Source organism: Ceratotherium simum, chromosome 14 (assembly GCF_057802395.1).
Source record: "Ceratotherium simum simum isolate JZ-2026a chromosome 14, ASM5780239v1, whole genome shotgun sequence".
In the NCBI taxonomy this organism is placed as follows: Eukaryota; Metazoa; Chordata; class Mammalia; order Perissodactyla; family Rhinocerotidae; genus Ceratotherium; species Ceratotherium simum.
Genome location: NC_141913.1, coordinates 7,707,200 through 7,950,244, shown reverse-complemented (window position 1 = coordinate 7,950,244; position 243,045 = coordinate 7,707,200). Strand labels below are relative to the sequence as shown.

Sequence of the window (243,045 nt, the reverse complement as noted above, 5' to 3'; positions counted from 1 at the left end):
CCAGAAGGAAAATGACAAGCACCCAGAAACTAACCCTGAAGGCACAGAAATCCATAACCTAAATGACAGAGGTTTCAAAATAGCTATCATAAAAAAACTCAATGAAATACAAGATAAGAGACAAACAATTCAATGAGATAAGGCGTTCCTTCACAAAAGAGATTGAAATCATAAAGAAAAACCAATCAGTACTGATGGACATGAAGAACACAATGGAGGAGATAAAGGGGAATCTTTAAAGAACAGAGCTGACAATATGGAGGAAAGAATTAGCATTATAGAGGATAGGTATACAGATATGCTCCAGATGGAGGAGGAGAGAAAACCAAGACTAAAAAGAAATGAAGAAAGTCTCTGAGAAATATCCGACTCTATTAGGAAATGTAACATAAGAATTATAGTTATTCCTGAGGGAGAAGAGAAGGAATGAGGAACAGAGAACGTATTCAAGGAAATAATAGCTGAGAACTACCCAAATCTGGGGAGGCAGCAGGAAATACCAGTAAGTGAAGCCAATAGGTCACCTAAATACATCAACAGGCAAAGGCCCACTCCACAGCATATAGTGGTAAGGCTGGCTCAAGTCAATGACAAACAATATTAAGGGCAGCTGGACAAAAACAAAAAATAATGTACAAAGGAACTCCCATCAGGCTCTCAGTGGATTTCTCAACAGAAACTTTACAGGCTAGGAGAGACTGGAATGATACATTCAAAATACTGAAAGACAAAATCTTTCAGCCAAGAATACTCTATCCAGCAAAAATATCCTTCAAATATGCTGGAGAAATAGTAACTTTCCCAGATAAACAAAAGCTAAGGGAGTTCATGGCCACAAGACCCCCGCTACAAGAAGGCCCTCAGGCCTGAAAAAAAGAAGAGAAAGGGAATACAAAGCTTGGAGCAGGGAGAAAAATAGGTAGACAAAATCAGAAAAATAGTAGATCTTTATCAGAATATGTTAGCAACCACTGAAATACCAAAATCAAAGATCAAAGGATCTATGCAGAAATAGAAGTACAATGATGTACACCTGAAATTTTTACCATGTTATAAACCAATGTTACTGCAATAAACAAAAAATTAAAAAAAAAAAAAAGATCAAAGGAAGGAAATCACCAAAAATAAATATAACCTCATCACTGTAAACACACACCCACAACACAAGATAGAATAAGTTGTAGCAAGAATGACTTACAAGGGGAAGAGGAAAGAGATTGAATTGTCTTAGTATAAGGAAATAAGAGGCCATCAGAAAATGGATTATCTCATCCACAAGATTTTTTATACAAACCTCAAGGTAATCACTAAACAAATAATCAAAACAAAATCACATATGATAAACAAAGAGAAAACTAGAAGAGTCATAAGACAGAACAACCAAACTGAATTGGCAGTCCAAAACACATGGGACAAGAAACAAAGGAAATGCAAAAGAACCAGAAAATGTGACAAAACAGCAACATTAAGCCCTCATATATCAATAATTACCCTAAATGTAAATGTATTGAACTCTCCAATCAAAAGATACAGAGTGGCAGGATGGATTAAAAAGCAAGACCCAACAATATGCTGCCTCCAGGAAACACATCTCAGCTCTAAAGACAAGCACAGGCTCAGAGTGAAAAGATGGAAGACAATACTCCAAGCTAATGGCAAACAAAAGAAAGCAGGTGTTGCCATACTCATATCAGACAAAGTAGACTTCAAGATAAAACAGGTTAAGAGAGATAAAGAAGGGCAATATATAATGATAAAAGGGACACTGCACCAAGAAGACATATCAATTATAAATATATATGCATCCAAAGGAGCACCAAAGTACATAAAGCAACTATTAACAAACCTAAAAGGAGACATTAACAACAACACAATAATAGTAGAGGATCTTAATACCCCACTTACACCAATGGATAGATCATCCAGACAAAAGTCAATAAAGAAACAGTGGACTTAAATGAAAAACTGGACGAAGTGGACCTAGTAGACATATACAGAGCATTCCATCCAAAAACAGCTGACTACACATTCTTCTCAAGCATTCATGGAACATTCTCAAGGATAGACCATATGTTGGGAAACAAAGCAAGCCTCAATAAGTTTAAGAAGATTGAAATCGTAACAAGCATCTTTTCAGACCGTAATGCTATGAAACTGGAAATGAAACACGAAAAAAAAAAACTAGGAAAGTGACAAAGAAGTGGAGATTAAATAACATGCTACTGAACAACCAATGGATCATTGATGAAATTAAAAGAGAAATCAAAAAATATCTGGAAACAAACAAAAATGAAAATATGCCATACCAAATCATATGGGATGCAGCGAAAGAGGTTCTGAGAGGGAAACTCATAGCGATACAAGCCCACCTTAACAAACAAGAAAAAGTCCAAATAAGCAGCCTTAAATTACACCTAACAGAACTAGAAAAAGAAGAACAACAAAGTCCAAAGTCAGCAGAAGGAGAGAAATAATAAAAATCAGAACAGAAACAAATGAAATTGAGACCAAAAAAAAAAAAACAGTACAAAGGATTAATGAAACAAAGAGTTGGTTCTTTGAGAAGATAAACCAAATTGACAAACCCTTAGCCAGACTTACTAAGAAAAAGGAGAAAAGGCTCAAATAAATAAAATTAGAAATGAAAGAGGAGAAATTACAGCGGATACCACGGAAATACAAAGGATTATAAGAGAATACTATGAGAAATTATATGCCAACAAATTGGACAATCTAGAAGAAATGGATAAAGTCTTAGACTCATACAACCTCCCAAAACTGAACCAAGAAGAAACGGAGAATCTGAATAGACCAATCACAAATCAAGTGATTGAAATAGTAATCAAAAACCTCCCAAAAGATAAAAGTCCAGGACCATATGGCTTCTCAAGTGAATTTTACCGAACATTCAAAGATTTTATACCCATCCTTCTCAAATTATTCCAAAAAATAGAGGAAGGTGGAACACTTCCTAACTCATTCTATGAGGCCAACATCACCCTGATACCAAAGCTAGACAAAGACAATACAAAGAAGGAAAATTACAGGCCAATATCGCTGATGAACATAGATGCAAAAATCCTCAACAAAATATTGGCAAACGGAATACAGCAATACATTACAAAGGTCATACACCATGATCAAGTGGGATTTATACCAGGGACGCAGGGATGGTTCAGCATCCACAAATCAACGTGATAAACCACATCAACAAAACAAAGAATAAAAACCACATGGTCATCTCAATAGATGCAGAGAAAGCATTTGACAAGACACAACATCAATTTATGATAAAAACTCTTAACAAAATGGGAATAGAAGGAAAGTACCTCAACATAATAAAGGCTATCTATGACAAACCCAGAGCCAACATTATACTCAACAGGGAAAGGCTGAAAACCATTCATCTGAGAACAGGAATGAGACAAGGCTGCCTACTCTCACTACTCTTATTCAACATAGTACTGGAGGTTTTGGCCAGAGCAATTAGGCAAGAAAAAGGAATAAAAGGAATCCAAATAGGCAACGAAGAAGTGAAACTCTCACTATTTGCAGACAACATGATTTTATATATAGAAAACCCTAAAGAATCCATTGGAAAACTATTAGAAATAATCAACAACTACAGCAAAGTCGCAGGGTACAAAATCAATCTACAAAAATCAGTTGCGTTTCTGTATGCTAATAATGAACTAACAGAAAGAGAGCTCAAAATGATAATACCATTTACAATTGCATCAAAAAGAATAAAATATCTAAGAATAAATTTTACCAAGGAGATGAAAGATCTATACAATGAAAACTACAAGACATTATTGAAAGATAGCAATGATGAAATAAAGAAATGGAAAGACATCCCATGCACATGGATTGGAAGAATAAACATAGTTAAAATGTCTATATTACCTAAAGCAATCTACAGATTCAACGCAATCCCAATCAGAATCCCAATGACATTCTTCATGGAAATAGAAAAAAGAATACTAAAATTTATATGGGGCAACCAAAGACCCCGAATAGCTAAAGCGATCATAAGAGAAAAGAACAAAACTGGAGGCATCACAATCCCTGACTTCAAAACATACTACAAAGCAATAGTAATCAAAACAGCACGGTACTGGTACAAAAACAGACACACAGATCAATGGAACAGAATTGAGAGCCCAGAAGTAAAACCACACACATACGGACAGCTAATTTCCCCAAAGGAGCTAAGAACATACAATGGAGAAAGGAAAGTCTCAAGTGGTGTTGGGAAAACTGGACAGCCACATGCAAACAAATGAAAGTGGACCATCTGCTATTGCCATTCACAAAAATTAACTCAAAATGGATCAAAGACCTGAAGCTGAGACCTGAAACTATAAAACTCATAGAAGAAAATATAGGCAACACACTATTTGACATTGGGCATAAAGAAATATTTTTGGATGCCATGCTACTCAGACTAGGGAAACTAAAGAAAAAATAAGCAAGTGGGACTTCATCAGATTAAAGAGCTCCTACAAGACAAATGAAACCAGGATCAAAATGAATAGACAACCCACGAGCTGGGAGAAAATATTTGCAAAACATATATCTGACAAGGGGTTAATCTCCTAATAACATATAAAGAACTCACACAATTGAACAACAAAAAAACAACCAACCTGGTCAAAAAATGGGCAGAGGAAATGGACACCTTCTCCAAAGAAGATATACAGATGGCCAATAGGCACATGAAAAGATGTTCAACATCACTAATCATCAGGGAAATGCAAATCAAAACAACACTAAGATATCACCTCACGCCTGTTAGAATGGCTGTAATCACCAAGACAAAAAACAACAAATGTTGGAGAGGCTGTGGAGAAACAGGAACCCTCATACACAGCTTGTGGGAATGCAAACTGGTGCAGCCTCTATGGAAAACGGTATGGAGATTCCTCAAAAAATTAAAAATAGAAATACCCTATGATCCAGCTATCCCACTACTGAGAATCTATGGAACGAACCTGAAATCAACAATCCAAAGAGGCTCATGCACCACTATGTCCATTGCAGCATTATTCACTATAGCCAAGAAGTGGAAGCAACCCAAGTGTCCCTCCACTGATGATTGGATCAACCAAATGTTGTATATATACACAATGAAATACTACTCAGCCATAAAAAAAGACAAAATTGTCCCACTTGCAACAACATGGATGGACCTGGAGGGTATCATGTTAAGTTTGCTGTGATCCTCCGGGTCACTTGGTCTGGTCTGGTCAGCTGAGCTGCAGGGTCCGGTTTGCTGGGGGGGGGGGCTCTCTCTTTTGCCAGCTGGGTCCCTGGCATGGGGGGCTTCTCATTCACCCCTCCTTATCCACTCTCTGGGGTGCTCAGATGTTGATGGTACCTCTTAGCGGTTCTGAGTCCTCTGCGTGGGAGTTTCCCACCGGCTGAGACAGCCCGAAGAGCTACGGTTTCCCCGCAGAGGGCTGCCCCTCCCCCCTCTCTGGGAGCCGCGCGGACTGGGATCGCTGATCTGATGGGGAGGGAGAGAAGTTCTTCTTACCTCTCCCCACTTCCTCCGCGGGCCCAGCACGTTCCACTCTCAGATGTGCAGCAGTGTGGATCTTTCTGATCTTGCTTTTCACTGTGTAGGATTCCCTTGTTGGTCTGTGACTGTTCCTTTTGTTGTATCTCATTGGGGGAAGAGTTTACGGGAAAGCTCACTCCACCATGACACTGACGTGACTCCTGAAGTCAATTTTTAACAGTCATGAAAAGGTTCATCAAGTTTTTGCATGCAACCTGAATTTGTTCCAATCAATAACCTATGGGAAAGCCCTAGGATTTGCCTGATGCAGTTACCTAGCAATTGCCCAAGCCTGATCATACAACAGGTCAGCAGGTTGGTCTCCTGCTTGTAATCCTAGAGACCTTTCAGGATTTTCCTGATCAATGTTTACATCCAATGCTGGGCCTGGCCTTCACTGACAAGCATATGAACTAGCTGATATAAGTCAGAGAAACCTGGTTGATACATTTGAATGACTATATTAAATTCCTCAGCAAATCTGTGAGGATCACAGTTACTTTGGGAAAATCTTTGACTATGGCTTGCAGTTCAGCTTTAGTCCAGGGAGTATAAGAAATTAAGGGTTTAGCCGTTGGATCCTCAGAAGGCTTAATTTTAAAGGGACAGTTTCTGATAGGTTCAGAGGAAGAAGGAGTGGGTAGAGGTTCAGGGAAAAGGAAAAGTTCCGTGAGAGAGTTAGTATGGGGAAAATGCGGGTATAGATGAGGTGTAAGCAGTATAGAAGGTAAGGAGGAAGATGGCGCTGAAGGCAGGGCCTGAGCACCAGGAGCTGGAAGAGAGGAACATGATGGCCCTGGAGGCAGAGCCCAAGACAAGCTGGGGAAGAGAAACATGAGGTTTTGGATGCCATTTTATCTTTCTTTAATTTTTAGTTTGCTTCAGTTAATCTTAAAATCTTATTTTGCAAAGAGGCACTTTTAGACTCCTGGTAATGTTTGAAAGCCTCAAAATGCCAATCAAAATAAGCATTCTGTTCAGTTTTGAAAATTATAGAACTATGGTTGTCCAATTCAGTTTTAAGAGAAATAAGTTTGGGGAATTCAAAATTTCCCCACAATGGGCATTGGTATTCTAAATTACTTTTGGTTAAATTGGTCCATTTAGTTAGAAATGTGCATGAGGAAGTACCATGGCTTTTAAACATAAAATTGGCTGGAGTCCTGTAGCGGGGAGCACTCTCAACATATTTAGATAACTGGTATCCCATTTCTTAGAGATTTTTCTCTAGAGCAAAGGAATAATTTTCAAGCAGCCTAAACAGCTCAAATAGCTGAAAAAGTTTGCAACTGAAACAGCTTGAACAGCTCAAATGGCCTGCAGGCTTAATATCTGCCAGTTCTAATAGGAATAGTCTGATTTCAGTAAGGTGGACCAAATGTTGAATCAACGCAGTTCCAATGGAACAGTTTGATTCCAAAGTGATTCAGACTGAAGGTTGATCAACACTGTTCCAGTGAAACAGCCTGCACCCAAGAGAGTCAGCTGAAGGCTGGATTGGCTCAATTTCCATTGGAACAGCCTGCTCCCAAAGAAATCAGGCTGAAGTGCCAGCTTACTTCCAAGTAGGACAGTCCAGGTCCAAAGGAATCAGACCAAAGGCTTAGCACAGTGTGGGTAGAAAGAGCCTGATTTCAAAACAATAGGCCAAAGTGCCAACTGAGTACTAACAGACAAATAAGGTCTTAGCCAGAGAAGAATGAAGCCTTGGGGCCGGCCCAGTGGTGTGGTGGTGAAGTTCGCTTGCTCTGCTTCAGCAGCCCAGGGTTCACAGGTTCAGATCCGGGCACGGATCTACACACTGCTCATCAAGCCATGCTGTGGTGGCATCCCACATACAAAATAGAGGAAGATTGGCACAGATGTTAGCTCAGGGACAATCTTCCTCACCAAAAAAAAAAAAAAAGAATGAAGCCTTAAAACAGATTTCTAATAAAGCCTGGAGGGCCTCAGACTCAAAGAGGGCAAAAAGTCGGATCCAAGAGAAAAGACATACCCTCAAACTCCAGAGTCAGCAAGAAAAGTAGCAAGCTCAATGGGCTCTGTTGTGGGTACCACAGCTGTTCGTCCACCAGCCTCAGTGCCATCAAGGGTCTTCTCTGGATCCCTGTACAGACCACCAAAATGTTGACCTTAAACAACTAGCCAGTTATTTCTTCAGCAAAAAATGAGTTTAGCCAGGATCAGCAAAGAAGTGCAATTTGGGATCTGCCACCATGGTGAGGCACGTGCAAGTCCCCAGCAGCAAGGAGAGGAGAAACACTTTTATAGAGGAGAAGGGGAAGTTGGGAGGGCTATTGTAAACACAGAGTCCTTTGGAAGAGACCAGGAGTTTGAAGTGTAGTGGCTTTTCATTGGCTGAGTTGTGACAGTTTCTCGTAGGCTGAGCTTCTTGCTGATCAAGAAGAGGACATCTTCTTCTTCCTATTGGGCTCTGCTATCAGTGTAGGGCAGGACAGCTCCACCTTTTGGCCTCTTAACTCCACTGTAATGAGGTTTCTGTTTATTAATTTCCACAATTGGTTTTACTTGGATTATTTCTGAACCTTTGACATTATATGTCAGTAAGATTATACGTTACAGTAATTACATGTCACATAATCAGAAGTGGCGTCCAAGGGAGACAAACCCCCAAGGAACTAATGACCCTCAGAACCGTGTGAGATTCCCGCTTGAGCCCCTCGCACTCTGCTTCCATGAGTCGTCTGTTTCTTTTTGGTAAGTCTCCTCTCGAATTCCAGCTCCCTCCCTTTGGTCGAGCTCTCCAACTTTATTGTGCAGACTTGCTTTCTGTTTCTGTTTTGCTTTCTGGTATGTTTTTATTTGTTGAAACCTCCTTGTAAGCCACCCATCCTATTCAAAAGAGGGGAAAACATGTGATTCTCAGTGAAGAGCTGTTGGAAAACAGGGCCCCTCATAGTTAAGACATTTTAGGGAATCCAAAGGCAAGATAGGTTCCACTTGGTCCTTGGACCACGATCTTGTGCCTTTCTGGGAAAATGAGTGAACTTTTGGATAATTTGGAATTATAATAACCGTTCTGGGGAATCTTTGTTTTAGATAAGTCTGCCTTAAGGGGAACCCTTAAAAGAGCGGATTCCAAACCTCTTAGAGACAATGGAATGCATTCTTTGATTGATATGCAGCAGCTTCTAAAAGATAAAATGACTCCAAAAACAGCTCGAAAAGGATCCTTATAGCATGCAAATAAAAAGTCTTTACTAAAAACTCTTTGGCCATCTGAGCAGGCAACTTTAACAATCCATCTGCCAGAAATACAATTTGGATCTAGCTATCTTAAGTTTTATATTATTGTACCTGAGACATAGCTAAAGTTTTAAAATGAAAGCTATGAGATCTCTGTGTTTATTTGTATTTTATATATGTCTGTGTATGTATGTTATAGATATATATTTTCCTACCTGGATGGTATTGCCAAAATTAATTTGTAAAGAGCTCTATTTAATTGGCTTAAAAAAATAGGTATTTATATAAATTAAGTAAACTAACCCAAGTGTTTTTCAAGTTCACATGATCTGGGGTACTTTTTGATAAATAAAAACTAATTTAAGTTTATTGGTTTAGTAAAAACAGTCATGTCTTCAAAATTTGTCCACAAGAAAAATAACTTAAAGTGATGGCTAACTGCTTTAATGCCTCATGAAATCTTCAGGAATAATTTAAATATGAAAGTTAAAAACAAATGATTTAAATATATATAAACGGAATAAGAGTTTCTAAGTGAACTTCTCAGCAAATATTTTCCAAATCTTTTGGTTACTTGAAGGCTTCAAGTTTTGCTAAGTTAAGTTAAATGATAAATTAAGTCAAATTCATTGGATATCTAGATCATCTCCAAATAAAATAAAATACTGAAACATTACTAAAAATAGTTTTTCCACTTGTGGCTTCTTTTTACAGAGAGACAAAAGATATTTGGGTCTATTAATAAACATGTTTTGTGCCACATGGAAAAATTTGCTGTGAGGAAGAAGAGCTGAAATTAGAGAAGGACATGCAGTCATCCACTACTCTGCTAGTTTTGAGGCTCGCAGACAAGGTGGGAGAGTAAGATAATAAGTTAGAGACCTTAGTGTGCCATTTTGCAAAGGTAGAAGTGCACAAGGCATCCTGGATTATGATCCAGGTGCCATTACAAAGCCTGAGTAGGACACTAAGAGGTGGAATCTCTGCAAACCTAGGAAAGCAAAGGAGAGGATGTTATGGTGATTGACGATGAAACAGATGGAGTGTCCCATGCCATCTGGCCCCTAAAACAGAGGAAAATTTTAAATAGCAATTACTCTAGACTTCTGATAATAGAGAAATATACCCCAAAACTCGTAGGAGAAAGCTTGCACTCCTTCTCTGTCTCTTGAAGTTGTAAATCTTATCACGTCTGTGGAATGTAAACATTGCCCACAGAGACTGAAGAAAAAAGGGGAGGAAAGAAGCTTTTTAAAATACAGAGTGCTGTAGATGTTGCCTTGCCAAAATTGATTTGTAAAGGATTTAAGGTTTTTTATGAAACTAGTAGAAATAATAAGGATGAAAGAAAATGATTGTATATGAAAAGTAGGATTGTGTTTTTAGTAGAAGGTTTGTGGAAATCGTGGATGGTTTATGGAAGTTGCAGAAGGTTTATGGAAAAGGGATCTTAAGAAAGGAATTTTATGTGTAGTCAAGGTGACTAATATTGAAATGGATTTATTAAAGTTAAAAGGAAAATTTTAATATCAAAAGTACACTGGTGCAAAATTAGAATCTAGTTTTCTCTTTGTTAAAAGGACAAAGTGTTTTTAGATTATTGGTCAGCTCTTAATAAGAAATGATGCTAAACTTTCCTTAGGGTATATTTGTATGAAATTCCTAAAAATGTGCTATGACCTGGTATAATGTTATCAGTCATAATTTTAAAATGTATGTTACAAAAATACCCAAATTTACTTGTCAGTTGCATCTTTTTTTCATATGTGTATATATGAACTCTCACCAGATCTTTAACCATGGCTATTTTTAAGTCTTTTGTCATTTACAGACAGTTATTGCTTTCTCTTCATTCTTCTTTGAAAACATTTACAACAGGCAAAAGTGCTTCATCTTCAGAGAGAATCAAGGAAATGACTCCGACAAGTACTCTAGAATACAGGTTTCTGATAACTTTAAGATCATCAAACTGAACTGGGTAAGAATTTCCAGAACTAATAGAAAAACTGGATTGAAGCAGAAAAAATATTAATTACATATGACTAAATGAACTGATGAAGATGATTATAATTTTTATAACTTCATTTAAAACATTGCTGGTTCTTCAATGTTTTGTTTCCATATTTAAAGGATCCCTTTTTCTCCTCTCTTTTAAGCTATCTAAAACTTACAGCATATTGGTAAAATGTATCTTTGTAACAAAGATTGAAACATTTATCTTTTTCTCCCTACCTGATCCCTCTAGAATGCTGAAACTCATATTAAATATTCTTATTTTTCATGACAATATACGTATTTGCATAAGTTCAATAAGAATCTGTTCTCTTTATAACATGACACGATTGGACAAATCTTTAGCTTGGCTTCTTAGCCTGAAGAAACTTTAAAAGTCTAATCTGAGATTCCTTATGAAAAGTTCCAGTAAAGCAGATATGAAAGAGCCTATATGGTTATCATTATTCTTGCTGCACTTATGGAAATAATAAGGCCAATTTTATTGAAACTAGCCTTAATTTGCAAGCAAATTAGTCTTCCTGTGGTTATCTTTGATAGAAATGGGAATGATTATAAAGAAAAAAAATTATGTTTCAGTAATACACATTTATGGATATCAGATTCTAGTACTGTTAGTTGTCTTTGAGGTTTGTTTTCTACCTGTAAACTGGGCTGGATCCTGAATTCTTCTAGTTTCCTCCAATATTTGGCTAGAACTCTCCAAACAAACATTTCCAATTTTCTCCCACTCTTCTGACTTGGAATCACTATGAAACTAAAACTGCCCTTGTCCTGAAGCCATGCAAGCTAAAACTGGACAACTTAGTATAATCTTCAGAGATATCACCACAACAGCTCATGTGCAGACAATCTTCATACCTGTTGCTATGTGGCCACTCAAAAAGACCACCAGAGGGGCTGGCCCAGTGGCATAGTGTTAAGTTCACATGCTCTGCTTCAGCAGCCCGGGATTCGCAGGTTTGGATCCCAGGCGTGGACCGATGCACCACTTATTAAGCCATGCTGTGGTGGCATCCCATAAAGTAGAGGAAGATGGGCATGGATGTTAGCCCAGGGCCAATCTTCCTCAGCAAAAAGAGGAGGATTGGCAACGGATGTTAGCTCAGGGCTAATCTTCCACACCAAAAAAAAAAAAAAAAGATCACTGGAGATATTCAAAACTGCAAACCAGGAAAATCTGTCAGATTGCCACTGCTTGCCCTCACTCCATCTGAAGATGCTTTGAATTGACATCTAGAAATTTTCTCAATTGGCTGCTCTCCAAACTCATAAACTGAATTTCTAATTTGCTCCAACTATTAACCTTTGTTTTTCTTTTGTTTCCATAGAAAAGCCTCTCATTAAAGTACCTGACTGCTCACATAATATAGAAGGCTAATTTAGGTGAAAGTCCACCTGCAACAGCACCTCCTAAAATACAATATCCTCAAGTTCATGCTGTCCTAAGTAATCATGAGGATGTGTGCTTTGCTAATACATCATATTGTGCCTATGTAAATCACCTTTAAAAATTATAACTCATTTGAGTTATTTAATTGGTTAAATCTTGACTCCTGGGAATTTCTGCTCTGGGGAATTTTTCTTTTTTTTTTTTTTTCTTTTTATTTCTTTTTTATTTTTTTAATTGTTTTGTGAGGAAGATCAGCCCTGAGCTAACATCCATGCTAATCCTCCTCTTTTTGCTGAGGAAGACCGGCTCTGAGCTAACATCTACTGCCAATCCTCCTCCGTTTTTTTCCCCCAAAGCCCCAGTAGATAGTTGTATGTCATAGTTGCACATCCTTCTAGTTGCTGTATGTGGGACGCGGCCTCAGCATGGCCAGAGAAGCGGTGCGTCGGCGCGCGCCCGGGATCCGAACCCTGGCCGCCAGTAGTGGAGCGCGCGCACGCTAAGCCACGGGGCCGGCCCACTTTTTTTTTTTTTAAAGACCATATTTCTTTGTTTTGTTTTGTTTTTCCTGTATAAAAAAGGATCCCGATATCAAGACGGGGCAGGGGAGAACAAAGGACAGACCCCTCGGTGTAAGGAAACAGAGTGGCAGGAGGAGAAGCCTCAGAGGAGGGATGGGAGGGGAATGTCATCAGGCAGCAAAATATTCTCTGTAAAAAGTTGGGGAGGAGTCTCCATAGCCTCAGAGGTGAAGGCAGAAATGGCCTTCTCAGTGGGGGGGCTCTCCACTCAAGTGTTCAAAGGAGGGCAACGACAGCTTCTCCTCTCTTGGTTCTGTTGCAGCCACTCCGTTGCTCACTCTGGGTTACCTTCTGCCTTCTGTAGGCAAGAGTGCTGCAGGGCTCTGAAGGCAGAGACTCGCTTGTGTGGGTTAAAAGTCAGTTAAAAGTCTAATCTCCAGAAGCAGCTGTGCTCCAGACTCCTCCATCTCAGGCACCACTGACTTCACTGGGCGGGGCCCTCTGGGAGAAAAGGCTCCAGGAGGTAGAGACACATCTGGGGGCCAGTCATCCTCTGGGGGTAGCCCGATCAGGTCAAAGATTTTGCCTAACTTGTCAGCTTCAGAGTTTCCACAGAAGAGAGGCTTTCGACAAAACATCTCTGCAAAAATATAGCCAACACTCCACATATCCACGGGTGTTGCATACATAGACTGCAGCAGAACCTCTGGAGCACGGTACCAGACTGTAACAACCACAGGTGTAAGCGCCATCTGGTAGGTGTAGATTCTGGCCAGGCCAAAGTCAGGCGGCTTGACTGTCCCACCACTTGTCACCAGAATGTTTTCTGGCTTCAGGTCTCGGTGAACGATGCAGTTGGCGTAAAGGAAATCTAGGCCTCTTGGGAACTGGTACATCAGATCCTTGATGGTCTCCACTGGCAAGCCTGGTGGGGGTGCCTTGTCCAGATACATCCTTAGGTCTTGGTCCACATGCTCAAACACCAGGGTCACTTTGGTCTCCTGGTCAGTTCAGGCTGTGGCACAGATGTCCATCAGCCGGACACCATTGGGATGCTCAAAAGCCTCCAGCCACCTCAGCAAGGCCACCTTAGGAATTGTGCTGATGGGAAGGCCACCTCCAGTGCCTCTGCCTCCACTGGGGACTCTCAGGCTCTTGAGGGCCACAAAGTGGCCACTGTGGGGATCACGGGCCTTGTACACCGTTCCATAGGCACCAACACACCAATCTCATCCACTGGTTCATATCGAGGGCTAGCCATTCTCAGATCAGAGGAGACCCTTACCCGGTGCCCGGAGCTGCAGGGGTGACCCGTTATCAGGACCCAGGAGCCGGTTGCTGTGGCGCCATACACTCGAGCTCAGTCTGAGGCAGCTGGACACTATGGCCCGACCACAGACACTCTGGGGAATTTTTCGGTCTTTGGCTATTATTCTCCTTATAGTCATCATATTAACCTCTCTAGTGTGTTGTATACTGTCGAGGGTTTTAAACGCCTGTTGGCAGGCACTCACATGCCAAATGGTGTCCATTAGGATCAGACAACTGGATAAAATCAACAATAAAAAGACTGAGAGAATGACCAAAAGGGAGATGTTGTCAAAATCAAAAACAAACAGAGACCAACCTTGATAGTTTCCTGGGCAGACAGAATCAATTTAGTCATGCAAACAAAGTTTAATTTAGCTTGTTGTGCAAGACTAGCTTGAGCTGGGTCATTTCTTGCTTATGTCTCTGGAAATCATAAGCAAAACTTAAACTGTTTCCCAAGATTAATATGAGGTAACCACTGAAAATTCTAATATAATCGATCACTGTGAAGAATAAACAGTCACTGCTTTCTCACTGTATCAGGTGCTTTATAACAATATACCCCTGAGATTCATTCCATGTTTTGGCTGAGTGCTCCCGGTTTGCAAACTGTCTTTTTGGTGTGTGCACAGTAAACTTTTACTAATTACTACTTCAGTGATTGGTTGGTTTTACATTGGCTATTTTTGAACCCATTGTCCTGAAGATGAGAATTTGTATTGTTTCCAGTTTGGGGCTTTTGTGAATAAAGCTGCTATGTTTTCTGCTACAACTCTTTCTGTGGACACATATTTAAATTTCTTTTGGATAAATACCTAGCAGTGGAATTGCTGGTTTAAAGGATAAGTAAATGTTTAAGTTTATAAAATAAAACTGCAAAAATGTTTTCTAAAATGGTTGGACCATTGTACTTTCCCACTTGAAAAACATGAGTGTTCTGATTTCTCCACATCCTCACCAACACTTGGTGTTGAGTGTCTTTTTAGGTTTAGCCATTTTAGTAGATGTGGTCTTAATCTGCATTTTGCTGATGACTAAAGATGTTGATCACTGCTTCATTTGCTTACTGGCCAATCATATCTTCCTTCATAGAATGTCTGTTCAAGTATTTCACACATTTTTTGTTGTCTAATTTTTGTTGGTTTGTGGGAGTTATTGTCAATATATGTATTGCAAATACTTTCTGCCTACTCATTTTAATAGTATCTTTTGATGAGCAGTTTTTAATTTCATGACATCAAACTTATCAGTTTTTCATTTACGGTTAATTTTTCTGTGTCCTACTCAAGAAATCTTTGTCTATCCCCATGTCATTCAAGATATCCACTTATGTTTTCTTCTAAAAGTTTTATAGTTTTAGATAGTATATTTAAGGCCATGTTCAATCCCCAAATCTTTTTTGTGCATGGTGTGAGGTAGGGAACAGGTCCATTTTTTTCTAATGTGGACATCTAGTTGTACCATCACTCTTTGTTGAAAAAACTTTCTTCCATTAAATTACTTTGGCACCTTTGTTGAAACCCAATAGACCATGTAAGTGTGGTCTATTTCTGCTCTCAGTATTCTGTTTCATTGATCTATTTGCCTGTCCTTATATATCACACTATCTTGATTACTGTGACTTTACAGTGAGTTTTGAAGAAAGGTAGTGTAAGTCCTCCAGCTTTAGTCTTCTTTACCAAGAATCCTTTGGATATTCTAGGTCACATACATTTCCATATAAGTTTTAGAATAAACTTATTAACTTCTATGAAAATGGCTTCTGGGATGACAATTGATATTGCATTGAACCTATAGATTAATTTGGGGGAAATGTGTACCCTAACAATATTGAGTCTTTCATGTTATACCTTTCCATTTATTTAGGTCTTCTTTAATTTCTCCCAGCAATGTTTCATAGCTCTCAGTATAGAGATTTTTCATATCTTTTATCAAATTTATTCCTAAGAATTTTGTTGGTTTGGATTCTATTGTAGATGAAAATTTTATTATTGTTATTTTATTTTTATTTTATTTTATTTTTTTGGCATGCTGCACAAATTTTAATGGGAATTAGTCTGGTTTTTTTTTTTAATTTTTTGTTTATTGCAGTAACATTGGTTTATAACATTGTAAAAATTTCAGATGTACATCATTATACTTCTATTTCTGCATAGATTACATCATGTTCACCACCAAAATACTAATTACAACCCCTCACCACACACATGTACCGAATTATCCCTTTCACCCTCCTCCCTCGCCCCTTCCCCTCTGGTAGCCACCAATCCAATCTCTGTCTCTATGTGTTTGTTTATTGTTGTTATTATCTACTACTTAATGAAGGAAATCATATGGTATTTGACCTTCTCCCTCTGACTTATTTCACTTTGCATTATACCCACAATGTCCATCCATGTTGTCACAAATGGCTGGATTTCATCGTTTCTTATGGCTGAGTAGTATTCCATTGTGTATATATACCACATTATAGATGAAAATTTTAATTTTCATGTTCCAATTTTGTTGTTGTTGTTGTTAGTATATAGTAATATAATTTATTTTTGTATATTGACCTTGTATCCTGAGATCTGGCTAAACTCACATATTAGTTCTAGAATGCTTTTAAGGTCATTCCTTAGTATTTTCTATATAAACAATTACGTCATTTGGGAATACAAACAATTTTACTTTTTCCTTTTCAATCTTCACACTTTACTTGCCTTATTGCTATGGCTAGGACCTCAAGTGTAATGTTGAATAGAAATGGTGAGAGCAGACATCCTTGTCTTGTGACCAACGTTAGGAAGGAAGTTTTTGGTGTTTCATCATTAATTATGATGTTAGCTGCTGGATTTTAATGAATGTCCCACTATCAGAAGTTTATTTCTTTTCCTAGTTTGCTAAGAGTTGGTTTTTTTTATTTTCATAAACCAACGTTAAATTATTTCAAATGCTTTACTGAGGTGATTATACCATTTTTCTTTAACACGGTAAGGTGGTGAATTCCATTGATTATCAAATGTTAAATCAACCTTGCATTATGGGGATAAATCTCACTTGATCATGACATATTATAATTTTTCTACATTGCTAGCTAATATTTTTAGAGCTTTTTTGCATCTATATTCATGAGCAATATTGACCTAAAATTTCCTAGTTTTATATTGTATCTGTCAAGTTTTTGTATCAAAGTCGTGCTAGCTTAAGACAAGTCACAGAGTTTTGTTTTCTTTTGTTTTGTTTCTTCTATATTCTGAAAGAGTTTGTATAAGATTGGTATTATTATCTTCCTTAAATATCTTATAAAATTCACCAGTAAAGTCATCAATACATGGTGTTTTCTTCACGAGGACATTTTTAGTAACAGTTTCCATTTATTTGCTAGATATACCACTATTCAGATTTTCTCTTTCTTCTCGTGTAAGTTTTGGTAAATTGTGTTTTTCAAGGAATTCGTCCATTCTGTCTAAGATGTCAAATGTGTTACTATGAAGTTGTTCATAACATTCCCACTTATAATTTTGATGTATGTAGTCACTGTAACAGTATTCCCTCTTTTATACCTCATATTGGTAATTTGCATTTTCTCTATCTTTTGCTATGAGTTTATTAATTTTATTAAACTTTTCAAAGAACTAGGATTATTTAGAAGATTATTGTTTAATTTCCAAATATTTGAGGATTTTCTAGATACTTTATTGTTATTCTAACTTAATTTCCTTATGGTCAGAAAGCATACTCTATGAGACTTTTAATGTTTTATAATTTGTTGAGATGTTTTTTGGCCCAGGGCCTAGGCTATCTTGGCAAATATTCCACTTGAACTTGGAAAGAGCATTTTGCATTCATTGGATATAGTGTTCTATAAATATCAATTAGGTAAAGGTGGCTTGTGGTCTCATTTAGACCTTCTAGTTTTTATGTTAATGAGACAAGCATGTTAAAAGATCCAACTAAGATTGTGCATTTGTTTACATCTCCTTTAAGTTCTGTCAGTCATTACTTCATGTATTTTGAAGCTCTGCATACACATTTGTATTCGCTATGTCTTCCTGATGTACTGATCCTTTCATCATGATGAAACAGTCTTCTTTATTTCCAATAAATCTCCTTATATTGAAGTCTATCTTGCTTGATATTAATACAGCCATTCCAAGTTTCTCATAATTAATGTTTCCCTGTGTAGTGGGTTAAACAGTGTCCCCCAAAAATTTATGTCCACCCGGAACCTCAGAATATAACCTTATTTGGAAATAGAATCTTTGCAGATTGTAATTAAAGTAAGGATAGAGATGAGATCATATTGGATTAGGTGGGCCCTAAATCCAATGAGACTGTGTTTATCAGAGACAGAAAAGGACACACAGATTCACAGGGAAGAGAGCAAGTGAAGACAGAGGCAGAGATTGGAATGATGCTGCCACAAGTCAATGAACACCAGGAGCCACCAGAAGCTGGAAGAGGCAAGGAAGGATACTCCCCTAGAGCTCCCAGAGGGAATGTGGCCCTGCCAAAATCTTGATTTTGACTTCTGGCCTCTAGAACTGTGAGAGAATGAATATCTATTGTTTTAAGCTTCCTAGCCTAAGGTAATTTGTTACTGCAGCACTAGGAAACTAATACATCATCATACATATTTTTCCTTCTTTTTACTGTCAACCTATTTGTTTCTGTATTTAAAGTATATTCCTTATAAACAGCATACAGTTGGGTCATTTCTTTTTTATCCACCCTGACATTCTCTGCCTTTTAATTGAAAAGTTTAGTCCATTTACATTTAATTATTAAAATGGTTGGATTTAAGTCAGCCATTTTGCTACTTGTTTTCTATTTGATTCATTTGTTTGTTTCCCTCTGTTCCATGTGGTAGCCTCTAGCCACATGTGGCTATTTAAATTTAAATTTTAAGTTAATTAAAATTAAATGAAATTAGGGGCTGGCCCGGTGGTGTAGTGGTAAAATTCGTGCACTCCGCTTTGGTAGCCTGGGGTTCATGGGTCCAGATCCCAGGCATGGACCTACACACTGCCCATCAAGCCATGGTGTGGCGGCATCCCACATACAAAATAGAGGAAGATTGGCACAGATGTTAGCTCAGGGATAATCTTCCTCAAGCAGAAAGAGGAATATTGGCAACAGATGTTAACTCAGGGCCAATCTTCCTCACTAAAAAAAAAAATATATTCAATTAAAATTTAGTTCTTCAGTCACAATACTCATATTTCAAGTGCTCAATAAGTACATGTGACTAGTGGCTACCTTATAGGACAATGCAGATATAGAACATGTTCATCACTGCTGAAAATTCTATTGGTAACATCACAATCTACTTATAGTTAATATTATACTACTTTACATAAAATATTGGAAATTTGTCAGATTATAATTCTTATACTCCACCATCATCCTTTTAACATTTTCATATATATTTCACATATATTTCATCTGCATACATTATAAACCCACAATATACTATTAATATATTTCCTTCAATAGGCCTATGTTTTTTTTTTTTTTTTATGTTTTTTTTTGTTGTTAAAGGTTTTTTTATTTATTTTATTTTTTCCCCCCAAAGCCCCAGTAGATAGTTGTATGTCATAGCTGCACATCCTTCTAGTTGCTGTATGTGGGACTCGGCCTCAGGATGGAGGGAGAAGTGGTGCCTCGATGCGCACCCGGGATCCGAACCCGGGCCACCAGCATCAGAGCGCGCACTTAACCACCAAGCCACAGGGCCGGCCCAGGCCTATGTTTTTAAAAGAAATTCTAAAAAGAAAAAATATAGTCTTTATATTTATTCACATATTTACCATTTCTGCTGATATTAATTTTTCCTCTAGATCTAAGTTACCATCTGGTATCATACTCCTTCAGCCTAAAGAGTTTCATTTAGCATTTTTCATAGTGCAGGTCAGCTGATTCCCAATTCTCTCATATTTTCTTTAATCTTAAACTTTTTTCACCTTTATTCTTGAAGTATAGCTTTCCAAGATATAAAGTTCTGAGTTGGTAGTTTTTTTCTGTATTCCAGCACTTCAACTGTGTTGTTCTGCTGCTTTTTAGCCTCTATTGTTTCTGATGAAAAGATAACATTTTTCATATGTTGCTTTCTACACATAATGTCTCTTTTTTCTTGGCTCCTTTTATGATTTTCTCCTCATATTTGGAGTTCAGCAGTTTTATGTATGTGCCCATGCATGTTTTCCTATGTATTAATCCTGCCTGTGGTTCATTGGGTTTCTTGGATTTTTAAGTTAACGTCTTTCAGCAAATTTCAGAAACTTGAGGCCACTATTTCTTCAAATATTATTTCTATACCATTTTCTCTCTCTTTTTTTCCCAGGACTCTAATTACACTTATTTTAGACCAGATAATATTGATCAACAGGCCTCTGAGAATCTGTTCATTTTCTTCAATTGTTTTTTTCTCTCTGTTCTTCAGAATGGATCATTTCTATTGATCTATTTTTAAATTCATCAATTTGTTCTTCTATCTTCAACCTGCTCTTAAGCACATCCTGTGAATTTTATATTTCAGTTATTGTACTTTTCAGTTTTAGTATTTCCATTTGCTTCTCTTTTACAGTTTCAATTTCTCTGCTGAGATTCAGTTCATTCATTATGTGTACATCTTCTTTTAAATCTTTGAGCATATTTGTAATAGCTGCTTTAAATTCTTTGTCTGCTAATTGCTACATCTAGTTCATCTGGGCATCAATTTATATTATTGCTTTTTCTCTTAACTATGGGTCACATTTTCCTGTCTCTGTGCACATCTAATGATTTTTTTATTGGACACTGAACATTATGAATGATATGTTTCAGAGACTTTATTTTCTGTTATATTTCTCTGAGTGATTTTTATTTTGTTTTGTTTTGTTCTAGAAACCCATTAACTTGGCTGGACTCAAGCTCTGTCTCTTCTGAAGGGAGAAAACCTTGAAATCTTTGCTCTATTCTTTTAGATTTTTTAGGTGTTTTCGTCAGGCCATCAGGGTCTTCCACATGCATGCATCTTTTTTAGGAGTCAGCCAAAGATTTGACTACATTTTATATACAGATTTGTGGGGCTCACACTTCTAAAGTTCCCTCCCTTCTAGAATTTTACTGCTAACTTTCTGGCTGTTCCCCCAGCTCCAAATTCTATTCTCTGACATCTCAAGCCAGTAAGTGGGGTGAGCTTCATGGGCATGTGACCTGCAAATTCACACAGGAACCCATGCCGTTTAATATTCTGCTAGCACTGTCTTGAAATTCTTATTTTTCAACAAACAGCATAGGATTTTCATTTTGTACTGGGCCCCACAAATGATATAGCCAGTCTTGCCAGTAATACTGTGGCTTTATGCTGCCCACTGATGGCAGATTGGGGAGTGTTCTCAGGCAAAAACCATAAATTTACAAATCTTATCCATTGTACTTATCTTTCAAGGGTAAACTCACTCTGGTTACTCTCTAGTGCATTCAAATAGGAAATATAAGTATCAGATTTTTTAATAGATCAGTCCAGCTGAGCTCTGCCAGTCTATTGCAGTCATGGTTCTCAACTGGGGGCAATTTTGCCTAAGGGGACATTTGGCATACCGGCAGACATTCTTCTGTTGTTACCATTGGGGAAGGGTGCTACTGACGTCTACTGGGTAGAGGCCAAAGATGCTGCTAAACATCCTGCAATACACAGGACAGCCCGCTCCAAAACAAATTATCCTGCCTCAAAGGTCAATAGTCCCAAAGTTGAGAAATCCAGCACGATAGGAAATCAGCCCTCCTTCTTCATTTTTAATAGCTACATTATTATTGCATTCTTGAGGATGTAGTGTTATTTGATGAATCTCTTATGACTACATATCATACTAATCAAATATAGCTCCAATTTTGTGGAGGAGGAAGCCAAACTGGTCTTAACTCCTTTCTATAATTTTACTTAAGTTTCCAATGGAACAGTGTCAAATGTGCCAAAATGTACAATAACAAAATGCCACTTTCATCAATTAAATATGCTTTCCATACAAAGACCTTAACCTTTCACTGTGTCATAATTCTGTTTGCTCTTAGAAAGGAAGTTCAGAGGAAGAGGGATTCAGAATGAAATAGTTGTACTGGAAGCAGTTAAGATTAAATATAAAATTACACCTTAAATTTAACATGCTATAATTTGTGTGTGTGTGTGTGTGAGGGATATTGGCCATGAGCTAACATCCGTTGCCAATCTTCCTCTTTTTGCTGAGGAAGATGGGCCCTGAGCTAACATCTGGGCCCATCTTCCTCTATTTTATATACAGGAGGCCACCACAGCATGGCTTGAAGAGCAGTGCGCCCATCTGCGCCCGGAATCTGAACCCACAACCCTGGGCCACCAAAGCCAAGAGCACGAACTTAACCACTACACCACTAGGCCAGCCCCTTAATATGCTATAATTTTACATTTACTTTAGAGTCCCCTCATGATTTCTATCTTCAGATTCATAATCATTCTTTGACATTAGAAATTGCTTAGTTATATGACCCAGTGATTTGTAAATTAAAAATCATTCTTGACTAAAGAGGAAACATTCAATTTAACTAATAGTGATATATAAATATTAAATATTTTATTCTAATTTATCCTATGCATATACCACATAATCCATTTTTTAAAATAATTAGTACATAATTAAAAGTGTTTGAAAGAAACTGAAATGTGTGCAAATGGTCAGAGCATTTTTTTCCTAGGATTCTTTTAATAGGATACTAAGAATTTTTTTCAGTTTATTGTGTAGGGTAGAGAGAACATTGTCTTCTATTTCTCCTACCAAGTAAACTCTTAAATGTAAGTGAATTCTCATTTAGGTACACTTTAATCTATGTACTTAAAAACTGTTTCTATTTTCAGGTGGCTTGTTTAATATATAAACAAAATGTTATCCACTTCGTATGAAACTAGTTGATAAAGTTTAGCTAATAAGTTATAACAGAAAAGGAATTAGTATGGATCCCTCAGGTCTCAGTTCAAATATCCCTTCCTCTGAAAAGCCTTTCCTGAATCATACACAAACTCTCTCCCCTTCTAATTTAAACTGGAGCTTCCCTTATTACTTCTCAGAAAACCCTATTTTTTCTCTTCATGGCACTTGTGTAATTTGCAATATATAATAGATATATTGACTTGTGTTTATATGATTGAACAGATTTCTACCTCACTAGTGTATACACTCCACAAGGACCGCTGTCTTTTGCCTCACCCGATACCAACCAAATAGCACATTGTTGGTGCCTGATAAATACTAGATAAATGAATGGATAAACGGAGGATGGGTAAGTGTATGGATGTGAAAATGACAGTGATATTTAGTAACTTTTTCTGTTTTCCCAAGTTAGATTTTCTATAGTCCTCCTTTTTACTCCTACTCAAAGATGTAAAGTACAGCATAATTTTGGCAAAAATTTTGGGATTGTGTTAGGTCCAAAACATTGCATGGTATATATACGTGTTGTTAACAGGGCCCTAAAATAAATGTGAATCATGAATCTCCAATTTCTTTATTTAAAAATTTAATCTAGTGTAATGTTTACACCAAGTGCCAAGTGGTACAGTGTACACTGGTACATGCTGAGTTGCATTAAACAGCCTAATCTGCTGTATTAATGGGATTTATGTTAGATATATTTACCTGTTATAATATTCCATGTCATTTTGCTCAAAATTAAGGAACACGTGTTATAGCAGATTTCTTAAAAGCTATGTTGAAATTTTCATCTGTTGCAAAAGCTCTATAAGAAGATGGACATTAAGTAGGAAATAACCAAGAAAGTTGGGCTCTCTGGTGGGTTTGTATCCATATGAGGCCTGGAGAGAGGACACCCAGTCTGAATACACCTTTGCTCCTCTCTGTGCTATATTGTGGATTAAAAAATAGGATACAATGTGCAATTTCATGTTCTTGTTTTAGTAAATATAAATAGTATATGACAATTATATGTGCTCATTTTCAATTTTTTTATTGTGTGGAAATTGTTGAAAATTATGTCATTGGACCTTCTGATTTGGAGATTTTGTTGAGATCAAAGGTATAATAGTATTAGGGTCAGGATCAAAAGTGTTTGGACGTATGTACATGTGTGTAAGATGTAAGTGAGCAGAAAAAGGAGCAGCAAGGGGCTGAGATCTCTGCAGGTATGCGTTCGAGAATCAAGATCTTAAAGCTAGCATCTCTATCCCTTCACTTGGCTTTCTGTTCTTATTTACCACTGTCCAAGATCAAAGCAAGAGGGGTTTTTTAAGTGCTGCAATGGCAGCTCCAAGTGGTGACCGCACTGCCACCGCCACTGCGGCACCGTCCGCAGCTGCGCGCGGTGCTAGGGCAGTGGTATTTACGGTATCAAAGACCCGCACGCGCGGTCGTGTCTACCGTCTCGGGGTCCGACCCAGGAGGCGATATTTACGGTAACTAGAGATGGTCCTGGCGGCAGTATTTACAGTAACCAGGACCAGCCAAGGCTGCGGTATTTACGGTATCGGGAGCCAGCCCTGGCGGCGATATTTACGGTAACGAGTGCTAGCGCGGACGGCGGGATTTACGGTAAGGGGGGCTGGGCTCGCGGAGGCCCGTCGGCGCGGCCGGCTCTCCGCGTTATCAGGTGATCTCCAGCCGAGGCGGCCGCCACCCCTGCACCTAGCTGAAAATGCAAAATGGCCCTCGGGGGCAGTGAGGAGCTGTGGCCCTCGGCCTGGGCCCGCCGCACCCCCGCCCCGAAGCCTGCAGGCGGCAGCGCCGCGCCGGAGCCGGGTGCAGCCCCCTCCTGCCCCTCCGCCGGTGCCCGGGCCTGAGCCCGGCTCTCAGCCGGTCCCGCGTCCCGCCGCGCCCCCTGCGCTCACATGGGTCTGTGCTACAGTCTGCGGCCGCTGCTCTTCGGGGACCCGGGGGACGCCCCCTGCGCGGCCTCGGAACCGCCCGCGGAGGGCGCGCGGCCCGGCCCGGCCCCGGCCCCGGCTCCGGAGGCCCGGACCCTCCTCCCTCGGGGCTCCGGCGGGAGCCCGGCGTGCACGCGGCCCAAAGCCGACCCGAATGAGAGGCGCCGTCCGGAGCAGCTGCGCGCCGAGGAGCGCGAGGCTGAGCGGGAGGCGAGGAAAGTCAGCAGGAGCATCGACCGCATGCTCCGGGAGCAGAAGCGCGACCTGCAGCAGACGCACCGGCTCCTGCTGCTGGGTAGGTGCCGTCGGCGCGCGCCCCACTCGCCCGAGCGCGCGAGCTCAGGAGGGACCGAGCGCGCGCCTCCCGGCTCCGGGGGCAGTGCCCGAGGTGGGGGGCCCTCTAGTCCCGGCACAGGGTGGGCGACGGCCGCAGACGTGATCCAGGGCGGTTTGTCTGGCTTACATCTCAGTAGAATGATTTTTACACGGACAGTATTTACTTCAGTGATTTGGCCGAGAACACACTACCGGGTGATTTTGCTCTTTTCCACACCTTGTGATTTTGGCCACTTGCACACTTATTACTAATTAATAAGCTTCTCTGGGAATTTTCCCCCCTCAAGTGATTTATTTCCACAGTACGTAATCCACAGGGATGGCTAACTCGAGCGTCTCATTTCCTGCAACAGTAGTAGTCAGGCTGCACTTTGTTTTAAGAACACAAAGAGAGGAGATTTATCAGGCCTTTCAGCTTGACCACAAAGCTTTTATTATAATCACAGAATAATAGCCGAGTTGTCCGTAGGTGTGGCTTGTTCTCTTTTGAGAAACAACTTTAACAGCGGAAGATATGGCACTTCTGTTTCACGAAGTTCACCCCTGGGGCTCTCAGAATGTTTGCTCCTGTTTCAGAACCAGAAGCAAAATGGCGTGGCAAGCCCCCAGGAGCTGTTCGCTCTGCTAATACATGCAGGAAACAGGGCACAAGGTCAGCTGCGTTTTAAAGTAATAAACTGCATGATTTGCTAGTATTTTCTCAGAGCTTTCGCTGTAGCAAGCCTAGCAGTGCTTCTATAAGTTAACGACTGGAGGACATTTTCTATGCACTCTAGTGTAGAATCAAAGAAAAAAATCATGAATTCCTGATGCAACTTGTCGCTTTTTAAATTATAAGGCAAAAAATATATATATTTAGGATGTGGGCTTTTGACCCAATTTTGTGATATAGGGAAGAATAATTGTTCAGTTCTGTGCTCTGCTGTGCATAGGGAAAGAACCTGTTCCATGACTTGAGTAAGATACCTGCTTCTAAATGAATGCGACTTTTATTTAAAATTTATAGAGCAATTAAGTTTTCAGTTTGAAAGAGCTCACCCACTGCAAGAGTAAATTAAAACAACACAAACCTGGCTGCTGTATCCTGGTGAAATACCTGAATTCTGAGATAAAGGGAAATTTGGCAGAAGAAGCAAAGAAGAAACAATAAATAAACAGATTACCTGAAAAGGGAAGAGGACCGAATCAGAAGCAGAGTTCTCATCTACAGTGCTAACTTCTAGAAGATGACAGAGCAATGTTTCCAGAAGTCTGAAAATGCATAATTGTAATCCTAGAATTTCATACCTTGTGAAACCATTGTTTGTGTGTGAGGGTGAAATAGATTTTTGGATATACAAGTGCTCAAAGTATACTCCATCCACTTATTTTTCTGGAAAGAAATTAATTGGAAATTACTCCAGCCAAATTTTTTTTAATACATCAGATTAAAATAACTCAAAAAAGAGAGGATTGTGGTCTCAAGAAATAAGTGAAGAATAAAATAAATAAGGTCTAGAGTTCTGGGAGAGTAGATTTAATGTGATCGTACACCTGAACAGAAATACTGGGGAAAAAAGGATATTTGAAGCAGAAGATGCTTGATATATATAAAAATTAGTAAACTTATGATTCTGTGAAGGGGAACTGGAAGATAAGATCTAAAGAATGGAATGATGGGCTCTAAAGAGCCAGTTTCTTGTACCACATGTTGAATGGCTGTCCTCTTTAGACATTATCTCATAGCCTAATGTAGCTTGGAGATCAGCATCATATCTGAAATGACACTGAATTGGAGACTCACACTTTGGGGGAAAGTGTATTTTATCTTCCACCCAGTGATATCAACAGTGAAACACAAACTGTTATATCAATTGACATTGTTTGTCAGATTTTGTATAGATTTAAATTATAATTTTATTTATTTATTTATTTTTCCCCAAAGCCCCAGTAGATAGTTGTATGTCATAGCTGCACATCCTTCTAGTTGCTGTATATGGGACACGGCCTCAGCATGGCCGGAGAAGCGGTGCGTCGGTGTGCGCCCAGGATCCGAACCTGGGCCGCCAGCAGCGGAGCGCGTGCCCTTAACCGCTAAGCCACGGGGCCGGCCCTGTATAGATTTAAATTAAACACAGAAAGGTTCTCGGTTTTGTTAGGATTTAGGATGGATTTAGCTGGAAATCTTTGAATCAGAAGCATGATTTTACTGATCATTAATATCCTCAAATGCTTGCTTCTGCTGCCATTGTGTTTAATAGCCATTTATCTTGCTCACTGACCTCATTCACTTATTTATTGTGGAAATGTGCATTGAGGGCCTGGAGTTCTCTCCCTGGGGAGAGAACTCACAGGCTTAGAAAGGACACACTTGCTTCAGGGCCCTTCCTTAGTCCATGCCCACTAGCCGGAGGCTAGTCCCATCTTCCACAATGATACCTCCTCCAGGAGACCTGCCCAGCGTCCTCTGGTGGGAATAAATGTTTAACTCCCTTGCGCCCATATTGAATTCTATTTGCACATCTAATATAGCACTTTATTGCAATCTGCATGGCTTCATGGGGGCCTTGATGTGCTCTGACACCCCCATGGGTCCATCCCAATGACCTGAGCTTTGTTTCCTGCACAGGACTTAGTACCCCACACGGTGCTAAGAGCACAAGAGTCTGGGAGCCACCACGACAATGAGGGCTTAATGGCAAGAGTGATATACGCCCATTTTAACTTTCAGGTGGAGCATTCTTTCAGGCGTGGGGTGGCTGAATTTCAAGGGGGTGCAGAGGCCGGGTGGAGATCAGATGAAAGTTCCAGTTAGAAACCAGCAGATCCAGATGGGATCATGGAGTTGGAACTAGAGCAGTTTAGTAGGAATGGGGAGGGAATGTGCTTGGAGAAGTGGTCAGATGGTGGATGTGGAGGGTGAACCACGGGGTGGAGTTCTCGGATAACTCTCACATCCAGAGTGTGAGCTGTGCGTTAGTGAGCTTGAGCTGCCATAACAAAATGCTACAGACTAAGCGGCTTAAACAACAGACATTTATTTTCTCACAGTTCTGGAGGCTGGAAGTCCAAGATCGACATCTAGGAGGATTGGTTCCTGGTGAGACCTCTCTTCCTGGCTTGCAGGCAGCCGCCTTCTTGCTGTGTCCTCACATGGCTTTCCTCTGTGCAAGTGCGCACAGGAGGAGGAGGAGGAGGAGGGAGACATCAGGTTGGGACACACCCTTATGACCTCATTTAATCTTAGTTACCTCCTTAAAGGCCTTATCTCCAAATACAATTACACTGGGGCTTAGAGCTTCAATATATGAATTGGGGGGAAGGGGGCACCTGTTCAATCCAGAACAGGTATAAGAAGGAGAGCACATTGCCCTATCAAAAAGGAACAGTTGCATCCTAGCTTCATCCCAGTGTTGCTAGGTCTTCTGAATTTCTGGAATAAGATAGAAATGCACATTTTTATGTGAAACCTACTTACTTTTAAGCATTGGCTCAAATTAATAAAACACAATCTATGTGCCTGATAGATTGGTCCACAGGCTGCTGATTCTTATCTCTGATCTATCCCAAGCCACACAGACACTTCTACAGGCTGTGTACTGGGCTCCAGGGGCAGCACCCTGGGTCAACACCAATTAAAAGCATAATTGACAAGACTGGGTGTGGGATCCAAATATTTAATCTATCTGAACACATACAGCAAGCAAAGCTACATTCACCATTCTTCAAGTGAATTTTTCTGCCACTGAGTTCATGGAGTTATATATAACGTAGTAGATGCCATTGATTTTTCTCCACATCTTTTGTTGACTATGATGTAAATTCCCTGTTCACTATATTCCAACTGGGAAAGAGTCATCATCTACCACCTAACTATTAGTTTGATATTATCCTTTTTCCAGATAATTATTCAAATTTAAAATGGCCAATTGTGGGTAGGATTCATGTTTTTTGTTTTTTTTGTGTGAGGAAGATCAGCCCTGTGCTAACATCTGCCAATCTTCCTCTTTTTTTGCTGAGGAAGACTGGCCCTGGGCTAACATCCGTGCCCATCTTCTTCCACTTTATATGGGACTCCGCCACAGCATGGCTGCCAAGTGGTGCGTCGGTTTGCGCCCGGATCCGAACCGGCGAACCCCGGGCCGCCACAGCAGAGCGCGCACACTTAACTGCTTGCGCCACCGGGCCAGCCCCATGTTTTTTGTTTTATTCAATTGTTTCCTCTTGTATTTTTTGTGTGTTTGATATTTCTCTGCCAGGAATACATCTTTCAAGAAGGAAGAAATCTCTTAGGGACATCTGCTGCTTTTCTTTCGTATTTGGCCATTAGTATAAACCAGAATGCTGGCCTGACCTTCATCTGTGTCTTTAGTTCCTCTCAGAGGAAGTACTTGGAGCAGTCACAAAAAAATGGAATATTCTCCATTGTGGGGTTTTGATCACTTTTTTTTCAAATAGATGTCTTTTTTTCTTAATGGTAATGCATACAGTGACCAAGACAGCCGTTTTTGAGTTGTGCAGTAGACTTGAGCAGGGTGGACATGTGGGACACATCCTTATCAATTTGCTCCCTTCATGGTGCCACAGCCTCCTGTAGTACCGTGGCTTCTCAAGTCAGTAGAAATTCCAGATACTCTGGCTATGCCTTAAATTTTCTAAACTCGCAAAAGCACAACATTTCCTTACAGCCCTGGAAGAGGATGCGGGCGGTGCATTTTACTCACAACTTCTATATCATTCTTTTGTATAGACTATTAACTACAGTTTTATAGACTTGAAGCTGCCATTGTTTACATGAAACCGAATTTCATCCCGGGAGTTCAGGTTGTTCTTTGACCTGTCAAAACATTGAAAGTTTAGAGCACTCTGTCAAAGCTGCTCCCTTTGACTTGCATCTTAAGCAGCTCAGGCTGCAATAACAAAATACCACAGACTGCATGGCTTAAGCAACAAATTTATTTTCTCACAGTTCCAGAGACTGGAAAGTCCAAGATTAAGGTCCAGTAGGGTTTGGTGGCCGTGGAGAGCTCTGTTCCTGGCTTACAGGTGGCCACCTTCTCGTGTGTCCTCTCGTAGTAGAAAGAGAGAGCTCTGGTCTCTCTTCCTCCTCTTATGAGGACATCAATCCTATTGGATTAAGCCCTCACCCTTGGCTTCATTTAACCTTAACTACTTCCTAAAGACCCTATTTTCAAATACAGTTACATTTGGGATCAGGACTTCAACATATGAATTTTCAGGGGACACAATTCAGTCCAGCAACTTGCAAACCCATTCATGTTTATACCGATGATTATTACAGGTCCTGAAAACAGACTCAAGCTGGATGTCAACTACTGGTGGTGAAGTGTGTCATTGGAATATATGATCATTTTATGAATACTGTCAAAATTTAGGGATGTACTTATGACCCACTAAAAGATGCAAAAGGAGCATGGTGGTTAAGAATATGGCACTGGACTCCAGCCTTGTTTGAAATCCCAGCATCCCCATTTACCAGCTACATGACCGTGGGTGAACTTCTCTGAGCTTCAGTTTCCGTATCAATAATAATCCTTATGCCACATGCTTACTGAGAGGATTAACTGACATGAATTGAAATAATGGATATAAACTTATTTAGCATAGAGTTTAGCACATGGTAAACACTCAAGTTGGTATGGTCTCTGAATCCTGTATTCAACTGAACCAGTTCTCTCTGTGATACCCATAATCTGAATTGTAAACTAAATGGTAACATGAGATCATACAATCTTAAAAAGCTACTCCCAGTCCAAGCTCACACAACCACTCTGTAATAGAGCCAGGATTCAAACCCAGGCACTCTGGCTTCACTGCACAAAACTGGCAAATGGCTGAGTGGCCAGCTGGAGACAACTGCAATGGTCCAGTCAAAAGATATGGAGGAAAAGAAGAATTGGGGTGGGAGGATTGAGGGGAGGAAGTCTTAGTGAACTGTTAGTTTTCTTGCTTAAAATGATGATGACATTCCCTAAAATAAGGAATGTAAGAGGAAGAGGAAAGTGGAGTGAGAGGAGAACAATGAGTTCCATTTTGGAGGTGTTGAAGGTGAGACACCCATGAGAATCCAGTGGGCAATGTCTGGGAAGCGATTGGGTGTTTGCTGTGAGTCTGGAGCTCAGGGAGCTTACTGAACTGGAGATGCACACAGAGGAATAACCCACTGGCCGTAAGTCTTGGGGGCATGGAAGGCCACCCCAGGAGAATGTGCGGAGTGAGGAGAGAAGAGGGCCTAGAACACGAAACCCCAACCTTGCAGAAGAGTGTTGGAAGAAGAACAGCATGACGAATAACAAAGATAGCTGGGAGAAACCAAGAAGGGAAAGAGTTTTGGGGAGAAGGGAGTGGTCAGCAGTTTCACCCAGGAGTTCATGCATAATAAGGACTGAAAAGAAATCCACTGGGTTTTCCACTTCCTGGAAGGGCAGGTGCAGGAGGCTGAAGGTTGAAAAGGGTGTGGAAACAGTGAAGCGGTCATGGGTTCCTATTCTTGGGAGGACTTTGGCTGTGAGAGGACAAAACAGCTGTGATCACACCTTTCAAACTGGGCCTCAAGGAAACAGTTTGGAAGGATACAAATGAAACTCTAGAAACTGTAATGGTGGTTACTTGCTGCGGGTGAGGAGAGTGGGAAAGGAATTATCAGATCTTTCCGCTCACGTGGGTTCCTGATAAAGCATTGGCTTGTTTCACACGGGTCATGCGTCTGCTCTGTAAGCATTCTGATATGTGGACTCAACCTCAGTCCCTCTACCACAAGTAACTTTTTTGTTGAAAAGGTCAGACAAGTTTGTAATGTCGAGTGAAATTCTTCATTGGCAAGCAGATTTTTCAGTTGAGTTGAGACCAAGAGATGTAGCAAATTCTCTAGCTAATTCAGTTAGTCTATGAAAAGTTTCCAAGCATAGGCATTTTCAAAGATAAGACCTAACTCCTAGGGCCTAAAATCAGCTCATGACATTGAAAGTGATAATCAGGAGACTGTCCGAACCCCACAGCATACATACATACATAAATAGGAATAAACAAAGAACCCTAAATGATTGTCCCTTACCTCACAGCACCCAGAATAATTTACTTCCTGTCTAAATTTATTAATATTTAGTCATTTTTTAAGTTGTTTTCAAACTGAAACAAACTCTTTAATTGAAAAAGAAAGGGGAATTAGACCCTGTCAGTTAAGTCAGTAACTCTGTGTTTAGGGGTCAGGTGAAAACTGTCCCCTGTTGTTTTAAAATTCCCTTATTAGTTAGTGATGGATGAATAGGCAGAGCACAGAGGAATTTTAGGGCAGTGAAACTACTCCGTATGATACTTTAAAGATGGATACATGTCATTATACATTTGTCCAAATCCATAGCATGTACCACACCAAGAGTGAACCCTAAGGTAAGCTGTGGACTTTGAGTGATAATGACTTGTCAGTGTAGGTTCATCAGTTATAACAAATGCAGCACTCTGGTGCGGGGTGTTGATGGTGGGGGAGGCTAGAGGGGCGAGCAGAGTATATGAGAAATCTCTGTACTCTCCACTCAATTTTGCTGTGAACCTAAAACTGCTCCAAAAAAATTGTCTATTTTTTAAAAAAAAATCCCTTACTAGGAAAGGAGAAAAATTTTGATCCCTGAATGAGCATCCTGAGAGGAGGAGCTGGTGGGAAGAAGGGTGTTGGATTCCTCTATGAGCAGATCTCAGGGCCACGAGCATCACACCTTCCTCTTAAAAAGCCTGGGAAAGTTGATCAAAGCAGGGAAAATCATGCCCATTATTGAAAGCTGTGGTTTATGAATAAAAAAGCATCACTTAAAGATGGTTCCAACTGCAGTTCCAGGGGGTAAATTATTCGCAACCAAGAAGGCTTTTAGACTTGCCCTGCGATACTGGCGCCTCCCTAGTGCTGGTGAGCGGCCAGCCGCTCTGTACCTCCAGGCTGCCCCTGCATCTGTTCTGTAGGGCCGCCCGGTCTCTGTGCCTTCGTCAGGAGGGGTCACAGCATTGTCATGCTGCTGCTGCTGTTAGAAGGAGTCATGCCTAATGCCACCTAATGCCATTTCACTTGCCATTCTGGGGGAAATGAAGATGCAAGTGTCAGAAAGTAAGTGTGGGCCACGGATACAGCTGCTGAGCAACAGAGGATAGAAGCAAGCACAATCGCCAGTGGGTCAGCTCCTCTTTACTGCTGCTAGCAGACGCAGGGAAGGCCTGCATGTCCACAGCTTCAAGTAGTGTCCACTTGGTGTCTTTCTGCAGTTGAAAAGTGAGCTTTTACTCTGAGGAAGTGAAATACGACCTAAAAGTCTCCCGGGAAAAGCTCAGGAAGAGGATATTTGGCATAACAGGAAAATAAGGAGCAATTATATCCATACTCTGAGCTACAAGGGAAAGGGGTACTTTATTCATTGAGTCACTTCTGCTCACCACAAACATTTCTTTGAGAGTCTGCTACGTGCCAGGTGCTTCTCTGGGTAATGCGGCAATTCCCCGGGGAAGAGGACACAGTCTCAGCTCAGGAGAAATTCACGATGTAGTCTAAGAAATGACATGAACCTAAAATGGAAACAGTGTGAGCATGCATGTGCGATGTGAAGGGTGGCAGCAGTACAGGTCAGTACTGTTATTACAAGGGTTCACGGAGAAATCTCTTCATCACATGACAGCACATCTCTTAATCTTCCTTAGGATGTGTTATTAATGAGGGAGTACAGGGAAGGTAGGAACTTCATTGCTTAGAGGAAGTTTGATGTCTGCACATAAATGCTGTTGCTGATCCTGGATGCACACCATCAGCAGAAACGTGCTGGAACCTGCTGGGAGTTCACCCCAGCAGCCTGGTTTCACTGTTCAGGGAGCTGCAGAAAGAACCCAGAAGTACTCACAGCTCCCAGGATGGGGCAGAGACCTGGGGTGCTTAGAATTAACAGTTCTAGAAGATCAGACAAGTTTGAGCGACAGTATATAGCATATGAAATGGGGGACGGAAATTGCTTCTTTTATCTCCAGCCATCAAAGTGCTTCACAAATCAATATTAGAAGCTACATGTTATAAACTATGCCATCATGGGAGATTGACTGTAAATTGGCTTGAAGAAAAAAAATTAAAAGTTTATCTTTTTTTTAAGAAATATTTTCATTGTGAAATTCAGGAGCAGTTATTTGACCCCCGCACCCCAAACTGGCCACGTTATAGCAGTGAACACTTCATTTGCTACTGTTATAAGAACAACATCAGATTTTTAAGTTTTGATGAAAGTAGTTTTAAAACATTCGGGGAGTGAGGGAATCGCTAATCTAGAATCCAAGCATCAACTGTTCTTCCTTGTACAGTAGTGTGTAAGAATTTTTGATGATAGAGTTCTAAACTCTTGTTTTATAGTCTAAAAGGAAATAATTGTAAGGAAGGTAGGCAATGATAAATGCCAAGCCACAACGTGGGACCTTTAACTGCAGAGAAGCGATTGCGTTTTACAGGAACTTCTAAGATCATCTAGAAAGCGTAATTTTGCATCTCTCAGCTGGGAGGCCAAGCCCTGCATTTCTGACTTTTCTTTCCCCACAAGTGTGTTCTCAGTAAGAGGCATCAGGTCAGGTCAGAATCATGAGGCACACATATGCCTAGACTCGAGCTGCATTTCCTCTTCAGGGGGAAGATGGTTAACTGGAGTTAGGCAGCTACCAAAATCCATAGACACAAAGCTCACCATTTGAATCAGCAGAGCAAGACTCAGAAAACAGATATGTCCCAAGGGATGGAGGAGGACAGAATGAGAAGGTGGGTGCTGATCCCTGGGAGTGCTCGGATCTCAGCCTTCCTGACGCCCCAACGGCTGGGCAGCCTCAGAGGCCACTGGAGACACACCATAAGCCCACAGCTCTCCTGAGAAGGAAGCCTAGAACAAAGCCAAGGCCAGCATATCCCAGAAGAGGATACGTTACAAATCAATCAACTGTTTGATGTGGGAAGCGATCTGTGTGTTCAGAAGGATGTCAGTGCTGTGTCTCGGGCTATTAAGGACACCTGCTCTGTGCCAGGTTCTGCCCAGGGTGTCAGTGCACGAGGATGTCCTCAGGAACTCATGGCCTGTGCGGAGTCAAGGGCATAAAGCAGCCATCACGACACAGCGTGAACTAGCACCCACACTGCGCAGAGGACGGAGGGGCTAGGCGCCTGGACAAGAAGGGGGAGGCAGCTCAAGGAGCCTTGAGGGGGAGGTCGGCATCTTCCAGTCAACTTTCACACTGAAAACTCAAGATACATTTGTAGAATATATTTCTGTTTTTTAAGTTGACAAGTTTTTTTTCCATTTTGAGGGGTTTATTGGAAACAGCATGTTAAGGTTTCACTTAGAGCAAACGAAAAGCAAAACACTCAGCACCTTTTCCATAGTCGCATCGCAACTCCATGTCCGCTGCAAGCCCGCTCTGTTCAGAGTCCAGTTCAGACGTGCCCTAATTGACTTACGTGACATTCCTGTGGAGTAGGAAGGAGTGTCCCTCTTTTTTTGGTTATTATAGGTTTTCATTGTACAAAGAAATTCAATGTGCTGAAAAGAACCAGTAAAATGCCAGGGGGGAAAACTGCCACGTAGTGTCTTTCTTTCCTTCCTGTGCCAATAAGGGACAGTTACATAATTCTTTATCTCTGAAATTACTTTAACTGGTACTCTATTTTAGAATTATTTTTTAATGTAACAACATACTGAATATCAACTATTGCTAAGTGCTGCACAGAACTAAAAAGCATGCAGGGAGGCAGTTGGTCTCATATACTTTGCTGTGCCTAATGGAGAATGTTTATTTAATATTCAGATCCACTTCCCTCTTCTGATCTAATGGTATTTTCTCAAAAGAAACCCCTCCCATTTGGGCTTGGGTACCAGAATGAACTCATAACAAGGTGCGCCAGGGCCTTCACCTCGCAGGTGAATGGACTCTTCCATGGCTAATAATACTAGCGGCCTTTTAGAGACTACATTCCCCGTAACACTAACAATCTCTGTTTTCTCCATTTCACCTGAAACCCCCTCCCAGGCAGGGGATAGAGAGGTGGGAAAAAGGAGGGAGAGGAAAAGACCCCATCCCAGGTTGTTGAGAGCAGCCCCTCTGAAGTTCCCAGGCCACGGGCGCCATGGAGCTTCACATGAAACTCCACATGGAACACTGTGCATCTTGCAAAACACTGTGAAACACTGATATATTTTATTCCTGCATGCTAACCAAGAAGAATTTTATCAACCACAAGCATCCACAAGCCATGTGTACACATGCAGTTACTTCCGTGAGCACACTGTGGAAAGACGTGAACACCACCCGGATGAGAACAGGCAGAGGCCGTTCACTCAGAGCTTGTGACAGCACGAGAGTCAGCACCATCACTTGATCTGGCGGACTCGAAGGCAGGCTGAGGAGCTCAGGAAAGCTGCTTTGCGGAAAAAAGGAGTCATCAGGTGCGCCCTGCTTGGGGTTGTTGGTGTGGGGAAGCCGTAGGCGGGCTGACTAGAAGGGGGCTCCTGTCTGATTGGTTAGGGGAGTATATTTGCCTTTCTCCAGTTGGTCCCAAGTTGGAGGTGGGGGCAAAAATTAGGGAAGCTGTCCGTTATTAATCAAGTCCTGGCCGTTCGGGGCTGATTGTTCCGGGGTTATTGTTTGGCTTCCTGGACAGGTTGCTAGAGATAGTGGTCTCACTTACTGGGCTGGTTACTGCAGAGGGGAGGTTGGCCTCCCAGGCTGGTTGCTGTAGGTTGTGGGTAAGAGTTCGATTTGTGTGTGTGTGTGTGTGTGTGTGTGTGTGTGTGTGAGAGAGAGAGGAAGATTAGCCCTGAGCTAACACCTGTTGCCAATCCTCCTTTTTGCTGAGGAAGGTTGGCCCTGAGCCAACATCTGTGCCCATCTTCCTCTATATGTGGGACACCTGCCACAGCATGGCTTCATGAGTGGTGCTTAGGTCTACGCCAGGGATCCAAACCTGCAAATCTCTGGGCCGCCGAAGCAGAGCGTGGGAACTTAACCACTACGCCACTGGGCAGGCCCGAGAGTTCCATTTTTATACATGGCAGAGCCATTGTCTGTTTATGTGTTCAGTCTCTCCGGACATGTCCATCGAGAAAGCAGCCTTCTGAACTGGCAGAGAACCCCTGCTATACGCAGGCTCCAGGGCCAGGACCTGTTTGGAATTCTGCCTTTCCCTCTGGAACGTTATTCAGCATCTGAGCTCCCTTTCCTTGAGTATAACATGAAGTGAGAGTGCTTTCCAGGAGGATTATTATGAAGATTGAGTGAGGTGAAGCACCACGCAGGACACAGAGCGGGGTCTGGTGGTTGCGTTTCCCTGCCTCCCTGTTCCTGTTGGCCTCCAGTTCGCGCTGAGGTGTAAGGGGCGAGGTCTGACACTTTCTCCTTCCCAGGCACTGCTGTGCTGGAACAGGATGAAGCTGAGGTTTGATCTCAAGGAATATCCCAGAGTTGTGAGATGTTTGAGGAGTGCTTCCAGTGCCAGCAACTAAACAAATCACAAAAATCAGTGAAGCTAGGATATTAGTTCCTCCCACCCTTTCCCAGGTCCCTGGGAAGGAAGCACTTCTCTTCCCAGGGACCTGCCTACTAGGTACCTCTGCCATCTTCCATCATTGCCGGCACCATTGGATCACTAATGAGCACAGGGATTGCTGAGGATGTTGAAGTTTTAAATAACTTGGTCAGGAAGGTTTTGTTGAGAAGGTGGACATTTGTGCCAAGGCCTGAGGAAAGAAAAGAGAGGACTAGGTAACTATCTAGAGAAGATATCAGGTAATGGAGAGGCAGGTGCAAAGGCCCTGAGGTTTGCGTGAGCTAGTGTGTTCAAGGAATAAGCTGAGGGCCAGTCACCAACCACATAGGAACAGATAAGTCACTGAAAAGACTTTGGGTTTTACTCGGACTGTTTGTAATAAACCAAATAGCCAGTGGAGGCTTGGGTTGGGGTGGTAGCAATGAATTGATGAGAGGTGGTCAATTTCTAGATAGATTTTGAAGGCAAGTTAACAATTTGCTGATGAATTGGATGTGGATGGTAGAGAAGGTGAGGAGTCAAGGGTTATTGTTGGGGCAGGAGTGGAGCTAAACTGACTGAGCGCTTCCTGTGTGTACTTTAAATTCTCAAAACAAAACATTCTAACTAAATATGTGAGGCTGTTGTCTCTGAATTGTAGAATTATTGAGAAGAAGTATCCTCACAATTTAAACTGAGATACCAGTCACTTGGTTGTGGAGGATTGAAGGAGTGGAGGTGTTTGATTTGGATTTTTTTGAAATTTATCTTCTTCACATACTTCAGAGAAGACGGACAGCAGCAAGGCTGTGTTGCAAAACACAGCAGGGGTGACCAGAGTCATGTCATTACAGAAGGTACCCGGGACGGCTAGATTTCAGGCTATACTTCTGTTCTTCCTAAACAGTCGGGCTGGGACCTCATGGAGAGCCCATGGGGACCAAGACTTCCCACTGGTGGCCAAGTGCACCCACACAATTGGAGAGGAGAAGCAGGATTTCCCTTATTTTGAAATCGTGCACTGTGTTGGGATTAGAGCGCCTGAGCCCCAAATGCATAGGTGGGTTGTCACTTTAGGAGAGAGTTCCAACCCACCCACTGCTGCCACACTGTGTGGTCAGGGTTCCCAAGAGAAACAACTAGTAGGAAATGTATATAGGAGGAGATGTATTATGAGAAATTGGCTCACACAGTTATGGAGGCTGAGAAGTCCCACGATCTGCCGTCTGCAGGCTGGAGGCCCAGGCCAGTGGTGCAATTTAGTCCGAGTCCAGAGGCCTGAGAGCCAGGGGCTCTGAGGGCAGAAGATCAATGTCCCAGCTGAAGCAGTCCAGCAGGAAGGGCTGAATTCCTCCTTCCTCCGCTTTGTTGTTCTGTTCAGGCCCTCAACGGATTGGACAATGTCCACCACATTGCAGAGGGAAAACTGCTTCACCGAGTCCCCCAATTCTAACGCTAATTTTATCTAGAAACACCCTCACAGACACACCCAGAAATCATGTATAGCCAAATATCTGGGCACCCCGTGATCCAGTAAAGTTGACACATAAAACTAACCATCACACTCACCTTGGGAGAATGGACTCAGACTGCCATGGACAACCCAGACCCGCACTCACGCTGTACTGCAGGAGCGACGTCAAGATATTCCCAGCAGCCTGCATGCACAAGTGATAGAGTGCCAAGGAAAGACGTCACGTGGAGGTTTTGCAGTCAGACCAAAACAGCGTGTCTACTCACTGTTTGCAAGTGTCTAGAGCAGAGTTTCTCAAACTTGAATGTGCATATGAATCACCTGGGGATTTTGATAAAATGCAGATTCTGACTCAGGAGGTCTGAGATGGGGCCTGAGAGTCTGCATTTCCAGCAAGCACCACGTTATGCTGATCATGCTGGGCTGTGACTCCACTTTGAGTAGCAAGGTGAGTCTAGGCCAGGAGTCAGCAGAGTTTTCCTGTACAGTCACTAGTTTCGGACCACTTGTGAGAGGAAACAGCCTCAGGTATGTGGATGTGCGTAGAGGCCAGAATCCTAGGTCTGCAGGAGCTTCCCCCCCGACTGGCAAGATTTGGCATCTTAGACCATTCATAGAGCCTGTAGAGAATCACGCCTTTGGTCTCTTCAGTGTACAATATAACAATAACAGAAATGTCGGCATGTGGAGTCCATTCTCATCTACAGCAGTTTGAAGGCTTAGCAGTGGCAAAATTTAACTGTGAATTTTTGAGCTCAGGGCTGAGATTGAAATTTTTCTGAAAGAGAAGAACCTTCCACCAGGACCAGTCTGTGGTACTTTGTTATGGCAGCCCTAGCAAACCAATACACCATAGATTTGCCTTTTCCATAATGTCATATAGTTGGAATCATACAGTATTTAGCCTTTTCAGATCAGCTTCTTTCACTTAGCAACATGCATTTAAGGTTCCTTCACGTTTTCATAGCTTGAGAGCTCATTGCTTTTTATTGCTGAATAATATTTCATTGTCTGGAGGTACCACAGGTTTTTATCCATTCACCTACTGAAGGACATGAAGGCAGCGTGCCTTCATGCTGTAGTATAAGAACCAGAGCTTAGACAAGAACATTCCAATTCAGCCAGGAAAGTATTCTTATTCCTCTTAAGAGAAAAAAAAATCTAGTCACTTTGTTTCTTTATCTGTAAATTGGGATCATAATCTCCTACCTCAGAATTTCTTCACCCCTCTGCAGGGAGGTGGAGTGGAGGAGGCTGAGCAGAGTTTGGAATTGCTGAGGTGGCAGGGTTTGCAGAGCAGGCTGCCCGCGGGCCAGAAGCGAGCTGTGTGGAGGGACAACCTGGCAGTCCTCCTGGGAATTCCCGGACTACGCATGTGTATGTGGACTACGCATGTTGTATGTGGACTACGCATGTGTATGTGGACTACGCATGTTGTATGTGGACTACGCATGTGTATGTGGACTACGCATGTTGTATGTGGACTACGCATGTGTATGTGGACTACGCATGTTGTATGTGGACTACGCATGTGTATGTGGACTACGCATGTGTATGTGGACTACGCATGTTGTATGTGGACTACGCATGTGTATGTGGACTACGCATGTGTATGTGGACTACGCATGTGTATGTGGACTACGCATGTTGTATGTGGACTACGCATGTGTATGTGGACTACGCATGTGTATGTGGACTACGCATGTGTATGTGGACTACGCATGTTGTATGTGGACTACGCATGTGTATGTGCGGGACGAGATTCTGGCCTCGAAAGAATCCCTGCTGAGGACTGAGGCTGCACTGCAGTGCTGGGGGGAAATATCTGCAAACATCATCTGCAAAGCACTTGTTTCCAGAACATGAAAAGGAATCCTGCTGACTGACATAAAAACATGACCTTTTAAAATGGGCAAAAGACTTGAAGCAGACATTTCACAAAATAAGATGCATGAAGAGCCAAGAAACTACCAACATCATTGGTCGTCAAGGAAATGCAAATTAAAATCACAGAGATAGCAATTCACACCCATCAGAACGGCTTAAAGAACGGCTTAAAGACCGGCAATATCAAATGTTGACCAGTATGTAGAATAGTGGTCAGCAGACCTTCTCAGTTAGGGGCAGATGGTGAGTATGTTACGCTTTGCAGGCCATAGGATCTCTGTGGCAGCTACTCAGCTCTGTGTTGTACCAGGAAAGCAGCCTAGCCCATACATAAAGACATGAGTGTGGTTGTATCCCAATAAAACTTTATTTATAAACACTTAAATTTGAATTTTATAGAATTTTTAAATGTCATGAAATATTGTTCTTGAGATTTTTTTCCCCAACCATTTAAACTTAGCTCACGGATTATACAAAAACAGGTGGCAAACCAAAGTTCGCTGAACCCTGATCTGGAACCTGAACTCTCACTCTTTGTTGTGGATACAAGTAAAATTGTACAAATACTTTGCAGAATTATTTGAGAGTTTTTTGTGAAATTAAACATCTACCTATGTTTCCTATGTAGGTCATGTATCTAGGTCATGTATCCTATGACCTAGTAATACCACTCCTAGGAATTTACCCAAGAAAAATGAAAATGTGTTTATATAAAGACTTGTACAGAATATTTATATCAGCTTTATTCAAGATAGCCAAAAACTGGAAACAATTCAAATTGTCATCAACAAGAGAATGAATAAACAAATTATGTATATTCATACAATGAAATACTCAACAATAAAAAATAAACTACTGATTGATAACATAATAACATGGATGAATTTTTAAAATACTATGTACATATACAAGAGAGTATGTACCGAAATAAACAAAAGAGTATCTACTTATGATTCTATTTATATTGAATTCAAGAATAGGTAGAACCAATCTATGATGATAGAGATTAGAACAGTAGTTTTCGGGGGCAGATTTCTGGAAAGGATCATGAGGCACCTTTCTGGGGTCATGGAAATGTTCTGTATCTTGGCTGGGGTGGTGTTTACATAGGTGTAAACACGGGTCAAAACTTATTGGACTGTACACTTAAGATCTATGCATTTCACTGTATGTAAACTTTTTTTAAAAAAATGAAGCCCTTAAAAATAGTGCGTGGCATGTAGTAAAGGCTTAATAAATGTTTGATACTTTAAAAAGGATTTTTTAAAAGAACAGCTACGTTAAAACTCAAAAGAGGGACAACTTCTAATTATATAATGAGATAATAAATTATGGCTTGCTGCACCATGCCTGAATTTAATATGTTTAATACAGAATATCCTTACCATTTGTTGGATATGTGTTCTAATGATCCCAAAGATTAAACACCAAACTCTGAAGTGGGACTTGGGTGTATGAGAGGGGGCGAGGGTGGGGTCGCTCATCTCTCTGTCAGGTAGTCGGGATTGAAAGAGGAGTTCTGTGTTCAGATTAACTGCCCATTTCAACATTTACTGAGCTCTTGCATGATGCCAGGCACCGGGGGACTCTCCTCAGACCTGTAAATCATGAAACTACAAACTGCTTTAATATCAGGTCTCCTACTGCTTGACTGCTTTTATGTTCTGTTCCCCTCTATCTTCTCTCTACACCAGGACCCCAAACTAAAGTTATAAACCTGAAACTCAAAAGCAGAAGGCGTGATATGAAGCCATTCATTGGGTCAACTGTGTAGGGAAATTATACATTGCTTGTTTTAGTCCAGACTCTTTCCATGGTAATTGATAGAATTCAACTCAAACTAATGTTAAGTTAGAGGCTGGAGTAACTGGGAATGCATGCCCTGACAACCAGTGTCATCCAAACTGTCTCCCCTAGGTCTTGATTCTGGCATGTTCTGGCCGCTTTTTCAGATGGGCTGCCAGCAACTCCAACTTCACAAAGTTTCAGGAGCCCAGTGGAAGGAGGCTTGGAGACTCGTAACAATTCTGGGCTGGACAGGACAGCTCAAGTGAGAGCTTAACGTTGTTTCCAACTGGTATTTGTTCTTGTCCCAAACCTCCAAGTTGCTTTTTAAGATAAATTCATTTAATATTTTCTAAAATTATTTCTGAACTTAATTTTACCATTAATCTTTGATAAGAGATTTCTTCGTATTTTTCTTTTCTTTCAGTGATGAAATAGACACAAAGAAATATTTGCTACCTTACTGTAAGAAAATAAAAATATTCCTGGATTCCTGTCTTAGACAATGAGTTTTATGATGTTTAATACCAATCAATATTGCAAGCTAAAGACACTTAGGCATTTTGAAGGCAGATTGTTTCCTTGGGAGCCTGCTGATGAAGGACTGGTTTCTGTCTTGGGAGAAATCAGAAGACATCACTTCGGGTTCTGAGGGTTTGAGCACATGGGCATGGGTGGACCAGCTAGTGGATAAAGTCTCGTGGAGAGATGTCAGACTCATTGGAGAAAAAGATCTCTGGCATCATATTTTTGATTTGCTATTTGGTCTTTGTATGATAATTTGGTGTTTGGCAGCAAACAAGACATTTAAGTCATGTTTCTAAAATCCTGGAAATGACATTCAGGATGGGACGTTTGTGGGATGGAAGGGTCACAGATCTGTTGGCCATCACGTCATCTAACAGGGAGAAATGCACATGTTCTTCCTGAGAGGTTAGAAAGAAAACAGGCTCTCCTGCCTGAAGTCGGGTTGTTTTAAGGCCCTATCACATTGTTTAGCATTCCCCTTGTGTGTGTGTGTGAAATACCACCAGTCACGGCCATTTCAGGTGTACTTGATATCTCTCTGTCCCTCTCTTTTTTATACCTCTCCCCACATGCTGTTCCCTCTGCCTGGAAGATTTGTCCTCTTTCACTTGACCTGCATGAACTCTATCTTATTCTTCACATCTCAGCTTACTTGTCACTTTCTCATCAGAGAGGCTTTTCCTGATACCCATTTATTCTTTCTCCAGTAACTGTCTCTTTGCTTCGTAGAACTTACCACATTTTGCAGTTATGTTTTCATTCATGTGTTTGCTTAGTGTCTGACTCCAGTAAGCTCCTGGGACCAGGGCCTCACCCTTCATATTTCCTACTCAGTCTCCAGTGTGCTGCGTGGTGCCTGAGGGAGTGTTTTTGATGAACAGATGAATGTCAGAATAAGAGCAGAATGACGATAAGCAAGGAGTGTCCTCAGCACCCAGTGTAAATGCTGGTGGGCGCTTGCCCTTCCCTTGTGACCCCAGCAGGTGGGTACTGTGGGGCATGAAGCTCCAGATCAAGAAAGCAGGGTTAAGATGGCAAACTTTTCTTTTTTTTTTTTTGGAGGTTTTAATATATTTTTTATTGAGGTATTATTGACATAACATTGTATTAGTTTCAGGTGTACAACATAATGATTTGATATTTGTATATATTGTGAAATGATCCCACAATAAGTCTAGTTAACATCGGTTACCACATATAGTTACAAAAAAATATTTTTCTTGTGATGAGGACTTTTAAGATCTACTCTCTTAGCAACTTTCAAATAGACAATACAGTATTATTAACCATAGTCACCATGCTGTACATTACATCCCCAGGACTGACTGATTTTATAACTGGAAGTTTGTACCTTTTGACCCCCTCCACTCACTTTGCATGAACCACTCCCCCTTTCATATGCGATGTGAAGCCACCTGACCAGACTCTGTGCCCCCTGCTTGCTGGCTCCTTAGCTTCACCTGGTCCTTTGCCTGGAATCCCTTCCCCCACACCCTTAAATGGCCAGATCCTCCCCATATTTCAAAGGCCATCTCAAGTGTTACCTTCTCTTTGAAACCTTTCTAATCCCCTCTGTTGGAAGTCTGTACCCATTTTATATGTACTTCCCTATAACACCTTTTTACCTTATCTGGTAGATATTAATAAGTTTAGCTTAGATCCATTATCAGATTATATATTCTATCAGAGTCATGCCCATTCTGATTCATTCACCCTCCATACCGCCTGGCAGAATCTGGCATAAAATAAATCGGAAATAGTCATTGACAAAACAGAAATGAGAACATGGAAATCCTGTGCATTTTAATTCTAATCCAGAAGGATTGCCATCTGTTCTTTTTTTCTTCATTGAAATATAATTCATATACTATGAAATTCACCCTTTTAAAAACTATACAATTCACTGGTTTTTAGTGTATTCACAAGGTTGTGGAACCATCACCACTATCTAATTCCAGAACATTTTCATCATTCTAAAAAGAAGCCCCCTACCCATTAGCAGTCACTCCTTATCCCCACCCCCCAACCCCTGACAGCCACTAATCTATTTTCTGTCTTTATCGAATTGTCTATTCTGGACATTTCACATAAATAATGTGGTCTTTTGTGTCTTTTCTTTCACTTAGCATACTGTTTTCATCCATGTGTAACATGTATCAGTACTTCATTTCTTGTTATGGCCAGATAACATTCCACTGTATGGATATGCCACATTTTATTTATTCATTCATTCAGTTGATGGACATTTGGGTTGTTTCCACTTTTTTTTTTTTTGTGAGGAAGATAAGCCCTGAGCTAACATCCATGCTAATCCTCCTCTTTTTGCTGAGGAAGACCGGCTCTGAGCTAACATCTATTGCCAATCCTCCTCCTTTTTTTCCCCCAAAGCCCCAGTAGATAGTTGCATGTCATAGTTGCACATCCTTCTAGTTGCTGTATGTGGGACGTGGCCTCAGCACAGCCCGAGAAGAGGTGCGTCAGTGCGCGCCCGGGATCAGAACACGGGCTACCAGTAGCGGAGCGCACGCACTTAACCGCTAAGCCACGGGGCCGGCCCTGTTTCCACTTTTTAGCTATTACGGATAATGCTTCCATGAATATTCATGTACAAGTTATTGTCTCGACGTATGTTTTCATTTCTCTTGGGTATAAAGCTAGGAGTAGAATTGCTGGGTGGTATGGTAACTCTGCATTAACTTTTTGAAGAACTGCCAAACAGCTTTCCAAAGCAGGGGAGTCATTTTACATTTCCAGCAATATGTGAGGGTTCCAATGTTTCCACATCCTCACCAACACTTGTTATTGTCTGTCTTTTTTATTACAGCCATCCTGGTGGGTGTACAGTGGTATCTCACTGTACTTTTGATTTGCGGTTCCCTAATGACTAATAGCGTTGAGCATCTTTTCATGTGCTGATTGGCCATTTGCATATCTTCTTTAGGGAAATATCTATTCAAATCCTTTGTTCATTTTTTAATTGGGTTGTCTTTTTATTCTTGAGTTGTCATAGTTCCTTAAATATGCTAGACACTAGAGCCTTTTGTTCTAAACCACATGTAACTCTGCACCTTGTGTCTTAACCCACAGGATATCTGTTTAATGGTGAGTATTGTCAAGTTTTGCCTCTATTTTTATAATTTTAATTGTATTGTAGGTTAGCAATATCAAGAGTCTTAATTCCAAGGTTCTAAATATGGACCTTACCAACATTACAAATTTAGGGAGAATATATGGAATTTTTGAAACAATTTAAGATGTCAATATACTTTGAAACACTGTTTTATCAGTGTAAATGTTAAATTAGCAGAACACAATAATTGATGATTCAGGGACATTCAGGGAGATGGAAAACAGCAAAATCAGGAAGAGGGGAGGGAAAGAAGGAATGGGTAAAGGAGATGCTGTCGTTTTCAGAGCTTTGATTAACTAACATGTAAGAAATAGCAAACAGAGAGAAAAGGAGAAATGAAACTGTGCACCATCCCGCTGAGAAGGTAACGAAGGTGGTGCCAGGCGGGCTGTTCACACTTAAATGTGTTAGAAAGAAATGCTGAAGACCTGCGCTCACGGTTGGGTTATTCCTCGACGCAGCCACCAGGTGGTGCTGCCGCATAGGAAACCTGGGCTGTCTCCCTGCGCGGCTGGCGATGGGATGGGGGGCTTCTTGCAATCTGCCAACTGTGTGCCAGGGACACTCCGAGGCAAGACTGATAACCTGGAGGTGGCTGCCACCCAAGCTTGTGTTCTGTTAGAGGGAAAACTGGTATTCATTAAGCTCCTGGCTGTGAATGATGAGTACTGGGCGATTTCCTCTATTGCCTTGTTTGGAGGGGAAGTTACAAAGTGGTCCGTGTGTCTGATGAATGCCATTCCAGGTGACTGAGCCCCGCTCTGAGGTGGGGGGGAGCCCACTGATGAGGCCTGAGCGGCGCTTACCCGGACACACAGCAGCTGTCTCAAGAGTTGGACTTAAAGCAGCAGCAGAGTCCCATCCCCTCCTTTGAGTGTTCTCTTTTTTCTCTTCTGGGAATATTTCTTCTGTGTTAAAGAAAATGAAAATCCAAGCCCAGGACTTGTGTGCACATGTGAGTCTGTCCATTCCTGGACAGGTCATGTACTGTTCTGGAGTCCATTCTGCAAAACTGCTCCCATCATCTCTGTCCTAAAGAAGGCAGAATGCCTCTTAACTGCCGCCTGAATACAGTTGTGTGCTACCTGTAATCAGTTCTCCAACTAAACCAAAACTTCCCTGTCGTTGCCCTGCTTCTAACAATGCTGTGACTTCCTGCTGTCCTCGGGATAAAGAATAGAATCCTCAACAGAACCCACAGCCCATCCGAGTGTGAGTCCCTGACTCCTTAGGACGACACCTGGCACGTCCTCAGCTCTCTATACACATTTGGGGGGATCAGTGATAAAATCCATACAAACAAAATCCAACCGTCAAGCAGGTGAGAAAGTAAAGAACTGCAGGAGAGTTTAGAGACCAAGAAGTGGCTCTTATTTCTTCCTAGCTGGTGTATGAAGGTATTGTACTTTGCCACGGTGTGGGGACGTTTGCGTGCGTGTTGATTTGCAGATCATCGCCATTAGCGTTCCCATTTCTGGGAAGGCCTGGGAGTGGCCTTGTCTTCTCAGACAGCTCTTAGTTCACATGGAACCGTCTTTGCAGAGGCTCAGTGGTTCTTGGTGGAGTTGAGGGGTTAGGAAAGGGCAGTAACCTTTTCTTTACATGAAAGGATCAAATCACACAGGCTGGATGCAGTGGATGCCGTCGTCACTGGGGCTCCAAGGGCAGAAGCATGGTGGGGTCGCCTAAAGGAATTGCTCTCAGAGAGCAGCAAGCTCCGGGGAAAATTAGCAATGGCTTGATCATTCGCATGTAGAGGAATAACGTGATAAACTAGATTCGAAGTAATCAAACTTTTTATTCTATACTCAGCTTTTAGAGGAAAAGGGGAGATGACAAGAAATGACCAAATTCCTAGCATCAAGTCAACGTGGGATCAATAAAGAGTCTGTCAGTTTCCTACTCCATTGTGCATCTGGAGTTTGGTGGAATTTTTTTTTTTTAGTTGTAAGATGTATTTTTAATTTCTGTTCCAATACATCCAGTCAGAGAACATCAGGAGCCAGAAAAGTCACGTTCTCCATATCACTAACCCTTCACCAGTAAATCTCGCAGCAGTAATTCCTAGCTTGGCATTGGCGAGAGGATCGATATCCAGAGGTCCTCGAAACATCTGGATCTTGGAACTAGAGTCGGGGAACTCTGAGTGAAACCAGGCCCCATCCCGAGGCCTGGGGTCAAGAGCCTTTTCGCACACCAACTGCATATTTGATGATGCTAAGCAGTGACTGTTGATTATTTCAGGTACAATAATGACATTGTGATTGTATTACTTTAAAAGAGCCCCTGTCTTTTAGATATACTGAAAGATGAATGGGTGGAAAATGATGTCTGAGATATGCTTCAAATAATACAGGAGAAGGCAGAGGTTGGGGAATTGATGAAACAAAAATGAGCCGTGAGTTGATGACTGCTGAAGCTGGGTGAGGGTGCATGGGGCTCATTAGACTGTTGTGTCTACTTTTGCATGTTTGAAATTTTCCATAATAAAATATTTTTTTAAAAAAGCCTCCTGCATGCAAGCATTTCATTCTCGTATGAAAGAAAACACTGGAGAATGTAGAGTTTTTATTGTTCCTTTTGTTTTCTGTAAGATCCTGTAAAATCAAGGAAAGATACTTTAAAAACACTTTATTTGGTTAAACAGGAATGTAAAATAATATATTTTAGAAATATATTCAATAAAGGTAAAAACATTTCCTGTTATTCTTAGTTTTTTTAGACAGTAATTCTACTATCCTAGGAAAATTCATATGCAGTCATAAACTCTTTTTCCTTTATGGATTATAGATTTTAAAAGGGTGATAATAGTGTTCATGGAAAATCTATGTCCATAAATACATTGCTTCAGATTTTTAACATCATAGGATCACACATTAGGATACAATAAACAGAAAAGACTGTGAACATGAATGAAGGTGAAATCGCTAAGTGTTGGGAGTTTCTGTTCTCATTGGTGCTGACAGCGTGACACACAGATAAGCCAGATGCAGCCCAGTACGGACGGAGCCTCCTGGGCATTGTGGAGAACATGGTGACGTCGTGGGCTAGCCCAGGCCCCCAACCACCTCATGGCATTGGCTTTAGTTTCCAAATGGAGCACTACCTGCCACGAAGTGGAGGCTGCCTGGAGAATCTTGCTTTCGTTCATTCAGTAAGCATTGATCTGACAGGCATTGTAGGAAACAGCCTTTGGAGGGGTTTATTCCAGTAGAGAGACGGGCTTCACAAAGAACCACAGCAGCAAGGGATAGAGTTCAAGGGCCAGAGGGGTTTACATGAGGTGAGCGGCTGAAGGATCAGGGTCCTCTTTGAGCAGGAGTCGGAACGGAGTCTAGGGTTGCCAGAGGATGTGCACAGACGTACAGAGATGGACACAACAGAAAGCATTTCAGATACGGGAAAGGCTGAACTAAAATGCGGAGAGGGGAATTGCTGGACCAATGTGAGGATCAGCAGACACGTAAAGTGTTAACAAGTGGTGTTAGTAAGAGAGTGGGGTTAAGTGGAGAGGGTGGCCATGAGGGACGGATACTTTAAAAAATCGTCATCCATTGGTCTCTTTAATTAAAAAGAATACAAATTCATTGTGAAAAGTTCAGAGAATGCAGAAGGACAGAAAGCAAAAGTGAAAACCTTCCCTTCCCCGTCCCAGCAGTTTATGGGGGCCCTTCAAAGCCCTCTTCCTAGTCCCAGACGGGAGTCTGTGCACACAGGCAACTCTAGAAAAGCAAGGCGATGCTGCCTGTATTGTTCTGCAACTGAGTTGGGACTAACATGTCAGTACATCTCCAGATCTAGTCTATTTTCTTTCCACGGAGGGGGTAAATTTCTTTTATTAACGATACTTCTATGTGATTTTATTTCTTTTTAGCATGGAGGTACTGGGTGTTGTTTTTTTTTTTTGGTGAGGAAAATCAGCCCTGAGCTAACATCCATGCCAATCCTTCTCTCCTTTTTTTTTCGATGAGGAAGACTGGCTCTGGGCTAACATCCGTGTCCATCTTCCTCCACTTTATGTGGGACGCCGCCACAGCATGGCCTGACAAGCGATGCATCGTTGCGCGCCCGGGATCCGAACCCAGGCCGCCAGCAGCAGTGCGCGCGCACTTAACCCCTACACCACGGGGCCGGCCCCTGGAGGTACTGGTTTTATTTTTAACTAATTTGAAAGTTAAATAATAATAAAGGCAATCTGATGAATAAGGATTAAATGAAGCACCGTACACCCTTACAATGCCTTTGTGCAGCATTTGTTTTAAAAGACTTGTGCCAGAATTCAGCAGCCCCTCTTTGCAGAAGGCACTCGGGGACAGGCACGTGTCTGAGTAGATTTAGCCGTGTTGTTTAGAAGCTGCTGGTGATGACAACAGCCTCCTTCAGCGCATGAAGAGCATCCTTAACAAAGTTTTCCCACATTAACTGCAAGGTGAAAATTTCCCAGTTGTGTTAAAGGAGAGACACGACAACTGAATGCTGTTGTGAAGGTGGATTGGCTCCCCGGAGAAGGATGGGGGAAATGGCTCTGAGGGCCGTCGTTGGTTCTATTGGCAGACTTTGAGGATGGGCTGTAGGTTACTTCATAGGGCTGTAGCAATGTTTGTGGTTATGTAAGAGAATCTCATTCCTAGGAAATATGCATTGACAAGGACATAATGTCTGCGACTTACTCTCATATGGTTCAGGGGGAAACGTGTAAATATGAAACATGAAAACACAGATAGGGAGAGTATATACTAAAGCAAATGTAGCAAAATGCTAACAATTGGAGTATCTGGGGGAAGGATGTGTGAAAGATATTTATTCTATTCATACAACTTTCTGTAGGTTCAAAACTATTTCAAAATTAAAAATTGAAAAACATATATGTGGCTGAATATTTATCTGGCGACTACATACAAAATTAGCTTATTGTACATGTTTTAATCATCTTTGTGGAAAAAAATAGCTTGCTTCTTTGCGATAATGACCTACAAATGCTTCATGTTGTGTATATTGTCTTCTAAAACTTTTAAGAATCTTGAGCCATTTTTTCATTCTCCCCTTCCCCACCCACCAAGTTCTTGCAAGTTTTTCTGAATGTTTCTCCCTTCCACTCTTCTTTTTAAGGTCTGTTATCTTCACCACACTGGCCAGGCCTTGAGTTCTCTGTATTAGATTTAACTGCCCACTTGCCCTTTCTCCTGTCTTTTCCATCCACGGGTTAATCTTCCTTCTGAAAGGATAGTCCATGTCAGATCACAGCCTGCTCAGAACCTGCCAGTGTCCCAGGGCTGCCAAATACAGTTGAGCAGGTTTTCAACTGCACAAGGATGCCTGACCAAAATAGCAGTGGGGACTAAAATCTAGATGGCTCTGCTTCCCAAACCATGGGCCCAGCACAGGGATGCATCAGCCCAGAGGAAGGGCACTGTTTGGGTCAGGATCCTGGCAGGAAACAAATCCCCATTCAAACCTGGTTATTTAAGAACGCTTGATGAAAGTATTATTTATAAAGGTGTGAGGAGGGTCAGGGAAACCAATAAGGGATGGTGCCGCATACATGGAGCATGGAGCCGTTGCCACCCCAAGCCTGAAGGGCAGGAAGTTGGAGCAGCTACTGGAGCCAAGCAAAGGGCCTCCGGCCAGGAGCTGTAGCTTTCAGTGAAGTCACTGCCAGACCACTGCCTAATAGGGAGGGGACTGGGGGACGGACTCTGACCTCTGCCCACACCCTTCCATCCCCTCTGCACCTGTGGGAGCCGGGGTGGGGCAGGGAGCCGTCTGCGGAGACCAGCCTCCTGGGCACGCAGGGTGGGTCTGCAGGGCCAGGAGAATACCCAACAGAGGATCTTTTCTGCTTCACGGAAGGTAGTGGACTGGGCGCTAAGGGGCCTGCTGGTGCCTCAGCGCTTACCGGATGAAGGCCTGATTTGCATTTAGTATTTGAATATTCGAAACCTCCCACAGACCCAGCTTTCCAGCTTCCTGGCTGCGGACTGTGGGGTCACTGCCCCCCAACCTGTGTACAGCCTGTGCCTCCCCACACACCTTTGCTAGTGGCAGTCTGTCTGTCGCCTGCAGTGCTTGGGGCCTCCTCCAGGCTGTCTGCCTCCCGACAAGCTTTGGGCCCCGCCTGAGCGTAGCCCCCACCAAGCTGCCTCCTGCTCTGGGCTTCTGAGGCTTGATCACCCCCGATAATATGTATCGTCACATCTGCTGGGGGCAGTTAGGTCTCCCAGGGGGAAGGATGGCCTTTCGGAAGGCCTGACCTCCCATGGGCAGAGCCCAGCATGGCACCATCCACTGCACAGTGCAGCAAGGCCCCGGCCTCACCACCTCCTGGCTTCAGAGCGCTTTCCCCTTGGACCAGTGACTCAGTAGGGAATCAGAGACAGCTCCCTCCAGGCCGAATGGAAAACTGCATGGCGTGAGCCGCATTGAACAGCTGAGGACAAGTGTGATGCGCACCATTTCCTAGCAGATGGCCAGTGGTTTGTGGGACTCAACAACCACTAAAGGAGCTCTGATAATCACCTTGGCTGAGGATCTTCAGCCTGCTCTTAGCTGCCCGACATTACAGCCATATTTTTACTGTATTCCATGCACTAGATGTGCCACTAGAGGCCTTGAACAGAAGACTATGGACGTGCAGGTTGTCCACTGAACAAGGGCGTGCAGCCTGAGAGTGTGCATCTTGAACCCAGATGCCCAGGGGCGCTTGGTTCTTGATGCACTTGTGAACCTTTTGTACTGCAGAGAATCCCTGGGTGTTGTTTTGTTTAACTTTTTATTTGGAAATATTTTCAAACTTAGAAAAGTTTCAGGAATAAGAAGAGCACAAAAAACTCCCAGATACCCATCAGCCAGATTCACCTGTTATTAACGTTTTCCTCATTTGCCTCGTCATTTGCTCTCCCTCTGTAGCTATGAGGTATAGATATAGATATAGGATTTTTTCCTTAATCATTGGAGAGTTAGTTGTGGACATCATGGCTCGCCAAAGACATCAGTATGTACTTCCTAAGAACAGGGATATCTTCTTACATAACCAAGGCACAGTTAGCAACCTCCTTAAGTTTAACATTGATACAATGAATATACCTAATTTACCATCTGTCCTCCAGTTTTATCAGTTGCCCCAATGTCTTCTATAGGATTTTTTCCTCTCTAGTACAGGATTCAGTCTAGGGTCTGGTCTCTCTTTAGTTTCCCTTAACCTAGAACATTTCCACAGTCTTTTTTGTTGTTGTTTATATAACATTGTTATTTTTGAAGAATACAGTCTCCCCTCTCCTTTTTTTTTTAAATTTTAGCTTTGCCTGATGTTTCCTCCTGATTTAAGTTCAGGTTATGCCTCCCTGGCCAGAAGACTACATAGACTACATAGACGATTGTGTTCTCCTTGGGGGTCGACATCTGGAAGCAGACAGTGTCCCTCCCCTCCCCCTTTGATGGTGTTTACTTTGATTACCTAAATTGTTGTCTAGTCCCTCCACTGCGTGGTTATTATTTTTTACTTTGCAACTAATAAGCAGTCTGCGGGGAGACCATGTGCATATCCTGTTCCTCATGAAAATCTTTCCCTAGAATTAGCCGCCATCGCTGAATCTTGCCTGATCCAAAGTGCACTATGCTGGTTGCAAATGCTGATTCTCTCCTCCCGGGATTCTCCCATTCCTTCCACAGTCACTAGTTGCCAGTTGGCAAGAGCCCTCCCTTCTCCCCATTTATTTATTTATCTATTTGTTATGGGCACGGACACGTGATAATGCCTGTATTTTCTAGTGGTTTAGGATTCACTACTGTACTTAAATATTGTGATGCTGAAATCATCCCAGAATGACAGCCCCTTCAATCTGGCTCTTGTGTTCTCATGACATGCCTCCAACATTTTTTAAGCACCTTTTTACTTTCTGGCATAACAATGTTCTGGGTTTATCTTGTAGCTCCCCTGCCCCCACCCTGGAGTCAGCCATTTCTCTGGGGACCCCTGGTTCCTTTTGATGGTGAGTAACACTGAAGACCAAGATCTGGACACTAGGTGCACTCCCTGCTCCTGGAGTATCTTACCTTCTTGGTCTTTTCAGCAGACAGCACTAGGAAATATATGCATGTATATACATATATACATATACATGCTAAGACATGTACAGAACACACAGGTATGTGCACATAATCATGAACATATAATATGAACATACATATTTTAGAAATCATGAGTTTATACTGATGGCTGCAATTCCAGTCCATCCTCACAGGCTTTTCCTTGCCTTCTCTCATTCCACATTTGTCCTTTCTTCCTTCTTAAAATCCTGGCTCTCAATAACATCAATACATTTCTCCATTTTCTCAGTCCTCTGATACATCTAAGATGGTTTGGGATTTGTCTGCAATCAGAGACTCCCTTTTGAATGTCAATCTTTAATTTACTTATAGTGTAAATCCATCAAATGGCTCCTAACTTAACGATAAATATAAACAAACCATGAAATGGCAAATATAGACAAATATTAAGCTCTTATCTCCCTTATTCTTTATCAACAGCCTTGCAAGCTTTAGGAAGAGCCATTCCAGCTTTTCTGAGAAAGGCACATAGTTCTCACCTGTGATAAAAAGAGTTTATGTTCTGTTTTCATTTCATATACAATTTGACATTCTATTATAAGGAATACTGTTGCTTTAAACTCTGTAACTAAGCCAAATTCTAAAAGAAATCAGTTGCTAAGGCAACTGGGCAAAGAGTTAATTAATTCATCAGTCATTATATGCAGATTAATCTGCCTGACTTAGGAAGGAGGTGGGCTTGTTTGATTTTTCCTTTTGGAATTAGTAGAAGAGAGAAAGGTGCGATTGTTTCACCCTATAAGGGCTGTAGAGTTCCTCCTGGAAAAGGCACAGGCTTTGAGATCAGACAGGCGCGCCACCCTTTCAGGCCACTGTGGGACTGTCAGACCAACAGACTTATCTGCAAAATGTGGATAATAATGTGCATCTTGTAGCTGTTGTGATGATCAGATGAGATGCTGGAAATAAAGCACCTTTCGGTGTCTTTTTAAATTAAGATGCAGGGTGACTTACAAAGGTTAGCAGACACAGCTGTAGGAAAGTGAAGCATATTCTTTCTTCACTTTTATAATTGACCACACACATCCTCCCTCTACGTGTTCCCATTGTAATCTCTACAGAATTCAGAGAATTCATTTGCATTTACTTGATTGCATGTCTGTCCCTCTCTACTAGACTATTAAACTGTTTGAGATCAGGGAATCTAATTCATCCTTGTAATCCCAAGGCTATATGTGTGTGTAGGCATTCAGAAAATGCTTTATATGAATAATGAATGAAAATGCACTGCTTTGAAAGCCTCCTCAGAGCCTCCATCTGTCCTTCAGGCTCTACATTGCCACCTGCTGGTAAGAAGCTATAATTGCAGTAAATGTTTCTAAACAAAGAATTGAAGTGGCTGAACTATAATCGAGTCAAAACAAACATCCTGACACCAAGAGAGAGATTTCTTTCTTCCACCACTGTCATGATGAAGAGTCTACATGTGAATTCTTTTCTTGTTTTTATTGTGATAAAATATACATGACATAAAATTTGCCATTTTAACCATTTTTAAGTGTACGGTTCTGTGGCATTAAGTACATTCACAGTGTCGTGCAGCCACTGCCTCCATCCATCCACAGAACTTTTTCATCTTCCCAAGCTGAAACTCTATACTCATTAAACGCTAAGTCCCCATTCTCTCCTACCCACTGCCCCTGGCCACCACCATTCTACTTTCTGTCTCTATGAATTTGACTACTCTAGGTCCCTCATATAAGTGGAATCATGCAGTATTTGTCCTTTCGTGACTGGCTTATTGTGTTTGGCATAATGTCTTCAAGGTTCATCCATGTTGCAGCATATTTCAGAATTTCCTTCCTTTTTAAAGCACAGTAATATTCCATGGTATGTGCAGACCACATTTTGTTTATCCATTCATCAGTCACATGTGCTCTTTTCATAGTTTTCTAACACATCTCATGCATTAATGTTCCCAGCTAGCAGCAAGTGCTCTGCTCAGCTGAGTGTAGGTAGATTCTCAACAAATCTTTGTTGACTAGACTACAGTTCTTTGTCTGTGTGTCTGCCTAGTAGAAAAAACCGGGAGGTCCTCCAGGACACCAGCATCTGCCTGCTGGGGAGGGAGAAAATGGATATGTATTTGTTAAAGTAACGTTGAGTGATAATGGTAATTACCACCTTTATTGAGAGCTTGCTACTTGCCGGGCACTGTGATGAGATGAATTGACTGCTATAATTCTCGCCACAACCCTCTGAGGTGATTACCATTATCCTCACCCATTTACAGGGAAAGAAACTGAAGGGAGATTTGAGCCCAGGCATGCTTGCTCAACAACCCATGCTCTTACCCACTAATCTGTACGCTTCATGTGAGATCTTACACCCTAAGAAGAACTGCCATACCAGGAATATGTATTTTCCTGTGGCTCATCTGGTTTGCCCAGCCTCCGAGGTGAACTGTCACTGTTTGTCCATCTCCCCCCTGTGCAGTACCAGTTCCCTTTCCTTGGCCTTCGCTCACTCGGCTCTTCCTCACCTGAACTGTGCTCCTTCTCTCTACGCGTTCCAACCCCACCATTTTTCAAGACACGCCTCAGGTCCCTCGTCCTTGATGAAGCTTTTCCCCATTCCATGGACCCTCACATCCCCCTCAGAGTCCCTACCACGTTCAGCCCTTGGTTCATACAGTGTCACACATTGCCCTCTCAATGACTGGAGTGTACAAGTCCTCTACTCCCAACTGCTCCAGAATGGAAGAAATTGGTCTTAGAGTTTGCTTATCCTTTTTGTAGTGTGTCTCTATAGATGACAGCCTGTGGGTAGAAATTAACGTGTTCAATGATATGAATCTACCTTGTGTAGATACAAAATTTGATTCTCTTAACTATCTTTCCTTATAGTATATTGTTACATGATTGCTTAAAATACGAAAACAGTTATGAGGCAGGCAGGCATTGCTGAAGTCAATATCAAATCACGGTGTTAAGACTAGGGTTCCTGTCACCACACCTCTCACAGCTCTGACATCCCACAAGGGCACCTCGCTGATACCAAGAGAACACGGCTAAGCGTTTAAAGTGCATACCACATTGTTTGTCTTTCTTTTTGCTCCAAATCGAGACTTTATGGCGTCTGATTCACTTTATAAAAAAAATATGTTAGAAGAGAACTCTTAATCACTGGACACACTTTTATCACTCCAGAGACTGCATGAGATTGAATCTTAAAAAGAAAAAATGTTAGTGAATATAGTTATTTGAGGACTAGAAAACTCATGGTATTTAGAAATAAGTGCTGAAACTGTTTTTTTATCAGAAAGTATTCATTAAGGTTTAAGCTGTATTCATGTACGGTAGATTTGTCTGCAGTTTTTACATTTTACTTCCTCTTGGGGCCGGCCTGCTGGCATAGTGGTTAAGTTCACGTGCTCTGCTTCGGCGGCCCAGGGTTCGCTGGTTCGGATCCTGGGTGCAGACATATGCACCGCTTATCAAGCCATGCTGTGGCGGCATCCCATGTATAAAGTAGAGGAAGATGGGCACGGATGTTAGCCCAGGGCCAATCTCCCTCAGCAAAAAGAGGAGGATTGGCAACAGATGTTAGCTCAGGGCTAATCTTCCTCACCAAAAAAAAAAAAAAAGAAAAGAAAAAAAATTTTTTTACTTTGTCTTATGTTAATTAGGAAAAAAAGAAATAGCTTTAAAACTGGTTAGACAATTTTTGAAACTTCACATCAGTACTAAACATATCAATTAAACAACATGTGTTGGACAATCTGCTGTAGTCCCATATTTTGTAAGGCTATTTGAGGTTAAAGAGCAGGATTAAACAGATGGGGATGCTAATCTGTGCTGTCTAAACGTTAATCTTCAATCCTCCTCTGGTCCCCGAGCCTCTTATTTGATTTCTGGTTTGTAAAATGTGTTTTCAATGCAGGGGTGATGTGTGTGGTTTCTCTTGCAACCCGCTAACAGTCCACAAATGGCCCTTCCCACATCTCTGCCTCATAGACTGGTTGGTAGCTTTCACTGATTTTTTGAACTGCAAAACATTGATAGTTTCATTCTGTTTGCAGATTCCTCTTTCTGCTTTATGTGGTTTTTGTTGTTTTGTTTTGTTTTAACATATTCAGTAGCACCCTACCTCATGTTCATACCGTAATTAAACTCTCATCTGTGACACTGAGTTGTGTATTCCCATGAGGATATCTCGGTCCTGGGTTTTGGGACATGGGCAGAGTCAAAGACAGTCAACATAGCTTTCCTACTGATTTGCTGCTATTTTGGTTTTTAAAGCTGCCAGTTGAACAAGACTGCATCACTACCCTTTATGGACGGCACTTCCAAAAGCTACTTAATATTATTTTGCTGTAGGAGTAAGAAAAAAAATAAGAGAAATTATTTCAATAAATTCTAAAATATTTGATTACAGAGTATTATGTACAGAAAGGGAACACTGAAAACGTTTCCCTGCTTTTCTAGAAAAATGTAAAAAATTAACCACAATATTTTTTAAAGTGTATTGTGATTAGATCGTGGAGTGAGCTCTGCTGCTAAGAATGGAAAATAATCTACACGGGTTATTTCCATCATGACACTAAGAAAGAAAAGAGAGAAAACGGCAGCAAGTTGTCTCAAATGGCACAACCTCGAGTGAGGGCTGCATGCACACTGGTCACTCGGCCGGCCGCGGGCTGGCGCTGCCACATTTGTTTGCAAAACCGACTGCAGCTTTTAGTTTCTTGGAGCATTGTCACTGCATTGAATTAGTGACTATTCACCTTTTCTAAACTATTTTGTTTTTCTTCTTTTAAAAATTTTGATGCATCTTTTCCAAAAGTCTTAGTAGGGTTTTAACCTTTAGTAACTGCTAAAGTATAAAATGCTACTGAAGGATGGGTTATTAAATTTTTTTAATATTGATTTTTTAAAACTTAAGTTCAATATACCCACTATCTCGTGCTAGAGTGCTCGTGCACTCTAGTCGTTTTTCAGACTAGCTCAGCATCTCCTGGATCTAGTCATGACTTGAAACAGTTTCCTTGAATTTTTTTATGCAGTTGTTAATTAAACTTCTGTGGGGAGCCTCCTTACAATGAAAAACAAATTTTGTTCTTATTGCTGTCATGGACTTTCGTTCAGCTAACCAGAGAACAGATGCAATTGTTTTCAACATTTGCCAACTTCAATCAGAGGGACTGAAACAAAAACAAATTTTAAAATCATTATTCAAAATCCACAAAACTAGGTATAAAAGAAATTTAAATAATTCAACTTTCAAATGCACTAGGACTTCTGAGACACCCTGTCTGTCTCAAACGTCAACAAGGGTGAGGAAAACACCACTTTGTTTTACCTTTGCCTTTTGCCCCAAACCTTATGTCTTCCCAATTCTCCGTGAGGTGACCAGGGCCTTCCCTCGCCTACCTTCCCTGACCCAGCCCCCTCCGCCCCCTCTGCTGGCACCTGGCTGCAGGGCAGCCCTTCCTCTCTGCAGGTGGGAATGCATCGCCGTTGCCTAGCAACAGATGCTTGCGCTGCCAGCGGCGCCCCCAACAGCTCTGCTCCTGCCGCTCCAGGTGAGCTGGCTGGGATTCTGGATTCTGATCCCCTGGTTTGAAACATGGACGAGGATCAGTTTCCTAGCCCAGACTAGGAAAAGGCCAGGTGACCGGGTTTAAAAAAAAAAAGTGTCTTGAACTCCTACCTGATAATAGGCTATGTAAAGATTGGCTTTGCATTTCTCATAAGAAATGTGGCATCGCCATATAAGGACATTGCTTTTACATTTTAGAGTGTTTAGCAGTGTCCTATGGAACACACTGTGGGTCGTGTAGTGCAGGCAGTGCAGCCAGGCTACGAGGGTTTATATCACAGACACACCTCTTATTCACCCCTCAAAGCTCTGTAAAATAATGATGACAGTGTTTGTTTTAGGATTATTGCAAATACTAAATACACTATTCCATGGAAAGGATTTGGCCCAGTGCCAGCAATCACTGGATAACTAAGTAGAAGCTATTTTACAGTTATTGATATATTAACATCCTGGGTATATTATGGTATGTTTTTCATCATGTCAGTTTATCTAATCCTTATTAAATCCAGCATATAAAAAGTTACCTTAATCCTAATTTCTAGATCTGAACAAGTGGAAACCTTCTGCTGTATTTTTAGGGTAACAATGTCAGGCTGCCTTTAAAGTATGACTTCTGGGTTTTAACTTAATTCTTCCTTTATAAGTTTTCATGGGATTTGTTTTGTCCCCTTCTCTTCTAACTAGCAATTTATAGAAATCTTGGTATTAAAAACATTGACAAATCTTTGTAAACATCCCACTCCACTATACTATCTTCATATACCTTTTCTCGCCTTCTGACTGCCCCGTTAGCCCCAGGACAGGCCGAGCTGACACTGCCCTGTGTGAATATAAGCGTCAGCCTGACAGCTGTGCTAAATAGTTTCCTTCCACAACACTAGAACTCTTAACCCAGCTTAGAACACAGCACGGCATTCTGTTTGCTACTGCCTGTGTCAAGAAGAGTAAGTTACTGCTTTTGTTTTTAAAGAGTATTCTTATGTTCAATACAGTACTAAATTGGACAAGTGTTTTATGAATTTAAAATTTGATCATGAAACTCCCTTCAGGAGAACCCACACTCTGAACAGGAGTTATCTTTGGCTTTCGTGAATTCATTCATCCATTCAACAAAGGTTCACGGGGCATCTCCTCTGGGCCAGGGGCCGAACAGGTGCAGGTGCAGCAGGTGCGAAGGACAGACTCAGGCCAGCCCTCACCGAGTCTGCAGTCAGTGGAGTTTTGAAAGAGCAGTAAACAAACCGTTACAATGCAAGGTGATGGTGAGACAACGGAACACGGAGAAGGGGTGCCCACCCCTGCCTGTGGAGGGAGTGGTGAGGCTGGAAGGATAACCAGGAGTTGCTCAAGTGAAGAAGGAGCCACAAGTATCCCAGAGAGAGGAGCAGCACGTGTCCCCAAGGATGAGCTAGGGTGTTCAGGAAGTACAAGTAGTCGAAGGAGTGATGGGGGTGGGGAGGGCTGCAAAGTAGAGAGACCCGAGAGCTGAAGCCCCAGAGGTGACATCGACCCAGTCTTGAAGGACTATGGCCAAGGGCTTCTAGGTGGTAGGGACAGTGATACGGTCAGATTTGTATTGTCACTGTGGCAACACTGTGCAGGGTGCACTGGAGTAAGTGAAGAGGAGGTCACAGCCAAAAGCCAGATTAGATTAGTGATCTAAGACCACGGCAGTGGCAGATGGGGTGGAAAGAACAGACAGATGTTAGGAAACAGACCCAAAGGGGCACAGTTGACTGTGGGTTTGCAAGAAGGAACAGGGGCCAGGAATGACTCGCATGTTCTGGTTTGGAGAATCAGGGGCCTATTCACAGAGATGAGCAGGCTGGAGGGGTGGAGGTGGGCACACGGGCATGAGCTCAGTCCTTGGCAGGTGGAACTGGAGATCCCTGTAAGGTGTGGAGGTGGAGGTGAGCCTGGGGACCCGGTGGACGGGAGGGTAGGCTGGACTGGAGGTGTGATGTGGACATAGTCAGAGCTCTGTGTACAGAGTACAGAGGACAGTCAGCCCCACCAGGGCCGTGCATAGGGGGAGACAGGCTAGGCTGGGTCTGAGGCAGCCCCACCAGCCAGGGGCAGGCAGGAAATCAAACCGCCATGTGGAGGAGGCCAAAGGACAAGAGCGTCTCACGGAGGGTCAGGGCCGGCTCCACAGACAGGTCAAAAGGAAAGACCAAAGTTCACGGATGAAGTCTAGCCCCTGGGAGGCCACCGATGACCCTGGAGAGAATATTTTCAATGTATGGAGGTGGGCCAAAGCCTGGGTGCCAGGTGCTGAGGTGTGGACAGCAGGTAGGGAAGGACAGGCTGGAGTCAGATTCCCTTTTTAACTCTTGGCTGCTGTGGGCAGGAGGCAAATTGGTGAAACTAACAGGGGGCCTGAAATTGAAGGAGGTGCTGTTGGTTTTCAATAGGACAGAGTTGAATGTGTTTGTCTGCTTGAGGGAACAAGCTGGTAGAAAAGGGGAGGTTGAAGAAAGAGAGGAGAGCCAGAGGAGAGGAGACAGGCTGACAGGGTGAGGGCCACTGTGTCCCTGAGCAGGGTACAGAGTGCAGGGACAGCCGAGTCGGGAGCCCCGGCCGCGCGGTGTTTGCTCTCTGCGAAGGAGAAGGCCAGGCCATGCTGACAGTGAGGGAAACCTTGTGGGTATGGAGGTACGTGGGGGCACTTGAAGACAGAACTGAGCAAAGGCATGTAAAGAACCGGTGCACAGTGCGGAGGGCACCCCGCGCCTGGAGACCATCAACTTGTAACAGCAACGCACACGGAAGTGCTGGCATCCGCGACTTGTGCCCAGTCACCTCTTTTGCCCTCCTTCCCCCAAGTCCACCAGTGCGAATGCAAAACGGCTGACGGCCTGTGCGGGCTGGATGTAGCAGTCACAGAGGGATCCATCTCACACTCGGTCCCAGTAAATGAGGACACAGGCTAGTCTGCCCTTGTTTCTTGGCTACAATGCCAAGTTGGAGGCCATAGTGTCTTCTAGAAAAGTAGTAGAGTTGTTCAGAGAAATGCAAAGGAGAAACGGGGGCTGGAGGTAAAGACAGAAGCCTAAGGGAGGCGGTGGCGTGGGTGCGCTGGAATAGTCTAGAAAATGAACGGAACAAAGGCGGTATGACTGGTGAGCCTCTTACAGATCCTCCTCCCTGATAGAATATGCATGATCCTGCGCGAGTCCTCGCCTGTCGGGGAGCGCACACCCAGACCCACTCTCCCGGGCTCGGGGTGCGAGAGAGGCACGCGGCCGCAGTCCGGACCCCACGCGGGTGAGCCTCCCGCGGGCCGGGCCCCGAGAGGTCAGCTCCCGACCCCTCCAGTACCTTTAGCCCAGCGGCCCGGCCGCCCCCACACTGACCCGGCCAGCTTCTTCCCCGCGGTGCGGAGGCCCGGGGGTGGGGTAGGGGGCCGGGCTCGGACACGAGATGGGGCGCGCGTCCGACGGCGGAGGCAGAGCAGGGCGCAGGCTGGCCGGCAGGTGCCCACAGTCGCCCAACGGGGACCCGGCAGCGCTCTCCGTCTCTCCGCACCGCGCCCGGCCACCACCCGGCAGGGTCCAGGCACCTGGCCGAGCGCGCCGCCCCCTCGGGGTCCCCGCTGGGCGCTGCTGGGCCGCGCAGCTGGGGGCGGGGCTGAGGGCGGCGCGGGGTGCGAGCGCGGGGACGCGGGGCTAGCGGAGCCCCCCGGGCTGACTCCAGCAGAGCCCGGCGCACTCGGCTCCCGTCTCTGTTCATTGTATACTATTTATCCAGCAGATAATTCTAAACAATTATCTTTAAAAAGCACTTGACTCTGCGCGTCTTTCTTGCATCCTTTTTAGTTAGGAGTTTGCAGGGGGCAGGGGGAGGGAGAGGAAACGCCTGTTCTGATCGGAAAACACCGAGAGACCAGACCATCTCTTTCAGCAGCAAGGAACAGAAGCCGTCGCAGGATCCACACATATCTACAACTCTTATTGCTTTTTGTGCAAATTCCTAACTGTGCCTGACATCCATCCAAGCGGGCAGGCATGGGGTGTTTGGGCAACAGCAAGACGACAGAAGACCAGGGCGTCGATGAAAAAGAACGACGCGAGGCCAACAAAAAGATCGAGAAGCAATTGCAGAAGGAGCGCCTGGCTTACAAAGCGACTCATCGCCTACTGCTCCTGGGTAAGGCGGGAGGGCGCGCCGCGGCTCCCGGCCCGAGCGGAGCGCACGGCCAGGAGCGCAGCGAGCGCCGGGCCGGGCGGGCAGGGCCGGGCGGGGGCCGCGCGCACCGCCGGCGACCCGGCAGCCGCCAGCGACTAGCGCCAGCTCTTCCAGCCGAGAGATGACGAGTACTTGAACATGCCTGCATTGGGGTGGGATAATTGCTCTGTCTGGGTTGGCGTGAGAGATGGCAACGGTATTGGGCTACAGATCACAGCATTCTTTTTGTTTATTTGTAGGGGCTGGTGAATCTGGGAAAAGCACTATCGTCAAACAGATGAGGATCCTGCACGTCAATGGATTTAATCCCGAGTAAGGAATGATCGATTTCGGTTTTCACCATACTGCATGCAAACTTTCTCAGTTCTTGCCCAGCCTTCCCAGAAGTGCTTTCTCTGAAGAGTTAATTTAATTTGATCACTGAGTAGACCTTCTAGGGGGAAAAATATAGAAGTGTGTTGTCGAATTTGGTATATTTAGGTAAATCCTTCTTCTGGTAGTGTCCAGATCAAAAAATAAAATAACTTGCTTGGCAAAATATGATTTAGTAGGTATTCTTGAGGTATTGATCTATATTATTGGTGTTGCCCTGAGCACACTTAACCAATATGTCAATATATACTTTTCTCTATATCTTTTGTCTGCATCTATTTCAATTCATAACTATCAACATATGGATAGATTCGAATAAGATATATTTACACGTGTAGCTGTATGGTTTTATAAGCAATGTTCATGATGATTTTGCCATGTTTTGTGTAACCTGGGTGGTTGTTTAAAGCCACGTAGATTACAATGTGTGCATTCAAGTTTGTTTAGAGTACAAATTAGAAGAGGGGGATGTTTTCCTTCTTAGATAAAAACTTTGCAGCTGTGTCCTGGGGTTGATGTTGACCTCTGATAAAACCAGTCTAGCCCCGTGCTGTAGCTGGAAATTTACAACCCCACTCAACTGATTCAAGTCAGTGCTAAAAGTAAATTAAATTAATAACAATTCTCTTTTAATGCAGGGAAAAGAAACAGAAAATTCTGGACATCCGGAAAAATGTTAAAGATGCTATTGTGGTAAGGACCCTTTTTTTATTTTATTTTATTTTATTTTTTGTGTGTGTGTGTGTGTGAGAGGAAGATCGGCCCTGAGCTAACATCTGTGCCAATCCTCCTCTTTTTGCTGAGGAAGACTGGCTCTGAGCTAACATCTATTGCCAATCCTCCTCCTTTTTTTTTCCCCAAAGCCCAAGTAGATAGTTGTACGTCATAGCTGCACATCCTTCTAGTTGCTGTATGTGGGACACGGCCTCAGCATGGCCGGAGAAGCAGTGTGTTGGTACGTGCCCAGGATCTGAACTTGGACTGCCAGCAGCGGAGCGCGTGCTCTTAACCGCTAAGCCACGGGCCGGCCCAGGACTCTTTTTTTAAATGTTTGTTGACTAGAAAGGTTAAGTACTTTGCTTTCTGAAGCTATGTACACAGAAATTATATAATTTAGATTATCATACATGGAGCCTAAGTGTGATATTTATCCATATAAATATTTGTTTCATTCCATTTTAGACAATTGTTTCAGCAATGAGTACTATAATACCTCCAGTTCCTCTGGCCAATCCAGAAAACCAGTTTCGATCAGACTATATCAAGAGTATAGCCCCTATCACTGACTTTGAATATTCCCAGGTAAGTAAATCCTTATTGAAATATTTTAAGTGGTGCAAGATGGAACCATTTTTACTGAGATGGCTTACTGAGAATCAATGTTAATACTGATTCATTATTAACTTTCTTCAAAATCTAGCTCTGCTTAAGAGAAATGCTTTCCTCCATACCAAAATATTAACATTTGTTAAAAATGTTAAAGACAATAGGATTGTAAGAAATGCTTTTATGAATGTATTGGTGAGGTTGATAATCAGGAAGACAGCACACCTTTAAGAAATATTGATGGCACTTTTTCCTATATGTATTTCTAAATTAACAAGCAATTTCCCAGGTAAAAAAGAGTAGAAATTACATGGGTAGAGAGAAATACTTTATGGTATGTGATTGCCTCCGTGGGAATGATAGAAAAAACAGAATTCAGTTTACTTTTAAGATGCGCATCCTTCAGATCAAAAGAGGAGAGAACCCATGCTGTAAATAACAACTTGTATACTATATGTTCTTTCTGAATGTTTACTATATGACGGGAAAGTGTAGTTTGCTTCACATCTGTAGGATTTAGGGCTATTTTCCTGATCACTTGGATGGCAGTACTGCCTAAGGATGATATGAGTATTAGTTTTCTCTCATTTGGTGGATATACATTTCTTCAAAATATTGTTATTTGGTAATTTGATTAAGCGTGTTTCAAAGAAAAATATATTTGTTAAATTTCTCAGAAAATCATTTTTGTTACAGTTATGCCAAAAGAGCATATTTCTGTGTGTGTGTATACCCATCAATAACAGTATTTCAGAGTTTTCACTGTCTGGCACGGTGGTCTTGAGACATTTTTCAGTCTCAGAATCCTCTCTTTGAAGGGAAGCTGATAAGAAACGAGTGTGTAAAATAGATAGACCTGCCCTGCTCTGACTGAAGCTCGGGCCAGTGGGCGCCTGCTCACCCCACCCCTTCTCTTCAGCAGAGTGTGGTTGTCCTATAGGCCCATATCCAGATGGCGGATAAGAATTACTTTTTTTAAAAGCTTTTATTTGCATCCTTTCGTGTGATTTTTTGCTTCTGATAAGCATTCCAATGCACCCAGTGAGATCTCCAGAATTTCTAAAAAGAAAGAGTTAGGGATGGCAGACTGGCTAGAAAAAGGGGCCAGGGCGTCTGGCACAGTGAGCACACTGGTTTTTACTAAACTGTGTCTTAATTGGATGGCTTGGAGGGTAAAGGAGATGATGTGGGGGTAGGCCAAAGCAGTGATTCAGCCGACTAGAGCCATAGGATGTCCTCCCGCTGCTCTAGGGTATTTTACAGGTTGGGGAAGTCACCTCAGACTACAGAGTCCTAGCTGAAATCAGGAGTGGCCTTCCATTCAACTTCAGAGTTAGTCATTTATAGTTAGATATTTGAATTTTCAAATTTGTCCTGTCATGTTTGTCTAAAAGTAGTCATAAAACATGTCACATATGGTTTACCTTGTATGATTATTCTTAGCATATGAGGAGAAATTAGAATTAAGATGTATCAATCAGTCACACATCTTCTGTCTTCTGTTCCTGGCAAACTCACACATGACAAGGGATCCCATATTCAGTCTGCAATTCAGAAGCAGTCAGTAACTCCACGTAGATTACTAAAGAATCCAACGCAACTCATTTGTTAAAAGTGTTTTTTGAGCTAAATCATGAATATTTTTAATAAAAAAATAGAACTCGAGAAACCATTTCCTTTGAGCACACGTATTTTCATATTGATACGTTAAGGCTACTTAAAAATGATTTTCAGAAACCATAATTAATTATCAACAAAATAAAAGAGAACTGGGAACCAGCAGATGCAAATGCAATTGTAATGCTCTTTCAGAGGTAATACCTTTTTATTTGGTAGTTTTTAAGCCTAATATTCTGTTGTCGTATGTGTCTCTGTCCATATCAAATGAGATTATGTTTATAATAGAGGCTACACTTACGTAAATGAGGAAATTAATATCTAAATATATAACTTTCTGAAAATGCAATTTTTTATTTTAGTATGCACACAATTTTCAGTAACATTTATTCCATAGTGCTCTGAAATATTCATACCACTTATATTAACAGATTGAATAGTTCTTGGATTTACATTTTGATGATCCTCATCAAGAATGCTACTAAGACAAATCTCTGATTTATATACTAATAACACTTGGTGCATTTGGAGAAAATTAACTTTTATTTAAAGAAAATGTATATTGCTGTAAAAATCATAACAGTAGAGCTAAATTAAGTATTTTAATAGTAAAGATAACACCAATTTACAAAATCTAGTACGTTTTTGAGATTAAATCCTTGAGAAAGTCTTTCAGTGTCATAATCCAATTCCTTGAGGGTCTTAAGTTTATTTTCCTATAGATATAAAATATTTTTGAACCACATATGTCCTGTCATTAAAAATTAATTCCAGAGTTCTTTAATTTAAAAAGGAAAAAGTAGAAGAATGTTAATTTAAAATTCTACATGAGATTGCTCTTTATAATGAAAAGTCTAAACTTATCTTAGAGGTATCTTAAGAATTTCTTCTAAGAATCTCACACTTGGGTTTACCTTTTGTTGTTTTGCTCTTCATATTGCCTTCCATTTGAATTTCAGTTGAACTACATGAAACTTAAATTGTAACAGAAAGAAGGCCAATGTGGATAGGGGATGGCACCCACCCAGCCAAGGGTTACTATGGGAGACCAGAGAAAGCATTGGGGGCCGGATGTCGTTGGCCTCATAGGCCAGGTCTATACTGATCTGGGAGGGCTTTGGAGAGTTCTGGGTAGTGAGTGGAGTTACGTGATCTGATTCTGTTTTATCGAGATTACTCTGTCTGTGAGTGGAGAATAGATTGTAGGGAGGCAAGAGATGAAGTAGGGCAACCGTTCTGGAGGCTGTTGCAGCAATGCAGATGAAAGATCACGGGCAGCTTGGTATGGGATGGTGTGGTTACTTGGCAGTTGCCTATTTACAGTTTTTTTCTGATGTGTACATCAGATGGTCTTGGCTCTGGACTGGGCTCCACTCAGGACCCCCTGCACTAGTTCGCACCATGTCTTTGCATCCAGCTCGTCTACACATGAAGTGTTAGAAACTAAATAGTCTTAGGAGAAGCTCGTAACAGAATCTAGATCACTTCATCATTTAGAAAATAGGAAACATATTGTGGTTGCCCCCCCACCTCCCCAAAAACTCTTAGCACAGTACCAAACCACAATCACTGATGAATTAAATTGAATGATTAATTTGTTTGTGTGATTTTTTTCTTCTTAAAATGTGGATATTTTATTAGCTCTTTTAATATCATGTTTAAAAAAGATTTTTTTTTAAGGGGAAGAGGATAAATAAGGCTTAACTTGCAATGTTAAAGCAGTCTGATCTGTTGTTCAGTGCTCTGTGGCTACCACCAGATATTTCCTAAGTTGACATTTATCAGAATTGCGTGTCAGTATAAACCCGGGGGGGTAGGAATTATTCTTTCCTCTCTTCCCAGGTGAGAGAACACCAAGCGTTTGGTTAGGATAGAGGCCGGCTCACTGCAGTGGACAGGGGTAAGGACCTGGGAGCCCAGCTGCCCTCTGTGAGTCTTGGCTCCACCACCCTCTAACGACGTGACCTGGAGCCAGGGGCCTGCCACTCAGTGGAGAACAGGGGTGGGAGCTGGGCTTCGGATGACAACGTCCTTGGAAGGGCTGAGAGCCGTGCCTGAGCCAAGTGGCTCTCAGCTGCTCCTGCCTGTGTGCTTGTCCTGTCTCTTCTGGGCAATGTGTGCAGAATTCTAGAATTCATTTCATCCAGGTTAGTGGTCTTCCTTGTGATTTTTTAACCAACTGAACCAACCACCCCCACCAAAAGTCTTTGAAGCTTGCAATGTAAATCAGGCAGGAGTGAGTTCATCCACTGGAGCCCAAGCTGCAGCCCCACCGTGGGTCCCCAGCATCTGTCCCCCAACCTTGTTACCGCCCAGCGTGGAGCCTTCTGCTCGCCGCAAGACATGCCAATAGTCAAGAGGCAAGGTGGTAGGAGATAAAGGACTTTTTTATTACAGCTTGCTGGCAAGAGGGAAGATGGCCGACTCATGTCCGAGAGATCCATCTTAAGGGGGCATGAAATCTTACAGTAGTTATATAGGCCATTGGGTTATTGGAGAGGGGGTTAGGAATGTTGACCTTCTGGTGTTACAGACTGGGAGTCGCCACACCAGATCTTTCAGTTTTCATTGATGATGGCTATCAGCATAGATTTTCTGTTCGGGGGTCATCACATTCCTAAGGAACTCAAAAAAACAGTTATCATCTTATCGCAGCTGGGAGGTACATGCACAAGCAGGGGTCGTAAAATCTACAGAGCAGTTAGGTCTCCTGGAGGGTGCAGATCCAGCTGGGCTAGTTTGTCAGAGGTCATTCAAAGTTACAACAAAGTTTTTCTTTTCTGCAATATGGCTGCCCTTATGTCAACCTTGTCTTGAGCCGGTATCAACTCATCAGAGCCCTTGGCCCAGGACTGTTGGAAAATGATGGCCGGTTGTATTAGCTCCTGGAGGAACAGGCGTCTTCCCCTCTCTACTGCCCACCTTCCTCTCCCCGCAGCTCACACACATGCTGGGTCCACTGAAAACAATCATTAAGTGCCTGTTAACTTAGAGTATAACAGAAGCCTTTGTCCACTTCAGCAAGGAGCAGTGGGAGCAACAAGTCAGGGGACTGGCCGACGGGTTGTTGCACAGTGTTAAAGAAAGGAGGGTTCCCATTCGTGCACCAAAACAGCCAACCAGCACTTTCATTCAAAATGGCATGTAAATCCATCTCCCAAGCAGCCTCTTGTTCTTTGCCTTTTAAGGTGGAAAGTGAATGTCTTAAAAGAGAAAGGAAACATTAGCAAGTGTAAGAGGTGGGAACTGCTGCTGTATTTTCCACAGTAATCTGAAACTCTTATTTAAAGATTTTTATCTATGGCTTCAGAGAAAAGTGTCATCTTAGATAATTTCAGATGTAATTAATAAATGGAGATTATTCTGTAGGGGCATCCTGGGGCCTTGCTCTGGGTGCTCTCTTCTCAGATCTCGGCTGCCCCTGGCCTGAGCCACCTCGTGGGGGGAACTGGCTGCCTTGAACAGGAGCCCTCGAGAGAGTGCCTTGTGGGGCTCACAGGGCTCGGGGCTGCCTCTGTGTCTTCAAGGCCAGTGCAGGGCCTAGACGGAGCATCTTCCTGGGGCAAAAAGTGGACAGGGTTCTCCAGAGACACCTGCCCGGGACCTCTGAGTCTGTGGACGGGATAGCGTCCCTGTCCTGAGGGAAGACACTGGAGCCAGACCATCTTGGCTCTGATGCCACCCTGCCGCTGTGTGACCTTGAACAAATCACTTCATTGCCTTTGGCCTTTTCTCAGCTGTGAAATGGAGGTGATCACTGTACCTACTTCATGAGTTTGTTGTGGGGATTGAACATGTTAGCACCTGAAACAATGATGGCACGTGGGAGGTGAGCCTTCAGAGTCAGTATCACTGCTCCATAAAAGAAAGCAGGAGCTCTGGAAGTGACTCCGTGCCAGCATGGCTGGTCAGCCCTCCCCATCTCAGTCCATCATCCCTGAGCCCCTGGTGGTCTAAGAGGAACACCCAGCTGCCTGCACACTGTCCCCTCCTCTCTGGGTCCAATGGGGAGGAATTGAACCCTCCAGCTATCCCAGCCCCAGCCAATCCCACACTGCAGCCCTGCCTTAAACCACATTTATAAACCGTCTCTTCTGTCCATGCTAAGAGCTGATGTCCTCAACACCTCTCAACATGCCTGGAGGGGAGGGTCTGTAATTACCCCCAAAGGATGGTCAGGTGGTTGCCTGGCCCTAACTGCTCAGGAATCTTGGTCTTTGTGCCTCTCAGAGCACAGGTGCCCAGGTGAGCGCTCTCCCAGGTAATCTCCTGCCTGGTCTCTGTCACCAGCAGCCCCCAGATCTCAGCCCTCTTCCTCTGTCTCCACTGCAGTTTCAGTCAGATTGTCTTAAACTGACTTCGGTCTTCCTCCTTCCACCATCTCTGCTTTGTCCTGCCCGTCGGTTCTGCACCTCACCTAGCTACGGGTTCTCTGAGGCCGCCTGGAACTCCCCTGTATGTGCTGCATCTCTGTCGGACTTTACCCCTTGCTCCCTAGGTCTACAGTTTCTGCCCCATTTTGCCACAAGTTCCAACAAGCTTCTGGCTAATTCTTTCAACCCAGCACTCACCCCCACACACCTTTGTTTCGTGCTTTCTAGTGACAAAAAGGTGAGATGTAGCCTGAAGCACACCCACCACCCGCGAGGGGAGTTAATACTGAAATACATCAGGTTTTGAGAATAGGTATCTTTTCAGGAAAGTTATCAGCATTTTGAATTCTTGTAAGTAAAATATTTTAAACGCCCTATGGTATGCTCTCTAATTTTGAAAAAGAATCCCAGAAAAAAATCCTTTTTAAAATGAACAATAATCATTCCTTTTCTAATTTGCACATCTGGGTTTTTTTCCTTTTCTGAAGTTTGCTGGAAGTGGTGAGGGTTTGTGTCTTGGATTCGAGGCCTCCATATTGATTCTGGAGGACACTGTCAAAATCATATTTTAAAGACTAAAACAGCGGTGTGTGTGAACAGCCTGTTAGTGAGGCCTCAGAGACCGTCTAGTGGGACAGCTCTGCTGAGGAAACGGTGGCAGAGGAGGGAAGAGTGTGCCGGAAGGCATCGGCCTGGAAATCAGATATTTCCCTGGCTGTGTATGCGGCACCCCAGCAGTTGGCAAATATGGAACGTGGCTTCCCTGGCTGACTGTTTCTTTCCAATGAAAGGTTTTTGTAACGGAGTAGACTATAAACAACGGGCTTCAGTGGGGTAACATTGATGAGCCCCAAGGCTTTTTCCAGCAAAACAGTGTGAAGCCCCTCTTGCTTCTTCAATGTTTATTCAACGCACTTCTTAAGTGTCTGTGGATACCAAGATGAGTAAGAAACACTACTTTTCCTCAAGGAGCTTATTGTCTAGAGAGAATACAGACTTATAAACAAAGTTCTAGTGTTGTATAATGCTGCATTAGAGGGTTACGGGGAGCTATTTGGAGCACATGAGGGGACCCCCACCTCACAGCTTCATGCCGAGCTGAGCCTTCCTCGAGTGGTCAGATTAAGAGCAGAAGTGGGCCTAGAGAAGTGCAGAAGCCCAGGGACAGGGGAATAGCACCTTCCACGACCTACAAAAAGGTTAGGATGGCTCTGTGTGCAAGGCCACAGGGTTTGGGCCTCCTCCCCAAGGCCGTGGAGAACCATTCAGCAATTCCAGTCAGGGAGTGATGAAATGCAAGTTGTCTTTGGAAAGACCACTTCTGAGTTCAAAAAGAGGCCAGTCTTGTGTTATCTGCCCTTGGAATGGCATTCTGGGAGTTTATCTGTCATTGGGCAAAGGGCATCTGCTCCATCAGAAACCTGCTTCCAGGCCTCACATCACTTTTGTCAAAATGCTAAGGAGGAATGGAACCCCCACAGAGAATTAGTACTATATTTGGTTCTGCACGTCTGGTATACTAATAAAAGGAATTGCTATCATTTGAATAAAATATTTCAGTTAGATACATTAACCATACTAGAGCTTCAATGAAGATAGTTTTTTAATATTCCATTTTTTTCTTTGAAATATTATGTAAGGAGTATTCCTAATAAATAACAACTTTTTATTTTGAAACTATTTTTTTGCGTGTGTGTGTGTGTGTGAGGAAGATCAGCCCTGAGCTAACATCTGCCAATCCTCCTCTTTTTGCTGAGGAAGACTGGCCCTGGGCTAACATCTATGCCCATCTTCCTCTATTTTGTCTATGGGACGCTGCCACAGCACGGCTTGTTGAGCAGTGCATAGGTCCGCACCTGGGACCTGAACCCATGAACCCTGGGCTGCCAAAGCAGAGCATGTGAACTTAACCATTGTGCCACCAGGCTGGCCCCTCTTTTGACTATTTCTAAATACTATAATGAAAACTAAAGAGAATGTGGATCATGATGCTGCTTTTCACCTAATAAAAAGCATATCATTCTGTGCTTTGAATAATAAAAGTGCGTGGAGGATCAGCTAGACCAGTGACCTCTCGTCTACACTAATATGCCAAGAAATCTCGGCTTGAGCCACAAGACAACTTTTCCCTAAAGTATTTTTCCTTATATATATATATATTTTTGTGTGTGTGTGTGTGAGAGGAAGATTGGCCCTGAGTTAACATCTGCCAATCCTCCTCTTTTTTTTTTTTTTTTTTTGCTGAGGAAGACTGGCCCTGGGCTAACATCCATGCCCATATTCCTCTACTTTATATGGGACGCTGCCATGGCTTGACAAGCAGTGTGTCAGTGTGCGCCCGGGATCCGAACTGGCGAACCGCGGGCTGCCACAGCGGTACGCGCGCACTTAGCCGCTTGTGCCACGGGACTGGCCCCTAAAAAATATATTTTAAGGGTCACAAAGTAAGGCAACATATTTTTTTTAATTCTTTGGGTAAGATGTCATTGAAACTTCAATTCCTTTGAAAGTGTGAGATTTTTGTTTTCAAGGATCACCTCAAATTTGGATGTATTGGAGGTTTGTCACTTGGTTTACCGAAGCAGAAGTTCACTTCTAAGAGTTCACTCTTTTCAGAAGAATATGACCTTAAAAATACCTTAGTATTAGAGCATTTTGTCCTTATCCATGCTAGTATTATGCCACTCGGAGAGAAAACATTGAACTTTTCAGCTCTCTTGGGAAATGGTGGAAGGAGCCGTACGAGTTGGCTATTCTTATGTCAAACTTAGACTTGAGTGAGTTGACACATGTGGTTTGTGAGAAAGGTACACTGAGGTTTTAAGAGACAGAATAATGAAGTTGCTCCTGAGATAATTCCTTTGAAAAACTGGCTTGTTAATTTCCTTTTAGTTTTGCATGAGAATGTCATCCAAGGATGTGTGGGGTTTTCTTCACCTCTTAAAATGATTCCATACATTTTTTATTTTGTCCTTTATTATGTCATATAGATTGAATTAAATCAACTTTATGCATAACATTCTCACTACACAAAGCAATTTCATTTTTTAAGTTGTATTTGTATTTGTCTGAATAGGAAGTATTTGTGTCTGGCAAAGAATCCAAAAGATATAAAAGAGTGAAAAATCTCTCTTACTCCTGCCCCAGGAACCCAGGTCTCGTCCCCAGAGACAGCCAATATGGCATAAAATTGACTTAGGGGCTTCAAAGAGCAATCATTTTAACATATTTTTATCTCATAGTGAATAGAGTCAGTTACAAAAGACAATTGCAGTTAATCTTAAATATGGAGAAAATATCTAGCCTGAATTGCCAAGTAAACTTTTTTTTGCCAAGTAAACTTTTTTTTTTAATAATTTTATTTATTTATTTATTTTCCCCCCAAAGCCCCAGTAGATAGTTGTGTGTCATAGCTGCACATCCTTCTAGTTGCTGTATGTGGGACGCGGCCTCAGCATGGCCGGAGAAGTGGTGTGTCGGTGCGCGCCCGGGATCCGAACCCGGGCCGCCAGCAGTGGAGCGCGCGCACTTAACCGCTAAGCCATGGGGCCGGCCCAAAGTAAACGTTTTTCAAATAAAATTTAACATTAAATTGTATGGAAACTGTTTCGATGCTGAGACAAAATGCCAGAGTACATGATTATGAAAATGTAGCCAGTTCTTATTAGGCATCCATTAAATCTTGAGATCTTTTAAAGTGTAGAAGCTGCGGACCGCATCCTCTGAGGGAGATCACAAATGATACAGTTAACAGCAGTGGGATCCTTGGAGAGCATCTGACCTTTAGATTCACGTAGCTCATAACCTGTTAGAGCATTTGGTGGCTCTTTGGGACAATTTCTCTACCCATTTAGGTCTGCGCCACGTGTCGTCTTTGTCACACCAGTGTCCTATTCGTTCTGTACTCATCCTGCCTTCTTCCGTCTTGGCTTTAGGACGTTCTGCCCCTCCCACACCTATTTCTCTTTCACAGACTTAGTTTAAAATTTCTGCCTAAGAAAAAACCCATAATGTCATATTCATATGACATTCATATTCAAACCCTTAATATCATATTCTTCTGAAAAGAGCATGTATCCTTAGATGTGACCTGCCGACCTCCATCTGCGAGTTGTCTGCGTGTCCCTCCTTCCCCCAGTTCTTGTTCTTTCCATCTTCAAAACCTGCCTGCTAGTTTTTCCCCTCTCCCTGAAAAACTAAGATTCCCAAGAACACAGTTTGCAGGCTGTATATTTGTCCTTGTTTAAATATCAATTTGCCAAAAGTCAGTCTTGAGCACTTAGTAAGTGCTCAGTTAATGCTGAGTGGTTAAAATAACTAAAGAGACAAGTTATTTGCCTCTTTTAAGTCCCTCCAATTAACAAGGCTGGACTTACTTAGAAAGCAGATTATGTGTCATGATTTTAAATGTTTAACTTTTATGCCTGTCCTTTTATTTAAAGCTCACATCATGGTTAGTCATGTTGAGTTTTGCCAATAAAAGTCCATTTACTGGGGGTAGGAACCAGCTCTTCCTTGCTTGCACCACATTTGGCATATAGTTATGCTCAAAAAATGTGTGCTGAAGTCAAGTATTTGCCATGTGCTCAGCACTGTACTTAGGACCTTGAGTTACACAAGAAAAGTCTAAGTTATGACTTCTAGCCTAAGAAACTTATGACTTAGTGAAGAAATAAGATGTATGTAATATATGAGATGTAATATGTGATATAGATTTAATGAACAGTAAAGTATTGTGTAATTTAATGCTGACTTATATGGGATAGACTAGAAATTCTGTAGCCATTCAGAGAAGATTTGTAAGGACCATAGTGATCGGACTGAAGGCTTCATGATTACACCTGATGTAGTGCTGCCTCCAGGAGAGTCATATTTTCATCAGCAGAGCAGTAAGAACTAAGGACCATGGTGGAAAGAACCCAGCTTAGCTAAGGTCAAAGGTGGGTGTTGAAAGGAGATCGAAAGTCAGAGAGATGGGACGTAGACTACCAAACCCATTGGAACAGTTTTTATTCATTTTATAAAAAATGGGTACACTGTAGGTTTGGAATATGGCTACAGGAAGACTAAAAAGGAGAACATAGAAATGAGAAGGAAACGTTGACAGACCGTGGAATTACACCTGGACTCACCTGCTCAGGAAGCATATCCTCATCGCAGCATCGAGATCCGTTTTCTCGTGTAGCAGCGTCTGTCCCCTTTAGGACTGTGGGGGTAGTAAGCTTGGCTGGAACTCAGGATGAGCCCAGGGTCTACCAACTCGGTCCCGTGGTGTTCAGAAAAACAGAGAATGTCATCTTTTAGCTTAAATAGTGAATTCACAGTTGTGGAATTTAATTTATTACACACACATATAATTACTTAGTGTTTAAAGAATGTAGTGAAAAATATGTTCAGGATAATTGTATTTTTTGTCATCCTATAAAGCATGTACATATAGGAAAAAAAGAGATAAATATATTGGTTGCTTCATTCATTTCTATTTGAACTTGCTCACCCCAAATTGAGGTAAAACGAAACTTATCAAAATCTTGTTTATCCTACCTATTTATTCACATACACATCTAAACACACACACACATCCCCAAAGCTGAATCATGCACAAAATATTATCTAAATTATGAACATCGTTTTAAACATATTACCTAAATACTACACTTAGTTCAGCGATTATCTAAAATTATGAAAAATATCTAAAAAGAATGAAAGATCTTATCATAGCAAAACTACTTTTAGAATCATCTCTGAAAAAGAAAAAAAGGAAAACAGATATTTTCTCTTGATTTTCCTCTACTACTACCAACCATCAGATGTGAGAATGATGTTCAGTTCCAAAAATGAGTTTTACCACCCATTATTCTTGATTGGTTTCTAGAACTCTTTACGCAATCTCAATCAGATGAGTATTGGTAGAAAAATAACAATTGTTATTTGAGTTTTCATTTTTATCAAAAATAATGTTAAGGGTTTTATGGCGTTATTATGAGGTTGCATTTATTTTTATCCATAGCAGTATATTCATTACCCTAAAGAATAACTTTTTTGAGAATACTACAAGTCGATTGATTTGAGAAGTTATTAGGAGTTTCCTACTCCTCTTTCTCAAGCCTCTACTCTTTACCCAGTCTCTTAAATTTTGACATTATCTAAATGTTCTATTGCTTTACATATTAAATGATGATATATCATTTCAAAGTATTTGGTTTTAAATTTCTTAAGAGTTTTTAAAAATAATTCTTAAACGATTGTATTTTTATTTGTTTTTTTTTGTTGTTGTTGTTAAACTTTGTAATCACCTGCCAAAGAAACTAAAATGGCACCAATTGGCATGTTTAACTGCTGGAAAGAACTGTCAATTGTCAAGATTATCATCAGTGTTTCTTATTTCTACTGTTAAAAAGTTATAATTAATAAGTAGTACATCATATCATCATGTGAATTTCTCTCATTTACTAGAAGTTAATATCTTTCAAATTAACCATTATCAGTTTTATCTGAATAGGCATTCAATTAAATTTTTTAAAAGTGATTACATGATATATGTCAGAAACTGTGTTAAGCATTGGAAATACAGGCACACCTCAGAAATATTGTGGGTTTGGTTCCAGACCACCGCAGTAAAGCAAATATCTCAATAAAGTGAGTCACATGAATTTTTTTGTTTCCCGGTGCATATTAAAGTTATGTTTACACTATACTGTAGTCTATTAGGTGTGCAATAGCATTATGTCTAAAAAAAATGTATATACCTTAATTAAAAAATACTTTATTGCTAAAAACTGCTAACCATCATCTGAGCCTTCAGGCAATCATAATCTTTTAGCAGGTGGAGGGTCATGTAAAAAATGCAGTATCTGCGAAGTGCAGTAAAACGAGGTATGCCTGTACCAAGATGAATTTTTGTGTACCCATAAGGAGTAACAGGGTGCACAAAGTTTAAATAAATAATTATGACACATTGAAATGTTGGTGCAGAGGAAAGTGGGATTAGCCCGAGAGGGAGCAGTTGGTAGCGCTGTCCCAGGGAAGATGAGGCTTGGACTGGACTTTGAAGAATGAATGAGTTCTGCAGGTAGACGAAGAATGAATGAGTTCCGCGGGTAGACCAGGGATGGAGGGCAGTGCAGCCAGAGCAGCACCGTGTAAGAATTGGGATGCATCCGAGGGGTCCTTCTCACAAATCCTCCACATCATATGAAGAATTTAGAAAGAGAGTCTAGCCCTGCAGAAGAATCATGGTGAGCCATTCTTAGAGTCATGGCTCTTTTGAAGTTTATTTTTAGGTAATTCAACTGGAGACTTTTAAACTTACTGCAGTATAAAATTTTATAGTATGAATATCATGGTAGAAATAGAAAAGAATTACAAGAAATTTAGAAAATGTACGTGCTTCAATAAAAAGATTGCTTTAAGTTTTCCTAGTTGATTTTATTGAGAGTAAATTTGAAAAAACTTAGTATTTAAGCCAAATGACTGTTCATGCTTCTCTTGTGGTTCTCTTTGCTGAGAAATCTCGGAGACTGAACCTTGGCGGGTTTTCTGCTTCACGTCCTTGCTCTGTACCCATCAGTTTGCCCCCAGCACTACTGCTGTTCCAGCTGCTTATGGGTCAAGTGTAGTTGACTTCATCGCCTCATTTTGACCACGCCTCCTTATCCACACTCTTATGGTGGCTTCTCCTTGCATCTTAGCATTTCAGCTGGAAATGGACTTAAGTGTATCTAGTCCAAGACTTTACTTTATAGATGAGCAAGGTGTGACAGCAGAACTTTAAGAGACTTCTTTCTGATTCCTGATTCACCAAAGATAAACCTTCTGCCTTGAAGGAATTGCTCTGTGGCATTTCCCAACTCTGAATAGGCAATTCGGGAGGGGCCTGATTAGAGCACTTTATTCTGAGGGACGAATAACCAGCTGCTGACACTCATTGTGCGTGAGGGTGAGAGGGTGGCCAGGCTCGTCTTGATCCATGTGCCCGTGCCTTATCTACACTCATGTAAGCTCTCATTCATGAAAATGCTTACAAAGCGTTGGTGTGGGTCATCACTGAATACTTACCTATGCAGCACACACCGTTCTGAGGTTTTACATGAATTATCTCATTTCATACACATGCACCACGACCACCACCACCACCACCACCCTGCCATGAAGTAGCCTCCATTATAATCCCTGTGAAGTGGGTGAAGAGGTTCAAGTAGAATAACTGGCCCCACATCACATAGCTCATGCTGTGGTGGTGATGGGGAAGGGAGGCTGGTGCCTCTAGAGCCCACGCTCTAAGCCACAATATCAAAGGGTCTATCCACACCTGAAACAATTGTGCTAAGCCTGTATCAGATTGGAAATTAAGAGGGGGCAAACAGAAGTACTATACACAACAAGGAAAGAAGCAGAAACGGGTAGAACACATGCATAAGAACTCAAAAAGCAGATCCTCTCAGGCATTCTGTGCAGGGACAAATATCCTGGAGTGTCACTGTGTCTGCACCACAAATACAATAATTGATGCTCATAATCTAGATCCTGGGTCTTCAAGAAGAAAGAAGTGAAATTGCAGATTTTTTCAGAAGGCAGGGATGTATGGAATGCTTGAGCAAGATTTCCATTCAAAAGTCATCGATATGAAAAACGAAGTTTTATTGCTGAAAGAATTAAATCCATGCGTATCTAGAAATCCTTGATTTGGATTGATCTAGAATCTAGATCTAGAGTCTCGTTAACTGTCAGTTTACCTAGGGTTTAACTGTAATAGTTAACACCCAGAGAAGAGGAGTCTCGATGGAAGTGACTTGTAATATCTTCAGCATTGTCGTGGTCCACTGCTGCCCTGCTGATGCCCAAAATCAACAGCTTCGGTGTCTAGAGTTACTCTTTGTGCAGTAAGGTCCTGCAGGTTTTTCAGTACAATTCTGGGGGCTTCTCATTTTTGCTGCCACTTGGCTTGTAAGCCACTTTCTCCTTAAATTCAGCTGCACATGGTGCTCTTCTGGTTTCTCCAGCCAGTCTCGTTTTGACTATACAAAATGTTTTATAGAGAACAATCTATTTCAATTAGCTCAATAGAAAAAAAATTCTGTACTCCAGAAAGGAAGGTTTTTTTAATGTAAAGAGTATGTTACGGAAAAGAGGGTTCAAATCCTGTAAGAGCATCACATTTTCTGATGTTTATAAGAAATAACTCCTATAGTCAGAATTGAAAACTTACAAATACTGCAATCTTCTCTTCATCCTTTGGCTTTGTTGAAAACTTTAAAGTTATTTTGTTGAAAATTTACTTTCTATTCATTATTAAGATTTGTCTTTGGATTATGTGCCGCAGGTCCTCTTTTCCATGTGTCGAACTTCCCTACCCCTCATGCTAACAGTCATTTGTGCATACCAGATCACCCCAAAAGTGAAACCAAAAAACAAATAAGTCGTAAGAGCATAAAGGTTGTATCAAAATAAAAAGCCATTTTACTTTTCCTCAACATTAGGCATCAGAAGACCAAATACATTTTTTACCACTCTTCTTTCCTTTGGTTCTCTTTCAAAAAAGAAGTTTATGATGTGTATGAATAAGTTCAGAGAATGTTAGAGTGATTTTATAGATGAGGAGCAAGAATCCCAGGGAGGTGATGGGATTTGTCCAAGTTCACAGCACGTTAGGGACAGAACCACGACTAGAAGTGACGTCCTTTTCTTCTGGGACCAGTATTCTTACCACTTGAGTCAGATGATGTGGAATTCAGTGAGAATGTCTCACTTTTAAGGTACGATGCACCATATAACCTAAAATTGTGTTGAACTCCCTCTGTTACTCCAGGTGACTCATGTCAGGATCTCTGCCCAGGCTGTGCCTTCCATATCTGTGAAGCCCTGGGCAACAAGTGTTTAGACTAATACTGATTTCGTTGCATAGTACCATGTGTGCAGAACACGGCAAACGCATGCTGCTTGTCATGAAAACATTATAAAAGGCGTATAAGCAGACAGATGTATTAATCTTTTTTTGTGTGTGAGGAAGATCAGCCCTGAGCTAACATCCACGCCAATCCTCCTCTTTTTTTTTGCTGAGGAAGACCGGCCCTGAGCTAACATCTATTGCCAATCCTCCTCCTTTTGTTTCCCCTATTCTCCCCAAAGCCCCAGTAGATAGTTGTACGTCATAGTTGCACATCCCTCTAGTTGCTGTATGTGGGACGCGGCCTCAGCATGGCCAGACAAGCGGTGCGTCGGTGCGCGCCCAGGATCTGAACCCGGGCCGCCAGTAGCGGAGCGCGCGCACTTAACCGCTAAGCCACGGGGCCAGCCCCAGATGTATTAATCTTTTAAGCCACATCTTTATTTGAACAGTACAGTTGGAATGCAAAGAGTATGCTGATGAGAAGAGGCTTCAAATCTTAAGGATTTTGAGATAAGAGAATAACATATCCTACTGCCTATGATATAATTAGCACTTTGAAATTTTTTACTTCAAGCCTTTCTTTTTTCATGCTCTTTTTTACAAGTTGTTTAGTCACCATCAAGTAGGCGAGCCGGATGGGCACTTAAATGTGTTTTGAAGGTTACCAAGGATTTCAGCCTTTCCAGAAGAGCAGCCGCTCACATGGCTCTCGTTGCTTACTGAGAGCTTTAGACATAAGGGCTCATTTAATCCTCGAAACACCCCAGCAGGGGGGTGGCTGTTAGTGTCCCTGTCTTATAGACAGGAAACTGCAGTGCAGAGATGAAAGCCACACAGCTACTCAGTGGTGGGTTCAGGTCCAGAGTCTGGCTCTGGAGTCTCCACTCTTCATGCCCTCACTCTGTTGCCTCTGGGCGCCGGAATCTACACCTTCCTACCAGCTTGTCTGGAACCTAAAATTCCCATTACTAGCTTTCTTCCCGCAGGTTACTGTGTTGCCTCCAGACATGTGCTATTTGGAAAGGGAACCATAACCACCCGTTGGGTATACACAGTGAACAGTGACTGTTGGGGCGGGGTGGAATAGGAGTTGTTTGATTACCTGCCTTACAAGTTGAAATGCTTTTCTTTTGACCCGTTATGATTTTCATCCTTGGGACAGATGACCATAGTTGAATGTCAAAGAAGAGTTAAATTCCCTGGAATATCTGAACCATGACCCATTCATGGTTCTATAGACAAGGTTACTTATATGTCCATGTTAAGTCGCATTTAGTTCTATTTTCAGTTATTTCTTCAAAAATGGTGCTCACTGCAGACAGAGTGAGCATCCACTAGATCATAGTCTTCAGAGCCTGGAGTCATGTCTGCAGAGGCAGTGGGATGTTACAGAGAAACAGAAACACTGTAGGAAGAGTCTTAGCTTCTCTTCCCCTCGACGTGTACTAGCGATGAAACCGAGGAAACATCATACACTATCTGGGGCTTTCATTGCATCATCTGTAAAAATGAATGCTCAGCAGGATGATCTCTGAAAGGCCACCCAGCTCTGAGAACCAGTAGAATTATGACAAAGGTATTATTTGATCAATGCTATGGGTACATTGATGAAAATTCATATAGAAAATAAAAATCCCTTTTCTCAAGAACTTTTTTTTTTATTAGTTCCCATCATGGATTGGGAGATACATTCCAGTAGGAACACTTGGAGACCGTTGAAAGAACTGGACACAGTATGTAGATGTCATGGAGGGACCAATTCTTCCTAGTCCAGTAGCAGTGCATTAGTGGAATGGAGAAAAACACACTGTGGGTTGGAGGATGGGTCTCATGGTGTTGCCAAATGGAGGGCAAGAGATTTCAAGCAGTAGTTATGATGGAAGCAACTTTCTTGTTTACCAAATCTATACCTTCCTAATAGTTTGTCATTGCACCTAAAATTTTCATTATTAGATCTCTTCCCATAGGTTGCAAATATGTGGTATCCATATTATAACTCATAACTGCACATTACATATGTGTATGGTGATATTGATGGTGGATGCAGATGGAATAATAGTCATTTGATGAAGTGCCTTGAGATTGATGGACAAACTTTCTTACAGAGAGGGACCTGCTGACAGGAGCTTGGGCAGCAGGGGCTCAGTTTCATGGAACAGCCTGAAGTGACCGTGGAAATGACCTGGAATAATAGGGGTCCTTTCAGTTCACTGTGGTCTACCTCCAGCTATTCTGTAAACAATCAGATCTGGTAGTCACTCAGTTCTTTTAGGAGCGAGAATGCAAGTAGATGAAAACGGAAGTATGGGAATTATTGGATCATTCACTCATTCAGGTAGAATTTCCTGAACACCTAGGTGAAGTCTAGGTAATCTGGAAAATGGAATATCACAGTGAACAAAACACGGTCCCTGCCCTGAAGGCCAGCTTATCAACCAAGCTTGTGCTGGAAGTCAGGCATTTTCACTTGAATACTCTTGCAGTTTTATTCATTTCCTTGCATCATACTGTAAAAATGTAATTGTGCAGTCATTAAGAAAAATCAAGATGGAAAATATCAACCAAGGATTGTTTTTTCCACTCCCTTGAAGAAGAGTTCTGCTGCTTACTGAGCCAGTGAGAGATGTCTTGAATAATGTGTTGTTGCAGTATATCTACCATTGAACTTGGATCATTAGCTCAATTAGTGCCATTTTAAAGCTTTTGGTTTTATACTCTTATTCTTTCTTAGGGTGTCAGATGGTTTGTGTTACATTTCTTGGATGTAGTATAAAAATATCTTTGTGATAAGTTTCTATTTTTAATTTTTTTAGCTTCTTTTCATGTGCTGTCTTCTGAAATTATTCTATAGGGACTTGAAACCAGTCCCTGAATTAGAGGGATTTTGCATAGTCACATTCATACTCTCTTGTCCAGGGATTTATCCTTGTGTACTGTTTTTATATATTTGAATCCTAATACATATGGCCTTCTTTCAGAGCAACTATCTAAAAATTTTTATTATGCTCCTTATATTTAAAAAAGGATAAGTTTTTGTCAAATTTAGGATGTGCTGACTCTGGATCTTTAAATATTTTAAGGTCTTCAAAAAAATAAATGCTTATGGTTTTGTTGTAGGAATCTCTTTGGCTCTTTAAAATAAAAATATTTCAGTGATACATTGGAAGATGGGTCTTCTGTCCAAACAGTTTTCCAAAATTATTCCACTCAGCCTCAGTGAAGTGTGATGCAGTGGAATGAGCCCAAGATTAGAAAGATTTGAGTTAATTCTTGGCCAGATGCAGTCTCTTAGCCAACTTGATTTTGACTTTTCCCATCTGCAAAATGGGGATAGTGATACCTACTTCATGGAGTTGCTTTGAGAAATGAATTAGATCTCATGTAGGAAAAAGCTTGGTAAGTTAGAAAACATAATAAATGTGAGTTATTACTGTTACTACTATTGGCCAATTTTAAATACTAGAACCAGAAAGGGACTTGAATTACAATAAAAATTAACAGGAAACACAAGACTTTGAAGTACACATTCCTGACAACTCCATTCCTAAGATGTGAGTCACACCAAGGTGTAAATGACTGATAACAGACTACTCAGGTGTTACCCCCAGCAGATATCTTTGCATTTTAACCCACTGAGAGCCTGTGACCACAGGATTGATATTCTACAAGTTATATTTTAAAATATCAACAGTGAATGACTAAAACTCATCAGTGGTTTTTATGGCTGTTTCAGATTTAGACTTTAAGTGTAGGGAAAATAATGTTTTATTTTTCCTTATTGACATTTACTCTCATATGCATCTTTTCAACATGCCATATCTGTGGTGACTACAAACAAAGCATTCCCCGACTGATGTATAGAAAATTAGACTTAGGGGCCGGCCCTGGCATAGTGGCATAGTGGTTAAGTTCAGCGCTGTCTGCTTCGGGAGCCCAGGTTCACGGGTTCGGATCCCAGGTGCGGACCTACACCACTCATCAGCCATGCTGTGGTGGCGACTCTCATACAAAATAAGGGAAGATTGGCACAGATGTTAGCTCAGGGCTGATCTTCCTCAAGCAAAAAAAAGAGGAAAGTTGGTAACAGATGTTAGCTCAGGGTGAATCTTCCTCAGCAAAAAAAAAAAATTGGACTTAGGAATACCTAACCATTGAACTACAGCTCTGAACAACTCTTAAGGTTCCTTTTTGTCACCCAAGCCAGGGAGCCCAACCTAGGATTGAGAGAGCCTTACCATATACCTTTAAAAAATGTAGAATTTCAGAAATTGCCATGTATCTTATAATAGATATGCACATTTAATGTGATAGCATTCTCCTCCCATACACCCCCACACCCTGAAAAATCTATTATTAAAACAGTACTACATCAAGAATGGGGAAAATACAGCATTTTGTGGAAAATTAAACATCATATTGCTCTGAAAAAAGAAAAGAGCGGTTGTAGACATTGCCTTGGCTAATTGCATGAAAACATCATTTTACATAATGAACAAATTACTGAGTTCTTTGAAGATAAATCTTTTTTTTTTGTGAGAATGATAAACTACTTCAGTCCTATATATAGGACTGAAAAGCTGTATTTGTTAAGTAATATGGAAAAGAAATTGTGAATTGCACACAATAGAATCATTAAGCTCCTGGGTCTTTGTTTATTCCACCACTTTTGAGGAAAACCTAGGAGATACTAATGCCAGAAGGGCAGGGATTACAATGGATTTCAAAGTTAAATTTGTTTTAATAAGTAAAATAAGTGTTATCATTAGGAAAGTATAACAGGAAGAATATTCATAGTGGCACTGTTTATAAGAACAAAAGACTGGAAATAAACCCAAATGCCCATTAACAGGATGGTGGATACGTGGTATGTGAAATGCCCACAAAGTGAAGTATACAGCAGTGAAAATGAATGAGTTACACCCACACCACAACATGGTGGATCTCAGTATCTTAACATTGAGTGAAGAACTCAAGTGTTGAAAGGTTATATACGATACAATACTCTTCTGTAAAGTTCAAAAACAAGCAAAACTAAACTGTATTGTTTCCGCATACATATATTTGTGATAAATTTTTTTAGAAGGGAAGAGAGTAATCGTCACAATATTCAGGATAGTGGAGAGGAAGCAGAGAGAGGGCATGTGGAGGAACACGTAGGTAAATGTCAGTTATTGATCGTGGCTAGTGTGGGGGATGGGAGGAGGCGCGTGGTGTTCATTGTATCATTAAACAGATAAATAATAAAATAGAACAAAAGAACACCATGTGAGGACCAATGATGACCATGTGTCGTTACCCAATTCTATTGACCTGCAGTCCACACTAAAAAGAAATTAGAGTTTTCTAATTTTTTAACATATATTCTTCTTTGTGTCATTTCCTCTCTTGAAGAAGAACTTTACATAGATAATATTGAAGGGGCTATGTGAGCATAATGCATAATAGAGAGAATCATAAATCTCAAGAATTTTATTTGAGATTTGTATTTATTGTGATAGATGACAATGCTTTAAGATTCGCTGGCACAAAGTTATTGAGAGTATTGCCTCAGGAAGTCAGATTCTAACTATGCAGAAGACATGGTAGAAGATCAATCAGTGTTTGTAAAATTAATTAACTGTCATTCTGTACATTTTATATCACATTCTTGCAGTTATTCTTGCAGTTAATCAGACTATAATTCCAGAGATGGATGCCTCTCCCATTTCTTATTATGAATATAATCCAAGTTATTGTAAAAATATTTTAAATGTCCAACATTCAACAGAAATGGGTGTGGAAGGAAGGCTGCTCCCTGGAGCCGGGGTGCCAGAGTTCAGAGTCCAGCTCTGCCATTCCAGGGGGCAGCACCTCAGTTTGTTCCTCTCTAAAATGGGCATGATAAAGTACCTGCCTCTCAGAGTTGCTGTGAGGATTAAATGACTTAAAAAACGTAAAAGGGTACACTCTATGTTTGCACATCATAAGTACTCTATGCTAGCTATTCAGAAGAAAAACATTTCAAATCAAACTTTTATATTATGTGTTTGCAAAGCCAAGATACTCTACTGATCTCAGAGTGACTGCATCGATACATGTAACCGTGGCATTCTCTAGACCAGGACTGACCAAATACAGAAAATAGAAACATAGTGTGAGCCACAGATGCAAACCACACATGTGATCTTACATTTCCTAGGAGCCACATTTTTAAAAAGTAAAAAGAAACAAGGGAAATTTTATAATATATTTAACTTAACAATATATCCAAAATAGCATTTCATTGTACAATTTCTAGAATTTATTAATGAGATAATTTATAATCTTTTTTCTTAATCAATCTTTGAAATCCAGTGTGTATTTTTCACACACAGCACTTCTCCATTTGAGCAAGCCACATGTCAGGTGCTCAAAAGGTTCCTGTCGCTAGTGGCTGCCATATCAGAGAGCAGGGCTGAACCAGAGGATGTGGGCAAAGGGAATAATGATTTCTTCTTTACCAGCCTCAGCATTAGTGGTACCGACAGGTGCGGGGCCAGGTGAGAAGCGCCATTTGTGGCTGTTCATTGTGCTTCTCCGAGCCCCCACTATGCCCTCGTGACCACATGGCCCTTCGAGCCCGTGTTGGGTGGAGGGTGGTGTTCATTGGGAGGTGGGCAGTGCCTTGGCCTGGCAGCCATGCTTCCTCCTCCTGGGGGCCAGACACACTCATCTTTGCCCTCCCAGTGCTGACGAGAACCTTCTCTGCAGTGCTTTTGTGTCTTCAGGTCAGTGAGTGAGTGTCCACTGGAATGACCCCTAATCCAGCTGATGGCTTCTAAGTCTCCTGTGTTGTTCCCCATGGCCTGACATTGGGACTGAATCCAACCACGTGGCCCTTTTCCGTATTTATAGGTGGTGTTGCCATGTTCTCTGTGTATACAGCAGGTAGAACAGCAAAACCTTACCTCGCCCCACCTTCCTAAAGACACCCCTATAGTTGTTGAAAGCTGCGATAAGTCTAACGCTGTGCTTTTCAAACGTATTCTTCTTAATGCCTTTGCCCAAAAAGAGCCACATGGTTATATGTATTTAGCTCGAGCAGAGGCAGATTGGGTAATTTTGTTCTTTTCGTTTTCTTTTATGCATGCACTTTTTAGGGCATTTAGTAATTCACTGAAAACATACAAATTAGCATTTTACTTCTGAGCTGAGAAATTGGCTCTGGTCTGTGTGTGTTTAAAAAGACTATGTTATGAAGCTGAATAGGATACATTAAAAAAAAAAAAAAAAAGATTCTTTTTTCAGCCTCAGGGGAATTGGAAAAAAAAGCCAGTACCTGATTTCTGAGCCTTAAAGGAACTCGCTATGCATGTTCTGTTGAATTATGAGAGTGCTGCACTGGCCTGGGTGTCCTGTACATAAGGGAGTCAGAAAGTGGGAGGAAATATATGATTCATGGTGTACAAAGAATCTGAGTTTAGAAAAGGGGAATAAACAAGAGGCATTACTCAGTCACCACTATTTAAAACCAGGAACCAGGAGATAATTAGCCCAATAGTGTTTGAAGACAGAAAGTTCTAGATATTGTAACATTTTTAGTTCCTCCAAAGTCTGGAATTACTGTGATTCATACTTTTTGTCAGTCCCACGCTCGGTTTTCATGCCCTATCAGCCATTTGAAGTGAGCACCTTTCTTCCCCTGCTTCAATCCGGGAAAGTCTTCTAGACAGTATTGCCAGATTTTGCACCAGTGGAATTTGGAAATTAAGTCTAGGAAGCGGAAAGCTGGCAGGTGAGAGGGTACATGAAAGTTGAGACAAAGCTTAGGTAGGTGGACCTGGATTCTGCCCATTCCCCATGATGTTGTCGCTTAGGGCACCTCTGGAAATGTGGAGTGGGTATCCGTAGGGCAGGTGGAAGTATGGGGTGTTCTGTAGTGAGCTTGTGTGCCTCAAGCATCCCAACTTGAGAATAAATGGAAAATATAAATTTAAAGCCCAAGCAATTAGAGGAAACAAGGATGCTCAGCCACACTTGGAATTGCCAGCACTGGTGCCCAGGAAGAGAGCGCTTCTCCCCTCCAGCCCGGGCCCACTACCTGCCAAGGACCGACCAGGTGCAGGCCTTGAACCTCTTAGAACCGCGATCCCAGGAAGCATCCCCTCTAGCCTTTCTAAGTGTTTTCATTTTTTCTCTCTGGAGCGTAGAATTATCTTAGGTAAAAGAAGTCAATGCCAGTGAATTTAAAAGCAAGTTGCATTGTTTTGCTTTTCTACAATGTGTCTTTCCTAAACTGGGTCCTGGTTGGTGCATGTGAGGCCCTTAAGGAGTCATTGTGACCGGAGTCCTGATTTGATTCTCCCCCTCCAGCAAAATATCAAAGATTATCTCGGCTCTAAAGGGGTTACAGCACCAGCTCCTCCAGCTCAGTTCCGTGTCAAGCTGTTATTGAAGGTCTTTAAAGATTTCCACCCACCTTCCTCCCACTCTCCTGGCAAGTGAAAGACGTTTGAATTCCTCTCTCAAGGGGGAAAATTATTAAAGTGAAAGAAAATGACTGTTCCCTGTTCTAAAAAGGAGAGAGAAGGAAAGTGGGTTCTGCCCCTCCTTTGTTATTCCTTACCTGTGAAGGACAGTATCAGGAACAGAGTGAAGAATTCTGGCTCTCAGAAATTAGAAGGGGAAATTTATCTCATCTGCCTTTTGTGTGCTTATTTCAGCTTATAACTCAGTGTCCTGGAATACAGTGCACGTTCTCGTATGGAGTACGTGCTCGCCCTGCAGGAGACACCATAATTAGTAGGACTGTGTCCTCATAGACCAGTTTTACATGAAGACCCCAAATAACTGAACTACAGAGGAGAATATGAAAGGGGAATAGACACTCTGTTTATTTTTCCTACCCCTTTGAACACTAGAACTTCCACTGAAAATAAATCCATTTTGGGGGTCAGTTCTGAATGAGAAATAGTGTTTGGTAATCATTCTTTTATGTGTGACTAAAGAAGTGTAAAGGGGTGGATTTTCACAAATTTCCATTTAAATCTTCTTATGTTTTATGAACATCATTTCATAATTTCTCTGTTAATTCAACTCACCTTTGTACATCTCAAGCTAATGAAACTATTCAACATATGTTCGCTTAGCTCCGGTGGTGCTCAAGGAATTGGGTTAGAGGCTCAGAGGGGGTATGGAAAAGACTTTAAAAAAAGTCCCTGTTCCAGGGCTTATGATCTAATCAAGAAGATAAGACCAAATGAAAAGAGTGATCAAGAGATCAGGATTTAACTAAATCCTAGTTTAAAATTGTCTCTATTTCCCGTGAACAAATATAAAGGAAAATACCAATCTGACAATGGCAAAAGTCTGTTCTGTACAAATTTCAAGACAATGCATTTTACGTCTCCTAAAGGTGTATAGATAATAGAACTAGTGTCTCTGCTAATAACGTATCGCTTTTCGGCAATAGCTCTTGTGCCTGGAAGCAACAATAGGATATTCAGTTGGGCTGAACCTGTTCTCAACATTGACAATATTATCTAATTTTATCATCGGTGATTTTTTGCAACATTGACATAGGGTACAGATATAGAACATTTCAGACTTTGGCATCATTTGGCAGCCATCATTTGACTAATAAATATTAAACCTGATTGGATGATTTACTGTATTTGAGATCTGCCTGCCTTGAGGAATTTTACTTCATGAAGTTTTCATGTGTATTTAGGGAAAATCTGCTTAGTAGGATCCTGGGCAACCTGCACCAGATTGGCTTGAGAGTAAAGAAGGGCACAAGCAGATCTAGCACCTGGCTTCACTGGCATTGCCAGTTTCCCGCTTCCTTCTGCAAACCTCTCTCTCTCTCTTTATTTTTTTTGGTGAGGAAGATTAGCCCTGAGCTAACATCCATTGCCAATCCTCCTCTTTTTGCTAAGGAAGATTGACCCTGGGCTAACATCCGTGCCCATCTTCCTCTACTTTATATGTGGGATGCCTGCCACAGCATGACTTGGTAAGCGATGTATAAATCCGAGCCTGGGATCCCAACCCACAGAAGGAGAGCATGGAAATTTAACCACTATGCCACTGGGCCAGCCCCCTACAAACCTCTCTTTTTTATTTCTTGCCGTCCCCAGTAAATTAATCCTTGATCAAACCTGGAGCCTTTCCCATTATCAGGCCTTTGAGGTCTTAAGCAGCCCTGAGAACTTCTCCTCAGCCACAAGATCAATGCGTTATTCCCAAATCAGGCTGCGCCTCAGAATCGTCTGGGGAGCTTTTAAAACAAGATCCCTAAGTCTGCCCTCAGAGATTTTGATTCGGGAATTCTTGGGGGAAGGTTTGAGGAATCTGTCTATTTTAAAAGCTCCCTGAAGGTTTCTGCTGCACCCTCAGGTCTGGGTAATGACAGAACACCTGCCGTGGCTCTCAGAGCTTAGTGAAGCAAGGCTGTGGCCATCAACATTCCGTGGACGTGCAGCGATTCTCTGGTTATGTGATGAGTGGTCACCAGTGCGACTGTCTGACTTACACATGTAGCCCCTGCTTCCTCTGCAGTCACAGTTCACGGTCGTAGCAATCACTGCATTTTCTATAGCCCTTTTTATATTGACAATTCAGAGTACATCTTGATTCATTAAAAGTCATCGACAGTATTGTTGCTTAAAAACAGAATATGTGTGATAAATTAAATGCAAAGAATTGGTTAGAGAGAGGACTTGATAACAAATACTGCCACTAGACCTGTCTCAGTTCAGGCACCCGCCCCACCTCTAGCTGGTCTCCCAGCTCTGAGCAATGTGACTGGTGCCTTTGTCAGCCTGTCATTTCATTCCTACCTCAGCCAGGCCTGCTGGGACACAGGGGAGCAGCTGGAGCAGGGTTTGGTGTGAAGCTGTCAACAGCAGTCACAAGTACTGGGGTATCACTTTGGGTTGCCAAGAAGTTAGTCAGAGTTAGCCCCAGGCAAGACTGTGCAGTCCATGAAAACATGGCCAATGTCCTTTGCTTCTACTGTGCATTTAAGCCCTGGGAAACAGTGAGCGATTAGAGAAACTTAAAATGGTGTTAGAAGTTCTGGCACCTGCGAGGTTCTCCAGGGTTAGAGATTACGAGTGGTAGGTTCCTCCCTTGTCAGCATTGCCTGAAGATGGTTAGAAGACCCATTGTCAGCTTGGGGTCTCCATGTACAGGTAACGCAAGGTTATGGCACCTCCAAAGCATATTTGGTGGAGAAGACTATATATAGACAACGAGATTCCCCACAGATCAAATAATACAGTTATGCATCTTATAGATTACAAACATAAGCAAAAACAACCTTTTTTTAAGTGAATTTTTTAAATAAAATACTCTATTTCTTCTTTTATCCTACTTACATTTTATTCTCACTTTTATCTTGGCATTTGCTACCATAATTTGGAAACAATCTTAGATTGACACAGAGTTTTACATGCTATTTATACAAATACTGTTTATCTGACTTTGAGGACATAGATCAAAAGTTTAGGCCCAAAAGCTATAGAAAGGCCTTGTTATAAAATGCTAGTGTAACAAAATGTAGCCTGTAACCCATTGATGCTGCTGTGTTTCAAAGTCTCAAAGTACACGTTTTAAGTAAATATTTTGTTTGAAGTACATCACAAATCTGATTACTTGCAGTATACAGGAGTACTTGGAAGGAGGAAGGGCTCACTTGCAAGACATACAAATATCGAATCAGTATGTTGTACACCTGAAACTAATACAATGTAATACATCAATTATACCTCAACTAAGTAAATAACTCAGAAGGAAAGGCTCAGGTCATTGATATTGAAAAGGAGAAGAAAATTCTAGGAAACCAGATTCCAGGCTTCAGTTTTCTAGAGATCTCCAGTGACCCAGGAAAGGTGCTCTTTTTTAAAATAATGAGATGTCAGATGTATTCAAAGTAAAAATTAAAGTGGGCGTTTGAATACAACTCGCTCAGGCCATTCCTCCGATGAGCAGCTGAGCATGGGGTCTTGGTAGGGTGAGGTGGGGTGGTCAGAGCCCTGGCTTGTGCGGTTTGTTTTCCTGGGATCTCTCCACAGCCTTGCCTGGGCCAGGAGAATTCTCCAGGGCATTTGTTAGTGCATCACGGTTCCCCAGCTTCCAACACTGACGTCACTGTGTCCTTGGGGGGGTGTTGTTTACGAGAGAGACTCATCGTTAGTGCAGACGCACAAAGAGTTTTGTAACACTTATTTTAATTTAGTAATTCTTAACACTACAGGGCTCAGGGTACATGCCGGGGATGGAAACGGGTCTGTTAACATGTTTGATTTTTATCCCTGAGACCCCGTTGACATTTAACATAATGTAAGATTCTGTGGTTTGCAGCCTTTTGATTTTTCTATCAAAACTTTTTTGATACTTAGTAAAAGAAAAACCACTACTCAAAGTTTGCAGAGCAAGATACGTTGATTTGGGAAGGGGAGGTTCTCTGATTAAGCTGTCCTGTTAGTGGCTGTGAAGGCAAGCTCAATGTTGGGAAGCTTGCACGGGTTTGTAAGCTATTGCTAGAATCCTAATGAAGATTTCCAAGAAAGTGATGCTAAAACTCTAAAGAGATCTACAGGCCACAGTTATTTTTAAATTCCCTGTCCGTTTATATGTTTGTTGCCAGCCACAGGAGCGGCATCAGCCAGGTGTTTTTCTGTAGCCACAGCAGAACAAGCTCCCTTGTTGCGTGACAGAGACACCCAGGCAGAAGGGGCGATCAGAGAAGCCATAAGGGACTCTGCCTTCTAAACAGAAGGTTGATTATCAAGAGATCATGCTTGTTTGTTTGAAATAAATGAGCTGATTTCTCTCCTGGGTGTTTTTCTTGGTAAAACATTTTAAAAGCTTTCAAAAAGGAAAAAAACTATAACCAACTCCACACTGTCTAAATAATATTCTAAGCTCATATGGTAGCCAAAAAAAAAAAAAAATCAGCATACAGTGCATGTGATGCATTTAGGTAAAACATTATTATTAGAGAATAACGAGAATAAGCTTACAAGTACTGTCACCTAGATGCGTGAGCTGCAGCAGCAGCATGTACACGTGGAGCTTTCTGCTCCACTGGGTTTAGTCACAAGGATGCAAAAAAGTCTGAGACAAAGGACTGTGGACTCAAGTAGCTTTCTCGTGTCCATCTCTGCAGCAGTCCAGGTGTGCAAGGAACTCCCCAGCGCCTCCACAGCAGCACCACCAGCCTCACCCTCGTGGCTCCCTGGTGTCGGTTTCTCCTGCCCAATAAGTTAAGCCAGTCTGTTCAAAGGCTCCTGACTGTTATCACCTTCATTTTTCATGTCCTGCTGATTCTTTGGGTTCAAGCCCACCTCCTTTGGAGGCCTTTCCAAAGTGAGTGATCTCTGCCTTTCCTGAATTCCTGCAGCTTTCACTTCCTGTGGCTTTCCTCATTGGCACCGTAGCTTTAGTCACCATTTTATATTCAGGACCTACTGCCTTTTATTGTTTTCTAATTATTTGGTGTATTTTAGCCATGGTCTCCCTACTACAGCGTTAACTTCTTGAGACCAGCAGTTGTGGCTCAAACTTGTGTCCATCTCGCAGCACCTGGCCTTGTGCTGGGCACATAATCTGCAAAATTATGAACTCCTTGAGGACAGGGACCACCTCATTCTCATTCGTTGTGGTCTCCCCGACTCTTAACACCACACTTAGCACAGATTATTAGATTACTGATTACAGATTAGTGGATTACTGCAGAGACGAACTCAATAGCACAGTTGGAACTCTGTAAATATTTGTTGAATGATTGTTGGTGCTTAGGGAATACTTGGCCATTGATGATAAGTTTTGAGGGAGAAGGCAATCCTGGTTTTAAAACGTCTTGGACGTCATTTCACTATTGTGACAGTGACATGATGATGCAACTTCCATATGAAATTCTTCATATTCTATTTGTGGAAAAGAGGGCACTACAAAATTCCTTAATAAAATTAGGTATGTTATGTAGTAGGGACTTGTTATAATATTGAAGTATGTCATTTTCCAACAAAAATTCATGTGAATTTGAGAAAATAAGATAGATTACACTAACTAAACAACATACTTAACCTCACACCATATATAAAAATTAACTCAAAATGGATCAATGACCTAAATATAAGAGCTACAATTATAAAACTCTTAGAAGAAAACACAGGGATAAATCTTTATGATGTTGGATTTGTCAATGATTTCTTGGATATGTTATCAAAAGTTCAAGCAACAAAAGAAAAGATGGATAAATTGGATCTCGTTAAAATTTAAAACTTTTGTGCATCAAAGGACATTATCAAGAAAGTGAAAAGACAACCCACAGAATGGGAGAAATATTTGGAAATCATATATCTGATAAGAGTCTAGTATCCAGAGTATATGTAGACCTCTTACAATTCAACAACAACAACAAAAAACTCAATTTATTTATTTATTTATTTATTAAGATTTTATTTATTTATTTCCACCCCCCCCAAGCCCCAGTAGATAATTGTATGTCATAGTTGCACATCCTTCTAGTTGCTGTATGTGGGACACGGCCTCAGCATGGCCGGAGAAGCGGTGCGTCGGTGCATGCCCGGGATCCGAACCCGAGCCGCCAGCAGCGGAGCGCGTGCACTTAACCACTAAGCCACGGGGCCGGCCCAAAAAACTCAATTTAAAAATGAATTAAGGACTTGAATTTCTCCAAAGAACATATAAGAATGGCATCAAGCACATGAAAATATGCTCAACATCATTACCATTAGGGAAATGCAAATCAAAACCACAGTGAGATACCATTTCACACCTACTAGGATTGTTATAATTTAAAACAAAAAAAGAAAAATAACAGTGTTGGTGAGGATGTGGAGAATTGGAACCCTCATATACTGCTGGTGGGAATGTAAAACGGTGCAGCCACTGTGGAAAACAGTTTGGCAGTTTCTCAAAAGGTTAAACATAGAATTACCATATGACCCAGCAATTCCAAAATAATTGAAAGCAGGGAATCGAACAGATATCTGTAAACTAACATTGATAGCAGCATTATTCACAATAGCCCAAAAGGTGGAAACAACCCAGCTGTCCATCAGCAGCTGAATAGATAAACAAAAGGTGGTATATACATACAGTGGAATATTAGCCACAAAAAAGGAGTGAAGTACTCCTACAGGCTACAAAGTGGATGAACCTTGAAAACATTATGCTGAGTGAAAGAAACCAGTCACAAAAGGCCACAAATTGTTTGATGCTAGTTATATGAAACATTCAGAATAGGCAAATCCATAGAGACAGATCCAATACCTGGTATTGGGGGGAGGAAATAATGCAGATTTACTACTTAGTGGGCACAGGATTTTCTTTTGGACTGATGAAAATATTTTGGAACTAAATAGAGGTGGTGGTTATACAACATTGTGAATATACTGATGCCACTGAATTGCACACTTTAAATGGTTAATTTTATATCATGCAAATTTCACTTCAATTAAGAAAAATTTTTTTTAAAGACATACATGAACAGGCACCTAACAATGTCATCAGGAACAAAACAGCTTTCTTGGGCCCGGCCTGGTCGCCAAGTGGTTCAAGTTCTGCATGCTCTGCTTTGGTGGCCCAGGTTAGCAGGTTCGGATCCCAGGTGCCAACCTATTCTACTCACCAGCCATGCGCGGTGTCCCACATACAAAAAACAGAGGAAGATTGGCACAGATGTTAGCTCAGAGTGAATCTTCCTCAGCAAAAAAAGAACAAAAAACCTTTCTTAAATTTCTGTTTAGGGAAAAATAGATTAAAATAATTTATAAATATTGCATTTTTGCCAAGTATAATTCATAAACGACAGATTTAAGAATAGGGACAAAAGAGCAGGTGTAACTAAAGCCTTTGTGCTTAATATAGATTCCATTATGAGAAGAGTTTAGCTGAGACCTTTTTAGACAGGCATTTCCTTGAGACTTGAGCGTGATGTTGTGTAGGCCTCTGTCTGCATGTGTGGGCCATCAGGTGTCAAGACCTGAATAACAGCAGGGCTCTGCTGCTGCCAGCCAGACCTCCGGTTCCTCTGGACACTTCGGTCCCGTGGCTGAGAAGAGCTGCCCTCTGTCGAAGGCCTGGATTTCACGTGGGTTCTTTGGATCTCCTCAGACTCCAGGAAGAAGGAGAACAGCCTTCCCTAAGGAAAAATGGCCCCCCCGGGTTAGGGGTGAAACAGTTCCCCTTTCTTCAGCTCCAGGTGACTGGGAACCTGCAGGAATGAAGGGCCAGCTGTGAGGTTCATCAAAGCTGGGGTCAGCTAACAGACAACAAAGCATTCCCCCAAAAGGAGAATGTTATTGCACTAGAGGAAAATGAGCATTCCATTCTATCCCGTTAATTAATTCTAGACAGATATGCCATGTATTGAGAGTTGACCATAATAAGCAGAAAGCCAGTGAACAGTGACCCTGGGCACCAACAGTGTGTTGAGTGATGTGATGAGAGTACATGTTTAGGGTAGGATTTTTGTTTTTAATTTAGAGAAGTACTGTGAAAGAAAACAAAGTCCTTCCATAGTCCCATCCCCCAGAAACAAACAGTACAAACTTCTGGTGATACGCTTCCAGCATCTTATAGAGAAGCCTACCCATTTTTTACTAAGTTGAGATCTTAGCCTAGCTACTGATTTAAAACCTGCCTTTTAAACTTGTTAGGAACATTTTTCATTTAATAAACATGCCTCTACAACCTGAGTTTTAATGGCTACGTAGTATTCATCATATGAGTATACCATTACTCATTTAGTAAATTCTCTATTGTAGACATTTAATTTGTTGCTATTATGTATAATACTGCATAGACACATAGCATTTTACAACTCTCTGACTTTTTTTCCCTATTAGGATAAATTCCTAATAGAACTGCTTAGGTAAAGAGACATCCTCTTTAAGTGTCTTAAATTACTTGATTGTTTAGTATTCCTTTTTCATAACTCTTTTGGACAGTGTTATCAAACAAACAAGCTTCCTGTTGAGTTTAGAAATGAATCTGTCAGAATCTGATAGGTATTTTTTCCGAACAGGCCCACACGGAGGAGGGCAAAACCCCAAGGTTGCAGAGTTTTCAGACTGGCTGTGAACTAATGTTGTGACATAGAGTTGGAGGGAGAGGGGAAAGTGAGTGGGTTCATCACACAGTGCTAGTGTCCATGTTATACCTAAATGAGTAAATAAGGTTTTCTGCAAGAAATATATTCCAACAAACACTTTCCTGTAACAAAGATATAATGAGCAAATACAAACCTCGACAGCAAACACGGGAAGCGTACTTGTGACACTCATGTCCTTGGGTTAGTGTTACATTCCCTGAGAATGAAACCCTTGGAGGGTAACAAACTGTGAAACCCTTGGAGTTGACAACAGAACCTCACAGGAGCTTCTTGCTCTTCTCTTTCAGCAAACTACACGGAAGTTCAGCCTTGTGGTGGCAGAACAGAGCCGGGTGGAAGGGACCTCAGCAGGCCTTCCCTTACCTGGCTAACCCTCTTTACTCTCTGTGCCTTTAAAATAGTTAGTGGTTAAGTGTTCTCCAGTCTCACCTTTACTATAAAAGGCAAACACTAGTCCAGTTCCTCAAAGGTGAATGAATGTTGTTTATATTTACAACATATATAGATATAATTATTTGCTGACATTTGTCACGTTCATAATTATATATTTTGAGTAGAACGTTGATAGATGTTAAATGCCTTCATAAAGTTGAGAGACATTCTCTCTCTTATTTCGCAATGTTTATGTCATAAAATGGAAAGTTCAGAGTCAAATGTGGATGCTGAATCATAAGCTAAAAGCACTTAAGTAGTTTAATATGTTTCAAATGAATATACCCTTTCTAACAACATCTTTAGAAATTAGGCCTCAAACTAATGAGCCCCGAGATCCCCAGCCTGTTTCCCCAGGCGTGGCGGCAGTGGTACCTCAGAGACCGTGCTTCGGAAGAGCTCTCTCCACCAAGAGCTCTGCAAGTGCTGTGAGCACTGTTGTCTTAGGACAGGTGTAATGGCATCACCTTTCAACGTCTTGCGACATCTTTTGGTTGCTCTGTCTTAAGCATAGATGTTTTATTATTTCTACAATAAATGTTTCTCTGTCTTTATACAATAACATGATGATAGAATAGGGCCCCCTCAGCCCATGCGAGTTGTAGTCTTCAGTTTATCAACTCACCCACTCTTAGTTATTACTACTTTTGCATATAGTTTTTTTTTAAGCATTGATTTTAAAGTTTTAGCAGTAATGTCTGAAAATGACACAATTTACAAAATGTCCCCATTTCCTTGTTGCCAGGCCTGTGTGAACCTCTGTCTGTCTGTGCCCTCAGTCTTTCTCTTTGCCTCCCTGCCTCTCTCCTGTCTTCCCCTCCTCTTCATTTGACACTGTCTTTCTTTCTGCCTGTATGTGGCTGTGTTTCCCTCTGTCCCCTGTCCCTTTCTTTTTTCATGTATTTCTCTTTCATGTATCTACTCTTAATGTATCTACTAGTAGTTACTAGTAACTAGTAGCTAGTAGATAGTAGTATCTTCTACTATCTTTCATGTATCTACTCTTCACAGGCCATGAAACTAAAGTGTCATTATTATCATTTGTTTATTTTTTAAATCACATCTACTATCCCATGTTCTGATTTTTCCACTGTGGATCAACAGCCTTAACAATGACAACAACTATATATATATCCTTATCTCCATATATTTATTTCAAACATAAGTATATACACGATAGATAGATGATAAGTAGATGGATGGATGGATGGATAGGTAAAGTGACAAACAGGAGGTGTCCTACCAGCCCCTGCAGTGAGACTGATTATTGAAGGATCATGTGGGGGTCATGTGACAGAACACGATCGTTGCTTATTATCCTTGAACATCACTAGGAATTTCACAAGCATGAAATAAAGACTTCTTGATGGATACTCTGGGAACGTATATAAGTGGCAGGAGGCAATTTGCTGCCACGTAGAAACAGCGTTTGGTGAGAGCAGAGGCATAAATCCTGGCAGAAGCCCATGGAAGGAGAGAGGCCAGTGCCTTGGTAGAATGTCCCTCAGGCCACAGGCCCAAGGAGAACTTGTTCTGGGCCGAATTACATGGCCGTGGGTAAAAAGTGAACTGTACCATCAACAATCTAGACAGTCCCAACTCAGCCCAGGAAAGGGCTGGGCAGCCTCCGAGTTGCCAGGTGTGCTGCGGGAGGCGAGCCTCTGATGTGGAAGGGGTTGTCTCGGCTCCTGTCTGTCACAGAAAAGAAAGCTGTTTTACATGTGCTAGTCAATACATTATCAATTATGTGAATTACTTATTACTTTCTGAGGATAAGAATGTTCTTGGACTCCAAAAAAGTTACTTTTTAAATTCTTCATGGAGTAGAACCAGGACAAACATGTCTTTAAATGTCAAATTATAAAACCCCTTTTTAGACACAAACCAGGTTCCCATCAGTTCAAAGCTACTAACAAATAATGTATAGGCATTTTTGGTTCTGGGTGTTTTTGCCCTAAGCCTCTTTGCCAATAGCAGTTTCATGGCAAACATTTTCACCACACAACTAATTGGCCGTAAAGGCAATTTTGCCGTAAATGATAAAAAAATTAATGGTTCTCAGTTTTGGTTTCATTTGGTTACACATGGTGTTCATTTGGTTCATATGGTTTTCATTTGGTTACAAATATGCATTCTAGTATTTGGATGAAACTGATACCTCTCAACGAAGAAAGACATTTTAGTGAAAAAAAGAAAAAAGATGTGATGCTGAACCAGGAGACGAATCAACAAAGAAAAACAAATGTATGATACTATAAACAAAAGATTTGGGAGACGAAGTGCCTAGGTAAAATCCAGAAAACAAAATCACTTCTTCCCACAGCGTTGCCCTGAATCTACACATATTTAAATATTCAAATATTTGTATTCAAATATTTTGTATTTTCATATTTCTCAGTCAAGTCTTTTTAATTTTGTTATTCGTGTTTCATTATGTCCCTTTTAATGTCTCTCTTTTATTTTTCATGTTTTTATCTTTTATGGGAAAATTGCCTTAACGGCTAATTAGTTGTGTGGTGAAAATGTTTGCAGTGAAACTGCGGCAACTCTTGGTGTGGAGGTGCACACCGACAATCAAGTGGGAGGAAGACAGTGAGGGAAGAGGACTTCTCGGGAAAGTTTATTCATCCACTCATTCATGAAACAACTATTTATTAAGCTCTTAGGGTGTGTCAAGGACTATAGTAAGTGCCTGATATGTGTCAGGGAACAAACCATGCAGACCCCTGCTCTCGTGGGGCTTACAGTCTAGCAGGAAATACAGAGAATTAGTAGCACATAAGAAATAAATTAATGAAAGAACATTTTAGGAAATGCTAATAAGCACTGTAGAGACAAGAACACTTAGGATCAGCTAAGGGGCATGAGAGTGAAGGCGGAGGGGATAGGGCTTTAAAAAGGGTCATCAGAGAGGGTCTCACTGAGAAGAGGGATTGCAGAAGCCAATGGAAGGAGAGAGGCCAGTGCTTCAGTAGAATGAAGGAGGGAAGGCAGTGAGCAAAGCCGGATCAGGGAAGGACAGTCCAGGCAGTGGCGAGGCCCTGCCCCGGGGTAGGAGCACCCCTGGGGGTTCAAGGAACAGGAAGCCACTGTGACTGGAGCAGTGAGCAAGGAGGAGAATGATGACATGATACTAGTGAGGTCATAGAGAGAGGGGCACCAAAGAAATAAGGGCTTGCAGTCATTGTGGGGACTCTGAGTGAATAGGGCCCCACAGGAGGTTTTGAGCACAGGAGTGACCTGAGCTGACCTGCACTGTAGAAGCATCTCCCTGGCTACAGTTTCAGAAGATGCTGTAGGGTGGAAGCAGGGAGACCGGTTAGGTGGCTCTTGCAGTAATCTAGGTGAGAGGTATTGGTGGTTAAAACCGTGCAGGTGGTAAGATAGTCAACTCTGGATACAGTCTGAAAGTAGAATCATACTGATGGATTAGCCATGGTCTATGAGAGACAGAGCAGCATCAAGATGACTTCATGGCTTGGTCTGAGCAACTGGAAGGACAAAGTTGCCATCTGCTGAGATGTGAAGGCTGCAGGTAGGGCAGGTTTAGGGGAATCAGGAGTTCAGCTCTGGCCATGTTGAGTTTAAGATGTCCACTAGACATCCAAGGAGAGAGGTCGCAACTACTCTTCTCTACCATCTTTACGTAATAGGTTCTTCTGAATAAGGTGCTCTATGGTCGGAGAATAAGGAGATATTGCTCAGGTAAGTGAACCCAAGCAGGTCTTCAGAACAGTCATAGCAATAATCAGTGCAATATGTAACCATCATATGTGGTGTTTATTGTTTCAAAGCTTTTTCAAGTATGAACTTGGTTACCTGTTTCCCTGAGAGTTTAGGATTATTTTTCTTGTGGTAAGACGAAAGGTGGATGTCGAATAAAGATTACAAGAAAAATATTTCTTCTTCCTGTAATCTATCAGATGCCTTAATTTATTCCCTCTTGGTAGACCACTTGCCAAGGAAATACCTTTTTTTTTTTTTGATATTTAGAATCAAGTTAGCAAAAAAAGTAAAATAAAGATCCATGCTTCTTATGGACTTCCCCCTAAAATCCTATTGCTGCCCGCTGATTTTATTGTTTGGCCCTAAAAGATTAATTGAGAGAGTAAGAACTGAAACCATTCTGTTTGTGGTGTTCTTATGTCATGGATGGCCCCTGGAAATTCTTTAAGTCCTTGTTGGAATAGTTGAGCTGATTCGAAGGATGTTGTCTATCTAACTCTCTGTTACTCATGGTTTTTTACTTTTACCTTGGTAATACGGTTGAATTCCACCTCTGCGATTGCCCCTGCCCCCACATTACTTCTTCATTTTCATTTCACTTTACATTTTTGTTTCTTCTCTTAACTGTCCTCTTCTTGCTGATTCGAAGGATGTTGTCTATCTAACTCTCTGTTACTCATGGTTTTTTACTTTTACCTTGGTAATACGGTTGAATTCCACCTCTGCGATTGCCCCTGCCCCCACATTACTTCTTCATTTTCATTTCACTTTACATTTTTGTTTCTTCTCTTAACTGTCCTCTTCTTCCTCCAACCCTCTAACCCTCCAAATCTAGGTGTTCTAAGGTCCTGTATTTGTCATTCTTTTCCATTTTCTCACTGACTCTCTCTCGGCAAGTTTATTCAGCATCATGACTTCAATCAGCAGCCTCCTATAGATCCTTCCCAAAATTCATCCAGTCTCCAGGTTTGATCTTGAACTGAATTCCAGTCCTTCATCTGTAACCCCCTACCAGACATCTTTCTGATCATTCCACCAGTAACACAACTTTTCTAAATTAAACTTATCATCTCTTCCAAAACACCAAACATCATAGTGTCCTTCAGACTAGTCTTGCTGCATACAGCGGCTTATCACTCTGGTCCACGTCCCTGTCAGCCCTGGATTCATGGTCCTAAAGCAGAGCTCTGGGATTCTCTTGATCCAAACCCACAATGACTCCCCATCCATTCACAGATTCCAAAAAATAGCCATTGAATGTTTGTCTGCCAGGCCTAATTCTAGGTGTTGTGGATGCAGCAGCAGACAAAAGAGTCACAGCTCCTCATGGAGCTTTCCTTCTAGTGGAGCAAACAAGATCACAACCACTAAATAAGTAAGCGTACGGTATATTGATGGCCTGGGAGGAAGGTAAAGAAAGTAAAGGAGGAGAGAGACTGCGGGGCAGTTGGAGTTGCTATTTTGTGTAGGGTTGTTAAGGATAATGTGGCATTTGAACAGAGACCTGAAGGAGTGTCCAGCCAGCAGGAAGAGCGTGAGCAGTGCCCTGAGGTGGCAGTCTTGGCCTGTTCCGGGAACACCGAGGCCCGTGTGTATGGAGAAAAGAGTGCCAGGCAGAAGGTGGGGGGAGGTGAGGTCAGAGAGGGAATGAGGGTGGTCAGATAACGTGGGGACTTTGGATTTTACTCCGAGATGGGAAGCATGGGGTTGTTTTTATGTTTTATTTTGTTTGTTTAACAAACTCTTTTTTTATTGTGGTAAAATAAACAAAACATAAAATTTACCATTTTAACCATTTTTAAGTGTACAATTCTGTTTCATTAAGTACATTCACATTGTTGTACAACCATCACCACCATCCATCTCCAGAACTTTTTCATCATCCCAAACTGAAACCCTGTCCCCATTAAACACTAACTCCGCATTCCCCCTCACCCCATCCCCTAGCGACCACCATTCTACTTTCTTTTCTATGAATTTGACTATTCTAGGTACCTCATATAAGTGGAATCACACAATATTTGTTCTTTTGTGACTGGCTTATTTCACTTAGCATAATGTCCTCAAGGTTCATCCATGTTGTAGCATGCATCAGATTTTCCTTCCTTTTTAGGGCTGAATAATATTCCATTGTGTGTATATACCACATTTTGTTTATCCATTCATCCATCTATGGACACTTGAGTTGTTAGCATTGGATTGTTTGAGCCCGATTGTAATGTGCTCTGACTTATGTTTTCAAAGAGTCACTGGCTACTGAGTTGAATAGACTGTTGTAAGAAAGGATGGAAACAGAGGCCAGTTGGGAGTCTGTGGCAGTAACTTCTGGTCCTAGATGATGACTTCAGTCAGGAATGTAGCAGTGCAGGTGTAAGAAATGATCAGAATCTGGGTGTATTCTGAAAGTAAAGCCAAGAGGATTTCCTTAAGGATCACATGTTGGGCATGAGAGAAAGAGAGGGGTCAAGGATGACTGAAGGGTCTTTGGCCTGAGAAACTGAATGGTGGCTTTGCCATCAACTGGGGAAAACTTCAAGTAGAGCAAGTTTTAGAGAGAAAATTAGGAGTTCCATTTTGGACCTCCTGAGTTGCAGGTGCCTGTTAGAAGTCAAGTGGTGATATCAGGCAGTTGGAATTCAAGTGGTGATATCAGGCAAGTGGTGATATCAGACAACTGGATATGTGAGTCCAGAATTCAGAGAGAGGTTTGAGCTGGGGATGTCAATTTGAGAGTCACTAGTATATTCATAGTATCTAAGCGGCAAAATGGAGATCATCAAGGCAGTGAGCTTAGACAGAGAAGAGGTTCCAGGACTAAGCCATAAGGCTGTCCACTATTAGGAGGCTGGGAAAAGAGAAGAATCCAACAAAGAACACCAAGCAAAAGTGACCATGGGTTAGGAAGAAAACCGGGAGAGAGTGATGTCTTGGAAGCCAAGAGTACAGTATTTGAAGGAAGAGGCAGTGGTCAACTGTGTTAGATGCTACTAATGGGTCAGGTAAGATGGGGACTGAGAATTAACCACTGAACTCAGCAGCCTGGAGGTCATGACCTTAATCATTACCTGCAGAAGAAGTCCCACACTTTCTTGCCTGGCCAGGCGTCCTTTTTTTTTTCTTTGTTTGCTCTTCCTGCCCCTTCACAAATCTTACCCATTCCAGGCCCTCTACAATATTTGCTGAGTGAATGAAATGTCTACACAAATAATCCATAATCAATCCATAAATCAAAACTGGGGTGAGTTTATTATGAGCCACATCTGAGGACTAGCCTTCCCAAGGAAGGAAGGGCACCAAAAAAGTGGGGTGTACAGAGTGGTTATATACCATCTTGAAACAAAGAGCATACATCACACATGATAGGAATGTTCCTTTTACAATAATCATGAGATGCTTTGCTGGCACAGCAGGTCGGTGGTCAGCAGGTCAGTGGTCACAAGGTGAGCACAGCAGGTCGGTAATTAATCCTTAGTTTAGGGAGAGATGCTTATCCTAAAAGAAATGCCGATATGGGAGAGGTTACATCTCTATCTTTAAGGGCTTCATTCTTGTCTTTGGGGTAGAGTAAATGTTTAAAGCAGATGTACAATGCATGCTCAACAGGCCATGTCAGGCCCTCTTGGAAAAATAAGGTCAGGCTGAATTAGTTTTCAACCAAATGGCTTCCTCATATACTCCAGTATATCCTATTGCTTTTCATTTATTTATCACAAAGAATGACATGCCTTGCTTTGATTGAGTCCACTGTAGAGGGTGTGAAAGGAATAACCACTCCCCGACCCTAGACACCTCTCCAGACACTCACTTGGTCGGAAAGAGCTAGCTCCGCCTTTTTCACTGATATTTCCTGTTCCAGCACAGTGTGGCTCAAAGTGAGCTCAGGAAACTGCTGTCTTGAGTTCTTAGAAGAGCAGATGGGTGGGGCCAGTGGAGGAGGAGCTGGGCCATGAGATTATCTTTGAGGCTTTCTTATGTGTTTGGAATTGTCAGGAATTCCAAGAATATCAGGTCTGTCTGTGTTCAAATTTAAATCTGAAGTATATTCAAAAGCTAGATGTGATTGACCATCTTGTAATATCTGCCACACTATCTGCCTCCATTAGGATAAATAACTAAGTGTTTAATAAAGTTATTAAGTGTTGAGATGAATTAAGTATGTTGAATCAGAAATTCCAACCAGTAACTTTTGTAAAATAGTTCCAGATGTTTCTCTTGGGGAAGAAAGGAGGCCCACTCCTAGGTATATAACCAGGAGAATTAAAAACATACATCCACACAAAAACTTGTACACAAGTGTTCATAGCAGCATTATTCGTAATATCGAAAAAGTACAAACAACCCAAATGTCCATCAAATGATGAATGGATAACAAATGTGGTAGGATCCGTACAATAGAATCTTATTCGGCAATAAAAAAGAATGAAGCACTGATACGTGCATGTTACAGCATAGATGAACCTTGAAAACATTATGCAGAGCAAAAGAAGCTAGACGCAAAAGGCTGCATATTGTTTGATTCCATTTATACAAAATATTCAGAATAGGCAAACCCATAGAGACAGAAAGCAGATTAGTGGTTGCCAGAGGCTGAGGGAAGGGAGAACAAGGAGTGACTGCTGATGGGTATGGGGTTTCTTTTGGGGGTGGTGAAAATGTTCTAAAAGTGATTGTGGTGATAGTTGCACAACTCTATGAATATACTAAAACCCATTGAATTGTACATTTAAAAGGGGGAATAGTATGGTATAATTCAATATAACTGTTATATAATTATATATATAATTCAATAAAACTGTTACATACAAAATAGAAAGAAAGAGGGAAAATATAAAACTTAAAATCAGAAAGGCCCAGAACTGGAGGAAGTCTTAAAGATTATCTTGTACAAACATACAAGTATAGAATTGCAAGGGGTGTGGGTTTTTTCGACATTTTCTTTCCCTTTTATGTCAATTGTCTTTTGCCAGATTTGCAGCTGCTGCAGAGTTGCCAAGGAGCTCAGCAGTGGCCTTTGAAATCTTTTCTTTTCTATCTACATAGAAATTTGAATCACCTAACTCCTCCAATGTAGTGTGAGGTGTTGAGTTTCTCATAGCTGTTTGTACCTCTCGGAGAAGGCTCTTGTGTTCCGGTGCTGCAGGGCTGCAGGGCTGCACTTTACAGAACGAGGCCCTGAGTGATTTTGTGCGTTCCCACTGAGGACACCATCAGCTAATTTTAGGGTGTGGGGTATACGTGCAGCTGCCCCTTAATAGGACAAGACATTAACGTGCTACAAATAGGACATATCCAAGTTGTAGCACACATTCTTGCATAATGTTCTGTGCCCCTTTTTTCTAGTAATCTGAGGAGTTCTATCCAGCCAGGTTCACTCCCTCACCAGCTGTTAGTGCATGAGTCTGGACGAGTCACAGTAGCTTGGGGGCCTTTGCGGAAGGTCTGAAAGCCTAGGGCAAACCCAGGAATGGGAAGCACCGTGTTACAGTTAAGTGCTGAGGGCGGTGCCCCTCGGGGCTCCTGTCCCTGCGTCTGTTCTTTGCCACATGGTAACCTGCCTTGTGCTGGTGATTGGAGCTCATCCCTCTCCTTACATTCAGAAACCTTGTGCCCTGTCTTCTACACCCAGCACCTAGTGTAATGCCTTATGCCAGCAGGTGTTTAGTAGATGTTTCTAGAATTCCCTTCTCAAGCCTACACACAACTTCTGTCTCCTCGCCATGTTTCTCTCTTGGCCTGTTGGAATCTGGCAGTCCTTGCCACAATTTTACCAAAACCACTGTGCCGTGTTCTGGGTGCCATCCTTGTGTCCAAAGACAAAAGACTCTCCCAGACCCTAACCCTCCACAAGCACTTCACACGGTTGGTCATCACGCTCTTGACTGTCCTGAGACTGAGTTTGCCCTCCCTGATGTCACCCCATCATATGTGCACCTCCTCACCCACCTGCCTCTACCTGTCTGCTTTATACTGCTCAGTCCAGCTGAAGCACCAACCTCTGCCCAGAAGAGCTGTTATATCCTCTTGGAACAGGGACAGCAGTCAGAGTTCAGAAGCCCCCCAGCTGGGATTTGAACCCAGGCACTCATATGCCAAAATCCATGCTCAAACCATAAATATTGTTTTATGATTCCTCATTAGGCACCTTTAGTATGTTTTACACTAAAATTTTCCCAAAGAAATATGTATCTATCTACCATTGTTGTCAGTAGGAATACAGCAAACCCACATGTACAAACATTTGCTTTAAATCTAGCCTTATCCTCAAAAAGAGGGCCGCCCTCCTCCATTTTGCCTCTCAGCACATAAAACAGAAAGGATTCAGAGTGACTAAGATGACCAAGAATAATACGTTAATGTGTTATATAATTCAACCTTGATGTTCCAAGGAGAATTTTTGTCAGATAACTTGATAGAGCCTTGTCTGGAAGCAAAGGCTAAAGTCGTGATTCTTTGAGTCTCTTATCCGTAATGAAAACACCTAATTATTTTATTTCTGTTCCCACACAAATAAGTTTCTTTTATGCATCTCTTTGGCATGCTCCAAGTGCACAATTTTCTCAGATAATTAGGATTTTAGAGAAAGAATCTTAGGTATAAGAGTGGGAGTATTGTGAAGGAGAAAATCAAAAGCTAAAAAATTAATTTTGTGGAAAAAAAATACCTAAGGAAAATTATATGTTCCCATCACTAAAGGGTAAGTTTATTTAATTCTCTCTTATGGGTCATGGATTTGATAACTAAAACTTTATACTTATCAGTTATTTTGTGATGTTAAAATTTGGAAATAAAAGATAGAATCTCTAGACAAATCTTACTGTATCTTTAAAAAATTTTGTTTAAACCAAGTTTAAAGAGCAGCAGAACCCATGCATCTTGGCCACGATGGCCAGTGAAGGTCCCTTGGCTCAGTCTCCGTGCACTTTGGAACTGCAGGGAATTCTGATTCTGTCCCAGGCCTTGTGGGTCCTGCTTTAGGAAGAGAAAAAGAGAGTCCAGAGCTATGCAGGTAACTATTTCTGTATATAGATAACTACACGGGAAGGAATTGAAAGCTACTAGAATAAGTGAAATTAGCAAGGTTGCAGGATACAAGATCAAATACAGAAATCAACTGTATCTCTATGTACTAACAGTGAAAAAAATCCAAAAATGAAATTTAAAACAACATATACATTCAAAATAACATCCAGAAAAACTACCTAGGGAAAAAAAATCTAACAAACAGTGTGAAAGATCTGTATAATGAAAACTATAAAACATTATTGAGAGAAATGAAATAAAACATAAATAAATAGCTATATCATGTTCATGGTTTAGAAAACTCATTATTGTTAAGATGGCACTTCTCTCCAAAGTGACCAAAGATTCAAAGCAATCCCAATCAAAATACTAGCAGGCTTTTTTAGAGAAACTGGCAAGCTTAGAATTCTAAGATGTATGTGGAAATTCAAAAGACCTAGTCAAAATGATGTTGGAAAAGAAGAACAAAGTTGGAGAACTTAACACTACTAATTGTAAGACTTACTACAAAGCTGCAGTATTCAAGGCAGCATGGTGTTGGCATAAGGACAGACGTATAGATCAGTGGAACAGGATTGAAATAGGAATAGACTCACATGTGTATGGTCAATTTCAACAAAGGTACCAAGGTCATTCAATGGAGAAAGGATAGTTTTTTCAATAAATGTGCTGGGGAAGCTGGATATACACATGGAAGAAAGTGAAACTTGACCCTTTCCTCTTACATACCCCAAAATTAACTCAAATGGATCATAGACCTAAATGTAAGAGCTATAACTATAGAGTTAAATGTAAGAGCTATAACTTTTAGAAGAAAACTTGGAGGAAATATTTTTTACTTTGGGTTAGGCAAAGATTTCTTAAAACACAAAAAAGTATAAACAGGAAAAGGAAAAAATTGATTAATTGGACATCATCAAAATTAAAAACTTTGCTCTTCAACAGATACTTAGGAAAATTAAAATACAAGGTAAATTTTGGGAAAACATATTTGCAAAACCTATAGCTGACCAAGAATTTTATCTCTTACTCTTATTAAAAAAAACCTCAATAATAAAAAGACATACAACCCAATTTTTAAGTGGGCAAAATATTTGAACAGAAACTTCAGAAAGAAGATATGCAAGCAGCCAACAATCACATGAAAAGATATCCAGCATCACTGGCCATCAGCAAATGCTGACTGCAGCCACAGTTAGATGCCACTACACACTCATTAGAATAATGAAAATTAAAAAGACTGACAAAACCAAGTATTGGTAACGTTGTGGAGGAACTAGAACCCCTAGACACTGCTCTTGACAATGTAAAATGGAACAACCCATTTGGAAGACAATTTAGCAGGTTTTTTTGGTTTTTTTTGTGTGTGTGTGAGGAAGATCAGCCCTGAGCTAACATCCGTACCAATCCTCCTCTTTTTGCTGAGGAAGACTAGCCCTGAGCTAACATCCATGCCTGTCTTCCTCCACTTTGTGTGGCATGCCGCCACAGCATGGCCTGACAAGCGCTGCGTCAGTGAGCACCCGGGATCCGAACCCAGGCAACCAGCAGCAGAGCACGCGCACTTAACCACTACACCACAGAGCCAGCCCCCAATTTAGCAGTTTTTAAAGTTAAACATTTATTTACCGTATAACCCAGCAATTCCACTCCTGAGAATCAACCCAAGAGAAATGAAAATAAAAGTCTATACAAAGACTGGTACAAAAATATTCCTAGAGCCTTATTCATAATAGCCAAAGATTGGAAATAACTCAAATGTCCATCAGCTAGTGAATGAATAAACAAAATGTGGTATATCCATACAATGGAATAACTCAGCAATTTTTTAAAAACTACTAATATACCTAACAAAATGGATGAATCTCAAAAATATAATACTAAGTGAAAGAAACCAGACACAAAATACTATATGATTTCATTTATATGAAATTTCTGGAAAAGGCAAAACTATAAAGACGGAAGTAGATTAACAGTTGTCTAGAACCAGGGTCGGGGTAAAGCTTGGCTTGGCTCCAAAGGAGGGTGAGGAGTTGATGGAGGTGTTCTAAAGCTTGATTGTGTTGGTGGTTGCATGACTATATAAATAAATGGGTGAGTTTTATGGTATTGAAAGTATCCCTCAAAAAGCTGTTAAAAATATTCTAATAATAGTTAAAGTAGGCTGTCCTAAGGGGAAAAAATAGACAGGTGTGGTGTATATCGCAAATTTGCATTTGTCCTTGCTGGTCTTGCAGGCACGAGGAACTGCTATCGACCAGAAAATGAGAAAGCTAGCTGGACTCAGAGCATGCTTTTGAATGGTTTGACGACTTTTTAGTCAGGGGGCTTGAGAAATATAAAGTATCCTTAATCATTCTCGTTTTGTCGTCAGTAAAATGGGAATTGAATCACCTGCATGGCAGGGTTGTTTGAGACATTTGAGTCTGTATCTGAGAGACCTTGTATCTGAGACCCTTAGCACATGGCTGGGATATACGAGGCACTCAGTAAATGCTGGATGTGGCCTCCTGTTATATCTGGTTATTTGCTGAGATTGTTGCCTGTGGTGGTCATACTTCATGCTAGGGAAGATATGAGCTTGGGGACTGCTAATGATTTTTAATAGTTTGTTTGGTTTTTTTTAGCATAGTTTCTGAAAGCTGTTCCTAAATAGAATTTTAGAATTTACTGTATTAAATTAGACTTGAGGATGGACAGAGATTATAAATAGCAAAATCATAGTGCTAACCAGGCATGACAGATCCCACACATACTTTTAACTTGATATCCACCAGATATCTGAAAAAAAGAAATGACAGAAACCTATTAGATCATTCTGTTATCTAAGGGATAAAACTGAGTAGGTGTATTTTAAATGAATCAGATGGAAATTTGAGCTTTAGAAAATTCCATTTAAATGACTACTAACCTGAAACTGCCTATTTCTAAGGTCTGTTTGATTATGGCAGTAGACATTATTCACTGTTACCATGAAAAGTTACATTAAACATTTATTTATACTAAAACTTGTTTCAGAAAGGATTTAGTGCTGCTCACGGAGTTATAATACAAGTTAATAAAATACCTGAAAATGTAGGAGAATGACATTAGGGAGAGGAGAATAAGTCCTGTGGAACCAGAAGAGAAATTGGTACCCAGAGTGTCAGGCAAAGCCCTGCACACATGCCGGGACCGGCCCCAAAATGTGCTTTCTGTGCTTCCTGCAGTCAACACAGGGACGTGAAGAAAAGCAGTAGAAAAGTCTCAAGACCCGTAAGACTAAAAATTAATAATAAAATTTAAAGAGCAATTGCTTGAGAGATGCAAAAGAATATTTCTGACACTAAAATTAAAGAGGAATATTTTCCATATGTCATCCTGGGAAGAATATTGTGCAGTGAACATGAGGAATAACATTTTTACACTCAACCCGGAACAGTTTCCACCAGCCTCAGGACAGAGCACCGAGTAACAAAGCAGTTCTGCCTGAGACCTGTGTGTGTCGCAGAATTTGACTCCAAACCACTGGATAACATTCATTCCAAGAGATAATAAATATGCTTTTGATTCTTACTTAAAAAATGAAAAATGTATCTCAAATGTCAGTGTAACCAAAAGGTTATTTTATTGCATTATATATTGTTATTTTATCATGGTAACAGAGAAATCATGCAAGAATTTTTATTTTTAAGTTTCTTATTGTCATACAGTTATTTCTCTTTTAAAGCAGTTATGAAGAATTTAAAAGCAAAAAAAAATTTTGTTACTCATCTGAGAATTCCAGGTTAGCTTTGAGTATACCTTATATATAAAGGAAGATGTAGACAGCAGTATCAGAAGGAAGATGTTGCAACATGAAATGGAGAAGTTAGGTATTTAAATTTTTTTAAATTTTAGTTTAAGTTTTTATTTAAAAATCAAAATGATGCTGTAAAAATTTAAGGCCTTGCTTTAAAAATAGGTTTAAGTTTGGTATCATTATAATTTTTATTTTCTATAACACAACTCAAATTCCTTTGAATAAGAGTAACATAAATGTTCATGTATTCCAGTTGCTAAATATATGAAGCTCACAAGGCGATTCTCATATTCATTAATATAGAGAAAATTAAGAAATGTCGCATAGTAATTTTCTTTCTATGCTCTCAATTTCTCAGATGTCAAAAACAGGTTACATTTCACCGTGAATCACCCTTTCTTTTCAGACGTATACACACGCGCACAAAACTGAAATTATTTTTATTTAGTATTATTCACCCTAGTTGCTAATGAAGGCATACTAAAATTATTCCTCATATTTATTTCCCAGTTGTTTTAGCAAATGTATGAGAATTCTAGCCTGGCTGTGGACAAATGTTTAATTATAACTAAAGAAGTTGCACTGGCTGACTGATATTTAATAATTTTACAGAATCATTTCTTGGTTTATTTTTTATTTGAGATAGTGGCATTGTGACTATGATTTTTAAAAGCCTTTATCTTTGAGAAATAATATTGAAATAAAAAAACATGGTGTAAGTGATTTGCTGCAAAGGTGGGAAAAGGGCATGAGATACAGATAAAAGAAAGTTGGCTGTGTTGATAAATGTGGGAGCTGAGTAATGAGTACCTGGGGATTCATTCTCTCTACTTTCAGTAGTTTGAAATTTTCCCTAACAAAAAGTTGAATAAGCAACGGGCAGCAGCAGCCCTGGAATTTTCCCTGAAGCTTTTAGAACCCCTTAAAAAGTAAACATGGAGAATCCTGGGGCCTCCCTGTATTCCAGTCCAACATCTTTGTTTACCAGCAAGGAAGCTGAAACAGAGAGGTGGTTGTTTCTTTGGTGTTTTAAAATCACAGTGCCCACAATGCCTGTTTTACTACTGCTGTCAACGTGTACTCCAGAAATCGTGTATCTTGATTCTCGGGTCAAGCACTCCTCTGTAATTCTCTCTCAGAGGCTTCAGCTCAGACTGTTAAAGAACAACTGATTCTGACACTTGTTAAAGACAGTAAGGAACTTGAGTCAACGGACTACTGCCCTGGGGGTTTTCAGGAGGGGAGAGAGATGGGGCTCAGCTCTGAATATCACCGTGACACTGGGTTATCACTGTCTTCCAAGACCATCTCAAGAACAGCATCATAGTGTATTTCTCTTTAGACGTGTGTGTGTGGGGGGGTGTCTTCATATGGCTCTTAGAACAAAGTTTTTCTCAAGGAAGGGTACAAACTCCTTCACTGGAGTGATAGGAGGAAGCAGCAGTGGGAGATTCCAGAAGGAAACACAAACCTAGGAAGACAAGGTAAAAACTGAGATGTTCAGCTACCCTCTTTCGTGTGGAGATTGTCCCTTCATTGTCAACTGTGGTCAGTTTGGATTTGTTGATGATGATGATAGACAGACACATGATAGATGTAGAGACATGTGGCGTAACTTTAAAAATTGTTCCTGACACTGGGTACTCAGAATTGGATGTACTAGAAGCTGGTGAAGCTTAAGCTCAGGGCCCCTCTCTCCTACTCTCCCTTCCAAGATTTTGTACCTAATTTTGTATTCATAATTTTTTTCTTGTTTCAAAGAGTCCTCCCCAAATTGTATAAGCATTAGGTCCCACAATACTTGGATCCACCCTTGTATGGAATTGTGACTCTCTAAGAGAAGAACTAGCCCTTTATTTTTTTTCCTCCTAAGAATGTGTGCTGACTCTTGGGGTACATGGCAGCCACAATGAATGGTTGAATATACAGGCATTGACTGCTCACTGGCCCTGTAGCCCTGGAATTCTTTCATGCAGATCAAAGACAGAAATGGGTGTTTCCTGGGGTTGCCTTGAGGGGCAAATGACTGATGTGGGAAGGGATATAAATACTCTAATGAAGTGTTTTGTGGAAATTTACATAACTTCTTTTATATTTAGCAACAAATGTACAGTCATTTGCTTCCATAACACTGTTAATTTAATTAGGGTAATTTTGGAAATATGAATTCAGAAAGCCACCTTTTATTTTGAGATAAGGAAAGTTCTTGTTTCAGAGGGTGCTACTTGCCATAATGATGAAACTGAGCACTCTGCCTGCATGGGCTTGAACGAACCAAAAATCATAGCTCACGCTTAACTCATAGTTTTTAAAAATTCAAAAAACCAATGAATTACTATACCCAAAGAATGTCATTTTAAAAGTTTCTTTCTTATGTGCTTAATGCTTCTGGGCCAAATTAACCTATCTGCTGAACCATGTCTATTCATAATCGTGGCTCACATAGGAAATTTAGAAGAAACAGAACTTGCCATTATGATAGGCATGTTTTTTGGTTGCTGAAGTGGCAGTTCCGCTAGTTAAGTTACTGAATACTAAGAGCTTTAAAGTTGTGCCGTTAGTTGTATCTATAGTTAATGAATGTCATTAACTTTTGATTTGTAATTTTCATTTTGGGGAACTTTCTGGAATGATAAGAATGCTTGACAAGTTGATTTGAATGATGATAACATGGATGCATCCATTTTTCATCACACTGAACACAGGATCTGTGTGTTTTACTGTGTGTAAAGTAGACTTCACAGAGAAAACAATTCATGTGCTACCTGCAAAATTTTTTTTGGCAGTTACTTTTAACTTTTTGAGAGATTATAACGTATGTGTTTTCTTGTTTGTAACTTTCAATTTTTAGGAATTCTTTGATCATGTGAAGAAACTTTGGGATGATGAAGGTGTGAAGGCGTGCTTTGAGAGGTCAAACGAATACCAGCTGATCGACTGCGCACAATAGTAAGTCTGTTCCCTCGAGGGCCCGGGCCTCTTTGAAGACAGGCTTGCACCACAGCTGTGCTGCCCTCCCAGGGTCACTGACGTTTCTTGAATGCAAGGAACAAATAATTAACGTCTCACTGCAGAAATCAACTGTGAAAATGAGACGTGTTGAGTAGATGGAAAGCTGAAAATCCAATAGGAATCAGTGTTTCAGGGAAGAACCAGAAGCCGCTGTATTCATTTTATCCTGATCTTGGTTTCCAGCTCTGTTCATGTTTTGCTTTCTATAGAGTGATAGGCGTATTCGTAAATTATGATATACTTAGATATTCATTATTATATTTTAATTTTGGAGCAGGGGCCCCCAAATTAGATTTTAAAATAATATCAACATCTGCAATCAAGCCCAAGCTCTTACTTAAAGTAATAAGAGATCATCCTATACACATTGGAAGTAGACTAAAACTTTGAAAGCAGATGGTAATTACTATAATAAGTAAATATCTGGTGAAAAAATATAATTAAGAGAAACAGGAATAAAGAAAGGACTGTGGTGCCTAGGCTGGCTCATTGTTTTTCCCAGAAATGCTCATTTCCCTATTTTTCTTTTGCTATTTTAGATTCATTCTATAACTATTAGAGAATATGGTCCCCAGAAGAATGTTAAACAAGAAGTTCTAGATATGTTTGCTATTTTGGTAACAAAACTATATTTAACAAGTTGTCTTATATAACTCTTTGGGCAGCAAGAAATGAGCGTTTTTACATTTTAAGTCTGTAAACTCTAAAAATTCATACTTGTGGAAGAGATTCCATAAGCATAAAATCTGGGAATTCAGAATATTTGGAACCAACTAATGGAGTTACGCTGTGAATATTTTCGAGGAGAGGGTGGTTGTGCAGCCTCCCCAGCCTGTCCTCATCCTTAGGAGTTCAGGTACCCTCACCTGTGAGGGTTACTGAGAGGCACCAATGGCCAGGGACAAGGAGAGGGCACAAAGTGTGTCCCGGGCACTGACAGGAGGCCTGTGGGAGCGGGTGGGTAATGGAAGAGTGGCCATAAACAGGTGAGAGAGGTCAGTGGGGCCAGACCCTCCCAAGTGCTGAAGGCCATGCCAAGAAACTTGGATTTTCTTCCAAATGCAATGAGTGTCCATTGGCTTGATGAGAGAGGTTCTTAGGGTCACCCTGGCTGCAGCATGGAGAGTTAAAAGAAGGAGGTAGAGACCCCAGGGGCTTGCCTCGGGTCAGGTGATGGCCATGGAGGTGAGTCCTGGGAGCCGGAGGGACAGAACTAGGTGGTGGATGGTATAAAGGAGGTGGGGGAAAGGAGGATCAAGGACGACAACGGGGTGGGTCATGCTGCCATTTACTGAGATAGGGAAACCTGGGAGATGTTGTTTATGGGAGGACAGGGGAAGATAATCAAGCTCCAATTTGGAGAAGTTAAGTTTGTGATGCCAAAGGGATATCCAAGTGGAGAGATCAAGCAGAGGGTTGGTTGTAGGAGTGGGGAGCTCAGAAGAGAGACTGGCGATACAAGTTTGGATGTTATCAGCCCACTGATGGTGTACCAAGCCTTGGAAATGCACGAACACAACTGGAGTGAGTGTAGAGAGAGGAGAAGGTCCTGGACCAAGGAAGTTCAATCCTTAGAAGTTGGTTTCAGGAGGAGGTGCGTAGAATCACATCTGGAGAGAGGGAGTCCTCCAGAGGAGGGAAGAGGATCTCTGGGCCGAGATGGGGGAGACAGACGGTGTTAATAAGGTTTACTTAACCTCCTTCTTATTGTGACCAAGAACTGGCTACACCCCCCTCAGTCCACGAGCATTTGGTGAGCAGCAGCTGTATCTAGAGAGCCGTCCTCGGCAGGGCAGGGCGTAGTTAAACAGAGATGGAGCACAGACCTGCTCCACACACCCTGAAATGACCACCGAAAGCTTTTTTTTTTGCTAAGAATTCTTTTATTTATTTATTTATTTTGAGGAAGAGTGGTCCGGTGCTAACACCTGTTGCCAATCTTCCTCTTTTTTCTCCCCGAAGCCCCAGTACACAGTTGTGTATCATAGTTGTAGCTCTTCTATTTGGGACGCCGCCACAGCATGGCTTGATGAGCAGTGAGTAGATCCGCACCCCCGGCGAACCCCAGGCAGCGAAAGCGGAGCGCGTGAACTTAACCGCTATGCCACCGGGCCGGCCCCTGAAAGCTTTAATGATCCTCCACTGTATATGCTAAAGAAACTATTTACTAATTAAAATTTTTTAGCTAGAAAAGAAATTAAAATTTCTCATTTCCTGCCATGCTTAACAGTTCTTTCATGACTTGCCTTAAGTCAACTTTCCCTTTTTAAGTTGGCCACGCCCAACGTAGTTGACGTTTGTGAGTACATTCCTGTGGTTACTCTCCTGTCTGTTAGTGAGTACGTTTGCTCTCATTTCACGGCTGGATCATTAAGTCCAGAGAGCCAGGCTGGTACAGAGTTGGATGCAGGAGTGGGGATCAGGTTCCGGATAGAGCTGACCCGCAGTCTGAGAGGTCCCGGGAGGCACACAACTTCCTGAAGGGCCTTTATTTGTCCCTCTCACTCGCACTCGCTCTTTCTCTAACATGTCATTTCACAATCCTTTAAAAACCACAACGGAATTGTATGTTAAATCACCATGTTTTAGAGATGGGAAGGATATACTAAGAAGATGCTAGCAACCTGATTTTCTAGCACAGCTTGTAATAATATTAAAATTCATATACGTTTGCATTCAAAGTTGGTGTGGAATATGTGTTTTATCTTACTTTTCCAGTATTTCTTGAGCAAAGGTGTTGTGAGGGAATGCCACAGGGCTGCTCAGTGTCGAATTGGGAATTACTCTTTCTCAAAAAAAAGAAACAGACAACTTATTCTTGCATCACCCTAGTGATAGAATTAACAATTTAATTTAAAATAAAATATGCAAACATAAATTTAAAAAAAAGAAGTAGTAGTATGAGCCTTGACAATAGGCCAGGGTCCAGATCTTTGTTCCGCCACCGACCTTTGTGTGAGAGTTTGGGCAAATTACTTTAATTGGAAAAATTATGGGATCTATTATCATACAGCTGTTGTAGGATTAAATAAGTAAATATCCAAAGTCCTCAAAATAGTGCCTGGCACATAGAAGGCCCCAGATCAGCTCTTGCTGTTATGCCACCGACATGGAAACGGAGGCCCAGAGAGGGAAACTAAGGCGCCGAAGATCCCAGTTTCCCACCAGCAGGCAGGACCACAGCCAAGGTCTGCTGTTCCTTTCAGTTCCATCCTCTCAAATTACCGAGAGCCACAGATAAAAATCGCCTGGGGAGTGAGACTCTGGGCGTGAGGTCCAGACTCCCTTTCCAGGCTTGTCAGCAATAAAACACCAAAGCTTTACTTATTCTTCCTTAGCTGTGGGCCTGGCAGAATCCCAGAAACCAACTCCCGAACTAGACCTCACCATCTAGGTTAAACTTAACTTCTCCAACTTTGCTTTTTTATCCATTTTAATACAGTGGGAATCAAGTTGGATCAATAACCTTTGTCTCTTAATAACTGTCTTGTTTTTCCTCAACACTCAGATTTTGAGATTGGGGTGGTGAGGGATTTCAAAAACAAATAATATTTTAATAACATTTGTTAGACCAACGTATGGCTGCCAAATTTTTTTATGTTGCCAAATAAGATCTTAAAGGACTATAAGCTGCTTCCATCTCCCATCACCATCCCTTCACAAAAGAAATGACATTTCAGTGTCAAACAGGGAAGGGACATGGTGTCAGAGTAAAGCCCTGGGACCATGATACTCAGGCCATCTTGTCCAGCCCACTAGATTTTGAATTCCTCGGGGAATGCGTCTTATTCATCCTTAGATGCCCAGCTCTTAGGTGAGTGTTCTTGCATAAAGTCGGTGCCCATTAAGTACTATCTGAAATAAATGAATTGGCAAAACAGGGGCCCCATATTCAATATGGTTCTGATAGGAAAAGCTGACCCTGTCCCTTTAAAAGTGCACACCACACCCCAGACTCACATTCTGTACCCCCCACTTCTATCCCCTTGTACATTCCCAGTGTTCTGACAGTTTTCTTTTTTCCTCTCATCTAAATTGCTCTGAGAAAAGATCTGCTTATGTCTTGGTGTGAATCTGAGTCACTCTACTACCTTGCTCAACAGTATTGCATTTTACACCTTAATGTTTATTATGAAGGAAGTAATTCTAAGCCCTATTAAAGTAATATCTTCCATGGCAGAAACCATGGGAATATTTGGGGGAAGAGGTGCTTCTCAGTGGTGCTGAAATTCTGTTAAGGCTGAGCTGCCAGTGAAGAATCTAGGGACAGTCCCACAGTTCCTCAAAAGCTTAAACATAGAGGTACCCAGCAATTCCACTCCTGGATATATACCCAAGAGACTTAAAAACATACATCCACACAAAAACTCATACATGAATGTTCGTAGCAGCATTATTCATAATAGCCAAAAAGTGTGAACACCCCAATGTCCATCAAATGACGAATAGATAAACAAAATGTGATACATCACACGATGGAATATTATTCAGCAATAAAAAGGAATGAAGTACTGATACATGCTACAACATGAATGAACCTTAAAAACATTATGCTAAGTGAAAGAACTCGGACACAAAAGGCCACATATTATATGATTCTATTTATATGAAATGTTCAGAATAGGCAAATCCATAGAAACAGAAAGTAGATTAGTGGTTGCCAGGGGCTTGGGGGCGAGGGGGAATTGAGAGTGACTGCTAATGGGTACAGGGTTTCTTTTGGGGATAATGGGAATGTTCTGTAATTGGATAGTACTGATGGTTGCACAACCTCGTGAATATACTAAAACCCACACGATTGTATACTTTAAAATGGTGAATTTTATGTTATGTGAAATTATATGTTATATGAATTATATCTCAATCTAAAAAAAGAAAGATTACGGGGTAGAGAAGGATCCAGGGCAGGAAAAGCGATGGGAACACCAGTCAAGACTGGCCAGGGGGCGGTCTCCTCGCTGAGCCAGGGCTCCTCTTGTCAACGGCAGATGAAAGTCTAAACGTGTGTTTACAAGGCCTGCTTCTTCATACTCAGCCAACCACAGACGCCTGCCACTCCCCAAGCCTGCAAACACCTGGTCGAATGGGAGCTCCCAAATTATAAAGTGCTGTGCTGTAAAAATGGAAAAAACCGTTAAGATCTATTTTATGCTGTGTGGCACGCAAGGAATGGAAACTTGCTCAGGCTACTTCGAGAAAAGGGGAATTTGTTCTGAATCTCTCGGAAGCCACAGAGGCACTGTGGGGACCAGCTCTTCTGTTCCTGCTGTCTGGGCATTTCGACTTCTCGAATGACCTCTCCTCTAGAGAGGAGGCTGTCCGCTCCTCTCCTCCCTTGCTCCTGACTGGCACATCCACTCTGCAATCTGCAGGTCAGATCCCAGAGGAAATGGGAGATCAGTTTTGCTAATGGCCAGGCAGTGTGTCCCCATCTAGCCTTGTCCCCATCTATCCCAGCCACACTGCTCCACCGGACGGTGCCTGGGGCCCACAGGTGCAGTCGGTGGCCACTTCCCCGTCCCTAAGCAGAGGCTGCAGTAAGGCCTGGGCAGCCGGACTGCACTGTCCTACACCAGGACAGCTATTGCTGGAGGAGTGTGGGAACAATCATTATAACAGAGCTTTAAGTATGACCCTTTTGGTAGAAATTAATGCCTTCAAAACATCAAGCAAGCTGTGCAAATGACCAGAGGTTCTATTTTATACAGAATTCCCCAGTTCCCACTGTGGAAATAAAAAACCATCTCTACTGCATTATCCCTTCAAAATGCATTTCCTCTAAGTCCTAATAATAAGTGATTATGTAGCCGTGGAAACAGCTATTTTGGGATAAAGAAAATCAGAGAAAATTGGATCTTTAGAACAGGTTTATAAAATCAGACTTTGGTTATGTAACTTGAAACTCTGCAGCTCAGAGTGCAGGATCTTATGCTCCATACTGATGTGTTTACGGGATGAGTGCCTCTAGGGGTATATCCATTTGAATAACTGGTTTCAGAATACTCTCCAAGAGAGAGAGTATCCCAGAAAAAAGAAAAGAGCAGTGAGAAACGTCAAGTCATTTTCTGCTACGGTTCCTGTCCCCTTTTGCCAACTATCAGGAGTCTTGGTGCCATGGTGACCCCCTCTAGCACTGATTTGTGGCTCCTTGAATACTAAGTCCTTGAATACTAAGTTTTCAGAAAAATCTAGAAATTGTTAGCAAAAATGAAGTTTCAACTTCAAAGTTGATGTTTTGCAGGTCATTTTAAGATAAAAGAAACTATAATTTAAAATATACATTTTACTAATACTGTTGAATTCATTAAACATATACTCAACCACCCAGGGGCACAATACATGTGCTTCTTAACTCTCCTTTTGACCCTTATGTCTAGCCAAATTTATTTTCTAGATCTGCAGAATTGGAAATGTTCCTGTTTATGGGCACTACAGTAAAATTTTTTTTTTTGGATATGAAGAATAAATTTAGTGGCAAATATCTCAGTGTAAGTCGGTCAGCCCCTGCTTATCCATTTCTTCTCCACTTGTTTGGAAACCCTCGCCCTGAGGAGGAATCTTGAGAGGGCTTAACACAAATGTTTCTGTGTGAGTGGAAAGCCCACACTTCTCCTCCTGTTTGTCTCCCTTACTCTCACACCACTACCACACTCACGACACTTCTTGACACCAGATGTGGGGGGGGTTCCCCCACACTGAGCAATTCTCTGTGGCGCCAGCTGGGTGTCCTACAATTTAACTCAGTTCTGACACTATCTGCCTGGAAATGGTGTCAGATCCCACACGTTAAGGGCTCAGTCCCATGAGACTGGCCCCAAATTCAGATGCCAATCACAAGTAGTAGATCCCCAGGTTACCTGCAGCTTCTGTCCAACTTGGCTACAAATCGGAGGTTTCCATGACTCCTCTCCCTTGGATTTGATTATTTGCTGGAATAGCTCACAGAACTTAAGGATACACTTACATTTACCAGTTTATTCTGTAGTAAAGGATATGATAAAGGGTACAGATGAACAGCCAAAGGAAGAGAGACATTGGGTGAGGTCGAGGAGGGTCCCGAGCACAAGAGCTTCTGTTCCCATGGAGTTGGGGTGCATCACCCTCCTAGTTATATGGATATGTTCACCCAGCTGGAAGCTCTCCGAACCCTGTACTTGTGGGACTTTTATGGAGGCTTCATCACATAGGCATGATGGATCATTAACTCCATTTCCAGCCCCTCTCCCCTTCCTGGAGGATGGAGGGTGGGACTGAAAGTTGCATGCTTCTAATCATGGCTTGTTCTTTCTGGTCACCAGCTCCCATCCAGGAGCCCACCCAGATTCACCTCGTTAGAACAAAAGACACTCCTATCACCCAGGGAATTACAAGGGTTTCAGGAGCTCTGTGCCAGGAACTGGGGGCAGAGACTAATATATATATTTTCTATTATTTCACACTGTGTAAACAGATTTTTTAAATCTCTCAGGAAAACTACTCCCTTGAGTGGAGAATCCCAGTGGATTCCCATGCGTCATCTCATTGAATCCTCAGACTTCTTATAAAAGAGAGGACTCTGGGTTGGGATGGGGCTCCAAGTCCTTGCTCCTTCCGGCATGTCACCCTAGTTTCTGGTAAAGTTTCCCATTCACTGTGTGTTGTTAGATTGGTTTGAAGGCTGTGAAAATCGGGCCCTTTGAACTATATATACTTTTAAAAAAACAAAAAATGAAAAAACATGTTTTTGATGACTTAGAGCTATATTTTTCCACTTATTTCTTACAAATAGAACGCTTTGTCAAACAGAGGCCTGCGTGGGGTGCCCATAGTGATGAGCCTGCTCTGGGACAGCAGCGGCGAGGAGCCCAACGCACTGCCCTTAGCCTCTACCCTGCTCCTTTGTGGCCCCTCATTTGGCACCAAGAAACGCTGGGCTGCACAGAGTCCAGTTTAAAAACTGGGGCCAGTTTCCAAAATTTGTACCCACAGGACCAAATACAATTTACATCAAATACCAAATCAAAGTGGTATTTTATTGGAATAAACATATCAAACCAAAGTGATATTTTATTAGAGTAAAATTTATTTTAGATGTTCACACTGATAACATTGTTATAAGATCTGTGTGGCCCTTTTGATAAAGAACGAAATTGAAATTCAGTGCTCATAGGTGACACTTGGGTCTTTCTCTAGGCTCAACATCCAGTTTCTTCCTGCTGGGGGAGAGGTGTATGGAAATATTGTGGTTTATGTAGATGAGTAGTTGCAAATGGTAACAAAAATGGGTTTTTCTGTTTGTTTGTTTGCCTTGTAATCACAAGAAAGATTTTAAGTTAAATTCTGCAGAATTGTGAAAAGGAGAACTGTAAGAAATTTTCTTCCAAGTTGAATTCCTAATAACCTCTAACAACTCGTCACGTTCCTTGACATAAATGTGAAGTTTGATACTTAAATTTTTAAAAGCACAAATACTTTCTATAAGAGAGTGACTCTGTGACAAGGACTTGGGCCCCACAGGTGAGCCCACGCTTAACTGGCATTTGAAGAAGCCAGGTGCTGCAGCCTCTGTGCCTTGGGGACTTGCCCTCAGGGCTTTACTCCTGGACAGGTGCTGTGTCACCTGGACAACGACCAGGGCACTGCTACGACCTTCTTTCCAAACAGCAACACGCCTGCAAGAAGTTGAAATGTGTGCATAATATCTTGAGAGGAGTTTGAGTTACACAGGTGTACATATTTGTCAAAACTCAGCAAATGTACATGTAAGATTTGTGTTTCTTGGGATCTAATTTTACATCAAAAGAGAAAACTGTGAGGGGCCAGCCCGGTGGCGCAAGCGGTTAAGTGTGCGTGCTCCGCTGCGGCGGCCCGGGGTTCGCCGGTTCGAATCCTGGGCGCGCACCGACGCACTGCTTGGCAAGCTATGCTGTGGCGGCATCCCATATAAAGTGGAGGAAGATGGGCACGGATGTTAGCCCAGGGCTAGTCTTCCTCAGCAAAAAAAGAGGAGGATTGGCAGATGTTAGCACAGGGCTGATCTCCTCACAAAAAAAAAAGAGAGAGAAAACTGTGAACAAATATTGATTTCTAGATAATGATCTATGTGCTATGAAGTATTTAGGAGGACGTATACTGGTGTCTGCAGTTTCTTTGAAATGCATCAAAAATAAGATGGATAGATGGATAGATATGTGATTTTTTTTAAAGTACAATAAAATAGTAATGGCAGAATCTAGATGGTGGGTATTCAAGCATTCACTATAAAATTATTTCAAATTTGTTGTATGTTTGAAATTTTCATAGTAAAATGTAGGGGGAAGAAAAATATACAAATGAATAGATGTGCTCAGAAGTCTACAGAAAAATAAGTAACAGCAGCACAAATTAACATATTGATGGTAGCCTGCAAATTACAGTATGGCGTGTAAGACATTTGAGTGTGTGAGAATTTTTATTACAATTCTTTTAAGTGTAATTTTTGCCGAATTCTTTGAAACACTTCCAAAGAACCCAGGGAACTCAGATTGAAAACCACTAAGAACCACTATTAATAAAGTATACAGCTTCAGAATAACTTGAGATGTGTACTGTATCTCTTAGCTTCAAATTGTAGCTACAAAATAGGTCATTGTTATTGAAACTTACCATTTGGGGGTGCTGCTCTGTGCACATTATATGAGTAAACATATTAATCCTCATGCTGAGAGTCTATCTCCATTTTACAGAAGAGGAAACAAAAAGCACCTAAGATTACACAGGACTACACCATGCCAGACTATATTTGATTTATCCAGGATTTCAAATTTTAAACCTAAAGATAGTGAGAGACTATTGTGGGTTAAATATTCAACAGACATTATGTGAGCATCAGATGTGTGCCCGGCGCTGCCCGGCTCTACATCTTAAAGATGATGAGGCCTGGCGCTAAGCTTGTAATGAAGTGGATTGTCACAGTGGCACCCATTTTCCAAATTCTGAAGTCACTCTCATCAACTTTCCATTTCCATCCAATTCATATCTTGAACATAATTTGCAAATGAAAGCCAAGATAGTTGTTTTTCTATAGAGGTCCTCGTGGTTCAAGAAAGTAAAAAGACAAGTCACAAAAGGGGAAAATATGTGTAATTATATGTCGATAAGGGACTTGTATCCAGAAGAACTCTTACAACTCAATAATAAGAAGATAAACAATATTATCTTTAATAATAATAATTTTAGCAATTTTTAAATGAGCAAAGGATTAGAATAGTCATTTCCCCAATAAGGTATATAAATGGCCAATAAGCTCATGAAAAGATGCTCAACATCATTAGCTATTAGGGAAATATAAATCAAAACCATAATGAGATACCACTTCACGCCCACTAGAATGGCTATGATCAAAAAGTCAGATAAAATAAGTGTTGGCAAGAAAGTGGAGAAATTGGAACCTTCATATACTGCTCGTGGGAATGTAAAAGGGTGCAGCCAGTTTGGAAAGCAGTCTGGCAGTTAAACATAGAGTTACCATGTGACCTAGCAATTCCACTCCTAGATATGTACTCAAGAGAATTGAAAACATATGTTCACACACAAAGTTCAAGACTAATGTTCATAGCAGCATTATTCATAATAGCTGAAAAGTGGAAACAACCCAAATGCCCATCAGCTGATGAACAAAATGTGTTGTGTCTATACAATGGAATATTATTTAACTATAAAAGGGAATGAAGCACTGATACATGCTACATGGATGAACCAGACACAAAGTCAAAAAAGCCGGATACAAAAAGCCACATGTATGATTCCATTTATATGAAATATTCACAATAGGCAAACTCATAGAGACAGAAAGCAGATTAGTGGTTGCCAGAGGCTGAGGGAAGGGAGAATGAGGAGTGACTGCTGATGGGTATGGGGTTTCTTTTGGAGGTGATGAAAATGTTCTAAAAGTGATTATGGAGATGGGTGCACAACTCCAAATATAGGAAATACTGTTAAATTATGCGCTTTAAATTGAGACTCCCTGTTGCAACTGGCTTGTTAGATTTTAACTTGGACACCTCAGTAAAATTAATTTGGAGACTGCTGATCGTTTGAATCCGCCTAATTTCAGGGCCTTTCTATTTAATACCAAGTTAAAAAACAAAAAGAGAGACCATTCAAAAGTGGTGAACGATTGCTCAATAGAAGTTAATACTCCTTCTCCTATAAAATGACTCCTAACTCATCAGCATGCTTGAGTCTGGGTAAGGTGACAGTCTAGGTACACTGCTCAGAGTATTCCGTATAAGACCCATAAAATGTCAGATCTTGCATATTTTTACTTTGTCTTTTTTAATCAGTTTAAGAGATAAAAGGGAAGAAAAGAAATAGGAAAGCAAAAATGCTGATTTAAAATATAATTTCCACAGTGAAAAAATGTCTTAATAACTCTAAAAAATCATCTTTATGGAAATTGGCAGGTAATTTTATGAGAAGTGTTTTCCCATAGGATTTTGAGTTGTTGTCCATGCAGTGCTTCACACAGTAACATCTCAGTAAATATTTGTGAATGAATAACTAAATCTAATCAAGTTTTTTAGACTCTTCATTATGGATAGGTTACTGTGCTGTTGCTGACTGCAATATTATTGTTTACCACTGTGCCTGAAACCATGCCTAACACATAGTAGGTGTTCAAAAATTATTTGTTAAATGAGTGCACTTTTATATTATAACTTTTTTTCTGCTTTCTCTACCATTCAAAGTCCATCATTCTCATGTATACACAACTAATTTTTCTGTAAAGCTCAGATAAAGGCACAATATCTGTTCATAGCAGCATTATTCAAAATAGCTAGAAAGTGGAAACCACCCAAATGTCCATCATATGGTGAATGGAGAAATAAAATGTGGTCTGTCCATACAATGGAATATTATTTACCCATAAAAAAGAATGAAGTACTGATACCTGCTACTACATGGCCTCCTTTGAAGCAAAAGTATTCACTGTCTCACAGAAAACTGAATACTGAGTAGTACTTCCCTCCTCCCAATAAACAATACCAAGAAATGTAATTAAAGCTTTTAAAATAGGTTTAGGAAGTAAGGAAGCTACCTGTTGATAATTTCATATCAAAGAAAGCATTCAAAAAAGGAAGAAAGAAAAACCTTCCTTAGGATAGTGCATGCATCAGTGGTTAGAATTTACTATCTTTCTTACACCAAACTCCATTGATCTCGTAATAATTATCCATGACAGCAACAAAAAGCTATGTTCGAAATACAAACTTTATTCTATTATTATGTTAACTTAACTTAAGGAAATCTAAGCACATTTGCTTACTAACAATTTTATTCACGTGAAAACAATTAATGCATGGTATGCCATTGTTTTTTATTCTACTTGATAACAATGTGAATCTGGAGTGTTATGCATTGTTTCTGTGAAGAAAGAATGAAAGATTCCTCATACCAGCTACCCGAGGCAGGAAGTAATTGCTAAGGCAGAAATTGCTTTGCCATGACTCTCTGCTAAGATATATGCAGTAACTAAATATATCTTCTTCTAAAATCGACAAGGTTTAATAGATTGTCCAAAAAAGGAAAATTTTTATTATCCTCAATTGAACATGTTTAATAACTTCTCAGTTCTCTTTTAAAATAAGAAACTCGGCGTGAGGTGAACATAGATTGGAAGGTCCATTTCTTATTCTGGTTCTTCCTCTGACACATGGAGTGATCTGAACAAATCCGTGTACAGTCATGTGTTGCTTTAGATGGGGATACATTCTAAGAAGTGTGTTGCTGGGCGATTTCATCATCGTGCGAACGTCATAGAGTGTACTTAACACAAGCCTAGATGGTATAGCCTACATACACCTAGGTTACATGGTACTAATTTTTCCCACATATGAGACCACCGTCGCATATGTGGTCCCTCATTGGCCGAAACGTTGTTATGCGGTGCATGACTGTATTTGATCTCTAAAAATAGAGCATCCCGTGGGGCACCCCCTCTCAGAAGTCTCTCTCCATCTAGAAATCCTCAGGGCTCCTCTCTCCACCCTTGGTTAACCACACACTTCTCGTAGTTAGTCTGCTTACCGTCAGTGTCCTTGTAAGGACCTAGGGGAGATGATGGGACCTGCTGGGAGATGAGGCTGTGACAGACACAGAGTGCTGGGCCGCTGCAGAAAGAGGAAACACTAGAACGCTTCCAATGAGCAGGAACCATGTTGAACGCAATTTGTGCGTCTTCTTATTTTATGTCATGTAAATGACCTTGAAGAATTTGCAACGTTTTACACATTAGTGTAATTGAAATTCAGTGAGCTTTGAATTGTCTTTTAACCCCTAAACTGCTCTAAAAGTACATTTTCTTTCTCCTGCAGTGTGCTAAGATTTACTGTTAAGTATTGTTTTCCAGATGTTTATTATACTTAGAACATGGTTAATCATGTCCCAAGGCAGCCTAGTGGTTCCTAGAAAAGAAATACCTGCCAGAATGCCTCACTTGTCAAATTTATCAGGAAAGCTCAGCCAGCACCTCTGTGTCCCAACAGTCGAGCACCTTCCATGAGAAGAAACACTGGGGGCATACACACCTCTGCTTTATGAACATAAACAAGGCATCACGTTTGCGGTCCCCCATACCATTCACCTCGAGCCTTGAACCCGGTAAATATTTCTGGAATACTGGCATGAGCTGGAAGAGTCTAGCCCAACTCCATCAGATAATACAAGAATGCATATCCATTATGTTTTAGTTCAGATATCTCGTGTCTGATGACTTAGTTCAAAACCAGTTTAAAGTTAAAAAACTTCTTTTAAACATATCTATCTTTGGCCTCCTTTAGACCACAAATGTTCACTGTCTCAGAGAAAAGTGAATGCTATAACTTCTATAATAGTACATTACAGAAGTATAGAAGTGATAAGAAATATTCTCCTTTGTTATAGGATTTTTTACATTTTTTTTTTTGTGAGGAAGATCAGTGCTAAGCTAACATCCATGCTAATCCTCCTCTTTTCACTGAGAAGACCGGCTCTGAGCTAACATCTGTTGCCAATCCTCATCCTTTTTTTCCCCCCAAAGCCCCAGTAGATAGTTGTATGTCATAGTTGCACATCCTTCTAGTTGCTGTATGTGGGACACGGCCTCAGCATGGCCGGAGAAGCGGTGCGTAGGTGCACGCCTGGGATCCGAACCAGGCCGCCAGCAGCGGAGCACACGCACTTAACTGCTAAGCCACGGGGCCGGCCCGGATTTTTTACATTCTAAATAGAAGTGTTAAATTATTTCTAGTAACACTTATTGAGTTGTTATATTTGAGTTCTAATACTGTTTTGCTTCCTAACTAAAGATATCAGCTTAAACTAACAAAATCTATATGTTTTGGCTCCAAAGCTTAAATTGCAGCTCTTCCTTGACCAAAAGAAATTGCAAGCTTAGACTTGTATGGGCACTAAGGGCCAAAGACTCCTTCCTTTACGTACATAGTGTGGATTAAACTAGAATTGAAAGACTTTAAATGGTTCTCAGAATATGCGGTTGTTAGAACTAGTGCTCTTTATTCTATGACCATGGGTATTTTAAATCACTTGACCTCCTTAAGCTCAATTTAACTGCGACATGATGCTACTTAGAAGCTGTTTTGTGGCAGATCAAACACAGCATCGATTTAAGGACACGAGTGCATCAGCTACACACACTTGTTCCCAGGAGCAGCAATAAGACACGCAAATGCTATTTCCTTCCACCACCATCTCCCAATACTCAACCCAAACTAGCCCTGGGGAAGCTCCCGGCTTCTAACGAGCTGTTTCCATTAGACACAGAAGATGCTGCAAGAGGAGGACAAGGGAAGGTTTTAACATGCAACAAAATTCACTGGCTAGCGTGCGCATTAACTATTTTTAACTTATGGGTTGTAAGCTTAATGTTCAAGTTAGAAAATAACTTATGTGACAACAGTCAGCTTCCAGATTCCTGCAGAGAGGTCCCAGATGCAGCCTGGCTAGGCCGTTGTACAGTCTTGTCATCCCATATGTGTAGTCGTGAAATCACTTTCCATCCAGAAATGTGTCTGTAGGACGACCTATCTATTTCCCGTTAGACAGCCAGGCAGCTTAGATATTGCAACGTGTTTCTGTGCAAGGGAATAAGTTTTTCTTAAAAAGGAAAAAAAAAAGGTAGTATAATAAAGATTTCCCGTGAAGAATGGGAAGAGTGATTGGAAAGAGGAATGTATCACATGTTTCATAGACATGAAATATTTCAGTCTTTGTTTTCCTTCCATAGTTCTTTAGTTTCTGCCCATATTTCTTTCTCTCATTGAGGCAGGGACCCAACCAAAGCAGTAGATTTTATTTTTACAAAATATTCCGTAAATGGAGGAATTATACAGAAATAGACACAGTCTGCCTTCTCTGTTTTGTTGGATCTACTCTACATGTTCCATGCAAGATTTGCAGACATCCATCACAAATTGCTGGGAGAAAAGCAATATAAATAATACATTTTTTTCTCTTAGTAAATTTTACAATGAATCTCTACAGATTGTCTCAGGGTTTTTTTTAAATGAAATTATGCAGTGTATACCATTTTGGTCTGTTTCTTTTACTCAAATTAAGTTTTTAAGATTTATTCATGTTTTGAGTATGTTGTAGCTAAGTATTTTCATTGCTATATAGTAGTCTATTGTAAAAATATACCACAATTTATTTTCCTGTTCTGTTGGTGGACAGTTGGGTTGTTTCCGGGTTTTGGCTATGACAAATAGTGATGCTCTGAACATCTTGTTTTGTAACGTGGTACACATGTGCAAGTGTTTTTGTAGGGAGGTCAAGCAGAAGTGGAATTAGTGCTCACAGGGGATGCATATTTTAACTTTATTAGATAACGCTGATTTTTTCCTGAAGAGATTATATCTACTAACATTCCCACCAATGGTGTATGAGAGTCTTCCTTGCTTCACATCTTTGCCAAAACAGATTATGTTGAGACCTTGCTGGAATTATTTTAACTCAGAGATTTTTTATTATGTTTAATGATTTTGAGCAGCTTCTCCTGGTGCCAATGCCTGATAAAGGCGTTATCACCTACTGTTAGATCACAGGTCTTCCCTTTCCAGTTTTATAAATGAGGAAACTGAGGCCCAAGAAGAGACTTGGCCTAGTCTGGGTTACACAGGTCATCACACAGCTTTGCCCATGATGGACCAGAGCCCAGGGCCCCGACACCTGGTCAGGACCACACTGCATGCCGCTCCCTCTGCTTTCGTGTTGCTTCCTTTGTTGGGAAAGTCCAAAATCGTCCTAAAGTAGGACTGAACTAAAGAGAGTCTGGAGTTATGCTTTAACAAAACCCAAGTGGGAAAATTAATATTTAGAGACTACTTTTTAAAAAAAGAATTACTGCCATTGATTTTTTCAAAATCCAGATAGTTCTTTATTGCAAGGAGGACTGGGAAGGAATATGGGCCCCCCCTTCTGTGAATGTCTAGGGCAGGGTGGTCATTGCTTTACTCAGCACCAAAAGAAAGCCTGGACTGTCTTTCGAGGGACAGAAGTATTTAGATTTAATTTTCAGCCTGTCATCAAATTGCTAAGTTATTCAGCACAGAGAAAGAGCAGGAGAATCCCTATGTCAGTACAGTAGTGGATGCCCAATTAGGCCATGAGGAATGGACAGTGAATACTCCCAGCAGTATTCACCCCCACACCACCACGAGGACTGATAACTCAGACATTTACCAGCCCACACATGGAGCAGTGCAGCAGTCCACGCCTGTGCTACTTTTTTATTTCCTTCTAACTCTTTTTTGTTTTCATTTTTAAACCTTAACATCATGTTAACATAATTTGAGGGACAATGACTTTGCAATTTGCTAAGGTTTGAGTCGCAGAGTTTTAAATTATAGCTGTGTTCCTAAATAAAAAGGCATTAGAGAGAAAAATTATATATATAATAGATACAGTGATATATGTCACGTATTCCTTGGAATGGTCAACAAGTGGCTATATATCCAATGCCATTTCCTTTGGCTGCATTCATACATTCAACAGAAATTTATTGAGCATCTGTGTGTTCCAGAGATTGACTAGTACCAGCTGTGAGGTAGTGAACCAAAATGTCACCATGGAAAGACCTAGAAGGACAGACTGCTACTGAGCAAAACAACACAAATATGTACATTGTGGCACATATTGTGGTAAGCGAGGAGGAGCTGTGAAAGAGAATTCCAGGTATAACATTTCAAAACCTCTAGAAACCTACCTATGAGAATCCAGTAATATTTTAACACACACAATAAAACTATTTTTCATATCGATTTCTCTCTTTTTTTTTTGGAATGTCTTTAAATTTAGCAAATGATTATTTTCCAATTAAATCAAGCCACATGTCCTGCTTAAATATCTCGTTTAACCATTTATATTCGTTCAAAGGAAGGAAAAAGAAATAGGCCATATTATAGCATATTTTTCTTATTTTATGATAAGAATAATTAACTGGTTTGACTTATGGCTTTCTAGAAATGTGTACACTCTAATCAAAATTTTCTTACAGTCTCTAAAAAACCTTTCTACTTTGGCTGTGGGTGTTGTAAGGTAGCAATGTGATTGCAGTTCTGACTGTTCACTGATTGTAAACTCTGTGTTCTTTTTTTATACCATGAACTGGTTGTCATAGGACCAAAGTCTCCTTTGATAATCTTTCATAAACCCAGCATAATCTCCCCTTTGCTAGATACATGAAAAAGAAAGTATGCAAGTCTGAAACAGACCCTGAAGGTTTTCACCCTCGATGGAATGCAAAGAATGGAAAAACTTAGAAATGGGATGTAGATGTAGAGAAGGGGGTCATCCAGGATTATTCCTAAGAATCTCACTTGAACAACCAGGTGAATGAACGGAGGTGCCATTTAGTAAGTAAGGATGAGCAGGTTTGGGGGCAAGGACTGAGAGTTCAGTCAGTTGGAGAAGTTGCCAAATGGTCTCGCACCTCAAATTCTCCAGTGTCAGGAGACAGTTGGGTATATTGGAGCTCAGAAGAAAACTTGTTCTAGAAATGTAAAAGTGAGAGCTGTTAGCTATAGGATATATTGAGCACAATGGGGATGGCTGGGGTGTTTAGAAGAAAAAAGAGGGCAGGGGCCTGGGAATGCTTCTACCCTGAGCTTGGGGAGGAGGGGCAGCTGCCAAAGGTGAGGTCAGCCTTCTCTTCTGCGCTCTGGTCTGCCCTGCTGTCTGAAGATACGGCTTCTGCAACTCTACCCCATTCTCTAGACTGACCAGCCTAGAGAGGAGACCTGCCATCAGTCAATGAATGTCAGTCCATGAATGTAGCTTCAGGGGATGTTAACTTCTTTTAGCAACCTTGCTTTATCTACCTTGCAGTCAATGCGACTCCTCAGTCTTCTCAAAAGAACAACTGCTAAGTCACCTTCGTCATTGAAGCCAGAGATGATCGGTCTTTTATTCTTGTTAACTTATTGGATTCCCCATTGTTTTATTACTGGTCCCTGCTATGTCCATGGAATCCTATTTCTAACACTTAGCAGATGCGTGGTCTCAGGCCAGTTGCTCAGCTCTCTGTGCTTCAGTTACCTTACCTGTAGGTAAGGTAACGTGTTAATAGTGACATGTTAATAGTATCTACTTCATAGTGTTTGTAAGGATGAGATGAGTTAACGGAACAGAACAACGCCTGGCACATCAGTACTTAATAAATGTTAGTTGTCACTGTTCTCATCATCTGTCAGTTTCTCCTGATTATATTCCAAACCCTCTCACCTAAGTAGAATTTGTCATTAAGCAAACTGTGGAACATGGTCAAAGAACCAGCTTGCAAACTGCAAGGAACCCAAAATAAAGGGAGGGTAAGTTGGGGAGTGAGCAGAGAAGTGGGTGTAGGCCCTCTATCCCCACTTCAAACAGATTTCTTCCCTATTATTGGTTTTTTCTAGAAACGTCTAATATGAAGAGTTAGGGAAAAAAAGTAATCTTAGCTAAGCTGCTAACTAGGGTAATGTCCTAGCCCCTCTCAACCACAATTCAATTCAGCAAAGCCTTATGGGATTCAGTGCCTACAGTGTGCTGAGTGCTTGCTGGCTTCCATGAGGGGAAAAGGAGTAAGACAGTCCTCTGCCTCCACGTGATTCCTAATATCATAGGTGACCTGCACCCACAGACCCCCCTGCCAGGAGGTATGCCCCGTGTGCTGGGACAGAGGTGCAGAGTACAGTGGCTGCACAGAGGCAGGGGGTCCTGGGAGGCTGCATGGAGAAGTTGGCTTTTGGGGAGGGGCAGGATCTCTATAGGCAGAGCAGTGTACGCAGAGCAAGGAGCATCGAGCCTCATTCTCCACATTGATCAAATGACACAAATGATGGTTGACTTCTATGCTTCCGTCTGGTTTGCCTGGCACGTAGGGGAGAGAAAGGGAAGGAAGGGTGAAGACCCAGTATGCTGCATAGAATTCAGTCTTCATGCCCAGGTTTTGGAGCAAGAGAGTGATATCATCAGAACTGTGTTCTAGGAGGATGCATGTGACACCAGCTCTCCTTTAATCTGTGTGCAAGACCACTGGCAAGTTATCCCTGGAGGCCCAAAGGGATATAAGGCTCTGGATTAAAATGAGCTCTAAACAGAATTAGCTCTCAGTATTCATTTTCAACCTAGCTCCTTAGGGCAGGTTGGGCGTTCTTATATTTTGTTATTGCTTATCTGAGGAATCTTTTCTAAAAGACAAAAGCTACAGCACACATTGCTGCCATCTGAAAGCCTGCGTTTAAAAGGGTATAATACATAGTGACAGTTTTGATGTATCCCAGTGGGTGTGGGTCCCAGTACTTCACCATTCTCTGCCTGCGTAATTTGAAAATGACAGTTTAGCCTGTCAAACTTAAATGTGAGTGAAGTTCCTTGGATATTTATAAAACATCAAATAGAATTGTGCCAGCAGAAAATGGGTCCTTTTATTACTACACCGTAGGATTTCGGGATGCTGGGTGCTGGCAACTCACCCAGGAGCTGAATGTGGTGGTCCACGGTTTTGAAGGTATTGTCACCCATTGCAATAAAAGGACGTCACAAGACTCCCTCCCAAATTGTAGTAAGATTGAGACGCAGGCCAATGATACAGCTCTTGTTTTGTTTTGCTTTTTAATGCATTAATGATCCACGATTTCAGGTTCCTCTGACAAAGTGGAAGTTAACCATGCAAATAATGAAAGCTTTAAGTCTGCAGACCTAGTTGACGGTTCGCTGGTTTTTAGCCCTCTGGCCACACACCGTAAGCCTGCCACGTTGGATATATTTTACGTGTAGCTCTAGACATAGCCTGTCCTCTTCAGTAGATATATTCCTAATAAGCGTGTCTGGACAGTAATTTCTCTGAATTTACTAATGGTTAAATACTTAAAACTCTGCGGAACTCGGCCTAGAGAGCGAGCGAGCCCCGCGGTCCTTGTCTCTGCCGTCTGGCCCGAGCCCCGCCTCAGGGGCGTCCCCCCGGCGCCGGCCGTCCCGCGGGCCCCGCCCGCCGGCGCCAGGCTTGACGTCACCGCCTGCGCCGCGCAGGTAGAAACAGGAAGTGGCACCAAAACAAAGGAGCGGCGGCCGGCAGCGGAGCTACGTCTTTCGGCCTTTCTTCCGCGCGCCTCCCGGCCCTGGCCGTCGACCCCAAGGAGCCGTCCGACTATGTCCAACATGGAGAAACACCTGTTCAACCTAAAGTTCGCGGCCAAAGAACTGGGCAGGAGTGCCAAGAAATGCGACAAGGAGGAAAAGGCCGAGAAGGCCAAAATTAAAAAGGCCATTCAGAAGGGCAACATGGAAGTTGCGAGGATACACGCCGAAAATGCCATTCGCCAGAAGAACCAGGCGGTGAATTTCTTGAGAATGAGTGCGCGTGTCGATGCTGTGGCTGCCAGAGTCCAGACGGCGGTGACGATGGGCAAGGTGACCAAGTCGATGGCCGGTGTGGTTAAGTCGATGGATGCGACGCTGAAGACCATGAATCTGGAGAAGATCTCTGCTTTGATGGACAAATTCGAACACCAGTTTGAGACGCTGGACGTCCAGACGCAGCAAATGGAAGACACGATGAGCAGCACGACGACGCTGACCACTCCCCAGAACCAAGTGGATATGCTGCTCCAGGAAATGGCAGATGAGGCCGGCCTAGACCTCAACATGGAGCTGCCGCAGGGGCAGACCGGTTCTGTGTCCACGAGCGTGGCTTCGGCCGAGCAGGATGAACTCTCCCAGAGACTGGCCCGCCTGCGGGATCAAGTGTGACACAGAACCCACCCTGAGGTTTCCTGGCCGTAGCCTCCTTCTGAAATGCTCTCTGTATATTAGAAAGATACTATACACTAGAAACTCTGAACGTGCCAGAATGGTGAAATGCTCTTTACTTAAAATGCTTCTACCTGTGGGTTTACAGTGCTCTCCAGATACATTAAGAAATTTCAGGCTTTCTCCACTGTTAACTGGATTTTAAAGTTCTGTATAGCTTGTAATGATGTGTATTATTATAGCTGCCTGTTAACAGAACTAATTAATTTTGGTGTATATGAATCTTTCTCAAAAATTTGGTCAAAACTCTAGTTCCCGTGTATTCAGTTTTCTACCCGAATTATCAAAATTGGTTATTTTTTTTTAATTTAGTGTAATTGATAATATCTAGAATTGACAGGTGGTGCATAAAAATTGAAGAGAGGAGAATGATTACTTAGATTGATTACAGGGCTGGCACACCTCATTCAGCTTATTTAATGGACCGAGTTATTTCTTTGTATCTTTTGTTTTTGCCGTCAAATCGAGACTACAGTTGACCTTTAATTTGCTCTCGTAACTTACACTAAAATTACCTTAGGATATTCTTGCGTAATACTTACTGTTCTATAAATTTTTCGTGTGGTAGTTGTCTTATAACTGGAAAAAAATGCCACATAACTTCCATTTATTAAAGGAAAAAATTGTTCATTTATATTTTTATTTACTGAAGAATTTTTAAAAACACAAGGTTAAACATATGACAGTTTCTTTCAAATGGAATTCTGTAACATGTTTCTAGTTATTTTCTGATAAAGTATGTTAATTAGCATGGCAGTCATATTACTCACTCTTAACATTGCCAAAGAACTGTTGATTGGTTTAAGAAAACCCTGGGACTGTGTGTTTGTAGGTTTTGTTTTGATTTTAACAAAAATAGAAATGACATTAGAACCGCATTTTAAGTTTTGATGATTTGCATGTATTATTTTGTCTTAAAGCAACAACTCTTTAAAAACCTTGGAAATATAAGGTGGAATGTTTTACCTAGCCGTGCAAATAACTTAAATATACATGCAGCGAGCTGGAAGTCTGGGAAGAACAAAAGATGCAGGATTGGACAGCAGGCTTGGCTCTCTTAAGTCCAGAGCCCAGCTGTGCTGCCTTCCATCTTTCTGGAATGGCAGTGTGTATTCTGTGGCTGAAAAGTAAAGCCTGTAGCCACCACTTTCTCATAGCCTTGAAACATGGAGAACAGCGACTTGCTTTTGCCTTGGCAATTATAGTAATATAAGTTAAATACTTAAGGATATTTTAAATTCTCCCTTTCCTTCACTGGAAGATTTCTCCATAAGAGAATTCCAGTGTTTCAGAAAATAATTATAGGGACTCTTCCAAGCCTTTTGGAAGATTCATAACCAAGTCTTCACCATTATAACATGTTTTCCAGTGTGAGTGAGTGTGTTTAAGGAAAAAAAAAAAAAGGAAGAAGTGTATGTAGATGAGGACTGATCCTCATATTTAAGTGTGTTTATATCTGACTGGATGTTGGTCTGAAGTCTTCCGTAAGGGACACCTGTCAATTGTCTGCCCCACATATTTGTAGAACTCGCCCCTTTTGGTGTCTCAGCCACATGGTTGTACAGAGGCAGCTGTGTGTGAGTCCAGCATGAGTTGTAATCCCTCTTTAGAGTGGAAAAAATAATTACAACTTAAAAAATAGCTTAATGTTGAATCCTTTGGTAAATTGAAGATCCTTTTATAGTGCAAATATTCCCAACAAAATTAATATATTTTGTAAGATTAAACAAATGCTTGAACTTTCTTAAAATAAGTTCATTTCAAACTATATGAATGTACATTTTTATGAACCATAAAATATTATTTTCAAAAGCATATCAGGCCCATGAATTATTTCCTCATTTTTGCAGTTGATGAAATGCTGAAATGTAAACCACAGAAGTTTGTCAAATAAATCGTTTTAAACTGCATGTTATTGCATATGAGTGCGAATCCTGTTTAAAAAGCTATTTAAGAAAAAAAAATTCAGAGGTAGATTTGGTTCAGAAAGCATGATATTTTTACAGACTCACCCTTACCACCTGAATTTCTGTTTGGTTAACATGAATTTTCATGCATGTTTCTAGAAGCCCTAGCTACCCTAGCTATTACTTCTTTACTATAACAGTTGCTTCGTGGCAACTAGATTCTTCTTCATAATGAAGCTTCTCTGGGCTAAATACAAATATAATTTACAAAAGGATCCAACTCAAACATATCAAGGAAATAGTTGATCTATGCAACTACTCGTACAATTTTTACTCTTATTTCTCCTTTTTATATTTCTGCCTTCAAATGCACAGTTTCTAACATGGATTTAGAATAAACTTAGTTTATTTTATGAACTGTTTAGTGTATTTCAGTTCAGATGATATGTGCACTATCGGAGAACTTCTAACTAAAGCTGTTTATTCCTGAAGGGTTGTTAATGCATGTGTGCGCCTTTTAGATGCAGGCATGCTCTGAGGCTTGGGCACTGTGTGCCTACCCTGCTGTCTTTCATTTGTGAAGGGGCCACCTAAAATAAGCACCAGTCTGATAACCTTATTAACTGAACAGAGTCTCAGAGTCAGCCAGACAATCTCACATTGTAAAGCAGAAGTGAGGGAACTTATGTTCTAGATTCCTCCTCTGCAATACACACAGCACCCTCTTGGAGGCGTCTGTAGCCAAAATCCGAAGCTTCAGACCTTTGGTATTATTGGCAAAAAAGCTACACGCCAGTGGACATTGAACAAACTGGTGAGCAGGCCCTTGTAATTTTTTTTTTCTTTTAATCAACTGACTAGAATTAGCTAAATGCCTGCCTGGTTTACCTAGATTCGTTTTCGTACAACTAGGTGGGAAGTTCCGTATGGAGCAGGACCAGACACTGTCTGTCTCCGTCAGTTACTGGGCCTGGTGTGGTACCCAGCTCAGGTGGTTCCTGGTAGTGTCTCTGGCATGAATGCACACCTCCCTGGGGTGCTGTCACTCGTGATCATGCCGAGAGCTCTCTAACGACAGCGTACACCGTGGGTAAAGTAGGTGCAGGGGGCACTCGGCCAGAGCCCCGTTGTGTATCCTCAGAAGCACTTTGTCTTTTCCTTCATAGCATTTCTCCAAATTGAAACGTTTGGTCCTGCTCTCCAGGTTTATATGTCCTCCCTCCCTCCTGAATAGTGTCAGGACAAACAATTCAGCAGTGTTTATTCAGAATGGCTGAATACAGTAAAAGATTTAGACTAAGTATGGCGGGTGCTGGCTATCTAGGGCTTCCTTCTAGAAAAAAAGACACGCTTCTGCCTTAAATGGTGCTCAATACAGTTAGGTAGACAAGGCATACACATAAAGAAAAAAATGGAACCAAGTGTATACGGTTGTAAAAAGGTCATCAGTGCACTTTACACACTGTGTATTTTATACCCCAACTTTTAAAAAAGGGGTAAATCACAATATAAGGTGTATACCGTGACAATCAAATCATCAAACAGTAAATCTACATGGGGAACAGGATTTCAGGGTTCGTGGTGGTTAGAATTGGCTTCTTGGGAGAGGTAGGGTTTAATCTGGGGCTTCAAAGAAAAAAAAAAGTGGGAATTACACAGAGGTCTGAGAGGCCAAAAAATACATGGAGATTTGACTGGGGTGGAGGGTTTGCCATCAAAAAGATGACGAAAAGATGGGACAGATTGCGAAGGGCTTGGAGGCCAGATTACACATGTGAACTTTACCCTGAGGAAAGGAGCAGGAGAGGAGTCACCAGAAACTATATTGTCCGGGTAAAGGGGATCAGAGCCTGGAGTAGGGTGGCAGTGAGAACGGAGAGGGAGGGCACAGTGCTTCTCACGCTGTGATGTGCACGTGGGTCACCGATGCACCTGGGGACGAGGTTCAGCTGCACGTCCTGATTCCCAAGGTCTGCAGATGCTGCTGCTGCTGGTTTGAGGACCCCCTCCCAGGTAGCAGGGAGCACAGCCCGGCTGCACTGGGGGGGGGACGGGACACTGCCTGGTGCTTTGTCACTGTGTGGGTAAATTTCAGTAACACACTGAGAAAAGTGTTTTGCTTGCCTTGCTACATTTTACACAAAAGAGATACTTTTAACTATATTTTAATTAAATTTAGTTGGTGCATTTTCTCAGATCCAGTTGTTTAAAGGCATTTAACCAAATAGTTTCCATCTTTTCACGATCCCTTGTCCCTCTCTTCATGATTAACTCCACGGCCAAGAACTCAGTGACTTTTGACTGCCTTTAGTGGGGTCGCAGACAGCAGATGAGAGAGAATCCAGAAATCACTATGTTGTGCCAATAGCAAGCAGAAGCGGGATCTAAATGATGAGAATAAAAATGCTTCTGCAAACATGAATATCCTCAGCTGTAGCAGAAAACAATGAAAAAAACCCCACTAAACTGGTTTTTAACTACTTTGTAGTGTTGATAATGAGGTTGTTTTTTACAGTTGTCATTTAGTATTGTCTTGCAACTCTGTGCCTAATGTGAGTGAATGGTCTACAAGAGGGATTCTTCTATCTGGTTAATTTTTCAGCTTAGCAGGCAGTGGCATATTTAAGAAGACAATGTTACTAACCCTTTAAAACGTAGTCATGTGAAATTCTGTGTATGATTTGGAAGACTCTTTTAAAACTCATCTCTATATATCTTATCTTGAGAGCCCCAATTTGACGTACTTCTACAATATGCAGGGAAATATGCTGGTTGAACCAAAGATTAAGGCAAAAGGCTGACAGAAATCTACTACTATAGATTTTTATTTTATTCCTTTATCCCTTAGAGAATCTTTCAAAGAACTGGGGGACACATTTACATTCGGGGGGAATTTTCACATTTTATTTTCATTGCACAAACTTGAAATCCAAGAACTCAGAATACCATTCAGCATCAGTAACAATTCAGAAGATACTTTTGGAAATGTTCGTTGATGCCTCTCAGGTCTCACTGAAAGGGTTAGTATCAGAGCTGGAAGGAATTCTGAATATCCATCCTGGAGATTAGGGATGGAAAAGAACTTGACATCACCTTTGTCATTGGCATCTCAGAACCACTTATTTTATAATAAGTGTTCAGGAAGGTACTCCCACCACATCCTTCGGAAGGCAGTCTTTAATCACATCTATCAAGACCTTTTGATGTATTTTTTTAACCACATTTCATTGTTTCTACTTATGCTCGTTATTAACCATCTGAATAAATTCGCCCACCTCCCTCCACCCTATCTGCATCCTGTTTGAAATTGTTTGCTTCCTAAACCCTCACTTAGCCAAAGGCTTCATACTTAGTTTAATTTTCAGTTCCTTCCAGCCCTTTCAATCAGAGATGACTGGGTTCTGTATCATATGCTCAGTATTGTAGGTCCCCAGCCAAGACGACAGACCATTTCTGAATCAGATTATTGTAGCCACGGGTGGGGAGAAGGGGGGAGCAGCTCATCTCCCCACGGAGACCTGCCTGGTTGTCTGGGCTACAGTCCAGAGCTCCCTTTCCAGGAGCAGAAGCCTCCCTCACTTCATCACAGAGTCTCTTTGCTCCTCTTCCGCTAGATACTCAGGAACCCAGTGTGTACTTCCGAGCACTCTCCACTCCACCAAATTCAAGGCCAGCAGGGACTGAGCCAAACTGCGTTGTGGTTTTCAAACCAGGCCTCAGGCCAAGGGGCCTCCCTCCTCGGGCCTCCCGTGTTTCTCCAGCTCCCAGGCGGCCCCTCCTGTGGCACTTCCAGGGTTGTCTGCACTCTTGTCCTAACTCCTCCTCAGGTACCAGCTCTGTACCCTGGGCCAATTCCCCCACCTTCTGGTACATGGCAGCACCTACCCGGGGTCATAGTGCCTGCTCCAGAGAGGCTGCAGGCAGATTGGGGTCCCTTTGGCTGCTCAGTGGCCCCGCCACCTGGCCATAGGCCCGCAGTCCTTCTCCAGAGCAGTTTACTTTCTTTGACAACTCCTATGGCAGGCAGTGCAGTCAGATGCCACCCTCCACAGCCGCCTTCCCCTTGGGTGGGACTGGCCCTGTTTTCCAGCTGAAATGACCTCATTCCTGAGGCTGCCCCCACCACTTCCTGAAAGGGCATCCCTTACACCAGCAGATCCATCTTGCCCCTTCCTACATTCTGCTTGTGGCTTACCTGCTATGGAGGTGCCCCCTGTGGCAGCTCTGACGTAGGTCTCGGTTCTGGAGCAGCTGGGCCTTGTGCCATATCAAGGGTGTATGGATGGAGGGCTGCCAAATTGTCACCGCAGCACTGGGACACCCTCTCGGCCGCCAGGGGCTATTTTTAGCCTTCTAGTAGGAAAGAGTTAAGATGGCCAAGGGAATTATGTGCCCTTCCTGTATCTTGGCCTCCCTCCTGCTGGTGCTGAAAGTGACTTGAGGGCGCACAGCACAGGCTGGTGGGGGGAGTGTGTGGAGATGGGGAGGTGACACTTCCTCTACGCTCTGCAAAATGCCCACAAGCACAGGGACTTAGAGGAAGGCCCAGTCGTTGCTCTACTTCAGCTCTCCAGTGATGGAACCCAAACCATCCCGCGGTGAACAGGCAGGGAAGTTAGGCCGCTGTCCCTCGAGTCTAGGTGATGTTCACTCTCTTCAGTGCCAGAGCCTCACTCCGGCCATGCGGACACCCACGGCCAGGAGAGCCTGGGCCCTGAGAGCCCTCCCTCTCCTCACACGCCCTCCCCCATTCTGAAGCCCCGCTGCTCCCTCTCTCTCCGGAGGTGGTCCTTGGCTCACCAGTTCACCAGCCCCCGTCTCGTCCTGTGTCTTGAAAATCACGGTGTCCGTTGTGGGCTGAGCCTCTCAGCCCCTTCTCGCTTCCCTCCTCCAGCTGTGGGCGGAGGAGGCGAGCAGACATCGTTCATCGGGCAAATATGCAGGGGCCTAACCTGCGCTGGGTGCTCCGGTACCTGGGCCAACAAAGCAAAGACCTGCCCTAAAGGTCTCACATTTTGGAGGAAGATACAGATAATAAACAGACAAACAAATAAATGTAAAACGTGTCGGGCCATGGTGAGTGCTCTGCAGAAGAATAAAGCAAGGTTGGCATGGAGATAGACACGGGAGCTATTTTAGATCAGGTGGCCAGGGAGGCCTCTCTGCGGGGAGGCGAGGGGCGTCTCAGCCGAGGGAGGGAGGGAGAGCCAGTGCCCAGGGCGTGCGTCGCCTGTTCCCCCACATGCGGCCACCATGTGATTTCTTCTCCTTCCGCTTCCTTCTCCCTCCCGCTAGTTGGTAACCTGTCAGGCTGCCCAGCTCATCTTACACTCAGAGCCTCCGCCGGGTGTGCACAACAGATTAAACCCGCTTACACACGCGCACACACACACGTCACTTCTGGATCTTATTAGGAACTTACTACGCCCAAAGGAATGTCCCTCGCCTCTTATTTTGTATCGACATTGCGGCATTGCCTTCTGCTAGCTTAGCCTTGGGAGGACCCCCCCTGCCCCTTCCGCTTTCTGTGTAGCCCCTCACCCCCAACCCTGCGGCAGTGGGCAAGAGGGAGGAGGGACGGCAGAGGTAAAAAAGAAAAAAGAATGCAGTCTTAGCCCCTCAGGAATGTTGTGCTATCTAGGCAGACACACATTCAGGAAAGAAATTGGGCACTTTCTCAGCCTCTGCCTGTCCCTGTCCTCCTGTGCGTGTGTGAATATCCCAGTACTTCCCCCACAGCCCAGGAGAAAGTCCGCAGGGAACACTTCTGAGCTTGTGCTGGCTTTCTTTTCAGCTTCCTGGAAAGAATCGACAGCGTCAGCTTGGTGGACTACACACCCACAGACCAGGTATGTGAAGGCAGAGCCTGCGACCGCCCGGGAAACCTGTGACGTTAGAAGAACTGCCAGTATTGTTCAGTGGTTATTTACAAATAGATTAAGGAAAAAGTCCTTAAAACAACTACTTCTTGCAAATTGTTCATGCTGTCCCTGCTGTGCACGTGGTTTGTTTACCACACCCCGTAAGTTGTCCCTGACTTAGCTCTCTAAAACTTACTAGATTTCTAAATTTCCAATATCGAAATAATTTTATCTGTAGAATAGCAATATGCAGTTTCTGTTTCTCTTGGAGCTGCCAACAGAAAACTAAACCTTTGCTTCTCCAGCTTCATAAACTGTGCCCAGTCTGCTCTTGGCCCTGGTCTGGGTCACATACCACAAGCACACTGTCCGGGTGTGACCTGGAGTGTCTCCTTTGGGTTGAGCCCGAGAAAAGTGCCCCACTGCGCATTTGTAAGTAGCAGAGAGAGACCGTCTATGCCCCCCCACCCCCTGCCCAACCTTCGACCCTCAGGCATCTGCAGGGACTTGGAGAACCCTGAATTGCTCAGCTGAGGAGCCCCCCCAGACGCCTCTAGAGCTAGTGAACTCCGAGGAAGTTAGGGGGGCTCCGCTCAAACTGCTTCTCCAACACTCCCCCAGTGTCTGTGTCCCCTGGAAGGCCTTGACCGTGGGCCCCTCCTGGAGGCTGTCTCTTCTCTGCCTCCCCTGGAGGTCTGAGCTCCTCTCTCTCCCCCGAAGTCAGTCTCTCTGAGGCTGACTCCAAGAGCTCAAAATTATCTGACAGAGCAATCGAGCTTTCCTAGTCTTGAGTCAATCCCTCCACGCTGTCCTAAACACTTCTCCTCAGGCTAAGAGGGGAGGACCACTTCCCATCTTCCAGAATTACTGCAGAGTGGCTGCTTCATTAACATCATAATGGATTTAGTGATGAGAAAAAAATGCCCCTGACATCTGACAAATGTACAAGAGTTGTCAGCTGTGTATGGCTGTATGGCTTTCTCATCCCCTCAGGACTGCATCGTCTTTTAGAGAGAATAGAAACATGCAGGGAAGGGAGAGTAAATTTAAAATCAACCAGCATCCAGTCCAAAAAGTCTATGACTCGTGAATGCAAAGTTATGCTTCCTTTGGTTTGTCACCAAATAGTTCTGAACTCGGAGGCGGCAGCTCTCAGTTGTAGCCAAAGAGCCGGCGGGGTCTCTCCCCAGAGCGCTAAGCATGTGATTTGGTTGTCAGGTGCATGGCAGTCAGGGGGAGACATCCATGAGTGATAAAAAAAAAATTCCTAAAGAAAATAAAAGCACAGCTCTCAAGTCTCCAAGACCAAACTAATACATTAATTGTGACTTTCTCTGAGGAGTGAGACAGAGCATTTGTCTGAGTTTTTAATTATTACTGTTTCTTGTATGACAGAAGAAATTGCTGTTTGAAAAGCTCGGTTATTATGGTTGCATCCAGGGCTTTCCTTCTGAAGAACAATGATGTCACTTGCTTTGCTTCTCTCTTCTCGCTCCCAGGACCTTCTCAGATGCAGAGTTCTGACGTCAGGGATTTTTGAGACACGATTCCAAGTGGACAAAGTAAACTTTCAGTAAGTGTGTTGTTGAGAGCATGGGCTGCTGCGGAGGTGTGGGCAGGAAGCCTTGTTGCCTGCTGGGGCCCTAAGGGGCGCCAGGGGGCCCAGCCTACGGTCCACGGGCACTGGGGATGGAGGGAGCGGGATCCTGAATAGGCATCACTGCCCTTTCGGATGAGTAAATCCAGGCTATGTGGTCCTAAAGTACAGGCAAGGAGTTTAGGGAAGAGAGAAATCTGAGAGCCGGAGATGCGTGAGAAGGTGAGAAAGATCCGGTGGCATTTGGGTAGGTGGAGAGAAACTGCAGCCGAGAGAAGCCACTCAGCAGAGGGCACTGCGCAGGCTCCCTGAGAAGAGGGGCTGAGCCCCCTGGTGACCACAGGCGAGGGCTGTGAACCCAAGGAGGAACTGGGTGTGGACGCCCAGGCCGGGAGAGACGGTGCACAACCTTGGCGCTGGGCCCGAGCATAATGCCGAGGGCCCGGATGGGTAGCAAAGGAGAAAAGCACAGGAGTGCACAGTTGCTTCCTCACTTCCCCAAATAACTGTCGTCCTGTTGTTCTTCCACAGCATGTTTGATGTTGGTGGCCAGAGGGACGAGAGAAGAAAATGGATCCAGTGCTTTAATGGTGACTTCTATGCTCTCTCAAGAAAATGGGGATGAATTCTCACGCTCACTCCTGCTACTATGTTTCAGTAGCTTTGAATTAGATCATCTATAAAATGCCTTAGATAGGAACCTCATAAATAGAGAATTTAAGCATCCCGAAGTTACATTTATCGTTTACTAATATGGGTAGACCCCTGGTCAGGTGCATTACTGAAACAACCAGTTGTACACGCTGTGCTTATTTTAGTCATTCTTATAATCACGGGATGAAAATTTCTCAGTGGAAATGAGTACCCATTGGATACTGAGTAGCCATCTATAACCCCACAATGACCGTCTGTCTAACTAACATGCTTCTCTTTTTCCCTCTTCTCCCACCAAGACGTCACTGCTATCATCTACGTGGCGGCCTGCAGTAGCTACAACATGGTGATTCGGGAAGACAACAACACCAACAGGCTGAGAGAGTCCCTGGACCTTTTTGAGAGCATCTGGAACAACAGGTTATACAAATAATAAATTCAGTCTCACCACTGGATTGCTAATTTTCTTTCATTAAAAATACCACTTAGTGTATATATATATGTGTGTGTGTGTGTGTTGAAAGAGCATATTTTACTTAATATATCTCTGTACAATAGGAATGTTTTGCCAAGGAAAAAACTTAAGAATTGTTTTTATCCTATGTACTTAAAATGCTTGAATATTGTCAGAAACCACAAAGCATGTTTGAACTTTTCCAGAAAAATTAAATTACAATTGGGGGAAAAAAAACAGGAGTTTATATGTTAAAAGCAAAACCTCTGCCAACTTAATTTAGTTTGACATTTTGCACGTTCTCTTTACCAAACTAGAAACAAATACTGAATCATAATTAACTGATATAATTAGAAAAAAGTGCTACCCAAAGATGACATGCTTAATGATATATTTGCACAGTGGTGTCCTGTGACGGGTATGTGTGAAAGAAGACTACAGCCAGGAAGAAGTGTGTAGCATTAGTCAATATAATACCCGATGAGATAACCCCCCCCTAAAAAAGGTACCACTTAGCTCACTTTCATTTTTATTCTCCAGATATATTCATTCTTTCCTTACTGATAAATCCAGAACCATGACAAGTATCTCCTTTAGTCGATCTAATGTATAGACACACTTAACATGGGAGCATTCCTTGATGGGGCTCTGATTGTGCTTTGTCAAGAAAATTTAAATCTCTGTTTTGAAAGCATAAGATTATATCTAGGGTTCAAAATTGGTTTTGTTTGGTTTTTAAAATTTAGAAAGTACCGGTTTTAAACATCCACAAATGACTAGGTGATCTCTAAGGTCCTTATAGTGCGAAAGCGCAGCGTAATCACGTCTGAGACTGCTGGTATTGCAGAGGGGCAGGAGGGGTGGTTTTAGGAAAGAATAGCCAGCAAACACACACACATACAAAATATGTACAGATAGAGTTAAAAATCAAAGTTTCTTCTGAAATATTTAGGAGGAAATATCACCAAGGAGGACAGGAAACATAAGTTGACTTTGCAAAAGGTTTGGATTATCAAAAAAGTATTTCTCTATCAAGTGTTCAACAACAGTTCTCAGTTTTATAGTATTAAGACAGTTAATGGGAAAGAAAGTGTGTCAGGAAATACTGGGTATACAGAGGACTACTTTGGAGTCACTAAAAATGTATATATATTTATGTGTGTGTATACACACATATGTACACACACATATATATACACACACAAATATATATACAGTCACATGGGGAAATGACCACAATATTGTTAAATGAAAAAGCAGATTTAAAAACACCATGATCTTAGTTTTATAAATATGTGTCAAGATAGAAAAAAAAACCTGGAAGTAAAAACATAAAAATTCTAGTAGTAATTGTCTCTGGGTGTAATTACATTTGATTTTTTTCTGTGTATTTTTCTATAATTAAAGATTCATTTTTACAAGGATTGTGTATTTTATAACTAGAAGAAACAGTAAGGCCATTTCCATTTGGGAGGAAAAGGGATTGTGGTTCTAATTCATAGTAAGGGTCCTGTGCACTAATCATCAGCTCGATTCCTATGAAGTAATAAAATGTCCAAGGCTTTGCTGATCTGCACAGCTGAACTCGTCTTAAGCCAGTTCTCAGTTCTGTTGAATGAAACTCAGAGTGAACTCTCCATCCTTCACCTTCACCGTCGCTTCACCCCTCCCTTCAGCTTGTGCAGTGCAGTGATCTAGAGCTAGATCTGATTAACCTCCTGCTGCACATCTGGAGAACCTCCGACCTGTTCAGAGATGGCGGAGGAAGAACCAAGCCAGCCACAAATTACATTCTGTGCCATTAGCTAATGAGTCATGTGTTTTGTTATTGTTGTTGTTAATGCTTTAGCTTCTTTTAGTTTTCTGACCCTTTGTTAGTAAACTACACCACAAAATCCAAGTGTATTTATTACAGAAGTAAACCTTCGCTTTGGTCCCAGTGACTTTATATCCCCAGTGGAGTGTAATTGGAAAGCACTGCACTGCCAGATCAGCTGCCTCCTGTGCTTACTTGTCTGTCGTGTAACAAGGTCTTGCTTGCAGACGGGGTAGGGACCCGAGATACTGGTCTATCAAATAATTCTAAATCCTGTACATTGTCAGGAAGATGGCAATGTTGTCCTTTTCACTGGATACCTCCTACGCTAGAGGTACTTTCGCATACTAGTTGATGGGAAATTTGTGCATTTACTTCTCTTTTTCAGGTGGTTACGGACCATCTCTATCATCTTGTTCTTGAATAAACAGGATATGCTGGCAGAAAAAGTCTTGGCGGGGAAATCAAAAATTGAAGATTATTTCCCAGAGTATGCAAATTATACTGTTCCTGAAGATGGTAAGATTTCAAAACAAGTTCCAGTTAAGGAAAAGAGTTAGTTGTTCTTTCAGTAGCCTTGTAACTATAATTCAAACAGTCCTGATGAATCTAGGAAATTCGATTAATTTAAATCAATTCTCTTGGCTACTGCCCCATCATAGAGTACTAAAATGTCCATTTAGGATTCCATTTGTAAACATTTCAGAGCTTGACTTTCCATGCAAACTGTGCAGCAGGAGAAAGGGCAGTTTGGGGTTTGAATATGTCATTTGCTGGGTAAGTTCTGCCTCTTGGTGCCTCAGTTGGGTCTGTTGTAAACGGGCCCCGTGTCAGCGCTTTACATCCACCCTCACGCTGAACCCTCACAGTAACCCTACGTGGGAGGTTCCGTTATTCTCATGTTTTCCTGTAGAAAGTGAGGCTGAGAGAGGTAAGGTCTCTCCTTCAAGATCACTTAAGTGGAGGCTGTGAAGGCAAGGCAGTCTTTGGACCCTTTATTCCCGAGCCTTCGCTTTCAGCCACGATGATTACATCTCTTGTCTCCAGCAATGACTTTGGCTACAATATTGGTTGATTTCCGTCAGGCTGACCAGCCACCCCGGGCCTCCAGAGACTGCAGGGGTTCCTGGGACTTTAGACTTTCAGTGCTAGAGCCAGAAGTCCTGTCCCTGGCAAAAGTGAAGAGTTAGTAACCCCATTTCCAATCCCTGCTCTTCAGTTCTGAGTATAGACTGGGCCACCAGAGTCTTGTAGGAGGGATTTGTTTACGGCAAAATAACACCACTTCTCAAAATTTGAATCCCAAACTAGATAAAGCAGAATGAAAAGGACTTTCCTAGAAACTTCAGTTAAGAAGTTGAGAGGGCCGGCCCCGTGGCTTAGCGGTTAAGTGCGTGCGCTCCACTGCTAGTGGCCCGGGTTCGGATCCCGGGCGCACACCGACGCACCGCTTCTCCGGCCATGCTGAGGCCGTGTCCCACATACAGCAACTAGAAGGATGTGCAGCTATGACATACAACTATCTACTGGGGCTTTGGGGGAAAAATAAATAAATAAATTTATAAAAAAAAAAAAAAGAAGTTGAGAAAATTCATCACCATCTCTGCACTAACCTCAGCCAGCCTGGTGGTGTGCTTTCCAAGGCTAAGATAGTGGGCCGCCTGCCTAAGGGCAATCATCGGAACACCACTTGTGTTGCCCTCTCTGTTGCTGGATTACCAGTCTCTCAGCAAGCCGGGTCTTCTTTAACTTTCCCAGTAACCAGTCCCCGACATCCCCTCATACCCGTCCAGTCAGTACTCAGCTCTGTGGAGCTTACCTCCAAAATGCCTGCTATGACATGCTCTTCCTTCTTTCCCTCCTCATGGCCTTCGTCCTGGCCCTCCTTTCCCTCATATCAGCTATGGATCTGGTCAATGTACCTCCCTGCCCAGGCTCCCTGATTCTGGTCACCCAACTTTCCAGAACATTCTCTGAGCTTCTGCCAAAGTCATCTTTTTGAAACACAAACACAACCCTGCTTATACTCCCTACCAACAACGGCTTCATCTCACCATAAGTTGAGGCCAAACCTAGCCTGGCCAGGAAATACTAAAAGCTATCCTCCCCGACTACTGTCAGTGGATACTGAGATCCCCCCACACTCGGTGGATCCTGTGCTCCTCCTCCCACAACCGCAGCAGATCCTGTGCTTGCCCCCTCCTCAATGGATCCCAGATGCTCAGTGGCTGCTGTGCTCCTCTCTCTCTCCCATCTGCGTAGCAGGCACCTGCCCTGGGCTGAGCTTGGCAGGTCTCCAGGTCAGGCCTGACTCAGCACCTGTGGGGCTCCCCATCCCTGCTCCATGTGAGTGATGATGTAGTCACAATAGTTGCAACAGAGAAGGAAGAGTTTGGAGCCTAGACTTTAGGAAAATAGATTTCATGGAATCACAGAAAATATTGACTGATCCCATGAACTTACAATCTCTGTGGGAAGAAGTCTCAGGAAGGGCCTAGGGTCAGAGTAGTCACTACAGTTGATTTCAGTTAGGGGCTGCAAATGCCTGAGTCTGTGGGAGGAACTGGGAAGAGAGGGTTTCCCTAAGAACAAGGCTGAGGGAATGAGCACAGCCACTCCTGAAGCACCGCCCTGGGCCTGGTGCCCAGCTCCTGGGAAGCGGTGGAGTCCTCCTCCTCGAGAGAGATCTGAAGGTGAAGCCAGTGTGGGGATGGTCAGTGTTCAGGAAGATGCTCTCATTTTATTTGAGTGGAAGTTATCCCCCTACACCACCAAAAAAAGTTTTATCAGAGCTATAACTGTTAAAATGAGTTGAGAGAAGAGAGGAATGAAAGTTTCATTTTAGGTTTTTGGCCTGCCATTCATGTGTTTCAATGCTGAGTCCAACTTTGTGATTCCTTTTATATTTTCCATAGAGTTGTATCTTTGTTTCACATCACTTACGTAAATTCCGCTTGTAATTTCTACAGCAACACCAGATGCGGGAGAAGACCCCAAAGTTACAAGAGCCAAGTTCTTTATCCGGGATCTGTTCTTGGTAAGCGATTTTATTAACCTTTGTTCTCCTACCACCTTGGAGTTACATTGTTCTTTGTAATTTGAAAATTACTTACCCTTTCATGATCTCATTTCTTCTCCCCTAAAATTATGAGAGCTGAGAGAAGGCATTGTTACTTCATCTCCTAGCTGAGCACACTGAGGTTCAGAGAGGTTAGACTTCTCACCTCAGGTCACACAGTTTCCAAGCAAGGACAGGGAGCACCGTGCTCTTCCCATGTGCACAAGGCCTCCAAGAATGGCGCTGAGAGGAACGGGACCCTGTTCTTTATTGTATTTTCTAAGAAGGAAAAAAGTCCTTCTGCAGGGTCTGAAACACCAGCACCCACACCGGGCTCTAACTCTTCCTCCATTCAACACTAAGAGACTAACGGTTGACGTGCAAGTGGACCTGCTCAAATTCAGACATTTCCCTTCTTTTTTCCTCTTTATTTTGAGATGATTTTAAACTTACATAAAGAGTGAAAGAATCATACAAATAACTCCATCTACTCATCATCACCCAAATGGACCAACTGGTCAAATTTTGCCACATTTGCTTTATCTATCTAATGTTTTTCTTTTGAATAACTACAGCGTGTTATGAGTTTTCCTAGCTTGAAACTAGTAAATGCCAAGACATACCCGAGGGCATGTTGCCCGTCATACCCGAACAGCCCTTGGCACATGTCGACTCTGTGCTCCTGGAGAAGTGGGAATCTTAGGCCAGTCTGCAGCAGGGATGGCCCATAATCTGCCGGGCGCTTCCATGGGACCAGATCCTCAGGAATCCCTTTCTCTACCCTCTTCCCACTACGCCCCCTGTGGATTGCCTCTTGAATCCTACACTGAGTTAGAAAGTAACAAGGATAAGAAACCAAGTCCCCAAAGTGAGTTTTGAGGAACAGGAGTCCCCGGGAAGTTCCCGGGTAGCACCGGGAAAGGGCTCTGTAGTGAATAAACCTGGAAGAGGCTGTGTAAATAAAGTGAGAGGGTCCCCATCCTCAGACTGCTGAAGACCTGTGCTCTGCTGATGTGCACTGTGAATCTCTTCAGTAAGGGAAATGAGCTTGTGGTAAATCAAGGGCTCTCTTTTTTGAGGAGCAGTTTACAAGACCATAAAATATAAAAACATAAGCAGTGTTCCACAAAATGCTGTTCTAATGAGAACTAGAAATTAACAAAGTGTGCAAATCAGGCATTTAGATACAGACTAGAAAGAGAGCTGCACTCTCCCCAAAATGAATGGGCATGCCTCCACCATTCAAACCTTGGGCAGAAACCTTTTATTCTCTAACAGTGGACAAAACCTGGTTTATATGCAGTTTGCAAATCGGGGAAATAAAGGCATGGGGGTATTGATGTACATTTTTTATTGTGGAATTTGTCTGGGCCTGTCTGAGAAGTTTTGTGTTGGCACCCGTAACCTCAGATTTAGAAGGCAGCCAGGGCAGGTGGCAGAATTGGTTATTTATCAGTATTTAGTCTGGACAGGAGCAAACCTTGGGTGAAACAATAACTTTGGTAATACAGGGCCCCAAGAGGGGGATTAGGAATGAAGGGTACAGACGGAGCAGGAGAGGTAGTGGGAGGCCCTGTCTGTGAGAAGGGGATAGGTGGGTTTGGGCAGAGAAGGGAGAGGGCACAGTGAGAACTTCTCTGGGAGAAAGGGCTTGTGCCATCTGAGCTTCTCCTTAGATGTCATCACAGAGGAGGTGCTGACCACCAGGAGGTTTGTCCCAGACCAGGTCACTTCTTTCCGTGATGGGAAGGCAAGAACCATCCCCAGAGCACAAGGAACTTAGAATAGAGGAGCCAGGAGGAGGAAGGGCCAGGTGGTCAGCCCCCAGCGTCCCACCAGTCACCGTCAATCAGTCCTGTCCCTCAAACTGGAAACCACCAGCAAGCCTGAGCCCAGACCTGGGCCCGAGTCTCCTCCAGGGCCAGTGAGGCCCAACCGTTTTTTTTCCATTGTGATCTTCAAGTAAATTCTTTGGCTTTCTTTTCCATTCACTCATTCATTCATTCATTTATTTATCCCTTTATCTCTTTATTTTTATTGTGGTAACATTGGCTTATAACATTATATAAATTTCAGGTGTACATCATTATATTTTTATTTCTTTGTGGACTGCATCATGTTCACCACCCAAAGACTACCATCCATCACCATACACGTGTGCCCAGTCACCTATTCTACTCTGCTCCCTCCCCCCTTCCCCTCTGGTAACCACCAGTCTAATCTCTGTGTCTATGTGTTTGTTTGTTGTTGTTGTTCTTATTTTCTACTTATGAGTGAAATCATATGGTATTTGACTTTCTCCATCTGACTTATTTCACTTAGCGTAATACCCTCAAGGTCCATCCATGTTGTCGCAAATGGCAAGATTTCATCTTTTTTTATAGCTGAGTTGTAGTCCATTGTGTATATATACCACATCTTCTTTATCCATTCACCCATTAATGGGCACTTGGGTTGTTTCCAAGTCTTGGCTATTGTGAATAATGCTGTGTGAACATAAGGGGTGTGTATATCTCTATGTATCAGTGTTTTCATGTTCTTTGGATAAATACCCAGTAGTGGAATAGCTGGATCATATGGTAGTTCTATTCTTAATTTTTTGAGAAATCTCCATACTGTTTTCCATGGTGGCTGCACCAGTTTACATTCCCACCTGCAGTGTATGCGAGTTCCCTTTTCTCCATATCCTCTCCAACACTTGTTATTTCTTGTCTTGTTAATTATAGCCATTCTAATGGGTGTGAGGTGATATCTCATTGTAGTTTTGATTTGCATTTCCCTAATAATTAGTGATGTTGAACATCTTTTCATGTGCCTGTTGGCCAGCTGTATACCTTCTTTGGAAAAATGTCTAAGATCTTTTGCCCGTTTTTTAATTGGGTTGTTTCTTTGTTGTTCAGATGTATGAGTTCTTTATATTTTTTGATATATTAACCCCTTATCAGATAAATGGTTTGAAAATATTTTCTCTCAATTGTTAGGTTGTATTTTCGTTTTGTTGATGGTTTGTTTTGCCCTGCAGAAGCTTTTTAGTGTGATGCAGTCCCATTTGTTTATTTTTTCTTTTGTTTCCCTTGCCTGGTGAAACATGGTATTCAGAAAGATGCTGCTAAGACCGATGTTGAAGAGCATACTGCCTATATTTTCTCCTAGAAGTTTTATGGCTTCAGGTCTTACATTCAAATCTTTAATTCATTTTGAGTTAATTTTTGTGTACAGTGTAAGATAATGGTCTACTCTCATTCTTTTGCATATGGCTGTCCAGTTTTCCCAACACCGTTTACTGAGGAGACTTTCCTTTCTCCATTGCATGTTCTTGGCTCCCTTGTCAAAAGTTAGCTGTCCATAGATGTGTGGTTTATTTCTTGGCTCTCGATTCTGTTCCATTGATCTGTGTGCCTGTTTTTGCGCCAGTACCATACTGTTTTGATTACTATAGCTTTGTAGTATATTTTGAAATCAGGGAGTGTGATACTTCCAGCTTTGTTCTTTTTTCTCAGGATTGCTTTGGCTATTCGGGGTCTTTTCTTGTTCCATATAAATTTTAGGATTCTTTGTTCTATTTCTGTGAAAAATGTTGTTGAGACTTTGATAGGCTTTAGGAAGTATGGACATTTTAACTATGTTAATTCTTCCAATCCATGAGCATGGAATATTTTGCATTTCTTTGTGTCTTTGATTTCTTTCAGCAGTGTTTTATAGTTTTTCAGTGTACAGATCTTTCACCTCTTTGGTTAAATTTATTCCTAGGTATTTTATTCTTTTTGTTGCAATTGTAAATGGGATTGTATTCTTAATTTCTCTTTCTGCTACTTCGTTGTTAGTATATAGAAATGCAACTGATTTTTGTATGTTGATTTTGTATTCTGTAACTTTACTGTATTCATTTGTTATTTCTAATAGTTTTTTGGTGGACTTTTTAGGGTTTTCTATATATAAAATCATATCATCTGCAAATGGTGATAGTTTTACTTCTTCCTTTCAAATTTGGATCCCTTTTATTTCTTTTTCTTCCCTGATTGCTCTGGCTAGGACTTTCAATGCTATGTTAAATAAGAGTAGCGAGAGTGGGCATCCTTGTCAGGTTTCTGTTCTTAAAGGGATAGCTTTCAGTTTTTCACCATTGAGTACAATATTAGCTGTGGATTTGTCATATATGGCCTTTATTATGTTGAGGTACTTTCCTTCTATACCAATTTTATTCAGAGTTTTTATCATAAATGGATGCTGTATCTTGTCAAAGGCTTTCTCTGCATCCATTGAGATGATCATGTGATTTTTATTCTTCATTTTGTTAATGTTGTGTATCACGATTGATTTGCAGATGTTGAACCATCCCTGCATCCCTGTAATAAATCCCACTTGATCATGGTGTATGATCTTTTTAATGTATTACTGTATTCGATTTGCTAGTATTTTGTTGAGGATTTTTGCATCGATGTTCATCAGTGTTAGTGGCCTGTAATTTTCTTTTTTGTGTTGTCCTTGTCTGGTTTTGGTATCAGGGTAATATTGGCCTCATAGAATGAGTTAGGAAGCTTCCCCTCCTCTTCAATTTTTTGGAAGAGTTTGAGAAGAATAGGTATTAAGTCTTCTTTGAATGTTTGGTAGAATTCATCAGGGAAGCCGTCTGGTCCTGGACTTCTGTTTTGCGGGAGGTTTTTAATTAACCGTTTTGATCTCCTTACTGGTGATTGGTCATTCAAATTCTCTATTTCTTCTTGATTCAGTTTTGAAAGGTTGTATGATTCTAAGAATTTATCCTAGATAAATTCTAAGATTCTAATCTATCCTAGATTCTAAGAATTTTTTCTAGATTATCCAATTTGTTGGCATATAGCTTTTTGTAGTATTCTCTTATAATCTTTTGTATTTCTGAGGTGTCCATTGTAATTTCTCCTCTTTCATTTCTGATTTTACTTATTTGAGCCTTCTCTTTTTTTCTTGATGAGTCTAGCTAAAGGTTCATCAATTTTGTTTCTCTTTTCAAAGAACCAACTCTTAGTTTCATTGATTTTTTCTATTTTTTTTTTTAGTGTCTATTTCATTTATTTCCACTCTGATTTTTATTATTTCCTCTCTTCTACTGATTTGGAGCTTTGTTCTTCTGTTTCTAATTCCTTTAGGTGCACTGTTAGATTGTTTATTTGAGATTTTTCTTGTTTGTTGAGGTAGGCCTGTATTGCTATGAACTTCCCTCTTAGAATCACTTTTGCTGTATCCCATAAATTTTGGCATGTTGTATTTTCATTTGTCTCCAGGTTTTGATTTCTCCTTTGATTTCTGCATTGACCCAATAGTTGTTCAGTAGCATTTTGTTTAATATCCATATATTTGTGGCTTTTCCAGTTTTCTTCTTGTAGCTGATTTCTAGTTTCATACCATTGTGGTCTGAAAAGATGCTTGGTATTATTTCAATCTTCTTAAATTTATTGAGACTTGTTTTGTGGCCTAATATGTGATCCATCCTGGACAATGTTCCATGTGCATTCGAAAAGAATGTATATTCTGCAGTTTTTGGATGGAATGTTCTGTATTTATCTACTAAGTCCATCTGCTCTAATGTGTCATTTAAGGCCAATGTTTCCTTATTGATCTCCTGTTTGGATAATCTATCCATTGATGTTAATGGCGTGTTCAAGTCCCCTACTATTATTGCGTTACTGTCTATTTCTCCTTTTATGTCTGTTAATAATTGCTTTACATATTTAGGTGCTCCTGTGTTGGGTGCATAGATATTTACAAGTGTTATATCCTCTTGTTTGATTGTTCCATTTATCATTTTGTAGTGCCCTTCTTGTCTCTTGTTTCAGATTTTGTTTTGAAGTCTATTTTGTCTGATTTAAGTATTGCTACACCAGCTTTCTTTTCATTGCTATTTGCATTGAGTATCTTTTTCCATCTCTCCACTTTCAGTTTGTGTCTTTAGGTCTGAAGTGTGTCTCTTGTATGTAGTATATATATGGGTCTTGTTTTTTTATCCCATCAGCCACCCGATGTCTTTTGATTGGAGCATTTAGTCCATTGACATTTAAAGAAGCTACAGATAAGCATGTACTTAATTGCCATTTTGTTACTTTTTTTCTGGGTGTTTTAGTAATTCTTCTCTGTTCCTTTCTTCTTCTCTTGCTCTCTTCCCTTGTGATTTGATGGTTTTCTTTAGTATTATGTTTGGATTCCTTACTCTTAATTTTTTACATATTTATCATGGGTTTCTGGTTTGTGATTACCATGAGGTTCATATATAATAACCTATGTAAGTAGTAATCTATATAAAATTGATGGTCTCTTAAGTTTGACTTCTTACTAAAAGTCCTACACTTTTACTCCCCTCCCCCATTTTATGTTTCTGATATCATATTTAGCCTCTTTTGTGTATGTGTATCTGTCCTTTAACCTCTTATGGAAATAGATAATTTTAGTACTTTTGACCTTCATATTAGCTTTATAGGTGGTTGATCTGCTACTTCTACTGTTATATTTGCCTTTACCAGTGATTTTTTTTTCTTTGATAATTTTCTTATTCCTATTTGTGGTCTTCTCTTTTGCACTTAAATAAGTCCCTTTAACATTTCTTATAAGGACTTATAAATGTTATAAGTCCCTTATAACATTTCTAGTTTCTTGGTGATAAACTCCTTTAGTTTTGGCTTGTCTGGAAAACTCTTTATCTCTCCTTCCATTCTGAATGATAACCTTGCCAGGTAGAGTATTCTTGGCTGTAGGTTTTTCCTTTTCCTTTCAGCATTTTGAATATATCATGCCATTCCCTTCTAGTCTATAAGGTTTCTGCTGAAAAGTCAGCTGATAGCCTTCTGGGGTTTCCTTTGTATGTAACTTGTTGCCTTTCTCTTGCAGCTTTTAGGATTCTCTCTTTATCTTTAATTCTTGACATTTTAAGTATAATGTGTCTTGGTGTGGGCCTCTTTGGGTTCATCTTGTTTGGTGCTCTCTGTGCTTCCTGTACCTGGATGTCTGTTTCCTTCTTTATGTTAGGAAAGTTTTCAGCTATTATTTCTTCAAATAGATTCTCTGCCCCTTTGTCTCTCTCTTCTCCTTCTGGGACACCTATAATATGGATGTTAGTGCACTTGATGTTGTCCCAGAGGTCCCTTAGACTGTCCTCATTCTTTTTAATTCTTTCTTCTTTTATCCGTTAAGCTTGGGTGATTTCCGCTGCTGTTTCATCCAGCTCAGTGATCCATTCTTCAGTCATCTACTCTGCTGTTGTGTCCCTCTAGTGAATTTTTTATTTCCATTATTGTATTCTTCAGTTCTGATTGGTTCTTTTTTATATTTTCCAATTCTTTGTTGAAGTTCTCACTGTGTTCATCTATTCTTCTCCCAAGATCAGTGAGCATCCTTATGACTGTTAGTTTGTACTCTTCATCAGGTAGATTATGTCTCTTTTGTTTAGTTCTCTTATTTGGAACATATTCCTTTGTCTCCTCATTTTGCCTACTTCTCTGTGCTGATATCTATGTATCAGGTAGATCAGCTATATCTCCCGATCTTGGAGATGTGGCCTTATGTAAGAGATGCCTTATGGGGCCCAGCAATGTGCTTCCCTCTTGTCACCAGTTCTAAATGTTCCAGGAGTGTCCCCTGTGTGGGCTACGTGTGCCCTTCTGTTGTGACAGGGTTGCTGTTGCTGCGGGCACAAGGGTAGGCTAGGCTGACCCCTGGGCCAGCTGGTTGTAAGGCTCAGCTGTGTGCGGCTGCTACAGTCACTTTAGTCACTTTATTGGGTGGGGTGAGCCCCAGCACAGCTGGCTGCAAGGTCTAATAGCACGCACCTTCTGTTGTTTTGCTGTTTAGTGAGTCAGGCCCCCAGTGTGGCTGGTTTCTAGGCTCAGGGGCTCACAATTGCTGTAGGCCTCTGGCCTGTGAGGCTGTTGTCAACTCTGTCAGGAGTGCAGCTGGGTGGGGCCAGCCCCAGGCATGGCAGCAATCATTTCAGACATTGGAAGGTGGGGCAAATCCCCAGTGTATCTGTTTGAGAAGGCAAGTGGCACCAGTCAGCTGCAACCAAGCCCCACCGCCCACAGGCCCACACACCCCGTCAAGTCAGTCCTGCCCTGCACACATGCCCTGTCCCACAAAGTGGACCCACTCACCCTGCTGCAGAGGTCCCACACAGCCTGCCAACGCAGGCCCGCCCCTCGTGCACACCCTACCCTGCCGAGGTGGACACACTCGCCCCACGGCAGAGGTCCCACCTACCCACCTAAGTAGGTCTACAAGTTGCTGGAGGGCTTGCTATTGGGTGGAGCCAGTCCCAAGGGCAGGCTATCCACCCTTGCTGAGCTGGATTAATCAGTGCTCTAGTGGACGGGGCCAACCCCTGCACTAATAGGCCAGGGGAAGAAATCCAATGGCGTCTGCCAGCACCTGTGTCAGCACGCCTGTACTAGGTCACAAAAATGGCTGCTGCCAGTGTCTCAGTCCCTGGAGAAGTGGGCCCAGCCACCTCCTGCCTCCCTGAGATGCGCTCGTAACTTATCAAGCAACTGTCTTTTACCAAAGGACTATGCACCTTTCTTTCTGGTGATTTTGTGTTGGTTTCCAGAACCGGTGAATCTGTGCATGGACCTTTAAGAGCAGGCTTTTCTTTGTCTTATGTTCAATAGCTTTTCTGAGGGTATTCCCTGTTGGTTTTAATAGCCATCAAAGCCAGGCATTGTGGCACTTGTCTCGGTTGTGCTGAATTCAAAGGCTGCTTATTGTGGCATAGATCTCCCGCTCAGATCTCCCACTCCTCCAGGAAAAGCTTTGTACCTTAAGATTGCTCCCAGCTGTGAAGCGCCATGGCTGGAATGTGGTTTTTCCCTCAGCAGAGGGGTATTTCTGCCTCTTCCACCCCTGTCAGTGTTGTCCCTTGTTGTTCTTTTTATCCAGTTTCCAGTTCCCTCTCAGAGGTAATTGTTCCATAGGTAGTTGTAAATTTGTTGTGTCTGTGGGAGGAGATGAGTTCAGAGTCCTCCTACGCTGCCATCTTCCCAGCAATCTCTGAAGCCCAACCTTTTAAAGCAGAAGGCGGTGAGTGTGAGATTGGCTCCCTGTGTCTTGACGCCTCTTAGCATCTGTTAGAAGCAGCCTGTATTTTTTCAGGAAGATTTCTGTTAGAAGCAGCCTGTATTTTTTCAGGCTATCTTCCTTGTATTTTGCGAGCTCCCCTCAGATTTCTTTTACCTGCAACATTGTTTCCTAGAAGTGGCCTCAGAGAGTTGGGCAGGTGACCCAGCCAGGCAGATCTGGAACTCCCTAGTTTTCCTTGACAAGCTTATTTCTGTCCTTTTTAATGCAAGTCAGTGTGTTTAGAGATTTAAACCATTTGAATTTTGCAAACTGCAACAGGCTTTGTAATGACTCCATTCCTTAAATTTTTGTTGCTCCAGGCAGGGACAAACTCGTCAGATTATTACAGAAGAAAGCCTCTTTTTTCATTCATTGACTACGCACTTACTGTGTGTGTGCCATGTGCCTCACCGGGTGCTTTAGAACTAAAAAGATATGCAACCTACACATTTCAGTGTCCATAAGTAAAAAATTTTTAAAAATTGCTCAAGAGAAGCCCAACCATTGCTAAAAACAAGTGTCTCCCCCTAGGTGGAGTTTCCCAACCTGGTGAACATCTTCACAACAACCCTGCAGGGGCCCTGGCATTTCTCTAGCGACTGTTTTCCAAGATGCTTTGCAGAACAAGAAGGTGGGGGGATGAGAGGACATCCAGGGATTCCTGGGGGCACCTATGAGGAAAGTTCCACATGACCTCTGCATTAGCCTGCTTGGGCTTGGCTAGAACTCCAAGATCAGGCATCAGCAGGGTTGGTTTCTCCTGAGGCCTCTCTCCTTGGCTTGTAGATGGCCATCTTCTCACTGTGTCTTCACATGGACTTTCCTCTGTGTGTGTCTCCATGTCCTAATCTCCTCTTCTTATGAGTTCACCCATCTTATTGGATTAGGGCCCACCCTAATGACCTCATTTTAACTTAATTACCTCTTTAAAGACCCTCTCTCCAAATACAGTCACACTCCAAGGTGCTGGGGGTTAGGACTTCAACATATGAATTGTGTCCCCCAATTGAGAGGGACACAATTCAGCTTATGACAGCCTCTCTCCACACTGCCTCGCCTAGCTTCATCATGCACATGTGCATGTCACACCAAGATGTCCTCACAAATCATGACTGATGAAATTTAACTCAGTGTTTCTCAGTTATTCGGCCACAGAGCACTTTTCTCCCAGAACACCATGAACCTTCCATTGCTAGCCAAGGGACACCCCTTGGAACCTGAATTTCTGTGTGGAGGAGGAGGCAACATGACTGATGCACTATCCATGCAGAACCACTAGTCATATGTGGATATTTAAATTTAAATTAATTAAAATTAAAACTAAAAATTGAGTTTCTCTGTCGCATCAACTAGTAATAGTGGCTACCATATTGGCAGGGCAGATATAGAACGTTTCTATTATTGCACAAAGTTCCATTGGAAGGCACTGGTTTAGACTTTCATTTCTGGAAAATTCTACCCTGAATTCTACTGGCTGTCTTTTAAATGTACATCCTGTTTCAACTGAACTCTAAGCTTCTGTGGGCAGGAGGTAGGCATAAGGTTCTCCAGCAGTGTGTTCAGGATTTAAACAGTCCCTACGGCTGTGTTCCTATGTCACACGAACAAGACAACTACTCCAAATCCTCTAGTCTGTAATGAAAGTGTTACCTAAATTCTTCTCCAAGAATTAACGGGGTAGGGGCAGCATCCACATGTACCCCTGGGCATGGTGGCCAGGGCCCCACAGCACAGACGGCTCTTTTTTTGCAGAGGATCAGCACGGCGACAGGGGAGGGCAAACATTACTGCTACCCGCACTTCACCTGCGCCGTGGACACGGAGAACATCCGCCGGGTGTTCAATGACTGCCGTGACATCATCCAGAGGATGCACCTCAAACAGTACGAACTCTTGTGAGGCGGCCCCGGGGCGGGTGGCATGCCTTCTCGGGCCTTCTCCCCGCCCGCCTCTCCTCTCTCAGCAACCCCACCAGGCAGAGCATTTATTCCAGGACTGCCTGTCTGTCAGACCCCAGCCATGGTAGAAAGTAGTGAGTTCCCAGTTGCATCCAGCTGCCCTGTGTCCCGTTCTGTGTTGGCTCTGTGTGTGACCACCAAGCCTCTGGCTACCTCTGTTCCCCTCAGGTTTGGTTTGTAGCTTTTGTTTTCATTGAACGCGGCCTTCCATGGCCTCCCCACCTCCACCAACTTGTGTCACTGCAAACCATCCGCTCTCCCTTGGGTGACACTGCAGTGAAATCTCTCTGGGTGGGGACCTCTTTTATTCATCCATTCAGTGATTTATTGATTCATCAAGAACTTGATAGATGGCGGAGAATGCACTTTTTTCCGAGTGATCAAGCATGATTGTAGAGGCTCCTGTATGATGCGGTGGGCCACACGCTTTCCGGGTCTCGCTTTAAGAAGCTGCAGGTGGACAAGTGGCCGCCCCGTCTGATCTGCACTGACCTAAGCCTTAGAGTAGACTCCAGGCCACAGAGTGGAAAGAAATCCTTTTTCAGTCATATTGAGAGTCGCTGCCAGCCTCAGGCATCTGAATTAGAGCTACTTTGAGCCTTTTACATTTAGGCAGAAAACCTACCACATTCACTACTGCAGAGTGTGTCCTGACTAAAAATGATTCTCTAGACGTTCACAATGCTTCGGCAATAGTCTCCTTCCATATGTTCTTTTTATTGTTGGTTTATTATACTGTACAGACCACAAAATGTAATATTATTTTGTATAATTACTAAAGAAAAATCCTTGTAGATCTTTGTGCCTTGATTATGGCTATACCTGTAAAAGAAATGTGTTTTTATTGTGCTGAACAGCTAAATGTCAACATTACCTGCCACTTACTCAGAAAAAGGGAATGAATGGTATGTGTAGAATTTAGGATATTTAGGTTGGTACTTTTTAAAATACTCCTTGATAAGAAAATAAATGTATATAAACTATACACGTTAATCACATCTTACAAACAATGCTCTACCAACATCACAGGCTTCTTTCAGGGAACCAAGGATGTTTTTTCTCTCCAGACAATAAATTTCTCAATTACTTTGCTATTTAAATACTTTTACAAGTTCTCTGACTAGGGACTAGGTCAATCATTCCCTTAGTCTGAGCTTTGAACCACTTACTTGACCACAGGTTCTGCTGTAAACAAATAGCAAGAAGAAGACACGAGCGCGTCAGCGTTTGTGTCTGACTTAGGAGAATCAAAGCAGGCAGCTTCATCAGTCTTCTGAAGAAGAAACATTACAAAACCTTTATTTGAAAAATAAAGTCAAAATATATGGCTGTTTCTCAAACTTAAAAGATCTGCAAATGCAGCCTCAAGAGTTCTGGTACAGTCCGAAATCTAGAGCACAAGAATCACTGTAGCAGTGACATTCCATGTTCTAACCACAGCCTCAGCTTCGAAGGTAGTTTTCTTTGGTCGAAAATAATCTGTAAAGGGCCGGCCCTGTGGCTTGGTGGTTAAGTGCGCGCGCTGCAATGCTGGTGGCCCGGGTTCGGATCCCGGGTGCGCATCGAGGCACCACTTCTCCGTCCATCCTGAGGCCGAGTCCCACATACAGCAACTGGAAGGATGTGCAGCTATGACATACAACTATCTACTGGGGCTTTGGGGGGAAAAAATAAAATAAATAAAATCTTAAAAAAAAAAGAAAATAATCTGTAAAGATTATTTCAACAAAACAACTCCAGAGAAGTGATAGCCTCACGTTACTTCATTAATTTCCTTTTAGTCTTTTAGTCTTTGTTTAATATTTTCAAGTTTACTCTATAAATCAGCATTTTATAATCCTTTATAAACGTATCCACATTTAAATACTACTTTTCCATGAAAGAAAGGATGACAACTTTATAGACAATCAATTCAAAAAACACATTTTATTTCATTATCACCAAATTCCTGCTCCTCTCATCCTTAACTGTTTCATAAAACTCTCAGTTGAACTGAGACATACAAAGTGGAAATTATTTTCAGATTCCATTGCAGTTTCAAAGTAAAACATGAAAAAAAACTGAAGAGAGACATCCCCACACATACACAAAAAATGAAACTGTATATTGTTATGTGCATTATTACTCAACGACTCCCCTGTAACTAAACTTCCTATTTAAAAGCTTGATTAAAGAAAGAGCCAGACTCAGAAAAAAACACAAAAAGAATATATTTTATCTGGCTTAAAATTATAAAGACACATTTATTTTTAAATATCAAAAGCCACTTCCTAGTCCATTTTTCAAGTTTCTTTTAATCATTGATAGGCATTAAATTCAGCTTTAACGACTTGGTCTGCTAGAGAGAAAATTACACATATCTAAAAATCTGATTCCATTAATTTAGCACAGAAGTACAAAAGTCTGTGACAAAAATATATTCCTGCTTGTAGCATCTGTACTTTTAAGTGTACAGCTTTATAATATATAGGAATTTGAGAACTACTTCATAGGAGGAGAGAAGCAAACCCATGTCTGTGTATACCTACTCCAAAGTGTATTCCAGGGCTGCAGCCCATCTTGGGGAGGAAAGACTGTCTAGTGCATGCAAGTGATGCCATCAACAGCTTTTACATATTGTACAGATATCATCTTGGTTATACACATATTTGATAAAATGAGAAAACAGACTTGTTGTAGAGTACATGTTCCATTTTTACAGCATGAGAACAGCACAATCAACTATTCATTCTGCAGTAATTTGCATCAGTGATTTAGAATTTCTATGATGTGCATAAAGACAGCCTACCTTGGTCTCATCTCACATAAGCACTGCCCGAAGTTCAGTTTCTTTGGCTTTGATATTTATTACTAAATGCAAAAAGTCTCCTGCTCTTCATGTTGTCTTAGGTTTTCTGAGCAGGTTCCAACCAAGAAGAAAAGGTGAGCCTAGAAGCCCACAGTGAACTAATATGAGGACCACAAGGAACCCAGCTGCTCCACAGTATATGATCAGAACCGTGTCCTCAAAGGGGAGGTAGCACTTGGCAAGGGCATAGTCTGTGGGCGTGATGCTGCCCTGGAAAGGAAACGAGAACATTAGGCTGCAGTGAGAGCTCCACGCCCCGCTCCAGCACAACAGTCTGACTTAGAGACAACAGAGGAAGGCAGCCTTCTTGGCTTACTCAGGTGAGACTAAGAGGGCACACCTGCAGCCTACACAAGCCACCGCCCACCAACTACAGGCATGAGCGAGAGAAGGGAAGTCCAAGGGTGCTGAGTGGATACGGTCTGGGGGGCTGACCTCTCCGTTGAAACTAGCCCCCAGCACAGTCGGTTCCTCTAAAATGTAGTGGGCACACATGAGAGAGATTCAGAGGCATAGAGATTTAGTTCAATGGTCATCGGGGGACAAGGAGTACGAGGCTATTTTTCATGCCACTTGAGGCTAAAATAGGCACTCTGTTACCTAGAAATACATGTGCCAGCGGCATCTCGGTGGGCTTTTTCCTTTTTTGGTAGACATTTTTGCTATGTGGAATGACAGTGGAGAATGTTTTCATTTACTTTGCATTTGAAAACATGAGGTTTTCCCTATCTTTTGATGAAGTGAAAGTACCTGACATAAAAGCATTATGAACTGGATGCTGGAACCATGGGTAAAAGAAAGGAGCTGAAACATGAGATGGTCACTGAGTGAAACACCTTTAGTCAACCTGCAGGAGCTGGAGCACTGCTCTGCCAGGGCAGATGCACATGTTTGGAAAGACATGATGACTGAGCACAGCTAATGAAGAAAGGATCCTGTTTCCTTAGAAAACTACACACAGAGCCGAATATCAGAGGACGCTGCTGTCCCTGAGGGAGAAAACTCTGTAAGATGGTCCTCCCTCAGGCCTCCAGTAATAATGCCGTGTCTATTTGTCCCCAGAGCGGTGTTCAGACAGAGGGCAGTGTATCCAGCTAAGTGTGCGTGTGGTGTGGGGGAAGTTCATTTATGGCTTTTGTATATTTTTACAGATTGCAGCAATTAAATAGTTGATTACTGTGTTGATTTAAATACTTATGAAAGCTTTCTGACGAAAATAAACATTCACATTACCATGATGAAACTGGGGTTGTTTCTGTTCCTCCAACTGAAAGACGGCACGCTGAGCTCGGGGGTCCCGGCCCCGTGGAGCACCTCGCAGGCGCTGTGCGTGTGGCCGCTCAGGACCAGGCGCGGCCGGAGCCACCACAGCAGCTACCGCGTCCAGGGAACAGAACAGGTGGTTAGTGCTTGGATGGAGCCCTGCCAGGGCCCAGAGCCAGGCCACCGCTTACGTCGTTAAATAGGAAATCCTTACTTGGTAGGACTGCTCTGTTTTTTCCTTAAAATCCTTTGGTTTGTTCAGACTCTATCAAAATTAAGTTCAGGCTCTTTGGGAGAATCTACTCTTCTTACCCCAGATTTTATATTTTTTAATTATATTTTACTTTTATAAATATTTTTATAAATTTATCTCATAAATATATTTATAACTTATTTTACATAAATATGATTTATTACATTATATATTATATAAATATATATTTAAGAAAGCACATCTTAACTAAGTCCCTAAAAATTTAACTCTAAGTCCCATTCACATTTCCAAATACATTTAGGTTAGTGGAAAAACTTTGAATAAAGAATAGCTGAGAATATTATTAACTTGATATTAGGAAATAGAAGTGGATTTACTGAGGGGGAAAAAAGGAACAAATGATGAAATGAAAATCTGAGATATTGCCAACACCCTGCCCCCGTCCTCGGGTCAGTAACTGTGAAAGTCATCTGTCTTCCGGTCAGCATCGGGACAGGAGCAAACCTTTTGCGAAGCCTCCCGAGAAAGCACATCGTATCTCTCCTTAAAGGGGATGCCCCTTTCATCCGGAGGTGCCGCGTCCTCCCCAGAACAGTTAGCGTCGCTCCTCCGGTAAAGTGGAAAATGCTGTCCAGGGTTTAGAGAGGAGTCAGATGTGACTTCATGAGATTCTGGGTGGCTCTGCCAAATACACGGGGCCACTTTCTCCCCCGCTCACCTGCAGAAGGACTGGGGCGGATGCTGGCAGTGGGGGCCCATCTCCACACCTGGTGGAGCGATGCTCCTGCTGGTCAGAAATCAGTTAACAGGGAACCCAGCCCTCACTGAATGGTAGGAAGGGAAGAGGGATCTGAGAGATTGACAAAGCACAAAGAGCACCGACTGGCTGTGCCTTAGAAGATGCCAGACCGGGCACCTGTGCCGTTGAGAGGATCTCCTACCTCTCGGGAGCAGTTCAGTTGGTGAGAAATCGCGATGAGCTCAGCCTCTGCTTCAGAGCAGATGTTGCAGCCGTCCCCTTCCAGTGCGACGCTGTTGACCAGCACGAAGCTGAAGCAGACGGGAGCGAGAAAGTCAGGGCCACTGGGCTCCCCACCGTCTCCTCGCAATACTGTTCCCGCGAAACAAAAGCCAAGTACCCACAGTGGGAAGAAACATGCCCCAGAAGGGCTTTAAATCTCAACTCAACTATTCTGTGTTTTTAGGTACGAGCTGATATTAAGAAAACAAAATAGCATTACTCGGAGTGGAGTCCAGGATATGGTAAAAGGATTTTTAACCCTGAGTTGTGAGAAATCCCAGATTACAGAAGCTCTGAGGTCAGACTACCACTACTCAACATCTAAGTATGTGTCCTTGGGCAAGTTACTTAGTGTATCTGTGCCTCATCTGTAAAATGGGGGTGTAATGGTACACTCATGCCATCAGCTTGTTGTGAGGATAAATGAAACAGTACAACACCATAGAACTGCCACTAGAAAGGACTCAGTAAGTGTTAGATACTGTTATCACCACGTAAAGTGAGCCACGGCCAACATTCAGTGACCTCCACCCACTCAGCAAACACGATGGGGGTGGTGTTGGGGGGGGGGGCGCTGGTTAGAGCTAACTGGTATGGATAATCCCAAACTAGGATAATAACAAAGTCAGGTATGTTTATCCTTCGCAGTCACTTTACCTTAATTATATTTTATAGACTCCCATAAATATGCTTTTTTCCCTACACACATATCAACTGGGCATGAAGAAGGTACCTATTGGGTAAATACTGGTTGAAATTTTAAGAATTTAGAGATGAGGAGCTGAACAATCAAATGATCTGAAATATGATAAATGTGTTTAAAGTTTCTTGAACTCTCTGCCTAGGGAGAAATATCTCAAACTGTGTCAAGTCTCCATATGACTTAGGAAGGAAGCTACTAGAGACATGCCCTACAGGCAGAGGGAGCATCTGTGGAGAGCCCACTGCATTCTGGGCTCTGGGAGCTTCACAAAGGTTGTCTCATTTGATGGGCCCAGTGAGCTGCTACGGCAAAAGTCAATGGAGTACCAGACACCCGCTGAAAGGATATGATCAAAATAGGAGAAAACCTCCTCTCCCGCCTTTTCTCTCTCCACTAGGTCTGCAACTAGAATAATGTGTGTGGTCTTGTCCACTGTGCTATAAACACGCACACGGACCAGAGAGAGTCCAGAGACAGATATGAACATGGCCACACAGAGGGGGAACCAGTGCTGATGGTGAGACTAAAGGGTTAGGATGCTTTAATGTAAAAATCAAGGCTGATGGAAGTCGGGGGTGGGCACACAGCTCAGAGCACAGTGAACACACTTGCCACCAAATCCTAGGACACCATAACCACAGGAACATCCTTTATAAAGGGAAATCAGTAAACTTTGAACAAATAAAAAATACTCCTTTACAAAATGCGCTGATGAAATTTATATCACCTAAAGACAGTGCAAACAGAAAGAACAAAACTCCCTCCGTGTCTGGGAAGATTCCCTGTGGGCTGTTAAGGAAAACTAGAGTAGTGACTCTGATGGAGACCATCAGCAAGGACAGCCTGAGGGTCCTTCCTCAGAAACTGTAAACCAAGCCAGACAGAGCACGAGTCTGACCCACTGTGGCAGTCACCTGGGAAAAATTAAGTTTCCAAGGATTAAAGGTCTTCATAAGAATTCACAAATAATACTCACTTAACTCCTTTCCAAGAAAACAGCCTTTCAGGGTTGAAAACTTTCTCAAATCGTTTTATTTTGTACATGTTCATCCTACATTCAATGGTAAAGAGAAACATTTTTCAGAACAAGCCATTTTAGAACCTCTTGAGAGTTATCATGAACACAGAAAATGACTTTCAGGATTCGAGGGCCAGCCTAGCATTGTTAATTCAGAGCCCTAGCTGGCCCCAGGCTATCAAGGTGCAACTCTCAGCTCCACTACTGACTGACCGTGTGGCCTGGGGCAAGTGACTTAGTCCCTGGGGCCTCAGTTTCCCCACTGCTACAATCGGGTCATGGTAAAAATTAAATGAGTTAATATATAGACGTAAAGTACTTAAAACAGGCTGGCACATCATAAGCACTATATAAATATTAGCTATTAAAGTCTAAATTGTCTTGTTTTCTGATTTCCAAAGAAAATAATTGGCCATTAAATGTAAGTTTCAAGTTAGAACCACCCAAGGGCACATACAAATCATTCATTAAACAGAGATTTGTTGAGGGTGTAGATGGGCCAAGACAGTAATCCTTGCTCTCCTGGAGCTTACATCCCAGAGCTTACATCTTTCAAGGAATACAAATTTCCTCCATACAGCACAAATAAGGCTTTCACCTGAATTGTAGGTTTAAAATGACAGTTACCAAAGTTCTGATGGTGCAATGCTTTAGTGAACTACTTACTGGTAGTGGAAGCCAATGTCATGGTTGCCAGCAACCACCTTCAGCTGCACATGACGTGGGTGTCTGAACATTTTCTGAAACCGCTCGACATCGTCTGCCCAGGCCTGTGAGAGAAGGGCCACTGCCTGAGACCCAGAACCTTCTCTTCCCTGTGGCTAAAAATCATGCTCCTTATTTTGACAGTGAAAAGTTAATTCCCCTGTCCAAATCAGATGTTCATAAAGTTAACGTAGAACTTAGAATTTCTAATTCTATGTCATACTTCTTTTTCCAAGACTAACTTAACATTTTAATTTTTTAATTTGATGATAAATTTTGATTAAATATTATCCCCCATCTTAAAACATTCACTGGTACCCCCAAAATATTTGGCACATACACCTATTATTTCAAAATCCCCTGAAGACCATTCATGGATCCCAGGTTGAGAATCACTTCCAATCTGGACATGTTATAAGAACAGGCTCTTAGGAAATGTCAGGTAAATTCATGTGTCTCGCCCAAGGCAAGGATGAGCACACCCCTCAGCATTAGCATTTCCCTGTGGCTACAACTATGGGAATGAGAACTGATGAGATGTGGGGGAAAGAAAGACAAAATTCAACAAATATGTCAAGATTATTCTGATATTAAAGCTTGAGAATTATGTTCACATAGTTCTTATTTTTATTAAGCCAAAAACATAATTGGACAAACACTCTAGGGAAGACAATACTCTAGTTAAATAGTAATCAACCTAAAAGTTTTAAATATGACCCAACCTGGGAAATATGCTGGATAGAGAGTCCTTCAATACATTTACAAAGACTTCACTTTAACAAATATTAAAGTCAGAATAACATAAAATCAGAATAACATAAAACTAGAAAACCATAAAAAACAAAATGTTGCCGTTAATTTGCAAAAGCAACGTGTATATCCAACCTCATTTTATAACAAGTTGCTTTTTACATATAGCATTTCCATTATCTCAATTTAATTATGGACTAGATTATAACAAACATTGCAACCCTATAAACAGTGGGTTTCTATCATATTTAGACCAAGAGTTTCTTTGTACAGCTTTTGGATTTTCCTGGGAAACACCAATGAATTTTTTTTTTTTAATGTCTTCCAAAAACCATTAGTGACTGAACACTTTTAACTAAGTAGCAAGAACAACTTTTTTTTTTTTTTCTCATTAGTTTCAGGAATGTAATAAGCAAAGCATTCTGACAGCTAAAGTCAGAACAGCCTGTATCTTTGGTTTGTGGAAAGGCTTCCACCACCTCAATTCCGAGCCAGAGGTCTCAGCGATCCCTGAAGGTAGAGGAACCTCACACCAAGCTTCCATGGCTCCTTCTAGACCTCTCCCTCAGGAGAAAGAAAATAAGAGGAAAGTAGCAAGTACCTTTTGTAGCACAATTCTCATAATATAATGGCTCAATGGGTGTGTAAAGTCAAATTACATTTCAGTATGTATTCTGTAACTTTGGTGACCAATGAAATAGCTTCCACCTTGCCTATTTCTCCCTTTCCCAAGAGGTTCCTGGAAATATGCATTCCAACAAAGTGATGTCTGGCCAATCTACATATTTCCTACACAGACAAATATAAGATTAGCCAATCTAACTCAAGATTGGTGTTAGACACGGATCCTAATAATCTTCAAGACAGACTATACATTTGTAATATTGGTACTAAGCAAAACTTCCAACCCTGGCTGATACTGATTCATGGATTCTCTGGGCTGTCTATGCTGGACCCTCAAAGCAGGATTAGGGTGCCTGGATCGCAGGGTCCTACCTGGGAGGAGCTCCACTTCCCTTCATCAAAGATGTCCCCCAGAATGAAGATGACTTCTGGCTGCAACAACCACAGAGCCGTCTGGAAGGCTCTCTCCATTTGCCATTCCCTTGAGGTCAACAGGAAAAAGTAAGGCATCAGTCTGTTTTTTGGGTGGAGCTTACTGCTGTCTTATGGGCCATTTAAAAAGTGAACTAAATGATCCCATTCTCCTTCCATGGCTCCACCCTTGCATTCCCATCCTCTGCTTGGAAGCGCCAGAGTCCATATCTGATGTAGGGAACAAAGGCACCAAAGGAGAATAGGGCTGCCCCTCCCACACATCTCAAAGACTGGCTTCCCCTATGTGGTACCCACAGATCAGGCCCCACACTGCACCCCAAAACCATCACTCAGTCATGAGAGCCCCAGGGATCTGAGAGAGCTTAACGCAGCTTCCAAAAATGCCCAATGTAGACTGATTTTGACGACATCGAGGAGATGATAGCATCTGGCTTAAGTTTCACTTCTTGAAGGGACCTCAACTTCCTTCCTGCCTTTAGAGTTGGGGGGAATCAATGACAGAAACAGACTAGCCAATATTAAAACTGTACATCCTGCACACTTTAGACATACAAGTAATCATCCCATAGATAAGACAAGCAAACAAAAAGAGACTGGGATCTGGAACCTGAGAGGCAGTGGCTTAACATCCCAGCTCCATTCACCAACCAGTGGTGTGGCCTTGAGAATGTTGCCTGCTTTCTCTGAATCCCAGTTTCTTTATCGGCAAATGGAGATAATAAAACCTACTTTCACAAGATAGTTATGGGATTAAATGAGATAGCATTTGTAAAGTGCCCAGCACACAGTAGGTATTCAAAATGTCAATGTTTTCTCAACCATCCCTTTCTTCTCTCTAACCAACTAAAACCTATGTCATTTTCCTAAGGATGCCAATCCTTCCTCCTTTTTAAGGCATCCTCCCAGCTGCTTTTCCCCTACCAAAGGGGAATGTTACATCCTGGAGCATATAATTAGGGGAAGCCAATTTTTGGCCAGAGAAGACTTTTCAGGCCCCATATAAACCACTGCATGTACACATCTTAACTCGAGATACCTCTCAAAATACATTTCTCAGTTTTTCTTTTTTAATGTTATTCACACGGCAGAAGAAAGCATCTAGAAACAGCAGCAGCAAGAGAGCAGGGAAGATTTCTTGGGGGACTGGTCATAAATAAAGCTCAATTTGTAAGACCCAAACAAAGCCAAAGGAACTCAAGTTTCACCCTGGCCCTTCTCTAGCTCACACCTCTTTTGGTTTAAAACTCTGAGTAAAAACATATAGCAGCCCCTCCATCTTTCCTTCTTTTGTCTTGCCTTCTTCATCCACCCCTGGGGCATTACAAATCTCACCCTCCCACCTGACATAAGGTTCATCCATATCCATAGCACTCCAAGGATATTCCCACTCGCAAGAATAAAGACCTGTTCAGAGGTGCAAATGAAGCAATGGTAAGGAAAAGGGGTCAGGGTGCTGGGTCACCAGGGGCAAGAAGGAGGCTCTGCTGATCAGTGGTTGAAAGCCTCCGTCAATCACCTTTTGGTGGGCATTATTCACAACGGCCAGAAGGTGGAAGCAACCCAAATGTCCATCGACTGGTGAATGGATAAACAAAATGCGGTCTGTACGAATATTATTCAGCATTAACAAGGAAGGAAATTCTAATACATACCACAACAGGGATGAACCTGTACGCTATAATGCCAATTGAAATAGGCTAGACACAAAAGGACAAATACTGTATGATTCCACTTATATGAGGTACTCAGAGTAGTCACACTCATAGAGACAGAAAGTAGAAGAGTGGTGGCCAGGGGTTGGCGGGGAGGGGAAATGGGGAGTTGGTGTTTAATGAGGACAGAGTTTCAGTTTGAGATGATGAAAAAGTTCAGTTGGGATGGTGGTGATGGTTGCACCACAATGTGAATGTACTTCATGCCACTGAAATGTACACTTAAAAATGCTGGGGCTGGCCCCATGGCATAGTGGTTGGGTTCGTGAGCTCCACTTTGGTGACCCAGGAGTTTGCGTGTTCAGATCCCGGGCACAGACCTACGCATCGCTTATCAGGCCATGCTTTGGCAGGCGTCCCATATAAAGTAGAGGAAGATGGGCACAGACATTAGCCCAGGGCCAATGTTCTTCAGCAAAAAGAGAAGGATTGGCATGGATGTTAGCTCAGGGCTGATCTTCCTCACCAAAAAAAAAAATACTTAAGATGGTAACTTTTATGTTATGTGTATTTTACCACAATTAAGAATAATTCTTTAAAAAGCCTTCTGGTGGGAAAACAGACAGACTATGCTGGGCAGGTCTAAGCTGGAGAGACAAGACCTGATCCCCTCCCCAGGGAGACAGCCACGAATCAGCTCCTCTTGCTGCCCAGAGCAGGCAAAAACCAAGTGGGCTCACAATTACACACCAGTGACTGTAGGAGGGGACCACCAATCCAGCTCTATTTCTTCCTCTCCCTCAGTGACGGTAAACCTTACCTTTGCTGACCACGCCCACGTGCGGGCGTTGCTGTGGGCATTTTCTTCACACAGCCTGTGAAATTTTTCATACTAGCCCATTTACAAACAAGGAGGCAGAGACAGGCTCTGAGGGGCTCTAGTAACTCGTCCAAAGTCACAACTCTCAAACCCAGACCTGTCTCCCAAATTCAGGGTCCTTGTATATAACAGATGCTCAGTAAATAGTAAGTTCAAGGAAAAGTCAAATGCCCCACAAGTCCTCCTTTAAGAGGAAAATAACTAATAAGTACCCGGAAGCCATTAAGCCTGACCTACGGAGAGAGGGCTATACTTTTTTGCCTGTAGAATTTCAGAAAGATTCCTGATGTGGGCTCCTACCTTCGTAATTTGTCTAGCCAGTGGCCTCTTACTTCCCCAAGCAAGTGGGTATCAGCCAAAAATATGGCTTTCAGCACAGGTTCAGGATTCTCTTTTTCACCACCATAGGCTGGAGTTTTCATCTCAGGCCAATGACACTGAAAGATCACTAAGTAATAGATTAAAAATTCACAAAATAGAAGCACGGCAAAGACAACAGCTGTGAGTTTCAACAGCAAGAAACTCCTCCTCTTTAACAGACAAAAATTCTGCCTTCCAAACCCCAGTCTGATTGTAGCCATTTCTCCTGCCCAAAAGTTGCCAGCAACCAAGAGTCAAATCCATCAAGGATTCACCAAGAGAAAACTGTAGAATCCTGGGTAAGGTGCAGACGGTGTCCAGGTCTTAGCCATGTACCTACAGGGAAAAGGGAAAGAATTGGATTATGTACCTTAATAATGCCACTACCACTAGCTCCCTCTACAAAGAGCTCATGAGTTAAGACTCCTATCTACATTCCCAAATAAACAAATTGTCCTGTACTTTTACAATGATAATATGTCAGATTACTGATAAGGAAAATAACCGGTTTCCTAGGAGGTCTCTATAAGCCAGAATTGTGCTATTAGAATGATCTTCCCACTAAGATGATAAAGCTTTATTACCACTTTGGAAATCATCAGACAGGAATCTATCGGAAGGATGTTTGTTAAGGTAGGAGACATAACAGGAAAAGTACACAAATAGGATGTAAGTATAATCTGACTCCCCAAAGGATTCACCACCACCCCTCCAGCACCTTAAAAATCAACAGGTCATAAGCCCCCTGTAATGTGTTGCCTTTGGTGTGAATTCATCATTTTTCTATACTCTTTTCCACAAAAGAAGTGAATATTCATGGATAATGCACTTCACAGACCCCAGCAATGCATTCCACACCAGGCTCAGAGGCCAGGGTCTGACAGAGCCACTGTCTGTGAACACTGCAGTCAGATTATGTATGTTTTCACAAAAATGGGTTTTCACCTGCAAATTAGCCTTAAAACTCCGGATGGCCTTCTTTTATGACATTAATGTGCAGTGGTTTCTCTACGAGAAGCTTTAAAACGTTTATGGATTCATCTGAATCCAAGATGAACTTTGCATCCTATAAAGAAAGCATCTATTTTTGAGACATCTGAAGACAAAGGTTGGTAAAGGGATGGCCTGAGATAGGCCATAAGAGGTGGCCTTCTACTTAAGGTTCCTCAATTAATGCTCAAGATGAGAATCTTAAAATGAGTGATGACCTGGAGGCTACTGAACTCAGATAAGGGAGAAGCGTCAGAAGTCCTGCAGGGGGTGGGGGCTCTGGGAGACCCTGACCCTAGCTAACTGAGCCAACGAATAAAGAAAATCCTTCTCTGAGGAGATGATTTTCTAAGATGAATCTAGAAAACTTCATATGGTTGATAGGCAAGGAGTCAAGAACACTTTCGTTTCTACGGGAGCTAAAAAAATCTCTGTGAAATTCAGTCTTCAGAACTATTCACATTTGCACATAAAATCCCTAGCTTACTTCTCAGTGGTGGTCTATAATAAGCAACCATAAAGATATAGAAAATTTTGAAAACCTTACCTAAAAAAAAATAAATAGGGGTTAACATGTATTTTGAGCCATTATCAAAAGTTTAAAACATAACCCCAGAATTGGAAATACCTTCAGAAAGTGATAAATGAGGAAACCTCTCCATGATTGTTCAAATACGGCGCTGGCAATTGTTATGCTGTGCTTAAGTCCTCATTTTCATTTGTGGCTTTTCAGAAGAAGATTAAATGATACGAAAGGAGTGAAATGAACGGCTTTGTGCTTCAAGTCTTCGTCCTTCTTCTGTCTGCACTGGAATGGCATTATTAAGTTATTGATTAAAGAGGGAACAGTACACAAGTGCTAGATTTTAAATACAGCCGGCCCTCTATATTCGCAGGTTTCGCATCCACGGATTCAACCAAGCCTGAATGGAAAGGCCTACAATGGTTGTGTCTGTACTGAACACGTATAGACATTTTTTTCTTGTCATTACTCCCTAAATGATACAGTATAACTATTTACATAGCATTTACATTGTAATAGGCATTATAAGTAATCTAGTATTTAAAGTATACAGGAGGATGTGCAGAAGTTATATGCAAATTCCATGCCATTTTATATAAGGGATTTCAGCATCCACGGATTTTGGTATCTGTGGGGGGTCCTGGAACCAATCCCTGCAGATACTGAGGGATGACTGTATGTCCTTTCAGATAGAGAGGTCAAAAGCAGCCTTGCATGTAATCTGGGATCCACTGCTCTTACTGGAATTAGACTCAGAAAATCCACAGTATCTTTATCAACTGGGTCTGGACCATCAGTGATCAAGTGTCATACCTAATCCTCTTTACTTAGAACTTCCTCACCACCTCTGTTTTCTCTAAGGTTGAACCACACATGCCACATAACTAGAATCACCATATACTTTATCTCTCAATCGGGGACACCTTGGAGAGTGAAAAGTGGCACTAATGATAATAAAAACAGGGCAATAGTGTAAACCAGGACTGCTCAAGGCAACTCAGAATGTATAGTCACCCTCTGCATAACTCCACTCTATAAGGCTAGTGCTAAATCTGATGCAGATGAGGAAAAAATAACAGCGCTTTTTTGCTGTCAACCATCAGTCTGCAATCAAACTTTAGAATAATTGTACAAATGCTGTTAGCAACCATTCACCAGTGTGGCTAAGGGTATGGATTTTCTACTTGGCTGAGACTCATAAAAGAGAGAAAAGAAAGAGACTCTCAGGAATAATGAATATATTCCTTAAGACCATCTAATTTCCTTTGATTCAATTATCAAAAGCAACCATTTATCTTACTATCTCATTTTCTTTCAAAAGGCCTAGAATCTCCCAAACTCCTAAAAGCTAAGGCCAAAACAGCTGTAGAAACCTCCTAAAACCTTAATATTTCCTCAGACCATAGAGGACTAGTTGAGAGGGAAGGAACCCCAACCTTCTACGGTTGGATGTAGGGTTCTTCTAGTATGCAAACCTTTGCTCCTTACACGTTCCAAGTTTCCCAAGAGGAAAACCAGAATGACAACTTGATAATTGCTCTCCATGTCTTTGAATCACAGAGAACCTTGTTTCATTAGTGATGATTAAGACCTTGGAACACAGCAAGGAGAGACGAGTGGCCTGGAAACAAGGAAGGCGGACGTGCCCTGGTTAAGTGCAGCCCAGGGTGGGGTCCAGGGGTCGGAAGGACACAAAACTACAGTCCTCCAGCTTCTCTGCACCAAAAAAGAGCAGGATGGATGACACACAGAGACAAGCCATGGGTCTGCACTCACAGGCCACAGGAGCTCTCCCTGACCTGACTCCCATGTACCTTTGATCCCACTGAGCCCCCTCAACATGGCCTCCGCCTCCAGGCTGACTGCTGTGGAGGCAGGACTAATTAGTCAGCTCAGATAAGGAGGGCAGAGCAAAGAAACCAAAGGTTAGGGAGCCCTGCCCTTCCCTCAAACATCTCTGTTCTTTTTTCTACAAAGAAATAAAAAATATTCTCCACAGAGCCATTTGACTAGAGGAGTTGCTAAGAAAGAAGGAAGGAGGGAGGAAGGAAGCGAGGAAAGGTGAAGAAGGAGGGAAAGCAGGAGGGAGGAAGGCAGGGAAGGAGGGAAAGAGAAAGCGGGAGAGCAGGGAAGCTAGCTGGTGCTGTCACATATTTTCTTGACCAAACCCTAAGACCACGTGAATCAGCTCTCTGGTATAACGTGATCATCTTTAAAAAAGAGAACTCCTCATCAGTGAAAATCCTCTTTGACGACTTCTGACGCCAAATCCTTGCACTGAATTCTTTTTGCTCAAATCTTGGAAAACTACTTTTTTTCCTCTATCCAAAACTCTTTGTATTACTCATCAAATTAGTATGTCCAATATTTTCTTCAATGTTATGGCCAAAGTACACTCCTTTTACTTTCTGAAATGAACACAGAGTAATTTTCAGGGCTGACGGGGGTTGGGGAAGCGATCCATTCTCTCCCTAGAAATGGCACAGCAAGGCCACCATGCCAGGCACCATTCAAAACCACACATGAAGTAATGAGATGTCAGTCCTACCAGATGGGTATACAGGGACCTTCTCCCTGTGCTCACTTCTTGCACCAAGCCTCAAGCCAACCTCAGGGGCAGAACTGCTTCCTCTTTTCTGAAAGCTGAAGGGAAACTTGCTGACCACCAGCAATTGGGAGCCACGGAGACATTCCCACCACCAATGCAGACATGCGCAAACTGAGCCTGCCCTTCTTGGCAGGAAAGAGGAAACCTAAAAGCTCTATGGGTAATTAGCAGATGCTTGTTCCTCTTCCAGTATTTTATCCTATGTTATGAACACCCAACCAGAGAGAGCAGCTACACTGAATTAAAAAGAACCCAACCCACAGCTCTGCTCTGTGACCTTGGGCAGGCCAATTACCCTTTCTGAGCCTCATAATGGGGATCACAGAACCTACCTCCACTGATGTCGTGGAGATCAACAGAAATAATGTTCACGAAGGTGCTTTTTTTAAAAAAGTAAATCCTTCTATGAGGCAGGTATGTGAGGATTAGACTAGAGAGAAAATCTTACAGTCTGATGAATTCCAACAGGCTCAGGGCAATGACACTGAATTCATATAGCCATAATCAGACAAGGGAGAAGGAGGACCACCAGAGAATCAGTCACCTGGGGCTGATCCTGCTCTCTCCACTCACTTCCTGAGTTGCACTTTCCAATGCTTCATATCTGAAGTCGCCATACGCTTTCCTCACCAAAAGTGAACCTTCAATTTTATCTCGACCATAATAAATAAGCCAGTGATTGCAAATCTCCACAGCCACACAGCGTGAATAAATAAATGCTACTATCTCCCCATGTCCAGGCTCTTACAGGCTAAAGGAGAGATAACGTGTTCTTTCCTAGACAAAACGAAAAGAAGTCTGGTCTTTCATCAGAGCATGTGCGGTACTACACTCAGGCCCGAATGCAACCATTTCTTCCTGCCTACTGAATAAATACATGGAAAAAATATGCTTATCTATCGGGCCGGCCCGGTGGCGCAAGCGGTTAAGTGTGTGCGCTCCGCTGCGGCGGCCCGGGGTTCGCTGGTTCGGATCCCGGGTGCGCACCGATGCACCACTTGTCAGGCCATGCTGTGGCGGCGTCCCATATAAAGTGGAGGAAGACGGGCATGCACATTAGCCCAGGGCCAGTCTTCCTCAGCAAAAAAAGAAGAGGAGGATTGGCAGATGTTAGCTCAGGGCCGATCTTCCTCACAAAAAAAAAAAAATATATATATATGCTTATCCTTCTTGTATCACTAGACTGTAAAACTACGACGTTTGGATAAAGACTATAGTCTGTGTGTTGCCTTCTTGTGATTAAGTGATGAATAATTCTGTCCATGTTAGAAGCTTTCCTTTGCATTAGTGGGTTTGGGTTCAAAAAGCAAAATTACTAACATATTATTGTTTTCACTCCTCAAGTTCAATTTGTCAACTTTATTAAACTCATCAAATGATAACTCCGCAGAAAAACTCTATGGGCCTCCCAACATAGTTTAGTCTGGCCTAGGATCAAAAGGCAGACGTGTGCCTCTCAGGACCCTCCTGACTTGTCTGGAAGGGAGCTGGATTTGGTATTAAAGGCCCTGAAAAGTCCTGGTAAGAACTAAAGTGCTGAATCTCTGGTGTTTTGATTTCTACTATATACACAATTCTTATTCCTAACATCATAGATGATACTCTAAAAAAAAAAAAAAAAAAAAGCTCCATAACATCTAATATCCCAGAATTTTTCAAAAAGCTAGAAGAGGGGCCAGCCCGGTGGCGCGGCGGTTAGGTGCGCGAACGCGCTCCGCCTCGGCGGCTGGGGTTTCGCAGGTTCAGATCCCGGGCGTGCACCTATGCACCGCTTGTCAAGCCATGCTGTGGCAGCGTCCCACATAAAGTAGAGGAAGGTGGGCACGGATGTTAGCCCAGGGCCAATCTTCCTCGGCAAAAAGAGGAGGACTGGTATCAGATGTTAGCTCAGGGCTAATCTTCCTTACAAAAAAATTTTAAAAAAAGCTAGAAGAGACCCATCACTGGTCTGTGAAATCGGTTTGGTGGTTTAAGACCAGAATTTAAAAAACAGAATAAAACAGAATAGAAAACATTAGCTGGTACCACACATAGTAAAGGCAAGGCATAGTCAAGTTTATTTCACAAAACTTTTGTTTCCATTTTTGTGTACGTGTATCTATGTGTACTGGTCATGATAAAAAATGTATTTCTTCCTGTGCTAGGCTGTATGCTCCCTACAGCAGGGACCCTGCCTTGTCTATCTTCATATCCTCCCTCCTCTCATGCCCAACATGGTGCCTGCAAACAGTAGGTGCTTAATAAATGTCTGTAGCGTTAATGGCTTACATTTAGTCTTATTTTCCCAAACATTTTAGAATTACAAACATACATATTTATCGCTCTTTTGGTCCTTTATCTGTCTTTAAATGCTTAACAGGCTATAGTCACAGAAACAGGAAGAAAAGATCTAGAAACTGTTCCTGTTTCCTTTGAGCAAAGGGCCAGGCAGGAATTTAAAGACTGGCAAACAGGTGCACAAAACACATACTCTCACCAACCACCAAGTGGGACTCTCACAAAGGAGAAGCTTGGGTAGCTCTCTGGAGAGAGGGAAGTAATGACAACCTTCCCTGAGCCTCTATGGAGAAAACAGCTTTCTTCTAGTGCACAGAAACTCGGAGGAGCTCCTGGGTTCTCCCCGAATCCCAGGGGCTGGTGTGATCCTGGCAGCTGGGGAAGTTTATATCCCAGTTGTGTTATTTCCCAGTGTGTGATCTCAGGCAAGTCACTCAAAAAAATAACAAAAGGGGAAGAGGAGAGAGAGGATGGTTATCATTTAAAAAAAGAGAAGAAGAAGAAAAAAAGCCAATAACAAGAATTGGCTAGGATATGGAGAAACTGGAACCCTTGTGCACTGCTGATGGGAATGTAAAATGGTGTGATTGCTGTAGAAAACAGTACAGTGGTTCTTCAAAAAATCAAAAATAGAATTACCATATGATCTAGCAACTTCTCTTCTAGGTATACAGTCGAAAGAACTGAAAGCAGGGACTCAGATATTTGTACACCCATGTTCACAGCAGTATTATTTACAATAGCCAAACGGAAAGAAATTCTGACACATGCTATAATGTGAGTGAACCTTGAGGACATTATGCTAAGGGGAACAAGCCAGTCATAAAAAGGCAAACACTGTATGATTCCATTTATATGAGATACCTAGAATGGTCAAATTCATAGAAACAGAAAGTAGAATGATGGTTGCCAGGGGCTGAGGGAAGGAAAAATGAGGAGTTGTTTAATGGGTAAAGAGTTTCAGTTCTGCAAGATAAAAAATGTTCCAGAGATTGGTTGCACAAGAATGTGAATATATACTTAACACTACTGAACTGTACACTTAAAAATGGATAAGATGGTTCAAGAGAATGAGAAGACAAGCCCCAGACTGGGAGAAAATATCTGCAAAAGACACATCTAATAAAGAGCTGTTATCCAACATACACAAAGAACTCAAAACACAGTAAGAAAACAAACAACCCAATTAAAAAATGGGCAAAAGTAAGAGAGTAAATCTTAAGCATTCTCATCACAAAAAAAATAAATAAAGGTAACTATATGAGGTGATGGATGTGTTAACCTGATTATGGGAATCATTTCATGATGTACCCTTATATCAAACCATCATGTTGTACATTTTAAAAACAGACAATTTTATTTGTCAATTATACCTCAATATAGCTGGGGAAAAAATAAAAAATTAAGAATTAAAAATGTACCAAAGAACTTAATGGACACCTCACTAAAGAAGTATATTAGCAAATAAGCATGTGAAAAGATGCTCCACATCATATGTCATCAGGGAAATGCAAATTAAAACAATGAGATACCACTGCACACCTATTAGAATGGCCAAAATCCAGAACACTGACACCACCAAATGCTGGGGAGAATGTGGAGCACTGGGAACTCTCATTCACTGCTGGTGGGAATGCAAAATGGTGTAGCTACTTTGGAAGGCAGTTTGACAGTTTCTTACAAAATTAAACATACTCTATGATCCAGCAATTGTGCTGCTTGGTATTTACTCAAATGAATTTAAAACTTATGTCCATGCAAAAACCTGCACACAGATGTTTATAGAAGCTTTATGCATAATTGCCAAAACTTGGAAGCAACCAAGATATACTTCAGTAGGTGAATGGATAAATAAACTGTGGTATATCCAGATAACGGAATATTATTCAGTGCTAAACAGAAATGAGCTATCAAGCCATGAAAAGACAAGGAAGAACCTTAAATGCATATGACTAAGTGAAAAAAGCCAATCTGAAAAGGCTACATACTGTAAGATTCCCTCTATATGACATTCTAGAACAGGCAAAACTATGGAGACAGTAAAAAGATCAATGGTTGCCAGGGGTTGCTGGGGAGGGAGGGAGGAATGAATAGGTGGAGCACAGGAGATGTTTAGGGCATTGAAAATACTCTGCATGATACCATAATGGTGGATATATGTCATTATACATTGTTAAAACTCATAAAATGTACAACATCAAGAGTGGACTTGAGGGCCGGCCCCATGGCTTAGCGGTTAAGTGTGCGTGCTCCGCTGCTGGCGGCCCGGGTTCGGATCCCGGGCGAACACCGACGCACTGCTTCTCCGGCCACGATGAGCCCGCGTCCCACATACAGCAACTGGAAGGCTGTGCAACTATGACATACAACTATCTACTGGGGCTTTGGAGGAAAAAAAAATAAAAATAAATAAAAAAATTAAAAAAAAAAAAAAAAAAAAGAGTGGACTTGATGTAAACCAAGGACTTTGGGGTGATTATGATGTGTCAGTGTAGATTCATCAATTGTAACAAATATATCACTCTGGTAGAGGATGTTGATAATGGGGGAGGTTGTGGTACGTGGGGGCAGGGATTATATGGGAACTCTACTTTCCATTAAAATTGCTCTAAAAAATAGTCTATTAAAAATTGGCAAGATGGTAAATTTTATGTGTATTTTATCACAGTTAAAAATTTTTTTTAGGGCCGGCCCCATGGCTTGGCGGTTAAGTGTGTGCACTCCGCTACTGGCGGCCCGGGTTCAGATCCCGGGCGTGCACCAATGCACCACTTCTCTGGCCATGCTGAGGCCGCGTCCCACATACAGCAACTAGAAGGATGTGCAACTATGACGTACAACTATCTACTGGGGCTTTGGGGAAAAAAAAAATTTTTTTTAATTTAAAGTAATGAAATTCTGATACATGGTATAGCATGGATGAACCTTGAGGATATTATGCTAAGTGAAATAAGCCAGACACAGAACGACAAATACCGTATGATCCCACTTATGTGAGGGACCTAGAACAGTCAAATTCATAGAGACAGAAAATAGAATGGTGGACGCCTGGGGCTGGGGGAGGCGGGAACGGAGAGTTGTTATTTAACAGATATGGAGCTTCAGTTTGGGAAGAGGAAAAAGTTCTGGAAACGGATAGTGGTGATGGTTGCAGAACAATGTGAATGTATTTAATGCCACTTAACTGTACACTTAAGAATGGTTAAAATAGTAAATTTTATGTTACATAGGTTTTGCTACAATTTTTCAAAAAAGGAACAAACACATGCATGCACAGGACCCTACAAGCTAATGATATCCTGTAATAAGGGGTTCCTTTTAGATCTAAATCCACTACTTTTATATTTAAAGAAAGAAGTCTTGGGAGCCTGGGTTTAGGGGAACATCACTGAGTCACCTCCTCGCCTTTTAAAGACTGCGACTGGTCGATGAGACTGCCACGAAGGCTCTAAGATGGCTTGTGCTCCCCAAAATCAGGGCACCTTTACCTGAAATAGAACAGAAAATGTGTGTTTCGTTGCTGAATAATCTTTCGCTCAGTTAACTGTTATTAAAGTGGAAAATGCATCACTTCCTGGAGGGGACAGTGGCTGCCGCCCTGCGGCACACAGAGAAGGAACGTAACCAATGTCGAAAGTAAAAAAAGAAGCTGAGAACCACACAGCTGAAGAAAAGGACTGAAACTATGCTATTGTTCAAGAATAGGTTTTCTAAATTATAGTATAAAATATTTATATATAAAACATGTACACCATTGTTCTATATTGCCCAACACATAACAGTAGCTGCAATCTATAATTGGGAGCAAAATATTTCGTCCATTGACTGATTTTTACCTTCAAAGCTGTCATTAAATATCTAAATTCCCTCCCTCCAAAAATAGCATGAAAAAAATGTTTAATATGCACTGACGTGGAGTTTTTTTCTCCTGTTTATTATCTTAAATATATTACCACAATGTCATCAGTGGCTATTTGCATGTTAAATTTTCCATCTTAAATGGAATTTTAAAATAAGACAGATTTTTTTTTTCAATCTACATCAGTAAACTAGGAAGTGTGAGGCCCCTAGGATTTAATACGTGGTCCTTAAGTAATAGTGATTTTCCAGCAAATAACTAATTCCCAGAATATTGTTTTTCAGTAGGTTCACTTGCAATCCTAAAAGGGCAAGGAGGTGCCAGTTTGCAGTGACAAAAAAACAGCAATTAACATAGAAACATAAATATTACAACACGGTCACAAGGATACATGCAAAATCCTCCTTGCCCTGGGCGCTCAGCACAACGCAAGGTAGATGGGAAAGGCAACAACGCCGGGCGGCGAGCCGGCCCGCACCACTTCACCTGTCCTCCGAGCCCGGGCCCAGCGTCCTCGCCGCTTCCTGCTTCCGCGGCGGCGGCCCGGCGTGTCACCGTGGCTCCTGGAACCCCGCCCCGGAGGCCTCAGTCGGGCGGAGAAACCCCGAGTCGTGCCGGAGAGGCCCGCCCCGGCCCCGCCCGGCGCCGGCGTTCTGGAAGGCGGGCCGCGGGAGCTGGCGGGCTCCGCGGACAGAGCGGGCTGCCCGCGCCCCGGGCTCGCGGCCTGCCTCCCAGGAAGACCGCCACGGCGGGGGCTCCACTGGCAACTCCAAACAATAGGTCCAAAGAAAGGCAAACACATCCACTTGGCTGCATCTACCTCGACGACGCGGTCCTTGGTGCCATCCTAAAATGTCTTCTAGACTTTTCTGTGTGCTGGAGTCTTGAGTACTGTCGCCCAGTGGACCCCCTGGGAAGTCGCCGCAGACGGCGGAGGGCGGGGGACGAGGACAACAGCCGAGAAAGGCGAGGGGAGCGCACGGACGAGAAGTCGTTGGGGCGTGGACAGGCCCGTGGGGGCAGGAGGGGCGCCGCCAGGTAACGGCGGGCTCGGGGCGGCCGCGCGCGCAGGCCCCCGGCCCCGCCGTGCCGGCCCTGAGTCCAGGCGTCCTCTGCGCGCGGCCGCGGCCCGGCCCGGCGCTGGGCTCCCCGCGGGCCGTGCGCTCCGCCCGCTGCGCGCCCGCCGAGCCGCGTCCCGAGAAGCGCCCGCAACCGCGGGCGCCCCGGGGGGCAGCCGGTCCGCGGGAGGCGGCCGCCCGGGTGAGCGACTGCCGGCCGCGGTGTCGCCTTGTCGGGCGGCGCCGTGACCGCCGGCTCCTCTGCCTTCCCCGCCAGACCGCGCTCCCGGGACCCACGCCGCGTCTCCTTCGCCTTGTCTTCCCCAGGGCCTGGCAGTGCCTTCAAGAAGTGCGTGATGAGCAAAGGAGGCGGTCAGAGGGACTATTTATTGTGAGTTTTCCTTTCTTTTCTTTTTTTAACTAATATTACTAATGTTATAACAGTATAGCATAGCGTGTTCTAGTTTACTTCAAATAATCCTCAAAATAAGCCTACATTAAGAGCAGGAATCGTCACCCCGTGCTACAAGAAGTAAACTGAAGCTCAGAGCAGTAACACACGGTCTTCCGACCAACCAGTTCTGGTATGTTTTTGCGAATCTGTGAATCTAGTTAATGTACTGACATGTAATATGAGAAATCACATAGAAAACGACCAGCAGAATGCCTGGTGTATGGTAAGTAAGCAGTAACTGGTAATTATTAATTAAGAATATTGTAATCTTTTCAAATATGTCTAGATGAACAATTTTAACGTTACCAAAACCAGACTCTATGTACCCTGATAGGATGCAAGAGGAAGTAGATGGCATCACCTCTAAAGTATTCTCACTAACTAAAAAAGAAAAGGGAAAAAAATGTGAATCCAGTTAAGTCTATAACTAACTACAAGCTTAAGGAAACATAGGGACCAAAGGAACATCTTATCTTACATCACTGGGAAACAATCAGCCCAATCCAGCAGGTGGGAAATTCTACGGACCAAATGGCCCAATTTCTTTATTCAACAAATAAATAGCATCAGAAAAGAAGAGAGGATGATGGGAGAGAGATCTATTATAAAGCAGGCTGAAGAAACACATTAGCGAAATGCAGTTGTGGGCCTTGTTTGGGTCACAATTAGGACAAACTAGCTTTAAAAAAGAAAAAAACATTTTTGAAAAGATTGGGAAACTCGGACATGGAGTGGGTGTTAGAAGACACTAAAGAATTATTGGTAATTTTGCTGTGCTAATGCTATTGTGGTTATGTTTTTTAAGATTACAGAAATATACTAAAGTATTTACAGGCAAATTATATGATTTCTGGAATTTGCTTTAATACTCCAGAAAAAAAAAAAGTAGGGAAGTGAGAGAAGAAACAATATTGGCAAAATGTTGATAGTGTTGAAGCAAGGAGATGGGTGCGTGGCACAGCGGTCAGCAGAATAATGCCCCCCCCTCCCCGGCCCAAGGAGGTCCACGTCCTAAATCTCTGGACTTGTGAATAGGTTACCTTATACAAGGCAAAAGGGACTTTGCAGACGTGATGAAGGTTAAAGACCTTGAGCTGAGGAGATTATCCCAGTGGATCCAATCTAATCACTTGGGTCCTTACAAATTGAGAACCTTTCCCAGCTGTATCAAAATCAGAGTGAGGTATAACAAAAGAGAGTGTCTTTCAGGCTGCTATAACAAAACACTACAGACTGGGTGGCTTATAAACAACAGAAATTTATTTCTCGAAATTGTAGACACTGGAAGTCCAAGATCAAGGTGGCAGCATGGTTGCACTCTGGTGAGAGCTCTCTTCCTGGTTCCTAACGGGCGCCTTCTCGCTGTGTCCTCGCATGGTGGAAGGGGCAGGGGAGCTCTGTGGCACCTCTTTTAAGAACACTGATCCCATTCATGACAGTTCCAGCCTCGTGACCTAAGCACCTGCAAAAGTCTCACCTCCTAAGACCATTACATTGGGCATTAGGATTTCAACACATGAATTTTGGAAGGCCTCAAACATTCAGATGTAGCAGAGGGTCAGAGAGATGCAACCTGACAAGGACTCCACCTGCTGTTGCTGACTTGGAAGGTGGAGGAAGGGGGCACAAGCCAAGGAATGTGGCCCCTACAAGCTGGAAAAGGTGAGGAAGTGGATTCTCTCTAGAGCCACCTTGATAAAATCAGTGAGATAAAGGCCCAGTGAGGCCGAGTTGGGCTGCTGACCTACACAACAGGAAGATAATAAATGTGTGTCGTGTTAAGTCACTAAATTGATGGTAATTTGTTATAGCAGCCATAGAAAACCAATACAAACATGCATTATATTTCTCTCTACTTTTGTGTAAGTTTAAATTATTTAGTAATGTTTGTTAAGTCTGTAAAACATAGACTAAGAAATACGTTTTTATTGCAAAATATTAACAACTATTGGATCTAGGTAGTTGGTAAATGGGTGTTCATTATTCTTTAAACTTTTCTGTATGATTGAAAAATTTCACAGTAAAAAGTTGAAAAAAATATATCCTTTTTTTTTTTTCCGGTGAGGAAGTAGCCCTAAGCTAACATCTGTTGCCAATCTTCGTCTTTTTGCTGAGGAAGTTTGGCTCTGAGCTAATACCTGTACCCATCTTCCTCTATTTTTGTATGTGGGACGCCTGCCGAAGCATGGCTTGACAAGTGGTGTGTTGGCTTGCTCCCGGGATTTGAACCTGTGAACCCCGGGCTGCCGAAGCGGAGCGTGTGAACTTAACCACTATGCCACCAGGCCAGCCCTAAGAAATGTATTTTTAAAGTACTTCATTTACACCTGAAACATAACAGAATCTGACCTAACAGAATTATACAATGCATTTTAACTTGCAAAATAATTGTATGGGATAATTCTCTTTTTAAAAGTACTATTAAGAGTATAATTAATAAAACAACATTGATTTTCAAAACCACAGATATAAAAGAATGTGGTGCAACCAATTCCAACTTGAGAACTGGCTTACCTAGACCGATTTCTATCAGAATCTTTATATTGATTGACATGCCTTCAAGAATGCTAATACAAAGTAATTTTCCCACTAAAATATTAATTTCAAGAAACAGATTAAAAATGAGTAAATAAAATTTATAAAATAGAATTTTGAAGACAAAAATCTCCCAAGATATGCAAATGCAGACTAGTTTCAAATAGTACCCAATATTTTAATGTAATTTTTAATTTGCAAATAAAGTATATAAAGCATTTTCTATCATATGAATGTTACCCACATTTGGTCAAATTTGCTAAAACACAAGATCTGTTAGAGAAAGTTCATATTTTGAACTAATTTTATTAGTTGACTTTTAATGCCATTAACTAATTTTAATTCTATGGAGCACCTTTAAGTAATTGGTTTCCTCTCCAAACATTTAAGTTTTATGTTTTACTTCACTGTCTTATTTTTTTTTTCCTATGGGAGCAGCTACACTGTATATAACATTTTTGTGGTAGTTTAAATCTCCTTGCTGTCTCGCATAGAAAATGCCTGCTCATACTAAGAAAGCCTTGATTCTTCCCCCTTTCCAATGTAAACTGGTGTGGGAGAGCCTCAGAAGACAGAGTCGAGTGACTGTTCTTACGTTTTAACCATGTTTGCCCAATAGTAAAATATTTACCTGTGTCCTGTCAATGAACACACTGGAGAAAAGCGAAACATGTGAAGCAGAGCGCTCTGGAGTATCCAGACGTTTGCCTCTTGACTTTGTTCCCTCATGCAGAAGACATGCATTGAGCCTTTCTGTGCCCTGGGTGCTAAGTGATCTTATCTCCTTGGTGTTTTCAAAGATCATTCTAGGAACTGTGCTGTGAGATGGAGGTGAAGCCGGGGAAAGAGAGAATAGGAATCCTGAAATTCACGAGAATGACCTTTGTGAAGACTTGATGTATTAGCTTTCTGTTGCTGTGTAAAAATTAGCACAAATTTAGCAGTTTACAACAACCCATGTTATTATCTCCTGGCTGCCATGGGTCAGGAGTCTGGGCGCAGCTTAGCCAGGTCCTCTGCTCAGGGTCTAGGCTGTAATCTAGGTGGCAGCCAGGCTGAGTTCTTACCTGGAAGCTCCAAGTCCTCTTCCAGCTCACTGGTTATTGACAGAATTCAGCTCCTTGAAGCTGTGGGACTGAGGCCCTCGGCTCCCAGGGGCCTGCTGTGCCCTGCCGTTGTGGCCCCCCCACAACATGGCAGTTGTTCTTCAAGGCCAACAGGAGCGTCTGCTGCTGCTGCTTTGAATTTCTCTGACTTCTTGTTTCTTCTCTAGACCCTCTTAAAGGATTATGTGATAAATCAGGCCCACTTACAATAGTCTCTTTTGATTAACTTAATGTCAGCTCATTAGGGAACTTAATCACCTTTGCAATATCCGTTCACTTTTGCCATATACCATAACCTAATCACAGGAGTGATATCCCACCATATTCATAGGTCCCACCTTCAAAGGGAGGATTCAACAGTATGTGTACCCTGGGAGGCATCCTGAGGGACAATGTAGAATTCTGTCTACACACGTGGTATTCCACCCTCATTTCAAGAGAAAAGCCAAAGTCCAAGAAGTCCCAAGGTCTCTGACAGAGCTGACTCCCAACCTGGTTGTACGCTGTTGATAGAACGAGGCCAGGGTCGACGTGACGGTTACCATGACCACCTCAAGGCTGAACTATGGGCAGAAGTAAAAAATTACATTTTAACCTTGACTGTCACCAGATGGCCGTAGAACAATACAGTAGTCTTTCCCTGCAGTTAGGATGTTTAGAAAGCCCCGGACACAAGATCCATTGTACTATGAAGGGCAACCAATCAGAACTGGACTCAGCCTTAGCCTTGCAAACTCTGCACTTCTTGCCTTTAAAAAACAGCCGCCCAGGGGGCCGCCCGATGGCACAAGCGGTTAAGTGTGTGCGCTCTGCTGCCGCGGCTGGGGTTCATTGGTTCAGATCCCGGGCGCGCACTGACGCACCGCTTGTCAAGCCATGCTGTGGCGGCATCCCATATAAACTGGAGGAAGATGGGCATGGATATTAGCTCAGGGCCAGTCTTCCTCAGCAAAAAGAGGAGGATTGGCAGATGTTAGCTCAGGGCCGATCTTCCTAACAAAAAAAAATAATAATAAGTAAATAAAATAAATAAATAAATAACAGCTGCCCAAAGACCAAGGCGGGGCTCACCTATCAACTTGCTGGTTGAGGTGTACTTCCCCAGTTTGCAAACCTTTTAATAAAACCTCACTTTTCTTTAAAACTTATCTTTGCCTCATAAAGCTGCTCATTTCTGTTAACACTGTACTGAACTTTTTATAGAAAATCACCAGGAAATCAAACAAGACACCATAACCAAGTTGTGAAGGGAGTGAGGGGATGTAACTTGTGCAAACAGAAAAAAAGCAAGTCAAACCTGCTAGTTGGGGCCGCCTACCTTTTGCCTCTTATTATAAATTTGCTTCTTAGTAAGCCCTCAAGATTTCTTAAAAAGAAAAAAAGCAAGTCAGATACAAAAGCAGAATGAGAGCTCACTATCGGAAGGAAACGTCTAGTAACAAATTTATAAATTAAAGAATTCTTTTTGATGTAAATTACTATTCCCAATTTATCCGTTTTATAAATCTTGATTTGACACATTGAGTTCTTAAGGTGGCAAAAGAACTTAAAGGAACTATTTTTTCTATCTCAGTTAGCCATTTGGAATTTAGTTTCAGTTGTTAGACCTTTGCAATTTTTCCCTTAAGGTAAACATCCTCCATATCCTGTTTTAGATTATGATATCTAAGGTCAAAAAAATACCTGCTCCATCCATTTTCCTTTTCTCCAAGTAGTGCGTGCAGTGTGATCTTGATAAATTACAGAGAACTAGGGAAAGGGGGAGTTGCCACATGATACATTATAGTCAATCTGCAACAGAGGTTAAATGATTGATACATCTTATATCATTGCAGTCTACAAACTGCATTCCTACTTCATGTATCCAATATAAACTCAGCTAGATTGGAAACTCCTTGAGGGGAGAGGCTATGCCTCATACTTATTTATATCCAGAATAGCATTTAGTAGAATATAAAACACATAGTTGATTTTCAATAAAAATGTATTAGATGAGCTGAGAACATTAAGATGTGTTAAGTAGTTGTCAGAAGTTTAAGGAAATTTAATTACTTTTAAGGATATTTACTTTTAAGCAGCTTGGTTGTTAGTAGGGCTTTCTTGGGAGGGTTACTTTGATTTCTTCTGCATTAATGTGTTTCTTTCAAGTCAGAGTCCATAGTGCAAATTATTGACAATGACTCATTAAAATTTTTTTTTTTTTTTTTAACATGGATCAAGGGCCATTTACCCATTAGATGCTGTGGACTGAGTAACTAGCAAAACCAAAACCCATGGACCACACCTGGGACGATGCTAGTTGGCAAGGTATCCCCACAAACTCCAAAATGTAAAGGGAATGAGGACGAACCACAGATGGCTGCAAGACCTGGCGATATCAGCCTATGTGCTGGTAGAAACAGGGGAACAATAAAGCATCTAATGGACCTGAAGACAGGGGAACCTCAAAATAGCATCAGGTTTCCCCAGGAAAGCATGGAGAGAATAGCAGCTGAAAACAGGCAGGATTTTCCCCCATCCAACAGAGAGTAAGTGCAAGGGGCCCCCAGATGGCCCTGAAGGACTGGAGTAGTCCTTCCTTCTGGGACAATACCCCACATGAAGGGAGACTCCCAGGATAGAATAAGAATTTTGCAGGACATGGACAAGAGAAATGTAGGAAAAGTGCAGATAAAAGTGGGAAAGGGGCAAGTTCAGAAGGCAAGCTTCCATATTTTAGCACACTAATGAAAGCAGAAGATGCTGCTATAAGTGAAGTTGCAAAAGCTCTCCTGAACTCTGCTCCTTTGAAATGTTCAGAAGTAAATGCACATAAGAATGAGCATTAGAAAAGAATTGAGGTTGAATGTCATAGAAAGTTATTATCAGAAAAAAATAAGAAGTGGAACAACAGTCCCACAGACAATGAAAGCTGGCCACAAAGACGTGCCCACAAGACAGACCAAAACTGTAACCTATTATTTCAAAACAAGCTAAAGCCGTTAAGAGAATGACAGAAGACGTGAGAGAACAACATAAATCAGAATTAGGAAACCTCAGAAATGAAATGACAACTCAGGAAAGAATTAGAAATAAATGAAAAAATTTAAGAAATGAAGACTAAAGGAACAAAAGAGGAACTAACATAACCAACAACACTTTAAGAAAAATAGAAGGTGAAAAGGGGAAATTTTTAAAAATCAGAAAGAAAGGAATGATAAAGTGAGTTTAAAAGAATATGGCAAATATTGAGGAACGGGCGAGAATATCCAACAAATAATAGGAGTTCCTGAAGATGAAAAGCACTATGAGAGAACAATTCTAAAACCTCTCGATGCAAATAGTCCATAATCAATCTATAAATCAAAATTAGGGTGAGTTTATTATGAGCCAGATCTGAGGACTAGCCTGGGGCCTTCCTTCCCCAAGGAAGGAAGGGCACCAAAGAAGTGGGGTGTACAGAGTGGTTATATACCATCTTGAAACAAAGAGCATATATCACGTATGATAGGAATATCTTTTACTACGGTTACATGATGCTTAGCTGGCACAGCAGGTCAGTGGTCAGTAGGTCAGTGGTCACAAGGTGAGCAGCAGGTCAATAATTAGTCCTTAGTTTCCAGGAAGAGATGCTTATCCTTAAAGAAATGCCAGTATGGGGGAAGCTACATCCCTCTCTTTAAGGGCTTCATTCTTGTCTTTGGGACATAGTAAATGTTTAAAGCAGATGTACAATGCATGCTCCACAGGCCACGTCAGGCCTTTCTGGAAAAACAAGGTCAGGCTGGATTAGTTTTACACCAAATGGCTTCCTCATCTACTCCAGTATATCCTATCGCTTTTTTTTTTTTAACAGTTTTTTTTTTGTTTTTTATGTGTGAGGAAGATCAGCCCTGAGCTAACATCCATGCCAATCCTCTTTTTGCTGAGGAAGACCGGCTCTGAGCTAACATCCATTGCCAATCCTCCCCCCCTTTTTTTTCCCCAAAGCCCCAGTAGATGGTTGTATGTCATAGTTGCACATCCTTCTAGTTGCTGTATGTGGGACGCGGCCTCAGCATGGCCGGAGAAGTGGTGCGTCAGTGCGCACCTGGGGTCTGAACCGGGGCCACCAGTAGCGGAGGGCACACACTTAACCGCTAAGCCACAGGGCTGGCCCTCGCTTTTTATTTATTTATCAAACCTTTAATTCAAGAAAACATTCCTGAAATTAAAAAATTCGTATTTGAAACATATTGAAAGAACACCCTATGTACTTGAGAATATCAACTCAGAATGCTTAGCACCAAGACATATTCTAGTAAAATTATTGGATTTTATAGAAAAATGAAAAGAAAGTATCTTTGGGCATCTAGACAAAAAGAGCAAGTGACTTGTAAGGGAATAGAATTTCAATTATTGTCAGACTTTGACAGCATGCTTTATGCCAGAAGAAAACAGTACACATACTTAAGATTTCATAAGGGAGGAAAAATGTGAACCAGGATTTTATATGCAGCAAAAGTGAATTTCAAGTATAAAGGTCAATGATAACTGTTATCAACATGCAGGAATTGAGAGTGGTCAGTTCCCATGATTTCTTCCAGAAAACAAGCTTCAGACAATCAAAATGCGTAGGGAGAGACAGTGATGTAAAGACCAGTGGTGAACGTCAGAGATACAGTTTCTTTTGAACTAAGACCAAGGTGGGGTTAAGAGTATGGTATGGAATAGCCATACGCTCTGACAAAATAGATGTACTACAACTTTTTTTTTTTTTAATAGGAGAAGAATGGAGAGCACAAATGCAAAAACAAATTGCTGTTTTCAGTAAGCATACTGGTAGCAATGTTATTTGTAGTAGAGTTATTCTAACATTGTTACGTGTATAAGAGAGGATAAAGCAAATTAATAACTATGGGACATTCTGTCAGTCCTTGTGTACCTGACACCAAGACTCTTGGTGTAGGAGAAAGGAGATGCAGACTTAGTGTGCTGAGCCGGCTCAGGCCAGCTTGCTAGCGCCACTGTGTGCACCTCTTCCGAACTCCACATGCCGTGAGATCACCTTGGTAACATCACTTGAAATCAGCCATGTTGGGGTATGTACACCATGGAAATTTGTGAAGGGGGTCAGAATATGACGGTCCAAAATATGCCACTTTGGCATGAGGATTATTTTGATCCGAAGGCAACTGAGAAACAGCAAACACAGCAGGAGTTCTTTGCCCTCCTCCATCTGCCTAAAAGCAGGGCATAAGTTTCCCTTCCATTTGTAAAGGAAATTTCCATTTGTAAAGGTGTCCCCCTCTCCTGTACCAGAAGAACCAAGGAGACCATTCTTATCACCTAAGATGACTTGATTACAAACCTTACTAAACAACCCTTATTTACCATACATTTCCTAGTTACCTTCCCACAATTTACCAAATCCCCCTTTTCCTTTGTCTAGTTTCTTCTCCACAATTTATCTTCTTTTTTAAAGATGGCCTATAAGCCCCCCAGGCCTACCCACTTCTCTAGGTTTTGACTTCTTTTCTGGGAAGCCTCTGTATGCATGCAAAATAAACTTTTTCCCCTGTTAATCTGTCTTTTGCAGCTTTAATTCACAAGCCTCAGTCACCGAACCTCAGAGAGTAAAGGAAAAGGTGGAGTCTTTCCCCCTCTAGAGTTTTGGCAGTCACAAAAGGACAGCTGGGATACCCCAATCATTTTGTAGCTGAGAACTCAGGATATCTGACAAAGCTTGCAAAAAGTAAATATTCTTACCAAGTCGGACTCTCAGATTTTTGCTTGGAGTCTGATCAGATGAGGGCAGTAGGAGCCTCCCCTTGTCTACATTTAGATTCGCAGGAGAAAACACTTGGAGGATCTGCTTCTTTGGGTATTACTCTTGGGTAACTCTTGGTTTTGAGTACTTGTTGGTTGTTGATCCTTTCTCTCCCAGGGACAACCATTGTTTTCCTGTTTGTCTCATTTTGTGTCTGAAAGCTTGACTAGGCTTTCTGCCTGCAGGGGCACAGGTTATCAGGCCTGCCTCTACAGGCAGGCAACCATCAGGTTGTAGTTGGCTGGACAGAAGTATGGGTTGCACCCACTGTGGCTGACATCCTACCAACTGTTGTCAGCTCTCAGGGGGTTCACCTAGGTCTTTCTTCTTTGGGCCATCTTTGTGAGTGACTCTGGGTCACGGTGGCTGCATCTTATGCACCCTCTTTGGAGATGCCTCTGGCATCCGTGGTTAAGCTATCAAAAGGCTTATTGATTTTGATTTTGAGTCACATTTGTAATAGGTAGACTTTTGGAAAAAGAAAAAGAGAAAAAGGGGAGGGGTTAATACTGCCAGGAAAATTTACTGTTTGTCCCAGACAAAACCTAATAAGATATTTGAAAGGAATTTTTTTTTTTTTTTGCTGAGGATGTTTAGCCCTGAGCTAGCATCTGTGCCAATCTTCCTCTATTTTATATGTGGGTCGCCACCACAGCATGGCTGACGGTGGTATAGGTCTGTGCCTGGGTTCCTAACCTGCGAACCTGGGCTGCAGAAGCGCAGCGCACCGAACTCAACCACTAGGCTACAGGGCTGGCCCCTGAAAGGATTTTTAAAAAAGAACTCTATGGTGAGAAATTAGTTCAATTGGAGGCCAATATTCAGGGCTGATTTATGCTTGGGGTCCAATCAAATTTTTAAGGCCTTTCCTCATATGAATAACGGGCCTAAAATGGAATTATGTACTCAGAGGGAAAGAGAACATCCTCAAGCCTTTGTAGAAAGACTTAGATAAAAAAACATTCCAAAGGCATACAAGTCTAAATCTAGAATCTAGGAGTCTTTAGATTTCCATCTCAGTTGGAAATCTCCCTGATATAAAGAAACAAATTCAAGATAATGTAGTTGGATGGGTGGGTCAGCCCCTTGATGTTATCATTGAGGTGACCCAATTCTTTGAGGAATTGGGAATTGCTTTCCTCAAGGAATTCTTTGAGGAAAAACAACTGTCCCTGTCTTACTAATTGAGTCTTTACAAAAACAGGAAATGTGGCTCTAGAAGTAATTCAAAGCCCATCCATCTTGCTTACCAATTCCCAAATCTCCCCTCTTCATCTCAAGACACTTGCAGGTACTGTAAAAGGTCACGACATTGGAGATGGAACTGTTCTGCACTTCAGGAAAAAAAGGGGGAAAATCTTAAATAGTAATTGCCCTGAACCTCTAATAACAGGTCTTCTCAAGGACCTGAAAGCCAACTCTTTGAAATGCAAACTTCCAAGGCTCTTGACTCCCAGACTGAAGGGCATCTTACTCTAACTTCTTGAAAACAAACTGGATATTTTATCCACTCATATGAGCTTTAAAAATACTCAGACAGCCAGTTGGTATTTCCAAAAGGTCTCTTATCCAAAATTTAGTACAGAGCCTCCATACGATTACATTATCAGGGCAAACGAGAATCTTAAAAGCCTTCTCCACAAATGTTGGTAAAAAGCTTTAGGCCTCATTGAGCAGGTAACCTAAACCTGTTCCATCTGCCAAAAACACAATTTGGATCCAACTATTTAATATAAACGAATGAGTTTTGAATTACTGTGTTTGCCTGACTCATGACTAAACTTTTAGGACGAAAGCTGCTTCTGTTTGCGTCTGGCTGTATGTTTATGTCTGTGTGTGCATATTAAGTACATGTGGTATTTTTACCTCCAGATGGTATTGTCAAAATTAACTCGTAAAATCTCATAAAAGAGATTGATTTTAATTGGCTTAGGAAAAAAACAAGCACCTATGTAAATTAGATAGTCCTAAAACTCTCAGAAAAATAGGAACTAACCCAAGTAGTTTTCAAGTTCACATGGTCTGGGATAATCTTTGGTAAATAAGGCTAATTTGATTTTGCTGGTTTAATAAAAACAGGTATGTCTTCAAAGTTGTCAACATTTAGTATAATACAGACATACAATTTTTATTCTGCCTGGGTTTACTAGTTGAATAAGTTTATGTTATCTCTACTAGATGTTTAAGATTGTTAAATTAATTAAACAAGGACGCCATTAGACTGAGGTGGCTCTAATGCTCTTGGCAGCCTGCCTAAGCAGACGGAAACCTAAGCTGTAAATGCCTCGGGGTTACAAAATCAAAACCTGAGGACAACCGATCACAAACAGCCAGCTAGGCTTTCAGCTGCAGCCAATCAGCAATTTCCTTGCTTTGCTTCTGCATCTTCTCTGGAAAAGTCTCTCTGGCTCCTGTTGGTGGAGCTCCTCTAACCACTTCTGGTTTGGCACTGCCCAATTCAAATCAATTTTTTCTCAAAGTCTTAAAATATTTAATATGCCTCAGTTTATCTTTTAACAAGATTATAAAATTATAATTTATCCTGAAAACAAAATGTACAAAAACTTAACTGTTTGATATGTATGTCAAACACAGCAGTTTAAAAAAAAAAGAGTCATATGTTTAACTTTTAAGTTCTTTATTTCTGTGATATTTTTGTTTCGTTTTGTTTTTGCTGAGGAAGGTTAGCCCTGAGCTAACATCTGTGCCAATCATCCTCTATTTTGTATGTGGGTTGCCACCACAGCATGGCTGATAAGTGGTGTAGGTCCATACCAGGGATCCAAACCCATGAACCCAGACCACCAAATCGGAGCATGCCAACTTAACCACTATGCCGTGGGGCCAGCCCCTTTACTTCTGTGATTTTTGATACTCGCCCAACATGCATATGTTACAAAATTTTTCAACAACAAAAAATAAGATAATAGCTAGCTTTTTAATATCTCATAAAACTTTCATGAGCAATCCAAAGGTAATTATTAGGAACACGTGAATTAAATAGATTTAAGTGGGGTAAAAGTTTATAAGTGAACTTTTCAATGATAATTATGTTTTATAATATATGTGCTTAAAAATAGCTTCCAAAATCTTTTTGGTAAGTTTAAACCTTAAAGTTATACTGGGTTAAGTTAAATGATAGATATTGGTTGAATATCTACATCATTTCTAAATAAGATCAAATATGGAAATATTAATTACTAAACATAAGTTTAATTTTATCTACTTTTTGCTTCTTATTTTTACAGCAAAACTTAAGATATTTGGGTCTGTTAATAATGTTCCTTTGCCACATTGAAAATTTGTACTATAAAGAAATATTATATGCCTCTAAAAATTATGAAATGATTTGTTTTGGGGTGGTCTCAGCCTATTGATAGTGATGCTATGGGCTAGGAATGTCTGAGCCCTCACCTGGGCCCAGACTATCTGAGGCGGCCCCCACAGACGTTTCCCCGATCAGAGCCAATGTTGTGGTTGGACTCAGCCCCTGTGGTTCTTGTTATGATTGCAAGATACACCTCAGCAACAACCATCATGAAATTTTGAAAACACAAGGCTTGTTACTCACAGGTCCTGGAGGGTACACGGCACACCTGGGGCCACACAGCAAAATCACAGGCAGAGAGCACGTGAAGACCTGGGGTTCTGTCTTTATTGAAGTCGAGGGTGGGGTGCCTAGGGTTTCATGGGTTCAGTCTTTGTTGGTGAATTTAAAACATAAGAGCAGGAATTAAAGTGCAGGAAGAGAAAAGCAAATGGTCAAACGGTCAGTTATGTAGGTCAACCAGAGCTTTCTAAAAGGGGAACTTCACGGGTGGGGTGGTCTGGCTCTATCTAGTTGTGTAGCTGGCAATGTGTTTATTTGGGATGGATGTCTTTGAAGTGGATGCCTCGGCAATCAAAAGCTTCATGTCAGGCACTTACACCACATGGTGTAATCACAGATTTGCTAATCTGCTACAGAAGACTGATAGATGACAGTTCATAATTACCTGCTATTTTGTTTTTGTCCTAAAGTAATTTTAAAACTAGAGTTTAGTTAAAAGAACAAAGATTTCTTGGATTATCGGTCTGTTCTTAATAAGAGATTGTAAAAGGTTTTTCTTTATCGTTGAGTAACCTGGCTAGGAAACAAAGACTCTGTGTTTTACCAGATTAATTTCCTGTAGTTGGTGTTGTCTTTATCATGTCTTTGATTACAAAAAAAAAAAAAAAAACAAAGAAAGAAAATCAAATCTTCTCGATATTGAAAAAGCTAAGTTGTTTGTTGTATTTTTTTACAACCATGTTATCTCCTATACTTACCTTTGAAATCTTTTACTGTCACTTTGGTTAAATGGATAACTAAGTATTGTTTCACAGTGACCTGTAATCTTATTTAAACAAGTGTTCAAACATTTTGACATTTTTGACAACTTCCCAGAGGGCCCCTGGAAAACCTTAAAGGATTTGTTCTCTCAACTTGTAAAAAGAGAAATGTTAAACTGGGTTTATTTCATATGCCTAATTGCATGGGAAACATTGTCAAATAAGAAGTGATGCTAAACCTTCTATAGGTTATATTTGTATAGGTATATATTATTAATACAAATATTTCAGAAATTGCGTGAAGCTCCTAGAAGTTTGTAAATTTCTTTGCTGTCCATGATATGTCCTGGTATAGTATTATCAGTCGTAACTCCACTTACTATCTTAAAATGTTGAATGTCACAGCAACAACCAAATTTCCTTGTCAACTGAGTTATAATGAACACTCATCAGATCTTTAACCACGGCCATTTTAAGTCTTTTGTCACTCACAGACAGTTGTTTTACTCTGATGCTTTCCTGATGGCTCTTGCAATCAACTACAGGCCAAAGTACTTCATCTTAAAAAATAAAAAGGGCTTCCAAAACTATAGTGGAGAAGCTGATGGGCTCATGAAACCGCTAACCCAAGATCACGCAGAATGAGAATTAATCACGTGGAACTGAGTAAACTGATGAAAAATGATTATGATTTCTTTCATGAGTTTTTCTCAGGTTATTACTGGTTCTTTAATGTTTTATTTTCCAGATTCAAGGAAATTCCTTCTCTTTTCTCTTAAGCTATCTATAACTTATAACAATTTGTAGATTATACTTTTATAAACAGAAACAAAATATTTATTTTTCTTCCCACATGTCACATCCAGAATTTGGAAACTTTTATGGATATTCTTATTTCATGGCAATATCGTTATTTGCATAAGTTCAGTAAAACTATTCTCCTTATAACAGGACACAATTGGAAACAGTGGTTATATTACAAAGCCTTTGACTGAAATGTCGTATTTGAGAATGATGTGCATCAGATATGACCAGACAGTTTTAAGAAAGTAAAGTTGACATTAGAGAGCCAATCTTTACAAAGCCCCTTGTAAAAACCGTCCTGGTACCTGGCATATATGGTTCCTAGTCTTACAGGTGAGCAAGGAATATCACTTCCTGGCAGACCCATGAGACTTAGGATAGTTTGGGGATCTCAAGAAGAGAGAGATTTACCTAAATCTATAGGTATTGCAGGCAAAGTCTGATGGAGAGTTCTTGGGTTGTCTTTCTAGCCTCCAGAGCCTTTTAAGGGGCTGGCCCAGTGGCATAGCGGTTAAGTTCTCGAACTCTGCTTTGGCGGCCCAGGGTTCACACATTCAAATCCCTGGCACTAAACTATGCACCGCATATCAAGCCGTGCTGTAGCAGGCGTCCCACATGTAAAATAGAAGAAGATGGGTATGGATGTTAGCCCAGGGCCAATCTTCCTCAGCAAAAAGAGGAGGATTGGCAATAGATGTTAGCTCAGGGCTAGTCTTCCTCACCAAAACAAACAAACAAACAAAAAAATCTAATCTGAGGTTCCCTATAAAAGCTCCAGCAAGGCAAACTTTTTTTTTTTTTTGGTGAGGAAGATCAGCCCTGAGCTAACATCCATGCCAATCCTCCTCTTTTTGCTGAGGAAGACTGGCCCTGGGCTAACATTGGTGCCTATCTTCCTCCACTTTATGTGGGATGCCGCCACATCACGGCCTGACAAGCGGTGCCTGGGTGTGCGCCTAGGATCTGAAACCCGTGCCACCAGCAGCGGAGCACGTGCACTTAACCGCTACACCATGGGGCCGGACCCCAGCAAGGCAAACTTTAAAAGGTGTATAGGGAGGAGAGGAGTCAAGATGGCGGTGTAGGCGGACTCGGAACTCACCACCTCCCATGGACACAGCCAATTTACAACTACTCGTGGAAAAATTACCCCTGAGACAGAACTGAAAACTGGATGAGAGGAACTCCTGCAACAACGGACAATCCTAACTAAGGTGGAAGAGGCAGAGACTCCCTTCTGGAGAGAAAAACGCCGCCTTCACAAGCCGCCAGCTTCACGGCCGCCGGGAGCAGCCCACAGGTACGCAGCCTCCCTGGAGGCATGGGGCCCTGAGCCGGGGAGCGCCCCCGCTGTGGGCATTTTGTGGACCCAGCACAATCAAGACGAGTGGCAGAATATCTGACTGTGCCTGCTACTAAAACACTGGGGAGTACCCCCAGAAAACCCGGTTCACAAAGAAACTAAAACTGGCTCTTAAAGGGCCCGTGCGCAAACTCACCCGTTTCAGGAAGCACCCTAAAATCACCAGAAAGAAAGGTGTACAGTGCTTTGGTGACAAGAGACTCACCTAATAGGCCCTGAGTGCATCTCGGTGAGGGGTGAGACCTCTCCAGGGACTGGGACATTGGCGGCGGCCATTGTTGTGGCCTGGTGTGAGCGTGCTGACACAGACGCCATTGGAGTTCTCCCTGAGGCCTGCTAGCCCAGGGTCTGCCCCACCCGCTAGAGCACCGATTTAATCCACCTCAGCCAGGGCAGGCAGCCCACCCTAGAGACTGGCCCCACCCAACAACAAGCCCTCAGGCAACTTGTGGGCCTGCATAGATTGGTGACTGGATTCTCTGCAGCCTGGCAGCTGAGCCGACTTGAGCAGGGCAGGGTGTGCACAAGGAGCGGGTGGAGAGTGTGGGGCAGTGGCAGAGTGTGTGGGGCTCCCGCCGTGGAGAGACTGGGTCCGCTTGGGGAGGTCGGGGCACTCACACGGGGCAGGACTGTGTTGACTGTGTGTGTGGACCTGTGGGCGGCAGGGCTTCTCAGCCGCAGAAAACTTGTACTTCTCAAAGACCCACATAGGAGGTTTGCTCCACCTTCCAAAACCTGAAACAATTGGGTGCTCCTGTGCCTGAGGCCAGCCCCACCCAGCTGCAATCCTCAGAGAGCTGACAAGAGACCTAATAGGCTGGAGGCTTACAGCAATTGTAAGGCCCTGAGCCTAACAACCTGCCACGGTGGGGGCCTACTCACTTAAAAGAAATACTGCAACACAAATGTGGTATTAGAACTTGCAGCCAACTGTGCTGGGGCTCCCCACAGCTGATAAAGAGACTGAAGGGCCCACAACAACTACAAGCAGCTGAGCATTACAACAGCTGGCCAGCAGCATAACTCAGCCTCCCTCGGCGCCTACAGGGAGAGCAAACAGGCCACAGCAGAAGGATACACGTAGCCCACATAGGGGTCACCCCTGGAACATTGAGAACTGAGGGAAGCACACTGGAAGCCTCCTAAGCCATCATTACGTAAGGTCACCTATCCAAGAGCAGGAGACGTAGCTGACCTACCTAATACGTAGACACAAGCACAGGGAAAGAGGCAAAATGAAGAGGCAAAAGAATACATTCCAAGTAAGGGAACAGGACAAAACCCCAGAAAAGGAACTAAGTGAAACAGAAATGAGCAACCTACCCGACAGAGAGTTTAAACTAAGAGTGTTAAGGATGCTCACTGATCTGGGGAGAAGAATAGATGAACTCAGTGAGAATGTCAACAAAGAAATGGAAGATATAAAAAAGAACCAATCAGAAATGAAGAATACAATACTGGAAATGAAAAATTCATTAGAGGGACTCAAAAGCAGAGTAGAGGATACAGAAGAACAGATCTGTGAGTTGGACGAAAGACTAGAAGAAATTACCCGAGGTGAACAGGTAAAAGAGAAAAGAATTAAAAAGACTGAGGACAGTCTAAGGGACGTCTGGGACAACATCAAGCACACTAACATCCGTGTTATAGGTGTCCTGGAAGGAGAAGAGCGAGACAAGGGGTCAGAGAATCTATTTCAAGAAATAATAGATGAAAACTTCCCTAACCTAAGGAAGGAAACAGACATCCAGGTACAGGAATCACAGAGAGCCCCAAACAAGATAAACCCAAAGAGGCCCACACCAAGACACATCATAATCAAAATGTCCAGAATTAAAGATAAAGAGAGAATCCTAAAAGCCGCAAGAGAATGTCAAGTTACGTACAAAGGAAACCCCATAAGGCTATCAGCTGACTTCTCTGCAGAAACCTTACAGGCTAGAAGAGAATGGCACGATATATTTAAAGTGCTAAAAGGAAAAAACTTACAGCCAAGAATACTCTACCCAGCAAGGTTATCATTCAAAATGGAAGGAGAGATCAAAATTTTCCCAGATAAGCAAAAATTAAAGGAGTTTGTCACCAAGAAACCAGTGCTACAAGAAATGTTAAAGGGACTGATTTAAGGGGAAAAGAAAAGACCACAAATAGGAAAAATTATCTATTTCCATGATTAGAACGTAATGGATACAAATGCACAACAAAGGGGTTAGATATGATATCAAAAACATGAGGGAGTAGGGGAGTTAAAGAGTACAGCTTTCAGACAGAGGTCAAACTAAAGTGACCATCAATTCTGTATAGAAGAAGAAAGGAACAGAGAAGGACTACTAAAACACTGAGAAAAAAAAAGTTAAAAAATGGCAGTAAGTACATACTTATCAATAGCTACTTTAAATGTCAATGGACTAAATGCTCCAATTAAAAGGCATAGGGTGGCTGACTGGATAAAAAAACAAGACCCATATATATGCTGCATACAAGAGACACACTTCAGACCTAAAGACACTCACAAACTGAAAGTGAAGGGATGGAAAAAGATACTCCATGCAAATGGCAATGAAAAGAAAGCTGGGGTAGCAGTACTCATATCAGACAAAATAGACTTTAAAACAAAAACTAAAAAGAGACAAAGAAGGGCATTACATAATGATCAAGGGAACAATCCAACAAGAGGATATAACACTTGTAAATATCTACGCACCCAATGTAGGTGCACCTAAATATATAAAGCAATTATTAACAGACATAAAAACAGAAATAGACAGTAACACAATAATAGTAGGGGACTTTAACACTCCACTTACACCAACGGATAGATCATCCAAACAGAAGATCAATAAGGAAACATTGGCCTTAAACGACATACTACAACAGATGGACCTAGTAGATATATACAGAGCATTCCATCCAAAAACCAAAGAATACACATTCTTTTCAAAGGCACATGGAACATTCTCCAGGATTGATCACATATTAGGCCACAAAACAAGTCTCCATAAATTTAAGAAGATTGAAATAATATCAAGCATCTTTTCTGACCACAACGGTATGAAACTAGAAATCAACTATAGGAAGAAAATCAGAAAAGCCACAAATACGTGGAGATTAAACAAAATGCTACTGAACAACGACTGGGTTAACGAAGAAATCAAAGAAGAAATCAAAAAATACCTGGAGACAAATGAAAATGAAAATACGACATGCCAGAATTTGTGGGATACAGCAAAAGCAGTTCTAAGAGGGAAGTTTATAGCGATACAGGCCTATCTCAACAAACAAGAAAAATCTCAAATAAACAATCTAAAAATGCACCGGAAGGAACTGGAAAAAGAAGAACAAACCAAGCCCAAAATCAGTAGAAGAAGGGAAATAATAAAAATCAGAGCAGAAATAAATGAAATAGAGACCAAAAAAACAATAGAAAAAATTAATAAAACCAAGAGCTGGTTCTTTGAAAAGATCAATAAAATTGACAAACCTTTAGCTAGACTCACCAAGAAAAAAAGAGAGAAGGCACAAATAAGTAAAATCAGAAATGAAAGAGGAGAAATTACAACAGACACCTCAGAAATACAAAAGATTATAAGAGAATACTATGAAAAGCTATATGCCAACCAATTCGACAATCTGGAAGAAATGGATAAATTCTTAGAATCATACAACCTTCCAAAACTGGATCAAGAAGAAGTAGAGAATTTGAATAGACCAATCACCAGTAAGGAGATCGAAACAGTAATCAGAAACCTCCCCAAAAATAAAAGTCCAGGACCAGACGGCTTCCCTGGTGAATTCTACCAAACATTCAAAGAAGACTTAATACCTATCCTTCTCAAACTCTTCCAAAAAATTGAGGGGCGGGGGGAAGCTCCCTAACTCATTCTACGAAGCTGACATTACCCTGATACCAAAACCAGACAAGGACAACACAAAAAAAGAAAATTACAGGCCAATATCACTGATGAACATCGATGCAAAAATCCTCAATAAAATACTAGCAAATCGCATACAACAATACGTTAAAAAGATTATACACCATGATCAAGTGGGATTTATTCCAGGGATGCAGGGATGGTTTAACATTCGCAAATCAATCAACGTAATACACCACATTAATAAAATGAAGAACAAAAATCACATGATCATCTCAATAGATGCGGAGAAAGCATTTGACAAGATACAGCATCCATTTATGATAAAAACTGAATAAAATGGGTATAGAAGGAAAGTACCTCAACATAATAAAGACCATATATGAGAAACCCACAGCTAATATCATCCTCAATGGTGAAAAACTGAAAGCCATCCCTCTAAGAACAGGAACCAGACAAGGATGCCCACTGTCACCACTCCTATTTAACATAGTACTGGAAGTCCTAGCCAGAGCAATCAGGCAAGAGAAAGAAATAAAAGGGATCCAAATTGGAAAGGAAGAAGTGAAACTGTCACTATTTGCAGATGACATGATTTTATATATAGAAAACCCCAAAGAATCCACCAGAAAACTTTTAGAAGTAATAAACGAATATGGTAAAGTTGCAGGATACAAAATCAACATACAAAAATCAGTTGCATTTCTGTACACTAACAACGAAGTAGCAGAAAGAGAAATTAAGAATACCATCCCATTTACAATTGCAACAAAAAGAATAAAATACCTAGGAATAAACTTAACCAAAGAGGTGAAAGATCTGTACACCGAAAACTATAAAACATTTCTGAAAGAAATTGAAGAAGACACAAAGAAATGGAAAGATATTCCGTGCTCTTGGATTGGAAGAATTAACATAGTTAAGATGTCCATACTTCCTAAAGCCATCTATAGATTCAATGCAATCCCTATCAAAGTTCCAACAATATTTTTCACAGAAATAGAACAAAGAATCCTAAAATTTATATGGAACAACAAAAGACCCCGAGTAGCTAAAGGAATCCTGAGAAAAAAGAACAAAGCTGAAGGTATCACACTCCCTGATTTCAAAATATACTACAAAGCTGTAGTAACCAAAACAGCATGGTACTGGCACAAAAACAGACACACAGATCAATGGAATAGAATCAAAAGCCCAGAAATAAACCCACACATCTATGGACAGCTAATCTTTGACAAAGGAGCCAAGAACATACAATGGGGAAAAGAAAGTCTCTTCAACAAATGGTGTTGGGAAAACTGGACAGCCATATGCAAAAAAATGAAAGTAGACCCTTACCTTACACCATACACAAAAATTAACTCCAAATGGATTAAAGACTTGAATGTAAGACCTGAAACTGTGAAACTTCTGGAAGAAAACATAGGCAGCACGCTCTTCGACATCAGTCTTAGCAACATCTTCTCAAACACCATGTCTGACCGGGCAAGAGAAACAATAGAAAAAATAAACAAAAGGGACTACATCAAACTAAAAAGCTTCTGCACAGCAAAGGAAACCATCAACAAAGTGAAAAGACAACCTAACAATTGGGAGAAGATATTTGCAAACCATACTTCTGATAAGGGCTTAATCTCCAAAATATATAAAGAACTCATGCATCTTACCAACAAAAAAACTACCAACCCAATTAAAAAATGGGCAAAGGACCTGAACAGACATTTCTCCAAAGAAGATATACAGATGGCCAACAGACACATGAAAAGATGTTCAAAATCATTAACTATCAGGGAAATGCAAATCAAACTACAATGAGATATCACCTGACGCCCGTCAGAATGGCTATAATTAACAAGACAGGAAACAACATGTGTTGGGAGAATGTGGAGAGAAGGGAACTCTCATACACTGCTGGTGGGAGTGCAAACTGGTGCAGCCACTATGGAAAACAGTATGGAGATTCCTCAAAAAATCAACGATAGAACTACCATATGATCCAGCCATCCCACTGCTGGGTATTTATCCAAAGAACTTGAAAACACCAATTTGTAAAGGTACATGCACCCATGTGTTCATTGCAGCGTTATTCACAATAGCCAAGACTTGGAAGCAACCTAAGTGCCCATCAAGGGACGAATGGATAAAGAAGCTGTGGTATATATACACAATGGAATACTACTCAGCCATAAGAAACGATGAAATCCAGCCATTTGTGACATCATGGATGGACATTGAGGGTATAATGCAAAGTGAAATAAGTCAGTGGGAGAAGGTCAAATACCGCATGATTTCCTTCATTCAGTAGTAGATAATAACAACAATAAACAAACACATAGGGACAGAGATTGGATTGGTGGTTACCAGAGGGGAAGCGGGGAGGGAGGAGGGTGAAAGGGATAATTCGGTACATGTGTGTGGTGATGGGTTGTAATTAGTATTTTGGTGGTGAACATGATGTAATCTATGCAGAAATAGAAGTACAATGATGTACACCTGAAATTTATACAATGTTATAAACCAATGTTACTGCAATAAACAAAAAATTAAAAAAAAAAAAGGCAACTAGAATTACCAAGAGATGGAGAAAATAGAAAAAAATATTCAGATTTTCACTTGGGATGATAACCATTGAGAGGAAACAGGAGGCAATAAAATTGAGATTGGTGGGAAAAGATGAACAGAAATTTCTCTGCAAAATTCTATAAATGGATAAAGTGAAAAAATAAAAAATAAAAGGTGTATAGGGTCAATTACCATCCTTGCTGCACTTATGAAAATAATCAACCTAAGTTTAATGAGACTATTTATTTTGCAACCAAAATAGTCTTACTTTGATTATCTTTAATAGAAATGAGGCAGAAATGTTATGTTTCAATGGAAAACTATAACCCATTCTTGTGAGTGTTCATTGTCTTTGAGCTATTTTCACTCATTTATAAACTGGGTCTTGTCATTTTATCCATTTTCTCTGTAGTTAATGTTTCCAATTTCTCTCTCACCCTCCTGACTTGGTGCCCCTACCAACTAAAAGCTGACTGCCCAGATCTTTATGGGGACTATCTAAAGAAGCCCTGCAGCTGAAGCTGGACGCTTCCATGCTCTGCTTCGAGAAACAACCATGACCGTGACACTGATGTCCATGCCATCACCAAAGACATTTACACTGCACACCAGGAAATTCATCGGATTGCCACTGCTGTCCTTGCTCCACCATCTAAAGGTGCTTCAAGACCAACATCTAGAAGTCTTCTCAAATGACTGCCCTCTGAACTCACAAAGGGGGTTTATGGTCTGCTCAACCATTACTTTTTGGGTTTTGTTTGTTTTCATAAAAATGACCCTCATTAAATGCCTGTTTGCTTGCACCATATAGAAGCCTAACTTAGGTGGGTACCTTACTCCCTCCTGCACCACCACGTCCTGAAATGAGACACGACTGTTTAGCTGGACTGACCTATTCCCAGGACTGAGAGACTAGGAGACTGATTTCATGAGATATGGGGCAACATGCTTAGATTTGTTCTTTTCTGCTTATTTACTCTCATTCCAGTAGATGTTCTTCCCCCTTTGCAGATCTCTTACCCTGCAACTTCTAACCTAAATCTTTTCTCCACAGCTACCAACTTTTCATATGTGAAAGTTCCTGTAAAGTTTCAGGCAGGAGAAACAAAGGAGATCAGAATATGTTACACCAAAATATGCCACTTTGTCATAAGGATTATTTTGATTTGAAGGCAACTGAGAAACAGCAAACACAGCAGGAGCTCTCTACCCTCCCCCATCTGCCTAAAAGCAGGGCATAATTCTCTCTTCCATTTGTAAAGGAAATTTCCATTTGTAAAGGTGTCCCCTTCTCACATACCAGGAAGAGGAGAACCGTGAGCCAACTTATCACCTGAGATGACTTGAGACTGCCTAATAAACCTTACTAAACAACTTATTTACCATACGTTTCCTAGTCGCCTTCCCACAGCTTACCAAATCCCCCTTTTCCTTTGTCTAATCTCTTCTCCACAATTTATCACCCTTTGTGCAAATGGTGCATAAACCCCGGGCCTAACTGCTTCTCTGGGTTTGTATTTCTTTTCTAGGCAGCCTCTGTATGCATGCAAAATAAACCTTTTCTCCTGTTAATCTGACATTTGTGGCTTTAATTTGTAGGCCCCAAGGACCGAACTTAAGAGAGTAGAGGAAAAGGTTTTTTCCTCCCCTACATTTGCAAGTACTACAAATCAGGGCTTCAGATATTAGACTCGTAAGGATTTACCAACATACCACTGAATACATGTAAAGGAATAGTATATTATTATAATATTTATAATATTATATAATATTATAATATATAAATATTATATTTTTATAATTATATATTATATTTTTTATTTATTATTATAAATATATTATATATATATAAATATATATATAAATATAAATATATTATATTATATATTTATAATTTTTATATTATATAAATATAATAATATTATAATATATAAATAATATTTATATATATTATAATAATATAATATTATAATATTAAAGAGGTTAGATAAAAACTATGGAATATTCAATTGGAAGTATCTTTGTTAACTTATGAGGTATTCTGTAGCGTGTGTGTGTGTGTGTGTTTATCTGTTTGTTTCCTAACTCTGAGACCGGTGGACAGGTAGCCATTAATGATTAGGTAGCTAGTAACTAAAGTTTTTTAGGCAGTTATAAATTGTAGGTTTTAGTTGTTCGCCCGCCCATTGTTAAATGTGCTGCTTAGGCGATTTATTATCCAACTCCCACTAGGTTCCTCATGGATAACATCCCTGATGCTTGGGTCACTATGGTAATGGATGCTTGAGTTGTTTTTCAGGAACTAAGAGTTGACGATTGTCCGGTTCAGGCCAGTCAAGACCACCAACCCACCAACTGGGCCTGTGAGGGTGTCCATTGGTAACCTAATGTCAGGTCTAAAAAATCCATCTTCAGATCACGCTAATGCCACCATTTTGAGAACATGCATCCTATGAAGAGCCGTGAAGCTTGACTATGCTTGCACAGATCATTAAGTACCTCACTCCTCCTGGCTTCCAATCATCTATCCCCACACTTCAGACCACCTTGCTCCTACCCCGTAAATATCCCTAATCCACATTTTCAGGGAGGCAGATTTGAGATTTCTTCTCCCATCTCCCCACTTTGCTGCCTTGTGAATAAACCCTTTCTCTGCTGCAAACTCGTCATCTCGGTGATTGGCATTTCATGCAACAGGCAAAACGGACCTAGTTTGGTAACAACTCTGTCACTAACAAGGCCTATCCAAGACTACTAGGGTGGTATCTAAAGGACTTAGAGACAATTTGAAAAAGCTCCCACAGGTCAAAGATTGGGATATTTGATCCTCAATAAAGATAATGATTACAGGGGCCAGCCCCATGGCTTAACGGTTAAGTGTGCGCGCTCCGCTACTGGCGACCTGGGTTCGGATCCCAGGGACGCACCAATGCACCACTTGTCCCACCATGCTGAGGTGGTGTCCCACATACAGCAACTAGAAGGATGTGCAACTATGACATACAACTATCTACTGGGGCTTTGGGGAGAAAAAGGGAAAAAAAGAGGAGGATTGGCAATAGATGTTAGCTCAGGGCCAGTCTTCCTCAGCAAAAAGAGGTGGATTGGCATGGATGTTAGCTCAGGGCTGATCTTCCTCACACACACACAAAAAAGATAATAATTACGATTAATTAAAACTCATCAAATATGTTTAAATCTATGAGTTCATATTAATACTTTAAAAAGATCCTAATTGTTGAACTGTACCATGAGTATACAGTCAACAAACCAAAAAATGAAGGGAAAGAATAAAAATTTATCCTGCCTTTTTTATATGGACTGTACACTGGGTTACTTAAGAGTTGATCATGGAATGCTTTATGGAAGTATCCTGAGTGAATAGGTGAAAAAGACTGGATACAATTAGACTATGTCTACTCTGTAACTCCCATTGAATTAATGGCTGTAGGCACTGAGCAGTGATAACTCCTAGTATCGCACAACAGGCATTAGGCCCCTTCTAACTGATGAAAGAACACACCACCTAGAGTCTTGCCAAAGGGACGATTCTGATCAAGTCTCTGAGCAAATGGACAATTTGCATGACATACTGAGCAGAGTGGAACATGTTAAACTGTGCCATGAGTATGCTATCAGCAAAATCCAAACCATGGAAATTCTATAGGACAAACTCTACAGGTCTTCAACAGATGAATTGTAGGGAAAGGACAGGGAGGAAAAGGGGGCTTTTAAATTAAAAGAAACTCAAAAGACGTATAAAAAGAGGGCAAGACCAAACTATATTGTCTACTTGGGTAATAAAACTACAAAAAAACATAGAGAAGAGATTACTATAAAATTCAGGATAGTGGTTCCTTTTGGGGGCAGGGTGATGTTGTGATTGGGATAGGCACATGGGTGGGGTCTTGTGGAGTGGCTGGCAAAGTTGTGTTTCTTGACCTGGGAGGTGGTTACAAGAGTGTTTGCCGTATAATAATTCATTAATCCATACATTTGGTCTGTGTGGTTTTCTGTGCCTGTATTTTATTTTATTTTATTTTTTGTGAGGAAGATTAGCCCTGAGCTAACATCCATTGCCATTCCTCCTCTCTTTTTTCACTAAGAAAGATTGGGCCTGGGCTAACATCGGTGCCCATCTTCCTCTACTTTATATGGGATGCTGCCACAGCATGGCTTGATAAGCGGTGTATATGTCCACGCCTGGGATCTGAACCCGTGAACCCTGGGCTGCCGAAGCGGAGCGCGGGAACTTAACCGCCACACCACTGGGCTGGCCCTGTGTTTTATTTTACAATAAAACTTTTTTAACTCCATAATACAAAAAGGAAAATTGTGAAATTGAAGTTAATGTGCTTCATTAACACTCTATAAAATGTAGCAAATTTCTTCATTGTAAAATTGAGTATTCATAAAAATATTTTTGCATTTGAAAGTATTTTTTCTCACTTTGATCAAACTCCTGGGTATGCCCAGTGATTGCCAAGAAATCAGAGTCAAATATAAACTAAATATTTTTCAAAACTAAATCATTTCAAGAGCAAAATTACTCTTTTTGAAATCCTTCCAAATGTATTACAGCAAAAATACAAATACATATATAGTTTTTAACGTGGATATGGGTGCATTTTAATGTTTAATATAATGTGCCATGGGACCTTTAATTTGAAACAAGTTTGGAGCTTACAAAGTTCTTGAAATGGCCTCAAACAGGTGCCGTCTGATGACTTGGAGTTGGATCTAACTAGGCGCGTCTCTATGAATCCAGGCACTTTTCTGTTTAGTGTAGTGGTTAGGCCCTTCAACTGTGGGACTAACCTCCTTGATTTAAGTCCCAACTCCATCACTTATTAACTGCATGCCTTGAACAGGTCATTTAATCTCTTTGTTCTGCATCTGTAAAGTGGGAACACTAGCAGTCCTACTTTACAACATTGATGTGAGGATTAAACACAGGATTTAACTCCAGACATAAAATGCTAGAGTAGTGCCCAGCACATGGTAAGTAGTCGGTAAGGATCAGCTATTGTCATTATTATTATTGGCCAGAGTGATGACCATAAAATGGGGTGAGTGTCCCACACCGTGCACAATGGTGTGGAGGCCTGCTTTGTCTGCTTGTGCCTCTGCAATCCAGAGCTGGACAGCAAACTTCTGCAGTGGTGGGGAATGGGGAGCAGGGAAACTGCAGCAGTCACCTGAGATGACCAGTACTAGTCATCACTGTGGCCCTGGCCTCTCCACCGCCAGAAGCCCCAGTGGGCTTCTAGCAAATGCTAAGAACAAGTGTCTTCTCAACACCCATGCTCAACAAATACACACAAGCACACACACACACCAATGGGCACATCCTTTTAAAATAGTCATCAGCCTTTACTCTGTACTCTAACACACTCCAACATTCTGTTCTGAGGTTGAAAATTTAAGCAAAAAGAGAGCACAATACGTATATTAGAGTTACAAGTGCTAAATATGTTACACAGAACAATAAAATTCCCACGTATTTTGCCCAACCCACAACATAGAAACATGATCCCTACTTTGTTTTTATTTAAATTTGAAAATTTTATGAATATTTTTGATTGCTATCTTAGTAGTCCTGCGAATTTTAAGACACTACAGATATATACTTTTTTCTGCCAGGAGCTGTTACATGACTTGTGTTTCCTTTTTTTGCCAGTGTTTTCTATAACTCGTCATCAATATCCCAGCCACAGTCCCGTTGTCGAGACTTCTCCCAGGGCTCTAGGAAAAAGTCCATCCAAGTATGGATTTTTTCCCAACATTATATTCCTCAGTATCCTGGGTCAAAGAATCACTGTCATTTTAAGAATTCCACATATCCACCCCATTGGGAAGATTTCAGAGGCTTAGAATAAGCACAATGGCCTTTTGTTAGTAAGTGCCTCACTGTGCTCTGGCACCCATTGGCTTGACAATTACACAGAGGTGTTCCACTTTTTCTCTTGGAATTCACATTCTTCCTTTTGTCTTTGATGTTCACTCTAAAACGAAGGCCCCATAAATATTCCTCCTGATAAGTTGGTCTAAACATGTCAGTACACAGTCTACAAAATTATTTCCTCATCAAAACTAAAGTCATTAAAAAAAAAACCACTAATCTATACTAGATCTCTAGTATTATGAGACCTATAGAGTGGACTAAGGAGTTGGAAATCCTGGATTGAAGTCTCCATTAGCTATGTGACTTTGGACAGTTCATTAAGCTTACTGAAAGCCTCAGTTTCTGCTTCTTTAATATGAGGCAGGAAAATCAAATAAATAAAGGAGATGTATCACGTGACCACTAAGGCCCCCTGTGGCTCTTTAACAATCTGCTCTTAGTTGCCTCTGGTTTGTAAGTGTCTTTAAGAACAAGTTCTCCCTTAGGGTTTTCCATTTAAATCTTGGGCTTTATAAGCAAGAGGCCCCAAACTGCATTATGACATATAACCTGGTCTTTGGGACTGTGTTAATCATTACCAACCCCTGTGGCAGTCCAGAGTAATTAAAATGATTAAATTAACTTATAGGCCATGTCATAATCGAGTTGTTTTTCATACGTAGACCCAGCCAGAGTTTCAGAAGAAAAAAATACATTTTCACTACAGTAAATGAATCAGAAGAAAAAATTGTTACTGGTTCCAGAATTATAATTAATTACACTTTTATTTATTTTTATAGGTTTTTTTTTTTTAACAAGGAAGAGTGGCCCTGTGCTAACATCTGTTGCCAATCTTCCTCTTTTTTTTCTTTTTTCTCACCATAGCCCCAGTACGTAGTTGTGTATAATATTTGTAGAGTTGTAGCTCTTCTATATGGGACGCTGCCTCAGCATGGCTTGATGAGCGATGAGTAGGTCTGCGCCCAGGATCCAAACCCACGAACCCTGGGCTGCCGAAGCAGAATGCGCGAACTTAACTGCTACACCACCAGGCCAGTCCCTACACTTTTATTTTTGATATTAGCTTCTTGTTCTGTTTGCTATTCCTATTATTTTTCTCTGCCTTTTTCCTTTCAATGATGATCTCCTTTCGGGTATATGTCTGTCTCCTCCACCACCACTAGGAAAATAAACAATCTGTAGTGAAACCGGTAAACAGTTTGCTGTTGATGATTAGGTAGCTAGTAACTAAAGTTTTTTTTCTTTTTTGCAATTACTAATTATAGCTTTTAGTTGTTCCCCCACCCACTGTTAACTGTGCTGCTTAGACAATATACTATCCTGACTCCCACTAGGTTCCTATAGATAACATCTCCCTGGTGCCTAGGTCACCATGGTAATGGGTGTTTGAGCTGTTTTTCAGGAATTAGGACCCCCTTGTCTAGTTCAGGCTGGTTGAGACCACCAACGCATCAACTGGGCCTGTGCAGATGTCCAATAAGTGACCTTTTGACGTCAAGAGGCTAAAAACTCTCCCCTCAGATCATGCTAATGCCACCATTTCCTGAACATGTGCCCTATGAAGAGGCATGAAGCTTGACTACGCTTGCACAGATCATCAATTACTTCACCTCTCCTCACCTCCAATCATCTATCCCCACACTTCAGACCACTTTGCCTCCTACCCCATAAATATCCCTGAGTCCCCATTTTTGGGGAGGTGGATCTGAGACTGATTCTCCTGCCTCCTCACTTGGCCACCTTGTGATTAAATCCTTTCTCTTTGCAAACTCATCATCACAGTGATTGGCATAACCGTGCAGCAGGCAAAACAAACCTGGTTCAGTAACAGTAGGAGTATAAGTCCTTTATTTACCATTGGATCCCCAGCACTTAGCACAATACCTTAAACAGAACTTAGTTGAGGCACAGGTAACTGGATTTGGAAATCTCATGCAAAAGAAAAAAGTTAGCAATTTATCCTGATATGGATTTGAGGACGTCCTTTCTCAATCCGTGCAACTGCAGCTCTGGTGGCTGAGGTGCTCCAGCTCCTGGGGTCTGCCCCCTTTCTAAAATCCTATGTATCAAGTCTGCAAATGCAGCTCAACAGTCATCTTAGTGTTTCCTGCACTTGCGTCTTGCCTTCCAAGAAGAATTTATTCTCCTTAAGGACAGAAACGTTTTCTCATCAACCCCACTCTGGATTAATCTGGAAGGAAAATGATGAAATATCTAAAGTTTTGTGGTTACAGGAAACTTTCTCAAGTTTTAACTTACATTTATATACACATCTTCATGTAGAAATCAATAAAAGACTTTCAAGCATAAGCATATATAATGGAAATATGATTTCAAGATGAGAAGAAATGTAAGATTTCTGATTATTAAAAAAGAGCTTGTTCTTTTTTTTTGTTGTACAGAGGTGGGTATCAAATCACTTCAGCATTTATATTTCCTCAGATATGTTTAAAAGACCGATGTAACAGTTTAATTTAAATGTGTTGATATTTACATTTGACTACCAATTAAATCCTTTGCAACTATTTAAACTTATGAAGAAAATACTAGAAGACAACTTAAAATGGGTGAGGGAGTACATGGTTTTTCAAAATTCCTTTAAGATTATATAAGTGAAAGGTTGAAGATTACTGAGCTAGATGAAAGGAAATCTTCTCCCCACCCAAAATGGAAAGGTAGAGCCCTTGAGCTTTTAATATAGACATGTTCCAGTTTTAGTTACACAGTAACAGCTTATATACACCATATAGCTACTAGGGAACAACAATAGATTCGGAAGCACTTTATTCTCAGTCTCAATTGAACCAGATATAGGAGGATAGTCACACAAAACAAATAAAAACCATTATACGCTATGCAAACTACATAACACATGTCACGTAACTTCACTACGAGAAAAGTTATCTGCTCTGGGCTGTTTTTTGCCCCTAAACAATCAGCAGGCAGTTATTAAGTAACTTGTATGTGCCAACATTGTGTTAGCTTGTATTAGTAAATACAAAATACAATCATTTCTCTTTATTCGAGGTATTCACTGAATTGGTGAATACTGAACCACTGCTCCTAGGAGAAATACAGGCTTAGGTTCCCGCAAGCCACTGGTCATAAAATTTTTGTCAACAAATCAATACATAACCTTATTTTATGTGAGTTTCTGTTTAAAGACACATTATTTAATATATATTGTTGATTCACTATGATGAATAAATGAAAAGCACTAGGATATATTGGAATATATGAGGAAGCCATTTGGTGTAAAACTAATTCAGCCTGACCTTGTTTTTCCAGAAAGGCCTGATGTGGCCTGATGAGCATGCATTGTACATCTGCTTTAAACATTTACAATGTCCCAAAGACAAGAATGTCGCCCTTAAAGGTAGGGATGTTTCCTCCCCCCATATCAGCATTTCTTTAAGGATAAGCATCTCTTCCTGGAAACTAAGGATTAATTACTGACCTGCTGTGCTCACCTTGTGACTACTGACCTGCTGTGCCAGCAAAGCATCTCCTTGTACACATTCTCCTTGTACACATACAAGAATAAAGTCCTCGTACACCTAGGTGATTCACAATAAATAGCCCTTCTCTCTGTGCCTGCCAAGAACGCTTTTATAGGTTTCTAAATCATCAGCCACTCTTAACCACTATCAACATCTCTAGGAGCACTTTTGATGTAAAAAAAAAAAACTGCACAATGATAAGTTAGTTTCACAATTGGTCAATAATTGTTGAAATCTCTCTAGATGACAAATGTCCCTATGCATCTTTGTTTCAGATATTCAGTCGTTTATTCCAAAGATAAAAATCATGACAGCTTAAGAAGTATGGTTCAGAAGGAAAAGAAGATGAATTCCATAACTATGGTGTGATCTATGGAAATGAGAATATTTCCTCAAATCTAAGACACCATCAACGGTAAGATGCACTGCTATTTCAGGCACTGGGAGATTTGGAGAGGGTCTCTTACAAGGTTGCAGGTAAGCTGTCAGCCAGGCCTGCAGGCATCTGGGGCTGGAGAATCCACTTCTAGGCTCATTTGCGTGGTTGCTGGTAGGTTCCAGTTTCTTCCTGACCATTGGCCATATACCCCAGTTCCTTGCCAAGTAGGCCTAACTGTCAGCAGCCTGAATGTCTCCCCCAGAGTGAGGAGAGCCCAAGGTGGTGGAAGCCACAGCCTTTTATAGCCTAATCTCAGAAGTGACGCACCATGATTTCTGCCACGTTCTGTTGGTCACACAGACTAACTCTGGTACAATATGGGAGGGGACTCCAAAGGGCATGAATATCAGGAGGCAAGGTCCATTGGTTATGGTTACAGAGAGTCTGATTACCACATTACATATTACAGAAAGGATCCTGAAGCTAATTTGCTTCTTTATGTAACATTTATTGAGCACTTACTATAATATACCATGCCCCATGCTAAACACTAATAACTCATTTAAGAGAATTAAATGACAACAACAATCCTATGAGAGGAACCCTATTATCATCGCTTTTTTACAGTTCAGGAAGCTAGAGCTTAGGAAGGTTGAGTAACTCACCCAAGGTCACACAGCTAGTAAGGGTGAGGGCTGGTACTTCTGATTTTTCACTAAAATGGTACCCAGCCTTTGCTTCAATGTCTGTTACTGAACATGTCAGCCAATGGAATCCTATTAGATAAATTTGAAAACCTCCAAGATTCTTTATGTTTTCCTTACTATTGTCATCAGCAGTTCATAAGAAAGTACTTTATTGTGTTGTGACATTTTTAAAGCTTTAGTTTATTTAATTTGTTGTGGTGATTATAATTTTAAAAATCTATTGTGACGGACTTCAGCTCTGGTGCTATCTACACCTTCACAAAAGAAATGAGCAAAATTGCTTGATGAAACACTTGGCTTGCACAATAGTAGGTATCATTCTGAAAGATAGGACAGAAGAATAAAGTGAAGACTTTTAGAGGCTGGCCCCTTGGCGTGGTGGTTAAATGCGCGCGCTCCGCTGCTGGCGGCCCGGGTTCGGATCCCGGGTGCACACCGACGCACCATTTGTCAGGCCATGCTATGGCGGCGTCCCATATAAAGTGGAGGAAGATGGGCACGGATGTTAGCTCAGGGCCAGTCTTCCTCAGCAAAAAAGAGGAGGATTGGCAGATGTTAGCTCAGGGCTGATCTCCTCACAAAAAAAAAATTAAAAAGTGAAGACTTTTAAGAAAATCTGAACAATTTCCTCTGAAGACTTAATGGTCTCAGAAGATAGTATTTAAAATTATTTTCATAACTTTACAAAAGAAATATAAGACAAAGAGACTGCTTTTTATTCTAATAGAGATGTTCACATACTAATTATCTCAAACACCTGTCAAGAGGTGACACAAGCATACTCCTCCTACGTTTAGTAACAATAGGAAGGAAAAGTAATATAATTTTTAGACTGCTCTGTGAGCACAAAATATAATAAATCCTCACTGCTTGTGACCCCAAAGCTCATCATCACTAATGAATCATCCTGACCCATTCTTATAAGGAAGCAGACCCAGAGCTTATGCAATTAGTTCACTGGGTTTCCAGTTCATGTTAGATGAAGTAATTTTCTTAAATCCCTGCAAGTAAAACTTGCTGGAGCCACCGATGTGGAAACACTGCTGTCACATCCAGAGGAAAACAAGGATTTAAAGTACTCACAGTTGGAGCAGCTGGATTGAGCTTTGAATAGCAACCAGTTGTAACCAAGCAGAGAAAGCAGTGGACCAGGTATGCACAGGGAGTCAACTCATTGTTAAATCTTTCCATGAGGAGTGCAGAGCTAATGGAGTCCATCCATGGGCAGGGTCTGGCTAGAGTCCAAGAGTGAGAGCAGGGAAGGCCAGGCCGAGAAGGCCAACAGTCCAGACCACCGCACAGTGGGGTGCTCCCAGGGCAGGGGTCGGGTGCAGAGAGGAGTGCAGGTGTGGAGCAAAGGGCTGGGGTTGGAGGGCAAGAATCCAACTTTGGCAGTAGAGAGTTCAGGGGCTCGGAATTTCTGCAGTCCAGATAGTGGTCAAAGAAATAACTGATATTGACAACAAGTCATGAAGGCCGAGTTTTGAACCTCCAAGCCCAGGTCCTTGATTGCACCCTTTCTTTCTCTTTAGGGAGCAGAGCCCCAGCAGACTGGTTAGTAACAGGGTGTTCTGAGCCCAGCATCCGAGAACCATAAGAACACGGAGTTACTTGGCCAGCTGTCTTTCCTCAGTGCACACATCACAGTCTTCCGCCCCCATGATTTTGAAGTTTGCCAACAGAAGGATATACATAGAGCTATTTCACTCATGGTCTTTGTTCTGGATGCATACCAGATTCTCAAGAAATCATTTTTATTAATTAGAAAGGAAGAGAGAGAGAAAGAGAAAGAAGGAGAACAAGGAGGAGGAGGAATAAGAGTGGAAGGATCAAAGGAAGGAAAGAGGGAAAGAAAAGAGAGAGACAGAAAGATGAAAGAAAGGAAGGATGGAAGGAAGAGACATCGGTTAGGTGGGAGTGTGCGCGCGCATGCACACACACACAACCACTGAAAGAAATGAGCTGTTTTCCAACTATAGCTATTATCTTAGTCCTTCCTTGGGACATCCTTGGGGGTAAGAGCAGAGAATGGCTGGGATAACTCTGTATATTTTGGTTTAAAATTATTTTTATCTCTAGGGTAAATTATACTCTGTTTTTCTCTGAAACATAATCTAAAAGACAGAGGCTCTCAAATAATTGTCACTCAGAAATACTAAAGGTGATCAGGTGTGAACTAACTAGACTCAGGTGGATTAGTTCATGAAAGGCTAGAAGGACTATTAATGTCCCCAGCAGATGGCACAAGCTGCCCTCTGCTGTGATGAGGCTTCTCAGTGTGATCCATTCATTTAGTATCAAAATAGATTTCCTCTTCACACAATGATTGAACAAGTAGATCCTAACCAGGTAAGGGGTTGGGTTAGGAAAGAAATCGTTCAGCGGGATTCCAGGAGGAGCTAAGTAGAGAAGACAAAATCTGGAGGCTTTTTAATTTATTTATCATATTAAACTGTCTAAAAATATAATGTTGTTCCATTCACATCATCTTGGGCTCTGAAAAAGTTAAGAATTCTTCCAAGACAGAGTTTTTAGATTAAGTCCCAAAGGACAACAAAGTACCAAGAATTAGGATATCTGAAAATATTTTTATTACCTGATAGGATAATTGGTGAAGTGCTCATAATAGAGAAAGCTTTCTTTCTAACAAATTAAAAGTAAACCAATTCTGAAGGAAACTGAGGGAAGGGGGATGTTGATAAAAGATTATTGAGATCACCCAATGCTTCTGCTACTTTTCTAGTACTCACAAATAAATATAGTGTTCCGGCTGGCATTTTGAGCTCTGCGCTATGCATTTTTGTGAGCAAGCAGACAGTAGAACTGAAAGCATTTACATCTCTGGGCAAGAAGTAACCCTCTTTGGAAAGGCAGGGAACGAAGTATGTTATCCTTGGAATCATCCTCAAAATCTGGGACAGAAAGTAGAACTTCATTAATTAAGGCTTTTTAAATATCTGCTCTCATAAATTTCCAAAGAAACAAGAGTTTGGAATGTTCAGGTTAGTGACAAATTTTTAGTGAAGAGCTGTCCCGCCAGCACCTACTGCCTTCCTTCCCTCACATCCGTCGATATTTTAACTCTCTGCAGTCTGCTTTTACTGTCAGTCTGCCACTAAAACTTTACTTTGCAAAGATATTTTAAAATACAAAAGTGATATATGTTAACCTCAAGACATTTGAAAACTCTTAAAGGTATAAAAGAGAAACCCATGATTGAGTAGATATGGGCAACACACACTTGTAACAAAGAGTTTATGTCCAGAATATACAAAGAACTCCTGTGAATCAATTTTAAAAATCAATAAAGAGAAAAACGGGCAAGAGATTTGAACAGACGCTTCACCAAAGAGGATACTTAAAAGGACAATCTCAGTTTTGTTAGTAACCAGCTATAAATGAAAGCCATAATGTACGTGATGATTTGAAACAGGTCCACAAATTCTTTGATACCTCTCCCTTCAAAACAAGGGGCCCAACACGACACAGTCTGTACAGAATCTGAAATATAGTGAAGTACACCTGAAATGTACACAATTTTGTAAGCCAATATGACCTCAATAAAATAATTAAAAGTTGAAAAAAAAAAGAAGAACGCAGGGGCCGGCCCAGTGGTGCAAGTGGTTAAGGGCGCGCACTCTGCTGCGGCGGCCTGGGGTTCACCGGTTCGGATCCCAGGCGCGCACTGACGCATCGCTTGTCAAGCCATGCTGTGGTGGCATTCCATATAAAGTAGAGGAAGATGGGCATGGATGTTAGCCCAGGGCCAGTCTTCCTTGGGAAAAAGAGGAGGATTGGCAGATGTTAGCTCAGGGCTGATCTTCCTCACAAAAAAAAAAAAGAAGAAGAAGAATGCAGCTTCCCCCTCACTCCCTCTCTTGGATCACTCAGACCCCGTGAAGCCGGCTGCCCAGCTGCCACGTCATGACGCTGCTCAAGCAGCCCTAAGGAGGCCCGAAAGGTGAGGAATTGGGGCCTCCTGCTGAGAGGTGAGTGAGTGAAAGACCCTGAGGGGGAACGGCCCTGCTAAGTCACTCCCAAAGAAACAAGATAGGCAGAAACAGGACCCACAGAAGGGGTGAGATAATGAAGTTTTTAAGCCACTAAATTTGGGGATAATTTGTTATGCAGAAATAGATGACTTATACAATGAGGCACTACCACACATACACCAGAACAGCTAAAATTTAGAAGTTTGACATGTCAAGAACTGGTTACAATGTGAAGAATGGGAACTCTCATTACACTGTTGATGGGTGTGTAATTGGTACAACCATTCTGGAAAACTGTATGGCACAATCTACTAAAGTTGAATATATACATACACTATGGCATAAGAATTCCACTTCTAGGACACACCCACAGAAATGCAGACACGTATAAAAACTTATGTGCAAGAATATTCACAGCAGCATTATGTGTAATAGTTCAAACCTGAAAATCTACCAACAGGGTGTTAAAAAGGAGAGACATCACGGGCTGGCCCCGTGGCTTAGCGGTTAAGTGCACGCGCTCCGCTACTGGCGGCCCGGGTTCGGATCCCCGGCGCGCACCGACGCACCACTTCTCCGGCCATGCTGAGGCCGCATCCCACATACAGCAACTAGAAGGATGTGCAACTATGACGTACAACTATCTACCGGGGCTTGGGGGAAAAAAGGAGGAGGATTGGCAATAGATGTTAGCTCAGAGCCAGTCTTCCTCAGCAAAAAGAGGAGGATTAGCATGGATGTTAGCTCAGGGCTGATCTTCCTCACAAAAGAAAAAAAAAAAGAGAGAGAGAGACATCAGGCCCCAAATGGAGTCACTTGTGCTAAGCCCCACATCAGCAAACCAAAACTTAACACTTAATCTACTTGCAGTTTCAGCCTCCCCCAGGAGTGTAATCTTAACCGGTCAGTCTGGAATTTCCTGGTCAGCACTAGTGAGGTCATCCACCAGACTGACCTCTTTCATCCCCTAAAGGAAAGTGAACTTGCCTGAAACAATCCACTCTTCTGCTCCCTCTGCCTATAAAAGCCTTCCACTTTGTACAGCTCTTCAGAGCTCCTTTCTGTTTGCTAGATGGGGTGCTGCTGGATTCATGAATTGTTAACAAAGCCAATCAGATCTTTAAAACTTATTCAGTTAAATTTTATTTTTTAACAAGTAGTTGGATAAATAGATTGGGGCATGTCCACACAATGAAGGGCTAAACAGCAGTGAAAATTCATGAACTATAGCTACATGTAATAACACAGCTGAGTCTCACTAACATGATGACTGAAAGAAGCCAGACACAAAAGAATTAACCCTGAATGATTCTATAGTCAGGATCCAGTAAGGAGAGAGAAACCACACCAGTTGTTCCAATAGAGAGAATGTAATATAAAGAGTTAACTAGGTATGAAGACGTTAACTAGATGACTAAAAGTCAAAAAGATGTATTAGGAAGGAAGTTACTACCCCTCAGGCTGGGGAACAAAAGAAAAAAGTTGGAATTCCTGAAATTTAGAAGTTTGGTGAAAGGCCTGGGCCCAGCCCTCTGGTGCTGGGACTGGCGTCTAGGGGTGCACGAGGCTGGTGCTGCAAGTGTTGGAAAAATGACAAATTAGACTCAATTACTGCTGCAGGAAGGAGCTGCCACTGCAGGGAAAAGCAGTGTCCCTAAGGTGACCTTGGGAGGAAAGGGAGCCAAAAAGGGAAGCTAGTAGGAAGAAGCAAGTTCCTCCCTTCTATTCGGGGCTGCAGATTCTCTCTACCCCTCTGCCTGGCGGAGTCTAGCAGGACAGCTGGCAGAGGAAGGGGGCTAGTGGAGTCCTGCCCACGCCACAGGCAGAGACTAGAAGGGTCAGTTTGCAGCTGAGCGGTTATAGCTTGATAACTGGCACAGAGGGCATATATGTAACATCCAAGAGCAAATGAAATGAATACATGGTGTTAATATTGGGACAGTGGTTACCTTGCAGAGAAGGGGTAGGTAGCAGTTGGGAGGGGGCACAAGGAGAGCTTCCGGGGTGCTACTGATATTGTTTGTGTTGACCTGGGTGATGGGTAGATTGACCCGTTGGCATAGCCTTCAGTCATCAACCAGCTTTCTGGTTACAAAAGGCAACAAAGATTCCAGGAGTTTTAATTCAGTGTAACCCAGCCAGTACTTATTGAAATCTCATCTAAACTCGAAGACAGGCCGCTTCTTGGAGTACTTTCCTCATTCCTTTTTTTCTCATTGATCTCTTCCTCCTCTGAAGTCTTAGAAAAATCGTCATCTGATTTCACAATTAACGCCGAATTATATACAATCTTGCAGTGTCATGTATTACATCACATGTGCTAGTTTTGTCTTCCCCGCTAGATGATAATTCTGAGGACCAGAAACCCAATATTATTCTTTTACACTCCAAAATGGCATAGCTCAGGACTGAACTTAGGTGTTTATAAATCACTGTTATTTGATGCTTAGCTTTAAAATTAACTGTAAAGCTGAGTTAAAGCAGCTCCTCATTTGACATCAGGTAACAGAGGAATATATGAAAGGGATCATTCTTTCCAGTTTCTTTATTAACAAAGGGAAGCCAAAAGATGACCCAAGTAAAAGTGGACACTCTTGGAGGGGAAAAAATAACGCTTTTATTAAAATGCCTGTTTTCTCTGTTATCTCTAAAATGAAAATGCCTTCGCTGAGCTTCAGGCGCCAGAACAAACCCCAATGTCTGGTCCGCCACGGCGGGGCTTCCCACCGCCACCTTTGCCCCACTTCGGGCTGCGTTACTGACCGGCTAGTGCCGCAGACGCCCGCCAGCCCCTTTCATCCTCCTCACTCGGCCTCAGGCTGGCACCTGAACGGGCACTCATCACTTGCCATAAAAAGCCATACTTTATATCGCTCTTCACGCGTCGCCAGGCTATTTTTAAAATCTCTCCTCCTGGAGATCCCCAAATTAAAAGTATCTCGGGCCCGCCTCCGCCGAGCAGGGGAGACGGCGGTCCACGGCACCCCGGGGGACCGCCCCCAAACCCGGGGGGACTGTCTCGAGACCCGGGTGGGGGCCACCCCCAGACCCAGGGGGATCGCCTCTGGACCCGCGGGGAACCGCCCCCTGACCCGGGGAGACCGCCTCCAGACCCGGGTGGGGGCCTCCTCCGGACCCCGGGGAGAGGACAGCCCCAGACACCCCGGGGCGGGGGGAAGGACCGCCCCCAGATCTGTGGGGACCGCCCCCTACCCCTGGAGGACCGCCTCCAAACCCCGCAGATCCGCCCCCAGACACCCCAGAGGGGCCGCCCAGCTCTTCTTCGCAGGCCTGGCCCGCGCTGCCTTGCTTCCGCGCGCTCCTGGGGAAAGGCCGCCGCTCCCGGGCTCCTCGCAGTGCTCTTTCCCGGGACTGACAATGGCCGGGCGTCCTTCTTTGGGCCAGGATCCGCCTAGAGGCGTCGTTAGTGGCCGCGAGCCCATAAACCTTGAGTCTCAGATTTCCCGCGTCTGTGCGCCTCCTTCCCCAACCTGTCACCCATCCGGGGCCCTGGTGTCAGCTGCTGGCTTGGACTGCGGCTCTGGAACCTTCTCCTCGGCCGGCCGCTGGCCCTGGGCAGCCCAGGCCAGTCAGCACCCGCCCGGACAGGCTCGGGGCTGTCTTTGGCTCACACAAAGAATCTTCCAGGCACCGCCCCCGGCCCCAAGCCAAGATCTTACAGATGTCAGAAAGTCTGTTTGATTAAAAACCCATTGGTTAAGAAACTACTAACAATGTTTTTTCTCTAGGAAGGAGAACTGAGTGATGGAAAATGAGGTGGGAGGGAGACATTTCATACATACCCTTTTTGACCTTTTGAATTTCGTGTCATTTGCAAAATTATTTATATTGTTAAAATAAAGTTGTGCTTTTTCATCTGGGGCTGGTTGCATAGGTGACCAGGTATCGTTATCATTTCGTGATAATTCAGTGAGTTCTATGTTTAGAATACATGTACTTTTCTGAATATTTGTGTACCTAAGTAAAAAGTTTTTAAAAATAAAATTAAACCTGTGGGCAAGGAGCACAGTGCAGGCCAGCATTGTCTGGCCGGCACATGTGCGCCTGGGAAGCCATCTAGATGTGCTTGGAGGCAAATGCAGAAGGACCAGACATCCTCTGCCCCTCCTTTCTATTGCCTTCCTTCTCTCAAGCTTGGAGTCCTCCCATGGGCACATTCTCAGTACATTCCTACTTTCTAATCCCTCAGAGAAGCCAGCAAAGTCTGGAATGTTCACATTTATATTTCCATGAAAAATCATTCATAGCAATTTGGTGACTCAATACTCAGTGTCCCAGATTCCTACCTTTTGGTTGGAAGGCATTGTTCTGTGTTAAAAGCATTCCAGGCTACAGCACTTCAGTTAAAGAGGTTCTGTGTAGGAGTAAGGGGCCTTTTTCTGCTCCGACAATCTCCTCAGGAATTATAGAATGCCTAAATCAGGTCCTGAAAGCAAGCATGCTTTACTCTATGGAGAGTATTGCTGGCGCTAGAATGTAAGCCCCGTGAGGGCAAGGATCTCAGGGCCTAGAACAGAGCCTGGCACATAGTAGGAACTCACATGCTTGTTGAATTAATGTTTTCAAATGAACTGAGCCAAAAGTGACTGAAGGATCTGGACTAACTGTCCCCTCTCTTTTCCTGCCACCCCTGAGCACACACAGTGAAGTACCAAAAATGCAAAGACAAAAATCAAAGTGTAGTTTGGGATGTAAAGTAATAGTAATTACTGTCCTTTGTAAACAGTTTAACACTTATGCCTGATAGTCATGAAGTGTCTTATTGATTTTGACATTGTGAGAGATGTGAAAGCAATTTGCATTGTCAGTTTTCCGTCTTTAACCCCATAAGCTCTGGCTCCTAATAGGGTATGGTGATTGTCGAATGAATCCAGAACAATGGCTGATGAGACCCATAAGGGTTTTAAAAGAGCAGAGGAATATAATTGCAGCCCAGGTGAGGGTTCCAAGATCTAAGTCGGTGCACGTTTATGTAACAGAAAGGTTAGATGGTGTGATTTAATCAAATGGTTGGGAAACATAACATACAGTATGACACATTAAGGTTGGCAAGAGGATATGGGTATGTCAGACATATTTGTCAGCCATTTATGTGGTCAAGTGAGAGGGACAAACAAAAACAAAACTTGCCGTCTTTCATCACAATCATTGAGAGAAATGACATTTTAACACCAAAATACAGAAAGGATATTACTTCAGCTAAGGACAGTCTTTAACATGAAATACACATAGCTGAATGAAAATCTCATCGAGTTGTCTATATTACTCCCGTGTTGGTGTAAATGTCATTGTGGACAGACCCGTGCCCAGGTGGGAACTATGGCCCCAGAGAACAGGATGTGTGTAGTTGGTCCTGTCCCCCGTCACGCTCGCCTTGGGCTGTGAGGCTGATGCTACTACACTTAGAACAGACCCACTCCATCACAGCACTGCTCCGTCGTGCAAACGGACAGGTTCTCCTCCACCTCGTCCATTGGAGCCCTGAGCTGTCCCGCCTTCCTGGCCCGTTAGTGGCAGAAGTATCAGCCTCACTCTCTTTAAAGCATCTGTGCCCCTTGATTAATGCGCCTTTCAAATGATCACTAAGTCAGCATTATTTTAGCCTCTGAAGTTGTCACAGGACCAGTCTTGAGCCCAAGACCTCTTTGAGCCCTTCCCTTCCCCAGAGAACAGCTGTGAGAGGGAACGCCCAGCTTCAGAAGAGAGAAGTGTCCTGCTGTTGGACAACTGTGTTTTCCTGGGAAGACATTTAGTATTATTTTGCTGTTTCTAGCATCTTCTATAAAAGAAGAACCATCTTTCCCAAAGAAAAAGTGAAAAAAAGACTTCCATATATAAAAACACCTCCTATTCTCAGACCACAAGTATTTATTCCTGTGCGTTCTCCATTTCAGGCAGAGACAGATGTTTTTAGACTCCCAGAGAATAAAGCTTACTGAAAAGCTGCCCAATGCTTTTGATTACTAAACGGAAGTTATATTAGTTTAGAGTCTTCTATAGACTAGGACAAATTAAAAAAAATTTTTAAGTCGAGTGTGCTTCACCTTCCTTTAAAGAGTTTCAATTTATATATTAATGTTTTATGACCTCTTACAATTAGAATATCAGTGCCATAATTGGGCAAACATTTGAGACATATTCATTCATTTAACAAATGTTTTTTAAGTACTTATGATGTGCCAACCATAGTACTGGCTTTGGAGATACAATAAGGAAAACTCATCCTTTTCCATCAAAGGGCTTAGGAATTTAGTAGGGCAAACAGACACGTCGACCAATAAATGAGATGTACTCCCAGTGCTGTCCTAGTCACCTGGGCAGGTACAGTGAGCATCATCAGTTCAACTAGAAAGATGGGAAGGAGGCTTCGTGGTGGGAAGCAACACTTCCCACTCAGTGGGGAGGCAGACGTGGAGACAGAGAGAGTAAGCCTGGTCAGCAGGCCAGATCATGAGGGGCTACGTAAGCCACCCTACGGTGTCTGGGCATTCTGCTGCAGGCAGGGAGGGCTGTAGTGGTTATTAAGCTATTGTCTCCCAGCTCAGCACCACCCTTCTCTGTGCTGCTGTTTGATGCCAAGGCTAAGACTCTGCAAATACATTTCCATTGCCAGCTGGCTCCCTGTTAGGACCTACCAGCAGAAGCGCTGGGAGACGGGGAGGCTGGAGGAGGGAGAGAGGACCTGCTTGCCTGCTGTTCTTATCAACATCACTCTGGCAAACTTCCAGCTCTTTTCCACACACCTGAACCACCTGCCTGTGCCTTGCAGAGGCAGCACCTTTCTGTAGCACCACCGAGCAGCAGCCTTGCCTCAAGGCCCCTCTTCCGAGCCCTGCTGTGCATGGCACCCCTCAAGAAGGCCTGGCTCTGGGCCCTTGGTGCCCCTCCCAGCTGGCAGGTTCTGGCAACCCCAGTCTCTGCCTTGTCTCCCCAGTCTTAAGGTTGGCTGCTGCTTCCTACCCTTACTATCTTTGCTGCCTCAGTTTTCTGTTTTTGCCTTTTTACCTGCTTAACCAATTTCTTATATTCAGTTCTCTCTGTTGAAACGCCTAGGGTTGTTTCTGTTGTCCTGACTGGACCGTGATTGATGTCACACTGGGCGTGAGTGGTCCGAGAAAACAGACTGTCAAAGGTCAGATTATGGGGTTGATATGGCGGTGTTTTTGGCCTTGAATGCAGTGCCGCACTCCTTGCTAACAGGAAATGGAGCCCTAGTAATCCACAGCATGTGGCGGCATCGCTATTAGTCCAGTTATCACCAGTGGTTCGTTGTGATGAAGCATCCACTGACGTGCCTTGAAGAACCAAGTGGCCGCTGCACTTGACTGTTACAGCAGCAATGACCGTCACTGAGATGGGGGGGTAAAGTTGCTGCTTCTCAGTACACTGGAGAGTTACAGAAAGAATATGACAACAATGCCTCCAGCTGCTTTTGAGCAAAGAATTCAGTGTCTAGGACACAGCTAGAGGAGTGGGAGATCAGGAGTAACAGACTAGGAGTCTATTGCAAATTAAATTCAGTAACTTCCTACTGGTTTGAATATTTTTGAGAAAGGTCATTCTGAAGTATTGAATGCATTCGAACATGTATATTTCTTACTTTATTGTAATATAGCAACTTAAAGCTAACAAATGAATATGTGTCTGGATATGGGGTACCTGCTATAATGTACAGTTAAAAAATGATTTCTCAGTGCTCTTGAGATTATCTCAGAGACTTCAATTCCTAGAATTGGAAGAGATCTTCAGTTCCTCTGACAAAACCCCTGCAGGCAATCACTTGCCTCTACTCAGGGAGTCCAATGATGTGTTCACTGGTTTTCTGCAGCCCATCCCAACTTTTAATAGCTCTGCCTGGGAGAATTTCCAGATCTTGAGCAATTGTTCGCCTCACTGTAATTTTCTACTATTAGTTTTAGTTTTGTCCCAAGGAATTATGCAGACTCATTCTAGCTCAGGAGTAGATCCAGAATTAGTGGAGCCAAATTATTCAATTTGTGGGGCTCTCTTTCAGAAAAAAGAATAACAATTATGAACATGAAATTAAATTGAAGGTTTGGAAGAGGCCCATGCAAGTGAGGGGCCTGGAAGCTTCCATTACATTAGAGCCATAACAAATCCACCTCTGTTCTCTTCCTGAGAAGAGAAGAAATTCTCTTCCTGAGAATTCTTCACATCACCTCATTTTCCACCATGCCAAGAAGTCTTTCCTTCTCCAAGATAAGCATCCACAATTTATCCAGTTGTTTCCTTGGACATATTCCGGCTTGTCAGTCATGTTTCTTTTTTTTTTATTATTATTATTTTTTGTGTGTGAGGAAGATCAGCCCTGAGCTAACATCCATGCTAATCCTCCTCTTTTTGCTGAGGAAGACTGGCTCTGAGCTAACATCTATTGCCAATCCTCCTCCTTTTTTTTCCCCAAAGCCCCAGTAGATAGTTGTATGTCATAGTTGCACATCTTTCTAGTTGCTGTATGTGGGACGCCGCCTCAGCATGGCCGGAGAAGCGGTGTGTCGGTGCGTGCCCGGGGTCCGAACCCCAGCCGCCAGTAGCCGAGCGCGTGCACTTAACCGCTAAGCCATGGGGCTGGCCAGTCAGTGGCATTTCTAAAGAATGCTGTGTAAACAGTAAATAGGAGACAGGTGCCTGAGATACAAGGAGAGCTGTCAGCACATGCCCTCATGAAGTTTTTGTGTCACATGCATGCGTGGCTGCACAGTGAAATGCCTTTAATCAAGTATTTAAGTGAATAACTTTTTAGAACATGCTGACAGGCAAGATACTCCAGGATGACCTGCCCAGCCAGAGTACAGTTGCATTATAACCGACATGGCTCTAATGTGAAGGAATCATAACACTTCAGTGTGCCAATCCCCACAACTGCTAGTCAACCCTAGGCCCCCCTCCACGCTTGTGCAGTTACTTTGAGACTTAAAAGAGGAATTTACTTTAATTAACCCAGTTAAAGTTTCCTTTGCCAAGCTGTCCACAAAATTCCTTGAAGTCTTAATCTATCATCTGCTGTGAATTACCTCTCTTAGGTTTGTCATCTGGAAAACTGACACATACTTTTGTTCATTCAATTCTAAAATCATTAAGTGCCTACTAGATTCAAAGACAAAGAAAAACAAATACATAATGTGACTAGGTCTAGAGCCTAGTTGGAGGGAGCTGAGCTACCAGGACCTGGGTGCCTGGGGAGGGAGTGGGGAAGGCTAGGAGTGGAAAAGTACTGAATACTGAGTAAGAGTGGAGAAAAGTATCTTCAGGCCTCCGACAAGGTGGTCTTGGCAGAGGCCCAGAGAAAGGCCTCACCTGAGGCACCTTCCCTACAAAAGGAGGCCTGGGAATGGAGGTGCTCAGGCCAGGTATGCAGATGTGCCTAAGGGTATGGTTAGGGGGCGGGATTGGGGTGGGGGTGGTTTCTGAGTCTTTGACTGCAACTCCCTCCAGAAAACTGCAGTGCACTTGGCTATGCACCAAGTCTAGCATGGGGAGGGCAGACCCCACCCCTCATGAGGCCTGCCAGGTAAAACTGTAACTGCCTACAGTCAGGTCTGAAAAATCATATGTAGAATTTTGGCCTGGAACCAGACTCCTCAGACTAGAGTTAAAATAGAACACGATTTCTCAATCAAACATTATTGGGCTGGCTAATTCCTTGTTATGGGGGGCTATCCTGTGCATTGTGGGATGTTTAACAGTATCCTTGCCCTCTACCTACTAGATGCTAGTAGCACTCCCCGTGTTGTGACAACCAAAAATGTCTCCAGACATTGCCAAATGTTCCCTGGGGGGCAAAATCACCCTGGTTGAGAACATTGAAATAGAGGAACATGACTCCTCTGAAACTGGAGTTGCTCAGAGTTCTATTTGTGTGAATCTACCTCTGCCTACCTTCTTGGCATTGCCCTGGGAATGTTTCCTCTGCCCGAAATAACCTTTCTCTCTTTTTCTATTTGTGGATGACTACTCTTCCCCTCACCTCTTCTATGAAGCCTTCCTCGACCATGCTCCACCCCTCCTGATAGTGGATCCTGTCTGTTTGCTTCTGTACTAAACAAACGCTTGCATTATTATTGTCTTAGTCTCTCTGTGACACATCCATCCACACAGGTCCGGCACTTAATAGGCACACAGTAAATGTTGATGACAGTGAGCTTAGACAAGAGGGTGGGCAAAGAACCAAGAGTCAGAGAAGTGTAAACCTATACCAGCAGAGATTGAGGTCCTGAAAACAAACAGAAGATAATTCCAAGAAGAAGCAGCGCTCAGAGTGAAATGCTACTGAGAATTCAAGTAGGAAAAAGAGTTAAAAGTGTCCCTCGTGTGCAGCATTCAGAAGGGCACTGGTGACATTTGTGAGAGTAGTTTAAGCTGGGCAATGGAAGGAAGCCTCACTGCAGTGGGCTGAGGAATGACTGGGTGGGTGGGGAGGAGATGGAGGACTCTTTCAAGGAGATTCAGACAGAATGGAAAAGCAGTGACTAGAAAGGATACAAGATCAACAAGGGCGATTTAAGAAGAGGGAGATGTCAGCATGTTTATGGGTTGGGCAAGAAGGAAGAAATAGCCTGTGGAGATGGAGGTGGGGAGTAAACATACTGGAGAGAAGAGGTAATTGATGAAGTGAGATCCGGAGGGAGAATGTAGATGGACGGGGTCAGATCACAAAGGGGAGGAAATAAGAGCAGAGGAGACACACCTCTTCCATTGAAACAAGAGAAAAATAGGTACGGGAGGAGGGTATTGTATGTTCCCAAGGTGAAGTGGGGTCATTTACCTTCTAGTGAAATAGGAGGCAATAGAGAATTTGAACAGCGAGCAGAGAGATTTGGAAATGCCAGTGAGGGGAGAGAAAAGTATTGCTGAGCAGCACTGGCGTCAGGGAGCTGGGAAGAAGTAGCCAACGTTTAATGAGCACCTACCTTGTGCCAGGTCTTTTATGCATTATTTCATTTACTTCTCAAAATTGCCCTACAAAGTTGGTATTATACCCACTTTGTAGACGAGCAAGTGAAGACTGAAAGAGGAAAGGTCACTTGCCTGAGGTCCTAGCCAGTAGCATACCTGGAATCTGAACCCAGGCTGGTCTGACTCTAAAAGCCTCGTCCTTTGCAACACTGCACTGCTGGAGGTTTCGGGGATGGTCAAGGTAATGGGACGAGGTGCAGGAGAGAGAGAAGTGTGGACAGTTCAGACGGAGTGGAATACTGGAGAGTGATTGCAGATGTGACCACGAGCCAGGTGATGATGCTGTGCGCGGGAGGCCATCGGCGTGGGCTGGAGGAGGCAGATGGACAGTAAAACACATGGGAGGCAGGAGGCCGAGCACCTCTGAGTCTAAAGTGTGCAGTCTGCTGTTCTTTTAAAAGTAAGAAAATTCTTGAAAAATGGGAAAGGTTGAGGTGGAATGAAAAAATTGTAAGCCAGGAGACAGACTCTGAGGAATGTGATTGATGACCTTGAAGTTAGCGCCACAAGGACAGAGAAGCTGCTGTGCGGCAGGTCCCCAGGAGTTGGAGCCCCGGGCTGCAGACAGACGGGCGAGGTGCGAGGTGTGAAGGCACGAGGGAATGCTAGCACAGCCTCCTTCTCCCCACCCCATCCTTCCATCTTCGTGCACCCCTGGCCCTGGGGATGTGGAAGAGATTCTAGAAGGGTGCTTTATTGCTAGGGGACAGCCAGGTTTCATTTAGGGCCAGAAGAGAGAGGAAGAGCTTTCGGTGAAGAGTTTGAATATGTGCGTGTGTTGGTGGAGGGGGTTCTAAAGGGAAATGGGTACCAGAGGGCTCAGTGACAAAGCCTGGGACGGTATCAGCAGTGGGAGGAGGCTGGATGAGGATGGAGGATGGGCTCAGAGCCCAAGAAGAGAATAGCTTTCTAGCATGTTTGCTTTAGGGTTGATTTAAGCTTTGGACTGTACTGACCACGAAGCGCTCAGATACAAACTTCTCTAGTCCACACCTCTCGCCCTCCTTTCAGATCAACACCCATTATTTGTATCACTAGTGGCACTACCCAAGAAGAATAAACGTGCTAAAGAGAAGTAAGCCAAGCCCGTCAGATACATTGAGATTTCAGGATGATTTATCATATTCACATCCAATTTTCCTTCAGCGAGCTGAACTTCTTTGGGAGAGGACAATGCTGTTTGCCTGATAAATCATATCTCTAAACAGAGTCTCTATGCTCTTTTCCCCCTCCCAGCAGTCACACGGTATTTATTCCTAAAGACATTTGACTTTTAGTGTTCTTGGCAGGGAAGCTGTGAACCACTTCTGCTGCTATTGCGTTTTGAGAACAGAGCAAACTTTTCTCTCCCTGCCTCAGCCTTTTCCATAGAGAACACGGGAGAACTGACAAGAAAAGTGCCCTCAACTGTGGGGAGTAGTAACGCCAGAGGCCGGTCAGAGCCACAGTGTAATCACTTGAAGGGACTCACGTGCCATAAGGAGCCTGCGGATCTTGATTAGAGGACCTGGAAAGATTAATGAGTCTTGGCTGACACTGTTGTCCCTTCATCCACCTCTTTTTTCTTCCCTCCTCTCCCAACATTAAGCACACCCACCAAAAGTCCCATTAGCCTTAGGACCAGGTTTAGACTACACTTTTGGAAAAATCTGATCCTATCCTATACCTTTGCCTTATATGCCTCCTTCACCTGCGTTTTATGTGGCAGACCATTTGATCCAAAATAATTTGGTTAAAAACTAGTTGATCCAAAACAATAATTTAGTTTAAACAACAAATCTTTGCTGAACAAATGCATCATCTACTATTATTTTTTTTCACCTTTATTGAGGTATAATTGACAAATAAAATTGTAAGATATTTAAACTGCACAATGTGATGACGATATATGCATTCTGTACATTGTGAAAGGATTCCCCCCATTGAGTTAATTAACATATCTATCACCTCACACATTTACCTTTTTTTTTTCTTTTGGTGAGAACACTTAAGTTTTACTCTCAGCAAATTTCAATTATACAATAGTTTCAAATATAACTATAGTCACCATGTTATACATTAGATCCTCAGACCTTATTCATCTTATAGCTGAAAGTTTGTACCCTTTTACCAACCTCTTGCCACTCCCCAAGCCTCTGGCAACCACTTTTATACTCTCTGCCTCTATGAGTTCAAATTTCTTTTTTAGATTCCACACGAGAGTGATGCCATGCAGTATTTGTCTTTGTCTGGCTTATTTCACTTAGCATAATGCCCTCGAGATCCATCTATGTTGTCAGAAATGACAGGATTCTTTTCTTTTTTAAGGCTGAATAATATTCCATTGGGTATATGTATCACATTTTCTTTATCCATTCATCCATCGACAGACACAAGTTGTTTCCATACCTTCGTTATTGTGAATAATGTTGTATTATTTTTTAAATTTCTCATTTGAATTCTTTTGTATTCATTTTAAGCAAATTAGACTCACTCTACATTTTTGGCAGCATCTTCACAAATCTTTTCACTTTGCAAATCAACTAAAATGAATGTTTCAACAATCACCTGTTGATGTTTGCCTATTTTTTTTTCCCAGTAGGGAGAGGGCATACTATTTTTAGATCTGTTTAAGGCAATCGTGGCACAAAATCAAGGGTGCTGACCTGAGTTGTTGGTCCAGCAGAGCCAAGCTTAAGGAGACATAAACTCCTCGACCCAGGTGGACTTCATGCCTATGATTTCTTATCATCCTGCTGGGGGAATTTCAGAATACTTCCAGGTAACTTACTTTCTATGCGCTCACATTACAGAATAAGTAGCGTGTTCTCTTCGGCTCTGCTTCAATTTGGAGCCTACCACAAACATTTACACCCTTCCCTCGGGGAGCTCGAGAGTGGCCAGACTGGCAGCCTGTGGGATTAATGGTAGTCAGTTCTCTGCAGTAGCCCTGAGACCAGAGGCCCCAGGTTTGCTCTAATAACGCCCTTGCTGTGGGTCGGAGCATGCGACACCTAGATATTCATACTCTGTCTTACCCTTAGCAATATTTCCTCAGAATGCATCTCTTTGGTTTTTCTCCTGAGATTTAGGGAGCAGTGGACTCTACCATCTCTCTCTTTTTCACTGCTTTTCCAGAAGTCTTCACTTTTAATCACAAAACTATTTGGAATCCTGGGGAAATGTGCTCTTATCTTAAATAAAACAGTCTTATAGGACACAAAGTTAATAAAACTATACACTGAAATAAGAAACCTAGAACTTGAGCAATTTAAGGGTTGAAGTAAATAGCCAAACAAAAGGCAAATTAAGTTCTGGAATGAGATGACATGAGAACAATGCTCATGATATAAACAGGAAGACTTTTTTTCTAAATAGGGAAAAAGTAGGATTGACTTTGTGGAAGTTAATAAACTTCAGTAGAGTTCTTCTGTCTGGGAATAAAAGGAACGTCGCTACGTCTCTATAGACTTTGTTTTCTGCCTCAGGTTTCAGTGATGGCTCCCTGACTACCACCATCACCCCCAAGAGAAACATGTTTAGACAGGAGAGTTGTATGAGTCAATGAATTGTTTAGTGTCCTCGAGGATGGTTTTTGTGCAGAGAAAAGATTCAGAGGTGACTGTGGTCCTAAAAATTAATATTTGATTATTAAGTTTTTAGTTCAACTTAATTCATATTCTATTTAGCCAATTTTAACAATCACTAATAAAAGTGATTTTTTATTATGATTATTTGCAAATTTTGTTAATTGGGCATATTGAATCATATTAGATTACATTTATATATTTAATATATCAGTAGTCCAGATAATTCCTTAACGTGGGGATACTGGTGATATGGGTTTGGTTCTCTTTAGTATTTCTTTACTTAATTCTTCATCCTGCTAAGGCTAAAAGATGCTCCTCCACCGAGGGAACAACCCTCAACCCAATTCAAGGAAGGCGAAGCTTCTGCTCCAGGTCTTTGAACTTAGCAGAATTCTGCATCATATTCATATTCTTCCTGTTGCTGGGACCACAGCTCTCACTGACGTGATGATGACAGCTGACTGAATTCTGCATCTGTCCTCTGGTTTTTGCCTGACTCTGCAAACCAGTTTACAAGGACATTCTAATGACAATCTGTTGCTACACCCATCCACCAGTTTTGCCATCCTATTTGTACTCTACATAATATTTTCTCCCATCCAGTCACATTTCCAACTCAATTCAAGACCCTCGGTGGTGCCTGCCTTTAATGTGCAGGGCCACCAACTGAAGAAACCAGTGATATCTAACCCTAAATCTCACTCTCTCTTCTTGTTTCCCTAACCACCAAAGGCCAACAGGCAATAAAGAAATACCTGTTGAGTAAGTGAATAAACGAACGAATAGACAAATGATATACATAATGATAAACCCACACAAAACTATGAAATTTATCTTTGTTTTGTTTTCCGCCTTAAATTGGTTTGCTCTCTTGGCAGAAGAGACTCAAATGTTAACACTGATCATCTTTCCTTCTTGTGACACAGACAAGCAGAGCGCATGCAGCTCATTTAAATCCCATGTTCATCTTTCAAGGTGAAAAATGTGCTCGCTAATAGTGGTGGCTGCCTTAGAAATCAAAGTTCTTAGTGAGATCCTATATTTGCTAGCTTTCTTCTGTCCGCTATATATTCCTAAAGGTATATGGTGGGTGCACTCACTCTCTCTCTCTTCCTGTGTGTATACACACATTAGAACACGCACACACACATGCACAAACATCTATACTAAAAAGTATTCTCTATTCTTAAGTTCAAATCGAATTTTTAAAAGTTTAATAGAAAACGTTGCGTTAATGAAAATATGACTGATTTTGATAGTTGCCAGGAATTCCATTTTAGTAAACTTCAAAACCTGCCTTCAAAATGTACGTGAACTTTTTAGAGTGTTTCATACGACGTAGCTGGCTCAGGAAGCTTGCTTGTTATTTGTTTCTTCAACTTCAAGCATTGGAGTAAGATGCAGACTATTACTAAAGAGGGAGTATTTTAAACAAAAATAGATACATGAAAAATGAAGATCTGTCGGGTGAAGAAAGAGGCCTGGAAGGACTTAGCCCATTTCCCCGTTTCTGCAGTTACCAAAGTGACCTGAAAAAGTTAAGTGCAGGTGTCAGCACTTTCAAAAACCAGTGTTCGTGTAATGAAGACACAAAGCTCTGAGATGAGTTTCCTCAGCTCAGTGTTGGTCATTGTACTGTCCACTTAAAAAGGTCAAGTGCTTTGGTAATAGATTAAATGCAGCAGAGTCTCATTGTGTCTTCCTCTCAAATGTTATTAATAACTTTGTAGCATTTTTGTAGGTACTAAAACTTTCTCCAGGGTAACGTAGACAATGCCTTTTTAGGTTAAAAAAAAAAAAAAACTTTGCAAACGGAGCATAAGCTTTCAATAAAAAAGCAGAGAAACATTTCCCTGAACACAATCCAGTTTTAAAATACAGGCAGGTGGAAGAGGGTGTTAGTATGTTTCCACCTCCATTCATTTTCAACCCCAAGAACCCTCCCCATTCAAGCTGTGAGATCAGTGGGTGAATGACCCTAAGGGAGGCGGGTGGATATCTATCACCGGGAGGACTCAGAACAAAGCATTGCCCATTTGGTAGGTGCTGACCAAGTAAATAAAAATTTGGAAATAAAAAATTTTTTTAAATTTAAAAAATAAAAATTGGGAAAATCTCTCCCACCCTTGGTAGATTGGGGGTGGCGAAGGGGTGGTGAAGGAGCGCTGTGAAGGAAGAGTTAAAGCAGGAAGCCAGATCTCCTGCTCCCTCCTACAGAAGGGCAGAGCTAGGGGTAGCAGGAGACGATGACCTTTCCTGGAAAACTTTAGGAACCTGGGCCCCTTTCCAGCGGGATGTGGGAAGTGTGCACTGTCCTGGTTTCCTTTTTTTTTTTTTTTTTATAATTTTATTTATTTATTTTTCCCCCAAAGCCCCAGTAGATAGTTGTATGTCATAGCTGCACATCCTTCTAGTTGCTGCACGTGGGACGCGGCCTCAGCATGGCCGGAGAAGTGGTGCGTCGGTACGCGCCCGGGCCGCCAGCAGCAGAGCGCGCGCACTTAACCTCTAAGCCACCGGGCCGGCCCTGTCCTGGTTTCCTTCTGCACTACACCAGCTCCAGGGAGGGCGCACCAGCCAAGGAAAAACTGTCCAAGCTGAGAGGACCTGGCTGGGACCTCCCCTGGGGAGCATCCCAAAGAGGCAGTGCCCCGAAGAGAGGGTGCCCGAGACCCGAAGCGGGCTG

General features: G+C 41.9%; 4 protein-coding genes, 1 long non-coding RNA gene and 1 pseudogene across 13 annotated transcripts; 4 read left to right on the top strand and 2 right to left on the bottom strand.

Moving 5' to 3' along the window:
* Positions 1-13,031: 13,031 nt before the first annotated feature.
* Positions 13,032-13,958, bottom strand: LOC101390112 (cyclin-dependent kinase 4 pseudogene; annotated as a pseudogene).
* A 10,617-nt stretch (positions 13,959-24,575) lies between these two features.
* On the top strand, positions 24,576-168,817 carry GNAL (G protein subunit alpha L). 4 transcript variants are annotated; one of them, XM_087438959.1, is made up of 13 exons: positions 24,576-25,176; positions 64,622-64,694; positions 65,393-65,447; positions 65,937-66,056; positions 116,877-116,974; positions 146,045-146,099; positions 147,611-147,684; positions 148,240-148,298; positions 148,662-148,782; positions 151,021-151,151; positions 153,602-153,669; positions 163,300-163,399; positions 164,521-168,817. In XM_087438959.1, exons 1-13 carry the CDS (start codon positions 24,846-24,848, stop codon positions 164,613-164,615), a joined length of 1,380 nt encoding a protein of 459 aa, XP_087295085.1. In that variant the 5' UTR covers positions 24,576-24,845; the 3' UTR covers positions 164,616-168,817. The 4 variants fall into 4 exon arrangements, with proteins under 4 accessions (XP_087295085.1, XP_004421107.2, XP_087295086.1 ...); XM_087438960.1 differs by lacking the exon at positions 24,576-25,176 and adding an exon at positions 64,122-64,343; XM_004421050.3 differs by lacking the exon at positions 163,300-163,399 and having other exon boundaries at positions 24,582-25,176.
* Positions 137,568-140,253, top strand: CHMP1B (charged multivesicular body protein 1B). Its single transcript, XM_004421053.3, has one exon. It carries the CDS (start codon positions 137,684-137,686, stop codon positions 138,281-138,283), a length of 600 nt encoding a protein of 199 aa, XP_004421110.1. The 5' UTR covers positions 137,568-137,683; the 3' UTR covers positions 138,284-140,253.
* Positions 166,638-188,405, bottom strand: MPPE1 (metallophosphoesterase 1). Of its 6 annotated transcripts, XM_087438962.1 has the most exons (12): positions 187,943-188,040; positions 186,995-187,085; positions 178,818-178,997; positions 177,140-177,535; positions 174,245-174,353; positions 172,460-172,563; positions 171,752-171,826; positions 169,993-170,101; positions 169,770-169,838; positions 169,556-169,678; positions 168,808-168,948; positions 166,638-167,784 (listed from the first exon to the last, which is right to left on the bottom strand). In XM_087438962.1, exons 4-12 carry the CDS (start codon positions 177,418-177,420, stop codon positions 167,602-167,604), a joined length of 1,194 nt encoding a protein of 397 aa, XP_087295088.1. In that variant the 5' UTR covers positions 177,421-177,535; positions 178,818-178,997; positions 186,995-187,085; positions 187,943-188,040; the 3' UTR covers positions 166,638-167,601. The 6 variants fall into 6 exon arrangements, with proteins under 6 accessions (XP_087295088.1, XP_087295091.1, XP_014635786.1 ...); XM_087438965.1 differs by lacking the exons at positions 186,995-187,085; positions 187,943-188,040 and adding an exon at positions 188,277-188,405; XM_014780300.2 differs by lacking the exon at positions 186,995-187,085 and having other exon boundaries at positions 187,943-188,029.
* LOC147915253 (uncharacterized) lies at positions 187,848-212,881 on the top strand. The gene is made up of 3 exons (XM_087439399.1): positions 187,848-188,494; positions 188,792-188,905; positions 211,779-212,881. Exons 1-3 carry the CDS (start codon positions 187,848-187,850, stop codon positions 211,780-211,782), a joined length of 765 nt encoding a protein of 254 aa, XP_087295525.1. The 3' UTR covers positions 211,783-212,881.
* A 7,150-nt stretch (positions 212,882-220,031) lies between these two features.
* LOC147915252 (uncharacterized) lies at positions 220,032-226,525 on the top strand. Its single transcript, XR_015554250.1, has 3 exons — positions 220,032-220,590; positions 220,990-221,129; positions 223,333-226,525. It is a non-coding gene; the product is annotated as an uncharacterized LOC147915252 (long non-coding RNA).
* The last annotated feature ends 16,520 nt before the right edge of the window (positions 226,526-243,045 follow it).

Bases quoted from the DNA above. Each gene is read 5' to 3' on its own strand.
- MPPE1 (XM_087438965.1), bottom strand. From the start codon at position 177,420: ATGGCTACAATCAGACTGGGGTTTGGAAGGCAGAATTTTTGTCTGTTA. The intron at 174,354-177,139 runs GTAGGAGCCCAC...GTTGACCTCAAG, and splicing joins TGGCTAGACAAATTACGAAG to GGAATGGCAAATGGAGAGAG. The intron at 172,564-174,244 runs GTAGGACCCTGC...CTTCTCTCACAG, and splicing joins GGAAGTGGAGCTCCTCCCAG to GCCTGGGCAGACGATGTCGA.
- CHMP1B (XM_004421053.3), top strand. From the start codon at position 137,684: ATGTCCAACATGGAGAAACACCTGTTCAACCTAAAGTTCGCGGCCAAA.
- LOC147915253 (XM_087439399.1), top strand. From the start codon at position 187,848: ATGCAAAATCCTCCTTGCCCTGGGCGCTCAGCACAACGCAAGGTAGAT. The intron at 188,495-188,791 runs GTAACGGCGGGC...CTTCCCCGCCAG, and splicing joins GGCAGGAGGGGCGCCGCCAG to ACCGCGCTCCCGGGACCCAC.
- GNAL (XM_087438959.1), top strand. From the start codon at position 24,846: ATGGGTCTGTGCTACAGTCTGCGGCCGCTGCTCTTCGGGGACCCGGGG. The intron at 64,695-65,392 runs GTAAGGAATGAT...CTTTTAATGCAG, and splicing joins GTCAATGGATTTAATCCCGA to GGAAAAGAAACAGAAAATTC. The intron at 147,685-148,239 runs GTAAGTGTGTTG...GTTCTTCCACAG, and splicing joins GTGGACAAAGTAAACTTTCA to CATGTTTGATGTTGGTGGCC.